The sequence below is a fragment of the Hypanus sabinus genome, chromosome 2 (assembly GCF_030144855.1).
Source record: "Hypanus sabinus isolate sHypSab1 chromosome 2, sHypSab1.hap1, whole genome shotgun sequence".
NCBI classification, from domain to species: Eukaryota; Metazoa; Chordata; class Chondrichthyes; order Myliobatiformes; family Dasyatidae; genus Hypanus; species Hypanus sabinus.
Genome location: NC_082707.1, coordinates 84,378,091 through 84,605,828, shown reverse-complemented (window position 1 = coordinate 84,605,828; position 227,738 = coordinate 84,378,091). Strand labels below are relative to the sequence as shown.

At 41.4% G+C, this 227,738-nt stretch overlaps 2 protein-coding genes across 7 annotated transcripts; both read right to left on the bottom strand.

The window, feature by feature from the left end:
• Positions 1 to 4,925: 4,925 nt before the first annotated feature.
• Positions 4,926 to 171,668, bottom strand: LOC132380406 (diacylglycerol kinase delta-like). 6 transcript variants are annotated; one of them, XM_059949167.1, is made up of 30 exons: positions 171,337 to 171,668; positions 128,096 to 128,206; positions 120,247 to 120,327; positions 78,750 to 78,854; positions 73,404 to 73,536; positions 71,416 to 71,522; positions 57,790 to 57,915; positions 55,322 to 55,424; positions 53,011 to 53,173; positions 49,396 to 49,504; positions 47,390 to 47,529; positions 46,306 to 46,390; positions 44,902 to 44,996; positions 43,729 to 43,828; positions 42,798 to 43,062; positions 41,626 to 41,778; positions 40,081 to 40,209; positions 38,094 to 38,193; positions 36,413 to 36,523; positions 35,769 to 35,865; positions 30,253 to 30,360; positions 29,951 to 30,064; positions 28,633 to 28,767; positions 27,389 to 27,543; positions 25,293 to 25,404; positions 23,772 to 23,864; positions 19,364 to 19,483; positions 18,917 to 19,034; positions 17,074 to 17,231; positions 4,926 to 8,838 (listed from the first exon to the last, which is right to left on the bottom strand). In XM_059949167.1, exons 1-30 carry the CDS (start codon positions 171,508 to 171,510, stop codon positions 8,749 to 8,751), a joined length of 3,690 nt encoding a protein of 1,229 aa, XP_059805150.1. In that variant the 5' UTR covers positions 171,511 to 171,668; the 3' UTR covers positions 4,926 to 8,748. The 6 variants fall into 6 exon arrangements, with proteins under 6 accessions (XP_059805150.1, XP_059805158.1, XP_059805166.1 ...); XM_059949175.1 differs by having other exon boundaries at positions 17,074 to 17,204; positions 171,337 to 171,666; XM_059949183.1 differs by lacking the exon at positions 171,337 to 171,668 and adding an exon at positions 145,294 to 147,139.
• A 12,822-nt stretch (positions 171,669 to 184,490) lies between these two features.
• Positions 184,491 to 206,948, bottom strand: srprb (SRP receptor subunit beta). The gene is made up of 7 exons (XM_059949157.1): positions 206,753 to 206,948; positions 201,650 to 201,744; positions 197,189 to 197,266; positions 194,365 to 194,447; positions 193,255 to 193,391; positions 187,586 to 187,640; positions 184,491 to 184,978 (listed from the first exon to the last, which is right to left on the bottom strand). The coding sequence occupies exons 1-7, from the start codon at positions 206,868 to 206,870 to the stop codon at positions 184,762 to 184,764; spliced, it is 783 nt and encodes a 260-aa protein (XP_059805140.1). The 5' UTR covers positions 206,871 to 206,948; the 3' UTR covers positions 184,491 to 184,761.
• Positions 206,949 to 227,738: the final 20,790 nt, after the last annotated feature.

Here is a 227,738-nt window from a genome sequence, read left to right as displayed (position 1 = left end):
ATAGTAATTGATACAAAGGCTGGACTACAATATGGAGCAGTACCTTCAAATATAATTTGTCCACAAAAATCCAGATGGAATACTTTTCATCAGACAGCCATTAGGTAGCTTCTTGCATTTAAAACACCAAGCACAATCAAACACCAGAAAGCCTCAGTTAATGAGTAACTTCAAATATTTACTCAAAACCATCTGAATCCATGGGTAAATAAATGATGGCTGACAAATCAAGCAAAAGTGAGAGAGAAATACTGTAGAATTTGAAAGATACATCAATGAAAGTGTTTTCTCATCGTGAGTACTTCAACGGACACTATAGCTAACCATGAATTTGCTGTTGCCTGCTCAGTCTGTTCTCTCTTTATTAAGATACAGCACACAATCGGCCCTTCTGGCCCTTTGAGCCATGCTGCCCAGCAATCCCCCAATTTTAATCCTTGCCTAATCACATTACAATTTACAACGACCAGTTAATATACCGACTGGTACGTCTTTGGACCATGGAGGAAACCGGAGCACCCAGAGAAAAGCAATGCTGTCACAGGGTGAACAGACAAGCTCCTTACAGGCAGCAACAGGAATTGAACCTGGGTCGCCTGTACTGTAAAGCTTTGTGATAACCACTGTGCTACTGTGCCTCCTTAAAAGTCTCCACATCCACCCTCAACATCCCGCCCCTTTTCCTGTGCCGAGTACAGAATGGAATTATCCTCAAGTCTGCGTCTTGCTGAATCCATTTTGTCACTCAGACTTGCTTGCTGGGCCCATTTTTCACTTGGAGAAGTTCGCCTGGACACAGGGGTCAGACAAGATAAGGCTCTGCAGCCAGGAGGTGTCTCCCTGGGTGGAGTTAATTCTGAGAGACAGACAAGCATCAATACAGTTATCTTTTAAAGCTCCATCCCCCAGAATGTCCTGAGGGTCTTTCATAGCTCAAGTTGTGAAATACTTCTGAGCTGTTTTTAAAATGAGAGGCATTGATCATGTGGGTAGCCAGAAGCTTTTCCCCAGGGCTGAAATGGCTAACACGAGGGGCCACAGTATCAAGGTGCTTGGAATTAGGTACAAGGTAGACATCAGAGGTAATTTTTTCCCACACAAAGAGCAGAAAGTGCATGGAATGCACTGCCAGCAACAGTGGTAGAGGTGGATACAATAGGGTCTTTTAAGAGACTCTCAACATGGAGCTTAGAAAAATAGAGGGCTATTCTGGGCAGTCTCTAGAGTAGATTGCATGGTCAGCACAACATTGTGGGCCGAAGGATCTGTAATGTGCTGTAGATTTTTATGCTCTATGTTTCGGAATATCTTTATTTAAGCAGATTTAAGTAATTCTAAAAATGCAAACAAGTTAAAAACTGAAATAACGTCATTTACCTATACTTCTTTCTATAGTGCTGGAAACCACATTCAGGCAAATAGAGTTGCCATTTGTTCAGCAGTCAGCACCAGTGTAAAGCTGACCTCCAGCAGGTATCCGACACACATCTCATCTCAGACTAACACTTTTCCTGAGGGCATGCAGAGGTCTGGAATAATCTGATCCGAGAACTGTGCTCAATCCACTCAATTTGGTATAATGTTCAAAGAACAGAAACTAAGGTTGCAAATATCAAGTCATTATTCAAAATGAGGAAAGGCACACTGGATATAGTAATCTATTTAGTAAGTCATTGGACTAGTAATCAGAGGTCTAGGCTATTGACTAGGAGCAAGAAGTTAAGATTTACCCTCTAATAAAAGATATTAAAGCAAGACACACAAAATACTGGAGGATCTCAGCAGGCCAGGCAGCATCTATGGAAAAAAGTACAGTCAATATCTTGGGTTGAAACACTTCGGCAGGACTGATATTAAAGCAAGGAAACTTATATTCAACTACTTCAACAAATCTGGAATAAAAATAATAACAGTGATTAAACTGCAGGATTATAACAAAAAGGCTTGTTGTTCTTCATAGAAGGGTATCTGGCCTTTTCCTTAAGTGACCATTGACCATATGTTGATATCCATTTGTCCTTGAAAATGCCTATGTATTTGATTCAAATGAGTGATGGGCAGCATTAGTCTAACCAACAATGCTCACATCCTTAGCCACATGTCAGTCAAATCTTAGGCTTCATGAAGCAGAATGGACACTTTGAAAAGGAATCAGTGTGAATATGGATCTGGGATTGCCCAGTCATGGCTGAGTGTTCCAACTGAACTTTTTGAGTTGCTTTCTTTGTATACTGTATATATAAAAAGAAAACATCCAATTGAGGAAATGATTTATTGTCTCCATTTGTTGGGAAATTCTACTTTGGTATAGACTGGTTTGAATTTGCATGACTGCTTAAAAAGCACGACTGTCAAATAAATATTGAGTGTTTAGGCTACATCCGGATAATTTTGAAAACACCGATTTCACGTAAAAACGATAGGTGTCCACACTATGTATTTTTAAAAATATCTCTAACCACATTGAAATGGAGATTTCGGCGAATCTCCTCCTCCTGTGCATGTGCAGGACATATCTACCGAAAACAAGCAACATGCTTGGTGTTGAATTTCGCCGTAAAAGTGTGTGCTCGTGTAGTTACAGACTAGAAAAACTTAAAACGACGGACAGCTGTTGGCTTTCACGCAGGAGAACTTAAAAGTAAAAAAGAACAAATACTGGAGCGTACGGAGGCAACTGACTGGGAGTTCACGGACTGTATAACCCAGTTGACGACGAACATTGAAAAACTGATGAACTCTGTTGCATTAATAAAGCACCTTGTTAAATGTATAAAACATGTCTGCATCAGTGTTACCTTGTATTTCCATACAATGTTACAATAGGCTGTTACACATCTATTGTCAGAGAAGTACTTGCATAAATAGGTAAACCACCTTCATATGAGCAAGGACAGAAAACAGGGTAAAGTGAGTATACTTATTTATTAAGTAAGTTATGGGTCAAAGTATTTGGTGAGTACATTTCTGACTCTTCTGGCGTCGGTTTCATTGCTGTCTGTTCTGAAATTGTTGGGTTGCATTCAAGAAAACAATGAAATAGCGCGCTGCCGTCTGACAGCATTTTCAAAAGTCTCCGGTTACCCCATCTACACTGATCCGGCCAATCCGGCATTTTCAAAAATACACACTTTGGAGAGCGTTTCTGAAAAGCTCTGGTTTCGGGGGACGAAAACACCGTTTTAGTGTGGACGAAGGGTAAAAATGAAGAGAAAAAGCTTCGGTTACGGATTTATCCGGTGTAGTTTGGATGTAGCCTTAGAGATAATATCATTAGTATGGATAGCGGCTCCTGAAAGACAAATTTAAAAGGATGAAGAATCAGAATTATTATCACTGGCAAATGATGTAAAAATTGTTGTTTTGTAATAGTAGTACCATAGACATAAAATGATAAATCATACAAATAGTGAAAAATAAGGAATATTGAACTAATGTTTATGGCCTAAGCCTCCATTAACATAATTCAAATAGTTTATTTAGTTATCACATTGTTATTTGTGGGAACTTGCTATGTTTCAATCTGTCCGATGGATGTCCTACAAGAAAAATGAGTGTGCAAACTTTCCTTCCTTTCAGGCCCAAGCAAGATGTGACACCATACGATTCAGATTCTTGTAAGATATTTTGAGCAGAAATGAGTGAAATTTCATCCCTCTCTGAAGATGTGTGTAAACTGGCTGGATGCCATAAACCACTCTTCAATTTGTCTGACTTGTTTATTATCTACGTACAACTTTCCTCCTGGCAAACTGCCTTGTGCTGAAGAGCAAGGTGGCAAGAGAGAGATAATGATAACAGACACATGGATGGCTGAAATCTGAGTGTCAGTGAAATTTTAAAGACCTTAAGGTCTAAAATGCATTTTGAAAATCCATAGTCCTTAAAAGGCCTTCTGTTACTGGGCTAGTTAACACCTCCCTCTTGTTGAATTGTTATGAGTATGCTCAGTTGTCTGTAATGTGAAGGACTTTGTTACCTTTATCACTTGATGATTATATAATTATCAATTGCTACAAAACATTCTAATATCTTCATCCAATGGATATACACAGAGCCTGAATGGTCCATCCAGCTCTTGATAAAGGCAATCTTAATTAATATTTTAACAGAAAGCATTTTCCTTTCAGAGGAAAGAAACCAAATCATTAGCTAGAAATCAAGCTCATCAGTATTCTACTTTATTGTTTGTCAAGTGCCTGGAGTGGTTTCTGACTTTCAGTTTGAGATCAGTCATACATAGTTTTAGTTGATATTACTTACAATATCATTGTTTCTGCTTTGAAACATACTCTGTGGGAAGAGAGGCACTATTTTTATTAACTTTATAAGGTTGCTTACTGATCTTTTTGTCTACGTTTCCTCAAGAATAAATGGATTCTTCACATTTCAACATGAGAAAGGCATCTATCAGTAAACAGTTCATTATCCAGAGGGGTCCTGGACCATATGGGTACGTACACAGTAATACATGAGCGAGAAAAGGGGCAAGTAAATTAGTTTAGGACATGTGAGTAGAGTGGGAGTAACTAGAGCACTTTGTGAGTGAGTGTAGGTAAGAGCATGTGAATATGGGAACATTTAGATGCGTGAGTATACATGAATGTGAAGAATGGGTGTGGGAGTAAGTGAATGGAGGGAATGGGTGAATGAGTGAAGAGATGAGTGTGTGAACAAGTGACTGGAATAGTATTATTGGCTAGGAATCTCTGTCAGATACCAGGATGAACCAAAATCTTCTTGCATGGTTACTCTGTGCAACAAGTGGAAAATGGGATTCCTGGTTAGTTTTACAAAGTAAATCCTGCAAAATTCAACGCTACTAACAAAAAGAGAAGTATTAGGTAGATATTTACTTGTTTGGGTTCATATTTCACCATTTACCATACAAAAAACATCCAAAAAAATTCCAAGGAACAGGAAAATGAGAATAAAAACATTTTACTAGAAGATTGGATTCAATCCCACTGTATTTACAGGAAATATGTACATCGATTGACAATTAATATGTACAAAAATACAGTCACAGCCATATTTATATATAAATTAAGAATAAATACAATATGCAGATCTCATGACAAGGCAGAAAAGAACCAAAAAAAAAACCCAATCTACTTTCTGCTCTCTCCAAAGGGAGAGCGAGGTTAGTAACAAGGAACTGTTACTTGTTAAAGTGTGGTGCAGTGAGACCTGCTCTCATTCAAGCAGTCAGATAATTCTAATTATCATAATTATTAGAGTAACTTAGAAATATCAACACCATGGAGCAGCTATCTTCAAAGAGTGCCACAGTTACCCTTCAAACAGGGAATTGCTATCTCCCTTTAAACAGATCTAGTATACCTTAAAACATAATGTTACAACCATCCTTTAATCAAGAATTTTGAATAAAGCTATGATTTACTTTCAGATAAGGCGCCAAATCTCTCTTGAAGGGCAAGCATTCATCAAACACTGATTCCCTTTAAGGAGACTTGTGGACTGTTTTCAACAGAACCCTCCTGTCTTCCTTAAAATAGAGATACGTTCACCATAAATGTCAGAAGTTCGTTGTTGACTGAAAAATTAAAGCAACCTACTGTCTTTTAAGGACATAGGAAGCAATCTCACAGGGTTCACTGCACCAAAAACGTAAGGTCTCAAAACAAGATTGTTGATTCTTCTCTTGCTCAATTAAAGTACCATGTTTCTTCATTTTCCCATTTAACTCTTATAGCAGATCTCTCAATCTCTTCAATAATGATATATATCTTCACATCTCTCTGATCTCAAATCATTTTTCTGTGTCTGAGATTTATTTGATATGTATTACAAGTTTCTGTCCAAAAATATTGCAATGGTACCCCCCAAAACATCCTTCACTCAATGTAAATAAGGGAGACAGATGAGACAACGCTACTTTATGAGGTTTCCTTTTGTCTCGAGGGAGGTCAAGGTTCAAGATCGTTAAGGAGACTTGTTTGGCCTGCAGTTCTTTTCCCACGGTAATGAAGATGACATATGGATTCCAAAAAAATTCAAAGCGATCCTGGTCCTTAGCCTTATCAGCATAATCTGCAACCTTAGATAAAGATACCTAATGGTGGCTATTGGGAGAGGAAATTTAAGACGTGTGCATCTCCACCTCATTTTCACTGCTATTCTGTTATTTTAAATAGTATCAAGGAGAAAAATGCAGCCAATACCTCCATTTAATAGTAAATAAACCTCCACTATTGGACCCTTTTTTACCCTGTTAATGTATCATCAGTGTACCAACATTGTAATTCCACTAAGTCTTCTCCATAGCACTGCCTCCACTTCTTCAATGAAGTGTGTAGTATTCAAGAATTCAGCTTGTGTTTACAATGTGCCTATAAAGTGGGAAAAAAATGAAGCCAGGACCTTCAAAGAAGTATCTGGAAATGAATGGATTATCAATTAATTGAAGAAAGATACTAAGGGGCTAAATAATTGCCAAGATTAGATGCTAAGTAAATCCTTGTTAAAAAGAAATATAGTGAATGAGTAAGGAAATCCACAAGTTGGCAAAGGTGAGAGAAAGCAAATGGTGAACGAATGGAAAATAGTGAGTTCACAAGATATAGAAAAATGGAGGGATTGGGCTTTATTAGAATCTAAATATAGAAATAAGGACATTATCAAATAATAACTTGTGTGAATTGAATTGGGCATAAGATCTCATTGGTCCTGAAATCAGGCATCTAGCAGCTTCATTTTTCTAAGCTGAGGGATGAACAGAACAGCAGAAAGATTAAGCAGTGTCTCTTGAAGGAGATACATAATGATCCAAAGCTTCGGTCAACCTGTTTTGCTCTAAACCACAATAACCTTCTAATTGGCAGAAAGATGTAACCCAACAGGATGTGTATTGTGAAATGTGTTATAGCACGGACACATCCCACAAAATTACTGTCCACCATCAACCATCCATTTAGTCATAATTCCATTTTTGTTAATCTTTTGACAATCTCATCCCTTCTCCTCCCCCCCCCCCCCGATTCTATAACTCACCTATAATGAAGGTGCAATTTACAACAGTTAATTAACCTAACAACTGTATGTCTTTGGGACCCAGGAGGATACTGGAGCAACCAGATGAAACTCATGTGGTCGCAGGGAGAATGCGTAAACCCCACAGAGTTGACATCCAAGGACAGCACTGAACCTGGTACTTCGTTGCTACATGGCAGTGCCTTTGTTAAGTGTGCTGCTGTGCCACAGACACAGAACGGGGAGTTCATAACAAATGTGTTTTGGACGCTACTTTCTTCTCCCACCGCCCCATATTCCAGTCTTAATTCACTCTCACACATTCCAGGACTCACCACCATACTTCACATGATTTAAGATTTACTCTACTTCACATTCCATATTCTCCAGGTGTCAGCTGTGGCTCAGTTGGCTGCACTCTAACAGTACTAAAAGAGTGCTGCATTATTAAAGATGGGATATTTTAAAAGAGATGTCAGAATCAAGTGCTCCCTATCAGCTGGGCATTACAGTCCATGACTTTATTTGAAGTGCAGAAGAGTTCTCCTTCTTGTGCGAGTCGACATTGATCCTCAACTGACACAACTAATAAATGTCTGTGGCTGTTATCAATTGCTATTCATGGGATATTGCTATTAGCATTTTCAACAGTACAAAAGGGACATGCTTCAAAATTATGGGCTATTATATGTTTCTTGACATCCTGAGATCACCAGAAGTGTTGTAAAAATAAAATTCTTTTTAAGGACACATTCTCATACATTCGTAATGCTTCTGAAATTAGTCTCACATACTGCAAACACTTCTAAAATTATTCTCACACATTCCAGTCAACCCAGGACTGATTCTTTTACTTCCCAGACGTACAAGAATTGACTCTCATTCATCTTTAACACTCCAGGACAATATCATCCAGGCTTACTCCAAAGGGTTAGGGTGGGTTTGAATACCCTTTTTGGCAGTGTTGCACTGAAAGCTCCACTTTTGGAGTCTGAGCATTGACATGAGCTCCTGCCTCCCTATACTCTTAAGTTACTGTTTAGGCAACAGAAACCAATGCAGTAATGGCAGGAGCTTTGAAGGCAAACAGTACAGGAAGACACTGTAATAGCATTCCCATCTTCTTCAAGTTCTGTTCTGTAAAAGGACTCTGTACAGATTCTGGGTTGAGAGAAAGATGTAGGAGTCCACAAACATCCAAAAAACTCTCAAAGATCACAACATTAAATGTTAATTTCTGTCGATGAGAGTAACAGTTTCATTAGGCCATATATGTTCTTCTTTTATAAGAAAGAAATGTTTTGTCCCTTTCATAAATGAAATTTAGAAATTAGGTCACTGTTGTGTAGAATATTCCTTTGTCGAAAAAACAAGATCCCTCTTCGTTGGGACCATGATTAAATTTAGACCAATTACACTCCATTTACTCTGAGCTAACTTTCAGCGTAACAATCCAAACAAACTGGTTGCCCTGGGTGCCATGTTTGAGGTAACTTCCATTCTGATTTGACAGATTTTTCCTTGAATCCAGCATTAGTTTGATTGGTTAAGGCTTGTTCCCATTTTCTTTTGGCCATAAGATTTGAGTACAAGGCCACTTATAACATTGCTATTTGTTAGATGCTCCACCACCACACTTTCTGATAAGCTGAAGGTGAGGCAAACACATACAGCTAAAGGCTAGGTGTTCTCATCCTCTGTTCAGTGGGCTGGAGGCTTAGGTAGCTCTGTTGACACATGAGCTGAACATGTACATCACACTTCGCTGACAGGTGTATTCCGGCTCAACTCCTTGATCCCATGTAGAATCCGCTTCATGTGGCCCACTCTTGTTATCCCCAAGTCCTGCCAAACACAGATCAGAAGACAGGTTTTTACTGGGAGTAAATTAACTTCATAAATATTACAGTATTAATGAGAGAGTAGATCAGGAAGTAAAAATATCATGTAAAGGAAATAGGTTTAAATGGATGAAACGTTACTCCAAAGTGACTGAATGGCAAGCAATGCCTTCCTCTCTGGTGAGACCATGTACATCCCACTGGTACAAGTCTTCACCAACCAAACATTACACCAAAACCACTTAATAAAGTATCAGTCTTCTTTGCTTGTTATGTGGGGAAGATGAAGATACTGCAATTGTCTACCTTTGTTCATGGCTGCCTGCGGGAAGACGAATTTCAGGGTTGTATTCTGGATATATACTTTGATGATTAATGTACTTTTAAGTACTCCTAGACAAATATGAAGCTAAGATCTAGTTACACCCCTAAGTTCTTCTGTAACAGAGCTTTTTGAATAACTCAATGTGTATCTCAAATGACTGATTAGCTTTCTTCCCTTGAAATAAAGCATCCCTTTGTTACGAATGGGAAAGAGGAGCTTAAATAGAACAGTGGTTACCAGATTAACTTGGATCAGCTTGTGGAACTATGATGTGGTATCCATCAGTAAGACTTAGTTGCAGGAGGGACAGGACTGGCAGCTCAATGTTTTGGGGTTCTGATGGTTTAGACATGACTGAGGGGTGGTATTAAAGGAGAGAAGCATCCTTCTTCATCAGGAAAAATCTCATGAAAGTGCTCAGATAGGACATACTAGAGGATTTGTCTACTGAGGCAATATGGGTGGAATAAGAATAAAGGAAGACCAGATCAATGGGACTGTATTATAAATGTTCAAATAGTCAGCGGGATTTAGAGAAGCAAATTTGTAGAAGAATGCAGACAGTTGTAAATATGACGTTGTGATAATAGGTGATTTTAACTTTCCACATATTGACAGGGACACCCATACTGTGGATAGTTTGTCAAATGTCCTCAGGAATGTTCCCTTGATCAATATGTAGAGGTTCAAATAGAGAGAGCATAACATTGGACCTCCTCTCAGGGAACAAGGCAGGGCAGGTGACAGAAGTGCACACAAAACACTTTGGACCCAGTGATTGCAATTCCATCAGTTTCAAGATAATTAAAGAGAAAGATAGGACTGGTCTTTGGATTGAGATCGTAAATTGGAGTAAGGACAATTTTGGTGGTATCAGAAGGAAATGGCAGATGTGGACTGGTACATGTTGTTTCCCAGTACAAAGATGCTTGGTAAGTGAGAGGCATCCAAAAGTGAAATATTGAGAGTACAGAATCTATATATTCATGTTAGAATAAAAGACAAGGCCAACAGGTCTAGGGAACTTTTGTTATCAAGGGATATTGAGACCCTGTTAAAGAAAATAGAAGAAGGGCATATCATGTGCAGGCAGTTAGGATCAAACAAAGTGCTTGAGGAGTACAAGAAATGCAGGAGAACCCTTGAGGAAAATCAGGAGTCTGTACTTGGGAATATTGACCCACAATTCATTGAAAGTGGCATTACAGGTAGATAGGATTGTAAGGAAAGCTTTTGGTACATTGGTCATCATAAATCGAAGTATTGAGTACAGGAGATGCGATGTTATGTTGAAGTTGTATAAGAAGTTGGTGAGGCCTAATTTGGAGTATTGTGTGCAGTTTTGGTCTCCTACCTACCAGAAAGATGTAAACAAAGTTGAAAGAGTACAGAGAAAATTTACAAGGATGTTGATGGGTCTGAAGCACCTGAATTATAAAGAAAGATTGGATAGGTTAGGACTTTATTCTTTGGAACATAGAAGATTGAGAGATTTGATAGAGGTATACAAAATTATGAGGGGTATAAATAGGGTAAATGCAAGCACGCTTTTTTCACTGAGGTTGAGGGGACTACAAACAGAGTTAAGAGCGAAAGGTGAAGTTTAAGGAGAACATGAGGACAAACTCCTTCATTCAGAGGGTAGTGAGAGTGTGGAATGAGCTTTCAGCACAAGTGGTGCATGCAAGCTAAATTTCAACCTTTAAGAGAATTTTGGAAAGGTACATGGATAGCAGGGGTATGGAGGGCTATGGTCCTGCTGCAGGTCACTGGGAGTAGGCAGATTAAATGGTTTGGCAAGGACTAGATGGGTCGTAGGGTCTGTTTCTGTGCTGTACATTTCTATGACTTTATGACGCTAAAAGATGAAATGAGGCTGCTCTGGCAGACAAGATGAAGGAGAATCCAAAGGGTTTCTATAGGTATATTAAAACAAAAGAATAGCAAGGGACAAAATCAGTCCTCTTGAAGATCGTCGAGATCTTAAATTAATCTTTTCATCTATATTTATTCCAAAGACTGACAGAGAGAGTATAGAACTGAGGCAAAAGTGTGGTGAGGTCATGGACCATGTCCAGATACAGAAGAGGAGGTGCTGGTTGCACTGAGATAAATCCCAGGGCCTGACAATGTGGCTTATGGGAGGCTATTGCAAAAATTGTGAGGCCCAGGCAGAGATATTTAAAATGCCCTTAGCCATGTGTGAGGTGTCAGAGGTCTGGAGGATAGATAATGTTCTTTTCTGTTGTTCAAGAACGGCTCTAATAATAAGCTGGGAACTATAGGCCAGTGAGTCTGACGTCAATCATAGGTAAAACAATGGAAGATATTCTAGAATATACAAGTATTTGCATCAACAGGGCTTGATTAGGGATAGTCAACATGGCTTTGTGTGTTTTAGTTCATGTTTAATCAATCTTATATAGCCTTTAAGAAAGTTACTAAAAAGGCTGGTGAAAAAAAGATGGTGGACATTGTCTACATAGATTTTAACAAGGTCATTGACAAAGTCCTGCATGGGAGACTGGTCGAGAAAGTTAATTTGCTTGGCATTCAGGTTGAAGTAGTCAATTGGATCCGATATTGGCTTAGCAGGGGAAACCAGAGAGTGGTTGGAGATGGTTTGTTTGACTGGTGGCCTGTTGTTAGTGGCTTGCCACAAGGATTGGTGCAGGGTCTGATATTGCTTATCATCTATATTCATAACTTAGATGATAATGTGGTAAACTGAATCAGTAGATAAGTGGACGACACCAAGGAAGGCTATCAAAGTTTGCAGCATGATCTGGACTAGCTGGGGAAAGGTGCTGAAAGATGGCACACAGAATTTAATGCAGACTGAGGCAAGAGAGGTGGTGTGAGATAATTGTACTTTGGGAGAATAAACCATGCTAAGTCAGTGAATGATAAATACTGAGGTGAGGCATTACAGGTAGATAGGGTAAAAAAGAGAACTTTTAGCACACTGGCTTTCATAAATTAGGGCAATTAATATAGAAGTTGAGATGTTATGTTGAAGTTGTACACGATGTGGGTGAGGCCAAATTTAGAGCACCAAGTATAATCTTGGTCACCCACTTACAGGAAAATATCAGTAAGCCTGAAAGAGTGTAGAGAAAATTTACAATGATGTTGCCGGGACTTGAGGACTGATTACAGGAAAAAGTTGAACAGTTTAGGACTTTATTCCCTGGAATGCAGGAGAATGAGGGGAGACCTTTTGGAGGGATACAAGAAGGGAATTTCTTCATTCAGAGAGTGAGCTGAGTCTAGAATAGCTGCCAGTGATATGGGTTCAATTGTAATATTTAAGATACGTTTGGACAAGTACATGGATAATAGAGATTTGTAGGGATATGGTTTGGATGGAGGTAGATGGGACTAGCTAGTGGATCAGGTTAGCATGGACTGAACGGTACGAAGGGCCTGCTTTTGTGCTATAGTACTCGGTGACTCAATGCCTCAACTGTAGAATTGCAGGGATCAGTGCAGGTCACTGTCCAAATATTCATTTTCTGGCGTCATGGAAAAGATTTACATATAAGGTACATATTCAGAATGTGATCATGTAGTTGTAGCTATGTATAAAACAAGCATTGTATTAGTAGTGCCTTTCCAGCGGAGTAGCATGCCGATGAAAAGAATTACGCCATTCATGCAGAGCCCTTGTTGCACAGTTACACACTGGATAAATACAGTCTGATTTCTACTGGGGTAGAGCAGTGCCGCCTCCCTCTGACAAAACGTGGCACATTTTGCACATACCCCTGATAGTTAAATCTTTACTGAAAAGACAACTTATTATACATCACTTTTCTCAGCTAGCTCAGACAATTAGATGAACATGAAAGTCTAGCCTATTCCTATTTCTGTTCTGAATGTAATATTCCTAGCAAACTTTTCTGAAAAGAATTAGAATTAGCAGCGGCTGGGTAGAGTGGTATTCCAAATGAAATGGCATAATTCAGTTCTATTTATTGATTGCAAGCTTAAGTAGGTTTTCTGAATGGAAAGTTAATATGGGAATTCAATATTTATTGCTTATTCAGATCTTTAAAGGGCAGATAGTGCAGTTTGCAATTTTTGAAAAATATAATTGCAGTTGGCTGACAACATGAAGAACCTGGAGGAAATATCTGGCTTTCTGATACATATCTGAGGACAAAACTAAGGCCATTTAATAACTTTAACTTCCTTTGATAGCAACTTTTTGATCCTTGATGGTTCATGTGATGATCACAAAGCTTAGCTAAGTCTTTCCAAGTTGCTGATGCTGTGGCAATGAAGGAACAACAATACATTAAGTCATCAAAGTATGTCTGGGAATGGTGGTATTCTTTGTCCAAAATGCCCTTGCTCTTCAGAGTAGCAGAGGTTGTGGGTTTGGGAATTAAATTAATGAAGCCTTGATGGGTTGCTACAATACATTTTGTAGCATTAAGCAGTGCAGCCATAATGTGTCAATGGTGGAAGCAATGAATGTTCAGGGCAGCTGGTAACTGGATGTTGTGCTCTGCACGTTCAATGTTTTTGGAACTGCTGTCAACCACGTAACTGTAATCTATTTAGTCAGCCAGCTCTGACCTACATTGCTCAACACAGTTTCCAGTAGTTCATGATTGGAGATTTGTTGATGGTAGTGTCATCAAAAATTACCTGTGAAGTGGTTAGATTGCCTTTTGCTGGAAATACTCATTGCCTAGTACTTGGATGGTGCAAATGTTGCCTGGACTGGGGAGCATGCCTTATGAAAACAGTTTGAGTGAACTTGGCCTTTTCTCCTTGGAGCGACGGAGGATGAGAGATGACCTGATAGAGGTGTATAAGATGATGAGAGGCATTGATAGTCAGAGGCTTTTTCCCAGGGATGAAATGGCTGCCACAAGAGGGCACAGGTTTAAAGTGCTTGGGAGTAGGTACAGAGGAGATGTCATGGTTTGGTATCAATATCCTCCCATCACTTTGCTGAAGCCTGAAAGCAGACTGATGGGATTGTAACTGGCCAAACAGGATTTGTCTTAGTCTTTGTAGGCTGGATATATGTGGGAAAATTTCCATATTATCAGATGGCTGTCTACAGCTGCAGAGAAACAAACGCTTGAACTGTTTTTAGACCATAGCTAAAGCAATACAACCAGACACTCTCAAGACCCTAGTTTTTGCTGTATTTAGTATGTGCAACCCCATTATTTTTGGTATCTTGCAGGGTGAATTAAAGTGCCAAGAATAATGTGTGAGATTATGGGAAATAGAAGATGCCAAGATATATGATTTATTTGATACTTCTGGCTGAAGGTGATTAAAAGTGCATCAACTCTGTTTTGTCTTTTCAACTTGTAATGGACTCAACTAATATTGATGATGAGGTTTCCCCTGTGGTTATTTAATTCCTCACCAATATGTAAACTGGGTCTGACAGGGCCACTAGGCTTTAATTGATCAATTAGATACGGGATAACTTAGCTATGCTTACAGCAGGTTGGTTTCTGTACTTCAATCATATATACACTCAGTGGCCACTTTATTAACAAGACCTGCACAGCTGCTTGTTAATGTAAATTCTTAATTAGCCAATCATGTGGCAGCAACTCAATGCATCAAAGCATGCAGACACGGTCAAGAGCCTCAACTGTTGTTCAGACCAAACATCAGAATGGGGAAATAATATGTTCCAAGTGACTTTAAGTGTGGAATGATTATTGGGGTGGTTTGAATATCTCAGCAACTGCTGACCTCCTGGGATGTTCTTGCACTACATTCTCTATAATTTACAGAGATTGGTGCGATAAACAAAAAAACATCATGTGAGCATCAGTTCTGTGGGTGAAAATTCCTCGCTACTGAGAAAGGTTAGATGAGAATGGCTAGACTGATATAAGCTGAGAGGAAGGCAACAGTAGTTCAAATAACCACACACAGTGGTGTGCACAGAGCACATCTGAACACACACATTGAAGCTTGAAGCGGATGAGCTACAGCAGAAGACCACGGCCGGGTTCCATTCCTGCAATGACTTTAGTTCCATATTGTTGGTTCTCCAGAGGCTCAGCACTATTCAGTGTTGTATTCCTCACTTAACTGCAATTGATACACTGACCAGCAGGCAACAATTTTACAGAGTGTCAAACAGCAAAGTTCAAGAATGGTATCAAATGTAATTCTGGACTTGCTGAAGACCCATAGTATTTCACTGATGGGTTGTTTTTAACTCCTGTACTTGTCCTGAATTTATCCCATTTAACATAGTGTAGCACCCCATGGAATGATGTATCTGCTGAATATGAAAATACTATTACAAATTGTGATTATTCATAATAATAATGTCATGGATGAACACACCTATAATGACTGGTAGAATAGGTTAGGAAGAAGGCCTGCTACAATTCCTGTTCTTAGTGTGGCAGATAGGTAAATTGAGAAATACTAACACGTTGTACAAAAATACTGCACAAATCTTTTTGATAGAGAATTGCAACTGTGCACAAGTAAAACATGACAAACACTATACTAATACGTACACATACGGTATAAAAGTTAGGTTGCTTCTGATCGGTACAGTTCTACATACGGTAAACTAGGCTGCGAATAGTGTATCGTGTGCAGTTCTGCACTACAGGAAGGATATAAATAAGTGAGAGAAAATTCACAGGGACGCTGCCTGAAAGGGAGGGCTACAGTTATAGAGAGAGCTGGATAAGCTTTTTTCTCTCCAGTGCGAAGAAGGCTAGAGGTTGACTTTGCAGAGGTTTATAAAATGATTAGTGGCATAGATGGGGTAGTCACTTTTCCATGTAGGGGAGTCTAAAACTGGCGGGCACAGGTTTGAGGTGAGAGGGAATAGGTTTAAAGGAGATCAGAGAGGTAAGTTTTTCCCAAAGAGGGTCACAGGTACTTTGAATGAGCTGTACCAGGATGTGGTAGAAGTGGATACAATTACAGAGTTAATGACACTGGACAGGTACATGGACAGTGAGGGTTTGGAGGGAAATAGGCCAAAGGTAGGCAAGTGGGATCAGCATGGATAGGCATCCTTCTCAACATGCACGTGTTGGGCTGAAGGGCTGGTTTCCACACTGTATCACTATATGAATCTGAGTGATCCTGTATCAAATTAAGCATTTTTGTTACAAAACATTGAGTGCAAATCTACCCAGATATGAGATTAGACAATGATTAGAGTTTAATATTGAGAAATATTAACCAACCAAAGGGGAAAAGAAGTGTTCGAAATACCCAAGAAGCTTGGCAGCCACTGACATCACATCAAATTGATAATACATTCCCCACCACAATAATAAAAAAATCTATTTTTTTTATTGTGCAAAAGGCTGAGGAATAAAGTGCAGTCCAAGTATTTACCTTGGCTCTTAGATAAAGATAATGAGATCTCATCTAGATAATCAATCTGGTATTATCCAGAGTCAATCAAGTCAAGTTGTTGTCATCTAATGAACTTGCCTTCAAGGAGCCCAGTGCAGATAGTTGGTTTGACTCCCACACTTAAGACTGGAATTCAATTTAGATTAGGCTTCCTTTCAAATAAAAGGGAACTCCCTTCTTACCAATAAAATTGTTGCTGCCTCTAGTACCATTTTAGAAATTCCCTCTAACTATTGTGTCCTCCTTCCTTTCACCATTTTTTTGTTTAGTCTTAGCTTGTTTTTTTTTGTCTAAAGCTGTTTAAGCATATAGAAAACTATAGTGCATGAATTGTTCTGGCACTTCCTAATTGTAATTTTCTTATCCCTTTTCCTAACTATCATTTACAAATTCCTTTAGAAGTTATAGATTCAATGCACCTTTCAAGTGATGTGATCTCAGCCCACACAGAAAGTTAATGCAGGAAGACAGTAAGGATAAGCCCAGGCTATATTAGTTTGTCATTCATGCAGAAGTGAGAATGTCACGCAGTACCTTCAGATCTCGCCTCTCCAGATGCAAGAGCTCTGAGCCACGGATGTCATGTCCGATGAAGATGTCCCTGTATTCGAACAGGCTAAGATGCTCTAACCAGGCCGCCACCTCCTCAGTACCCCACTGATGCACTGTGGGAAAGCGAAGAGCAGCGCGACCTTCAGTACCCACAATCCCAAAGGCAAAGAGAAATGCATAACCATCACCCATTAGCAATAAAGAGGCCCACAGAAATTTCAGAGAGTGGAGAATTAATCTCTTAAGAAGAATTTCAAGAGGATACTTTGAATCAGTAAACATGCAATCCAATCTGGTAACTGACACAGTTGCTGAAATGAAATATATGCTTTTAAGTGGGAAGCTCCAGGCTACAGTATCAAATTGATAAAAATAACAGCCTTGCCTCCAGCCTGACTATAATCCTGCTGGACAAAGAAAATAATGTTGACATAAGAATCATATGACATTTCACCAAGATACTGACAGCAGTAACACCCGGATAAATGAGAGACTGCGGTTGCTGGAAATGTGGATCAACACACACTAAACTCTGGAGCAAGTCAGCAGATCAGGCAGTATTTATGAAGGTCAATGAACAGTTGACTTTTTGGGCCTAGACCCTTCCTGTTGAAGGCCTGAAATGCTGACCACTTATTTCCCTCTAGAGATACTAACTGAACTGCTGAATTCCTCCAGCATTTTGTATGTGTTTAAGCAAAACATCCAATCTATAACCTATGATCTGTCCTGAGTTAGCAACAGAGTTGAAGAACTTCATTTGTCAGGTATGCCACTGATTCACTTGATCTACGGAAGAAACCATTTACTGTTCTTATTTCATTGGACCTAGGGGTTTCTGAATGAATTTTGGGTGAAGAAAGAAATGAGTCTGTCTTTGTTGGTCTTTCCCACAGGTGTAGTGATCAGGGAGACTGGAGGTTTCACAGATCTCCTGCATCTTGCATGAGGAGCACACCACTGACCTTGGATCTATTCTCACTACTCTAGCTAGGCATTAATGGACAAAGAAAGTGAAACTTGACAGCAACCTCAACTTAGCATCTGCCTCTTCTCACTGAACTTCTTACGTCAACGCCTCAGTTTCCCATTCTAACTCTGTCCACTCACACATAGCCACTCCCACAGTGGATGCTCTACTTAAATCCAACTTCTTTTTATTGGCCTTTGCCAAGCGCCTGTTAACCCAAATGACCTCCATGTCCACCGAAAGTCTGACAGGCCCCAGTCAGTTTTAAAATCTGAAGCTCAAACTGCACAAGTGACTGTCTTCACAATTTCAATCTTCACAGAATTCCTGTCTCTAAGAATTCTGTAGCTAAGAACAGAACTCAGGATTTTCTCAATCCTGGCTGAATATATTAAAGTCATTGAGATAATTAACATATTGTTTTTAAATTCCCCTTGCATCATCTAAACACACATAGGTACCACTTGTTATGAACACAAATCCTGATAAACAGCATGGCTTCTACTTCACTATCTCAACTGATGATTATAAATTAATTTACAAGCATATCACTGGGAATTCTACCTAGTGCCCCTTATCAGAACATCTATGATGCTGTTTTAAGGCATCAAATTGTGAGAAGACAAAGGTAGAAGTGTACTAATTTCCTTGAATTCCCCTTGCCTTAGTTAGACAGCTAACATTAAAATGGACCATTGGAAAATGACAACCAATTATCAAAGGTGGTACAAAACAGTAAACCATGGGTAACATTCTGAACTTGAATCTCTCACATGACTAGAAAACACATATGCAAAGGGGATGATAATGACAAAACACATGGAAGTAAATGAGATTCGGAATTCACATACACACCTGGCAAACCCAAATTCCCTCTGGTTTCCTTATTTTTGTTATTTTTCTCTTTTTTTAACTTTGACACAAGACGGAACTTGGCACTACGAGTCCGTTTGGAATATTCCAGCAATTGCCCCTGTGAAGAACACATGAAGAGAAAAGCAGCAATAACTTTCAGTTTATTAGACACAGAGGAAAGTATTCCACACATTCATATGCTGTTGACATCAGGGTCAAGTTGGGAAGCAGATTTGTGTCTAAACAAGTCTTGGCCTTTGTTATAGACTAAAGAGTCTTGGCCTAACTAACACCAGCAAATGCTTTCTTACACTTGTTCACCCAACCCCATTTTAGCACTTTCAGGAGGAAAAGAAAATGGAAAAGCAACAAACAGTTAGGTTGCCTACTGAACACATTCTATAAATCAACAATTCAGTAACATTCTTTGTTTGCTTCTGAGCCTACCTCATCATCGCTTGGTTCGATCAGTTGACACAGCCAAGGAATTTCTGCCAGCTTGCGAAGCTGAAGGTCCACATTAGCCAGAGCCCCAGTGAGCTCGTCCTTCTGAGGGGGATCTAACTGCTGTAACCAGAAAAGAATAGAGCAACATGTTCAGTATTAATCAGTAAACAAAAAACAAATGCTAGCCTTTAACATGGAGTTGTATTCTTTTCTTCACATTTTCTCTTTTCCCTTTTGTATTGTACCATGGCAAGAAATAATTAATCAAATAATTTTACCTTATGGGTTTCAGTGTCTTCACCAAGGAGTGCTGCAGGCTAACTACCTTTGTAAGCCTAGTTGGCTGTCATGAATGTGAAATAGCTACCAAACCATTTATTTACAAACTCAGTACTCCAATCTGTAACACGCTATAAAACCCTGGTTTATCTTAGAAACACATAAAAGAACTTACAATGTCTTCATAACAGCACACAAAAATGTTAGCTCATTTATTCCATGTCATTAGTTGCAAGTAAAATTGAACAGAACAGTACCAAAGGAACAGGCCCCACAATGCCTGTGATGATCAAATTGAAGTTCAAACTTCAAAGTATATTATACATTGTCTAATCTCATCTGTCTGCATATGGTCTACAGTGCCTATAAAAAGTATTCACCTCTTGCTTGGAAGTTTTCATGTTTTATTGTTTTACAACGTTGAATCACAATGGATTTAATTTGCCCTTTTTGACACTGATCAACAGAAAAAGCTCTTCCGTGTCGAAGAGAAAACAAATTTCTACAAATTGGTCTAAATTTATTACAATTATTAGGCACAAAATAATTGATTGCATAATTACTCACATCCTTCAAGTTAGTATTCAGTAGATATACCCCTGGCAGCAATTACAGCCTTGAGTCTGTATGGATAGGTCTCTATCAGTTTTGAACATCACAGCACTGCAATTTTTCCCCATTTTTCTTTACAAAACTGCTCAAGCTCTGTCAGATTGCATGGGGATCATGAGTGAACAGCCCTTTTCAAGTCCAGCCAAAAAGTCTCAATTGAACTGAGTTATGTACTCTGACTTGACCACTCCAGGACATTAACTTTGTTGCTTTTAAGCTGTGTAGTTTTGGTTTTATGCTTGGAGTCATTGTCTGCTGGAAAACAAATCTTCTCCTGAGTCACAGTTCTCTGATTAACTATACTCCAAGGAATATTCAGTGCCTTGGAAATTTTCTTGTATCTATCTCCTGACTTGTGCTTTTTAATAACCTTTTTGTGGAGTTGTTTGGAGTGTTTTTTTTTTGTCTTCATGGTGTAGTTTTTGCCAGGATACTGATTCAACAGCAGTTGGACCTTCCAGAGACAGGTGTATTTTTACCACAATCATTTGAAACACCTTGACTGCACACAGGTCTCCAAAAACAGATCTCCATTTAGCTAATTACATACCTTCTAAAACCAAATGGCTGCACCAGTGATAATTTGAGGTGTCATATTAAAGGGGGCGAATACTTATGCAATCAATTATTTTGTGTTCTATATTTGTAATTAATTTAGATCACTTTGTAGAAATATGTTTTCACTTTGACACGAGTCTTTTTCTGTTGATCAGTCTCAAAAAATGCCAAATTATATCCACTGTGATTTAATGTTGTAAAACAACAAAACAGAAAATCTTCCAGGGGTGGGGAGGAGAAATAGTTCTTATAGGCACTGTATATTGCTCCATCTCCTGCCTGCTGAATTTCTCCTAAACATTACTATCATGTTGGCTTCCACCAGTGCATTCCAACCACCTTCCGCCATCTGTTTAAAAGAGAACTCTCCTCTTAAATCTCCTTTCAACTTTAGCTCTCTCACCTTAAATCCATTTTCTCCCTGAGAAAAAGGCTACCTTTCCATCTATACCTCTCATGATTTTATATCCATCTATCATGCTACTTCTTCAGCCTCTAATTTTCCAAATAAAACATTACATGTTTGTCCAGAACACACACAAAATGCTGGAGGAATTCAGTAGGTCATACAGCATCTATGGAAACAGATAAACAATCGATGTTTTGCCCTTCATGAGGACTGGAATGCAAAGGGGAGGGAGGCCAAATAAGGTGAAGGAGAGGATGGAGATAGGTGCGTGGAGGAGGGGGGCTGAAGTAAGAAGCTGGGAAGTGATAGGTGGAAAAGGTAAAGGGCTGGGGAAGAAGGAATCTGATTTAAAGGAGTGCAGACCATGGGGAAAAAAGAAAGTAGGAGGGGCACCATGGCGAGGTGATAGGTGGTTGAGGAGAAGAGGTAAGTGGAGGCTAGAGTGAGGAATTGAAGAAGAGAGAAGGGGTAGGGAGAAAATTGTCAGTAGCTGGAGAAGGTGAGTGACTGCAGCGTGGCTGTAGAGGAGGCCATGGACTGACATATCAGAATGGAAATGGAGACAGGAATTAAAATGGTTCGCCTCAAGGAGATGTATATAACATCATGAGGTGGAATGGAGGCGCACAACAAAATGGTATACCAATCTACGTTGGGTCTCCCCAATATTGAGGAGGCCGCATTGGGAGCACTGGACACAGTAGATGACCCCAATAAATTCGCAGGTGAAGTGTTGCATCACCTAGAAGTCTGTTTGGGACTTGAATGGTGGTGAGGGAGGAGGTGAACGGGCAGGTGGAGCACTTCTTCCGCTTGCAGGGATATGTGCCAGGAAGAAGATTAGTGGGGAGTGATGAATGGACAAGGGAATTGTGGAGGGAGCAATCCCCGCAGAAAGTGGAGAGTGGGGGGTGGGAGGGAGGCAAAGGCGTATTTGGTGGTAGGGTCCTGTTCAAGATGGCAGAAGTTGCAGAGAAACCATGTTTGTCCACCTGGTGAAGCTCTTCTATAGCCTCCACATCCTTCCATAATGTGGTTTCCAGACCTAAATACAATACTCCAAATGTAACTCAAGATTTACGTGGCTGCAACATAATTGAACAGAAGTGAGTAGTTTGAGTCATTCAATCATTGCTAATAATAAAAGCTACACACAAGCTGCAGCGACATAAGACACATTAGTAGCATTAAACACTGTTGATGGACCAGGCTTATATTTTTAGTCGATCCCCTAAGAAAAGGTGGCATTTATTAGCTCTTTAGAACAGAAGGTAAAAGTTTAAATTTCCACTGTGTACATGCTCTTATTCAAGGCTGCAGTTGCAATAGTGTAGTACTTTGAGAAAGAGGAAAATTAGGCAACATTCTTGCTTTTAATTAATGCCAAATCATCACTTCTAGACCATGGCTTTATTCAATGGAATACCTACAGTCTTGGTCATGACCTCCTAAAGTTGAATTCCTTGCTCACTCGCAGTACTTGGCATCAAATGAAGGTAAGTGGACATTTGGAAATAGTATTGGAGGTTGGTAACAATTTTAGAACTGTGACCCAGCAAGGATCACCTGCAGGAATATACCAATATATAAAAGTACATAAAGTATGGAAGGATATGTGCTAGTTAGACTACAGAACATTATTAAATTAGATTAAGAATAATTTTTCCCATTTACCAACAATGATATTATGAGTCATAATGTGATTTTGTACTAAATACTGTTTCACTCAGAATTAGATTTTTTTTGACAATCATGAGTATACTTATTTACTTATTTAATATATTTAGAGATATAGCATGGGACAGGTCCTTCTGGTCCAACGAGCTGCATCATCGAGCAACCCTCATATTTAACCCTAGCCTAATCACAGGACAATTTACAATGATCAATTGTACCAACTGGTACTTCTTTGGACTGTGGGAGGAAATTGGAGCCTCTGGAGGAAAGTCACGTGGTCATGGGGAGAATGTACAAACTCCTTACAGACAGCAATGGGAATTGAACCTGGATAGCTGGTGCTGTAAAATGTTATACTAACTGCTATGCTACCCTGCCACCCCACTTGTCACTTTAATGCTAGAATAATGATTTCTGCACAAATACAACTGATTTAAAACTCGTTGTCCTGTATGTGACAAAATATGTTTTGCTGAAATCATTTATAGACAGTTGCTCATTCCCATGTATCTGTTACTTTACATGCAGAATAAACCTTCCACACCTTGATTAGACTCCAGCCTGCCTGCACTCATTCAATTATATATTATTATTTTTATAGAACAAAACGCTTCGAATACTTTCCAGCTAGTAATTTACTCCAGCATTTCTAATAGTCTTTTATATGTACATTGTCCAAATAGCTCAATTAGACCCCAGTGCTTAAATAACCAGTTATGCTATTAGATATACAAATTGTTTGAGGCTTCCAATTATACCAGCCTGCCACTTTTTTTAATACCTGAAATATTTCATTTAAATTGTGACTCACTTAATTATCCTACATATAAGCACTGGGACTCATTTGTTCCCACTATTTGTGTCTTTGCTTACCAGGGACATCTTGCCTGCTAGTAGAAGCTCGGTCTCATTATGCAGGGCTTTCCCATTGTTGACCATTTCCATCACCAGACTGCAACTCAAGCCCTTTAAGAAATGAAATGAAATGAAAACATAAGACAACTTTAAATCCACACTATGTCTTCAAGTCTACTCAGTAGCAATGACATTCCTCTTACACATGACCGTTACCTTATCTGCAGCTCATACTTAACAGCTCACAGAATCTTTACAGTCATGAAGAGCTTGCACTTATAAGGCATGCTTTATGTAATGAACAGTTGGAGGATCTTTGTAGGGAAGAGCAAGCAAGGTCAGTCAAGGTAACCAAAACAATGGTCAGGTAGACTCTGAAGAGGCTTTTCAAATTGGGAATGTTACTAGAAAGAGTAGTTTTGATAGAGATCAGGGTTAAAAGAGACAGTGATGTTTTCCATTTGTTGAAAGACAGATGTATATTGAGGTGTAGTTATGGGAAATAGGAAGGTGCAGAAATTAAATTAATAAGCTTTGATATACGACTGGAGATAGTTGTAGAGGCCAAATGGAACTAGGTTTGTTTTCGGAATTTCTAAACATGGGTGAATTTTCCACACTAAATCTGCTGGGGATGCTGGTACTAGCATGAGGTTACTCTTCCATATACTGACTGGTTGTGTTCCAAAGCCTGAGTGGCTGGTTATAACTAGCTAGTCTAAAATGATGAGGTAATTGGCTTAAACCATGCTACTTTTCAAAGTGAAAACTAATTATTGGACAAAACCTGAGTAAATCCTCAAATGAATACTAATAGCACTTTCAAAACTAAGTGACTGACAAATAGGCAGGCTGCAGAGCCAAATCCCAGTAGGCTTCCTGGAACTGGCTTCTACTGAAAAGTGACAGCTTCTGCAGACACAAGGCCAACTGACAACAGGCTCACTTTCCGCACAGCTAGTTTCTCCCCCACAAAGATCATAGCAGTGAATAAGCTTTCTCAACTTGCCGAAAACAGTTGTTCCCATTTAACTCTTCCTAGTTCCACTTCCTTATAATTGTATCCAGCCTGAATGCAGAACTCGAGAATTGGACATACTATGCTTAATTATTCCTTATATCGTGTTGAAAAACATCATTTTGGGTTGTGTAGGTTTTGTCATCACTATGAAAGAGCTGAACATGCACTATTACAGTGTGAAGCATACAAGGTTGAAATAGACCAAATGCAGTTTTCACTACCATCTTTGTGGATTGATAGTTTTCATTTCAAAACCTAACTATTAAGTTAATGTTAAGACTTTAGTTCATAGTATCGTCTTCTACTTCTTACAACCCACGGGGCTTTTTGGGGTAACTCAGCTTTCATTTGACACATCTTTTTTTTCCCCAATTCTCTATACCTCGCTCCAGTCCAGTTGGTAATGCACCTTTAAGCTGGACTGCCAACCACCATATAAAATCAGAAGATAGTCCACCCAGTCTCAGTAGTTGTAGATTTGCATTCCCTAGCCCACAGTCATGAGTATCATTTCTTACCTCGGTTGTTTTTGACTTTGCATAAACTTTATCCATTGATTTGGCACTGGCATTTACCGCATGTGCAAGCTCTTGTTCCATTGTATGATGAAGCTGTGCGGTTTCCCGAATCCTGGACAGAGAGACAAAGGAGGAGGAAGGACATTATAAGGGACAAAAAGAAAAGATGGGGAAAATCAGAACAATAGTGAAATGGAAGATGGAGGCCTAATGCAAAAAGTTTTTGGAAAACAAAGCCACTGTAATGTTGAGTAGGCCAACGCTGCTGCTTGATAAAGACAATATAGGAGAGTTAATTCTGCTTAGAACAATTTTGCTGTAAATCAACCATTATGAAAGTTGACCAGAAAAATGCTCTATAGTATAATATCATGAATCAAGCTTGTCACTGCCTTATCTTTGGGGGTCCAGTGACATTATTCCTTTCCCCATGTGACATACAACCTACACTCATTACTGTGCTCTCTATAATAAGCATTTTTAATGATGAAATAAAGACAACCTATACTTAATAAAGCTTTACAGTGTGACCTGTTTTACTGAACGGAAAGTGTAGGGCACTGACCCCAGCATATACACTCAGTGGCCACTTTGTTAATCACCTCCTGTACCTAATAAAATGGCCAATGAGTGTATATTTATGGACTTCCTCTGCTGTAGCCCATCCACTTCAAGGTTTGATGGGTTGTGCATTCAGATTTGCTCTTGTGTAGAGCACTGTTGTAATGTGGTTATTTGAGTTACTGTTGCTTTCCTGTCAGCTGGAGCCAGTCTGGCCATTCTCCTTTGATCTCTCTCATTAGCAAGGCATTCTCTCCCACAGAACTGCTGCTCACTGAATGTTTAGTTTTGTTTTTCACACCATCACTATAAATTCTAGAGACTGTTCTGCATGAAAATCCTGTGTGATCAGCCGTTTCTGAGATACACAAACCATCCTGTCTGGCACCAACAATCATTCCATAAAGTCACTTTGATCTCATTTCTTCCCCATTCTGAAGTACAACTGAACCCCTTGCAACACACACAAAATGCTTGGAGGAACTCTGCAGGCCAGGCAGCATCTATGGAAAAAGTACAGTTGATGTTTTGGGTTGAAACCTTGACTGTACCTTTTGCCATAGATGCTGCCTGGCCTGCTGAGTTCCTCCTGCACTTTGTGTATGCTGCTCAGATTTCCAGCATTTGCAGACTTTCTCTAGTAACTGAACCACTCGATCATGTCTGCATGCTTTTATGCATTGAGTTGCTGCCACATGATTGGCTAATTAGATATTTGCATTTATGTGCAGGTGTATACCTAATAAAGTGGCCCCTGAGTGAACAACAAGCTGGCATCTTTAAGTCATGTAACAGGTAACTTATTTATTTACCTGGAGATACAGTGCGAAATAGGCCTTTCCAACCCAGCAACCTGCACTCCCAGTAACCCACCTAATTAACCCTATCCTAATCACAGGACAATTTACTATGACCAATTAACTGATGAACCAGTATGTGTTTAGAGTGTAGAAGGAAACTGAGACACCCAGAGGAAACACATACATTCATGGGCAGGAATTAAAACTCTTTACAGACAGCATTGGGATTGAACTCTGAACTCTGGTGCCGAGCTGTAATAGCATTGTACTAAATGCTGCACTACGGTGGCACTCCAAATGCCTTCTATCCACTTCGATCTAATTCATGGCTTGCTGCACATGCAGAAGTCGTGCAAATTCCATATAGAATCCCACTGCAAATTGCAGATGGATATTAATATAGTTATACATTGATTATATTAATACTGTTCCTCTCTACAAGGCACATTTCAATTTGTTGCTTACTGTTCTAATGTTTCTCTTGTACCACACACTGTCTCAACTTTATCTGGGTGATGAATTGTTGTAAAGGTTGAAGAAAAGTTCAACCTCCCTTCAATATTCATAGCTGAAGAGTGTATTTCTCTTGCCACTCATGTTCTAGGACTACAGTTTTACCCCAGTCTTCTCGAACCATTGCAGAGGTCATTCTCAGGATGTCTGCAGTATGACCTATCCTGCGGTCTATGCTTAAAGATGATGTGTAGTTCAGACAAATTCCTTTGAACCACTTACCGATGGATGAGTGTTCCAGCCGCTCGGCCGAACTGGTTGATCTCAGCAGCTTCCTCTTCTGAAACTATCTCAGGCTGCAAGGCATGCTGGGATGACAGACGAGGTAGTTCACATTTTTGTTTATCTTCCCAAGATTTGAGGGTGTTCTCAAAAGCCTGTGGGATGGGCAGATGCAAATTAACTCAAGGTCACCTATCCCAACTCAGGTTTCTACTGCATTTGGAATCAATGCCAATCTACCTCCTTTAATTTAAACCTAACGGTTATAGGGAATAAAGAGGTGGCATCACATGTGATTAAGATATAGTACGTTTGGTTCCAGTGTAGTATTTCTTGAGAAAGGCAAATGCTCAGAAAATCTTCCGTCTCTGTTAAACGTTGGGAAATTTGCTATACTCTCTTGACAAGCCCTATGTTTATCAAAACGACTAATGTAACAGGAGAACCTTTAAACAAGGGAATCTGTACAAAAGCACCTATGCAGTGACTAATCTGTATTTATTTGTACACTATGGAAGAGGCTTTAATTGCATAAATATGCAATGTACAATATATCATGTTCAATGATCTCATAATTAACAGATCAGATCAAAGCTGTAGTCATGAATGGTAGTGGATAATTAAATAACTAATCACAGGAGGAGACTCCCAAGAACAACTGCAATATCAATAATGACTCAGCCCACCAGGTGAGTGCTAAAGACAAGGCCTTGCAAGGGATCTCAGATCCCAAAAAATATACATAAACAAATACAACAGTCTCACATGGAAAGAAAACATTTTGATGTACTGATATGTTATTCTTCCCAATACAGTTTAGCATTAGAGTGGCTTGAAGTTTATGAGCATAATTTCTGGTACAGTTCAGGACTTTTTTTGGATTTTAGCTGTGTTTGGTAATATTGTTATTAAAGAAAGTTCAGTCAGAAATGCAACAGATTTTATACTGTTGTGAATTTGAAGTCAGTAATAACAAAAGAATCCCATTCAAAGACATTTTAATATTAAAATATATACTGTCTACCTATTACTTAGTGTAGTGACGCTAATACATCAGATCAAGTAATGAAAATTGTAAGTGGGCTTTTGTAAACTACATGCTTAAAGATAAATGAAATGTTATTTCTGCTTGATTGACACCTGCTGCCAAAGTGGGATTTTATAGTGTAAAACAGAACTATTTTACCTCAGGTATTTCTGGAAATTAATTTGGCTTTCATTCCCAGGCTCCAGACAATACCTACCCGATCTCTAGTCAACATCTGTGCACGGTTTTTGTGAATGATTTTTATGTAGCCAGGGGGTTGAATCCAAGCTTCCCCATCCACTTGTACTGGGACTCCTTCATCGCCAAGAATTGTAATCTTTACTGAACGACACTAGAAATGGGAAGAAAGTGCATCCTAGTTAAGGAGGCCGATAAAAATCTAAAAAAGGTTCTCTTAATGTTTACCCTTAGTGCTTCCAATCGAAATAAGTCAAATACTTGCAAACATTCTATTCTATAGCTGTTACTCAATAAACAAAGACCCTATGTCTACAGTATTAATATTTATGCACCATACGAGATCAAGAAAGAAGCTCACAGCCTCTGAAAGAGTTCACTAATCTTGCTTTTGCTGAGCTGAGTACCGAGATCCTAGCTCCATTATAGTTCGCTGTGTTTATTTTTTGGTTTATTTGTTCTCAGGTTGTGAGTAACACTGGCAAGACTGGTTTTGCTATTATACTACTGATCCAAGTGATGGTGGCAGGCTTCCTCCCTCTGTCTTGTTTTAGTATCATCAGTTTAGAGTGAATATGTTTAACTATGGTGCATGGGCCTGAACCATGCATGCCCAAACAAATGATCATGGCAGCTCCCTTTCCCTAGAGAATGATGAGGCAACTGAATTATTACAAGTCCAAAATATTATTTTATTTTCTCTTCCCAATCCACAACTCCCATTTATTGGATTTGATTCCGCATTGGGTATCACTAGCATTTTTCATTTTTTTTTAGCTTTACCTCTTGTTTCATCTACAACTGTAAGATGAGAATGAACATTTGGTTCTTAGTTAGTGTCAGGCTGACTACTGGTAGTGTGTTCCTCTGTTTTCTGAATGGTTGCATTTTCTGATGCATTTGGGTTACCAAGAAAGTGTACTATTGAATTTACTGTTGAGAAATTAGTCACAAAGGTTAGGATATTAGTGGACAGTGGAAGAATAAAAGAGAAGGGAAATGCCAGATTTTTTATAATTTAACAAATGAGGTGACACCCCAAAGAGAGTTTTATGAGCTAGAAAAGAGGCCAAAGCAAGGCTTAACAGTAATCTTTGGACTAGTTCCCATACTTTGTACTCGGTGGCAAAGAAACAGTAATAAATGGGAACTTAATCTACTGTTGGCCCAGAAGGCAACTTCTGAGTGTCCTCTGAAATTGAGGGAAGTACAGTCTATTGAACAAATGTCCTTGGCATAGCAGTTAACATTGTTTTGAGGGAGGGTGTTAATTAATCTACTTGAGGGAAAAAAAGAATCAAAGAAGAGAGTAAACAAGCATGGGTGAGCTCTCTTACTTGAGCAATTCGATGATGTTGCAGATTGATGACTCGTGAAACTGCCATTTGCATACTGCCAAACACAGCCACCACCTCCAAAATCTTGTCATCAAAAGAAGGAGCTGTGAAAATCTGCAGAGTGATCAACAAGGGTTATGTCAACAATTGTATTAATGCACGAGAGAGAGCAATGATCAGCATCATTCTATGGATACGAGTACCATGGCTCTATGATTTAAGTTTACTTACACGTAATGAATGCTACACCTGCAACCCTATTTACTTACATTTACCAAAACCAGTTTTAAAGTTGTACTTACATCATCTTCCTTGGTTCCACCCCAAAAGTTGGTACCACCAGCGTAGCTGGGGATATTTAGTACTGCAATACCCTGCAAGCTAGGTAGGGGAATGCGCTGTCCATCACACTGTAATAGAAAAGGGGGAGAAAAAGATCAAATTAAATGAAGTAAAGCAAAGTTATAATCAAAGCATATATATGTTACCATATACATACCTTGATATTCATATACTTCAGGCATTTCCAGGAAACATAAAGAATACAATAGAATTTACTAAAAGACTGACAAACAGCCAATATGGAAAAAAAGAAACTGTGCAAATAAATGATATAATACTGAGAACATGAATTGCAAAAGATCTTTGAAAGTGAGTTTGTAGGTTGTAGAATCAGTTCAGAGTTGTGGTGAGTGAAATTATCCACGTTGGCTCAGAAGCTTGTTGGTTGTTGGGTAATAACTGATCCTAAACCTGGTGGTGTGGAACCTAAGGCTTCTGTATCTCCTACCTGATGGTAGATGGGAGAAGAGAACATGGCGATAATGAATGCTGCTATCTTTGTAAATATACTCAATAGTGTGAGGTCTTTGTCTGAGATGGACTCTGTTGTATCCACCACTTTCTTCAGTCTCTTCCATTCCTAGGGATTAGTAATTCTGTATCTGGCCCATGGTGCAACCAGTTAGGATACTTTCCATGTGCATCTATAGGAATTGTCAAACTTATCAATACTGAATAAACATTGACATTATCAATAGCACTAATAGCAGAATTGAAGTAAAAAACAAAGATATGAGTTTTTTTTCTCCTTTGTGACTGTATGTTTTCTTGAACTTGTAACCATGTGTGCTATTTGTGCTCTGTGCAGTGTGCTGTTGGTAACATGTTTTGTACCTTGGTCCTGAACGGACTCCGTTTCGTTTGGCTATATTAATGTATGCATCAATGATAATTAAAACTAAACTTGTACTTGACCTTGATAATTCTTCATTGATAATGGTAAGAAGTGACAGAACCGAAAGATCAAAGGATGAATGGGCCGTGATTTGAGGAGGACTATATTTTCAATACGCCAGAAGTTTTCTTTTCATGTTTCAGGATTGGATACCACAGTGGATTAGCTACAAGCTTTCACATGAGACATTAAAGTAAAGTGAGCAGCACTACAGTGGGTTATTCAGTTCCTCAAGCACTTTCCCTCATTTCATTGTTGTTTGATGTCATTCTAATGAATTTGCATTCTCTGCACTTAAACAGCAGAAGATTTACTTTCTATCTGAATCACTCGGTACCAAACACTGAAAAGAATGTGCTTAAGGCACAATGAATTTTAATCCCACAATGGCCAAATAATTTGGAGCAGGTGAATTAATTTTCAAAATACAGAAACTGTTGTGCAGACAAAGGCAATTTAACCTACATCCCTTACAACATTTGGCCGTGCATTGCAGACCTGGATCTCTTGTTTCATGAATACAGAGATGTATCAATGTCTCTCATATCTGAAATCATTTTAGTTGATTTCTTCTGCACTCTTTCTCAAACCTCTGCAACTTTCAGACAGTGTGGTACCCAAAATTGTACAACATACTCCAGTTGCAGCCAAACAAATGTCCTATAAAGGTTTATCATAATTTCCCTACCATTATGTTCTGCAGCTGTATTCATTAAAGCTAAAGCTGTGAATGTTTTTTGTCAACTTCCCTTGAGAGTTATAAAGAATTGTGCAGACACATATTCCCAGATCTCTCTGGTTATGGATTTGCTTTAAAATTATACCTCTAATTTACAATGTCTCTTCTTTCAAGCAAAGTATAATATCACAGTTTTATCTGTCACCTGTCTGTCCATTTCACCAACATGACTGTATCTTCTTGAAATTTACTAGTATTATCCTCCTGAGCACTCACTACACCTTCCAGTTTAGTGTCATTTGCAATTTGGAAATTGTATCCTGTACACTCAAGGACAAGTCACAAATATTCAGAAACATTCTGAAGCCAGTGGTAACACTTGGGGAACTCAGCTACTCAGCTGTATATTTCCACCCAGTCTGAAAAACAATCTTTCACTACTACTGTTTCTTCTTATTACTTTGCAGCTATTCTAGCCTCTCTTATTCTGTGGACTTCAGTACTGATGACATGCATCACTTTATCAATCACTTTTTGGAAGTCCACATACACCAAAAGCACTTCCTTCATCAACTATACCTGTTACTTCATCAAAACAACTCATTCAAGATAATAATTTACAATTTACCTTAAGCAAATTTATGCTGGCTTTCCTTAACTAAAAGACAACTACTTCGACCCGAGATTAATTTTTCTGAAACTCACACGACTGAGCAAGGTTAGGTGCAATATTTACAATTTTCCAGTCCACAACCAGGGCCTTTGAATCTAAGATGCTTAGAGGATTAAGGCTAGGACATGTACATTCCATATGGACCAGTTGGATTATCCATTTTAGCTGCAGACAGCCTTTCTATCATCTCTTCATGTTCGATTTTTAGTTATACAGAATTTTAATCACATCTTCTTTTGCTGAGTCCTCAGCAGCACGTTCCTCATTGATGAAGATAAATATGACATACTTACCTAATAAGCGCTATCATGCACTACACTTATTTTAGGCATTTCCATTTCTGTTGTTTAATAAAACTTTGCTCTCCTCTTACAACCATCTTACTGCTCACATAACGACTCAATTAAAATTTGGATTTCTATTTATGTTTTGTTAGTTGCTTGTCATTCTCCCTCCTTGCCTCTCTTATTTCCTTCTCTAATTCTCCTCTAAACTTCCTGCAAACAGCCTAGTTCTCACTTATCTGGCACCAGAGTGATGCTTTTTTTAACACCCTACTTGGCCATACAGAAAGCTCTGATTTTGGTAAGATGTTGAAGTTCATTATTAAGGATGAGGTTTAGGGTTACTTGGAGGCACATGATAAAATAGGCTGGTCAGCATGGTTTCCTTAAGGGGAAATCTTGCCTGAACAAATCTGTTGGAATTCTTTGAGGAAACTGCAGATAGAATAGACAAAGAAAAATCAGTGGATGCTGCTTACTTGGATTTTCAGGCCTTTGATAAGGTGCTGCAGATGAGCTGCTAAACAAGAAGAGCCCATTGTATTACAGGAAATTGGCTGACCTACAGAAAGCAAAGAGCAGCAACGTAAGGGAATTTCTCTGGTTTGCTGCACTACTGAGCAGAGGTGTTCTACAGGGGCCCAGGTTGGAGCACTTCTTTTCACATTATAGATCAATCATTTGGATAATGGAATTGATGGCTTTGTGGCATAATTTGCAGACAATACTAAGACAGGTGGAGAGAAGCAGGGAGTCTGCAGAAGGACTTAAGACAGATTAAGAAAATGGGCTAAGAAGAGGCAGATGGAATATAGTGTAGGGAAGTGTATGGTCATCCACTTTGGTAGAAGGAATAAATTAGGATAAAATTCAGACATAAGAAGCCAAAATGGACTTGGGAGTCTTTATGCAGGATACTCTAAAGGTTAACTTGCAAGTTGAATCAGTGGCAAGGAAGGCAAATGCAATGTTAGCATTCATTTTGAGAGGACTACAAGGGAAAGGAAGGGTGTAATGCTGAGGCATTGGTCAGTCTGCACTTGGAGTACTGTGAGTAGTAAGTCAATGTACTGTCATTGGAGAGGCTCCAGAGGAGGTTCACAAGAATGATCCCAGGAATGAAAGGGTTAAATGCATGAGGAGCATTTGAAGGCTCTTTTACTCACCGCAGTTTAGGAGAATGATGAGAATCTCATTGACAATCTATCAAATATTGAATGGCCTATAGAATGAACATGGTGGAGTAGTCTTCAACCAGACGGACAGCCTCAGAATAGAAAGATGTCGCTTTAGAACAGAGTTGAGGAGGAATTTTAGCCAGACAGTTGTGAATCTGTGGAATTCATTGTCACAGATGGCCATGGAGGCAAAGACATTGGATATATTTAAAGCGGAGGTTAATAGGCTCCTGATTAGTAAGGGCATCAATAAGGGGAGAAGGCAGCAGGAAAATGGGGTTGAGAGGTCTAGAATACAAGAGCATGGAAGTGATGCTGAGGCTTTATAAGGCAATGGTGAGGACTCACCTTGAGTACTGTGAACAGTTTTGGGCCCTCGTCTTAGAAAGGACGTGCTGGCATTGGAGCGGGTCCAGAGGTGGTTCACAAGGATAATTCCAGGAATGAAAGGGTTATCCTACGAGGAATGTTTAATGGCTCTGTACTCGTTGGAATTCAGAAGCATGAGGGAGGATCTCATTGAAACCTTTCAAATGTTTAAAGGCTTAGAGTAGATGTGGAAAGGATGTTTCCCATGGTGGGACAGTCTAGGATAGAGAGGCACCCTTTCAAAACAGAGAGGTAAGAGATGCAGAGAAATTTCTTTAGTCAAAGAATGGTGAATTCGAGGAATCTGTTGCCACATGCGACTGTGGCGGCCAGGTCGTTGGGTATTTAAGGCAGAGATTGATAGGTTTTTGATTGGACATGGCATCAATGGTTACGGGGAGAAAACCAGGAACTAGGGTTGAGGAGGAGAAAGAAAAAAGGAATCAACATGATTGAATGGTGGTGCAGACTCGATGAGCCAGATGGCCTAATTCTGCTCCTATGTCTTATGGTCTACTATACTTATCTCATGTACTATAAACCTTTGTCCTTACTTTGGTTCTGTCTAAAAATGTCCTATTTCTGGTTTGGTGCTATTTATCTTTTTCATTCTTTTCCCTCTTTTTCAATGCTTCCCATTGCCTCATCAAATAATTCCTTGCTTTGTTTAAAGCAAATACTTAATTAAACTCATTGATATGTACATATCTAATTCAATAAGACACTTCTGCACCTTTTTACAATCACTCAGAGACTGTCCTCCTAGATTCTTTGACTCAACATTCCCCATGGTTTAAACTCTCCATGACTCCCTTTTTGGTGCTTTTATAAGCTTGCTTAGGCACTCTCACTTTTTTTTATTCATTGGTGATCTGCTTTTCATGCTTATTTTAAATTATCTGCAGCTTGCTTTCCATGCTCCTTCCAAGCTCACTGGGCTCCATCTTCCTTGCATCTTTTACTCAACATGGAAATGACCTCATCTTTCACACATAGGGGCATTGCTTTTGAAGAAGAAAAGTTGGCCACAAGAATTTCCTGCTTTTTATCAAATATCACCAAGGAATATTCTGCATCTATCTGGATAGGGCCTTATTAACAATACCTGAAAAGTGTATTGCATTGTTTGCCTCTGAATTGAGTCTTGAACTCACGGACCTCTGGGCACTATCAATGCTGCCAATGGTCAACAATGTCCGCATGGATGAGATGGGATTGGATGGAATGAGATTCACCATTTGACCTCTATACTTTACTCAAGCTGGTCTCGTGGAAGTTTGAATCCCCAGCTTTTACACCCTGTTTTGTGATGTAGGGATGGTTCATGCAAAGAAGATTATTTAAAATTATGTCCAAAGACTGATGGTCTAGAAAATGTGGAGTAAATAAGATACCAACCTCGAGAAGTACTTTCTGCTCCAAATTTTTATACGTTCTGTGTAGTAGCTCCTTGGTTCCAAGAACCCCATACCACATCATATTTTTTGTTCGACTCCTGAGAAAAAACTATAAAAAGTTAAATACAATTCATAAGACACCAATAGCTAAAAACAAATAATACTTGCCAGTTCATACTGATGTCCTAGTCATTACTGAACTGGTAGAAACTAAACCCAAGGAATCCTGTCAGCCAATACTGAATATGGTGTGGAAGGAAAATTCATGCAGTCTGTGACAGAGTCAGAATACAGTGGACAAATAGGAATGAGAAGATAAAGAAAGAGGAGAATAGTTATTTACAATCATTCTGGGGTAAGGTATAAAACAAGGAGAGAAGGAGAATATTTGGGCATAAACTGTGTCGGCAGGAATAAAAATTATTGGATTATGTATGATCAGCAATTTAGAGCTTTACATTTCTGCTCAAAGTGAGATGCAGTTGGGGGCTTCTTGACATTTTGCTCATAATTTGATGTTAACAATTATCTCCTTCAATATTATGGAACATGAAACCTGGAGAGGGAAAGATGTGCAGCTTGTGAATAAGTAGCAGTTTGGGTATTCTTTCAGTTCAACACTCAACCTGCTGCCAGCTTCCTCACCTGCATTTTTCTGGATGTTCATCCCGTTTGTTGTTGAAATCCAGCGATATTTTTGCATCCAATCCAATTCCAAAATAATTATTCATGACACATTTTTCTGTGTACCCATTTCTGAAGAACAAAACAAATTTATTTAGTTTACATATCAATGAGACCACATGAAGAAAACTCTCCTCTATTTTAGATTGTTCTATCTTATGAAGGTACATTCACCAGATAGACAGCAATAGTATTTACCTGCAGTCTTAACAAGAGCAAACTTCTAACCAAAATACTACAGTAGAAAGTTGGCATCATGCCAAGATTGATTGAGAAAGTACAACATCCTTACCCCCTCAAAAAAAAAATCACTCCCATCTGGAAAGAGCACTCTTTAACTCTATAAGGGAACCAAGCTGCTGAAAGAAGGCAGAATAATGAACAGTTGATCTGTGCTCCTCAAAAAGAACCAAAAGGAGGGTTTGGCTCCCAATGAGCAAACTATGGCAGTGTTTAAGGTTTCTATGAGAAGTCATCATCACTGTCTGTAGATGGAGTAAATAATATTGCAGTCTCATTCAATTAAATTTGTATGCTTGATGCCCAATGACTGACTGCATATTCAGACAAAATTAGTGTAAAGGGGGTTTCTTCTTTTTTTCTTTGTTACTGTGTAATCAAAAGGGCTTCTTTGTTTTGTTAACTAGCAGGAATGCTTCGTTGTTGCGAGAGAGTGCTGGAAGCTTGTTTGGGTTAAAATTTACTGATAACGAGAATTGTATTCCTTTGTAAACCAAATGGGGACTAATGTTCTTTCTTCTGAGTCTGTAAGCTTTTGTTGACGGTCTTTTGGGGAGATTGGCGCGAGGGGGTTGCGAGAGAGAACACAATGCTGTAAGCTGGGCGAGGAATGGACCCCAAGCGGGGGTCCGAGGCCAGGAGGTACTCCGAGGAGGGGGGATGAAGCTAGATGTGCTTGGTTGACCACTCGGAGGGTCCTGAGCTGCGAGTCGAGGAGTTCGGAGGGGATCAAATGGTGGCCACAAGACTTCAGTAATTGAGCTCCAACGGTTGTGCACTAAGTGGTTTGGACTTTGATAAGTTTGGCGCCTTTTCTTTATTTTTTCTCTTCATATATACTGTATCATTATTAATCACTTAGTTATAGTAACCTTTATAAATTGTACTCATTTAATCGCTTATGGTGTACTGTCTGTTTCTGGGCGAGGCGGGGACATCACACAGCATCCACACCAGCTGATTATCCAGTTTGGCGGTGCCGAAGGCTGCTCCCCCTAGACGAGAATGAGCTGAGCGAGCCTGAGGTGACCCAGGGGGTTACATTAGCAATATGAGATAATGGATCAGTGAGAAGGGATTTTAATTCTTTGTATAACCCATGCTGCAATTGCTCTGGAAACGTTCGATGAGATTTCTCATAAGAAGCTTTAAATAATTTCTATCTGTGCTATATCTGATCTGGAATTTAGTGGAACTCGCAGAGGTTGCAAAAAAAAAATCATTAAAATTCCCCTGCAATTGTAATTCATCTTGAATAGAACAAAATTCTTTAAAACCAGAACCTGAATTAAACCTAGTAATAAAATAAAACAGACCACACATCTGGAAATGGAATGCCAAAAAACAAGGGAAAGTACTTGGAGAATAAAGTAACAACTATAAAGTGTCCCACGGTACATACAGAATATCAGGCTCCGAGATCACAGGGTCAGCATGGACAAGTAACATTTTGCTGATGACAGATCCTCCAGCCAAAGAAGCAGCCAATCCGGCTCGTAAACCTGAAGAGCAGTGCACAAGACAGAGAGTCAGTGGCAAAATCAACTTGCAACATGAAGTGGAAGCACCCACACCCCCACCTGAATAAAAGTTCAGATCCCGGAAATCAGTGTTCAGGCCCTCAGCTTCCTCTCCCCACACTTTGTGTAATATAATATCCCAGATGATGATGTCAGGCATTGAACTGAGAAAGGAAAGTCAAAATACTAAAATAATTTGCAGATTATTGTGTGCGAGCAACAGTAGGACCAGAACAATCCATTTAATATTCTCAACAATTTCAATGTACAACTCTCATAAAGTTAAAATACCAGGTCAAATTCAGTGTAAAAACTGGGATAGACCCTCAAAATGGTAACCAGTTTCTGGCTATCCTTCCATAATTTCTTGGAGTTGTCTGTAATTAATGAAGTGCTTTGAGAAACTGGTGATGAAACGTATCAACTCCTGTCTGAGAAGTGACTTGGATCCACACCAATTTGCCTACTGGAACAACAGGTCATCATCAGATGTCATTTCATTGGTTCTTCACTCAACTCTGCAACATCTGGACAGCAAAGATGCATACATCAGGATGTTCTTTACTGACTTCAACACGTCATTCAATTACCCCCCCCAAAACTAATCAATAAGCTTCAGAGCTTAGCTTCAATACCTGTTCAGATTGTGCAACTGAAATCCTCAATTTCCTCACTTGCAGATCCCAGTAAGTTTGTATTGGCAACATCTCCTGCACAATCTTTATCAGCACAAGCGCACCACGGGGCTGTACGCTTAGCTCCTTTGCTCTGCTTGCTTTATACTTGTGACTGTTGAGGCTAAGCACAGCTCTAAATCCATATTTAAGTTTGCTGATGGCACCACTGTCATTGGCTGAATCAAAAGTGGTGACACATCAGCATACAGAAGAGAGACTGTACATCTGACTGAATGGTGCCACAACAACTTCTCACAAGATCAGGAAGATGATTATCGACCTTAGGAGGATGAAAGCAGAGTCCTCATCAGGGGATCAGAGGTGGAGAGGGACAGCAACTTTAAATTCCTCTGTGTTATCATTTCAGGAAATCTGTCCTGCACCCAGCACAGTGCCATTACTAACAAAACAAAGCAACATCTCTATTGTTTGCAAAGATTCGGCATGACATCTAAAACTTTGACAAACTTCTATAGATGTGTGGTGCAGAGTATACTAGTTGGTTGCATCATGTCCTGGTATGGAAACACCAATGCGCTTGAATGGAAGAGCCTACAAAAAGTAGTGAATATGGGTCAGTCCATCATGGGTACAGCCATCCCCACCATTGAACACATCTACATGGGGTGCTGTCACAGGAAGGCAGCATCCATCATCAAGGACCCCCACCATCCAGGCCATGCTCTCTTCTCACTGCTGGCATCAGGAAGATTGTACAGGAGCTTCAGGACCCACACGACCAGGTTCAGGAACAGTTATTACCCCTCAGCCATCAGGCCCCAGAATGAGAGGGGATAACTTCATTCAACTTTGCTCACCCCATCACTGAACTGTTCCCGTAACCTATGGACTAATTTTCAAGGGCTCTTCATCTCATGTTTTCGATATTTATTGCTTAATTATTTATTATTATTATTTCTTTTTAAACTTTTTGTATTTTGCATGTGTTGGGGGTCATCTTTCATTGATTCTACAGTGTTTCTTGTATTAACTATGAATTCCTGCAAGAAAATGAATGTCAGGTTTGTATTTGGTAACATACATGTACTTTGATAATAAATTTACTTTGAACTTTGAGGTGGCAATTTAGAAATTACGTATGGATATATCAGTACTGTTGCAGTGTTCTCACTGTGTCACCCTCAAGAGGTCCCTGTGTCATGGGTAATTTATGTTTCATAAAATTACTTACTTGGGTAAAGAATCTTGGAGTTGAGCATTGGTAAATTGTCTCTATTTCCTGTTGGAGTAGGAAGCGAGGAGGAACTCCCAATGGACAGGCTTCCTTTACTGATTCTCCTCTCACAGGGAGACTTTGGCACTGCAATAAGAATAGCACCATGGTGTTCAGCTACATTTTATTGACACCTATTTGCCATTAATCCACTCATTTACACTTAAGAGATATCTAAAGATTTCTGAAACTAAAAGCAATGTGCTTTAGAGATTTAAAATCCAGAAGGTGCTGTTCATGAATATAAACATAGTATGACCCCAAACTAACAAATGTGAAAAATGAACTCCATGAAATGAGAAATAAACTATGAAAGCAACCTCTTTCTATTTACGTGTATGTTTCTTTACTTTGACAGCTTGTAGACAAGTCATCTCGAAACATGATATGGAACAGGCAAGAGAATAGCAACAGGTTTGAGAAATGAGAAATAATTGCTGAGTTTGCTGCTTGGAGTTTCTGAATCACCTGTATAAAAACCACGATCCATTTTACCTATCTAACTTTACTGGTACCTCTGCTGCACTGTTCAACATTCATTATTCAAAAAGGCAGATGCATCAAATAAAAATCTTTTTCATTTTTGACATCAGACCTTGGACATTATAAATTGTGGAACTCAGCCTTTTCCGTTCTTACAAATCTCAGTTGGTATTCCTATCTTCAGACTTTGTTTGGTATTGCTCCTGGCCCCAGACAAAGAATGATACTAGAGCAACAAAAAAAAAATCTGCTGGAGGAACTCAGCAGATTGAGCAATATCTGCAGGAGGAAAGGAATTGTCAATATTTTGTGTCAAAATCCAGCCTTGGTGCAGGGTTTTAACCCAAAATATAGACAATGTCATTCTTCCAGCAGGCATTGCTTGATCTACTGAGATCCTCTAGCAGATTTTTTGTTCTTCCAGGTTCCAGCATCCGCACTCTGTTTAGTCTCCAATGGATGATGCTTTTCTTGTCCCATGACTAATTCATGCCCCTTTCCTCCTTAGAGCACAATCTATGCTAGTGTGATCCCAGATGTTGCTATGAAACAATTTTGGAGCCAAGGTTTTGATTATTGTAATTCTCCATTGACACAGTAGAGGGCAGCCCTGCTTAAAATTTGATCACTGATATGAACTATCTCCAAGTAGCACCCTTAACCTATATCTTGTTACATACTATCAGTCTGCTATTTCTGTCACCACTTTCAATGCCATCCTCACTTAATTCTAATTCACTTACCCTTTATAAAAACACTCCTTTCCTCTATCTCCCAATCCGCTTCATAATAGTCTTTCAATCTCTTGTTCATCTTCTTAGCCTTCATTGCTTTATACTTACGCTTAACCCTTCTCTTCTGCGACCTTTCTTTATTTTCCTTGGACCAACTCAATGATACCCCTGAAAATCCTGAATTCTTTATACATTGCAAAGAGTACAAACCCACCCCAGGTTCAAATGTGTTGAGCACCCCTTACACCAACCCATCATAAAAAAATACTTTTCAGAAGTTTAATACCTTTCCGGTTGACTTTTCCTTTAATGTTGATGCTATATGTGGAGTGCAGGGAGACCTTATCTTCATTCTGGGTGTCTCTTCCATCTTCTTCAGAGCAACCACCAAAAGTATAACCTTCCTGGTCATGTGTCTGTGCATTCTGCTCATCAACAGCTGGACAATGCAGGAAGATTACAGACCTCATATATTACAATCAGTTCTATATCAGGACAAAAGCCAGCAATGATATTTTCACAAGTGACTCTCTTCTTTCAAATGTGTTTCTAGACCAAAGTAAAGATACTTTACAAATGATGCTATATTCAAAACATTTGCTGTAACGTCAAATTTCTGTAGAAAATTTAAACCAAAATTTTCCACCAACCCACAGAAGTTCCAGTGTATGGTGCTTAAGTAATTCAATGATGAGCATGGTAGTTGCTTTCCTACCACATTAAGATACAATTATGAGATCCAGGTTTCAGCTGCATGTCAACAGGTATTGCTTATTCTGGTGTTGAAAACATGCTATATCTTCTTCTCTGGTGACCAGGCTCAGGGGATTGGCCATAGCTCTAATTATATCTGTACCTGCGCTAGAGAGAAGGTGCTCTTGGATCAGTAATACATTGATTGACTGGTAAATGTAGGGATGGGATACTTATAATGTAACATGTGATGGGATGAATCAGAGACTGGTTGTACATTGGAGCAGGAAATGGATTGGGGACTGGCTGAATACTTGAGTGAAGTATGAAGAACACCAGACTGAAGAATTTTGCAGTTGGTTTAATGAGGATTATGTCCCAAGACTTAATTTAAATCACTGGGACCCTTCACTCTCTTCAAGATTGATGCTATAGAATTAAAACCATGTTATTCTGAAAGTATCTTTCAGATATCCTCAGGACACCATGGTTCAGGAAGTGCACTACGTCAAAATATCACACTTCGGAGACCACAATGTTAAAGCTCAGTAGGAAGTACCACGGCAAATTTCCAGTCAGCAATGTTTCAGCCATCAATGGGAGAGTGAAACATATCCCAATTTGGTGCTACTGGGCTTTGATTCAATGACTGGGAGCCTGAGGTTTGTGTACAAAGTGGCTTGGAATCTGTGTAGGAACTGGTCAGGTTGTCTAATGCCTGCATTCACTGCACAATTACAGAGAAGTTTTCTGTTGATTTCTCACCTTTCTCTGCATGCTCTATGATCTGACGTATCGCCTTCTTCAAACTATTTGCCCGCAACATTAGCTGCTCCCTGGGACGAAATATCTGTGGTCTGGGTGAACAGGCTGATCTTTCTTCTGCAAGGTCACACATGATATTGGCTGCCTCACCGTCTTCCTGCTCTTCTGCAATTGTTGGCGGTGGGTTTGGCAAAGAGGATGATGCTTGAGATTCATCACTGAGTGTTTTGAGCAGTGAGTCCAATTTTTCTTTTAAGACAGAGCACTGCAGTTAAGAAAAAACATTATTCAGTGTGTCCTTTTATGGTGACTATAAACATTGCTGGAGCAACACCAGTAGGTCTGGTGCAGGGTCCCGATCTGAAACGTTGATCATTTATTTGTCCCTACAGATATTGTTTGACCCACTGAGTTTCTCTTGCTGTTTGTTTTTTCTTTGCCCCAGATTTACGCAACTACAGTCTCTTCTGTCTTCCTAACTCCTTAGAGTACATGTAAATGATTTGAAGATCTTATGAAGAGGCAAAAATTAAATACAATAAAGCTCTTAATTCAGCACCGACAGGTGATACTGAATTAACAGATTTTCAAACTATTAATTAATATCATTTTAATTCACATTTTTTTTAGATGCTGTACAGATGTTACACAAATTTTCCAATGAGCTGAGTGCAGGAAACAGACTCTAGAGAGTTTCAAAGAACTGCTGGAAACAGAACAAGGAGTCTAAAAGCAGGTGGAGAAAGGGGTCCTGGTCAGCTTAAAGGAAGCACAGGCATTGGGTCCTCAAGGGAAATGTGCAAAGCTGTTGGGATTTCCAAACAACTGAACAGCAGATTATCAGAATTTTGCTATATGAAGAAATCCTGATCAGTGAAGATAGAAACCGAAGGGAAAAAACTCTGGTTACAGCACTGCTATTTCTCCATACCTTTCTTGCCATAGTCTCAGATTCTTCCCAGTTTTCTGTAGTCCTCTCATAAGCCTTTCCAACCCGGGCCACAAAATCTTTCACTGTTTCACAAAGCACTCTGTAAGGAGAAAGTGGTTGAACAATGGATTTGATATTATTCTGTTAGATAGCTGGTACATTATGCATGTGCTAAATTATAATATCACTTCACTTGCCATTTCTTTCTTTCAGTCCCTTGGTTGTAATTTGTTAATAATTTAAACTATCAACTAATCGTAGTAAATTCCTGTGATTAATGTAATGCAAGTTAATGTTTATTTTCAAGAAAGTACATATTAATTACACACCTCTGAAAGATCCTATCCATGTTCTATGATAAACGATTCTGGGACAGCAACTGTCTTTGAGCCCAATGAGCCATGGCAACAGTGATGTCCATTCAAATAGGCTCATGCAGAACATTATCAGATAAACACTGAACACAACTCCTTATGAACTCAAGTCTCCCTGAAGCTGTGTGCTTTGTAGTCCAAAGTCTCCTTGGCCCTTCATGTGTATTGACAGGCCCACCGATGACGACTTCAAATCATCAATTGTTCTACTACTATTTAGCAGTATAACAAAACTTCAGTGAATTATTAATTATTCTCTTTAAACCTGCGATTAAATGAGCTTAAAAGTTTTAATTTTTTGCCATTCCTAGTAATTTCTCAACCACTGCTAAGACATAGGGGTAATAGTGAGGCTGATCTGTGGAATCAGAAGTCCTGACAACTAAAAACAGTGAGGAGTTACAACACTTAATTAAGTATTTTAAAACATAAAATCGATTATGCATCTGCATCATATTCTTTTGTTTTTATCACATTTCATCTGACTTTGATTCAAGAAAGTTAAGCCATTCTTTAAGCCAAAATAGATATGCACAACAATTTTGCATCTATTGATCACATAGTATTTCACCAATGTATGTCAGCAGACATTTCAATGCTCAGAACTGTGGCTGCTGTTCTGGTTGGATGAAAAGGTCACAAATTTAATACTTGGCTCACTTATAGAATGGAATGTGAAGAGGACTTGCAGATGGAAGAAATAATGATAAGAGTGGAGGAGAGGATAGTTGAATTCACTCAGACTTTTAAAAGTAATGTTCTGGGACTGTCCAGGTTCAACTTGTGACATGGTACTCACTTTGCTGACGAAATTACCACTGAATGTTGATCTGATGTCAGGATTTTAGACAAATGTGCAGCAACTGAATCCTCATAAGATGAAATCTGCTGTACCTGAAGAAAATTGAATAGACAATGAGAACTAAATCAGCTGCTCTTATACAACCAAGCCTATTTCATTCTGAACAAAATTGGGAACAAAATTATCTTGTTTATCTCATCTGGAAACAAACAAGGCAAACTCAGGATTACACCATACAGCTGAAGTCAGAAGTTTACATACAACTTGGCCAAATACATTTAAACTCAGTTTTTCAGAATTCTTGACATTTAATCCTAGAAAACATTCCCTGTCTTAGGTTAGTTAGGAGTAAATGTATTTGGCTAAGTTGTATGTAAACTTCTGACTTCAACTGTAAACATTTTCCCATTGGATATTAATCTGTTTTACTTCCAGCTATTCCACTGAATCATCAAATCATCAAACCCATGAAATCATTTATTATCTTTGTCAATATTTTACCATTTGTTAAAATTTTTCATTGCAAAGAAACTGTGATCAGAGATCCACACAGAGATGGCATGGAACACTGGTGAAAAAGATAAAAAGGAACCTATTAAAAGATGCAAACCAGCAGTGCCCCATGGTACAGTTGCATCTGTGAATATGTATTTCCCTTTTTTAAAGATAAAGATCGGCTTTACTTGTCACACGTACACGTCATGTGCGTCAAACCAAGTCAGTGAGGATTGTACTACAAGTGTCGTCATGTCTCTGGCACCAACATTGCATGCCCACCACTTACTAACTGCAACCACATACCTTTGGAACGTGGTAGGAAACCGGAGAATACTGAGGGAATCCACGCAGTCACAGGGAGAACGTGCAACTCCTTACAGGCAGCAGTGAGAATTGAATCCTGATTGCTGGCTGGCGCTAACCATTCGGCTACTGCGTTGCCCTGTGAGCACTATTAGTCAATCTATAGTGCTTAATATTGTTGGATGTACAATGTACAAACTTCGTGACCACTTGGTTAGATTCAGGAGGTATTTAATAAAGTTAGTCACTTAGATCACATTTTTTTCCCATTCCGATGTTTGGTCTGAACAAATGAACCTCTTGACCATGTCTGCATGCTTTTTTGCTTGAGTTGCTGCCTCATGATTGGTTGATTAGATATTTGCATTAATGAGCAGGTGGAAAGGTGTACCTAATAAAGTGGCCCCTGAGTTATTACTGAAGGATTAATACAGCATCACCAAGCTCCTGACAAATGTGGGAGCATGACTAGTACATGATCGGAGAACTGTTTTGAACAATAATATCCATGACACAAAATTTTAGAAGGGAAGCATAATGAGCAACATGAGACAAAGGATATTTTTTTTTGCTTTTCTATTATACTATGTAACTTCTTACCTCTAAATCATCACTGAAATCCTCTACCCCTATTGAAGAGGAAGAATGTCGAGGAACCTTAGTTTCATAAACCATAATACCCCATCTGCAAATATGAATGTAATGGTTAGCCATTCTTTATGAGCTTTCTTTTTTTCCATTTTCTCAGAAGTAATCCATTATATTTAATTACAATTCTTCCCTCCACAATGAACCCTTTCCCTTTCACCTTATGATGTACTCCTACTACTTTCCCTGATGAATGCAGCATTCCCTTTCAAACACAATATGTACCACTACTCTTTATACCATGTACCATTAACCCTCCACACCATATACAGTGAACCCTCCACACCATATACAGTGAACCCTCCACACCGTATACAATGAACTCTCTACACTGTATACAATGAACCCTCCATACCATGCATAATATTTCCCTTTCTATGCATGAATATTTTAGCTCCTATCATGACATACCATTATTCCATTCCCATCCAAACATTCCTAACTAGTGTGAATTTGTGCAGACTCAGTAACTAGCTTCTAACATATAAAGGATTTCTCATTATTTGCCCATTGCCACTGCCAGCCCACCTGGGATTATAAATGTCCAGGATTTTGCAATGCTTCTCATCAACTCAGCTATACATATACACACTGTGTTATGATGTTTCATCAATTAGTCTGTAAACCCGAGCTCATCTTTCTCAATCACGAACCATTTATTGTTCCATCACAAATGTCTGTTGCTTCATGCTAGATTTGTTACAGTCACTCTTGTTAACACTGGGCTAGCAGTTCAACAAACATGAACAAATGCCTTCAACGTACAGAGTGTCCAGCAGGCTACTTGACTATGGCAGTGCTGCCCTCATCCACAAATGTACACCTAGCAACTGAGATCAGTGGATTGTAATCCAAAACAGGAACCCTAACTACTCCCTCTCTCCTGAGATTAAAAGCGACAAAGTCATTAAGCCTCCAAGTATGCAAGTGAGAGATGTGTAAATCAATGATATTAGCAGTACTAAAGGACACAGCTACATCCCACTGACATAATGGAACAAAAGAAACCCGATGAATTCTTAAAGGATTTTCTCACCTATCCAGCATTTTTGTACTTGCTCGTTCCAGTTTTTCCAGGATTTGAGGCAGCTGTGTATCATCATCACAGGCTGATCCCCATCCCAGCACTCGTGCCAAGTCATTCCCTGTGCCCAAAGGCAGTACTCCCATCTGGCACTGAAAAAATGTTAAAGTTATTTAAAAGAAGGTTTAAAGTCAATTTCTAGAGGCACCCTATCCTAAAATGCAATTTATCTTGAACTCGAACTACACAACCCTTAAACTGCATGGAGAGGGTTTCTATTCACTGGAATATATAAGTAAATTCTTCACATAGAACCAGCTGTTAGAAGAGATAATGGAGTCAGACACAACTACTGTATTTCTAAGGCATTTGGACAGAGTGGGGGAATACGAGCCTAATACATACTAATGATATTAGTGTTGACAGATACCACAGTTGGTTTGTATGAGGTTTCTCTGCTGTACATTTCTATGATTCCAAGACCATGTTCAGTGGCTGATGTTACATCCTGTTTCTATTTTGAAGTTTACAGAGAAGTGATTATATCCACTTGGGCACTAGATGGATAATATGCATACTATGATTTAAAGGAGGCAAATGAGGGCAGCCCTGTGGTTTCTTTCCAAGTGTTTGACAGCAGGGAGACTCATCTGTCATTACCCAGTTGCACTTGAAGATGATCATGATTACACCGAATGGTATATCCTTTTTTCTGATGTTAATGATGGGACTATGGATTTGTGACTGCAGCTTTGTAGAGTTGAGTTTCAGGATTTCAGAGGGGATACTGTCTGCTCCCGCAGATTTGTTACTTCTGAATTGGGGTTTATTTCCTTTTTTTTGTCATGAGTAGAGCAAGACCAGTCTGAATAGCTTGCTACAGGATGCTGTGACAGGCACTCGTGTCAAGGACAGAACTGTGGTTGAGGAAATCATCAGAGTTCTCTCCAGAAATCACTGACTACCTCTCTCGTTGCTAATGAGTTCATTCTCATTCCTAGCTCAGTGTGATGGGACATGGACACTTTTGCAACACTGATGAATTCATGCATGCCATGATGGTTAGTGATTGCTGAGCATCCTGGACTCTTTCTACCACCATGTGTTCTTTTGTTGGGCTTCTGTCTTTGTGTGTCTGCAGAGCTGTTACTTTTCTATGAGTAAACACTTAGATTTGCAAATTATTAGCTCCTCAATCTATACTATCCTCACTAGTCACCAGAATACTGCACAGCCTTCTGTACTAGCCCACTATGAAGCCCTTGTTTGCATCACCCTCAGCCTCCTGCACTAGTCTTGGGCTCATATTTTAATTTATTGAGATACCGTGCAGAATAGGGCCTTCTGTGCCATGCAGCAATCCCCCAATTTAATCCTACTGTAATCATGTAACAATTTACAATGACCAATGAACCTACCAACTGGCACGTCTTTGGACTGTGGGAGGATGTGTGTGTGTATATATATAGCTTCTAAGACTTTTGCATAGGACTGAATATTGGCTAAAATAGGAAGGTGGTTGGGAAACAGAAATAAGAGTGCTTAGCTTTGTATTAGCTCAGTAGTATTAAGTGTTATTTGGTAACTGGAAAGCCATAATATACAGCACTGTGTAAAAGCCTTAGGCACCCTATATATGTGTGCCTAAGACTTCTGCACAGTATTGTATATCCCTGTCAAGCACTTGTCCACACTAGCACTCAAACATAGCCTCTTACCATGTTATTGTCTAACTCTTATCCTCATCGTCCTCAGACACAGCATCCGATAAACCACTCTTAAAGTCGTTGCTCATCATGCTCAAGCAATTTCCAATTCCACAAGGTTATTTTTTATATAATGCAAAAGTTAATTTAATTCATTCAATGTAGGGTTGATTGGCTGAATTACACTTCGTTGTTATTTATGCACACAGCTGGAAACATGAACAGCAACCAATATATGTTGCTGCGCCACAAACTCTAATCAATGCAGACAAATTACTTTTCTTTCATAAGCTGTACCTAATGAAGCAGTACCTGTTTGTGGAGATTCAGGCTATCGATTTCAGACAGCACCCACCCAACGCTTCCATCTCCGCCACACACAAGGATGCGAAATGTGTCAAACTTCTGGAATAATCGCAATCTGAAAATGAAAACAGCATTTAAAATGACAGTATCAGACGGTCTATCCCATCTGAAACCAAATACTGCAAATGACAAGAAACCTATTTCATGTTCCTAATATTTCTGCTTGCACCTTGGTCTCTGCCTTCAATTTTGCATTCCAATTTTCCCTCAACTTGCTTTTCATTCATCTCTGACCATTTTTCTCAGCAAAGTTAAACATACATTTCAAGAAAGTTAACTCTCTTAATTACGTAGTCGTTAGCACTGCTGTCTCACAAGTCCAAAGAGGTTCAATAATCCAGGCCTCTATCCGTGTAGCGATTGCACGTTCTTCTTGTGATCTGCGTTATCTGGTTTCCTCCCATGTTACCGAATATGTGCTGGTTGGAAAGCCACTGTAAGTTGCACCTAGAGTAGGTCGATGGCAGTAAATAAGGTGCTGAGAGGAGTTAATGGGAATGTGAGAGGAAAAAAAATCATAGGGAACTAATGAGGGCATGTGCAAAACTAAAGATTAGTGCAGATGATTGGCCCACATGCTAAGGGCTAATGGACCTGTTTCTGTGCCATATGACAAGACTTAATTCAAGCATCATTGCATATTTTCCTTCACACATGACTCAAAAATCGGTGGTGTTGTTGATAGTGAGGTGGATAGCATTAAGCTACAGAATGACATTGATCAATGAGTGAAGCATTGGCAGGCAGGATTTAATCCTGATGTGTGTGAGGTAATTGACTTTGGGAGGACTATTAAAGCTAGGACTTGCACAATGAATGGTATGGCTCTAAGATATACTGAAGAACAGAGAGACCTTGGATGTACAAGACTGAGAATCCTGAAGATGGCAGCACAAGTAAAAACGATGATGAAGATGGAATTTGGGACACTTCAAAGGCTATGAATGTAAGAACAGGGATATTATTATAAAATTTTATAAAACATTGGTTATGCCACAGCTAGAATGCCACATACACTCTGATCATCACACACTAGCAAAGCCATTGTGTTGGAGAGACTGGAGATGAAATTCACCAAGATATTTCCTGGGGCTAAGCATTTATAAGGAAAGACTGAATAGAATGGGTTTGCTTTCTTCGGTGCAGAGGACACTGGTGAGAGACCTGATAAAGATATACAATGTTATGATGAGTGTAGATAGTATGGGTATAGGAAACACTTCCTCATAAAAGAGGTTAGGAGAGGATCTAAGGAATAATTTTTTTCACCCTGAGGTAGGTATTCTCAGAACATTCAAGGAACTAGATGAGCACTTGAATCTCCAACGCATGGAAGGACTAAATGTAAATAAAGATGTGCACTTGATGGATAGAAGACATAATAGACCGAACAGGTTATTTCTGTTCTCAATTACTCTATGAGAATAGTATAACACAGAAATCACCTGTTTGGTTTGAGAAATCTTCAAAAAGCAACACAGTATAAACTCAACACGTACAAACAAGCTGGATGAACTCAGCAGGTCAGGCAGCATCTGTTGAAATGAGCAGTCAACGGATGCTGCCCGACCTGCTGAGTTCATCCAGCTTGTTTGTTTGTGTTAATTTGACCACAGCATCTGCAGTGTACTTTGTGTTTACAGTATAAACTCATTTTCCTGCTGATTATTTTACTTATAAGCCTTTTTAAATCTTGGATTTTAAATACATTCATCTAAACTGCGACTCAGTTTTACAATTTAATAAGTCATTTACACGTCACTTTCGTCAACTTCCCCTTTCATCAACTTAAACCCAGTAACAGCATCTCTCTCCTTTTAGGTTATTGACGTTTGGAATCATGATGTAGAAATGTTAAAGATGCTGTCCATTATCTTGATGGAACAGCAACATATTAACTGAGAAATCAATCACAACCCTATAACAAAAAATGCTGTGCTTCAACACAAAAGTTCACTTATTCAATATTTTAAAATAAGTAAACACGTCACCAATCATAACATTTCACATAACTGTAATCCGAACTACGAATAATACCCACATACAATATAATTGCATTGTAACTCCCATAAATGCATCTCAATTGTAATTTAAACTCATGTAGCTCTCTTTTGTTATAAACTGCACAGTTAGCTCCACAGTTCTGACAATTTAAGGTTTTGCTGGATTCAATGAAAAAAAACTGGTTCTTTACCATGGCTATGCTTTGAATAAGGACCAGGGCAGTGAGGAAGGTATCACATAGTAGGCATCATTCAGTCACGACCTGACTTGCAATCATGAAAGTTTTCAGCAGTGCTCAGTGAATGGTCATAGGATATCGGAAATCTGATTGATCTTTCCCTTTCTAAGCCAAAAGCTATCAGGCATCATCGCCCACTATCCATCCTCCTTATCACCCTCCGCCACTCCATCCCATTTGGCAGCAATTCTGTTTTTGTTCTAATAAAATGCACCTAACAATATACTCAAATAAAAAAAAAGTATGCTGGAAGTGCTCAGTAGGTCAGGTGGTTTTAGTGAGGACAGTAAGAGTCGACATGCTGGATCAAGGATTTTTCATCAGAACTGGAAAAATGCAAAATCAAGAATGTGCACACTAGCATTATCCAGGTAATAATCACCATAAAAATCAGCAACTGGAACAAAATGATAGAGACAAACTGAGATGATAAATTGAACACAGAAAGGTCCAGCCAAATCTGTGGGGAAGAAAAAGTTCCTCTTACATTAAGGGTGCCACGATAGTGTAATGGTTAGGGCAATGCTATTCCAGTTTGGGGTGTTGAAGGTCGGAGTTCAATTCTGGTGCTGCTTGTAAAGCAGTCTGTTAGTACTCCCCGTGAACGCAAAGGTTTCCTCCCACTTTCCAAGTACATGCCAGTTGGTAGGATTATTGCTTATTGTAAATTTCCTGTGATAAGGCCAGGGCTAAATAGGTGGGCTGCTGGGTGGTGTAACTTGTTGAGCCAACTTGTTGGGCTAGAGGGGCCTGTTCCGCAGTGTATCTCCAAGTAAATATATAAAGTCTGAGTGCAATAGTTAGAAGATCAAGTGCTATTTCTTGTGTTTACAAATAACATTGTTTCTTCAGCTTCCCACCAGGTGTGTTAAAATCTACAGTTTTTTATTGAGTTTAACAGCTTCAGATTGTTTTTTTATCCCTCTTTATACCCCAGAGATCTTACTGTATCCCTTTGTGCCAATTTGTTACCCTTCAATTTGTCTCTGCATTTAATTTGATCCCTCTGCCGGTCTTTAAAATACCTGTCAGCTTGGCAACTTTTGCCTGCACTCTGTCATAGACATTCACTTTGTCCTCTCCACCTTCTCCCTGTTACAACTAGGAACTTGCTCATTTTCTCACTTTTCTAGCTCTTACGAAGGGAAGAATCCTTGACCCAGACATTGCTTCTCTCTCCAGAAGCAACTTGAGAACATTTTATTTTAGTTCCGATTTCCAGCATTTGCTGCTTTGATTTTGCTCCAACCTACACAGGTAGTTTAGTAAATCTGAACTACAAAGATGTGTGCACTAAGGAAACTTGAAGCACCTCCTACCCAAGATGTGGGCCTCCATTCATCAAGTCAAACACCTGAGCCGGGTTCAGTAACTGCTTGAATCTCCTCAAGAACTTCACCCCTTGATTATCTCCACTCTTCGAATTCACAAAGACCAGAAGTGGACTCGTACAGGATGGTGGGCATGTTGCTTTCCAAAATCCTGGAGAATGGCAATGTGAACAGAATGTTACTGAATTAGTTGTGCTCTCAGCTATTCACTGAAAGTGGTGCTTTTAGCATTCGCATGACCATCACCCTTCGACCCTGTCCACTCTGGCACGCCATCCCATCCCACCATTCTACTTCCCAATAACTCTTACACTGTTTGATTTGCAAGTCTGGACTACTGCTGGTATTAACTTACTTCTTGCCAATAATAAGAGGTGCAGCACTGAAGGTATGAATTCTACATTCTAACAGATCGCTGTGCCTCTGTTCAGAAGACAGCAAGTGGCTGGGCACTGCAGGACTGGATAAGTTATGGGTGGCTGTAGTATCCTTCGCCATTTTTATGGTCCTACAATTTGCTAGTACTCCCATTTCATCCAGAGACTCTCCCAAGTCTTATGATAGACACTTATTTTTTTTTGATGTGTCTTTAAACAACTGCAAACTCTCTCTGTAACACTCCCTGTCATTAACAAACTCCCTTGTACTATCGCAAAACTATTGCAAACACTTTCACAAACACACTCAAACCCAGACCCGCTTAGTCACAATCTCAACCATTCACACCTGATCACAAATTTTTCTAAACCCTCTCCTGGTGATTCACTCTCACAATGCACCAATCAGCTACTAACTGTCTTTCATGTACTCCAACAACAGCTTCCACAGCTTCACAAGATCATTCTGACTTGCATTAGGTATGTTATCCATTTCTATCCTCACATCTAACTTCTTAACAATGTATAGTTTCAGGCAAAATTTGTGGCCAAATGTCTCCTATTTTCACGAAATGCTGCAGGAACTCAGCAGGTTAGGCAGCATCTATGGAAAAGAATAAACAGTCAACATTTCAGGCTGAGACCCTTCATAGGACTTGACCCAAAACATCAAATATCCCTTTGCCTGTACAGATGCTGCCTGACCTGCTGAATTCCTCCAGCATTTCATGAAAATAGGAGACATTTGGAACAAGTTCAGGACTTGATGAAGGGTCTTGGTCTGGAATGTTGACTGTCTATTAATTTCTATAGATACTGCCTGACCTGCTGAGCTTCTCCAGCATTTCATGTGTATTGCTCTGGATTTCCAGCACCTGCAGAATCTCTTATGTCTCCTATTTTCATCCTGCTTATTCACTTCAGTTAGGAAGCACAATGGAAAAACAAGGGAAACTGCTGGAGGAACTCAGCAGGTCTAGCAACATCTGTGCAGGCAAAGGGATATTTGATGCTTTGAATCGAGACCCTGCATCAGGGGAGATAGCAGATATGAAAAGGTGAGGAGGGATAAATGATGGGCAAATGAGCAAGCTGAGAAAGGAGGAGAAGTAGAATCAAGAAACTTGCTGGTGGGTGAGAAGTAGAGACAGATGAAGAAGGGGCAGATGGACCCAGGTGGGTGGAAGGGAGTGATAGAGACAGAGGCTGGAAGGTGACAAGTGATAACAAGAGGCTAGAGCTACTGAATTTAAGAAGCAAGGAAGATGGTAAGTAGAACCAGATAAAGGGAGAATAATGGGCAGATAGAATTTGTCAGGGGAGGGGAAAGAAACTGGATGACAGGAGAATTTTACAACTAGTTAACCTACACTGCCTGGACTCCTTCCCCTTTCCTTTTGGTTCCAACCCACCATCCTCCACATCACTCAGTTTCAACCCCTCCCCTCTCACCACCTTGTTCCTTTGTCTATTACCCACACACCTTCTAATTCTTCAATGCCCGCCACAACTCTCTAACAGGTTCCATCCGCTAATGATCCCCCCCCCCCCCCAATCTGGTTGCAGTTATCACCTTCCTAACTTAATCTATTCAGCATTCATAGCCTCTAACTTCCACTTACTGCCTCTACCGTGCTCTCCCCTATCTGGCTTTATCTACTCACTTTCTCCCTTCTCACCTGGGTTCCATACATCATTTGCCAGCCTCATCTCATCCTTTCCTCTCACTTCTTTATACCGGCTGTCTCCCATATACACTCTCAGTCTCGATGCAGTGCCTTGACCTGAAATGTTGGCTATTACTTCACCTGCACAAATACTATTTGCCCTCCTGAGTTCCTCCAGCAGTTTGTTTGTGCTCCAGATTCCACATATATAAAATCTGCTTATAACAGCAACTGGAAAGAAGGTCTTTAACTCACCATCAGAGTCTATACTGTTGAGTGCAGTAGGAGGAATAACGGAAACTTTACATTGCCCCAGAGGACATTTTATGGAAAGCATGTCTTTACAAGCTGTGTGCACCTGGAGATAACGAATATTATACGGAAGTTAGCAATCAATCTTCTATACAGTATGGAAAATGAATATGTATGAACAGAGTAACTTGGAAGTTAGGAAAAAGACAGAGCAAGATGGGTTCAAAGTAATATAAAACAGAAAGCTTGTGTCAGAGTAACAGGGAACATTCCTAATGGGTGCATATAATTACCATTTGCGAAATTTCAATTGATGCAGGATGATGCCTTTCTCTTTATGCTCAGGTAGACAAATATGAATTAAGTCAACAATCTGAATGTTTTCATAATTTAAAATACATCTTATTAATTTGAAATAAAAGATGTTTCAATATGTACATCACTTATTTATTCCTATGTATAAAGCTCAATGAATATAATTCGACAATTTTTTTCTCAGGTATTTTACAAATATTTCAGTTTCATAGTTGCATGCAAGAAGCATGGCTTCTTTACTCTATGTTTGTCCCGGGGACTGATCCAGGAAAAAAAAAAGCTGCAGCCAGATTAAAAATGATCATGATACTGATCATGCAGCCCATGAAGACCAAATTATCTACCAACCAAGACTTAAATATCTGGAACAGAGAGATGGTTGACAGTGAGACAGAAGCAGAGATGGCAATTGGAGTAAAGACAGCCAGTGACGAGCTACCATGAGAATTGGGAAAGGGAATGAAAGTGCATGGAGACAACTAGTGGGATGAAGAGGAATGAACAAGCGAGATGGCACTAGAGAATAGCGACGCTTCGTGCCTGAAGGGAATCATCAAATATTCCCATTTAGACTACTACAGTTGAAATCTACAGCTCGTCCGAAGGTACTTCAGTTGGCAACATTGCTTTCAGATGTTTATTGATCGTCAAAATCGGCAGACTCCAGATTGCAGATTATCCAGGTAGTGAGTAGTTTCCCTTTAAGGCAAACTTGAGTTACAGCACCTTGAGGAACCCTCTTCCTACCATCCTTCTGCCTAATGTACAGTCTCTGGAAAATAAACTTGAAGCCTTCAGAGCAAGATTTCAGTACCTAAGGACATCAGGCACTGCTGTGTACTTTGCTTCACAGACACATGGCTTAACCTCAGTAATCCTGACACAGCACTTGAGTCCGAGGACTCCACCTTCCACCATATGGACTGGACAGTGGCAACAGGTAAAGGCAAGAAGGCGCCATTTACTTCATGATTAACTCATTGCGGTACACAGACGTGGTACTTCTGTCTCAGTCCTGCTCCCCTGACCTGGAATATCTGGTGGTGAAGAGTAGTTCATTCTATCTGCTGAGGGATTTTTTCAATCTAGATTCCACTCCTGGCCAATGTCAGGTTGGCACTGGAAGAGCTGAGCACCGTGATCAGCAGTCACAAGATAGTGCCTCCTGATGCCTTCCAAATCATTGGCAGGTCAGCCTGAAGAAGTCTCTGACCAACTACCTTCAATATGACACTTGTGGAACCAAAGCAGCCTACACTTACTGTGCCCGTACTTCGGCAAGTCTGTATTTCTACAGGCAACTCTGGCTGTATTTGCACTCCTGGCATACTGACAGAGACTTAGGACCACATCATCAGTGGAGAAGACCATGAAGATATGGTAAAGGGAGGTGGAGGAGCACCTACAAGACTGCATTGAATTGGTAGACTGAAGCATAGTCAGGAATTCATCTTCTGATCTGAATGAATATGCCATTTGTCACCAATTTCAGCAAGGCCTATGTGGATGAGTGTGTGCCTTTGAGTACATACTGGACAGCCCAAACCAGAAGCTGTGGATGAACCAGGAGATTTGTAGCTTGCTGAATGTTAGATCTATGGTGTTCAAGACTAGTGATCCAGGACTCTACAAGAAGTCCAGGTATATGACCTATGGAAGGCCAAGAGTGAATCTGAGTGGTTAGAGATAGGATCAGATGTACATCAGCTGTGGTAGGGTTTGCAGTCTACAAGGCAAAACTTAACATCTTAAGTGGCTGTGATGCTTCACTCCGCCTATCCCCAGCCTCACTGCCCGTGGCAAAGAGCTGAACACTTTGAAAGGGATAATAAAACAATAAACAATACCTGTGTGAATCTCTATAGCAATTGGCAACCCTGTGAGATCTGTCTCAAAGGCTGACGTCACAACATCTTTCAAGAGACTGAACCCTCGAAGGCATCAGACCCTGACAAAGCACTGAAATCCTATTCCAATTGGCTGGACTGGTCAAGGACATCTCTCTTTAATCTCATTAATTTATTACATTTAAAAATTTAAAACTTCTACTTCATTCACTTAACTGAAAACTTAACAATCAACAGAAAATATCATTTATTACAAAAGTATTAAGACCTTGCTGTGATTTACAACGTAGTAAAAACGCTTCTACTCACCATTGCCTTACACCACAGGCAGCGCCAATCCTGCAAGCGCAAAACACTGCCACATGTCTTGTCACAGACAGTACATTTTGCACTGACAGGCAAGTTACCTTCCAACCACTGGTGTGGCATCGAGACCTAGAAAAGACAATCATGATGCAAAATAAACATCAATGCAGACTACAATAGCAGCACCAACGTAGTCAGACTGAAATACAGCCAGGATAGATCCCATCAAACATGACTGCAATTAATCCTGGTTACGTGTTCAATAGAAATCTCAGCTAAAGCTATCAGCACATATCTACAGTACATATTAAAAACAGGGCTGAAACCAGTACAGACCCAGCTAAATGGTCAGCTAGAATATTTAGTTTCCCACTCCACTTCTGACATTCAATGTGATCCTGGCAGATCTGTGAACTAATCTACTATGCTTTGTATAGAGACACAGATTCACAGAGCATGGAAGTAGCCCTTAGTGTCATCCCATTTCCCGAAACATACATAACCTTTGCTCTCTATCTAGCTTAATGACAGGGCAACCAAAACTGAAAACAAATTTTCAAATGGAGAAATAAGAGACTGCAGGTGCTGAAATTTTGAAGCAACACACATACAAAATGCGAGAGGAACTCACAGGTTAGGCAGCATAAAAGGAGGGAAATGAGCAGTCAATGTTTCTGGCCAAGACCATTCATCAGAATTGCAAAGGAAGTGTGGAGAAGCCAGAAGAAATGGGTAAGGGAGGGGGAGAAGCATTAGCTGGCAGGTGCTAGGTGAATCCAGTTGAGTGGGGGACGGTAGGTAGTGCCCAGGAAGGAAATGATGAGAGAAGCTGGGAGGTGACAGGAGCAAGACATAAACTAAAGGAGGAGGACTCTAACAGGCCATGGAATAACTGGAAGGAGGTGAGGAAAGAGAGGGAGGAAGGTGGACAGGGGAGGAGAAAGAGAAGGGGTAAAAGAGTCACAGGGATAAGGAGAAACAAAGGGATTCCAAATGCAGGCTGACTGGTGTACAACTGCAACATAACATCCCAATTTCTATACTCACTGCTCTGACTGAAGGCCAGCATATCAAAAGCCTTCCTCACCATCCTGTCTACCTGTGACATCTCTTTCAGGAAACCGTGTGCTTGTACTCCCAGGTCTCTGTTCTACAGCATTTCCCAGAGCTCCACTGTTTATTATAATGTCCTATCCTGACCTGTCTCCTTGAAGTACACCTCACACTTATCTACTCAAAACTCCATTTGCCATTTCTCAGCCCGTTTACCCAGCTGATCAAGTTCCTTCTGTAAATCCTGATAGCCCCCTTCACTATCAGTAACACCATCTATTTTATTGTCATCTGTATACTTACTAATTATCATTGTACATTCTCATCCAAATCATTCACATAGATGCCAAATGGTAACAGGCATAGTACAGTCCCTGGGTAACACCACTGGGCCGAGGTCCTTATGTCCTATTCCATGCTAAAAACAGAGGAGAAATACTCTCCAAAGATGTCCAGTTTGGTCTTTGAGGGGCCCTATTCTCTCTTTAGCTACTCTTTTTACTTTAATATATTTATAAAATCTCTTCGGATTTATTTTTAGTTATCAAAACCCAGAATGAAAATTAACAAATGACCAACCCTCAGACATCATGTGCAGAAGATAGCTAATTTTCATTATCCATTAGTAAAACAGCACAGAAACAATCCCTTCAGCTCAACTTGTCCATACCAACCAAGATGCCCACCTAAGCTAGTCCAACTTGCTTGTGTTCGGCTGAGAAAAAGATATAAGCGTTCACCCTATCTTATCTACATGCCCTCATAATTATTTACAGCTTTATAAGATCATCCATTGGTCTCTTATGTTCTAATGAATAAAGTGCTAGTCTGCCCAATCCTTCCCTGTAACTCAGGCCATTGAGTCTCATGAATCTTTGTACTCTTTCCAGTTTAAACATACCTCTCCAAGAACAGAGTAATCAAAACAGTGCACAATAATCTAAGTGTAACCTTTCCGCTGCCGTGTACAATTGTGATATAACGCCCCAACTCTTTTACTGAGTGCTCTGATAGATGAAGGCCAGCATGCAAAATGCCTTCTTCACCACTCTGTCTCCCTGTGATGCAATTTTTAACAAACTATGTGCATTATACCTACATCCCTCGTCCCAGAACATTCTCCAAGACACTACCATTCACTATACAAGTACTACTCTGGTTTGATTTCAAAAAAAGCAACACCTCACACTTATCTGAATAAAACACTATTTGCCACTCCTCAGCCATTTAAATAGCCAATCAAAAGCCCTCTGTAATTTCTGATAATCTTCTTCACTGTCTACAATACCATCTATTTTAGTTTTATCTGCAATCTTACGAATCATGCCTCGTACACTCTCATCCAAATGATTTATATAGATAATAAACAACACAGGTCCAAGCACTGACACCAATATTCACTGGCTTCCTGTCCAGGAAATAACCATCCACCATCATACTCTGCTTCTCACCACTGAACGAATTATAAATCCAATTGGCTATCTATCCTATGATCCCCTGTGACCTAACCTTCCAGGCCATATATTGTCAAAAACCTCACTAATATCCATATACACAACATCCACTGCCCTGCTCTAATCTATCCTCTTGATCACCTCTTCTACTAAAACTTTAAAAGATTTATCAGACACAATTTTTGGCATACAAAGCTATATTGACAATCCCTAATCAGATCTTGTCTATCTAAATGCTGGTGGATTCCAGCCCTCAGAATCTCTTCCAGCAACTTCCCTACCATCGATGTCAGACTCATAGGTCAGTAGTTCATTGTGCTACCCTTCCTAAATAATGCTGCAACATTAGCCATCTCCAATCTTTCTGAACTTCATCTTCAGCTAAAGATTGAATAAATATTTCTGCAAGAATTCCTAAATTTCTTCCCTAGCTTCCCACAAAGTCTGAGGATGCAGTTGGTCAGGTCCTAGGAACTTACCCACCTCAAAATGTTTTAATGCCGCCAATACCACTTCCTCCATAATTCATACACACATTTAGAAGTGTTTTCTAACTTTACTCCTGGATACCTCATTTAATTTTTAAATTGGTCTAAAATAATTTCTCTCTACTTATCCTGTCAGTTAGTTTCCTTTAATTGCTTGAAACTGCATTCAAATCACCATTTTAGCTTAATAACTGGCAATGCAAGTTATCATTCTGGTAAATTTATGCTGCATTCTCTCTGAAACTAATATATTCCTCCTAAGATATGTGGGTTACCAGAATTTGCTGACAGACTCTACCTGTGGGTGAACCAAAGCTTTTTTGTAGCTGTAGCAGTACTTCTATGCCCTTGTAATCCAGTCCTTTAGATATAAGGACAGCACACAATTAACCTTTTTATTTCTTAACTCCTCAAGATATTTTAAATGATTTGTGCACATAGTCCTCAAAATCTATTTAAACCTTCACTACTTTCCAGCTTATTACAATATAGAAAGCACCCTGCTTTTAGATTCAAAGTGGATAACCTCACATTTTTCTCACTTAAAATCCATTTGCTACTTTCTTACCTATTCATTCGATTTAATAAATCTTATTAAATATTTCTAGATTAATACTTGCATTTACACTACCTGCTGCATGGCTTACCTCTGGAAATTCACACACATGCTTTTCTAATCTATCATCTATATCATTTATAAATATGGTGAATAAATGTATGTTTCGTTGAAATCCTCAAAACATGTCACTGCTTATATCTTGCTGATCTGTGTATCTGCTAATCTAGGTACCTGCCAATTATCCCTTATTTATGTACTTAGTCAACAAGTCAGTTTTCTAGATAGGGTAATAATTTGCCTTCATTTCCACGAGCATTAATTAAAGTTAACAGTCTCTCCAGAAGGCATTTGATGAAGACATTCATAAGTTCAAAAAAGTAACATCCACAGTAATTCCCTGTCAAATCACATCTGGAAAAATTCAGTCCAGTCACCTTATCCTCTACAAATTCACATGGGCTTTCTGCAATGAACTGAAAATGCTTGTGAATATTGGTAGCTCAGGTTGAGGGGCTTGATGTTGTGGTGTTCACCGAGCTTGGCAATTAGCTTGCAGACATTTCATCACCAGCCCAGTGACATCCTCAGCACACTGTTGTTGCTGTATCACTTTGGGAGTGTTTATAATATGCTCACATTCACTTGTCTCAGTCCTGATTAGCTACCTCTTACAGTTGACCTTTGAATTCTGTTGACTCATGTTTCTTTGGCTCTGTGGGGTTCACAGATGGTGTCTATTTCAATATATTTGTTTATGGAGTTATCAGAAAAGAACCACACTTCTAAAAATTCACGTGCCAGCTTAATTTTTGGCTGCACCAGTACCTCCACTGTAACCCAGTTAAAATGGTGTCCTTCTCGACCTTCATGTACCAAGATCAGTGACAGTGGATCATGTGTCTGCACTGCCAGTTTGTGTTCCTATAAACAAGTTTAAAGTATACGCCCTGTCTGGCTGAGGTAGTTCTTGTTGCAGTCTCCACAGGTAATCTTGTACACCAGATTGATTTTGTTGGTTGTCTTTAGTGGTATCTTGGCTCTTGAGACAAGCTTCCATAAAGTCAACATTAGTTTGTGAGCAATTGTGATGCTAAGAGGTTCGAGAATTCAAGCTGTCATTTCTGAGATATTCTTGACACAGGGCAAGGTCGTGAATTGAGTAAGATCTGTGCATCTGGTGTTCTTCTCGGTACATGAAGACAAAAGAACACCAGTTTAACAGGGACATCGTGGAGAATCTGATGCTGGCAAACACGAAGCAGGTGTGAGAATTTTAAGAAGGGGATTTATTCTGATAACTCCTTAAACAAACATATTGAACCCCCTAAGAGCCAATAGTCAACTGCAGGGGTAGCCAATCAGGACCGAGGCATGTGAACAGGGGCCTATACAAGTGCTAACACTCTCAGAGAGAAACACCAACAACTGTGCACTGAGGATGTTACCTTGACTGGATCTGCAAGCTAACTGCCAAGTTGGTGAACACCATAACATTAAATGAACTGAAAATCTTTATTGTGTTATATCACTCTATTATATAACAGATAATGCAGCTAACTAGTCTTTAATTTCCTGATTTCCCTCTTTTGCCTCTCTTTAATAACTGGATAACACAATAATTTCACTATAAATGAAACATTTTGAAAAGATAGTGCCATTATGTGGCAAATGCTTGCGTGCGACTCCAATGGGAATGATCAAATATTCCCGGTTAGGACTACTACAGCGGAAATCCAGTCATAGCCATGGGTACTTCAGTAAGTAGCATTGTTTTAAAAATCTATCGATATCAAAATTGACGAACATCGGACGGTAGACTTGGGTTGAGAGTGCAGTTCCCCTTTAAGAAAATAGAAGTGGAGATGCTGGGCAGGTTTACAGCTACAATTAAAACGCAGAGGAGGTGGGATATGCTTTAAGATTAACTCACCGTGGTGCACAGAAGTGGTGGTTGTGTCTCAGTCCTGCTCACCCACCTGAAATATCTAGTCAAATGTCCACTTTTATCTGCCGAGGAAGTTTTCCGCCATCATCCTAGTAGCGGCGTACATTCCACCTCAGGCCAATGTCAGGCAAGCACTGGAGTTGCTGAGCAGCGTAACTAGCAGACATGAAACTGCACACCCGATGCCTTTCATATCATTGCAGCAGATTTTAACCAGGCCTGCTTGAAGTCTCTGAATAACTACCATCAACATATCACCAGTAGAACAAGAGGAGCCAATGCACCTGACCACTGTTACACCACCATCAGGAATGCTCACTCTGCTATCCCACACCCACACTTTGGAAAATCTGATCACATGGCTGTACTTCTACTCCCGGTGTACAGGCAGAGACTAAAGACCGCAGCACCAGTGGTGAGGACCAAAAGAATTTATTCAAGAGAGGTGGAGGTGCGCTTACAGGACTGCTCTGAGTTGGTGGACTGGACAATATTCAGGGATTCATCTTCAAGTCTGAATGAATCTGAAACACAGTTGTCACCGACTTCATCAAGACCTGTGCGATGAGTGTGTGCTTTCGAGAACATACCAGACATACCCAAACCAAAAGCCAAGAGATTAACCGACACATTCATTGTCTATTGAGATCTGTGGCAATCAAGATAGGTAATTCAAAACAACACAAGAAGTTTAGGCACAAAGTACAGAAGGCTACTTTAAGGGCAAAAAAATGACACCGATTGAGATTAGAGGCAAAAATCAGATGCATTTTAGCTCTAGCAGGGTTTGCAGGCCATTACTTCCTACAAAGCAAAACCTAGTATCATGAATCACTGTGACACTTCGCACCCAGATGAACTCAACGCATTCTATGCACGGTTTGAAACTACACCTGTGTGAATCCCTGCAGTATCTGGTGACCCTGTCATCACTGTTTTGGAGGCTGATGACAGGCCATCTTTTAACTGGGTGAACCCTTGCAAGGTTTTTGGACCTGATGGCATGCCTGGTAGGGCTCTGTAAACCTGTGCCAACCAACTGGCAGTAGTGTTCAAGGACATCTTCAATATCTCTCTGCTGCAGTCAGAGGTTCCTACCTGCTCAAAAGAGCACAATCATACCAGTGGCCAAGAAAAGTGGGTGAGTTTCCTCAATAACTATCACCCAGTGGTACTCACATTTACTGTGATAACGTCCTTTGAGAGGTTGGTCATGGCTAGAATCAACTCCTACTTAAGCAAGGACCTGGACCAACTGCAATTTGCCTATCTATAGCAGATGCAACCTCAATGGCCTTGAATGACATCAGGCTGCTGTACATTGATTACAGCTCAGCATTCAACAATTCATACCCTCACACCTAATCAACAAGCTCCAAAACATGGGCCTCTGTACCCTCCTCTGCAACTGGATCCTTGACTTCCTCTCCAGGAGACCATAGTCTGTGTAATTGGAAATAACATCTCCTCCCCACCGACAATCAATACTCGCGCACTTCAAGGATGTGTGCTTAACTCACTGCTGTACTCTCTCTACACCTGTGGTGAGTGGCTAAGCACAGCTCAAAGAGCATCTATAAATTTACCAACCATACGACTAGTGTCGGTAGAATTTCAGATGAAGACGAGGAGGCCTACAGAAGTCAGATAGATTAGCTGGTTGAATGGTGTCACTGTAACAACCTTGAACTTTGTCAGTAAGACCAAATAATTAATTGTGGACTTCAGGAAGGGTAAATTGAGGGAACACACATCAGTCCTCATCAAGGGATCAGAAGTGGAAAGGGTGAGAAGTTTCAAATTTTCAGTGTCCTGCCTAAATGACTACCGTCCCGTTGCACTTACATCCATCATCATGAAGTGTCTCAAGAGGCTCGTCATGAGGCATATCAAGACCCTGCTGCCCCCCTCACTGGACCCTCTGCAATTTGCGTACCGTCCCAAATGCTCAACAGACGACGCCATTGCCATCACCCTCCACCTGGCCCTAACCCACCTGGACAAAAAAGACACGTACTTTCCAATGCTGTTCATAGACTTCAGTTCAGCATTCAACACAATCATCCCTCAGAACCTGTTTGGAAAGCTGAGCCTACTGGGCCTGAACACCTCTCTCTGCAACTGGATCCTAGACTTCCTGACTGGGAGACCTCAGTCAGTCCGGATCAGGAGCAGCATCTCCAACACCATCACACTGAGCACAGGGGCTCCCCAGGGCTGCGTGCTCAATCCACTGCTGTTCACTCTGCTGACCCACGACTGTGCTGCAACACACAGCTCGAAGCATATCATCAAGTTCGCCGATGACACCACCGTGGTGGGTCTCATCAGCAAGAACGATGAGTCAGCTTACAGAGAGGAGGTGCAGCGGTTAACGGACTGGTGCAGAGCCAACAACCTGTCTCTTAATGTGAACAAAACAAAAGAGATGGTCGTTGACTTCAGGAGGGCACGGAGCGACCACTCCCCGCTGAACATTGACGGCTCCTCGGTACAGATCGTAAACAGCACCAAATTTCTTGGTGTTCACCTGACGGAGAATCTCACCTGGTCCCTCAACACCAGCTCCATAGCAAAGAAAGCCTAGCAGCGTCTCTACTTTCTGTGAAGGCTGAGGAAAGTCCATCTGCCACGCCCCCATTCTCATCACATTCTACAGGGGTTGTATTGAGAGCATCCTGAGCAGCTGCATCACTGCCTGGTTCGGAAATTGCACCATCTTGGATCGCAAGACTCTGCCGCTGATAGTGAGGTCAGCTGAGAAGATCATTAGGGTCTCTCTTCCCCCACCACGGACATTTACACTACACGCTGCATCCGCAAAGGAAACAGTATTATGAAGGAGCCCATGCACCCCTCATACAATCTGTTCTCCCTCCTGCTGTCTGGGAAAAGGCTCTGAAGCATTCGGGCTCTCACGATCAGACTATGTAACAGTTTCTTCCCCAAGCTATCAGACTCCTCAACACCTGAAGCCTGGACTGACACCTTGCCCTATTGTCCTGTTTATTATTTATTGTAATGCCTGCACTGTTTTTGTGCACTTTATGCAGTCCAGTGTAGGTCTGTAGTCTAGGTAGCTTTCTGTGTGTGTTTTTTTTAACATAGTTCAGTCTAGTTTTTGTACTGTATCATCTAATGGTCCTGAAAAACATTGTCTCATTTTTACTGTGTACTGTACCAGCAGTTATGGTCAAAATGACAATAAAAGTGACTTGACATGACTTGACTTGAAGTTCCTGGATGTCAACATCTCTGAGGATCTACCCTGGATCCAAAATACAGATGCAATATAAAGAAGGCATGACACTGGTTATACTTCATTAGGAGTTTGAGAAGAATTAGTATGTCACCAAAGAAACTCACAAATTTCTACCAGTGGAGAGCCTTCTAACTGGTTGCATCACCATCTGGTATGGAAGTACTACTGTACAGGATTAGAAAGAAGCTGCAGAAAGTTGTAAAAACATTCAGTTCCATCATGGGCACTAGTCTCCCCAGCATCGAGGACATCTTAAAAAGGCGATACCTCAAAAAGGCAGCATCCATCATTAAGGACCTCCATCACTCCTCTCATTACTACCATCAAGGAGGAAGTACAGGAGTCTGAAGACTCATACTCAATGTTTCAGAAACAGCTTCTTCCCCTCTGTCATCAGAATTCTGAATGGACAATGTATCCATGAATACTACTTCAATGTTATATTTTCCCTGTCTTTTTTGCACTACTTATTTAATTTTCTTTTATTATATATACTTCTTATTGGAACTTATCATTTTTATTATCATGTATTGCAATGTACTGCAGCTGTAAAATGATACATTTCATGACATATGCCAGAGATTTAAACTCATTTCTGAATCTGAACAGTTCAATAATTGAAAGCAAGTCACTTATAGTCAGAGCATTTATGATGTTCTTAACTACACAGAAAATCTCAGTACAAAAACATACTGAGTGACGCATTCTGACTTCACACAATTCTTTATCATGTTTACATTGTTTACAGTAATTTGGTGAGTCTTTGGTCCTGTTTCTTTTTTCTTAGGATATCCTAGATGCTATTTTCAGCTGTATTCTAAACAGAAAAGAACAATAATTCAGCCTACCATTTTCCTCTTCTCATTCATTGTATTGATATTATGCTTTATAAAGGGATCCAAAGAACACCCCCTTTTCCTACAATGGGAACTGTTAATAAAATGGCACAGATCATAAAGTAGGAAATCAGCAGACAGTCCAGCTGAAAAAATTAGCTTTGATACTAGCAAAGACCAGCATGAACAGCTTGTTTGGCTAATGCAGTGCAAGGTTTAAAAAGAGCTCTGGGCCTTTTTTCAGTGAGCTGCAAGTATCATGAGCAGTCACTTGTTTAGCTGAGGTAGTTTCGACTAAGTTATTTTTCTCTTTCTTTGTCTATTACTATATGTGAGAATGGGTCCAGGGTTAGCAGTATGGTCTTCGTATGAGAAGTGGGAAGTCTGGGAGACATCCAGTCTCCCGGTTAAATACATCTGCACAAAGTGCATCAAGCTGCAGTTTCCAAGAGTTCATTTTAAGGAAATGGAGCTGCAACTTGATGACTTTTGTTTCAGATGGAAGAATGAGGAGGTGAGGCATGTAGTCACCCATGGGTTAGGCAGGTACTAGGCGTCTGTCAGGAGTGGGAAAGAGAATAGGCAGCTAGTGCAGAGTATCCCTGTGGCCATTCCCCTCAATAATAAGTATACTGCTTTAGATACTGTTGGGGGGTGGGTGTGTGGGGAGGGGGGGGTTAGATGACCTACCAGGAGGAAGCCACAGCAACTGGGTCTCTGGCACTGAATCTGGCCTTGTGGCTCAAAAGGGAAGGGAAGACACGAGCAGTATGCCAGAAATTCAAGAGTATCAGGGGGCAGAAATGAGTCTAGTCACTGAGAAGGTGCTTGGGAAGCTGAAAGGTCTGAAGGTTGGTAACTCACCTGGACCAGATGACTTACACCCCAGGATCCTGAAAAAGATAGCTGAAAGGATTGTGGAGGCATTAGTAATGATCTTTCAAGAATGATTTGATTCTGGCCTCACTTCAGTGGTTGGGAAAATGTTAGAGTCCATTATTAAGGATGAGGTTTCAGGGTATTTCGAGCCACGTGATAAAATAGACCAAAGTTGGCATGCTTTCCTCAAGGAGATATCTTACCTGACAAATCTGAGGAAAAAAACAGGCAAAATAGGGAGAGTCAATGGATGTTGTTCAGAAGGCCTTTGACAAGGTGTCACATATGAGGCTGCTTAACAAGATAACAGCATTACAGGAAATATATTTGCATGGATACAAGATTGGCTGACTGGTAGGAGGCAAACAGTGGGAGTAAAGGGAGCCTTTTCTGATAGGCTGCTGGTGATTAGTGATATGCCTCAGAGGTCAGTGTTGGGACCACTTCTTTATACATTATATGTCATCGATTTGGATAACAAAATTGAAGGTTTTGTGGCAAAGTCTGCAGACGAAATGAAGATAGGTGGAGAGATAGGTAGTGTTGAGGAAGCAATGAACCTGCAGAAGGATGTGGACAAATTAGGAGAATGGACAAAGAAGTAGAAGAAGGAATATAATGCAGGGAAGTGTAAGGTCATGCACTTTGGTAGAGGGAATAAAGGTGTACACTATTTTCAAAATAAATTCAAATATCGGTGATACAAAGGGATTTGGGTTTCATTGAGCAGGACTCCCTAAAGGTTAACTTGCAAGTTGAGTCGGTGGTAAGGAAGGCAAATGCAATGTTAGCATTCATCTCAAGAGGACTAGAATATAAAAGCAAAGATGAAAGGCTGTGGTTTTATAAGGCATTGGAATTAGAATGCACTTGGAGTACTGTGAGCAGTTTTGGGCTCCTTATCTCAGAGAAGATGGGCTAGCGTTGGACAGAGTCCAGTGGAGGTTCACAAGAATGATTTTGGCAATGAAAGGGTTTATATATGCGCAGCGTTTGATAGTTCTCAGCCTATACTTGCTGGAAGATCAGAAGAATGAGGATGAGATCTCATTGAAACCTAGCTAATGTTGAAAGGCCAAAAGAGTGGATATGGAGAACATGTTTCCTATAGTGGGAGAGTCTAGGACCAGAGGGCACAACCTCAGAATAGAGGGATGTCCATTTAGAACACAGGTGAGGAGGAATTTCTTTAGCCAGAGAGTGGTGAATCTATGGAATTCATTGCCACTGATGGGTGTGGAGGCCAGGTCACTGAGTATATTTAAGGTGTAGGTTAATAGGTTCTTGATTAGTCAGGGCATTAAGGTTACATGGAGAATACAAGCAAATGTAGTCGGGGAGTGGGGGGGGGGGGTAATAAATCAGCCATGATGGAATGGTGAACAGATTCAATGGGCTGAATGGCCTAACTCTGTTCCTATGTCCTATGATCTAATAAGAAATGAGAAATGAGCACTGATCCAGGCTAAAGGACTGATGTACATTTTGGTTCTTGGGTAAGTGGACCAGCACACAATGTATTAATGAAGCAGCAAAACCACCAATTAATTTTCCAGCTTATATCTCAGTTTTTAAAAGCACATGGCAGCAATGCAAGAAGACCCCTGCATTGTAGGATTAGACCATGCTTCAACAGGATTTAGATTCCCGTGTAAGAGACTAGCTAAGAGCCCTACCCAACATTCTAGCACAGACCTCAACTAAATATCACATGATTGTTGCAACAAAGGGAATAACAGATTCTAGCATCCTATGACAAGTACAAATTTCTACATAAACTATTTTTGGATTTTGTGCAAGGGACTAGCATAGATCTCAGCTAAAGTATGCCATGAAGTCCAGCTAATTTAATGTAAACGAGATTAGGGCAACCCTCAACATAAAGGCTTCATAATTCATAAAGATTTTGTGATTATTCAGCAAGCACAGCAATGAGAAAGACAGAACCTGGTGATAAGGTTTACAGGGTGTTTGAACAGTGTTGAGGAAGTAAGTAAAACAGATCCCAGCATGGATGACAAGTACATGCCTGAGGGGAGGTTTCTCTCTCTCAACTTTTCATTCAGCTGCAGAAATGAAAATTAACAGAGCACAGTTAAAAAAAATTGCAATGTACAATGTACATTGGTAAGCAAGTAAACTCAAATGGAAGCAAAGGATGAAATGTGCAACCGTCTCACAATTGCAACATTGGCAAATATTCCTCTGGCACTGTTTCTTGGAAATGCAAGAAGGGAACACAGACATAACTTAATCCTTGTAGAAGCATCAAAATAAATTAGTGTTCACCCTACAGTTTGAAGCCTTGTGAGAGGTTTTATCTTTTGGATTGAATGTTAAACTGAGGAGCTGCTTGTTCAGTTGGAAGTAAAAAAAATCCAAGAGCTCTATTTGAAGCATTACATGGGAATTTTCATGATGTCCTAATACTCAATCTGATTTGCTAAAAACATCTGGCCCTTTATACCGTTGCTGTTTCTGAGGCTTGTCTTATGTTATAATAGTGACTTTACTACCAAAGATTTTGTTGGTCTTCAAGGGCTTTAAAATATTCTGAGGCTGTGAGAGATAGTGTGTATTTGGCCACAAAGATCTCACTAATCTAAAATAAAATGTTTGGCTTTACCTAGTCTTACCAATCGAGGGAGCTCCAATATTTAAAATTCAGATTGAGGATTTCCGAAGAGAGCTCCAGCTCTGCAGCATTCTTTCTTGTAATCATCATCAATCAAGCATGATTTCCCATTGGTAACCCCCTGAAAACGATTACTTCATTCAATTTCGCAACCATTCACTGCTCAGTTCTATGTTCCCAGGTAACTGCTTGCTGCACATTGTTGTGTTCTTTCCTCCAGTGACTCCAGTTACCACATTCTCCTGGTAAAAACCAGCTTTGCAAGGGCATATTCCTCCAGAAAAACCCTTGGTGCTCCTTGGTGACCACATACTTGTTCAATGTAAACTATTTCATGGAACATTTTAAATTCATCTCTCATCAGTCTAGACTCTAACCCCAAAAGGATCTGAACTCACAATATCAACATCTTAATCATGTTGTATCATTCAAAAGCAGTGGATGATTTCCAGACTCTGTTTAGCACTTGCTCAGATTTTCATTTATCAGCATTTGCTTGACTCCCATTTACAACATACCCCATCTTCATCTTCAATTATATCTTTGGCAATTGAGGCCAGCGTTGTCCACTTGCAGTTGTTGGTGGCTCGCACAGCACAGCGTTTGTGAGCTTTGAATTTACATACTGTGAACCAGAAAGGAAAGGACACATGAGAGAGAAAGAGAGGGAGAGAAAGAGAAAAAGAGACTCATCAACAGTTATTCTGTGTTTGTGTGGTGTGTGTAGGTGCAAGTGTATGTGTGTATACTTGTTTGGTCACCGCAAGTACAAGACCAATGTTTTTGTGCAGAGGCGGGAGAGGAGGGATGGAAAGACGTACAATGCAATAAATGCAAAATCTCAAATCCTAAAGCCAAGCAAGTACTAATCTGTTTCCATTAGGATTTCAAAGATGGACCATCTTACCGCCGTAAATAAGCTTGTGCTAATCATTGTTGCTTAAGATATGACAGTCCCTGCTGTATAAATCACTCCCATTTAAGCAGGTGGATGTTATACCTCTGAATAAGGACATTAGGAATTCATATAATATTTCCAAAGATTAAAGAACAAGAAATGCGCAATCTGCAAGTCAGGCAGCATCTGTGCATAAGGGAACAGAGTATAACCCTCCATATTAAAATCCCTTCATTGGAATTGGGAAAGTAAATAAACAAATTTTAAGTTGCAGAGAGAGTGGGAAATGGGTGGATAGGACAAAGGGAATATCTCTATTAAAGAAAGGATAGGATTGCCAGGATGATTCTAACTACTGAGCCAATGAGTTGAAAGAGGGCAGTTAGAGAGTGAGAGTGAGAGAGAGAGAGAGAGAGAGAGAAAACAAACAAGGTGCCAAATCTTTCACTAGAAACTTCAACTCTGTTACTTTTTCCACAGATGTTGTCTGACCTGCTGAGCGTTTCCAGCATTTTCAGTTTTTAATTTAGATTTCCAGCATCTGAACACCTTTGATTTTCAGTAACTCAAGACAAGCCTAGTTTACAAGTCCTCTGAGTCACTGAGATCTAGGTTGCCATGTTATGGAAATATCTAACTTACAGAGCAAAAGTATCATTTATCACTGGTTCATATTTACTTAGACCTTTTGCAGATTTGCACTAATAGGACCTCAGCACATGGGGCTAAGAGTTCACCTCCTGGACTCTTCATAGAGTGAAATTATATGGTACTAATGAAGTAGCCTCATTATCAGGAACATTTTCTGAGAGTCACACTTCTGCAAATACTCTAAGGCTTTAATTCTACAGTTTTTTGTAAATTTAAGTATTATGTATTGATAATTATATGACTTGGTTAAATGGTTACATTATTGGCACAGGTTAAAACAGGAAATAAGAACAAACACTGAAATGATACAAACATTGGCAATTAATAAAGTAAATAAAAAATTAATAAAAAGTGAAGAGACAAAAAAATAACAAGAAACAGCAGGGCATTCTTTATAACTTTACAAGATGTTAATTTCAGAAAAATTAAACATTTCTTATGATGGAGATGCACAGTAATCCTACTCAGAGAGGGTAAATTCCTATGCCTTTTGTAAATCAATAAAGCACTTCTCTTAATGAGGGAATATCTATCAAGAAGTTTTCTCGATTTAAAAGCATATTTCTTTCATTCAGGAAGAATATAGTCAGAATGTTCCAGATCAACACTCAGTTTTGCAAGTACCCTATACTTAGTTTTGTGCACTAAAACCAAAGGTCACTCTACTAACGAAATTATACTTACTTGGCCTTGTCTTATTGAGGTAATTACTAACTTTGATTGTCCTCACATGAGCTAGTAGCACAAGGAGAGTGCAGGAAATGGCATAAGTGTGGCAGTGTTAACAGGATAAACTAGAGTAAGGAGAGGATTAAAATTAGAAAGGCCAACGTTAACAGTCAAGTCAGAAGAAGTGTAACCATTAAACCTCCTGTCAATAAATATCTTTGATTAGCTCTAAGGGATGGTTAGTGAGAATGAATGAACTGAGAAACTATTGCTATATCATCTTCTTACCTTCACAGGACAGTCCATGAGATGTTACGCCAGACAGGGCTTCTCGACAGACATTGCAATATGTGGGTCGTGCATGTGAGCAAGCGTACCAGTTGTGCATTCCTGAGAAATGGTCCATGCTGTATTGGGTTGACTGCTCAGAGAAAAGAATATTCAAAACATTTAGCAGGTATTACCATGCAATTTCTTGTTAGTCACCCTATTTGATCCAATTAAGGCAAGCTGAAATTGGTGAGACCAGCTAGCAAACAGTGGAAAGATGCTTAGCTTTATGCCATCTTACATATCTTTCTGTTGTTATGTCAGCATTTCTCCACCCCCAAGCACTGTTTAGTTAGTCCTAAATCATCTGGTGATAGCCAAAATTCATTGGCAATGCACAAGGGAAAATGTAGACATTCTCAATTCCTAATTTGTTCTTATTCTCAAGCTATGAATCTAAATGCAGTTCTGAAATACACTGTTTAAATCAACCACAATGCAATTTCCTAATTTCCATATTCTCAACTGCATAACTTAATGCTGGTCACTCCCTCAATCACAATGTCTAAACTGGTGATTTTGCTAAATCTTTAGCTGATTGTAGCTTGTGGGCGGTTTGACATTGTGGGACAGGTAGAGATAGGGGTGGCAATGAATCACAAAATATGGTCAAATGTTACCATCACCACACGAAAATTTGCTGTAAACAGGCTTAAAAAAAAAGGCAATCAGTTATCTGGTATCTAATCGTTTCACTTGATTACGCAAAGAGTAGTCAGAAACTCGGAGAATGGTCTCTTGCGAGCGTACTGTGCTTACACTATAGCTGAGGGCAGTAAAACAGGAAAGAGGCAATCATGAGCAGCATCATGACGCAATGGAACATTAACCATCAAAATGAACAGTTCCCAAATCAGACACAATCATGCCCTCAGTTAGAGAAAGGGATAAACCCTTACTTCACTGTGTTCTGAATTCTGAGATGGTACATCACCTTGCAGGGTAACATAAATCTAACAGAATAACACGATCAAAACAATTGTGTAAAGAGTCACAACTCAGGACCTACATGAAACTCAAATAAACAAAACAATAAGGCTAGAAATCCTTCACAAAGTTTTTAATTAATTGTCAGTAGAGGACAGGGGAGTACCAGATGAGAAAACAAAAAGCAGGAAAGTAGCTAATCAAACAAATTATCTCGATGCCAATGCCAGAAGTGCTACAATTGAAAATAAAGGCATATTCTGCAAAGGGAAAATGAAGTGATAAACATTACAACAATCAATCTGCACTTTGGGCATTGGTCAGAGCCAAAAAGAACAGAATATGTGAGTTTAGACAAGCAAACAAAAATGAAACATGGGGAGGGGGAAGTGATGCAACTACTATCAAAATACATTTTTAGGGTGAGTGGAAGAACTCTAACTGGATGAAATCACAATGGCAGAATTAAGGGACAAAAAGAACATTAAAACACTGGAAAGAAACGTAAGCCTACAAGCTTACAAAGAAGTATTGCAGTAGAATTAATATCCAAAAGTTAAGAAAGTTTCAAAGCTGAAAAACTGTGGCAATATTTGAAGACCTTAAAAGTTGCACAATAGGAAGGAACACTAAGAGGATATTAAGAGAAATCATTTTATCCAGAAACTGGTTAGCATATGGAGCTTGCTATTATGAAGAATAGCTACATGTAATAGCAAAGGTGCACTTAAGTGAAGCTGGATGAATATGCAAGGGAGAAAAGGTTAGACAGTGTTTGCTGAAGAAGGGTGGGAGAATACTAATGTGGAGCACTGGAATGGAGCCGGTAAGTTGAATGGCCTATTCTGTACTGTAAGTACTCTGTAGCAGTGGGCAAATAGAAGAGAGCTGTTTTATTAAATAAATTAAATTTGACAGCAAAGGAATTACACAAAGACACCACTTGGTTGACAATGCTTAAAGAACAAGGATGTTCATATTAAATAATTAGAAAAACAGCACAGCATAAGACTAAAGTAAAATTTCTAAATTTTCATTTTGTCTGGGTGAACCGTAAAGTAACAAAAAACAGGAAAGATTGGAGATGTGAGACAGGGAAAATAGGGATAGAAAGACTGTAAAACTGCAGACAGGCAAAATAATAGATGAAAAATTAGCAAGTCCCTAGGACCCAAAAGATATCATACAAGTATATTTGGAAAAAAAAAGAAAAGCAGAATTTAATTAGATTTGAGCTGTCCCAAAAACTGCTCTGAAAGCAATCTGAAAATTAAAAGCTAGGCAAGATTACATGTCTATTTAAAAAAGGAAACAAGTCAATGAACCATTGGTCAATGAAGTGGCTTTCAAGACTGGAAAAAATCAAGACTTCATTGGGAAGAGAGCAATGGGAATGAAGGAATCTAATTGAGAGAATCAGCACAGTTCTGTTAATCAAACCTGGGGTTTTCATTTGGATAATGATTTTACCAATGTAAATAACAACCTCTGGAACTTCAGAATTTGTCAAATCTCTCTCTCAATCTCAAAAAGCATTTTCCCACTTTTGGTTAACCATCCAACTCTTATCCTCCATTTCTGTTCTTCTCCGCTTTATTCTTTAACATGAAATGTGCTTCATAAACTCATGAAAACTTTGTATGAGGACTTATTAGTTCATACCGGGATTTCAGCTTGCTCATACTCCTTTTCAGTACTAGATCTACATAGATCTACACAGATCTACTTGTGCAATAAACTTTAGGCAGCAAAACTACTTGCGCTACAAATACGTTATACATCTTGAAATAAAGCACTCCTCACAAACAGTCCTTAAATGGAAGGGTTAGCCACTCTGTGTTTACAGTGAGAGATGTGGGAGTTATTTACCTTGGCCATTGAAGATCCAGCTACCGTAAATGAGAATGAGCAAACCACCTGAAAGTTACATGGCTATTTATTACACTGGTGATAGTCATTTCAATCGGTTCCATATTTTAATGCAGTGCCAAGACCTGATGGCTCCAGAGCTAAGATATCATATTTAGTATTTTTTTCCAAAATCTTCCCCTTTATGTGAGCATACTGTTGACTATCATAAAAGTGCAGCCACCCTCAAGGTGGAGGAACAGCACCTTATGTTCCAACTGGGCACCCTGCAGCCTGATAGCATGGGGATCAATTTCCCCTTCTGGTAAACAAGTCCAACCACTCTTCCTCTATTCCCTACTCTGACCTTTTACTTCTTCTCATCGGCCTAGTACTTTCCCCTGAGTCCCCTCTTCCTTCCCTTTCTCCTGTGGTCCATTCTCCTCTCCTATCAGATTCTTTCTTCACCAGCCCTTGACCTTCACCTACCACTTTCAAGCTAGAGCTTTCCCCTACCCCACCTATTTATTCTGGCATCTTCTCCCTTCCTGAAGAAGGGTCTCAGCCTACAATACAATATCCATTTACATAGACACTTCCTGACCTGCTGTGCTCTAGTATTTTGAGCGTGTTGCTTTGGATTTCCAGCATCTGCAGACTTTCTCGTGTTTACCCAAACAAAATGTTCACAATCATCCTACTAGGAAGACCATCTATTTTCTGATTTCACTGATACGCAATCCAAGCTTGCACAACATGGCACTCGTAGTACTTTCCGCATAAACAGCTACAGGCAGTTAAGTGATGGTAATAAACGCTGTCTTTTCAATGCCACCTAATCTCAAGAATACAGTCATAGAAAAGTACAACACAGAAACAGGCCATTCAGTCCATCTAGTCCACACCAAAACCACTTAAACTGCCTGCTTCCATCTACCTGCACCTGGACCAGAGCCCTCCATACCGTTACCATCCATGTACCTATCCAAACTTCGCTCAGGTCCTCTAGACCTGGCAACATCCTTGCAAATTTTCTCATTACCCTTTCAATCTTATCTATATCTTTACTGTAGGTAGGTGACCAAAATTGTCCACAATACTCCAAAAGTCTTATACAACTTTAACATAACATCCCATCTCCTGTACTCAATACTTTGATTTATGAAGGCCAACATGCCAAAATCTTTTCTTTACTACCGTATCTACCTGTGATATCACTTTCAACAAATTATGGACCTGTATTCCCAAACCCCTTTGTTCTACAATACTCCTCAATGCCCTGCCATTTGCTGTGTAGTTTACCCTGTTTAGTCCTTCCAAATTGCAACACCTCACACATATCTGCAGTAATTTCCACCTGTCATTCTTCAAGTTGATCCAGATCTCTCTGCAAGCCCTGATAGCGTTCCACGCTGTCCACCACACCAATCTTGGTGTCATTTGCAGATTTGCTGATCCCGTTAACCACATTATCATCCAGATCGTCCATGTAGGTGACAAACAACAAAGGACCCAGCATCGATTCATGCCGCACTCCACTATTCACAGGCCTACAGTTGAAGAGGCAACCATCAATGACTACTCTCTGGCTTCTCCCACAAAGCCAATTTCTAATCCAATTTAGTACCTGAACTTGTATGCCGAGTTTCTGACCTTTCTTGACCAATCTTCCATGCAAGAACTTGCAAAAGTCTATGTAGACAACATCCACTGCCTTGCCTTCATCCACTTTCCTGGTAACTTCCTCAAAAAACTCAATAAGATTGGTTAGACCTGACCTATCATGTATGAAGCCATGCTGACTGTCTTTAATCACTGCATAAGTATTAAGTGCATGGTGTTGCTAAACTGGAATCATTAATCTAGGAAAAGGAAAATATAAATTACCCATCATATGGTGATGAAAGGGCCTACAGGAGCAAGATATATTAGTTGAGCGGTGTCGCAGCACCAACCTTGCACTCAACGTCAGCAAGATCGAAGAGCTGACTGTGGACTTCAGAAAGGGTAAGACGAGGGAACACAAACCAATCCTCGTAGAGGGATCAGAAATGGAGGGAGTGAGCAATTTCAAGTTCCTGGGCGTCAGTATCTCCAAGGACCTAAGCTAGATGCAACTTATTGATGCAGTTGTAGAGAAGGCATTATTTTAACTTAATCTGTTTAATAGACATATATATTCTTAATGCAACTCTGCCTTTTTTCTCTATATTTACTTATCATGTATTTCATTATACTGCTGCCATAAAGTTAACAAATTTCACGACATATGCCAGTGATATTAAACCTGATTCTGACTAGAATGCCAAAATCAAAAGAATAAAGGCTGCAATAATGCGTGGATAGATAGCCCTTTTCTTTATATAACAATCTATCTTCCTGAAATGTTCCAAAGGCTTTCACAGAAATTATAATACTGCCTGAACTCTTCTTTCAAGTTTCAAACTGTTGATGATTTTCTCTCCTCTTCTGCAAGTACCCAGTACCAATTCACAGACACAAATTCCAGAAAGTATAGAGCAATCTCACCTCAAAGTGATCCCTGTTTTGGATCGTTTTCATTGCAGCGATCCAATCTTCCATTTCCTTGCGGTTTTCAGCACACAAAATCAACTTTCGGAAAGGAGTAATTATCTGCAAACAAAAAGTATCATATACCTAGTTATAAATTTACTTGCGGCTATTATTTGATATTAGCAGAAAGAGGCTTAAATTGACAAAAATATAGTACTGTACAAAGGTCTTACTGTGTGTGTGTGTGGGAGGGGAGAGAGAGGGAGGGGGAGAGGGAGAGGGGAGAGGGGGAGAGGGAAAGGGACGGAGAGGGAGGGGGAGGGGGAGAGGGAGGGGAGAGAGTGAGGGAGAGAGAGGGAGAGAGAGGGGGAGAGAGAGGTGGGAGAGAGACAGAGGGAGAGAGAGGAAGAGTGAGGGGGGAGAAAGAGAAGAGAGAGATAAAGAGAAAGAGAGAGAGAGAAAGAGAGAGCATGCATGCGCTAGGGTGCATGAGACTTTTTCCACAGTACTGTAGTAATTTTATATATTGCTCTGTTCTGCTGCTGCAAAAGAAAAAACAAATTTCATGACATTGGTGAAGAATAATAAACCTGATTCTGATATGGAACTCTGTTGTGGACTGGAAGTGGGAAAGGGGTAGGGAGAAGCGAATCATGGTTGGGAAAAGGGGAAGGGGCAGGAAACACCAGGGAGACACTGGCTGGGTATGGCCCCACCCCCATCCATGGCATTCTTTCTGTCACCCGGCCCACACCATTCCTATGGCATTCCCAACATCCTCTGCTCCTGCCAGATTTGCAAGCTTGATCTCTGCTCCACATTGACAATGCAGTGCCAAGCAAAGTCTTCGGCACCCTAGGTATAATGCTTAAGAATTTTGTACAGTACTGTACTCCGTATTCTAATTTGTACTGTAACCATTCACTCACATTTGCTGTATTGGCATGAGCAATTGGTCTTTAAATGTCATCAAATTAACTACAGTATATATAAACATTTTCTGCTACAGCACTTCCAGCTAGAGAGAGGAAGATTGAGCAGAATAGCCATTTGTTTGAATAGTCAGTGACTGAAATGGTTGAATGACATGAGAAAATCAGATTGGTCAAGACAGAAAAGCCCATTGGCATTGCTGATATCATAGCTCTGACAAATGGAGCATTTGAATTTAGTGAAGTCAGGTTACTCCCAACCAACAGCTAATATGTTCTGGATTGGAAAGAGCAACATTATCACAAAAGGCCTTTGCCATAATCCAAACATCTAAAAATAGAGTAAGTTAAAAATAAGTTACCTACAACATCTGTTTGGGATTTCAGCATTTAACAAAAATAATGACTCCTTTCAAATAAACCACTGAAAATATTTGAAGAATTAGCTGGACTTCCAGCATCCACTACATCATGACTTGAAATCCATTAAACATCTCTGACAAAAATTTTCCCAAAATGAACTATGTGGTAATGTCTGATGGTTTTCCACTCACTGGCAGTGTCTACCTTTCCATCACACTGGCCGTCTTTGTTCTACAATTGCTCTGTTATGAGATAGGACTACATTTGCCTGGTAGCATTTTTATTTATTCTTTTATTGACAGAGGATAATCAGAGGCACAATTGTTCATTTACATGCTGTATCTTGTTACTTCACTGGAAAATATTACACCAGTTTCTGTCTGAATGTTTATGAAACCCAGCCTTATCTCACCAACTTCAAATCTTAGTCAAGTTGTGTGACATTTGGGACCTGACATGCAGAGATCTTCAATTAAATATTCAACTGAGCTGAACTGAATTCAATATGGCAGGATTCTCTCGATGTCTTTGCGATTTGGTGTTTTGTATTCTGAGTTCTTTGTTCATTTTTTTGCTGTTTGTGTGATCTGCTTTTTTTGCACATGGGGGTTTGATGTTTTCTTTAAATGGGTTCGTTACATGGTTTTCTTTGTTTCATAGCTATCTGTGGGAGGTTCAATCTCAGAGTTGTATATTGCATACAGACTTCTGTTAGATTAGCTTTAGATCTCCACTGCCAAAAATGTTCCTCTACTACTAATACCAGTCCTTTTCCTAGTTTAGCTTTTGGACCCCTGCATATTTAATATTACCAATTTCTACCTTGGTAACTGTCTCCATTCTTGTTTCAGCTCATCCCTCCTTTGTCCTTATCTCTGTCTTTGTCATACAATAGAATGATAGGTTGACTTCAGTATTTCTATGTATAAACTTGTTGTGTTTCAAAACTTTGCTCTGAAATTGACAAGGCATCTGTTATGAACTAGCTACTGCAGTACCAATACTCATTATAGTTGACAGAAAAATATTCCATAAGAATGCATGTCCACTTACTGTATAACCAGGAATTTCATTGGAAATAGTATTTTGCATAACTGGAAATCGTGATGTGCACAGTTTTTCAGGAACATAACATAGGGTTCACCAGTATCATGAAAAAACCCATGCAGGCACAAGGAAAATGTTCAAATTCCACACATGCAGCATCAGAAATCAGAACTGAACCTACGTTTCTGGGGCTATGCTTCCAGACCAAACAAATTTCCCATGTTAAAATATGTCCATGTTCTCACCTATCTCTGTTCCTGTAATCTCCAACTTTACAATCTGCTGAGTCATGTACACTCCAATAATTTTGGAATTATGTGCTTAAAGGGCAGCTATGCTTTCTGCTCCCAAGGTCTACAGCTTCAGAGTTCACTTATAGTTTGTTCCACCTTGTTGAATCTCCTTCCTTCCCTGAAGTTTCTAACAATCTACTTTGATCAGGTCTTTGATCATTTGGCTATAACAGCCATTTATCTGGCTTGGCAACAACTTTTTTTTAATCATGTCATGAAAAAAGAATTTAGCCCTCTACAACTATTTCTGCATTTTAATGTGTCATGTTATAAACTTATAATATATCGAAATAGGATTTTTTGAAATAATCTACAAAACATTGTGTATCATGTCAAATCAAAAGAAAAATTCCAAAACCTGTCAATAATTAACTAAGTATTAAAAACCAAAGTAAAGCTGAAAAACCAAACCAAAGTGAAGCTGAAAAAGTATTCATCACCATTGTAATTACTACACTTACTTTCTTCAGATGCAATATACAGTATTAACTTACCAACTCACCCATGTTGATGTAGAAAATTGAAAGATCATTTGTTTTCAATGAATTCATATAAATAAATAACTCCTTCCTCTGCAAGATTGAACAGTATTGTAGATTTTCAACAGACCAAACCAAAATGAAGATAAAAGGGATATGATAACAGAGAAGCACACATCTGGGGAAGGGTACAAAACCATCTCAAAGGCACTGAACATATCTTGGAGCTCAGTGCAGTCCATCATGATAAAGTGGAAAAAATATGAAACCACAGCCACACTTCTCAGCTCAGGCCACTCTTAGGTTGCCAGAGAAGAACGGCAGTTATATGAGAGGCTACTATGATGCCAACAGTCACTCTGAGTGAACTGCAGAAGTCAGTGGCTGCAACTGGAGATGAAGTTCATGACTCCACAATCTCTAAGGACTTGCACAAAAAAAGGGCAAGGAAGAAACCTTAGCTAAAAAAAGACATATATTCTTGCTCATCAAGACTTTGCAAAGTGTCACTTAAAAGATACTGTAAAGATGAGGAAGAAAGCCTTGTAGTTGTATGAGACTGAAGTGGAACGCTTTGGCCTCAACACTAAGCAGTATGAGCAGCATAAATCTAATACTACAATCAGCCAGGTAACACCAGCCCTACTGTAAAGTCTGGTGGAGGCAGCATCATGCTATGGGGATGCCTTTCAGCAGCAGGGACTGGAAATCTGGTCAGGATTGAGGGAAAAGTAAATGCTGCTAAATACAGAGCTCCTGGATAAAAACCTGCTAGCCTCTGCCAGAAAGCTTAAACTGGGAGGAAGTTTGTCTTTTCAGCAAAATAACAACCCAAAGTACACTGCTAGAGTGACCATACAGTGGCTTCAAATGAAGAAATTCTATGTCTTTGAATGGCCCAGTCAGAGTCTGACCTTAACCTCATTGAATATATCTGGCAAGATCTCAAAATTGCTCCCCAACTAGCCTGGCACAACTACAGCAGTTTTGCAAAGAGGAATGGGCAAATCTTGCCTCATCACGCTGTTCAAAGCCAATAGAGACATATCAAAAAAGACTACTGGTTGTAATATCTGCAAGAGGTGGTTCAACTAAATACTGATCAAAAGGAGAATTAATACTTTTGAAGTGCTTACATTTCAGTTTTTGAATTTTTGGTTTTTCATGCTTTGTAATTTTCCGTTTTTTGTGCTCTACTGTGAAAAAAGGAGCACATGGTACATAAATAATAAAAGTTCTTATTTAAATTGATCAAAATCTCTGGTTGTCATACTCATTTATGTGAACAAAGGGTTGGAAGCTAAATATTTTTTCAAGGCATTGTATTTAGTAGTGTTCCCATGAAGCAACCTGTAAAGCTTTTCCCCCATGTTAAAGGTGCTAATGGAAATCGTTCCCAATTGATAAGTTTTCCTTGACTCTGACAGGATTTATTAACCTCTCCTTCATACTCCTGCAGTTTGCTTTTTCATTCAGTCCAAGTCACAGTCATCAAGTAATGCTGTGTCTATGCTGCATTTGACTCATCAAGTCTAAGCTGATCATCAAGCCACCATTCACACTAATCCCTTTACTCACCCTGTGTTCCAATCAACTTTCAACCTGCACTTACCCTCAAACCATTTTCTCTATTCACATGGACTGTGTTGCCAGCAAGTTACAGTAAATAAAAGCCTATTTTATATAGCACCTTTTATGACTTCCAGATGTTACAAAGCACTTTACATCTATTAAAGTACTTCCTGAATTGTTGTCACTGTTGTAATGTGAGAAATATGGCAGTCAATTTGCACACATTTCCACAAATAGCAATGTAATAACGTAAACTTAACATTTTCAGCATTGCTAATGCCAGAATGTTTCCCAAAAAAATAAAATTGAGCTTTCATTTGGTTTTCTGGCACTATTGAATGGAAACACTGAAGGACAGACAACCACTTTGTATTAGTTGAAAGCAGCAGAAATATTATCTGTGATACCAACAGACTAGCTTGGAGGAGAAGCAATCATGATTCTTTCAATGCCCATCTGCTAATGGTTTCATTGTCTGAATTCTCACCTTTCCATCATGACTGCCTTGCCTCTCTACACCCAGATCCCTCCCCTACCCAGAGCCTTGAACCCAACTGGAACATGTCTTTACGCTGACCACCACGTAGTGAAGTTGAGTATGAGTAGGTGAACATAAGGCTGAAGGGATACTGCAGGAGGATAAGCTTTAAGCTTCTTGGCCACTGGGCTGTTTCTGGAGGAGGTAAGACCTGCATAAACTGGACAAGTTGAATCTCAACATTGCAACCATCGAATGAATGTATGAGGCCTCCACCGGTCAGGGTTAACCATGGGTGTTGTGTCCCAGCTGTCTAAACAAGCCAGGGCAGTACAATATGGAGAGCATGCTGTTGCCCATATAGCAAGCTCCCCCTGTCCATGCATCTGATGATCCCAAAGGAACAAATACAGTTTGGCACCAGCTAATCATAGTTCAATTTACAATGACCAATTAACCTACTAATCGGTACGTCTTTGGACTGTGGGAAGAAACTGGAACACTCGCAGAAAAACCACACATTCCATGGGAAGAAAGTATGTTGGAATTGAACTCCGAACTGAAACGCCCCAACCTGTAATAGCATCGCTCTAACCACTATGCTACCATGCAATATAAATTACATTGTTAATGGAATGGGAAAGACACAAAACTGGATGTAGAAGTTAAGGATTTAAGAAACAAGATGGAGGAATGGTTCTGGAAAACAGAAGAAACAAAGGCTGGGACAAAGGTTGCAAACACCAAGTTTGATGCTCCTTCATTGTGCATGCATTGATGTAAGGATTCTTGGAAATAAATTCAATGGACTTAGAGCGTAGATAGAAATCTGGGAGTAAAAAGTCATGGACACTAACGGAATATGACTTAAAATATTAAAATAAAACAGAACTGCAATTGCTGGAAATTTAAAATAAAATCAGAAAATACTGGAAATACTTAAGCAGGTCAGGCTAGATTTGTGGGAAGAGAACAAACCTTATGATTCAGATTGAAGACTCTTAGAACTGGGAAGGAGAGCTAAGAAGCTTGTTAAGCAGCAAGGAGGTTGGGGGGAGGAATAATGTATTTAAAAGGATAAAACCAGGGTGGTCATGGGGATAAACTGTTGAGCAAGAAAGGTTCATCTCGTGCCATACCATTGAGGGCTCGAATAACCTGGATTTTGCATTGGGAGGCAGCTGCCACCTTTCAGCAATCAAGCTCTGACGAGACTTTCATTATATGGCTGAGTGATGGGTCACCTCTGGCTGTGCGAGAGACTGAGTATTTCTATAACCTTTGGCTGAGTTTGAACCTCAAATACGGGTAAACGGATGTTATGACTGTTTGCCCCAATTACCAGAAATGTTTTAGGCAAATGAAGATAGAGCTTGATCATATTGTTTTAATCTTTAAAAAAGATGTTTCTAATTTTCTTCTTCCGAGATAATTGACATAGTATTTCTAGATGGCATTTTAAACATTATTTTTGGAATGGGTAGTGGGTGAAGCTTAACTCCCAAAGAGGACACAATTGAGAAATGTCACCAAGGGGTTCCATGTCAATTATTTCTAGAGGCTGAGGGAAGAGTTGATAGAGGTTTATATAATTATGAGAGGAATACACAGAGTAGTCATACAGTACCCTTTTCCCGGGGTTGAAATGTCTAGTACCAGAGAGCATTCATTTAAGATGAAAAGGAATAATTTGAAAGGAGATGAGAGAGGTAAGTTTTTTTTTACACACAGATTAGTGGGTGCCTGGAATGTGCTACCTTGGGTAGTGGTAGAGGCACATACATAAGAGACGCTTAGATAAGTACATGAATTTGAAGGAAATGGAGGGATATGGACTTGGATATGGATATGGAAAGGATTAGTATAGTTGGCCTTGTGATCACTAATTTTTTGGTGTGGCACAACATTGTTGGCTGAAGGGCCAGTTCCTGTGCTGTACTGTTCTATGTAAATTATTTCTGGAAGGACAGGCTATGTGACATGCCACACAGTATATTGATCAGATTCATCGCTCTCTGGCTAAAATAAAAATTCCTCCATACCTCCGTCCTAAAAGGTCACCCCCTCAATTTTAAGGTGGTGCCCTCTAGTTCTGGATATCTCCACCATAAGAAACATCCTCTCCACATCCACCCTCTCTAGTCCTTTCAACCTAGTTTACCTTACTTTATTGTCACCAAACAATTGATACTAGAGCATACAATCATCACAGCAATATTTGATCCGGCGCTTCGCGCTCCTTGAAGTACAAATTGAAGTAAATATAATAAAAATTTAAATTATAAATCATAATTAGAAAATAGAAAAGGGGAAGTAAGGTAGTGCAAGTCAGGTCTGGATATTTGGAAGGTACCGCCCAGATCTGGTTTGGTTGGTTTCAATGAAATCCCCATGAATTCTTCTAAATTTCAGTGAGGACAGGCCCAAAGCTGTCGAACGCTCCTCATATGTTAAGCCCTTCATTCCCGGAATCATCCTCATGAACATCCCCTGGACATTCTCCAATGACAACACATCCTTTCTGAGATATGGGGCCCAAAACTGTTGACAATACTCCAAGTGCAGCCTGACTAGTGTCTTACAAAGCCTCAGCATTATCTCTTCAATTTATCATTATGTAAGATCATCCTGAACTTTTATATATGTGCCATTTTCTCCATCTAATATGTACTATATTTTTCTAGCTGCTCCCCCACTCCGTTAACCAACCATGCTTACAGTATGTATAATTATGTCAAATCTAAACCTGAAGCATTAATATGGTTAACAGCCTTTTATGTGGCACATTATCAAATGTATTACGAAAAATTGAAATGTTGTAGCGGTGTGCTACATGCAGCGCTAAAATTACGACACGGAGTCGGTAACTGCAGTCGAAGGAAAAACTTTATTCGAAATCTTCAGCCTCACTTTTAAGCCTCCCTCAACCTGCCCCCCATGGCGCAGAGGCTCCAAAGCTCTGTGCTCGCAAACCCCCGTAGGCTATCTAATTGTGAGTCGGTTCGGATGTGCCAGAAAATGGGTCACCACATAACCCCCCCACCCCAGAACCGGCGATACACCCCCCCAATGTCCACAGTCTGGGCCAGAACCTGCTTGGGAGGTCGGCCTCTGCGCCGAGGTGCCGGAAACTCGGCCGGTTTGAGGCGGTCCACCGTGAAAACCTCCTCTTTCCCCCCAACGTCCAGCACGAACGTGGACCCGTTGTTCCGGAGCACCATAAACGGCCCCTCGTATGGCCGCTGCAGCGGTGGCCGATGCCCGCCCCTTCGTACAAACACAAACTTACAGTTCTGTAGGTCTTTTGAGTATGCAGGTCGGGTGCCGCCCGTGCTGTGAAGTGGGTATGGGGGCCAGGTTACCGAACTTCTCGCATAGTCTGCCCAGGACTGCTGCGGGATCTTCCTCTTGCCCCCTTGGGGCTGGTAGGAACTCCCCGGGGACGACCAGGGGCGCGCCGTATACCAACTTGGCCGACGAGGCGTGCAGGTCGTCCTTGGGCGCTGTGCGGATGCCGAGTAGGACCCAGGGAAGCTCGTCCACCCAGTTGGCTCCTCGCAGGCGGGCCATGAGGGCCGACTTCAGGTGACGGTGGAAACGCTCCACTAGCCCGTTCGACTGTGGGTGGTAGGCAGTGGTGTGGTGCAGCTGAGTCCCCAAAAGGCTGGCCATAGCTGACCACAGGCTGGAGGTGAACTGGGCGCCTCTGTCGGAGGTAATGTGGGCTGGTACACCAAAGCGAGATATCCAGGTGGCGATCAGGGCTTGGGCGCAAGATTCGGAGGTGGTGTCGGTGAGCGGGACCGCCTCTGGCCATCTTGTGAACCGGTCCACGATAGTCAGGAGGTGCCGCGCTCCGCGCGACACTGGCAGGAGGCCCACGATATCCACATGAATGTGGTCGAAACGCCGGTGGGCGGGATGGAACTGCTGCGGTGGGGCTTTGGTGTGCCACTGCACCTTGGCCGTCTGGCAGTGCATGCACGTTTTGGCCCATTCACTGACCTGTTTGTGGAGTCCGTGCCAAACGAACCTGCTGGAAACCATCCGGACAATTGTCCGGATGGAGGGATGCGCCAAGTTATGAATGGAGTCGAAAACGCGGCGCCGCCAGGCTGTCGGGATGACGGGGCGGGGCTGGCCAGTGGCGACGTCACAGAGTATGGTCCTCTCACCCGGGCCCATGGGGAGGTCCTGGAGCTGCAAACCGGAGACTGCGGTTCTGTAACTCGGAATCTCCTCATCCGCCTGCTGCGCCTCTGCCAGTGCCTCAAAGTCTACCCCTTGGGAAAGGGCATGAACGGTAGGGCGAGAGAGGGCATCCGCCACGACATTGTCCTTACCCGAGACGTGCCGGACATCCGTCGTGTATTCAGAGATGTAGGACAGGTGGCGTTGCTGGCGGGACGACCAGGGGTCGGACGCTTTCGTAAACGCAAAGGTAAGCAGTTTGTGGTCCGTGAACACGGTGAAGAGCCGACCTTCTAGGAAGTACCTGAAATGCCGGATTGCCAGGTAGAGCGCCAACAGTTCCCGGTCGAAAGCACTGTATTTGAGCTCGGGTGGTCGCAGGTGTTTGCTGAAAAATGCCAGGGGTTGCCAGCGACCTGCGATGAGTTGCTCCAGCACCCCACCGACTGCCGTGTTTGATGCGTCCACTGTGAGGGCGGTAGGGGCGTCCATTCTGGGATGTACTAGCATTGCGGCGTCCGCCAAAGCTTCCTTCGTTTGAACGAAAGCGGCGGCGGACTCCTCGTCCCAGGTAATGTCCTTGCTCGGACCCGACATCAGGGCGAACAGGGGGCGCATGATCCGGGCAGCTGAAGGGAGGAAGCGGCAGTAGAAATTGACCATACCTACGAATTCCTGAAGGCCTTTGATCGTGGTGGGTCGGGGAAAGAGGCGGACCGCATCTACCTTAGCGGGCAGAGGGGTTGCCCCTTCTTTAGTAATCCTGTGGCCCAGGAAGTCAATGGTATCGAGTCCGAACTGGCATTTGGCGGGGTTGATTGTTAGACCGTACTCACTCAGTCGGGCGCAGAGTTGACGGAGGTGGGACAGATGCTCCTGACGACTGCTGCTGGCTATGAGGATGTCATCCAAATAGATGAACGCGAAGTCCAGGTCCCGTCCCACCGCGTCCATTAACCGCTGGAACGTCTGTGCGGCATTCTTCAGGCCGAACGGCATGCGGAGGAACTCGAAAAGGCCAAACGGGGTGATGAGAGCCGTTTTGGGGACGTCGTCAGGATGCATCGGGATTTGATGGTACCCTCGGACGAGGTCTACCTTGGAGAAGATCCGTGCGCCGTGCAGGTTTGCTGCAAAGTCCTGAATGTGCGGCACAGGGTAGCGGTCCGGTGTGGTAGCCTCGTTCAGCTTGCGGTAGTCGCCGCACGGTCTCCAGCCCCCCCGTCGCTTTGGGCACCATGTGCAGGGGGGAGGCCCATGGGCTGTTGGACTGCCGGATGATCCCCAATTCCTCCATCCTCTGGAACTCCTCCTTCGCCAGTCGGAGCTTGTCTGGGGGAAGCCGCCGAGCGCGGGCGTGGAGGGGTGGTCCCTGGGTCAGGATGTGGTGCTGTACGCCGTGCCTGGGCATGGCCGCAGTGAACTGCGGTGCCAGAACCGATGGGAAATCCGCCAGGACCCTGGTGAAGTCGTTGTCGGACAGCGTGATGGAGCCGAGGTGAGGGGCTGGCAACTGGGCTGCACCCAGGGAGAACGTCTGAAAGGTCTCGGCGTGTACCAGTCTCTTCCTGGGCAGGTCGACCAGTAGGCTGTGAGCCCGCAAAAAATCCGCACCCAGAAACGGTTGGGCTACGGCGGCCAGTGTGAAGTCCCACGTGAACTGGCTGGAGCTGAACTGTAGCTGCACCTGACGGGTGCCATAGGTCCTTACTGTGCTGCCATTCACGGCCCTCAGGGGGGGACCCGGTGCCCTGCTGCGGGTGTCGTAACTCGTTGGAGGTAAAACGCTGATCTCAGCCCCAGTATCGACCAAAAACCGGCGTCCCGACCTTCTATCCCACACACACAGGACGCTATCCCGATGGCCAGCCGCCGTAGCCATCAGCGGTGGCTGGCCCTGGCGTTTCCCGGGAACTTGCAGGGCGGGTAACAACGGCGGGCTTCTGCGCCCCACCGCTGGTGGTAGAAGCACCAGTGTTCATTGGGCCGGGGGTTGGCGGGCTCTGCGGCCGGGCCTGGACTGGTTTGCTGCCGGGAGCGTGCCTGGGAGATCTGTGCGATGGACGCCCCGCTCACCTTTTTGGCGTTCCACAGCAAGTCCGCCCGGGCTGCCACCTTCCGGGGGTCACTGAAATCCGCGTCGGACAGCAGCAGGCGTATGTCCTCGGGCAGCTGCTCCAGGAATGCCTGCTCAAACATGAGGGAGGGTGTGTGTCCGTCGGCGAGAGACAACATCTCATTCATAAAAGCCGATGGAGGTCTGTCGCCCAAGCCATCCAGGTGCAGTAAATGGGCAGCCCGCTCACGCCGTGAGAGTCCGAAAGTCCTGAGGAGCAGGGCTTTGAATTCCGTGTACTTGCCGTCTGCCGGGGGCGACTGTACGAACTCCGCGACCTGGGCCGCTGTGTCCTGGTCGAGGGAGCTCACCACGTAGTAGTAGCGGGTGTCTTCTGAGGTGATCTGGCGAACGTGGAATTGGGCTTCGGCTTGCTGTAACCATAGGTCCGGGCGCTGTGTCTAGAAACCCGGCAGTTTCAACGAAACCGCATGAACAGAGGCGGCGTCGGTCATTTCTGGTCCAAAAATCGTTTGGACCGTCGGGGTCACCAATTGTAGCGGTGTGCTACACGCAGCGCTAAAATTACGACACGGAGTCAGTAACTGCAGTCGAAGGAAAAACTTTATTCGAAATCTTCAGCCTCACTTTTAAGCCTCCCTCAACCTGCCCCCCATGGCGCAGAGGCTCCAAAGCTCTGTGCTCGCAAACCCCCGTAGGCTATCTAATTGTGAGTCGGTTCGGATGTGCCAGGAAATGGGTCGCCACAATGTACTATATTCATTTGTTCAATTTTAACTATCCTCCCAGAACTTTAATAGATTTGTCAAAAGTTATTTTTTGTGTGAGTCTACCTAAACACATTGAGCAGTACAATCCAGTTTGGGTCATTGTTTTCCAAAATTTCACTATTCAGTTTACAGGCATTGATTGTGATTTTAATTCAATACCCCTCTAGAAACTCAAAAGTAATTCAAATATTTATTAGGCAAACTGCACTTTCAGACTCGATGCTGAGCTCACCTCAAGGGAAAACAAGCTTGGTAATAGTTTTGCTTCTGTAATCTGCATTTTCTCCAAACACATCTTTAATTTCTTTGTTTCATATTGCCCCCTTTTGTCTTGCATCACCATTCAATGTAAATATACTTTTGCATTCCATCGTATCATGGACCTTCCCAATGTCTTTTGCCTTTCATTCAATTTTTCTGCTTCTGTGTACTCTTAGAACTTTGTAAACCTCTAACATCCAACAGCTTTGGCAAAAGGCCATAAGCCTGCAAGGTTAACTCTGTTTAATTCTTCACAGTTACTCTCTGACTACCTGAGAATTTTCAGAAATTTTGTTTTTACTTCTTGAGGGAATTGGCATTTTGCTGTTCTACCCATTCCCAATTACTTGATTGGTGAAGAGTAACTGGTTCTGATAGAGACTTTATACGAAGCGTTAACTGGTTTTTCTTTTCACAGATGTTACTTGACTTGACTTCTTCCAGCATTGGTGTTTTTATAACATAAAATTACAAAAACTTCTCAAACCCTGTGGTGAAAGCTGGCAGAATCTGCAGAGTGGTTCATTGAGTTTACATTACTACCTTTCATAATGCTACTTCTCTCTTTGCAAGCTTAGTGGTTTTACATTCACCGCTCATGCCCTGAAATATGGTCACATTTGTTATGCTCAACCAAGTGGAAAGGATTGGTCTTCACATCGGAAGTGAGTTTGATCACTGACCTAAAGATTATATCAATGCTAAAGATATATTTAGCCCAGCAGCAGTGAGTGTACGTGTGATTAAGAGCCTTGTATCTGTATCTTCTTTTGCTCATATCCTATAATAAACCACAACAAAATCGCACCATATATGAATATACTCACATTTTCCATTCACATGTTTTTCAGAACAGTTAAGCTAACTCAACATAATCTGATTATTGATATAAACATCACTCCACATGACAGTCAGAGAAGGAATTCCTCATCTTTGTCTTAAACAGGTCAACTCTTTAATCTAAAGCTATACCCCTGGATCTGTATGCCTTAATCAGGGGAACATTTGCTCAGCATCGATCCATCAAGTCCCCTTGAATCTATATTTCAATAAAATCACCCCTCATGTTTTAAAAAAACAACTCTAGGTCCACCTGCACAACCTTTCCTCATAAACACCCTCTACAACCCAGGAATAATCCTTGTGAAACTTCTCTGAACTACCTCCAATACACGTATATTCTTCTCCAGGCATGGAGACCAAAACTATACACAGGTGTGCTATTTTCAATGCCTTGTTTAGTTGTATTTTTCCTATGTTTATGCACCATTCATTAGGGCATAAAGGCCAACACTCCTAAATATTTGATGTAGCTGATGTTTTAAAGTTTTGCATGGTCTCCTGTAGAAAGTGAGCCATCTCCTGACGTTACAAAATCCTTATGTTATCAATCAAAAGCTCAAAGAAAAATACTCTCCACTTGCCTGGATGAGTACAGCTCCAAAAATTCTCATATCCTGAATTGACAACAACCAGATCAAAGCTGTCTACTCAATTGGTATCTCATTTACACCCGAAACCTTCATTGTCGACACAATCAGTGCACAATGGTGTCAGTGCGTACAAAGTGCATTGCAGCTATTTGTCTTGATTTTTCACCAAGGATCATCATCTTGTTGTGCTGGAAAGGCTTGTGAGTTCCTGAAATCCCGAAAGCGATGCCATCTGAAGTTTAGCCATCTAGTGCTTTGCTCCTGGTAGGATCACCCATGGTGGTAAGGTCAAGGGAGAGGTTTCAGATGAAGAGCAATCCAACCAAGACCTCAACAATGGGGCAGCGAAAGATGACACATCACAAAGGCAGTGAAGGGTCTCCACTCGTCTTGCATTCCATAGCTTTGGACCCTGACCCCAATCAGTCAAGGACTCTGCGGTGGCTGCCCATGCATTAGCCTCCCCATGTTAAACAAAGTCATGCATAGGTGTTCTCCATTAACAAGATCCTCCCAGAATCCCAGATTGTCCTCTTGAGGACCTACCAACAGACAGCCCCTTTGGAGAACATTATACTCTACTCGAATGATCGCACTACTACTATTATTTGCCTTGATTATACTAGCAGTAACTCCAAATCAGCAGCCTCCACCAACAAGATGCAGAAGAGCATCAGGCATGTTAGAACACCTCACTTAAAGGGTCCCCTCACACGCCAGCCTGACTATGAAATATCTTTCCAGTCCTTCATTATTACTGGGTCTAATTCTGGGAGCTACCTATCTACAAACACATGGAAGTACTTTCAATAGACAATAGGTGCAGAAGTAGACCATTTGGCCCTTCGAGCCTGCACCGCCATTTTGAGATCATGGCTGATCATCTACTATCAATACCCGGTTCCTGCCTTGTCCCCATATCCCTTGATTCCCCTACCCATAAGATACCTATCTGGCTCCTTCTTGAAAGCATCCAGAGAATTGGCTTCCACTACCTTCAGAGGCAGTGCATTCCAGACTCCCACAACTCTCTGGGAGAAGAGGTTTTTCCTTAACTCTATCCTAAATGACCTACCCCTTATTCTCAAACCATGCCCTCTGGTACTGGACTCTCCCAGCATCTGGAACATATTTCCTGCCTCTATCTTGTCCAATCACTTAATAATCTTATATGTTTCAATCAGATCCCCTCTCAATCTCCATAATTCCAGCATGTACAAGCCCAGTCTCTCTAACCTCTCTGCGTAAGACAGTCCAGACATCCCAGGAATTAACCTCGTGAATCTACGCTGCACTTCCTCTACAGCCAGGATGTCCTTCCTTAACCCTGGAGACCAAAACTGTACACAATACTCCAGGTGTGGTCCCTCCAGGGCTCTGTACAAATGCATGAGGATTTCCTTGCTCTTGTACTCAATTCCCTTTGTAATAAAGGCCAACATTCCATTAGCCTTCTTCACTGCCTGCTGCACTTGCTCATTCACCTTCAGTGACTGATGAACAAGGACTCCTAGATCTCTTTGTATTTCTCCCTTACCTAACTCTACACCATTCAGATAATAATCTGCCTTCCTGTTCTTACTCCCAAAGTGAATAACCTCACACTTATTCACATTAAACGTCATCTGCCAAGTATCTGCCCACTCACCCAGCCTATCCAAGTCACCCTGAATTCTCCTAACATCCTCATCACATGTCACACTGCCACCCAGCTTAGTATCATCAGCAAATTTGCTGATGTTATTCTCAATGCCTTCATCTAAATCGTTGACGTAAATTGTATCCTTTCGCCAGAAGGATAATAGTGGATCAGAAGATTAGCTCACCATTAGCTTCTCATGGGCAATATAGGCTGGGTAATAAAAATTGGCCTTATCAGTGACATCTATATCCCAAAAAGAGAATAAAGAAGATCTGGAAAGGCATTCCTCTCTTCAGCACAATGTTTGGTCTCCCTCCCCTTAAAGAATATATTATTTTCCATACTTGCTACCATACTGGATAATCTCATATTTCCCTACATTACATTTTACAGGCACATCCAAACATGAATTCCAACCAGAGATCACCCCAAATCCAAAATGAAGCACAATTCAGAGATCAGAACACTTTGTGTGCTTTAAAAGCTTGGCTGCTTCATCCTAATATAGCCCAAGTATTCACAAGGTGATCATTAAGCTTATAAACCAGGGCTGAAAAAACAGCGTCAAAAATATGATCTTGAACTGAAAACAAACAGCTAGAGGAGCACAGTGGGTCAGGCAGCACCCATGGAGGCAAAGGAACAGTTGATTTGTGGGTTGAAACCTTGCATCAAGATTGATAAATTTACACGTTTAACATGGCTGACAGTGTGCATTAATAAAGACTGCAAAGATATCGGAGAGCAATAATGTAATACTGCATTTACACTTGCGACCTTTATTAGTAGAAATCAGTGGAACTGATGGGAAAGCATGATGTGCCCAGATATGAAATAACTGACTGCAAAAACCTTTCCATATCACCAGTTACCTCATGTAAGATTCTGCAAAGTAGAAACTGTCAGTTTCCTTTTGAATTAAAAGCAAAAATCAAATTAATCAAAAAACCCAATCCTAATAATTCAGCACACAGGTCTCAACCTAGGTTCTGAAGCGGAAACTGATAAGCACCAAGCTTTCTCCCTTTACTTCTGATTCTAGGCTTATTAGTGGTGGGTTATTCATAAAGCAATATTCTGTTCCAATAAATGAGCAAATAATTCAATCCTTTGAGTGTCCTTTCCCTACACAATTAATCTATAACACATTACCTGCCATATTTTCATCTTAAAATCACAGAATATTAGAGTGCAGGATGCCATGCAGCTCATCATAGGTTTGCCATCTCTTTCAGAATCCTTTCACTACCTTCTCTTTTCCCATAATTTTGTAATTTTAGCCTCTAAAATTTTATCCAATTCTCTTCTGTAAGATACAATTGAATTTTTTTTCTTTCACCCTTTCATCGAGTGCATTCAAAATCATAACAACTTACTTTGTAATCTTTGATATCCTTATTTCAAAAGAATCTATCAGCTTCAGTCTTGTAAGTCTAAATTGCCCCATCAATATCTAAGGCATAGTTCAGTTCTAGAAATTTATTTTAATATGTCTGGGGAAATTGCTTGCTGATTACCTTCAAAATAAATCCATCTCAGTTTTAAGATTTTGTTTTATTCTTGCCCTTATCGGAGGAAATAGGTTGATCTATGCTATCAAACTGTTTTAATATTTAAATATCTCATCATATCACCCTTTTATCTTCTAAATTCAAGGGAATACAAGGTTATGCAACATGTCCTTGTGATTTAATTCTCTAATCCCTGTATTCATGGGCTAACACACTAACCTCAACAAAATGATAATTGGCTGCAAATTACTCCTGCAAAAATACTTATCTGATATTATGTGATAACCAGTCAATGCTGGAAAAATACAGAGCTTGAATTATGCCAGTGAAACCAAATATAATGTTAAAAAAAAGGATCTTGTGCTTTCCTAGTGTATAAACTCTTCTTGGCTTCCAGCCAGGTACAAGTATCAATTTTAACCGACTTTCGATGATAAGTTCTGCCACCTTCATCAGACATGATGCCTGGACATGTCTAGTCCAGTGGTGTTTATACCCCCGTTGTCCATTCCTCCTGATTGGTTAGTCCTCATCCAGTCAGTTTTCAGTAAATGCAGAGCAGTGTATATCGGCTAGATTGGATGCAAGATGGAAACTCGCAACAAGGAGCATAGGAGGTGTATTTATTTGGGTTACCCAGAGAAATCAGCGGTAGTAGAACATTGCATTTGCAATGGCCATACGATTGACTTCAACAGTATAAAACTACTGTGCCACGCCAAAGGCTTTTGGGACTGCCTGGTGAAAGAAGCCACAGAAATAAAACTAGAGAAAAAGAATTTTAACAAAGGCAAAGGTCTCACTCTAAGTAAGAACTGGAATTCAATTGTAAACAAGGTGGGAGAGTGGAACCCTGACTGGATTAGGCCTAACTAATCAGTAGGGACGGACGATAGGGTTATAAATGCCACCGGAACAGATACCTAGGCATCATTCCTGATGAAGATGGCATGGTCTGTCATTGAAATGTTGGTTAAAATCTATACCTGTGCTTGGCTGGAAGCCCAGGAAGAGCTTATTTGCCAATTATGATGTTACCTAATATCAGACTAGCCAGAAAGACCATATGGGTCCTAAGTACAACATGCTCTAAACTTCCACTCTAATCTTCTATTACTGCCTTCTTCCTACAAAGTGAGATCAGGTAACATAAGTGTCAATGACCAATCACACCCAGTTTTGCTCAATGTATTTTATGTACATTTTGGTAGGGAGAACTATGGTACATTCATGAGCCACCATATCGTCACAGACCTTGTAATTTCAGTCTCTGAAGCCACCTCTGGGCATCCTTCAAGTGGGTGAATTCATGAAAGGTATCTGGTCCAGATGGTGCTTGTGGCTGAAAATGAAAGATCTGTGCAAATCTACTGGCTGGAGTACTTATGCAAACATTCAACCCTTTGCTTCTGCATTCTGAGGTTCTCATCTGTATCTGTTCTACAAGGAGAGTGTGGTGACTTGTCTCAATGACTACCATGCAGTGGCACTTCCATCACCTTAATGCAGGGCTTTGAGAGGTTAATAATGCCATGGATCAAATCCTGCCTCACAGATGATCTAGATCCACCTCAGTTTGCCTACCAACAGGACTTTGTATGTCAGGCTGCTATTTATTGATTACAGCTCAGTGTTCCAACACAATTATCCCATTCAAGCTCATCATAAAGCTTCAAGACCTGAGTGCCTGCACCTCCCTCGGCAACTGAATACTTAACTTCTTCAGCAACCAGTGAGGATTGGTAATAACATCTCCTTCTCGCTGTCTGTCAACACAGGTTCACCTCAAGGCTGTGTGCTTAGGAACCTGCTCTCACTTTCAAATTAACTGGTGACTTCATTGTTGTTAGATAAATCGCAGGGGGTGGTGAGTCAGCTTACTGAAGTGAGAAGCCTGAACATTTCAGGAACAGTTTCTGCCCCTCTGCCATCAGATTTCCGAATGGACAATGAATCTATGAACACTTCCTCAGTATTTTTCGCCCCTCGTTTTGCACTACATAGTTAATTTATTTTTTTATATACACTTCATATTGCAGTTTATAGTTTTTATTGTTATGTGCTGCTAAAAAATACAAATTTCACAACATATCAGTGACATTAAACCTGATTCTGATACTGTAGATCATGTAGTTGATTGGTCCCGCAAAAACCTCTTAATCAAGATCAGCAAAACTAAAGAGCTAATTGACTTCAGGAACAGGAAGGAGGGCAAACAATGTGCCGGTCTACATTGGGAGATCAGTGGTGGAGGCATTCCGCAGCTTTATATTCCCAGCCATTAACATATCGGATGCCTTGTCCTGTGCCTAGCACATAAATGCAATCATAAGGAAAGCATCCCAACGTCTTTACTTTCTTAGGAGGTTAAGAAAGTTCAGCTGATCATCAAACACTCTAACAAGCCTCTACAGATGCATTGCTGAAAGTATTCTGACTGGCTGCATCATGGTCTGGTATGGTCAGGAACGTAAGAAGCTGCACTGAGTCAAGATTCTGGCCAATGCATCGTGGACACATCCTCTCCCCCCCACATAGGCTGCATCAATAGGATGGGCTGCTTCAAGAAAGCAACATCTGTCATCAAATATCCCTGCTATCTTGGCCATGCCATCTTTTCTCAGCAGGAAGTACAGAAGCCTGAAATTCCACACCACCAAGTGCAAGAACAGCTTCTTCCCGACAACCATTTGGTTTTTGAACCACCCAGCAAGAACCTTAATCACCATAATTTAGCAATACCAAGAACACTTTGACCATTTTGCAATAGAAGACATTTCTTTTGTTCTAATTGTTTCATCTTGTAAAAATTGTGTATAATTATATTTTCTTTCTGAATTCTACTTACAGTATATGCGCTGTGTTCCTCTGTTAGAACTAGACTGCACCTATGCAGACACGTACCTGTGCAAAGGACAATACACTTCACTTTCCTTTATTATGCTTCAATAAAGGTCATTAAAACCATGAGAACAATATTATATTTTCCCTTAGCTAATAAACCTTGGAGAACTCAACATTTATTCTTGCTTTGCTTCCATTTTCACCTCCTACTGGCAGCTGTATCTTCAGTTCACTGTCCTGTCCCCCGTTAGGACATTCCTTAAAACAAACATTTGTTCCCATCTTCTGTGCACAGATGTTATTTTAAGGTCAATAATACTTCCATGGGGCTCCTATATAAACCCAAGATTTTTGCTGAAGAAATCAGCAGTCCTTTTTTTCTGAACAATTATTTCAGAAACTGTAACTGAAGTTTCCTTTTAAAACTGCTTTATTTTTAAACCTTCACTTCCTTATCTAAATATCCTTCTATATTTTTATTGTCTTAATGTTTCTCTCCAATTCTTAACTAGTGTTCCCTTGCCCAGCTCTGTTCAGCCATTTATAAAATATTTAGAGATATATTTTCACCTCTTTTTCTTGAATGTATAAAAAATAACCACTATCTTTAGGTTCTGAAGAATGGGCTACACTCAAACTAACAATTAATTTGTCTTTTCTATCACATATAGTGACTGTTGTTTGCCCAGTTATAACACTGTGCATGTTTCAGATTCTGTGCAGGTGCACCTTTCATTATTTTTCCATTAGTTTGCTCCACAGCTTACAAAAGCCCTTCATATTTTTTTAATATGTAAAAACATGGTCAAAGAAGAACTTATGCCTCTTACATCTTAGGTATATGGAGGAATTTAAGGTAGGGGGTTATATGGGAGGCAGGGTTTAAAGATTGGCACAACATCGTGGGCCGAAGGGCCTGTACTGTTCTGTACTATTCTATGTTCTAGATCTTCCATCTTCTTAATCTAAAGCCTCATTTTTATAATGGACCTTTGACGATATATCTGATTGTTTCTACAAAACTGGACATCAAGGATGAAAGTGTAAACAATCCAATTTTCACAGAGTAAAATCAAACCCTTACTGTTGGTCCTTCCCTATTGTACAATATATCAATGCATCATATTTTACATTGAATTTTTACTAGGCATTTAATTTTTTAAAGACTAAATCCTCAGGAACTTATATCACAGAACAGGATTACATTTTAGTATGCTCTTGTAACAAACAAAGATGAATACCTGAAATACTGAAGAGTCAGTAGCTTCCTTGATCAATCTCATCCCAAAAATACCAGCCCACTCTATAAATAACCAAAAGAATGCATTTCTTTTTCTGGGTTACTCCCACATTGCAGGAAGTATATTATGTTTAGGAACATAATAACAAATAGAGGCGAATTGTGAAATAAAATTCATGAATGGTTGAAGAAAGCAATGACAAAAATAAGACTACAAACTGAGATAAAGAAATAAGGATACAAGGAGAATGCATGAAATTTCATTTTTTCTTGATGTGCTAAATTTCAACTAATATCATCCAAATTCACAGCAGAATACTGTGAAATTAGCAAAGGAACACATCAGTAATATCATGATTAACAAACTAAACACACACAGCAAAGAACTCTACATAAGAGCCTGGTTCAAATTCCTGATTAGTGCTTCTTAACCTGGAAAAGCTTGGTAGAATGACCTACAATGGATTTATGGGAATTTACACATTATTCGAGAATGCCACACAATCCAGTGTAGTGCAAGCAAGAGGTTAGCTGAGAACTGCTTTCATAATTTTAACTTCCAGACTAGATGTCTTCCAGTGGAGCTTGTGATCTCTACTAAACTTTTCTGGTTTGTGTTATTGAATTATCTTAAAATAGACTAGTCTGTAATTCAGTGTGGTGTGCACTGCTACATTTTAAAACTCAAATTTGACATTTTGATGATGTATGAAAATATTAGTGCACTGCTACATTTTAAAACTCAAATTTGACATTTTGATGATGTATGAAAATATTACAGCCTCAGCTAGCCAGCTGAACAGTCAAGTTCATAAAAAATTCAAATTGTCTCAATTCTTTAACTTGTTTCTGCCTTCATTTTATTATTTGGTGTGAACATGTTTTGATGAGCCAGGCACATATTGAAAGCCATGATGTGTATGCCAAGTGCACATGTACAATTACATAATCAAATCATTAACAGATTAAATTATCACCTAGCTTGACTTTAAACCAATTCAACTCCAGACAAAGAACAGTAAGATTAACACAGAAACCTAATTTTTAGATAAGAAAGTCAAAATAGTTTGGGAATTTAGTAGGGTTCAATAGAATAGCTCAAAATCAGGGTGGCACAATAACGTAGGGATCAGCACGATCAGGGTTCAATTCATAGTGCTGTTTGTAAGGAAATGGTCATTCTCCCCATTACCACATGGGTTTCTTCCAGGTGCTCTGGTTTTCGCCCACATTCCAAAAATGTTCAAGTTAGGGTTAGTAAGTTGTGTTCATGCTATGTTAGAGCTGGAAGCGTGGGGAGACCTGCAGTTTGCTCTCAGCACATCCTTGGTCTGTGCTGGCCTTTGATACAAATGATATATTTCATTATATGTTTTGCTGTTTGATATTTTATGCGATAAGTAAAGCTAATCTATCTTCTTTAATATCAATGGTGGCACCTTCACATTTGTCCTAAGCAATTAAGTTGTTATATCTCTATCCAGGCAAATAATTTATAAATTAAAGTCAATACAATTTGTATTTCAGATATCAAATATATGTAAATGCTTCCTGTGTAAATCCCAAGTATGTGTCCTATTTCTTCTATTTGCTGTTCATGATTTTATGAAAGCCTGGTCAGTGTTTCTTTTGCTTTCCTTTATATGCATTAAATGATCTTTCAAGAATTACTAGATTCTAGAATGGTTCCAGAGGACTGGAATATTGCAAATACTATTTCAAGAAGGGAGAGAGGCAGAAGAAAGAAAATTGTAGGCCAATTTGCCCGACTTCAATGGTTGGGAAGAAGTTGGAGTCCACTATTAAGGATGAGGTTTCAGGATTCATAGAGGCTCATGATAAAGTAGGCCAATGTCAGCATGGTTCCCTTAAGGATATGTCTTGCCTGACAAATCTGTTGGAATTCTTTGAGGAAATAACAGGCAGGATAGACAAAGGAGAGTCAGTTGTTGTAGGTTACTTGGATTTTCAAAGGCCTTTGACAAGGTGCTGCAAATGAGGCTGCTTAAAAAGAACCCATGGTATTACAGGAAAGATTTCAGCATGGATAGAAGCTTGGCTGACTGGCTGGAGGCAAGGAGTGGGGATAAAGGGAGCCTATTCTGGTTGGCTGCTGGTGACTAGTGGTGTTCCGCAGTGGTCAGTATTTGGACCGCTTCTTCTCACATTATATGTCAATGATTTGGATGACCGATTGATGGCTTTGTGGCCAAGTTTGCAGATGACACAAAGATAGATGGAGGGGCAGGTAGTGTTGAAGCAGGGAATTTGCAGAAGGACTTGGATAGATTAAGAGAATGAACAAAGTGGCAGATGGAATAAAGTGTAGGAAAATGTATGGCCATACACTTTGGTAGAAGGAATAAAGGTGTGGACTATTTTCTAAATGGGGAGAAGATTCAAAAATCAGAGGTGCAAAGGGACTTGGAAGACATTGTGCAGGATTCTCTAAAGTTTAACTTGCAAGTTGAGTCAGTGATAAGGAAGGCAAATGAAATGTTAACATTCATTTCGAGAGAACTAGAATATAAGAGCAAGGATGTAATGGTGAGGCTTTATAAAGCATTGGTCAGACTGCACTTGGCATCTTGTGAGCAGGTTTGGGCCCTTTAGCTAAGAAAAAATGTGCTGGCATTGGAGAGGGTCCAGAGGAAGTCCACGTGAATGATTCCAGGAATCAAAAGGTTACCATATGTGGAGCGTTTGATATTTCTGGGCTTCTACTCACTGGAGTTTAGATGACTGGGGGGCGGGGGAGGATCTAATTGAAACCTATTGAATATTGAAAGGCCTGGATAGAAAGGATATTTCCTTTAGTGGGTGAGTCTCAGATTGGAGGACACAGCATCAGAATAGATACCCATTTAGAACAGAGATAAGAAAAAAATTTCTAAGCTAGGTGGTGGTACATCTGTGGAATTCTTTGCCTCAGACAGCTGTAGAGGACAAGTTATTGTATTTAAAATGGAGATTGATAGGTTCTTGATTAGTCAGGGTGTCAAAAGTTATGGGGAGAAGGCAGGATTACATGGTTGAGAAGGGTAATAAATTAACCTTGATGGAATGGCAGAGCAGACTCAATGGGCCTAATGGCCTAACTCTGCTCCTATGTCTTATGGTCTGCAGGCTATGGTCCTCTTCATTGGACTGCTTCTATCACAGCGGAGACAATCACAAAATGGACCAAGGGCATAGAAGATTTGTGCGTTACTGGACACATACACAATTTGGACTATTTATTAGGTGTGTCCTCTGCCATCTCTAGTTGCTGGTTGCCTAGGTTCACTTGTACAAATGAGCCATTCAGTATCCCACTACTATGGCTACTTGCATTCACCCTACTGCCTTTCTATGCCAAAAAGACCTTTGTAGATGGCTTAGAGTCTCAGAAGTACTTAAACAGAAGACAAGAAGGGTAAAGACAGGGAACAAACCAGCAATGTAAAAGCTAACAACCACTTGTCTGACACATATTGCCCTACTTTGAGCAAAACTGTCTTTAACACTGCTGGAGGAATGTTAATGCAGTAGAGCTCTTGAAGAGAAGCAATTAAAGGTAAACTGCAGTACTTCTGTTTGGATTTGCCTGAATTAGACAGAAGATTTTGACTCCACGCAAATTAGGGTTCAATGGCATTTTAACGGCCAAATGAGCAGGAGGTATATTCAGTGAAAACTTCCTTGCCCTCTAAATAAGTAAACACGAGGAAGTCTTCAGATACTGGAAATCCACAGCAACGCACACAAAACGCTGGAGGCTCAGCAGGTTATGCTGCTTGACCTGTTGAGTTCCTCCAGTAGTTTGAGTGTGTTTCTTTAAATAAGCACTAACCAGCCATTCAGGACAAAGGCAACAGTCAAAAACCCTTGCCAAAACCACACCTGCAACTTATCAGTCAAAGGGCAATCTTTTGTCCTGCTAACAAACAACTTGATAGTTGAATATAATTGAGAATTGGCAATTAAGTTGACTGGAGCTTCTAGCAGTCCTGACTTTTCTTTTGCCACACCCAGTATGTGACATTTTATATTAAAACAAAATGCCATAGTTGAGACTGCTTAGAAAAATACATAAAAATAGACTGCAAATTATTTTATGCTAGCATCTTGACCTGCGGTTACTAATTTTTTTAATAGTCACAACACCAAAAGCAAACTGCAGGAGAAATTCAGAGAATACATACACGACGCTGGAAGAACTCAGCAGGTCAGGCAACATCCGTGAGAAAAGAGTAGCCAACGTTTCAGGCTGAGACCCTTCATCAGGAATTTCAGTGCATACTTGGTGACAAAGAGATAGCCAATGTTTTGTGTTTAAGCCCCAAATAAGGACTTCTGCAGGGTTGCTGCCTGACCCAGTAAGTTGTTCCTGTAGTTTGCATTTTGCTCTAGATTACAACTTCTTGTGTCACCTTCAAAAGCAATACTAGCTTCTAATTAATTAGTGAATTTCCAAAAATTATTCAAAAGGAGAACCTGGATTAATATAACTGAACATTAAAATAATTCTTCGATTCCAGAAATATGCATCAGATGAAAGTAGATCAGGCTCCCTTTGAGCTCCTACTCTTGATTCAGCAGGCAGGTGACTGCTGATCAGCAAAGTAGAATATACGAAATAACAATTGTCAACAATAAATGGCATCTTTGTTTAAAAATGGTAAATATTGAAAGGCAGCTCCTCGGTCAATATTGAAGTAAATGTGTGTGCTACTGGCTTAATGGTACACAACTATTCAAATACTGCAGTCTCCCATGTCATTAATTCACACCTTGCACCTAATGCAACTTAACTATCAACAAGGAACACAGATTCAACATACAGTAATTCCTAGCTCAGAACTATAAACAGCTCACCAGCTTAAGCTCTTTTTTTCCACTTTTCTCTTCAATGCTTCTAATATATTCAAAAAATTAATTTTAATAGCCGATTCTCAAAAAGTGAAATTCTACATCCTGTGCTTCGCCTGACAACTGGTTTCTCACGAGATGTTACTCTATTCAGACACTCAGGCACACATCTCAAAAAGATGTGCAAAATTCAAATTACAATAAATATAAAAATAATTAATTACTGTTTGTTGTAGGTTCCTCTTAGCACTATTAAAGATAATTAAAATCCTACCAATATTTAGTTTATAGAACTGAAGGATCAGATGGATAATCAGGGAATATTTTTGTAAATTATTATATGGGAAGGAACACCTCTGCTAACGATGCATTTATTACATAAGCCTAGCCACTCTTGAGAGGGTCGTGTTGAGTGGTGAGTCCTACAGTAGTAAAATACGGAGCATTCTGGTATTTTAATACCAATATAAACGACAATATACTTTCAAGTCAGGATGGTGTCTGACTTAGTATGTCTCCATATATATTCTGTGTTTTTTGTTGCCATTTTCACGACCTTTTTGCGGGTGGGGAGGGGGGGTTTATGTTTGACATTTTTCATTGAATGGGTAGTTTCATGGTCCTTTGTTTTGTTACTGTTTATGGAGAAGATAAATTTCAGGATTGTATGCTGCATGCATACTGTGATAATAAATGTACTTTGAACTTTTGAACACCATGCCTCTCTCCTGGGCTTGTAGCCATTACAAGTATTTCACTGATTCAATTAAACTTCTCATCTGAAGATGGCACCTCCAGCTGTGAAACATTGGAGTGCTAACCTAAAACCTGAGCTCACATCTCTGCAGTGAGGGACATACAAAATCAGAAACAGGCTCTTTGGCCCAACTGGTCTTGCCAACCAAGATTCCCATCTGAGCTAGTCTTATTTGCCTGCATTCGGTCCATATCCTTCTAAATCTCTCCATCCATGTACATGTCCAAGTATCTTCAAACAGTTGCATTGTACCTGCCTCAACAACTTGCTCGGACAGTTTATTCGATCTACTGACCACTGCTGGGTGAAAAAGCTGCCCATCAGATTCCTATTAAATCTCTCCCTTCTCTCCTTAAATCAATGCCCTCTAGTTCTTAATTCCACCTGTGAAAGACTGGGCACATTCAACAATTCTATGCCAAATTAACCAATTTTATATACCTTGATAAGACCACCTTCGTTTTCTTATGTTCCAATAAATGCTGCCAAACTTCCCTTGGTAACTCAGTCCCTTGAGTCCTGGCAACATGCTTACAAATTTTCTTCAAACTCGTTTCAGTTAATGGAATATTTCTCTGAGAGCAGTGTGACCAAAACTGAACTCAATATTCCAAATGTGGCCTCACCAACAGCTTATACAGCTACAATATAATCTACCAACTTCCATAGTCAGTGCTCTCACTGATGAACACCAGTGTGCCAAAAGCCTTCTTTACATGCAACGTCACTTCCAAGGAACCAAGTACTTGTACTAAGTACTTCTGTTCCACACCACTCTCTGGGACCCTACAGTTCATTCTGAAAGATCTACCTCCATCTGTCTTCCCAAAATACACCTTGCACTTACCCAAATTAAATTCCATTTGCTATTCCTCAGTCCACTTACCCAGCTGATCAAAATCCCACTGTAAATCCTGAAACCACTGTTACAGTCAATGACACCATCTATCTTAGTGTCATCTGCAAACTTACATTCTCAGCCAAGTCATTGGCATAGATGACAAATAGCAATGAACCTAGCACCAAGCTCCAGGAAATACCCAGTGGTCATGGACCTCCATTTTGTAAAACAGCTTTCCACCATTACCTTCTGCTTCCTACCACCAAGTTAATTCTGTCTCCAATTGGCTAGCTCTTCCTGAATTCCATGTAATCTAACTTTCCATAGCAGCCATTTTGCAGAACCTTACCAAAGGCCTTACTGAAGTCCATGTAGACCATGGCTAATGCACGACTCTCACTGTTCTTCAAAATAAAACAATCAGATTTGCAAGGCATAATCCCCCTTGTGCAAACCCATAATAACAGTCTTTCAAAATGCTCCCAACTGTATAGTTCTAGTAGCTTATCTCACCAATCTTCTGTCACTCTTGAAGATACATACATCTCAGCCAGGGCTCCTGCAGTTTCTTTTCTAGCTTCCTATAGTGTTCTTGCAGTGAGCTCACAATGCCCTTAACACAGAGCCAGGGTCCCATACATCGAACAACAACCAAAGCCATTAGCAAACACAGAAGGAAGATGAACGTATGGAATTTGCCCCTCTGGAAAGTTAGTGGGTGTAAGTATCAATGTGATATGTAAAATGTAAAACTGCCAGCGTTCTGCTTGTCAAGATAATCATGACCAATGTGAATAAATGGGTTTAAACACAGATTTGGCATGGAAAAGCTATGAGGGGCTAATTAAAAAATCCTACACTCTCCCAGCTATTTCAGTTTTTGGGCCAGCATGATGCTTCACGACTTGGACTGCGGGTCCCATTGTGTGTATATTTTTTTATATGTATATACACATATACACACACACACACACATTGAGTAAGATAATGCAGTCTACACTTTGCTATTCAAAGAGGAGGGCAGCTAATATAAATCTAGTTTTTAACAAGGTTAATGTTAGGAATAGGTGTAAGTCAGTTAGGCTATCATATTATTTCCCCAAATTAATCCCACTGACCTTGGCCTCTTCTACACGGGTCTGATGGTAGGTTTTTAGCCTGAAATTATCATACTGATTCTCTAATGATGGAAAACTTCTAGAATCTTCCATTTTTATTGCTCAATTATAAAAGTATTAAAATCTTGTTTCCATTGCAATGTGTTTAAATATAATATTATACTGTACTTCACAGGACCATGACAAATCTGTACCATCAGAAATTCATTTTACGTGGTAAACACTGACAGGCCTGCTCTAATAAATTACATTAGCTCGATATGCTATTGTGGCACTTACCCATATGAGTACATTGCATCAGTGTTTTGGCCTGTAATCACTAAGATATTGGTACTAAAATTCCCACATGATACACCTTAAGTCTTGCATATATTCCCTGAGGTTCCTAAGGTTGTTATAGCTGGGGTGATAGTGGGGATAAGCTCCCACTACCCATAAAGTGCTCCAAATGGCATGCGTCTCTAACAGCCTCTGACAACCAAGTCCATCTTTTGGCCTTCACACGTGGCTTAGCTACTAGGCCCGGCGGAACTGTTTCTACTGACAAGGGGCAAAGGAGGACCACTGGCACCTCAAAACCAGTTGCTTCGGGCAGGTGGGGCTCATCAGCCTTGGGTGGCAGCCCGCCTAGGAGAAAGAAAACTCTGATTTTAAACCTCTGCTGCCTTGTGGTTATACCCACCCATGGAAAAGACTTCGGGAGTAAACCCCAAGGAAGAAATCCGAGCTGGGGTCCCTAAGGCAGTTTGATGTTGTTTACAACTCCTCTCTGGCAACCTCTGCAACAACACTGGTGCCAAACTGTATCAGCGCTTGCCCTTCCCTTGGACTACATCAATGACGTGGGGGTGGGGGGAGCCCACTGCATGGGGCAACAGCCGGTTCTTCAAATCCTCCTACCCATGCCTGTGCCCTGGAGAGGACACAGTCCACCAGAGGTGCAAACCCATGATCCCCTGGGATCGACCGCTGCCTACTACTATGTTCCCTGAATTGTGTTTCTCACAATTTCCCCACTTAAGATTCGGTAACGTTTCCTTTCTCTCACTATATGTTTTGTCGAAATCCCTTCTAACATTTATAGTTGAATGTCATTGGGAGTGAGGGAGTGAAAATCAAAAGTTTGTCTAGAACGTGTTACTGACTAATGCAGGATGTTGTCTTAAAATTCACAAAAAATAAAAATTTGAACATTAGTAAAACAAAATATCTGAACTTTAATGGACCCGTCAGCATGGAAAACACAATCGATGCATTTACTCCACACAGTTTTCATTAATTTTAAGCAAGATCTTTTTGAAAATTATACCTGAGGTTTCAGCAGAAAGACAACTTCAAGGAATAGTTTATATATTTCACAACAAAACCTAACACTAATTCCACTTCTAAACATTCACCTTCAGAAAAAAACAGAAAAATCTCTTTAGCACAAGTGACATAAAAGATTGTATTGTGAAAGATGGACTAAGCACTCAACCTCCAAAGGGTTAGCAGATCGCGTGGTAAAAAGTGAAAAGTGTCACTTACTGCTGACGTTTCGCAGGATGTACCATCGTGGACAGGCTTCAAACTCTGAAAAACCTCAGCACTCAGGCCTTCTCTCTCTTATGCTGTCCTCCTTCCACAACTCCTACACTACTATGAAGAAATCCTCTCACAAACATGAAACGTGTACTCTGTAACACCTCTGATTTAGCAGCAAACCTACAACAGCAGTTAAACAAGAACAGCGAGGTGGCAAAAGTTCCTGCATCACTTAAGGAACTCTCATGCCTTCAACACCCTCTGATTGTGTGACTAATACACACATCCTGCTGTGAGAGAGCCAAGCCTCTGGTGAAAGGTTATTGCGCTGGAGCTGCAAGCGGTGGTACCAGGAAGATCTGAGGTACTTCAAATTCCTGACTGTCTTTAAACCACACCCTTCACAGAAATGAGGAAGGTCTGTTACAGACAAACAGACTAAAATAGTACAAAGCCTACAGGGAATGCCCTGCAGCGGAACTGACCCATTCAGAACTCCCAAGGACAAATTGCACTGCTGCTTCAACTTTTTAACACTATCATCGCTGGAAATGGTGGGAAATTTTATCTGTAAATTTTGCGTGAAACTATAAATCCATGTGATTTATTTTAACACTTTACAATTAAAGGTTAAAATAAATGTGATTTATTTTGACCTCCATCATTGAGGATCCATTCAACAAATAGGTCCTGTTATGTAGCCTGCAAGGGAATAGCTATCCTTCATTTGTTAATATCTGAGACCCTCAGAGTTTGATGAATCTCAACATTGAACTAAAGTCTATGCTGGGTTTTAGCTCAATTCTCCCCACTCTGCAGCTAGCAAAGACAACATAAGCTAGCACAGTGAGGTGTCTATAAGGGAACACTGCCGACTGGCACATTTCAGGGTGCAAGAGTACATGCTGACAGATGCAATGAAGCACCAATGCAAAGATTTTGTGGGGAAGGAACATGGTGTTAGCTCCTTCTGCTACCGCACATCGGAGGCTGTTGGGTGGCAGTGCCCCTCAATGAAATGGTCGAACATCCAGGTGTTCACATGACTGCCAATAATACTATAATTTTTAAAAAAGTTTACATTACAGAGTACATTGACTATGAATGTAAAAAGAACTTTGCACTGTGTACACTGGGGGGCAGGGTGGGGAGGGAGTGGAGATGGGGGGGAGAGGGGATAGGGGACGAGTGGGTGTGTGTGGTGAATAGGTAATATGAAATTCAAAAAATGAAACAGGCTGATCTATAGGATTCGCTGGGATGGGCTAATTTAGTTTATACATTTATAGTTCAAACTTAAGAATTGTGCAATCAATTTGCTCCATGTGGGGGGCTTGGATTAAGATCAGCATGAACTGCAAATTTAATAGTTAACCAAGAAATCCTGTCATCACATTACTATATTTGACAATTTGCAGAGTCAGTTAATGAAGATGAACAAAGAGTATACATTACAAACTGAAGGATTTTTTGAACACTAATTGCTTACTTGCAAAAAACAAAGATCTAAATTAAGCTGTCTTATTTCTATATCACACTGGGAAGATATCAAATCTGGTCTAGTTCAAATCAATTCAAAAAGCACTAAGTAAATTTAACATCAAGTTTATAGCAGTTAAATGCAATGTACAGTACTAGCCCTGTACTACAGCAATACAGTATTTAACCCCTTATTCAAATGTTTATCTTGTTTTCTGGTAAAGAATGCATGGGAAGACTTAACTATTGAGGGAGAGAATGAGTTCAGCAGAAAAAGATTGAGAAAGAGGCAGTACAGAGGAAAGCAAAGGTTAAGGAAGAATAAACATATGTGGGGGGATTAAGGGGAGGGAAATCTTGAAGAGGACTAGAGTGTTGAGGTGGTGTACAGAGTTGCACCCACAGGGTGTGTCTATGTGTAGCTGGAATCTTTTAAGTATGGGTGTGTGCGTGTGTGTGTGTAATTAGAATCTACTAAGGGTGTGTGTGATTGTGTATGTCCATATATGTTGACACATGTTCTGTGGGTGTGGTGGAGACAAATGGGCCAATGCCTTACTCACTTTGTCAAGCACATCCACCTCACGTCAAAAGAAACATAAGTCCCACTCCACAAAATGCTGGAAGAGGAACAGTCATCTACAACACCAAGAGGACTATCTGACAGAAAATCACCACTGACCTCATAATAGCACTCACAATTTTCAACTAATGGCTCTTCATCAATGACTTCCCAAAGAAATAATATCTACAGCATATTACTGAAATCCAGCAATAGGAGTTTTACAAGTATAGGAGATTTTTAATGCTGCCTGTTAAAATAAGAATAGCAAGATAAAAAAAAACTCCAAGAGATGCTATGACATTATGGCTAGCTAATCCTAAATTTAAACCCCTACCATCTAATTCCCAAATTTATTAACTTCATAAAGTATTTAAAATGCATTTCTGTTTTTGGCTGTCAAAATGATCAGCTATTTTAAAATCCTGAAACATCAGTACTAACAAGAAAACCAAATGCATGATCCCTTAACTAATCAGAATAGTCCAAATATTCAATAAGTATAAGGTAGAGTTAGTGAATTCGAAGTCCCGTCAGCTACAGGAAGGAAAAGAGGAAAAAACAGCTTGGATTAAGAAAGAATAAAAAAAGAAACACTATGAATTAGTTCTGAAATGTACAAGCACCAACTACTGTGAGTTTTCTTCACATTTACATTAAGCTGCAAGAACTTCATGCCACTCTTTGGATTTGTCAGACTGCAAGCTGATAGTTTATAAAGTTAATAGCAAGCAAAGCAGTGTCAATCTTTGAATTTCTGCTGTTTGGGATTGTGGCATTTGTATATAAATAAAAGGCAAATTTGCCTTGAAGTTATTTTGCCAGTAATTTTTGTGACATTGCTTGTATTAGAAACCATGTTATATCTATACATTGTTTAAATAATACCTCAACCAAAAAGTAATTGCTATCCATTTCTTCCTTCTAAGCCAAGCAGTCTTCATCTGAAGGTTCATGTCCCAATCCACAGTCTGCTCAACACTAACAGGATGAAATGCGGAAATGAGTTCATGTCCAGTAGGTTGGCCACGTAGCAGCAGGAAATCCCAGTCCAGGGACATTGTAAGTTAACCCACAGAGAATGCAGCAGAACTGCAAAAAATACTCTCAAGTGTGACCTAACCAAATCTTCCTAATACTGCTTCTTGACTCTACGCCCCTAGTGACGAAAGTAAGCATGACATACGCTTTCCTTACCACTCTATCTGCACGAGTTGTCGCTTACCTCAAGCTATAGACTTGAACCCTCAGATCCCTTTATATATCAACACTGTTAAAGGTACTGCCACTAACTATATGCTTTCACCTTCCATTTATCCTCCCAAAGTCAGATAGAAGGCATTTTGCATATATCCCATCAAATGCACGTATATGCAGGAGGTCAGTTGTGAAGCTGGTGTGTTCTGTGTGAAGTTTGAACATTGTCCCTGTGATAGCATAAATTTCTTCCCACATCACAAAAATATGCAGGCTTGGTAGATTAATTGGCCATTATAAATAACCCTCAGACTGAGGAGGGAGGAGTTGATGGAAATGAGGTAAGTATAAAATGAGTTGGGGTAGGATTGGTGATGTTTAATGACTGACGCAGGCTGAGTGGGTCTAGGGACCTGCTCCCATGCTGTAACTCCGTTCTATGATTCTAAAATCCTATTGGCCACTGCTGCATGTCTCCCACTAGCGTGGGGATGAGTTGCAATTTTCATACATCTTCTGTTGCCAAATGAAAAACTGAAGAACTCACAGGACAGCATTTGAATGTACAGGTAGTGGCAAGAAAGCTATAAGGATGTGAGGCAAGCGTGCCTATTGCAGTGCCTCCCACTGGCAGAATAGATGAGGGGTGTCTCACTCCTTCAAGACACAGCTTGGACACTGTCTGCTGATAAGGCCATTATATCACAGGAAAGATGAGATGGAATTAGAAAGGTTGCAGAGGAGGCTTTCCCAATGTCAAGCTGAGGGATATCTCAATTTTAGAAAGGAACCTGACTATTAGTGAGTTTTAAATCAGTCAGATTATCAAAAAGCTCCTCCAGGATGAGATCATGGGAAGGAAAAGCCTTTTTTTGATAGAAGACGTTTTGTAAATCTGTGTGAGGAAATGGGTTAAAAAAAGGAATCACTGATCAAGTCTGAGAGGAAATAGGAACTAGGATATCAGAAGGTAAAGGAAAAATTAACTGGAGATATCACTGGGTGTGCAGAAGGTGGATAAGAGAGTAGGAAACAGAGGAATGTAAGAAATGGAATAAGTAATAGGGCAGAGAAATGAAGTTGAGGGAAATGAGCATAGATTGAGACACAATATGTTGTGTGGAAAATGAAGAGAGAATCACAAGATGAGAAGTCTGGAAATGAAGCAAAATGGTACAGTATATATAAAGGAATGCTGGATATGTTAAAATGTGTAAGGTACTGGCTAGAAAGAACAGAAATCAAAGTAAAGCACTTCTGGTCAGTCTAGCAATTTTTGTAGCTTGGCTTTTTTTCCTTAAATCAGCATTGGTCTTGTTTTTTTTCATCCTGGTGACTGGAACATGGCTAAATAAATCCCATCTGTCAAGACAATTCAGCTGCACAGTTACAGAAATGTATATTCTCTGTGGCAGTAGAAGGCATCATCACCATGACAAGAACAGCAGCACAAATAATAGACAAGAATTCAATCACTTACCATTCCCCTAATTAATTCTCCATTTCACAATACCATTTTTTGGCTGTGTTCCCAGATAAAGTAAGAAGGCAAAGCAATTCAAGTGTAAATAGGGAGTGAAATGTTTTATTAAAATGCACAGCACAAAAGCTGAACACCTCTGTTCACATAATACCAAATGAGCTCTTATCATCATCCCATATAATACTCTTTATACCCGATTCCTAGAATGGGCAACAGTAGTAATGTCCAAAACATTGGTTAGAGAGCAAAGGAATACATACATAGATGTAGTCTTTAAGCATCTGAACAAACTATCTAGATTTCACAATTATTACCTTTCTAGATGCCATGAAAAGTGGTACAAGTCACTTTCATGAACTGCACGACATTCATACCTCTATGATGAACAGGAATTAGGGGAGGGTTGTTTTCAAACATGGTGAAAATTTCACTCACAAATGATCTGCCTGTCACTTAAAGAAAAACAGACAAGCCAGGAAACTTCGTTGAGAGAAAAAAATGCATCATATTTCATAAAGCTAGTTGCAAGGACATATAAAGCACAGAAAAGGGGCAAGCTTTAGTCTTGGAAATTAAGTCAAATGCAAAGAAAAATTTCTCTTTAAATGGACTAACATAGTCATTTCAGCATTAATTATTGATATGAAGATTCTACTGTTAATAATATCTTCCTTATTTTTTTCCCAAATGTCATCAACAAAGAATTTTGCAATAAAAGGAATGTATGGATATATTAATACATTACAACAGTGACTATATTTGAAAAGTATTGCAGATGCTCTGAAATGGATATAAAATGCACTGAGTAAGTTCAAATTTCTATGTTTAACTGCAGGACAAAAACATTTCCTTTATTTTGGAACAGAGACGCTAATTCAGAGCATTATTCTCAAAGGCACCTGAAAAGATGCTTTTCAAGTAGCTGTTGTCCAAAGAGGTCAGAAACACCACATCCACAGAAACATCCACAAGATAGCTTTCCTGGCATTAATGAGTGTTTCTTCAAGCCAAAACTTATTCTAATTGGTCATCAGAGAGTTACTTGCGTAGGAGGGTAAGTTGGCAGAACTTGTTCTGAAGTTCAAAGGAAAACCAAAATCAAATTTTTAAGCCAACTGTGCAGTTATCAATTGGGTTACAATCTGGTCCCTGCGTCAAAGCTTGAAAACTTGGACCATGATGCCAGTATTCAGGTCTGCACTGTCACTGATCCAGGCAAAGGCTGGAACATATCTGAGTTATTTGGATTAACGTTTAATCCTAAATGTTTAGTAAAACAAAATTTGTTTTCAGTATTTTGACCGAATACCAAATACCTCAAATGCATTTCTTGTTCAACTTATTTTCCAACACATGGATTGTATGACATAAATTACAGACTATTGTAATCAAGAACTCCTGTTTGTAGATAATCTCTTATACAGATTGTATGCAGCAGTACAAACCCAGATCTTCTAGTATAAATGAGAGTAACAAATAATTCCACTACATTTGTCCTGGAACCCCAAGTAACTTTCCATGAGAACATTAAAATAAAATCTGCAGACGTTGGACATTTAAATTTAAAACACACATCAAGTAAAGCAGCATTAGTGGAGAGAGAAACCAAATTAATTTCATATTAATGACTCTTCATTTAAATCATGCTTACTATGTTTCCATTGTCCATTGAAAATAGAATTGGGGGTAAAATTCACGATGAAATCTAGATCTGGGAAAAAGGAATTTTAAGAAATAACTTGTTCCTTTTGTTGCTATACTGTGAGATTTAAAATCCAGGACACATTTGAACCACAGGGGCAGAGAATAACGACGGGAAGAGGAAATCAGTGTTCATTACATTGTGCCATCAAAGCTCATCAGTTATTTCTTATAAACATGTGGAAGATCTTAATTATTTATCTTCTGCTGAACATTTGTACCTTTGCCTGAAATAGCTTTACAGGCAGTCCCTGGGTTAAGTACAAGTTCCGTTCCTGAGTCCGTCTTTAAGTCGGATTTGTACAGGTCAGAGCAAGTACGTCTGGTATTATTTATCGTCAGTTAGTCAAACATTTGTCTTAGTATATAGTATATATTTTACCTTTCTATGCATATAAAACACTTAAGAAACGTATGTATTTCAATAATTAAACCACTGCGTTGCTTAGTAATAATTGTAGCTTTCATCGGGGCAGGGCCTTTCACATGCTCCATTATTCTCACTTTATCTGTTATCCTTTAAAATTGTTCCGATCGTTGACCGACTGTAACCTAACACTTTTCCAATGACCGATGGCGTTTCATCTTTTCACAAACGCTTTATTATTTCCACTTTATTTTCAATCGCGATCGCTTCCCACCAATGGCACAGAAACACTGTGGGCGGTGGCTCCCGAGGTCCACTGGGTCCTAAGGACTACAGCACTGAATTCCCCGGGTACTAAACTCCACCGTACTGAGACAGGTTAAATAGGACAAGTGGGGGCTGTGCTGGGTTTGGGTATTTGATCATCCACAATAGCCTGCGTGGGAATTTAAACTGGAGGCGGCAGTTTTTTTTTTAACTAGGTCGAGTTGCGAGCTCAACATCAACCCAGCATGGATGTTACGAGAATCACTGGATTGACATCAACACAGCACAGGAATGGTCTATCACTGGTCGAACTCGAGAACCTCCATTCTCCAGCCCAGCACTGATGTCACTGCGCCACCAGCCAACCGGAATGGAGGGGGGGGGGGGGCAGGCGGGGTCAGGATGAATCTTACTAAGAAAAATTTAAGTCAAATACAAAGTTAAACACTCAACACAGGGTCAACGGCAATGACTTAAAATGGCGGACGGCATCACGATCCGACTTAAAATGGTGAATGGCGTTCTCCTTCTTCGGTCCATAAGTACAAGTTGTCCGTAAGTCGAACGTTTGTAATTCGGGGACTACCTGTACTTTCTGTTGCTGTCTAAACAGCTGATGATGTTGAAACCCGCGCTGAGCTGAGTTGTAAGGCAGAACTCTGTTGTAGATGATGATGGAATTTTATATAAAAATTGAAACATGTTATTCAATATGAAAGCAGATTTCAAGGGGATACAGTGCATCAGAGTGAATGGGCAAGGACAGGACGCAAGGAGTATAATGTGGAAAAAATGAAGTCACCTACTTTAGTTAAAAATAGCATTGTGAAGTATTTTTGAAATGGCAAGACACCGAACGTGCACAGAATCTGGGTGTGCACGTAAACAAATCATGGAACATTAATATATGTGCACAGCATTTCATTAGCCAGCCAGTGGTGTAGTGGCATCTGCACCAGACTTCGAGGCAAATTGTCCTGAGTTCGAATCTGGCTGGCTTTAACCACATCTCACAAGCAGATACAGGCAGAATGATGCACAGCTCTCTGTCAGAAAAACCACAATAAATTGGCGCAAACAGAATGTCAGTCACCAAATGCCTCGGTGGTTTCAGCAGGTTTTACAAACATAGAAAAACCTACAGCACAATACAGGCCCTTCGGCCCACAAAACTATGCTGAACATCTCCTTACCTGAGAAATTACCTAGGGTTACCCATAGCCCTCTATTTTTCTGAGCTCCATATACCTGTCCAGCAGTTTCTTAAAAGAAACTATATCGTATACGCCTCCACCACCACTGTCGTCAGCCCATTCCACGCACACACCACTCTCTGAGTAAAAAACTTACCCCTGATATCTCCTCTGTAGCTACTTCCAAGCACCTTAAAACTAACTGTGCCCTTTTGTGCTAGCCATTTGAACCCTGGGAAAAAACCTCTGTCTATCCACACAATCAATGCCTCTCATCATCTTATACACCTATATTAGGTCAACTCTCATCCTCCATTGCTCCAAGACAAAAAGGCCAAGTTCACTTAACTTATTCTCATAAAGCATGCTCCCCAATCCAGGCAACATCCTTGTAAATCTCCTCTGCACCCTTTCTATGGCTTCCACATCCTTCCTGTAGTGAGGCAAACAGAACTGAGCACAGTACTCCAAGTGGGGTCTGACCAGGGTCCTATACAGCTGCAACATTACCTCTTGGCTCTTAAACTCAATCCCACAATTGATGAAGGCCAATGCACTGTATGCTTTCTTAACCACAGCGTCAACCTGCACAGCAGCTTTGAGTGTCCTATGGACTCAGATCCCAAGATCCCTCTGATTCTCCACACTGCCAGGAGTGTCAACATTAATACTATATTCTGCCATCATATTTGACCTATCAAAATGAACCACCTCAAACTTACCTGGATTGAACTCAATCTGCCACTTCTCAGTCCAGTTTTGCATCCCATCAATGTCCCACTGTAACCTCGGACAGCCCTCCATACTATCCAGAACACCTCCAACCTTTGCGTCAGCAGCAAATTTACTAACCCATCCCTTCACTTCTTCATCCAGGTCATTTATAAAAATCACAAAAGGTTGGGAGCCCAAAACAGATCCCTGAGGCACACCACTGGTCACCAGCCTCCATGCAGAATATAACCATCTACAACCATCATTTGCCTTCTGTGGGCAAGCCAGTTCTGAATCCACAAAGCAATTACCCCTAGGATCCCATGCCTCCTTACTTTCTCAATAAGCCTTGTATGAGGTACCTTGTTAAATGCCTTGCTGGAATCCATATACACTACCTTGAAAATAAAATGGTCACAAACTTGTAAAGAAATTGTTCAAAAAATGAAATGACACCATGTTCATCAGTAAAGAGATGAGTGAAAAGAAACGACATTTGACAGAAATGATGACATGCAGAGATGATTATCTTGGAGGTGTCTGTAAGGCATTTATGTCCTCTATGAATGACATGCCTCTTCTTGAGTGAATGTAATAGTTGGACTTGTCAAAAATTGTAGGTATCCCATTTTGCTTACCAAACTATTCTCAATTCCTGCAACAGTGTGAATGACTAAACCTTATATGCTTCATATATCATCACAAAAAATCTGCAAGGTCAGGTCCTCAGGAAATGTTTCTGAATGAGACTAACCTTGAATTGGATTTTGAGAGAAGTACCGACCTTGATTTTAGTTTGCTTGATAAAACTCAATCAACAAACAGTGCTTGCAATTCTCTTAAAGTCAAAGTTGCCATTCTCTTTGCTCTTGGAAAATTTGCATCAGAATCTTGGCAGGCAGTCTCTCCTGAACAAATTACTAACTGCTGAAAAGTGAGGAACCTTCCATTTTTGGTAAGTGCCAATTGTGCATTTGTCTATAGAGGCAGAACCACCCCCCTCAATGCTGGCACTCACAGAGGGCCCTCACTCCCTTATAGACATTTTGTTGACAAACTTCTACCATGAAGACTTTGAACAAGGACACCGAGCCCTAGCTCCACTGATCTCAGGTCCCTGTGATGGATCTCCTGCTCCCTTGGGAGAACGCAGCCATGTATCCTTCCATCACTGCATAACATGTACTCATCCTTTGCTACCACTCACTGGTTGCATTGTATGATCACTCCGTAAAGATTACTTCCGAAGTTTAGACTTGTGAGAAAGGCTGTTACAAACTCAGGAATTTCTACCACTATTGTTCAACGTTCCTTAAAGAGGGTTATCTTTAAGGGAGCCTGCAAGCATGGTTCTGGGATTTGGAAATTTTGTTTTTTTTTAAAATACTATTAAGAAGATTGCTCTTACTGTTTTAATGCCAAAAAGCACTAACTTCTCAGTTTTAGTATCCCTATATATCAAATTAAAAGCCCAAATTCTTCTGAGACCTTTCTCTATAATCATTCCACTTATACAGTTTAGCCCAGTAAATGCAATTCCTGTCACCCCCTCTTGCCTATTAATCAATATCCAACAATCACCTCTTTACTGTTGCAGATAGTCTCTATAAACCTTTTGCCCAACATTCTAGCTCATTTCATGTAACATCAGTAAACTTTTAACCTTGCAATTTTTTCATATCGTAATTCATAACACCTGATCTCCCCAAACCCTCAGAGTCTTAAGATGAAACAATATGCAACAGATTGTCATAATTATGAACTTGTGCTCAATTCTCCCTTGTACAATAGAATTTATAGACTAGGACAATTAAATAAAAGCAAGAAATAGAGTTAGTATCACAGTAAAAATAATTCTTTAAGATAGTTCAGGGCTAATTAAGAGCAGTTCTTGCCAATATTTATGCCTTAACTAACTTTGGTTAAACAGATTATCAGCTTCTTCATATTTTCACTATTTGTAGGATCTTTCCTGCACAAATTATATCTACAGCACTTCTCCTGAAATTATGACAATGGATGCACTTTAGAAATTCTTATTTAGCTCTGAGACATCAGAGGATTATGGGATGTAGCATGGAAGATCACTAATTAGTGTAAAATCAAGCAGAATCATTATAGTTATAACAAATTAAAACTATCAAAATTATCCAGTGTTCCATTTTTGTTAATTAAAAATACAAAATAAATGTAAATTATTGTAACAACTGGTTTAATAAGTAATTGCCCTATATGCGTGTATAATTAACAAAATCTACTCAGTTACAACAATACATGGAGCCCAATTCTTGATTTCATTTCTTCATTCATTTCTGAGCTACTCACTGTAAAACTGTTGTTAACATTTTTCGTGCTGGATTCTGCAACACTGGCATCCGTTAAATCGACCTCATCAAATATGATGGACTAGAAGAAGAAAAAAAATACAAGAAGATTATTGGAAGCAGTGTGCCCTATGTTACATCAAAGCTTGCTGAGTTGTAAAACTGGACCAATACCACACAGCAATGTGATTAATGGGGTCGCTTGACCCCACAGTCCCCTTAGAGCAGTGGGAGGATCCAATCTAAAAGATACTTTGCAGAAATCAATCATGGAATCATGGAAATGTTATGATACAGGAGATCTGTTGTGCCCACATCTGTTGTCAAAGAACAACCTGGCCAGATTCCACCTCCCAGCATTAATCCTTGGTCAAAGCTCTTCACATCCAAGCACTGTTTAAAGGTATCGAGGGCTTCTGCCTCCCACCGACTTTTCAGGCGGTGAATTTCAGAACCATGCCAGGTGTAAAAACTCATTCATCAGTTTCCCTCTAATCTCTTATCTAGTACTTCAAACCTGTGCCACCTGTTTTTTTTAATTTAGAGATACAGCACAGCAATAGGCCCCTCCTGCCCAATAACATTCATGTGACTGATTATCCTACTGTATAAGCCCGCACATCTTTGGAATGTGTGAGGAAACTGGTGCACCATGAGGAAACTCACGCACTCATGGGGAGAACGTACAAATTCCTTAGAGACAGCAGTGAAAATGAAGGCACTATGATAATATTATGGCTTGTTTTTGGCTCTTCAGTTAAAGAAACTGGATCTTCTTAATTATGCTGTGTAGCATAATCCTCAATTAAGCATTCCCTTGGCTAAAGAATATTTCCTCGTTGATATCTAATATTTCCACATAGCTACAATTTTCCAGTCTTGGTGCATTGCCATTGATCTCCTCTGCACCCTCTCCTGTGCAATTACAGCTTTCCTGTAATGTGGTGACAAGAATTGCTTGCAGATCTCCAGCCTTTACCTAATATCTCTAAAAAAAAGCATATAGTTGAACCACTCCCCAGCCCAGTTGTAGAAGAATAATAATTAAGGGTATTATCAGCTTTAAAAATAAGTTAATCACCAGGTCCAGATAAAAAATATCTTTAAAAAAGAAAGAAATCTGCAGGGGCGCAAGATTGAGGATGACTTTCTTCCATTCTAATTCTGTGTGCACTTAAGTAACTGGTGAGGCCAACACAGAGACCACCGGCTCATCATTAGATGGAGCACAAGGTGCAGGACAGGGCATCTGAAGCAGAACTGTATACGATTCTCTGATATTATCCCTGCTCTTATATTTTATGCTTTGGCTAATAATAGAAATAATCCCGTATCCTTTTTAGCCACTTTTGACCTGTCCAGCAGTCTGCAATACTCTGTGGACATACTGTATACTGCAAGACTCTCTATTTCTCTAAACCATTATCTATCCGATTTACTGATTTCCTTTGCTTTGCTGCACCTTCCCAAATGCAGTGCCTCCTATGAAATTTCATCTGCCCAAATCCCAAATCTGCCTCCTACCAGCAATCTAAAGCTTTCTGCTCACTATCAACCACTTGGCCTTTTTTTCATGTATCTCCAGCTGGCTTCGTTAACATGCTTCCTACATTTAGGTCTAAATCATTATTACACATTACAAAAAGCAAACAGCTGATATAGAGGCATTCAGTCAAAAAAAAAATCCACTGACCATTATCCTCCTCTTTGTGCCACTGAGCTAATTTGGAACAGCGGAGTTTATTTGGATGAGACTTTGTCAAGCAGACTTGCAAAAATCAATGCAGACCACATCAAATGCACTGATAGCATCAACCTATGTGTTGATTCAAAAATTTCATTTCTTTAACAAATCTTCTCAGTTCTTTCCAAATGAAGTTTTATAATATCTCTTCAAATGGATTCCAATATTTGTCTACTGATCATGTTCACCTTCCCCTTTAAACGGTTTGTCTCTTCCTCCCTTTAAAAAAAATACCAGCAGTATTACTGGCATTTCCAATCATTAGCACTACTCCTGAAGCTAGGGTGGAGTGAAAATTTCTATTCAAAGCCTCTGTACTTTTCTCACAGCCTGGGATATATTTAATCTGCCCCAAATTACATACCTACCTTCAAACAGATAAACACCTTAATACTTCCTCTTTTACAACAGGGCCTGGGGGGGGGGGGGGGGGCAGAAACAGATTACCTGATACTTAGTTAGCTTTAGAGGGATGAGAGGGAAAACTGATTCATCGTCACATTACTGAGAGATCAGTGAGGTACTCTAATCCATAAATATTTTACAGCGAGATTACTGAAGGAATAGAAGCCCATTCTGTTCTATGTTATAAAGATCAGTGAGTGATATGGGAAGGGACTGTGCCTCCAATGAGTACTTTAATTTGGGGGAAGGAGGAGGGAAGAGCTAATATGTTAGCTACATCACCTTGTTGATGGACTTCCTGGGAGAAAGGAGAATCTTGTTCCAATGGATATAACGATAAATAATAAAACATATAATAAACAGAGGAAGACCCTAGCATCAAATATTACCCTGAAAACTGTTAGATTGGGAATGAGAACAGTAGAATCTGAGTTAAAGTACTCTCCGTCCCAACCACTTCCTGCTTGAGTAAACTACATTTTTTGTTTGTCTTTAGATAGCTGCCAAATGATTGAGGCCTTTGGCCCTGCGAGCTGGAAAGCTAAATTTATACCGTGTGAATTTGTAGATGGCACTAAACACACAGAAAAGAATTTTCCAGTATATGTCATTCTTAAACATTTCTCATGACTGCAGAGTATAACAGTAACGTAGACAACTGTTCCAGTCCAAGAATGACCAATTCAGAATCAGTGGCTCAGAACAAATCTGTTTCTTAGTAATAATAACGTAATTGAATGCACCACAAATTGTTTTCTATTGGATTTTCTAAAAGCACTGCACAGTGCACCATATTAGGATTGGGAGTGACAAAAGCACCATGCCAAAGGAGTGAATTTATTTCGAGCAGTAATCCCTGCTTTGTTTGCAGCTCCTATCATTCAGCTGAGAACTCTATTTGTAACAGGCTTTTACAAAATTAGATTACTTTGCACATTGGCTGTGGAAATTGAAGATTGAGCAGCAGCTGAATACAAACCAAAGCATGTGAAGTAGAGGATAATTAACACAAGGTAAATGAATGAGGAAGAGAAAGAAGACTTTTTGGAATAGCTGGCACTGCTGATGAAAGGAGATCAAATCTTTATCTTCTACCTTGTAATTTTTGGCTTTCATGAAACTCCTGGAAATTAAACCTCACTACAATTTAGTCTCAGCATTCTACAGTCCAGATTACTATCTGGTGATAACTCCTGGAAAGTGCCATGCGTAGGTATGGAGTGAGAACACGATGCCTGGTATGGGGGGGGGGCTAGGTGGCTACTGCACAAGATTGAAGTAAGTTGCAGAAAGCTGTAAAATTAATCAGCTTCATCATGAGTGCCTGCCTCCGTAGTATCCAAGGTGCAGTGCTTCAGGAAGGCGGCAACCTTCATTAAGGAGTCCCACCACTAAGGACATGCCCTCTTCTCGATGTTACTGTCAGGAAGAGGGTACAGAAGTCTGAAGCACACACTCAATGATTCAGGAACAGCTTCTTCACTTCTACCATCCAATTTCTAAATGGATATTCCACCCATGAACATCACCTCACCACTTTTTTTCATTATTTCTGCCTTTTGCACTATTTATTTTAACTTAACTATTTAATATACTTTGCTGCAATCTAGTGTTTTCTATATTTATTATATATTACATTGTACTGTTGCCACAAAGTTTACAAATTTTACATCATATGCTGGTGATATTAAACCTGATTCTGATTACTTGCGTCTCACCACTATTGAACTGCCTATCCATTGTCACAACCTGAATACAAGTAAAAATAACAATTTAGTAAAGCAACTAGGTAGCAGCGTCCAGCTGATTCCACCAAGAATCCAAAAACAAAATATCTATTAAAAGTTAAAATAAAAATAAAAAGTTTGGGAAACACTGATCAACCTTCAGTGATCTTAAATATTTACTGTTTCTCTTTTCACAAATGTCACTGACATGGTTAAGCATATCCATCATTTTCTGTTTTTATTCCAGAAATACCAGGACAATGATTATAACTCTGTAAGTTTTCAGATGGCTATGGATAAGGATAAGACTGGACCTAGGAGAAAGTGCTACATTGGATAAGGCTAATTACAAGAGTATGAGCTACGAGCTGGGGAGAACAGGCCTGGAGCTGCTGTTACTGTGCAAGTCTACATCGAACATGTGGGCGAAGTTTAAAGGTTAGCTGGTCAGAAAGTTTAAATTTTTGCCATGAAGGAGAACGATAAGGACAGCAAAGTTCAGGAACTTGGATGACAAGGGTCATTGCAAATATATTCAAAAAGGAAAAAGCATACTGTATTTAAGGCTTTAAGAAGCTGCAATTGTACATGCCCCTCAAGAAATATTAGAAGTAGGAAAGAACCAGAAAGTCTAAAAGGGGCCATGAAGCGTCCTTGACAAATATAATTAGACAATCCCAAGACACATTAAAAATAAGAAAGTAACTAGGGAGAGTGCTGAACCACTGACAGACAGAAGAGGGAAGTTATGCCTGGAAGCAGAGGAAGTTGGCAAGATGCAAAACAAGTGATTTATATTAGCATTCTTCAAGGAGAATGACGAAGGATCGTGAGATCAGACAAGTATGCTGCTATTCTACAGCATGTCAATATCAAGGAGGAGAGCCTGTTGGGTGCTTTAAAGAATATTAAGGTGGATAAATCCCCAGGACCTAGTGGGATCTATCTAGGTTATTCAGAGAGGCAAGAGATAGATCATTGGGGCCCTGACAGAGATCTCTGCACCCTCTTCAGCCACGTGTGAAGAGTAGGAGCCTAAAAAAAAACAGCCAATATTGTTCCTTTGTTTAAAAATGGCAATAGAGACAACCAGAAAATTACAGGCCAATAAGTCTTACAACAGTGGTAGGTAAATTGCTACCGAATATAGGAATATGATCTACTTATATCTGCAAAAGCAGAAACTTATCGGAGATAGTCAGCACAACCCTGTGTAGGGAAGATTATGTCTTTCAAATTTATTTGAGTGTTTTGAGTAGGCAACTAAGAAGGTCAATGAGGGCAGGGCTGTGGACATTGCCTACATGGACTTTAGTGAAATTTTTGAAGATTAGGGCCCATTCAGACTGGATTTAAAATTGGCTTGACCATAGAAACAGACGGAAGTGGTGGATGAGTACTTTTCTGTCTGGAGGTCTGCAACCAGTGGGTTTCCACAATGATGAGTGTGGGACATCTGTTTATGATGTATATGTAAATGATTTGCACAAAAATCTAGATGGGCTAATTAGTAAATCTGCAGAAGACAGAAAATTTGGTAGTTTTGTGGATAGTGAAGCAGACTACCAAAGGATTCAGAAGGATATGGAACAGTTGGAAATAAGGGCAAAGAAGGACAGATAGATAATAATCTGAAGCGTGAAGTGTTACACTTTCAGAGGTCATATGAAAGAGGAACGTATATAGTCCATGGCAAGAACCTTATGGACATTTGTATACAGATGCATCTTGGGGGTACATAGCTTTCTTAAAGTGGTAACACAAGTAGATAGGGCAATAAAGAAGGAATATGGCATTCTTGCCTTCATTGGTAGAGACAATGAGTACAAAAGTCAGGAAGTCATACTGCAGCTGGCTAAAACTTTGGTTAGGTCACATTTGGAGAGTCGCATGCAGTTCTGGTTGCTGCATTATAGAAAGAATATAGAGGCTTTGGAAAAGTGCAGAAGAGGCCCACCAAGATGTTACATGGATTAGAAAGTATCAGCTACATAGAGAGATTCAACAAAATCAGACTGTTTTCTCTGGAATTTCACAGACAGAGAAGTGGCCTGAAAGAAGTATATAAAATTATGAGAGGCATAGATAGGATAGAAAGTGAAGAACCTTTTTTCCCAGTCAAATACTTGAGGACAGAGCTTTAAGGTGAGGGGAAAGTATTATGGGAGATTTACAAGGCTTTTTTTTTGGAGAGAATGGCAGGTGCCTGAACTTGCTACAGGGGAAAAGATGGAAATAGATATGATAGCAATGTTTACAGTTCTTTCGTCTTAGTCAAAGACTTCATTCCAAGAGGAGTGTGAAAAAAAGAACAAAACCATTGCGGAATGTATTCAAAAGCAGTACAAACTAATGAACAGAAGGAATCACAGAGAGATCTAATGTGCAAAGGTCAAGATATACCGCAGAAGGGCCTTGTACCGAAACGTTGTTTGTACTCTTTTCCATAGATGCTCCCTGGCCTGCTGAATTCCTCCAGCATTTTGTGTATGTTGCTTCGATTTCCAGCATCTGCAGGTTTTCTCTTGTTTGTGATCAGCCTCAAAAATAATCATCCTATGACAGCAGGATAGTAAATACTAGGCCTCAACCTTTGTACATGCTCACTTTTATGACAGGGTTGAAGTGCTGCATGCAAATTGAATCCTGATATAAACTTAACAATCGGCTACCAGTTGCACAGAGAAAATGGGTATAACAGGGCTCTATGGTTCAATAAAGCAAAATACTTTTAGTTCACTCCTTGTGAAACAGGAGAAGGAATGATTTTCCCAAGACCCTCAAGGAAGCCTTCAATTTTCCTCTGCTGATAACAACCTGCCAACATTGCCAAACCTTTACACACTTCTAACAAAAGATAACTATTTGCTAATTGGATCCTAAAGGCAGTTCACAATAAACTTCTACCCTTAGTTTCCCTGCCTGGTACTTTTCAACCTGGCTAGCTAAAAAGCATTACATTTAAGAAAAAAAGATTATAATGTACCCCGTTTTTAAGTTCAGCAAATACCCCATGCTTTTGATTTTACATTTCCTTCTAATTAACTAACTCCCTCACTGTCACACACACAAAATGCTGGTGGAACGCAACAGGCCAGGCAACATCTATAGGGAGAAATACAGTTGACGTTTCAGGCCGAGACCCTTCGTCTTTTCCCTCACTGACAACCCGTAAGTAATCTGGATTATTAAAACAACAGGTTAACATGAATATTCACTTCACTTGTCAAATTAACAATCAATTTTAAATTCCAAATAAATGATAGCTTTGGATTCTTTTCCTCATCTATCTAAACTTGACCAAAACCAAAATTTCCCTGTGTAGATCAAGTTCTTTTGATTCACCCAACTGTCCATTGATCTATGTTACCTCTTGGTACATCAACAACATAATTTTTTTTAAACAAAATACACAATTCAAAAATAAAATTATTTACAATGAACCATTCGATAACTTTCAATCTGTTACAGATGTTTCCTCTACATTCTATACATTTCCCCACCCTCAGCCACTCACATGACACTCTGCTGGTTCATATTTGTTGAGGGGTAAACTCCCTGCCACCCTACCCCTCCCACTCCTGTGGGAGAAGAACTCAAAACTGTAGTCCTTCCTCATAAATACTAAATTCCCACCTGCATGTGTATAACATTAACTCTCCTTCCACCCCTCCTTTTGACCATAGGCTCATGCCAGTCCCTTCCCTCCTCTTTGTCACTGTTGATGATGTTTTCAAATACCAAGGTTATTCACTAGTATTTCAAATTGCTTTATTTCCTCAAGGACAGCATTTAAAAACCTCATCTGATATACTTTTGTCAGTTCCCAGAATTTACTTTTTGGAATAAAGCTCACAGATAATGCAAAACAAAAAAACTTCTGACAAAACAACGACATCACATAGTCAGTTACACTGAGATAATGTCATTCCTGCTACTATTCAACCACAATGAAAATTCTGCATTTGTCTTACCTTTGAATTCTTTGCATAGTACAGTATCCGCCCTCGGAGCTTGAAGTATCTTCTTTTCCAGCGCTGAAATGAACTTGTCTGTTTCATTAGAAGACCTTCTTTTATAATAGCCTGTGGAGATTGAAACCTCGGCATTTGTAACTGAAATTAGAGTTAATTCACATCTAGATACAATATCACACCCTTTGAAACCAGGCGCACAGGACATGCAAATGAAATACAGATAACCTTACCTACCAACCACTTCCAATCACCAACACAATACAGAAAGCAATAACATGCAAGCTAGAGTCTCCACAGAGTAAACCATAATATCAAATCTACTTCTTTGGCTCAGCTTTAGGTCTTTTTTTCTGTCCATGTTCCACGTTTCATTTACAAATTACATCATTTTCACTCTCCTGTGAACCACCTCTATCATTTTTACATCACCCATTAACAATTAAATTACCAATTTCAGAATTTTCCTGCTTATCAACCGACAACAACAAATGAATCATACAGTCCAATTGGTCAATGCCTCTTTTCAAAAACTTCCCACCAGCAAATCTTTATATCTTTATTTATAAATTCTTCTACTTTTTCCATGCAAATTCAAGCTTCTCTTCCAGCTGATGATAACATGTTATATTCCAGTTTAAGATGGCATCAGTGATGCCCAATGACTATAACAGCAAACAAAACAACAAAAACAGCTATATAATTTATTAATAACAATCACCACTAACAATAGAGAGGTGAGTCAAAGTTGAGGCGAGCAGACGAGGAAGCTCGAGTAAAATGAGTACAAGGCACGTGGAGGCAGAGGCAGGGCCGAGGCATCCCCAAGAGTGAAGAAAGACCCAATGTTTCATCAATTTAATGGGCCAAATCATGGCAGTGGGGTCCAGGCCCCACAGCAGTCTGAGAGCAAGGAATGGCCCAGTGTTTGGATGATTTAAGTGCTGGGCTAGATTGAAATGGTCAGGGTGTTGGGACCAGAGGTGAGGGATGGGCCAGTTCTACTCATTGCTCTGCGATGTTTACCCCGCCCTAGCTGTGGCCTGCTCCGTCTGCAGTGACATCTGGCTCTGTGTTTTTCCTAAAGCTTCAGGTCTGAATGCTGTTTGCTTACTTTTGTTTGTTTCTTTCCCTCTCTGGATGTTTGAAGGTCTTTTTTTAAATGTGTTTCTTTTGGATTCTTTGTTTTGTAGCTGCCTCGAAGGAGAAGAATCTCAAGGTTGCGTAATGTATACATACTTCGATAACAAACATACTTTAAACTATTCTAACAAATATTTCAATGGAATTCCTTTAGATTTATAAGAGATTTTCCTAAAGTTATATCTTTTAATTTTTGATATTCCATAATTATAAATAATTTATCCAGGTATATCCTATTAAATCCTTTGATTAACTTTAGCCTCTGATTAACCCTCTGATTTTCAATTCTCAGCTGGACAAAAATGAGTATCTGAAATCATATGGCTTTATCATGGAAAAGTATCTGAAAGTAAGGACAGGAAGAAGGTAAACTGTTGTGTATTTGGTGATACTGATGAAGTGGGTTGTACACATGGTCCACTTTGTAGTGCAAGTTCGATTCATCTCTTTGTTTATGGCTACTTGAGCAGCAGGTCAGCACTGTAAGCTGATGCTGATCTACTCAATGGCTTTAGATGAGGCCAGCTGGACAGATGCTAAGCCAATGCTACTAAGCATTTATGTTTAGAATATACGATATGAACCTTTTTGTTATAGCTGCCTGGGTTTCTTTGTCATTTTCCACTTGTGTAACAAGTGTTCACATATTTCCTCGCCAATGCTGAAATAATTCAAGGTGAACCTGTTTTCCAAATAAGACTAAACTCTGGAACTTCCATCTTCAAGTCCCAAACCAGAGGACAGACTATGACTTTGAGTTTCAACCAGAATTTTTACTATAGACTAGAATACTGATTAAGTTCCAGTAAGGGCCATGATATTTTGCAAACTTGAAAATGCTCTAATTTTATCCAATGTTTACCTAACTTTCCTTCTACGAGCTAGTATTAAATTGGTTTCAATCACTGTAACGGACAATATCATCCAAATGCCTTTCAAAGTGAACCGCTCATTGAATTTAAAAAAAAGATTTTTTCAACTTGCTGCCAGTTTCTTACTAATCACAAAAGTGTGTTCCCAGTTATCAGCCCATTAGCCACCATGAGACACATTTATTATCTTTAAATCCTTCCTGATTTTAAACAATTTCATTAAACCTCTTTCAAGCCTTGCTATTCAGGAAAGTAGCTTCCATGTTTCCAGTCTATTTGTGTAACTATTCTCTTGCACTGAAACTTTTCTGGTAAATTTCTGTAAGTTCTCCAAAGCCTTTATGTCCTTTCTTCTGTATGGTGCCTGGATTTTAATTTAGTTTTCTCATTAAGGTTGTCAAAGTTAAGCAGAGTCAGCATAATAAGACAGGCTTTTGCATTCTACATCTCTATTTATAAACTCAATTGGCTAACTGCTTTTACTCACCTGATTTTCACATCTTCAGATGTAAGCACAAACCTGTGAAGGGTAATGTAATTGGTGGAAACGTACATAATTCATAAATACTGACATTGAGTTGCGGGTCTGACATGATGACATAATTATGTGAAGTGCTTTTAATGCATTTGTGTTTAGTGCTTTGGGTTACAATAAACGAGTTGTTACGGTTTCTCTTAAACATAAAATACCTCACACCATGTTATTCGCGAAAACCTACAAACATACATTGGAGATGCCTGCGCTCTAGGAAGATTTTGAAATTATTGACCATGGTGACTAACGTAGTTGCTTTGAAACCACCAGAGTTTTGGGAGCAAAATGCAATTGACTGGTTTGTACAAGCTGAGGCCCGCTGTGTGCATACATCTACTGATGCTTCTGGACACATCATCAGTGATGTTCCTGGAATCATCGGGTGTTTCGGGTCTTTCAACATCATACACCCTTCTCCAGGTGACCCAGCTGGGGCTGATCAGACCCCAGCTTGTGTCCAGATGGCTAGCTATAACATGACTCCATGGCTCCCCTCTCTTCAGCCACAGCCACCTTGAGGCCCTCTCTGCCGCATCGGTGGTGCTGCGGATGGCTCTCCTCTGCCTCTCTCCCTCGATGCCCAAATTGCTGTAGGCTCTGGCTAAGCAAAGGGCTGCGAATGCCCTGCAACCAACATCCACTAGGAGACATCTTGCTCTCCATCCAGCCTGCTGGCAGTTGCTGACCAGTCCTGCATACTTAGATAGCTTCCTTTCAAAGACCTCTTCCAAGTGATCTTCCCATGGGACTGTCAGCTCCAGCATCACCACCTGCTTCGTAGACTCAGACACAAGGACAATGTCTGGTCGCAGGGTGGTGGCTGCAATATGGTTGGGGAACCTCAGCTGCCTTTCAAGGTCCACCAACAGCTGCCAGTCTCTTGCAGAGGTCAGGATACCTGCCGATGTTCTTTTGGCAGGTATTGGCTGATCCCAGCTCTTACAAAGGCAATGGTCTGTTTGGAGGGTTGGGACTGCTTCACCCACTCCACTCCTGCGTTGATGGCTTCAGCGATGGTCTTCAGGACCTGATCATGCCTCCATTAGTACCGTCTCTAACCAAGTGCCCTTGTGCAGCTACTGAGGATGTGCTCCAGGGTTCCTTGCTTGGAACACAGTGGACATGCTGATGACTCTGCTTTGCCCCATGTGTGCAGGTTTGATGAGCTTGGAAGCACATCATACACTGCCTGGATGAGAAATTGGATGCGGTGTGGCTCGGCTTTCCAAAGCTCAGCCCAGGTCACTTTCCTCTCCACCGTATTCTCCCATCTTGTCCAAGCTCCCTGTTGCTTCATTCCCACTGCCTTGCAGGTTCTCCTCTCCTCCACTGCTGCTCTCACCTCCTCCTGAACTAGATTGCGCCTTTCCATCCCCCTGATGGTGTCCATTTGGGGAGTTGGAAAGGATCCTAGCCCAGCTCTGCCTCCTGTGACCACTCCCACCAGCCTCCTGTGATGCAGCCTTTCCTCTGCTTCCTGATCAGCTTCCTCTGCCCTCCACTTCCTGCCAGTCCTCACTTGGATCTCTGCTCTAGCCACCTTCGGATCACTTGAGTCCCTGTACTGTATCACTTCTCTGGCTCTTGTAACTTTGAATTCCTCCTCCAGGGATTTGAAGGGCAGTTGCAGTTTATTGTGGTGTCCATAGAGTGCGATGCTGCTCAGGCAACAATCAGGTGCCAGTGTGCTCAGAGGACATTCCCAAAATGGCTGTGATAACCCTGTTTTGCCTCTGAGTTTCTGCACATGTCATTTGAGCTGAAAATTGCAGCACAGACTTTTCAACGGCTGATGGGCTCTGTATTAAGACATAGTTTTTCTTTTTTGTTTACCTGGATGACATATTTGTCTCCAGTGCATCCAAATCCAAACACGTGTCTCATCTCTGCACAACTTTCAAGTGCTTAAACCAATACGGGTTGATTATTAACCCTGCTAAATACCAGTTTGGGTTGTCAACTACTGACTTTCACAACATTGCATCTCCACAAAGGTGTGATACCCCTCCCATCAAAAGTTGCCACTTGTAAGGATTCCCCACATGTCTGGATGACTAAAAAACTACAGGAGTTTTTAGGTATAGTTAATTTCTATCACCTCTTCATTTTGCAAGCTGCTTTCTTTTTCAATATTTTTATTAATTTCTACATAGGAATACAGATTTCAAGAAAATGCATATTATAAAACAAAAGATATAATATTAACAAATACATTATATTTGAATCACACTGACGAACTCCGTACCCTTTATTCATGTAGATTAGATTAATTCATATGTTGAGATATGAATAATCTTTTATACATATAGAAAAAAAATCTATACCCACTACCAAAGCCGAAGCTGTTTGGTAAAGAGAAAAATAGGGGAAAAAAAATCTTATCAGGTAGTGAAATATGCTATTAACCAGTATTTGTACTTTAACGGGAAATCAAAGGTTTTCAAACTAATTCAAAAACGGTCCCCACAAATTTGAAAATCTTGGTTAGATTCAGAAATTGAACAATGAATCTTTTCTAAATTTAAGCATGCCATAACATCCTGTAACCACTGAGCGTGATTAGGCGGAGCAGCATCCTTCCTTTAAGCAAGAGCGCCCTCCTAGCCATAAGAGAGATAAAAGCCAGAATGTGTAAATCAGATGTCTTCAAAATGATATCTTTCCCTCCAACAATACCAAATAAGGTGGTCAAAGGGTTAGGCTTAAAATTCACTTTAAAAAGTACAGAAAAAGTTTGGAATATATCCTTCCAATATTTTTCAAGACTTCGGCATGTCCAAAACATATGAATGAATGAAGCTTCTCCATTATTACACCCATTATAGTAGGGCGATATATCCATATAAAAACGAGATAGCTTATCCTTGGTCATATAAGCCCTATGGACCACTTTAAATTGTAGGAGGGAATGACGGGCACAGAATGAAGAAGTATTAACTAGTTTAAAATTTCATTTCAAGTTTCTTCAGAAATTGAAGTCTGAAAATCTTGTTCCCTAAGATTGATTTTTTCTAAAGAATCATTTCTCATTCCCATCAACATATCATAAATAATAGATATTGAACCATTATAAAAAGGTTTCAAATTAAGAATTTCATCTAATGTTCTTATCAGACTTTTAGGAAATGTATATAATTGAGATCGCAAAAAGTCTCTAATTTGTAAATATCAAAAAACTATATTGAAAAACTATATTTAGTTGACAGTTGTTTGAACGAAGAAAGACTTCCTCCAACAAACAGATCCTAGAAACATTTAATACTCAGTTTATCCCATTGTTTAAAAACTACATCAGACATGAAGGGCTTAAAAAAATAATTAAGAAAAATAGGGAAAATCACAAGCTGCTGAACTCATGCTCCCCCTGTATGGAGTACTTAAAGGCAACACCCCAAATCATGTGCTTGACTGGCTAGTGGACATGACCAGGGCATTTGATGATACCAAACAAACTCTTTCCAATGCAACATCCACTCCCCAACACACATATAGCCATTACTACTGATGCTTCATACTATGCTGTGGGTGCTGTGCATGAGTAGTTCATCAGAGGCATGTGGCAGCCACTTGCCTTCTTCAGCCAGCAGATCTCTCCCCAAAAGGAAGTACAGCATGTGAGCTTCTCAGTCTCTATCTGGCTATCTACTATTCTCATTTTCCACTATTATCGCCAGTTCACAGCGTTCGTTGACCACAAACCCCTTATGCATGTGATGGTCAAAGTAGCAGACTCTCAGTCTGCAAGGCAGCAACAGCACCTGGTCTACATATCAGAACTCACACCTGGTATACAGTATACCAAGGGGAAAGATAATGCTGTGGCTGATTGCCTCTCACTGTTAGCCATTGAGGCCATACACATAGGGATTGGCCATGCTACCATTGCAGCAAGTTACTGACCCAGAGTTCCAGGCTTACCAAACAACACTCACAGGCATGCGGTTGACTGACATTAATTTCGTGGACCCTGGGGTTTCTCTCCTGTGCGATGTCTCAACCAGTTGCCCTTAACCCCATAGTACCTGCAAACTGGAGACAGACGGTTTTTAGCTCAATACATGGCCTCTCGCATCCGGGCTGGAAGACCTCACAGAAACTGGTTGCACTAAAGTTGTGTGGTATGGCCTTAAAGGACATGCGCGATTGGAGTGCAACCTTTATGGAGTGGCAGCGGGCACACACTAACAATCATGTTCAGGCGCCACTGGCACCTTTTGAGGTCTTTGAGCAATGATACGACCATGTCAATATAGACCTTGTTAGTCCAGTTTCATGCACCTGCCAACAGGTGTCCCAATGGCATCGACAATGGCTGCCGATGTGACTCCGGCATTCATCAGCACTTTGGCTGCTCGGTGTGGCACCTCATCTGATATTTTCTTTGACCGTGGTCCCCAATTCATTTCAGATCTCTGGGCGGTGATGGCCCAGAACCTCGGCATTAGGCTACATCACATCACGGTGTATCACCTGTAATCCAATGGCCTATGCAAGCACTTTCACTGCTCCTTAAAGGCTGCTCTGAGGGCTTCCCTGCCAATTCAGTGTTGACACGATCGTCTGCCGAGGGTGCTGCTGGGGCTCAGAACAACTCAAAAAGAGGATCTGCAGTCGTCAGTGGCTGAGTTGGTATACAGGCAGCTGTTATGAGCGCCAGGTGATTTTTATTCCTGACGCCATGACCACCTGGTCAGCCTCTCAACAGCATTCTGCCCTCCTCAGTAAATTCAATTCCTTTGCACCTTTTCCTACCTCCCATCATGGCATACAGAACCCTTGGGTTTCTTTTGACCTACACTCCAACTCATTTGTTTTCATCCGTCATGATGCACACCAATGTCAACTTGGGCCCTCTTACGATGCCCTGTTCTGCATTTTGGAACAGAGAGAGAAAAGTTTTATCATAGATAAGAGGAGTAAACCTGAATGTGTTTCAGTAGATCGCCTTAAAATGGCCCATCAGGATTTGACTGATTTCGCTACCATGTCCGTCGTCACAACATGACCATGAGCATGCCAATACACTTCTGCACCAGTCAGAGGTACCTACTATTTCTCCACCCATGGAACACAGGACCTGAGTTGGGCGGCTCAGCTTAGCTCTGGAGAGGCTCACAATGTTGGTTTTAGTGAATTCAGGAGTGGTCTGTGTAGGGAAACGTAATTGGAGGAAACGTACTCTGGCAGAACGGGCCTACCCTGAGTCCCAATGTGGTTTTTGCAGAAGGAGGTCAACTGTCGACATGATTTTCTCACTCCGTCAACTCCAGGAGATGTGCAGGGAACAACAGAAACCCCTCTATGTCACTTTCATCGACTTGACCAAGGCATTCGACCTTGTCAGCAGGGATGGGCTCTTTCAGATTTTCCTCAAGATCGGCTGTCCCCCAAAACTCCAAAGTATCATCAAGTCATTCTGTGACAATATGAGGGCTTCCGTTCAGTTCAATGGCAGCTCATCAAAATCCTTCGCTATTCATAGTGGAGTCACACAAGGATGCGTGTTGGCCCCAACATTATTCGGCATCTTCTCTCTGCTACTGAAGCATGTGTTTGGGACATCGGCAGAAGGCATCTACATGCACACCAGGTCTGCTGAGTGGCTGTTCAACCCTGCGTGCCCGAGAGCAAGAACAAAGGTGCGAAAGATCTTAATATGTGATACGCTCTTTGCCGAGCAACTACAAACTCTCATGGACTGCTTTTCTAAGGCATGTAAAGACTTCTGGCTTACCATCAACCTAAAGAAAACAAATGTCCTTGCCCAAAATGTAGTGGAGACACCAGTCATTACCATTAGTGACACTTTCTCCCTCGATGCTGAAATCAATAAGTGTACTGGGAAAGCAGCATTGATCCTTGTTTGACTCTCCTCGCAGGGCTGGGAGAATCCGAAACTCACTACAAAGACCAAGACTGCTATGTACAATGCATGTGTTATCAGCACCCTCCTGTATGGTAGCGAGACTTGGACCATCTACTCCAAGCCAGAGCAGAAACTCAATAATTTTCACCTGTATGGCCTTTGCCGCATCTTCAGCAACACCTGGAGAGACAAAGTCCCAAACTCTGTCCTCTCCAGCGTTGGACCTCCCACAATGTTCACACTTTTAAGACAATGCAGACTGCGCTGGCTGGGCCACATCCATCATATGAAGGATGGTAGGCTGCCAAAGGACATCCTCTACAGAGAACTAGCAACAGGCAAGAGAGAACGTTGGTAGACCCCAGCTTCGCTTCAAGGACCTCTTCAAGCACGACATGAAAGCCTTAAAAATCAACACAGGGTGCTGGGAGGACACGACAGATGACCGCAACAAATGGCGAGGCACTCTTCAGCAACACCTAGAGCAAGGCAAAAGAGTGATCCTGAGCCAGTTTGAGGAGCGGAGAGCTAAATGGAGAGCACAGTGGGCAGCGGACAACAATTCCACGACACCCTACACATGCAGCAACTGTGGCAGAGCCTATCATTCCAGGATCAGCCTCAACAGCCACAGTCAATGCTGCTCAACAAACCAGTGACAACCAGAGATGCAGTACCCGTGGTCAACCACGACTGACAGAGGCCACACTTAATTCATAACCACCGACATTGAGTGGGGATTCACTTTAAGAGGCTGGTCTGACGTCATGATGTAATTATGTGAAGTACTTTTACTGTGCTGTGTGTTCAGTATTTTGAATAACAGCAAATAAGTTGTTACAGTTTTTCTTAAACATAAAATGCCTCAGGTTGTTTTATTTGTGAAAACCTACACCTGCACTTCTAGACTATTTCCCCCACTCACATTATTGATAAATTTGTACTAATTAATTTTTATTAATGCTTCTTATTCATCCTGGAGAAATACAGTGGCATTGAATGTCATTGGCTGGTGTCTTTCATACAAAATGCTTGCCCATATCTTTTTGACATCTATTTCTTCCCTTCTCAAATTTTGTGCGAAAAATAACAATGGCCCTAGCATTCAGTCATAAAGAAACACGCTACATTAAAGATATTCTAGCCGAGATGACAACTGAGCAGACCACAACGAACGTAAGTTAGGTTAAAGTGATATGTCCCTGTCATTTCCTCTCTTTTGAGGCAGTCTCAGTGATACTGAGAGTGCAACAATAACCTTGGTAAGCCATTTTTCCAATTTTCAGCATCCCTCGATTTTATGCGTCACTTCTATAGTCTCTACCAATAAGCCAGGTCCAGCATTCTTACAGCCTTGACATTCACAAAACGCTGAAGCTACTCAGCAAGCAACATTTATGGAGAGCAACAAACAGTCTACGTTTTGGGTCAAGGGTCTTGGCCCGAAATACTGACTGTTTATCCCTCTCCACAGATGCTACCTGACTTACTAAATTACTCCAGCATTCTGTGTGTGTTGCTCAAGTTTTCCAGCATCCACAGAATCTCAGTGTTTACCCTTGACATTCTATCATGATTATAACTACCTGTACATAGGGAAATCTAAATGGAAATTACATAATGCCCTGTAGAAATTCAGCCTCGCACCTTGTTTATTTCCACCCAACTGTCCTTTTTCCTCCTTATTGGTAGCTATATTTTATGGAGATAGCCTCAGAGGCATCACTACTGCTACCAAGAAACCTTATTTACTGCAGCAGTTTGAAGATTAAGAGTATGGGGTTGAAAAATGCTGCAATAGAATTTGCACAATTTTTGTGTAGAGAAAATGGTAAAGTGCTCTCCCAAACACTGAATTAAGTATCAATAGAGGATCTGTGGAAACCTCAGAATGGTGCATGAAAGAGCTACAATGGTACTACCATATGGGTGCCCTGGAATTCACAGTACTATACACTGCAGTTAAACTTCCAAGATTTTCTGGTAAATTACAAAATATACTAATAGTTTTATAAAATGGGTAAAACAATGTGTCTCTTGAAGACAAAATTCTCCTGCAAACACTTAAATATCAAACTACTGCCATTATTGAAAAGTCCCTCTTGGAAACGTAGTGCAATGACGCAGACAGCAAGATTCTCATAATGCAACATTACTGGATAAGTGCCACAGCTATTCCGTCAAAAATGTTTCAAAAAATAAAATAATGCAGCTTCTGAATATGTGAAATGTTAGCAGAAAATGTTGCAAATACTCAGTGGATCAGATGACTAGAGAAAGAAAAGGACTTTACATACCGTAGGAAGTACTGAGCCCACAGAGGGAATCTGGTGTACATGAACACAGATTTCTAAAGGCAACAGCACAGGTTAAAGACATGGCCAAGGGCAAAGTGGATACTTTCCTTCATTAGCCAGAGCTTGGAAAAAAGAGAAGGGAGGTATGGTGCAAACTACAGTGGCGCTAGAAAGTTTGTGAACCCTAGAGAATTTTCTCTATTTCTACATAAACATGACCTAAAATGTGATCAGATCTTCTCATGTCCTAAAACTAGATAAAGTGAAACCAATTAACTAAATAATACAAAAACATTATACTCATTCATTTATTTATTGAGAAAAATGATCCAATACTACATGTATTTGTTGGAAAAAGTAACTGCTGTAACCCCCTTGTACAGCAATAACTTCAACCAAACATTTCTGGTAACTATTGATCAGTCCTGCATATTGGCTTAGAGGAATTTTAGGTCATTCTTTCTTACAAAACTGGTTGAACTCTGATATGTTGGTGGGCTTCCTTGCTTCAGGTCCTTCCACAACATTTCTATAGGATTAAGGTGAGGACACACACAAAATGCTGGTGGAAGACAGCAGGCCAGGCAACATCTATAGGAAGAAGCACTGTTGATGTTTCGGGCCGAGACCCTTCGTCAGGACTAACTAAAAGGAGAGATACTAAGAGATTTGAAAGTAGTGGGGGGGAGGGGAAAATACAAAATGTTAGAAGACCAGATGGGGTGGGATGAAGCTAAGAGCTGGAAAGGTAATTGGCGAAAGTGATACAGAGCTGGAGAAGGGAAAGGATCATGGGATGGGAGGCCTCGGGAGAAAGAAGGGGGGAGTGGGGGAGCACCAGAGGGAGATGGAGAACAAGCAGGGTGATGGGCAGAGAGAGAGAAAAAAAAACAAACAACTAAACATGTCAGGGATGGGATAAGAAGGGGAGAAGGGGCATTAACGGAAGTTAGAGAAGTCAAAGTTCATGCCATCAGGTTGGAGGCTACCTAGCTGGTATATAAGGTATTGTTCCTCCAACCTGAGTGTGGATTCATCTTGACAGTAGAGGAGGCCATGGATAGACATATCAGAATGGGAATGGGCCGTAGAATTAAAACGTGTGGCCACTGGGAGATCCTGCTTTCTCTGGCGGACTGAGCGTAGGTGTTCAGTGAAACAATCTCCCAGTCTGCGTCGGATCTCACCAATATATAAAAGGTCACACCGGGAGCACCGGACGCAGCATACCACACCAGTTGACTCACAGGTGAAGTGTCGCCTCACCTGGAAGGACTGTCTGGGGCCCTGAATGGTGGTGAGGAAGGAAGTGTCAGGGCAGGTGTAGCACTTGTTCCGCTTACAAGGATAAGTGCCAGGAGGGAGATCGGTGGGAAGGGATGGGGGGAACGAGTGGCCAAGGGAGTCACGTAGGGAGCGATCTCTGCGGAAAGCAGAAGGGGGGGGGGAAGAAAGATGTGCTTGGTAGTGGGATCCTGTTGGAGGTGGTAGAGGTTACGGAGAATTATATGTTGGACCTGGAGGCTGGTGGGGTGGCAGGTGAGGACAAGGGAAACCCTGTCCCGAGTGGGGTGGCGGGAGGATGGGCTGAGGGCAGATGTGCAGGAAATGGGTCAGGACTTTGACTTGGCCACTCCAAAACATGAATTTCCTTCTTTTTAAACCATTCTGTTGTTGAGTTCCTCTTGTCTTTTGGATTATTGTTTTGTTGCATTATCCAACTTCTATTAAGCTTCAGGTGACAGACTACTACCCTGACATTCTCCTGTAAAATGTCCTGATATAATTTTGAATTCATTGTTCCCTCAATGACTGCAAACTGTCCAGCCCCAAACCATGACGCCCCTTCCACCATGCTTCACAGTTGGGGTGAGGTTTTGGTGTTGGTGTGCAGTGCACTTTTTCCTCCAAACATAGGACTGTGCATTTCTGCCAAAAAGTTCAATTTTTGTCTCATCTGTCTCAGAAGTGTTGTAGAACATCCAGGTGGTCTTTTGCAAACTTGAGACGTGCAGCAATGTTTTGTTTTTGGAGAGCAGTGGTTTCCTCTGTGTTGTCCTTCCACGAACACCATTCTTGTTCAGTGTTTTTCTTGTAGTGGACACATGAACAGACACTTTAGCAAGTTCTAGAGATTTCTGCAGGTCTTTTGCTGTTACTTTTGGTGCGACCTTTGCAGGATGCCCACTCCTAGGGAGAGTAGTAACAGTACTGAGTTTCCTCCATTTGTAGATAATTTCTCTTACTGTGGACTGAGGAACAGCGTCTTAGAACTGTCTTTAGAAGAGTCTTTAGAACTGCTTTTGTAGCCTTTTTCAGCTTCATGCATCTTTAAAATTCTTCTTCTAATGTCCTCTGAAAGTTGTTTGGATCAAGGCATGGTGCACATAAACAGACCTTTTTTGAGAAGAGTAGAGTCTGACAGTAACCTAACTTTGTGTGTCTTTTTTATAGGGTAGGACACCTCTGCAACTCACACCTCCAATCTCATCCTATTGATTGGAACACCTGACTCCAAATAACTTTTGTAGAAGGCATTATTCCAGACATTAACATACATTTTCCAACGAATACACATAACCTTGGATCATTTTTCTCAATAAATAAATGATCAAGTATAATTTTTTGTGTTATTTATTTGTGTTATCTTTATCTAGTTTTGTGACTTACGTGAAGATCTGATCACATTTTAGGTTATATTCTGGCAGAAATAGAGAAAATTCTACAGGGTTTACAAACTTTCTAGCACCACTGTATATAAAAACTATATACGATAGGATTGCTGTATGTTTCTGCTCAATGGATCCTAAGAAGGATGTGACCACATTGAAGGTGGTGCTGAGATTTACCAGGACATCATCTCAAAGGAGTGCTTGCATTTATGAGAAGATACTGAATAGGCTGGGATTGGTTTTTTTTGAATTGCAAAAGCTGAGGTGAGATCTGACTACAGTACAGGTGGCCCCCGCTTTTCGAATGTTCGATTTACGACAACTCGCTGTTACGAAAGACTTACATTAGTACCTGTTTTCGCTAACCAGAGAGGATTTTTGCTTTTACGATAAAAAGGCACCCGCTTTAAGTATGTGTTTACCCCAAGAAAGACTACAATGACCATGAAGCCTTGTGCGGGCAGTTGTTTGCGCATGCGTGTATGCGCGTACGTTCGCGCGTACGTATGTGTGTAAGTGCCAATTTTTTTTCTCCAAGTCAATTTTGGTTCGCTACCTGCCCAAGTTTGATAAGTGAAACTACGCCGTACCAACAATATTTCTACTTTATATAGGGTGTAAAGTTATTATATCATTTCTGCTTTTACTATATGTTAGTGTTATTTTAGGTTTTATGTGTTATTTACCTTGATTTGGCAGGTTTTTTTTTGGGTCTGAGAACGCTCAAAAAATTTTCCCATATATATTAATGGTAATTGCTTCTTCGCTTTACGACTTTTCGGACTACAAACAGTTTCATAGGAACGCTCTACCTTCGGATTGTGGGGGAAACCTGTATACAACATTCTGACAGATTAGATAGGGTAGACAGTCAAAAATCTACAATCAGAAGGCATAGGTTGAATGGAAGAGCAGGAGATACAAAGATTTTGTTCCATCCAAAAGACTTTTGGCATCTTGAACACTGTAGAATTGTGTGCTGGAAGTGAGTAGTGTCACACTTAAGAACTGCTACAAAATGGGATTAATGTGGATGGGCAACTGATCATCAACATTTACATGATAGGCCAATGAACCTGTTTCTATGCTGTGTAACTCTGACTTTATGAGATATTGTCTAATCTTGCATTTAGCATAATACTCATTCATAATTTTACTTATTCATTCCAGACTTTATATTCCTAATGGAATCATCCACAAATGACTATGTAAAGCATATAACAGAAGTAGGAAAATAATATTACAGACTTATCTCTAACAGACACTTCCTGATAGTCCTGATAGGCTGAATTTCTTTAAACAGAGAACTGACAATAAACCTCCATGTCTGCCTCAAGTATGTCCCTGTCAACTAAGAAGTAGCAGAGCAAAACTGCTGCCCTGGACAACAACTTTTTCATAATTCCCCTCCCTAAGAACAGACTGAAGCCAAACTTAGCTGACATGGACAACTACAGCTATAAAGCAGCAACTTGTAACTGTGGAAGTCCGCTAACTTCACCACATACTATAAGGAATTGGCTGGATAGACTCACCCCAGAGATTTTGCAGTGATATATTTCATGCTTACTCCCACAGAACTGGGAATTCTTTAACTAGCTTTAACTGCTTCTGTCATACATTGTGTGAGAATGATATTAAACTGAATTATTTCTGATAGAAGTTTACAAAATTACAAGAAACATCAATAAAGTAGACAGCCAGTATCTTTTTCCCAGGGTACAAATGTCAAATGCTAGAGGACGTGCACTTTAGGTGAGACAGGAGTGTCTCAAGAACAAGCACGAGGTAAATTTATTTTTACACAGTATGTAAAATGTGCCTCTGTCAGGCTGCCAAGAGGTAGTGGTGGAAGCAGACACAATAGTGGCATTTAAGACACACGAATATGAAGGTAATGGAAGGATATGGAACATGTGCAGGCAGATGAAATTGAGGTCAATTCGGCATCCTTCAGCGCAGACATTGCAGGAATCAATGTTTTCGCAGTAGAACACTCTTCTAGATCAAAGGGCCTGGGCTCTTCTTCAGTACATCAAAACAAGGTTTCTGGGTTAAAGTAATGCACAATATCTGCATTCAAAATCTGTCCAGAGCAGGTATTGTGGGTCGAAGGGCCCTGTGCCTGTGCTCTATTGCTTTACTTTCTATGTAAAACATGCAAAAGTCTTAGGCACCCTAGATTTTTTTATATAGAGCCCTGATCTTAATATCATCAAAGCTGTCTGGGATTACCTAGAGAAGGAAACAAGCGAGACAGCCAAAGTCTGCAAAACTATGACAAGTTGTCCAAGATGCTTGGAGCAACTTAACAGCTGATTTTCTTATAAGACTACAGGACAGAGTACCTAAGAGAATTGATGCAGTTTTAAAGACAAAGAGTGGTCACACCGAAGTGATTTGATTTCGTTTTTCTACTGTTTACTGCTCTTTAATTTTTTTTTGATATTTAGAAACTTTTCATTTCATTATCTTTGAAAGCATTTTTGTTTTGCATAATTTTTTTTACTGGTGCCTAAGACTTTTGCACAGAGAGACAGAAGTGTGGTTTATTGGAAATCAAGCAGGAATTTTGTTACTGCTGAACGCTTTAATATATCTCTAAAATACCATCCTGTTTAAAAGATTGAAAATACTTTGGCAATAATTTGAGAACATTGTCCTGTACTGTCACTGGTTCCACCCTTGCACAACACATATGGATTAATAAAGGGCACACAAACCTAACGTGCCATACGGTACAGTCACAGGAAAACAAGGTAAACACCAACGTGCCTGTGTCTAAATCCAAAGGAATCCAGGGCAAGAAGAAAATAAACCAGTTTAAGAAATTCAAATTCTTTCAATTCTCCCTTGCAATTTAATTCATTGTGAGAGGCAAATTCATCCTGGAGCTAGGTTGATATTTAATTTTGTCATGATGCTAAATACAGACAAACAGATGAATAGGACTGCACCTTCTCTTATGCACAAAAAAAGCATGTTACACTTAATCATCCATTCTTTTCATACCTCATGTGCTGAGACTGTATGTATTACTTGGTAGACAAGTAAAAGACTGTTGAACTTCAAAAGTCAATCTTTTTATCACAGACAAACCCCTCGATTGCTTTCTCAGTGTTATTTGTTAATCATTCTCTGGTACCAAGCAAGTTTATATCAAAACAACATTTTAGCAGAAATATCACTGAATTGCCTGAAGCGATGAAGCGAAGTTGGAATTCCTAACAAACTATTTCATCTACGTTGTCAAGTACACATGAAACACACAGCAACTGGTTCTTATATAAAGTGTCATAAACCCAAGGCAATTCCAACAACTTGTGGTCTCTTATTTACACAACAATGACTGGAAGAGTCAGAAACCCAAAGGTTTAACAGCAAGTAATGCTTTTGGCTAATTCTGGTGGAATTCTGAACTGTCAAAGCAAGAACCAAATTTCAGCTTTTCAAAAGGATTTTGAAGAAGATGGTACCAGCAAACAACGTGACCAAGGGGGACCCTCCAGACAGTTCACAAAATTACCTCTTTCACTTCTTTTACTTTCTCTTATTATTTCACATGTGGCTCTGCTATTGTTTAAGCCTGTGATCTGCACTGTTGTGGTGTGTTTTCGGGCTGACTGAGCGATCTGGCACTTCGCTATCTCTGAGTGAGTTCAGAGAGCTATCAAGTGTGGGGCCTGGAAGCTAAGAAGCCTGGCGACAAAGCACAATCCCATGATCGACTCCAGTTCTTACAGATTAGAGCATCAAAAACTGAAACCAAAGAGGATGAGAGCAGAAGATGGACGGCTGTTCAGCACCAACTACCTGCAGCTGACCGGTCCCCCTCTCCTCACTTGCTGTTGCCGGAGGAAAGTGTCTGCGTGTGACCAGTCTCTCTTTGTCTCCCCCTCTCCTGCTGCTCTCGAAGGAAGGTGTCTGCATATGGATGGACTCTCTCTCCTTCTCGCTCGAAGATGCCAGAGTCTTGGGCAAGGTTTTATCGAAGCCGTTTGTGGATTGGACTCTGTAGTTCACATTATGATGTGTTTCTAGTCACTTCTGGTTTTGTTGCTATTTTTGTGCGATTTTGATCCGGGTAGACTAGTTCTGTGACCTGCAGAATAGCGAAGACACAGCACTAGGTTAGGATGAGCTGGGCTGGACTGAATATGCCTGCACATTTTTGATAGCTTTGTGGTTTGGTGTCTTATATTTTTTTCCACTCGTCTTTTTGTCGTTTGTGCAATTTGTTCTTTTTTAAAATATTGGCGGTTTGATGTTACTCTTTGTTTTCTTTGTTTTGGTTTTCTTTGTTTTGTGGCTATCTATGAGCAAATGAATCTCAAGAGTTGTATACTGCATACATACTTTGACAATAAATGTACTTTGAACCTTTAAGTCCAGGGAATGGGTCTCTTCTCATTTCGAACATCCAATCTTTGTCTTAGATGTTTAATGCAGAGTTTAATGAAGATGAATAATCTTAGAGAATTTATTGCCAATTAAGGTTAAAGTAATATGGGCTTCTGATGCCTAATGCAAACAACACACACGAAATGGTGGAGGAGCTCAGCAGGTCAGACAGCATCCACGGAAAAAAGTAAATAGTCGACATTTCAGGCTGAGACCCTTCTTCATTTCTTGAAGAATAGTCTCGCCCCCAAACATTAAATGTTTACTCTTTTCCATGGATGCTACCTGACCTGCTGAGTTCCTCCAGTATTTTGTGAGTGTTGGTTTGGAATTCCAGCATCTACCAGTGATGACCTTCCAGATATTCTCTAACAATCTGTTTCTGCCTTTGCTTGAAAGTAAATTATCAAAGTACATATATGTCACCACATACAACCCCGAGATTTGTTCTCCTGCAGGCATACACAGTAAATCCAAGAAACACAATAGAATCAGTGAATCTAAAAAAAAATCCAGACCTAACCAATTCCCCTCTACCACCACTCTCCTCCGTCTAGCGGAATTAGTTCTTACTCTCAATAATTTCTCCTTTGGCTCCTCCCACTTCCTCCAAACCAAGGGTGTAGCCATGGGCACCTGTATGGGTCCAGTTATGCCTGCCTTTCTGTTGGCATTGGGGAACAGTCCATGTTCCAAGTCTATACGGGTATCCATCCCCCTCTTTTCTGTCGCTACATCGATGACTGCATTGGCGCTACCTCCTGCCTGCATGCTGAGCTTGTTGACTTCATTAACTTTGTCTCCAACTTTCACCCTGCCCTCAAATTTACTGGTCCATTTCCGACACCTCCCTCCCCTTTCTTGATCTTTCTGTCTCCATTTCTGGAGACGGCTTATCTACTGATATCTACTATAAGCCTACAGACTCTCACAGCTACCTGGACTATTCCTCTTCCCACCCTGTCTCTTGCAAAAATGCTATCCCCTTCTCACAATTCCTCCGTCTCCGCCGCATCTGCTCTCAGGATGAGGCTTTTCATTCCAGGATGAAGGAGATGTCTTCCTCTTTTAAACAAAGGGGCTTCCCTTCTTCCACCATCAACTCTGCTCTCAAACGTATCTCTCCCATTTCCCGCACATCTTCCCTCACCCCATCCGCCTGCCACCCCACTCGGGATAGGGTTCCCCTTGTCCTCACTTACCACCCCACCAGCCTCCAGGTCCAACGTTTAATTCTCCGTAATTTCTGCCACCTCCAACGGGATCCCACTACCAAGCACATCTTTCCCTCCCCCCTCTTTCTGCTTTCCGCAGAGATCACTCCCTGCCCGACTCCCTTGTCCACTCGTCCCCCACATCCCTTCCCACCAATCTCCCTCCTGGCACTTATCCTTGTAAGCGGAACAAGTGCTACACCTGCCCTTACACTTCCTCCCTCACCGCCATTCAGGGCCCCAGACAGTCCTTCCAGGTGAGGCGACACTTCATCTGTGAGTCGGCTGGTGTGGTATACTGCATCTGATGCTCCCAGTGTGGCCTTTTATATATTGGCGAGATCTGACACAGACTGGGAGACAGTTTCGCTGAACACCTACGCTCAGTCCGCCAGAGAAAGCAGGATCTCCCAGTGGCCACACATTTTAATTCCATGTCCCATTCCCATTCTGATATGTCTATCCATGGCCTCCTCTACTGTCAAAATGAATCCAAACTCAGGTTGGAGGAACAACACCTTATATACTGGCTGGGTAGCCTCCAACCTGATGGCATGAACAGTGACTTCTCTAACTTCCATTAATACCCCTCCTCCCCATCTTACCACATCCCTTACATATTTAGTTGTTTGCCTGTTCTCCATCTCCCTCTGGTGCTTCCCCCTCCTTTCTTTCTCCCGAGGCCTCCCGTCCCATGATCCTCTCCCTTCTCCAGCTCTGTATCACTTTCGCCAATCACCTTTCCAGCTCTTAGCTTCATCCCACCCCCTCCGGTCTTCTCCTATCATTTTGCATTTCCCTCTCCCCCCACTACTTTCAAATCTCTTACTATCTTTCCTTTCGGTTAGTCCTGACGAAGGGTCTCGGCCCGAAACATCGACAGTGCTTCTTCTTATAGATGCTGCCTGGCCTGCTGTGTTCCACCAGCATTTTGTGTGTGTTGTTGTTAGAATCAGTGAAACATCGCAGCCAACTGGACGACAAACAATCAAATTGCAAAAGACAACAAAATGTGCAAATACAAATAAAAGAGTAATAATGAATAAGCAATAAATATTGAGAACATGAAATGGAGAGTCCTTGAAAGTAAGTCCCTAAGTTGTGAGAACAGTTCAGTAATAGGATGAGTGAAGTTATCCCCTCTGGCTCAACAGCCTGATGGTTGAGGGGTAATAACTGTTCCTGAACCTGGTGGTGCTATGGTATCTCATTCCTGGTGGCAGCAGAGAGAAGAGATCATAGCCTAGATGGTGGGAATCCTTGATTATGGATACAGCTTTCTTGCTACAGCGCTCCAAGTAGATGTGCTCCTTGATAGGGAAGGCATTACCTTTGACGGATTAGACCGTATTCACTACTTTTTGTAAGATTTTCCTTTCAAGGGCATTGATGTTTCCATACCAGGCTGTGATACAACCAGTCAATATATTCTCCACAGACATCTGTACAAGTTTGTCAAAGTTTTAGATGCCATGCCGAATCTTCACAAACTTCTTAAGAAGTAGAGGTGCTCCATGCTTTCTTCTTTAAGGCACCTACAGACTGGGCCCAGGACATACCTTCTGAAACACTAACATCGAGGAGCTTAAAGTTGCTGGTCCTTTCTATTTCTGATCCCCCCAGTGAAAACTGGCCCATGGACCTTCAGTTTCCTCCTCCTGAAGTCAATATTCAGTGCCTCGGTCTCGCTGACATTGAGTGAGATGCATCACTCAGCCAGATCTCCAAGCTGCTTTGTAACTAACAGCATTGTTCAATTGTCAAATTATTGATTCCATTGAAAATAGAAAATAAAATCAAGCATGAAGCATTAAATGAGACCTCATTTTTCTCCAAATTGTTCTCTTGCTGGGGCTCCTTTCTCTTTAATAATTCCCTGAAATCTTATGAGTTATGCAATAATACCATCATATTTTTCTATAAGTATATTGTAAAAAAAATTATTATACTAATGCAAAATTATATCCTTTTAACAAATCTATACTATTTCTAACAGGGTCATGCTTCTTTAAGTTATCAGTAGTTCTAACCAACACACACAAAATGATGGGCAAACTCAACAGGTCAGGCAGCATCTAAGGAAATGAATAACCAGTCAATGTTTTAGGCTGAGATTCTTTTTCAGGACTGGAAAGTAAGGGGGTGGACACCAGAATAAAGTGGGAAAGGGGAAGGGGGATAACTTAAAGCTGATAGTTGAAGTCAGGTGGGTAGGAAAGATAAAGGGCTGGAGAGGAAAGTGGAACACAGGAGAAAGGGAAAGAGGAGAAAGGGAAAGAGGAGAGGACTCAGGGGAAGGTGATAGGCAGGTCAGAAGATGTAAGAGGCAATAGAGGAAGAGGAGGGGGGAGGGATTTTTATTAAGCAGAAGGAGAAATCGGTATTCATGCCACCAGATTGCAGGCTACCTAGATAGAATATAAGGTGTTGCTCTTTTGCCCTGATGGTGGCCTCATCTGGCACAAGAGCAGGCCAAGGAAGAGGGATGGGAATTGGAATTAAAATGTTTGGCAACTGGGAAGTTCAGCTTTTGGCGGACGGAACAGTGTTTGACTTAACCTGTAATTCTAACCTGTACTTTGACTATTGAATGTTGACATAAAACTTGATAAGATTATCTGGGCTGTTCCCCTTTCTCGAACACACCTTCCTTCTTATCAACTGGCATAATTTCCACTTGTGAATTTTTTGGGAAAATTATGACTTGCGATATTTCCATTTCAACCACTCAGGACCTGGGGGATATATAATAACTTACAGCAAAAAAAAAGCAAAAGCTGGAGGAACCAAATGATTTGACTAAGTGGGTGGAGGAGAGAGGGTGGGAAGAAATTGTTCATGTTTTGGGTTGAGACCCTGCATCAGTACAACAGCTTGCTTTATTTTGCTCCAGAGTCTAGCATCCATAGCCCAGACCCTTCTGTCTCCATGTTACTACTCCACTGCAAAGTCTCTTCAAAACATGCTAACTTTGAAAGAGTTTTCCCTCTTCTATTTGGTGGGTGTTCCATCATACCTTCTCTCACTAGTCCCACTCTCACAGTTTCTACTGATCTCCTGTTCTTGAACCACATTCTTACCAAGATAGTGAAGGTGGAGCTTAGGAGGGTCAATGGCGACTCCTTTTCCTACATCTTCAGAAACAGCTCTATTTCTATCTTTAATATCTCTATTTTTCCCTTTCAGGTTTCAGGTGTAACCTGGAGTTACACGCTGACTATGGTTCTTTGCGGGAATGGGACCCACTCTCGGGGTTTCACAACTGGCCATTGTTCAGCAGGCCGAGAGCTCGGCCTAAGAGCTCCGCTCATCTTCCAAGGACTTATTTTTTGTGGCTCTGTAGACAGGGGGATTGGTGGTCGGTGTCCAAGCAGAACACTGGTGTGTCAAGGGAGATGAAGATCTAAGGCTGTGTACCCAGGGACCTGAGATCTCTGGGCACAGAGCTCGGAAAAAGTGACACTTTTTAACTTTTAACATCGTAAACCAGCAAGTTGTTTGTTATGTCTCCCCTCTCGCTGTGAAATGGGGACACCTTTTTCTCCTTTATTAGGGAGAGAGAGAGCTGTGGTATGTCGAATGCCAGCTGAACAATGTAGTCTTTTGAGTACTGTAAGTCTGTGTCTTTACTGTTGCCTTGCTCATGATTGAGTGCTCGGTAGCGGGTGCTGATGCTTTTTTACTGCCAGTGGGGGGAGGGGGATTGTTGCTTGCTGCCACTTATGTGCGGGAGGGGGGACTTTGGAGTTTCTAACATCTAACTGTCGTTCATTCTTTGGGGTTACCCCTCTGTTTTCATGGATGTTTGTGAAGAAAAAGCATTTCAGGATGTATATTGTATACATTTCTCTGATATTAAATGTACCTTTGAAACCTCTGAACACCTGTTACTACAACCAGTTAACATTCCTCATTCTGATTCAGGTCCCCGAATTAAAACGTCAACAATTCTCTCCCCCCCCCCCCCAACAACTGACGCTTGATATGCTGCGTTCCTTCAACAGTTTATTTTTTGCTCCATATTTCAGCATCTGCAGTCTCATATCACTTACTTGATCTTCATATATACTTCATCCTCACACATTATATTAGAATTCCTTTAAGCCTATTTTTACTTGCTTAGTGAAATGGAGGCTGAAGAATATCCATGTGACCTTATGGCAGCTTGTCTCCCTCAACTTACGTTTGAATGTTCTTTCTATCTGATATGAGTTAATAAAACTTTTAACTAATGTGACTAAATTCCTTCAAGGGTCATATAAATTGGAGTGAGATGAGAACGATTGAGGCAAGTTGGCATGACCAATTTGTTTTATCAGATAAATGTCATAGTGCCTTTATTTCTCTTGCCCTTTACTCATCATAACAATCAATTTTTAATGATACCCAATTACCTCCATAATTGACAAAACATCAAATTTTATCTGATGATGCATGTAACAATTTTACAATACTAAAAGCATAAAAATGTCTGTTGTTCTCAAACTTATTTGATGAAACACAAAGAACAGCCGTAAGGGATACTTCACTGAATATCAAACTGAGCAACAGAGATTCCCTCTGCAAAATTATTGAATACTTCTCATGACCATAATCAATAAAATGAAAAGGTTAAAACATCAGTGACAGATTATTCAGTTGCTGTGAACCATAAAAAGATTAGAGAGAATGGTTTAACTGATCTAAAAGAAAAATCTTTTAAGGTGCAGAAAACTTGAAAAGGGTTAGACAAAGACTGCAACAGAAAAGGAACATACGGGGTTTCTATCTTTGAAAGGCAAACACAAACCCACAGAGAGCCATGGCAGCAGAATCATTCACTCCTGTGCACTATGCAGCTGTACTACGTTAGAACACTCTAGGTTTCCAATGTGCACCTAACCAATAATATTTAGAACCAATCTGCTAGTATGAAAATCCAAAAATATCAAGGAAATTATATTTAAAAAAATCAAATTTATGCTCATTTTATATTACACTTGCATACTCATCAGTTTTGAGAACTGAATTATGCTAAACCATCTGGTCCAAATGGTAGAATTTTACTTACAACAGAGCCTGCCTTGGGAATATATGAACAGCATGTGAATAGGGTTTGTGTAAGGTGTGCAGATACTCCACTCTTCCTTTTGACAGAAGCAGTAAAAGCACATTTAGGTGGTACGTTAAAAACACACTCATCAGTACCAATCAACCTGGTCTTTAACATGTTACATGAAAGATCACCTTGGCCCAATACGTGCAAAACATTTCTTCTGAATTAATATTTAGCTCACCTTATCAAACTGTTTTACCCGTACCGTGTTACAGAGTAACAAACTCTGCACCTGCTAGCACCAAACACTATTGTTATGAAGTTCTTATCTTATCACATGAAAACATACAATAAGGACTTCTGACATAGAGTCTTGCCAGTTCCCAAAGAGCAACTCTATTAGCCTTATCAACCCTCCCCTTACGTTGCTGCATCCTGCTACTCGGTCCCTCTCATCAATTCTCTTTTGGTTTTATTTCCATTATCCTAACCTGATGGACAATTTATAGTAGCCAGTTACCCAAAGCCAAGCTGGAGATATGAAAGATCAAAAGATACAGTTTGAAGGTCCAGGAACAGCAATATCTCCTTTACAAAAATAGTAGAACCAAGGGGCTACCTGACCTATCCTACCTCCATTTCATATTATGTACCATTGGAATCCCAGCCTGTTGTAGGTATAACTTCAGACCTGGCTCACCAATGTTTCATCACAGTGCGGCAAAATGATCAGCAAATCATACTCTTAATACATTTTGCAAACTAATCAATGGTAGTACTGCCTCAGATGTTATAAATACCCTGCAAACATTGGTAACGCTTCCAATGGTATACAGTGGATGAATTCTGACCACACCTTACCCCATTATTATATGGCAATAAATGTCTATACACCATTTGCAGTTGCTCACCTGGAAACACACCGCCCCCTGGTGTTACACAGTGACAGATCTAAACTCAAATTCCCCTCTTTTTTATGCTTAGGCATTTCCTGAGGATTAAGAAAAACTGTAGCTTCTACTCCAGTTTTGTGGAATCTGAGGTGGCTCGTAAAGTCAATGTGGTAATGGTAGACTGTGCCATAGGTGAAGGAGGAGGTGCATGAAATTTGCTACATTCCTACTACTTTTTAGGCTGGGCTCCAATGTGCTCTTGCCATTTTAATGTGAAATTCTCAACCTTATCCAAAAAGCTTCTTCTTCATACAGAGTGGAACTAGAATCTAATGATCATAAGGTGAACCTCCAAATTTGACACTACAGCACTTTAGGTCAGGGGTCCAGCCAGGACTCTGAAGGCCTAAAGCATCTACCTCACCATCTGCATCACTGTGTAACTCCAGATTTAGGTCTTTTCCTCAGGCGGCTTGGCACACCGTAGGCAATGGTGAAGGTCATTACTGTTGTTTGCTGAGAAGTGGTTTCTATGGTATGGAAACAATGTACGTTTTCCAGTGAATCATTGTGGACTTTAATGGAGGGCAGTGTTCAACAGCAGGGGGATGTTGGTAGTGGAGTTTTGTGGATAGTAAGTGTAAGACCCATTACCTCTTGCATGTTTCAGAGAATCGTTCAACAATAACAGAGTGCACACAGCCTTCAAACATGCTGAGACACAAGCATCAATTGCATGTTTCAGCTCAATGATCGAAGCTGAGGTGATAATGACTCGTAAGTGGAGGGAATACAAGCTGAAAAACAATGATGTCTCGAGGAAATTGAAAAGATGGCTCTCCAGGCAGTGTCAGTGCCACACAGTCAATCCTCTGAGCCATCCCCAAATAATAGAAAGCTGCAGACTATCGAGTGTGTTTGGACTGGCCTAATGAGAACCAGTGAAGTAACTGTCAGATTCTCTACAGAACTTGGAACGGTTTGGAAAGAAAAATGTCTTGGTGATTCAAAAGCCAACTAACTGCAAATATAAAACATTCTTGGATTGGAAGCTCTGCCAGGCTACCACAGAAAAGAAACTTCTCTGTTGAATGAAGGGATCAGAAATATTAATGGTTTCTTTTCCTATAATGCTGCCTGAGCTGGTAAGTGTTTCCAGTGTTATTTCAGCTTCATTGGCATCTGAAGGCTGAGGTCCAACAATCAGCATATGGGAAGAGCACAGGAGATGATCTAACAACCCACTATTAACCATGATGTTCACAGATTCTACAACCCCCTCAAAAGTATCTATGCTCAACTCAGCCAAAGACATTGGTGAACTTACCAGGGAGTGGCGACACACAGTACCAGAAGGAACAATTTAAAGCCCTACTTAACCAAGACTTTATCACTAACTTGAGCAACTTTGACTTTATTCCCCAGTAAGCTATCCAGGCCATTTGCCACCATCTATGATTGAAAAGAGTCAAAAGGCTATAAGCTAACTAAGAAACAACAAGCCCTTGGGAACTGGAAGTATCCTGCTGGAGAATTCAGAAACTTGACAAATTGGAACTTCAGTCACAAATTCACAACCTTTTCTTTTATATCTGGGCATGCTCAGGGGCTTCAAGAAGCTACAAGATTTGGATATTAGTTCATAAGTACCTAGATGAATACAAGTTCATTTGGCACGATCTTCCAAGAGATTGATAGCAACAGTGAGTGTGATCAAAGACCTTCAGATTGTTATGTATTCTCATCCACAGCTGAATTAAAATGGTATATATATATATATATATATATATATATATATATGTATGTATGTCTCATTACACAGGAGACCCTTTAAACCATCAAGACCAGATCTTTGAAAATTAGTCCACTTCCTCGTTTCTTCGTGGAATGCAATGGAGATTGCAGCAGAGGAAGCAATGGTCCCTTTTTAACATCGATGGAAACAATCTGAAATAACATTTAATAGTTTTCAAACCAGTGCAACATGCTTATCATTATTAAAGTTCATTCTGAACAATATAGAAAATGTGTTCAAATAATCTATGAGTGATAGTAGAGGAAGATACATTAGGGACATTTATGAAATGGTGGGTTATGTAAGAAGGAAGGGTTAGATTGATATTACAATATTTCATAAGGTCGCCACAACATCTGAGGACCGAGGATCCTGTACTGTGCTGTAACGCTCCATGCTCTGTACCACAAATTCTTGAGAGAGAAGCACAGCAGAAATAATGTTACACACAATGCTACAATCATTGTCGATTTAGAAAATCATAGTCAAAACAACACAGATACAGGTGTGTCGACCCACAAAATCTGTGATGGCTATCAAGCACACATCCACACTATTCCGTAATTAATCCCCATGTTCCCCTCAGGTTCCACCATTCACCGACACGCTGGGGAAAATGTGGAAAATTTACACTGACCAGTTAACCTGCAGGTCTCTGAAACTTGGGAGGAAAATGGAGCATTCTTGAAGTAGTACAGAACTTTGGTTAGACCGCAGTTAGAATATTATGTATACTTCTGGTTGCCACACATCAGGAAGGATGTGGTAGCAACAGAGAAAATGTATGCTGTTGTTTAGAATAGAGAGCAATATTTACGAGGGACTGGACAGGTTAGGTTTATTCTCACTAGAATACATGAAGCTATAATTTTATATAGGTTTATAAAATTATAAGGGATTATAAAATTGAGAGGGGAAATGATAATATCTTTCCCATAACATGGAATCTAGAACTAGGGGAAAAAAGTTTAAGGTGCGAAGGTGAAAACCTAAAGGAGACATCACAGTTAAGTTTTTACAAAGAGGGTGGTGATATCTTGAAAGAAGGTTGTGAAGGCAGATACAATTAATGCTTAAAAGGCATTTGGACAGGTAACTATATAGGAAAGGCATAGTAGGATACGGGTCTAATGCAGGCAAATGAGAGAATAGATAGGGATCATGGTAAACAACTGTTTAGTGGAACCCAAGGGCCTGTGACAGTGCTGTAGATTTCTGTGATTCATCTGGAGGAAACACACTCAGTCACAAGGAGAATGTGCAAACTCCATACTGACAGTGACAGAGATCAGGACTGATCCCAGGCTGCTGAAGCAGCATTGCTCACTATGTCCCTGTGCCATGGTCCTACAATGGGCAGCATACGAGCAAGAGCTCACCAAATCACACAACATCCCAACTTCAAAACACAGGCCTTCCCCGGGCTGCAAGTACCCAACTTAAGGACACCGAATGACCACCCATTATATTATTAATTCAAAATTTGACATACATACATTCACATGTTCATTCCTGTGAACAGCAAGATTAGTTTTCTCTTTCTCTGCATTTTAGCAATTGTTCTTTCCTATAAGTTTTATATGCAGTTGATGCCATTCATTACAATACTGTGGAGATACAGTCATGATATCGAGTGATTTTTGTGTACCTTCCAACTTACAGACAAAATCAACTTAGACATGTCTGGAGATCAGAATGCATTCCTATCCTGGAGATGGCCTGAATATCGTCACAGTTGTTTTTGCTTCCAAACCAGGGACACCTTAGCTGACTTGTGGGACTATCTTCACCACAAACAAGTGCCTCACCACCCCAATCTCAAGAGCAATTTAGAAAGTAAGATTCAATGTTGACTTGACCTTGACGGATTCCATTTGTTTGCTCATCTTTTTGACTGGCACCTTCCATTTTCACTGGTCTAGTACTAACTCATCTCAAATCCAGTGTTTTCTTTACAGTAGTCTTAACCTCAAGTTAAAAAATACAATGTATGCCTTACTAGTTTAAATTCACACCTAATTTTCTGCTCAGTGTACAGGGCTTTAAAAACATTTCAGAATGCAAACAATTCACAATGTTCCTTATTTTGCTTTCTCTCTAAAAGATTTTCATTTCCTGATCCCACATGTATTTAGAATATCAAACCATTCTTCCCTTTCTCTGAAGTTGAGCAAGCATCTTTGATGACAGAAAATTGCAGGATCACAGTGCTCCCATGTTAAAGCACAGCAGGGCATCCCAAGCCTGAGTAAGTAGCTCCTAATATATTGAGGAAGTGCCTCTTCTATTTCAAGCTATTTTTTCCCCTGGAGATAGACAGGAAGAAACAGCATAATTTACTCAGAAGTCATTTCCATCTGTTTGCTATTAAGTTTGGTTACTTTTAAAGTTACATATTAAACCACTTTTTTCCCCCAGTAGTTTGTTAACTGTGAGTTGATGCACCGTTTAAGTGAGATAGTGTAAAGTGAAGCACTCTTGGACAACCCGGAATGAAAAGCAATTCTATCAGATGCCTGTCACTGAGCAGGAACTACTGGGCAAACTGTCGCTTAGGAATCATGTTAATTCTATCTTAGAGATCAAGCTGAAAAATTCAACATGCATTTGAACTGTGTTCTAGAAACGCTTTCACTTCTATTTTAGTTACAGACCGGGAAGACGTAATAAGCAGAATTTGAATTACACTGTGCATAGGTTGCAAGATGCTGGATATATAACTGCCTGCAATGTTGGCTGAAGTGGCTACTCACCACACCTGTTCTTTGAAGACCACACTGCCAAATCGCACAACAATCTAGAAATGCTTACACTTCATGCAGTTTTCACTTGCGTAAATTCTGCCCTATTCTCTGCATAACATTTTAGATGGCATGCTCAGTTCCACTGAAAATATTGGTTTTAGGATGTACAGCAATCTGACCAACTATCATCAAAAAGGCTCACTTCACTCTCAGTACTCTGCACTATCCATTTTCTATAGTCATGCCATATTCTTCAATAAAACCATTCTGTAGTCTCATAATATCCTTTACACACTATTACATCTTCCAAGTTTTTGTGCTATATTTAGCTGCTGTGCAGACTGACAATAGATAAATTCTTTCACAGTTTCAGCCAAGTACAGAGTGCTCAGAAAGTCACAATGTTCTGTAAAGCAACTCCATATATTCAATAACAGGGTTACATACAAAACAACCGATACTGACTGCAACAAAATGCTTGTTCTCTGTGGCGTACAGCTCAGCTATACAGCCAGCACTTCCATTTAACATGCTAGGAAATCTACAGATAACACATCACATGTAAATTACAGACAGAATCACAATTTAAGTGTAGAGACTTTATAAAAAATTCTTCATGCATGAAAATGAATTATTAAATACAAATATAGATAGCTCACGTGTGTGAAAGAGATAGCACGTCAAGCACTCAAATTAATGCAAACATATATTCCACGACACTAAATAGCTAAGGGATTTCATATGAAAGCACATAGAAAGCAGTGATAGAAATGCCATGTTAAATGTGAATAGACATGTTCTATCTTGTAAATAGCAGACCAGGAATAAATACTGACAAAGTACAACACGTGCATGAGTAAAATGTTACAACTCACAAGGCACACAGGACACTTTAAAGTATTACTGTTACAGATCACACTTAGATTAATTCATCACGTTTTTTTTTATTAGTTTTTTAATGCATTTTCTACATCGCTACAGATAGAAAAAAAACCCCAAATCAAAATGAAAAACATTAATACAGTGCAAAAATAAACATACAATAATAATATAATACAAAAAAAGATAATTGAGAAAGCACCCAAATTGAAGACATGTAAAATTAGTATCCTCCCCAAGCCCCGCAACAAAAAAAACTCCAGACCAACCACAACACAATATAGAGAATACAAATCAGGACATTCAAACCCCCAAAACTGTAAATACACTTAAAAACAGAAGATAATAATGCCTACTACCAAAAAAAAAGAACTGAAAGCAAGGGACCATCACATGTAATTATCCACAGTAATCCTTGGAGTTAATACATTAATGGAACATATGTTAATGGAGCTTGGAATGCTATTTGCAAACATATGGCTGACACCACACTGGACAAAAATTTCCACTTTTAGCATATCCTGTGCAAATAGAGAGAAGTACGTCACTTGTGAATTTATGGATGCCACATCCTTGAGTCAACATACGAAGCCAAGTCATATATAAACATAGTCACAGCCTGTCTGGGTAACATACCAGGAGAAATCATCAAATGTTAATAAAGAAATGGTATGTATTTCACAAATATAAGTGGAATATCCTGTATCTGCAGCAATGGCATATATCTGTCAATAAATAAAGCATCAAGTATGCAGATAGCATATTACACAAAAATATTAAGAAGTTACATCAAGATGGCTCAGCAACTGTAAATACGTAGGTGGCCACTGCTGTATATACAAAGTGACACATGTCACAGCACAGAGCATGACAGATGTAAATAGACAGACAGAAGACCCAGTATCAATGTACAGGAGGTTATCTCGGATCACTGAACAGATGACAAAACAGCTCGTGTTTACATAGCAGGACACACAACACATAAATGGCATGGCATGTGCAAACATACAACTAATTTGTTACGGTCAAGTGACACATCAAGTCGCTCAGTGTTAATATTCAAGTGGCATGGAACATAAACATACAGATGGTATCGGTAGAGAATATCGACTGCACATGATGCATGTCAAAATAGAGGCTAGCTATCAAATGTGCTTAAATAGCACCTATCACTTGTCCATAAAGAGACTCTGCTGCACTTCATGAACTTAGAACAAATCAACAATCCTCATACTCATACAGACATTACCTCAGTTAATTTAAAGAAAGAAAATGAATGAGAGGCTATTCAATACTCAAGTTGACACAGTAAATTGTCCTGTGACTAGGCTAGGGTTAAGTCGGGGGTTGTTGGGTGGCATGGCTCTAAGGGCTGGGAGCGCCTACTCTGCACTGTATCTCAAAAAATAAATAAGGCGAATGAGGATGAGGTGACGGGTGAACTGACATAATGAAGGACAGACACAAGATGGACTGCAGATGTTGGAAATCTTCAACAACACACACACAAAATGCTGGAGGAACTCAGCAGGTCAGACAGCATCCATGGGCTGAGACCTTACGTTGGGACTGGAAAGAGGGCAGATAGCCAGTACGAAAAGGTGGAGGGGGTGTGTGAAGCGAAGGCTGGTGGGCGATAGGTGGAATGTGCTGAGAGGAGGATGATCTGCAGATCAGGGAGGAGGAGACTAGGAAGGCAAAAGGTGGAAGTGACAAAGGGGTGAGGAAGACAGACTCCGATAGGAGAGTACAGTAGATCCTTTTATAAATGAATAGCAGAACTGGATGGAGGGTGAGCAGATTGAGAGGGCAGGGAAGAGAAAAAAGGGGCGATGGGGCCAGTGAGACATGCTGCCCCTCGTTACACTCCTGCATAGAGAAAAGCAGCAGAGCTTTGCAGAAGCTCACGTCTCTGGTGGGTGAGACATCTGATGAGCCAGGGAAGGATACCAGAGTAAAATCTGGAGGTGATAAAGACATGGGTGATAGTTTCAGCAGCACAGAGGTGAAGCAAGACGAGGGGACGGTAACATCAGGATGGAGGACCAGACAGTCACTGTGATGACAGATGTACGATCCGAAATTCGGCCCAGGACATAGAAGTATAGAAAACCTACAGCCCACAAAGATGTGCTGAACATGTTCCTACCTTAGAAATTACGAGGCTTACCCATAGCCCTCTTTTTTACTAAGCTCCGTGTACCTATCTAAAAGCCTCTTAAAAGACCCTTTCGTATCAGTTTCCACCACCATTGCCAGCAGCCCATTCCACGCACTCACCACTCTCTGCATAAAAAACTTACCCCTGACATCTTCTCTGCACCTACTCCCTAGCACCTTAAACCTGCGTCTTCCTGTGGCAATCATTTCAGCCCTGGGAAAAAGCCTCCAACTATCCACACGAGCAATGCCTCTCATCATCTTGTACACCTCTATCAGGTCACCTCTCATCCTCCTTCGCTCCAAGGAGAAAAGGCCGAGTTCACTCAACCCGTATTCAAAAGGCATGCTCCCCAATCCAGGCACCATCCTTGTAAATCTCCTCTGCACCCTTTCTATAGTTTCCACATCCTTCCTGTAGTGAGGCAACTAGAACTGAGCACAGTACTGCAAGTGGGGTCTGACCAGGGTCCTATATAGCTGCAACATTACCTCTCGGCTCCTAAATTCAATTCCACGATTAATGAAGATCAATATACCATATGCCTTCTTAACCACAGAGTCAAACTGTGCAGCTGCTTTGAGCGTCCTATGGACTTGGACCCCAAGATTCCTCTGATCCTCTGCACTGCCAAGAGTCTTACCATTATTATATTCTGCCATCATATTTGACCTATCAAAATGAACCACTTCCCACTTTTCTGAGTTGAACTACATCTGCCACTTCTCAGCCCAGTTTTGCATCCTATCAATGTCCCACTGTAGCCTCTGACAGCCCTCCACACTATCCACAACACCTCCAACCTTTGTGTCATCAGCAAATTTACTAACCCATTCCTCCACTTCCTCATCCAGGTCATTTAAAAAAATCACAAAGAGTAAGGGTCCCAGAACAGATCCCTGAGGCACTCCACTGGTGACTGACCTCCACACAGAATGTGACCTGTCTACAACCGCTCTTTGCCTTCTGTGGGCAAGCCAGTTGTGAATCCGCAAAGCAATGTTTTCTTGGATCCCATGCCTCCTCACTTTCTCAGTAACCCTTGCATTGGGGTACCTTATCAAATGCCTTGCTGAAATCCATATACACTACATCTACTGCTCTTCCTTCATCAATGTGTTTAGTCACATCCTCAAAAAATTCAATCAGGCTCGTAAGGCACAACCTGCCCTTGACAAAGACATGCTGACTACTCCTAGTCATATTATATCTCTCCAAATGTTCATAAATCCTGCCTCTCAGGATCTTCACCATCAACTTACCAACCACAGAGGTAAGACTCATTGGTCTATAATTTCCTGGTCTATCTCTACTCCCTTTCTTGAATAAAGGAACAACATCTGCAACCCTCCAATCCTCCGGAACCTCGCCTGTCCCCATTAATGAGGCAAAGATCATCGCCAGAGGCTCAGCAATCTCCTCCCTCGCCTCCTACAGTAACTGTGGTACATTTTGTCCGGTCCCAGTGACATATCTAACTTGATGCTTTCCAAAAGCTCCAGCACATACTCTTTCTTAATATCTACATGCTCAAGCTTTTCAGTCTGTTGCAAGTCATCACTACAATCACTAAGATCCTTTTTCATAGTGAATACTGAAGTATTCATTAAGTACCTCTGCTATTTCCTCCGGTTCCATACACACTTTCCCACTGTCACACTTGATAGGTCCTATTCTTTCATGACTTACTCTCTTGCTCTTCACATACTTGTAGAATGCCTTGGGGTTCTCCTTAATTCTGCCCACCAAGGCCTTTTCATGGCCCCTTCTGGTTCTCCTGATTTCCTTTTTAAGCTCCTTCCTGTTAGCCTTATAATCTTCTAGATCTCTAACATTTCCTAGCTCTCTGAGCCTTTTTTAAGCTTTTCTTTTCTTTTTGACTAGATTTATTACAGCCTTTGTATCCTACCATAATTTCCGTCTCATTGGAACATACCTATACAGAACTCTACACAAATATCCCCTAAATATTTGTCACATTTCCTCCGTACTTTTCCCTGAGAACATCTGTTTCCAATTTAAGCCTCCAATTTCCTGCCTGATAGCCTCATAATTCCCCTTACTCCTATTAAGTTTTCTAACTTGTCTGTTCCTATCCCTCTCCAATGCTATTGTGAAAGAGATAGAATAATAATCACTATCTCCAAAATGCTCTCCCACTGAGAGAACTGACACCTGACCAGGTTCACTTCCCAATACCAAATCAAGTACAGCCTCTCCTCTTGGAGGCAAATCTACATACTGTGTCAAGAAACCTTCCTGAACACACCTAACAAACTCCACCGCATCTAAACCCCTCACTCTAGGGAGATGCCAATCGATATTTAGGAAATGAAAATCTCCCATCATGACAACTCTGTTATTATTACACCTTTCTAGGATCCGTTTCTCTAGCTGCTCCTCGATATCCCCGTTACTATTGGGCAGCCTATAAAAAACATCCAGTAAACTTACTGACCCCTTCCTGTTCCTAACCTCCACCTACAGAGACTCCGTAGACAATCCCTCCATGACATCCACCTTTTCTGTAGACATTACACTATCTCTGATCAACAGTGCTACGCCCCCAACTCTTTTGCCTCCCTCCCTGTCCTTTCTGAAACATCTAAAACCAAGTGCTTGAAGTAACCATTCCCGTCCCTGAGCCATCCAAGTCTCTGTAATGGCCACCACATCATATCTCCAAGTACTGATCCACACTCCGAGCTCATCCACTTTGTTCATGCACTCCTTGCATTACAATAGATACATCTCAAGCTTTCAGTCTGAGTGTGTCCCTTCTCTATCACTTGCCTATTCTCCCTCTCGCACTGTCTACAAGCTTTCTCTATTTGTGAGCCAACTTCCTCTTCCCCAGTCTCTTCAGTTCGGTTCCCACCCCCCAACAATTCCAGTTTAAACTCTCCCCAGTAGCCTTAGCAAACCTCCCTACCAGGATATTGGTCCCCCAGGATTCAAGTGCAACCCATCCTTTTTGTACAGGTCACATTTGCCCCAAAAGAGGTCCCAATGATCCAGAAATCTGAATCCCTGCCCCCTGCTCCACTCCCTCAGCCATGCATTTATCCTCCACCTCATTCTATTCCTATTCTCACTGTCGCGTGGCACAGGCAGTAATCCCAAGATTACTACCTTTGCAGTCCTGCTTCTCAACTTCCTTCCGAACTCCCTGTAGTCCGTTTTCAGGACCTCTTCCCTTTTCCTACCTATGTCATTGGTACCAATATGTACCACGACCTCTGGCTGTTCTCCCTCTCACCACAAGATATCTTGGACGCGATCAGAAACATCCCAGACCCTGGCACCTGGGAGGCACACTACCATCCAAGTTTCTTTCCTGAGTCCACAGAATCGCCTGTCTGATCCCCTAACTATAGAGTCTCCTATCACTACTGCCTTCTTCTTCCTTTCCCTACCCTTCTGAGCCACACGGCCAGACTCTGTGCCAGAGGTAAGGCTACTGCCGCTTCCCCTAGGTAGGCCACCTCCCCCCAACAGTACTCAAACAGGAGTACTTATTGTGAAGGGGTAGAGCCACAGGGGTACTCTCTAGTACCTGACTCTTCCCCTTCCCCCTCCTGACTGTGACCCACTTCTCTGTCTCCCGTGGCCCTGGTGTGACCTCCTACCTGTAACTCCTTTCTATCACCTCTTCACTCTCCCTGACCAGACAAAGGTCATCGAGCTGCATCTCCAATTCCCTAACTCGGTCCCTCAGGAGCTGCAACTCGACACACTTGGTGCAGATATGGCCATCCGTATGGCTGGGAAGACTCCAGGACCCCCCACATCTGACACTGAGCACAGAAAACTGGCCTCACACGCATACTTCCTACCTTGCCTCACCCGTTACCGCCGAAGCCTGTTGAGCCAAAGCCCCGTCACTCTGCTGCCTCTCACTCCGCTGCCCGCTGGATACGGCTGCCTTCTTTTTAAACCTTTTGCGCTCTACTGGCTGACATCATGCGCCTGCGCAGTCTCGCCTCTCTTTAACCCCAGTAGTAAAAAAACTCCCTTTGCTCCGAAAAATCAGCAGTTCACTCACAGCCTTCTTGCTCCAAATCAGTAGCCAGGTACAGGGATGGAACTGACAGCTCAGCTTTAGTGGGAATGAAGTCAATGGTCTCTTTTTGTGAACACACTGAAGATTAAACTGAACGTGCAACTCCAGCAAACAATATTTAAACGCAAATACAATGTCATCGCTGTGAAGAGTAAACATGTATATTCCTCTAATTCTAACTTCTGACTCTGAGATCATATACTACCATTGCCAGGGGTGCAAGAAGAAATCACAGAGCTCTCAGGCCAGGTTCCACCCCATCATCACACGATCCTTCCCACCCACTGACCCTCTGTCTCACAGAAACCACTACTGCGACTGTACCAGCTGTCTCCCTTCTTCCTAGCGACGCTCTAAATGACCTTTTGTGTTAGCTTCTCTGTTCCCAATTTCAAAAGCTCTTCAAAGCACACAGACATGCCAATCCCACCCCAAGGTCTTCTGTCCCCTCTCCCCTCACCATCGCACGCACAAAGGGGATGATATGAGGGCAAGTTGATGTAGTTCTGATCTCAAATCGGAACTTTACGATATGCGACGAGTAACATTTTTAAACCATTAAACCAACATCAGGAAAAAAAATGTTGCAAAATGAATGTTTAGTTGTTTGTCTGCATGAACTGGTGGGTAAATTTCATCTGGACAACATCAGTCAGCATGCTTAGTGAGAACAGACGGCCAGAGCTATTTATAGCTGGTTTGGACCCCTCAAGAGACTAAATATTTTCAGAGAAATACCAGGAAGTTGGGCTCATTTAGGTTAAACCACACAGCTCTATATTTTACACATGTCATCGGTTGGAGCAAGGAGCCTTAGCCTCTCAGTACACTGAAGAATATTTTAGGCTGTTTTCTGTAAATTATATTACCTCCAACTTTCATACTTAACATTAATATGGGGCAAAAAAAGATCTTCTGAGCCCCGTCTCAGTAAAACCATGTAAACAGACTAAACTCAACAGATAGACTGAAAATCGTTAAACTAACTGAACTCAAAACAAAGCCACTGTCAGAGACATGCTAAAGAAATAAAAACACTAATCTAAATCTCTTGGAATGTTCAAAGAAAAATATATTAAATGTCTCTGAAGACAATTGGGGATAAAACTCTCTTGCCATATGCCCTGACAGTGATTGCTAACACATTGTTGTTGGCTCATGTCATTATAACCTAGCATTTTTGATTGCTGCGTATTTGATATGGAGGCTGAGCTTCGTAGTTGCATCTTTTTTTCTCATGCCTCTCAATAGTAACTGAACGATATCGCGTACTGATGTGTGCTTGCTGATACACAACAACAGAAATACACTTCCACCATCTGCCGATCCCAACAGCAGCATAAATGCATCCCGCAGCAAGAGTCCTTTCTTCATGCTCTTGAATGTTCAGCTATAAACATCTTGTTTCACTTTAAGCCCTGCGCACCATTGCCGCACAGCGTCACAGCAAGTAGAGCTGCTGTTTCACAGGTCCAGCAGAGCCGATTCCACTCTGGCCCCCTGCATTGTCTGTGTCAAGTTTGCAAGCGGTTTCCCCTCGTGCTCCAGTTTCCTCCCACATCACAAGACATGCGAGATGGTTGGTAGGCTCACAGGAGACGATGCAAACTGTCCATGGTGTAGATGTGCCACAGAATGGATGGGAATATGGGGATAATTTATTACAGGGAAAATTAGTGGAGGGATAGCATTGTTCTGTGAACCAGCAAACTCAATGGACTGAATAGCATCCTCCATCATATGATTACCAGAAATGCTTAAGAAAAACTTATTAACTTACTTTAAATTTTGCTGTCTTACGGGTAGATTGTTTTTAAAGATATCTAAAGTCTGTGCAGTATTTGGTGTAGAATTAGGGTGTATCTCCACACATCTATTTTACAATTCACACTTGCATTAACATTTCCAAAAATGTTTCCAGCACGGAAACAGTGCCTAAAGCTTCAGGAAACATTTCACTGGATCCAAGATGCTTAGGAACTGCCCCAGATCAATGAAGACCCTGTTCAAATGGGTTGTATTAAAAAATGGAGTCTTTTATCAGGGTATCCCAGGATGACTTACAAGTATGGGAGTGGGAGAGAAATGGTCAGTTGTAGAAGCCGGGAGCAGAATTACAGCAAGCGATTTAGCAACACACGCACAAAATGCTGGAGGAACTCAGCAGACCAGGCAGCATCTATGGAAAAAAATACAGTCAACATTTCAGGCCGAGACCCTTTGGCAGGATTGGAGAAAAAAAGACAAGGAGTAGATTCAAAAGGTAGGGGAGGGGAGGGAGAAACACAAGGTGATAGGTGATAGGTAATACGGGGAGGGGGAGGGAGGAAGTAAAGAGCTGGGAGGTTGACTGGTGAAAGAGATGTGAGGCTGGACAAGGGGGAGCCCGACTGGAGAGAACAGAACGTCATGGAAGAAAGAAAAGGGGGGAGGCGATGGGTAGGCAAGGAGACAAGGTGAGGGGGAAATGGGGATGGGGAATGGTGAAGTAGAGGTCGGGGGGCAGTACCGGAAGTTCAAGAAATCGATGTTCATGCTATCTGGTTGGAGACTAATCAGACGGAATATAAGGTGTTGCTCCTCCAACCTGAGTGTGGCCTCATTGCGACAATAAAGGACTTAGTATAACACTTTAATGTTTTCTCTTAATCCCTCATGACAATAAACTCCTTCATTTAATACTGTTCTTATTAAGTGTCATTAATCATACAATCTTTTCTTAACAAGACCACATCTCAACAGGTGACTGCTGATTTAAAGATGTTTTCCATTAAGTTACATTTCTCACATCAAATTTATGACACATGCCTTTCGTGTTTTATATTCTGTGTTTCCGATCGCTTTTATTTTTTGCCGTTTGCACATGGAGGTTGGATTTTTTCGCTGAACGGCTTGGTTCTACTTTATTTTGTGACTGTCTACGGCAAAGGCGAATTTAAGGGTCACATACTGCATACGTACTTTGAACTACTGTGTCCTGGGTGGTGATCGAAGGGTAAGCCAGCCTCATCCCACCTTCTCTCTCTTGGTTCGCGGCTCTTCAAGTGCACATCCAAGCACTGTTTAAATATGGTGAGGTTTCTGCCTCTGCCAAGCTGTCATACAGCGAGTTCCACTTTTATCCAGAGAACCCTACAGTATCGGTACAGGCTCTTTGATAGCTATCCAATTTAGCTCTCTGCCCTATTTGATGATTTGGAGCATTTTGACTCCACTTGCATATTATTCTCTCTTTTATGTTGTTTTCTACTTTCTAAATCTGTGGCCTCAATCAAGGCTTCAAAGGTTAGATTTCTCATGCCCTTGCTCTTCATGGACCCTCATTTGATTTTGTCTGTGCACTACTCTGATTCTGCTCCTTTATCCTGGCAGTAAAGGATTTATACATTCAGTCATAATGTTATGGCAAATTGTTTTTGTGAAGAGCTATTAAAGCAAGCAGTTAGATATGTGAGACATCTGCCCCAAATATTTATGAACACTCTTTTCCAGCTGGGAACCTGTCAAAGAATATCCAAGGGGCAAGGATAGGCGGGTAAAGTGTTGAGGTGCAAAATGATTGTGTGTAAAAAGACTTGAGGACCACAAAGTGTGGATCACATGAGCTGAGATGGTAAGCTAAGGCTGAGGACAATTTGTTGAAGTGGTTAGGTTTGCAGCCCTAGCTAAGTCAGCACTGGGCCACTGCAAACAGTGTGTGTGGCCATTATAGATCAAGAGTACAAAGGATAGCAGATGCAGACTGGATAACCTCGAAAGCTGGGTGATGAAAAGCTGAACACTCAAAAATGCTTCACACCCAGGAGACTGAACTGTACACCACCGATTTTCAGAAGGGCTGAAATGCTGAATGAGGTGCAGCTGCCACAACCAGGGCCCCTCTTGGGCACAGACAGGTTTAGGATTTGGAGATGGTTTAGATACAGATTATTTTATGTTGAATTTTAACACATTAACGTTCCAGGTTTGGCTCCAATTTGTGGAAGTGAGCTTTGACTCTTTGGTGTCTAAATAACAGTCACCCTGGAATCACAAAAGGGCACCTCCAGTCAACATGCTTTATCTAACCAAACTTACCACATTACTCCTACACATATAGCTAAATATGTTGAGCTCTACGAATGACAAATTTTTTTTATGTCAAACTTCACATTTTATTCAAAAAGTAAACTGAACACATATTGTACCAACTTGTAACAGTGATGTTAACACTTTCAGAGCTAATTCAGCTATTCAGCTGACTTGCATAAAACTTTTAACAATGTTCCGTTGCAGAGCTGACCCTGATCTACGCTGCTTTTCTTAGCAAATGTTAATATAAAGTTGTGAAACATAAGATAGTAAAACACCAATTGCTCAAGCCTATTCTCCCACTGACATGCAACAGTTTTACGGATACCCAATGCACAATCTCTCTTCCTCAGCTATCCTAATCTTCACCATCAAGTAGATCACACACTTCATTCCCTTTTCCCGGACAAAAACATCTGAAAATTCAATTTAAATGGGCAGTCTGCATTGTCACCTAGCCCATTTTCCTGTCATGATGCATGCCATAAATTCAACATGGACAGATAATCAAAGACCTTATTGATTATCATTGTTACAGCAACAATCTCAACTCAACAATGGATAGCACCACAGCTCTATCCAATAAACAGTTAATATCACATAACCCCTACAATGCTTTCCCATAGTTTGTACATAGGGTAATGTGTGGAATTTAGGACTGTTAAAGGAAAAATGTTGAAATTATTCTCTGGATGAAAGGTTCTAGTCAGGCATTCAATCTGGGCAAGGATTGTTCCAGGGGATTAGATCTAGACACTATTTCTGCCCAGGAACTGATTCCAGGGATTTATTATTCCTTAAGATGACTAGCGGGGTGCCTCAGGGATCTGTTTTGGGCCCAATGTTGTTTGTAATATACATAAATGATCTGGATGATGGGGTGGTAAATTGGATTAGTAAGTATGCCGATGATACTAAGGTAGGAGGTGTTGTGGATAATGAGGTGGATTTTCAAAGCTTGCAGGGAGATTTATGCCGGTTAGAAGAATGGGCTGAACGTTGGCAGATGGAGTTTAATGCTGAGAAGTGTGAGGTTCTACATTTTGGCAGGAATAATCCAAATAGAACATACAGAGTAAATGGTAGGGCATTGAGGAATGCAGAGGAACAGCGAGATCTAGGAATAACTGTGCATAGTTCCCTGAAAGTGGAGTCTCATGTAGATAGGGTGGTGAAGAGGGCTTTTGGAACGCTGGCCTTTATAAATCAAAGCATTGAGTACAGAAGTTGGGATGCAATGCTAAAGTTGTACAAGGCATTGGTAAGGCCAAATTTGGAATATTGTGTGCAGTTCTGGTCACCGAATTATAGGAAAGATATCAATAAATTAGAGAGAGTGCAGAGACGATTTACTAGGATGTTACCTGGGTTTCAGCAATTAAGTTACAGAGAAAGGTTGAACAAGTTAGGTCTCTATTCATTGGAGCGTAGAAGGTTGAGGGGGGATTTGATCGAGGTATTTAAAATTTTGAGAGGGATAGATAGAGTTGACGTGAACAGGCTGTTTCCATTGAGAGTAGGGGAGATTCAAACTAGAGGACATGATTTGAGAGTTAGGGGGCAGAAGTTTAAGGGAAACACGAGGGGGTATTTCTTTACTCAGAGAGTGATAGCTGTGTGGAATGAGCTTCCTGTAGAAGTAGAAGAGGCCAGTTCAGTTGTATCATTTAAGGTAAAATTGGATAGGTATATGGACAGGAAAGGAGTGGAGGGTTATGGGCTGAGTGCGGGTAAGTGGGACTAGGTGAGATTAAGGGTTCGGCATGGACTAGGAGGGCCAAGATGGCCTGTTTCCGTGCTGTGATTGTTATATGGTTATATGGTTATAAGATCTGACCCAGAGACAGATAGAACTCAAATGGACAGATTTTATCCAGAGAATGAACCCAGAGAATGACCATTCTTAGAAATTGGACAGGGACTGACTGAATCTCTAGGAATGACAATTCCATAACTACTCCTGAAACTGGATTAATCAATCCCTGGAATTGGATTCAAGGAGCAGTTGTTCTTTGGGCTAAACCCATGGTCTGATAATGCCCTCAGTTTTCAACTAACACACTGGTTTTTCCCAAAGATTGGACAGAGCAGCCAGATGTAGATAAAGGGGCTAGTTTTTCTCTGGAGTTGAACGCAGGGGTCAGTTATTCCCTGGAATTGGAAGCAGGACCATCCTCCCCCTTGATATTGGACCTCGGACTAGTTATAATTCCCAGGGATTGCACCCGGGGCATTGGTTATTCCCTCAGGATTTTTCAGGGGTTCAACTATTCCCCTAAATTAAACCCTGGTGCCTGTTATTCTCTCAGATTAGGCCAGGAGACTAGTTATTCCCTAGGACATGTTCTGGGGATATTTATTCCCTTCATTTGTACCCTGAACCCTGAACTGTGTGCAGGGGCTGGCTATCCTTTGGGATCAGACCCTGGAGCCAGAGGGATCTGGCGGGTTTCTACTGCTCTTCCCGTCGGCGGTGACTCCAGCTTTGCTGCCGGTGGCGCCCCACTCGAGGCTGAGGCTGACCGTGTGGCCTGCCCGGCAACGGCTGAAGCTGCAGGGGTCCCGGCCGCGCCTGCCCGCTCCCCCGACCCCGGCCTCACCTTGCTGCGGATCTGGCCCGAGGTGGACACCTTCCGGATCAGCTTCTGCGCGGATTCGTGCTCGGCCTCGCTGTCCGATGACTCGTCCCCCACCGTGCTTCCGCTGGCAAGCCGCTCCCGAGCCCCCAATTCACACACAGACCCGGCGGCCTGCGCTTCCCGAACCGCCATCATCACCGCAGCAACCGGGCCTCGCCTTAACACAGTCGCCAGGGGGAGCCCGGGGCTGCACACCACTACCGCGGCCCGCCGGCAGGGGGCGAGCGGGCCCGCAGTGTTCCGACCTGCCACCAGGGGGAGCACGGGCCACAACGCCTGGGAGAGACCCGAGCCTGCAGTTCCGAGACCCGCCGCCAGGGAGACGCCCAGGAAGCGCTGTAATGTGAGCGGCCGCCAGGGGGAGTACGAAGTACAGGTCTCATGTCCAGAGCACGGCGGTCAATCACCCACTGACAGCCGCTGCTGGGATTGTGCGGAGACCAAATTCCAGGATTCATTGAATGAACTGCTGCCAGGAAAGTATTGGAACCACTGAGGCTCCCATAGGATTGAGCAATGAGAGTCAGAGTGAGCCCAAGGTACCAACGAATAGGGCATGTCAGGGTGAAGAGGAACAATATTTGTGGGTGATGGTGTTTGGATGACACTTTTTTTAAAAAATTGGAGTTGGTAGTTCACTTTGTTTTTAAATTATTAAACAGCAGTCTCCCCAGTTGAGCAGAGGGTCAGCAACTTTACATTCCTAAATGTTATAATTTCATAGGACTTGTCCTGGGTCCAGCATGCAAGTGCAATTACAAAGAAAGAACAGCAGTGCCTCTGCTTCCTTAGAAGTTGCTAAGATTGGGCATGGCGTATAAAACTTTGCATTTCTCTATGGATGTGCAGTGGAGAGTGTATTGACTGGCTGAACAGAGCCTGGCATGGAAACTCCAATGCCCTTGAATGGAAAATCCTATTAAAAAGTAGTGGATATGGTGCCGTCTATCACAGATAAAGCCTTCCCCACCATTGAGCACACCTACACAGAGCACCGTCACAGGACAGCAGTATCTATCATCAGTATCCCACCACCCAGGCCATGATTTCTCACTGCTGTCATCAGTATCCCACCACCCAGGCCATGATTTCTCACTGCTGTCATCAGCATCAGGAACAGTTATTACACCTCAACAATCAGGTTCTTGAACCGGGGGAATACAGACAGACAGACATACTTTATTGATCCTGAGGGAAATTGGGTTTTGTTACAGTTGCACCAACCCAAGGATAGTGGAGAAATACAGCAATATAAAACCATAAATAATTAAGTAAATAATAAGTAAATTAAGCCAAGTCCAGGACCAACCTATTGGCTCAGGGTGTCTGACCCTCCGAGGGAGGAGTTGTAAAGTTTGATGGCCACAGGCAGGAATGACTTCCTATGACGCTCAGTGTTACATCTCGGTGGAATGAGTCTCTGGCTGAATGTACTCCTGTGCCTAACTAGTACATTATGGAGTGGATGGGAGACATTGTCCAAGATGCCATGCAACTTGGACAACATCCTCTTTTCAGACGCCACCGTCAGAGACTCCAGTTCCACCCCCACAACATCACTGGCCTTACGAATGAGTTTGTTGATTCTGTTGGCGTCTGCTACCCTCAGCCTGCTGCCCCAGCACACAACAGCAAACATGATAGCACTGGCCACCACAGCCTCATAGAACATCCTCAGCATCGTCCGGCAGATGTTAAAGGACCTCAGTCTCCTCAGGAAGTAGAGACGGCTCTGACCCTTGCAGACTGCCTCAGTGTTCTTTGACCAGTCCAGTTTATTGTCAATTCGTATCCCCAGGTATTTGTAATCCCCCACCATGTCCACACTGATCCCTTGAATGGAAACAGGGGTCACTGGTGCCTTGGCCCTCTTCAGGTTCACCACCAGCTCCTTAGTCTTTTTCACATTAAGCTTCAGATGATTCTGCTCACACCATGTGACAATGTTTTCCACCGTAGCCCTGTACTCAGCCTCATCTCCCTTGCTGATGCATCCAACTATGGCAGAGTCATCAGAAAACTTCTGAAGATGGCAAGACTCTGTACAGCAGTTGAAGTCTGAGGTGTAGATGGTGAAGAGAAAGGGAGACAGGACAGTCCCCTGTGGAGCCTCAGTGCTGCTGACCACTCTGTCTGACACACAGTGTTGCAAGCGCACGTACTGTGGTCTGCCAGTCAGGTAATCAATAATCCATGACACCAGGGAAGCATCCACCTGCATCACTGTCAGCTTCTCACCCAGCAGAGCAGGGCGGATGGTGTTGAACACACTGGAGAAGTCAAAAAACATGACCCTCACAGTGCTCACCCCATCACTGAGCTGTTCCTATAACCTATGGACTCAATTTCAAGGACCCTTCATGTCATATTCTTGATATTCATTGTTTGTTTGTTTGCTTGCTTACTTACTTACTCTTTCCTATTTTCAGTTTGTTGTCTTCTGTACACTGGCTGCTTGTCCAGTGTACAGAACATAAAAACTGGGAACTATTGGAGTATAAAAATATTATTTTTATGTATCATTTGCTGTGTAACCAAAACTATGTAGTCAGCTTGCTATGCATGTACCCAAGATGAAATCCTAGGAATGTAGAAGACAATGGTATGTTAATGAGAGGTAGCTAAAGAGCTAAAGAGATGTAGATCAAGAACATTGCTCAGTTCTGGTGAGTTTATTATTTGCTATACAGGTACCCAATTTGGTAGGAGACTGAAGTCTTAAAAATGTAGAAGACAATGGTATGTTAATGAGAGGTAGCTAAAGAGTTGTAGATTAGAACATGATTAAGCCAATTGGTAGGAACAATAGTATGGGTAGTACGTATAATAAGCAACTATAGATTGATTACATATGCTAATACAACTGGACAAATACTATAAAAAATGGTGTGTCCAGAGTTCAGTGGGCAATCAGCGACTAGCTCAATGACTGTCTCAGCTTTGATCTGCAAATTAAAGTTTAGCCCTTCTTGAAGAATCTTCTGCGTCTCCTGGTCATTTGTGGGGCACAAAAAACCACAACATAATTGGCGACCGTGACAGGACCGGATAGAGACCTGCGGAAAGGAAACGGCAGATTGGGGACGCTTCCCAGTCCTCCAGGGACCCCCACAAGGCTAACAGAATTAAGGCTGCACCCAAACAAAAAGTAAGCGCTTTTGCGACAATTTGGACTAAGAATTCTGTTGGCTTTGGGGAGGTCTTGGAGTCTCTGAAGTGTGGAACCACTGCCGAAGGGTCTCCCCAGTCCAAAGAATCTGGCAGAATTGGGGGTTAACAGAGGAGGCTCAGAGGATTGATCACGAACACTGCAGTGAAGGTAAGTACAAATAAGTTAATAAGAAGTTAAGAAAAAGTCCACGTGGTGTTGGTAAATCCCTGTGGGTACCGCTTCGTACGAAACGAAGGGCTGAATGGGCAGGAAAAGTAGAGTAGAAAATCCTCATGGATACCGCCTTATGAGATAAGGGTCTGAACGGGCGAGGTGTTTAGAGTAGAAAATCCTCGTGGATACCGCCTTAAGAGATAAGGGTCTGAACGGGCGAGGTGTTTAGAGTAGAAAATCCTCGTGGATACCGCCTTAAGAGATAAGGATCTGAACGGGCGAGGTGTTTAGAGAAAGTTCTGTGGGTACCGCTCTGAAAAGTGGTCTGCACGGGTAGAACAGAATAGGAAACAAAGACAGTCCAAAATATAGTTTAAAGCTCTGGTATATAGACAATAGACTAGGCATAGAATTAGAGTAAGTTTAATTAAGAAAAAGTCCACGTGGTGTTATAGGAAGAAAAAGTCCACATGGTGTTAGACTAGGAAGAAAAAGTCCACATGGTGTGTAGAATTAGAGTGAATTTAGTGTAGAAAAAGTTAACGTGGTGTTAGACTAGGCTTCGAATTAGAGTAAGTAATACTATCCAGTAAACAAACTGTGAATCTCTGAAATACCTTAAAAAGAGAGAATAACATGACAGGTAGAGGGACGGCAGTAGAGATTCTGAGCAAAAAATTCCCGTTAATTAATAATGAGATCACAAAAACTTCAGAAAAATGGGAAAAAAGAACCAATAACCTGGTCACAAAGTGGCCAAGAGAAGGAACGTTTGATGTAAGTTTGTGCAAAGAAATGGAGGGACAAATTAAAAATTACAAACCAAAAGATAAATCTAAGAAAAGAGAGCAAAAAAGAGAACGAGAAATGGAAGTGCTAAAACTCTTCAGAATGGAGGGAGAAAGGCTGAGGAGGACAGGTAGCATATTGATTACAAGTGAGGAAGACACTAAGGTGCTGGAGAAACAGCCTGTTAGAGAGAGAAGAGGGTACAGTGAGAAGCTGGCTTCAGCTCCGTACCCAGATGCGAAAGAAACAGAAAAGCCCCCTCCCTATAATGAAGGAACCCCTAAGCAGTGCCCCCTGCTGACGGGAACAGTAAACATGCAGGGAGAAGCCCAAGTTTGGGATAATGAGGAGGAAAAAAAAACAATACGAGAAGGAAAAAGCGGCGATATGGAAGGAGATACAGGCAGAAAGGATGAAGATAGAACAGGTACAGAGAGAAATGCAAGAACAGATTGAACGGATGAAATACTTGAGAGAGGAAAAGGAATATGAGGAGTATCGGTTATACTATAGAAATAAACAGACTAGAAAAGAAGGTGACTCATTGGAGGAGCAAGAGTTAAGTGGAGAGAGAGAGGATGTGAGAATTTGTGGGGAAGAGGTAGGAGGCAGAAGCCTAGAAGAACAGAAGGAGGCAGGAAGGGAGTGACTTGTGGAAGTAGAGAGAGATCTAGATAAGTGACTGAGAGTAGGTTGCCAGAAGAGATGCGAAAAATACTCCAGGGGCCAACCAAGTATTGAATTACGACAGAAAGGAAGGACTCCACAGGGAGACCGAGGGAAGAAGAGAACCCCGGAGACATTTGTGTGGGAGGCAGTAAAGACATACCCTGAGACAGATGGGGAGTCAGGTGAGGAGGAGAGCCAGGGCAGTTGGGAAGAAGGAGGAAGAATGATGCCGTTGTTAGTGTAAGGATCAGGACAAATGCAGTATATCCCTTGGGGATCCCAGGACCTAGAAGGGCTGAAAAACACTCTGCCCAATCTACATGAAGGGGCAGGGAAATGGATTAGAGCCTTTGAAGAAGAAACAGCGGGACGATTATTGGCTATGGGAGATTTGAAGGCACTGTTGATAAGGTTGATGGGAACCTCCAAATTTAACGAACTAATGGAAATGGCTGGCATAGTAAACTCAAGTGACCCAAGAACTGATGGAGACGGGTTTGACAGAGTGAGGCAGAGGGTATGGCAGGCCCTCAGAAAGCTTTATCCACCCAAAGTGGACCCCAAAGCCTTAAAAGAGGATCCACTGGGAGACACTGAAAACCCAGCAGCCTACGTAGAAAACCAGTTGAAAAGGTGGAGACTGGAGACTGAGCAAGAGGTGGAAAATAGCTTATTTTATTACCACACTGTTCCGACATTGCATTTTGGATGCAATGCCTTCGCAAGTAAAATCCAAACTGGAGGAAGTGGTTGGGCTGACGTCAAAGACCCCACAAGAATTTAGAGACCACGTAGTCCATGCGGTTGAGAAATACCGAAAAGACAAACGAAGGTTGGCTGAGCAGCAGGAAGAGGTGCAAAGAAAGTTGATACAAAAGCAGCTTGAGGAACTCAAAAAGAAGGAAAAAGAGAAAAGCAAAAAAATGCTGCCAGCAACCACCGGTCCGAGTACAGCCATTGAACTGGACAAAGCACTGCTATATGGGGGAACCGATCATACTGTAAGACAAGGGCTGGAAAACCCCATGCCAATAAACGTCTTTGGGGGAGCATTCCCGCAAATGCCCTATCAAGAACAGACTAAATTCAAACAGCCCAGACAGGACTGGAAGTTCCAAGGAGGGGGACAGAGAAGCTATGGGCAAAGGGGACCAGTGAGGAAACAGGGGGAAAGAGAAGTAGAGAGGTTGTGCTGGGAATGTAATCAGCCAGGTCACATGAAAAGAGATTGTCCATTTACACTATGGCCTGACACACACCAGCAGGAACTGATAAGAAGGGAACTAAAGTTTAACCAAGGACCAGCCCCCACAGGCCCAAGCGGACTGGTGAACCCCTATGCGAGGTATTAGGGGTGCCCCGAGAACTCAAGTGGGAAGGGACATTACCCAATGATAACAAGGGAGGCAGATGAGGAACCCATTGTTCAGGTTATGTTAGAAGGGCAACTGACACCAATGATGATAGATACTGGAGCCACGTACACTTGTGTACAGCCACAGTATGCCCTTCACCTTCCCATGTCAGGAAAGCTTATTAAGACGGTAGGGTTCTCGGGGAAAACACAGTTGACACAGTGCACGGCTCCAGTGCGGTTGAGAATGGGAAATAAAGAAATTGTTTTGCCGGTGCTAGTATTTAAAGGAACTCCAATTAATTTGTTAGGCAGAGATGCCTTATTGAAATTGGAATTAAAATTAGAATGCACCAGAAATGGGCTGAGTGTGGAAAGAGCAGGGGCTCAATTGATAGTGCGAGAAGACAAGAAGGCTAATGTCTTTTGGATAGGAGACATCGCAGATCAGATTCAGGAAACCTGGGAGAAATGGAAAAAGGGCGTGCAGGCTATATTACCCAGGGCTGTACGCCCAAATCTGAGCTACATTGTACAGTGATTTTTGACGAGGCTCAGAGCAGGGAGTTAGAGGAGAAATGGCACCTAGAGGCGTGTACCCAACAGCGCCTGGAAGGGGAGGCTGTGATAATTGGAAAGCAAGGGGTAGCTTTACAAGTTAAATGGAACACCTTTTTAGAAAACTGGTACAGGATACCGGAGGCTGCGCCCCACGTAACGTTATTGGTAAACATGGGATATCAGTCTAAAGACTTAGGACCCTTAGTTAAGAGTGCTGAAACCGTAACAGTGTGGAGGAAAATCACGCCAGAGGTGTGGATATCAGGAGACAACAACTGCATTAAAATAATGGTAAGTGTAGATATGGTAGGGACAGTGAGAGAGGTCGAAATAACTCCCCAACCACACCTGCCCTTGCTGGGAAAGGAAAGAGGTCAGCAGAAAGATAAAAGGTTAGATGAGTTGCCGTCTATTCTGTGGTCACAGCATGACATGGACGTTGGGAAAATAAAAACAGCTAGTCCGGTGGAAATAAGGCTGAAAAGGGGAGCAATTCCACCCAGCAGACCACAATACCTTCTAAGACCAGAAGCAGAAAAGGGAATAGCATCGACAGTGCAGGGGTTGCTTGAAATAGGAATGCTTAAAAGAACAAACAGTTCATGCAATACCCGGTTGCTGCCTGTTTTAAAAGCAGATAAATCTAAGTGGAGATTGGTGCATGATTTGCGAGCGGTAAATGATGTGGTAGAGGACTGGCCAGCGGTAGTCCCCAACCCACACACACTTTTGACTAATGTTCCACCAGAAGCAAGTTACTTTTCAGTGATTGATTTGTGTTCGGCTTTCTTCAGCATTCCTCTAGCCAGTATTTGTTGTTCGGCTTTCTTCAGCATTCCTCTAGCCAGTATTTGTCTAGCCAGTGTCAGTATTTGTTTGCATTTACTTACAGAGGTGCTCAGTATACCTATACCAGAATGCCGCAAGGATTTAAACATTCACCACACGTTTTTAATCAGGTATTGAAGGCAGACCTAGAGGGTATGCCATTGGAAAGTACATTGTTATGTCTATACCACCCTCAGTCGCAGGGCATGGTAGAAAGAATTAATGGAACCATGAAAGCCAAACTAAACAAAATTTGTGCAGACACTAAACTTAATTGGGTCGATGCTTTACCGTTAGCATTGATGAGTTACTGCATGCAAACTAATCGAATGACATGCCTGACACCACATGAGATGCTCACTGGGAGGCCCATGCCAGTGCCCCCGTGGAGAGGGCCGTATAAGGGACCTAGCTTGGAACAATTGGGAATAGAATTGAAACACTACATGCAGCAGCTAACTATGATACATAGGTCTATTTATGCACAGGAAAAACAGAAAGAGCCGGAGACCGTACAAGGTGAAGGACCGACTAAACCAGGAGACCAAGTTTACGTGCGAGCTTTTCGGAGAAAGTGGAACGAGCCAAGAAGGGAAGGACCCTTTACGGTAACCAAGGCATCACCCACCGCAGTTCAGGTAGAAGGCCGCTCCACCTGGTACCATCTGAACCATTGCACGAGGGCAGTCCTGCAAGGGCAATCAGGTGAAGTGTTCCAGGTAAGTGATGCGGAAGAGCAGTTAGCAGGAGACAGACAGGGGGAACAGGAAGCTGACACTGCACCTCAGGAGTTTGATCGATTAGTAAGGGAGATTTTTGATTCTGCGGACGGGCCTGAAGACCCTCAGGATGTGGTGGAGGACAGTAGGGCTTCTTCAGATAATGGGGATGAGCTGGGAACGACCAGCCGTGCCCCTGGGGACAAAGCACCCACATACTCCAGTGCAGACTTGGGAACCATTAGTGGGGCAGATTTGGAATGGGACTGGTAACCTACAGAAAAGAAGTAAGAGGAGCACGACACTTACCTCCTCGCCATGGTTACAGACACGGACTAATCAGTGGTATCAATGGGCAGCTTACATGGCAGGAATGATGAAGAGACAGAATTGTTACCTGTGCTCAAGGGAAAGCCCCACTCAGCATGTAGTTCCCATGCCTTATAACTCCTCCACTTGCATGCAGTGGCGAAGAGAGCACAGGGAACAATGCGAACGACAAGTGTCCAGGTCTGGTTAGGGCTTGTTTCATGAGGATTTGCGTTAAAGCAGATCCCTGCTATCAAAACTGTCTGAACAATGCACCAATGTGCCCCTATTGGTGTATGCTATATCAGGCTTCCTCGCAGCTTGATCAAAGCAAGCTTGCCTCTGAATGCAATTACAGCAGACCATGGGCTATAAATAAAAGAAGCCAGACTCCTACACTTCAACAGCTTATAATGCAGGACCATCTGGATTATGAATGTTTCATGCGGGTGGGCACTCACCTGGTTGGCCACTTCCGAGGCAACTGCACTCAGACGTGGGGTGTAACCCCAGGTATAAGACACTTGACGGGTTCCCCTCCTCCTGAGGGTGCAATGGACTCTCAGACTATCCTATTAGCAGACACTTGGTGGCTGTGTGGACAGGAAGGTGGTCTGAGATCTACACTCCCCCTCAGGTGGGAAGGAACATGTACACGTGTCATGCTACTTCAGGAAGTTATAGTGTCCCCTGAAGTACAGTACAATGCTAACTTCCCTGAGCAGCGGACTCTGCTACAGCAGAAGAGAAAATATGACCCGGACCCGACAATCCGGATTGACAGTATAGGACAGTCGAGAGGTATACCTAACAAATTCAAGGCACGAAATGAGATTGCTGCAGGCTGGGAAGCTATCCTACCTGTGATGGGGGTAAGCAAAAATGTTGAATAGATAAACTATATATACTATAATCAGCAGAGATTCATCAACTATACCGATGATGCACTGGAGGCCTTAGGGCTAGATGCGACTAGCAGGATGGCGTGGCAAAACAGACAGGTACTGGATTGGCTTTTGGCAGAAAAAAGGGGGGTGTGTGTAATGTTTGGAGAACAATGCTGCACTTTCATACCGAACAATACTAGCCCAGAAGGATCATTTACTAAAGCAATGAATAAATTAAAGAATCTGCGGACGGAGGTCAAACAGAATGCAGGATTTGAACATCAGTTTTTTGATTGGTTAGAAAGTAGACTCGGAGGGTGGGGAGCATGGCTGACTAAAATAGCAATAACTGTCGGTATTGTATTGTTGAGCTGTGCGTTTGTGCTGTGCTGTTTTCTTCCTTGTCTCAAATCTCTTGTAGTGCATGCTGCAACCAAACAATTTCCGATGCTCGTGGCAATTACTGAAGCAAGCCTAGTGGAGAAAGAAACACCGAAAATGTATCGTTACAGCCTACAACACCTGCAGGATGAACAAGAGAAAAACGACAGTGTGGGAGTAGATTGTAAGGGCTTATGAGTCTTTTTTCCTGTCTCAGGTACAAAGGGACAGGTTTTTGGCTCAGCGGCCCAGGGTAGCAGGGAGAGAATACTTTGAGGTCTTGGCGCAGAAAATTATAGTTTACCCGAGATTTGGGAATAAATACTTGAGTTTATTGAGGCTTTTGTGTGCGGACTCTTAGTCTTCTTTCTCTGTGTGAGACCCTCTGTCTCAAAGGGGGAATATATTGGAGTATTGCAGTATAAAAATATGGAGTATAAACCTTGTATCATTTGCTGTGTAACCAAAACTATGTAGTCAGCTTGCTATGCATGTACCCAAGATGAAATCCTAGGAATGTAGAAGACATTATGTTAATGAGAGGTAGCTAAAGAAATGTAGATCAAGAACATTGCTCAGTTTTGGTGAGTTTATTATTTACTATACAGGTACCCAATTTGGTAGGAGACTGAAGTTTTAAAAATGTAGAAGACAATGGTATGTGAATGAGAGGTAGCTAAAGAGATGTAGATTAGAACATGATTAAGCCAATTGATAGGAACAATAGTACGGGTAGTACGTGTTATATGCAACTATAGATCGATTACATATGCTAATACAACTGGACAAATACTATAAAAAATGCTGTGTCCAGAGATCGGTGGGCAATCAACGACTAGCTCAATGACTGTCTCAGCTTTGATTTGCAAATTAAAGTTTAACCCTTCTTGAAGAATCTTCTGCATCTCTTGGTCATTTGCGAGGCACAAAAACCACAACAGAACATGCGAACATAAAAACTGACTGTAAAAGCTTTTATAGATACGTGAAAAGAAAAAGATTAGTCAAGACAAATGCAGGTTCTTTACAGTCAGAAACAGGTGAATTGATCATAGGGAACAAAGACATGGCAGACCAATTGAATAACTACTTTGGTTCTGTCTTCACTAAGGAGGACATAAATAATCTTCCAGAAATAGTAGGGGACCGAGGGTCTAGTGAGGTGGAGGAACTGAGGGAAATACATGTTAGTAGGGAAGTGGTGTTAGGTAAATTGAAGGGATTAAAGGCAGATAAATCCCCAGGGCCAGATGGTCTGCATCCCAGAGTGCTTAAGGAAGTAGCCCAAGAAATAGTGGATGCATTCGTGATAATTTTTCAAAACTCCTTAGATTCTGGATTGGAGGGTGGCTAATGTAACCCCACTTTTTAAAAAAGGAGGGAGAGAAAAACTGGGGAATTATAGACTGGTTAGTCTGACATCAGTGGTGGGGAAAATGCTAGTCTGTTATCAAAGATGTGATAACAGCACATTTGGAAAAAGGTGAAATCAAAGTCAGCATGAATTTGTGAAAGGAAAATCATGTCTGACGAATCTTATAGAATTTTTTGAAGATGTAACTAGTAGAGTGGATAGGGGAGAGCCAGTGGATGTGGTATATTTAGATTTTCAAACGGCTTTTGACAAAGTCCCACACTGGAGATTAGTGTGCAAACTTAAAGCACACAGTATTGGTGGTATGGTATTGATGTGGATAGAGAATTGGTTGGCAGACAGGAAGCAAAGAGTGGGAGTAAACAGGACCTTTTCAGAATGGCAGGCAGTGACTAGTGGGGTACTGCAAGGCTCAGTGCTGGGACCCCAGTTGTTTACAATATATATTAATGATTTAGACAAGGGAATTAAATGCAGCATCTCCAAGTTTGCGGATGACACGAAGCTGGGCGGCGGTGTTAGCTGTGAGGAGGATGCTAAATGGATGCAGGGTGACTTGGAGAGGTTAGGTGAGTGGGCAAATTCATGGCAGATGCAATTTAATGTGGATAAATGGGAGGTTATCCACTTTGGTTGCAAGAACAGGAAAACAGATTATTATCTGAACGGTGGCCGATTAGGAAAAGGGGAGATGCAACGAGACCTGGGTCTCATTGTATACCAGTCATTGAAGGTGGGCATGCAGGTACAGCAGGCAGTGAAAAAGGCAAATGGTATGTTGGCATTCATAGCAAAAGGATTTGAGTACAGGAGCAGGGAGGTTCTGCTGCAGTTGTACAAGGCCTGGGTGAGACCGCACCTAGAATATTGTGTGCAGTTTTGGTCCCCAAATCGGAGGAAAGACATTCTTGCCATAGAGGGAGTACAAAGAAGATTCACCAGATTGATTCCTGGGATGGCAGGACTTTCATATGAAGGGACTGGATTGACTAGGCTTATACTCACTGGAATTTAGAAGATTTGAGGGGGGATCTTATTGAAACGTATAAAATTCTAAAGGGATTGGCCAGACGAGATGCAGGAAGATTGTTTCCGATTTTGGGGAAGTCCAGAACGAGGGGTCACAGTTTAAGGATAATGAGTAAGTCTTTTAGGACCGAGATGAGGAAAAGCTTCTTCACACAGAGAATGGTGAACCTGTGGAATTCTCTGCCACAGGAAACAGTTGAGGCCGGTTCATTGGCTATATTTAAGAGGAAGTTAGATATCTTCCTTGTGGCTAAAGGGATCAGGGGGTATGGAGAGAAAGCAGGTACAGGGTTCTGAGTTGGATGATCAGCCATGATCATACTGAATGGTGGTGCAGGCTTGAAGGGCCAAATGGCCTACTCCTGCACCTATTTTCTATGTTTCTATCCTGTTGGGTGTCATCTTTCATTGATTCAATTACGTTTCCTGGATTTTCTAAGTATGCCCACAAGAAAATGAATCTCAGGGTTGTATATAGTCACATATACGTACTTTGGTAATAAACTTATGTTGAATTGTCTCAGCCCAAAACGCCGACTGATTATTTTTCTACATCAGGGGTTCCCACAGCCCTTTTTATGCCATTTAATCAGGGGTCTGGAGGGAACCCCTGATCGCTGGAAAGATGCTGCCTGCTCTGCCGAGATCCTTCCAGCATTGTGTGCATGTTGCTCGCCACAATTTCTGTCCTAGACGTGAATTTAAGCTTTACCAAATAATCAGGCCACCCTCTTAACAAATGAGCCTGTGAATAATCATTTGAATTAACAAACTAAAATGCACTCCAAGACCTTAACTACGAACATCTCAACAATTTTCCTAACAGCATGAGGGAAATTAATAATGCAGTAAAGTAAAATTATCTCCACAGAAATGATTACAGTAAATATCACGTTGTATCTATTATTTTATTTGATTATGAATAAACAAGATGTGTTGCCAATTCACCAAGCAACAGAAAAGCACTGATTACATCAATAATCCGCATCGTTGGAAATATCAGTCACATTAACTCAAGGCAAGCAGATACAGCAAGCACCAAATAGCCAATATCCACATTTCTTCAAACCTTCAGCATCGAGAGCTTGACCCTTCAATTCTTGGACAGTCTCAGTAAAAGGCGAACTTTCATCCTCATGCACGTGCCTTTTTACAACACCTCACGCTACTTTAACAAGCCAAGCTTCTACAGTGCTTATGTTCGCTTCGCCGACACTTCCTTTGTTGCCTCTTGCACTGCACTCTGCAAACTCGACCTTCATAGGCCCCTGAGAGAAGTCATAATCTTTTCCCTTCTTTCCCAAGGGTACAGAGCCAACAACGCCAGATTCATCCAAGGACTTTGGTACACCAGAGCGAATTGTCCTCAGTGTGTTTCTGTGGGGAAGAACAAAAAAAAACAGATTTTACATATGTCATGATAGGTGGTGGCCAAGAACAAGGTAAACGAATCATTTCAGTTCATTTAACCTGTCATCACAGGACAGCCAGAAAAAACAGGAGTGGTGCAAATACCAAGCATTCGGGTTTCTAAAACTCAAATGTGGTTATCCCAAATATTTTTTGTATTTGGCTCAGAAAGTAATGAACTTATTCACTACAGAGTAAAGTTCACACACTTGGGGAAGGAGGACCACATTATAGGGTTCTTCTCCCGTGGGAGTTGAGGGGTTGGGGGGGGGGCAGGGTTTATATCCCTCAACAAGGGTATGTAAATATGAAATAACAGAGTTCAACCTGGGTGGCTAAAAGTGTGAAAATGTAAAGACCGTAAGGGAAACATTTGTAAAGGATTGAGAGTCATTGAATGGTTTATTGTACGTAGTTTTATTTTTGAATGAAGTATATTTTGTTTAAGATGTAAAGCTGAAGACAATGCATGTTTGTGTCTATTTCATAACACTCTGGAGAAATGCATCTTAATTAGAAAGAGTGAGTTGAGATTACATTAACAGAATTAAAGGTAAAACAGGTCTGCATCCAAGTGATTGTAGATAGTAAACACAGTAGGTGGAGAATTTCAAAATTCAAGTTTCAGAAGAATGCCAGTGGATGGGAAAAAACTCCACAGATGAATTGGAGAAGGGGAGAAGGGAAAAAGAAAAACAACACAGAAAACTATCAGACAGGTCATTTACAGCCCATAATAAGGAATAAATAATCAATTTAGAAAAGCTTAGTCCAATACAGCATGGAGTACAATCTTCTGCCCTCAGAGCCACACCGCCCAGCATGCCCCCAATTTAATCCAAGCCTGATCACAAGACAATTACAATGACCAATTAATCTACTAACCAGTACATCCTTGGACTGTGGGAAGAAACTGGAACACCCGAAAGAAAACCCACATAGTTAAAGGGAGAACATACAAACTCCTTATAGGGAGTGATGGGAATTGAACTAGGGTCACCTGTACTGTAACACGTTGCACTAACCACTACACTACCATGCCTCCCATTAAAACAAGCCTATATGGTTTCATGAAAGAAAAATCATGTTTGGAAACAAATTGCTGGGGCTTTGAGGATCTAATAAGCAGAGTCCACAGACAGGACTGGTCTTTACAGCATGTGTTTTTGCATTTTCTGAAGGAACTTCCTAAGATGAAACAAAAAGCTGGTGAGCAGGAGCCTGGCTTTACAGTGCTCGCATGGATTGGCAACGGGTTACCACAGGGAAAACTAAGTAGGAACAAATGGGCCATTTTCAGGCCAGAAGAATGTACGCTATGTTTATTTTCCGATATGAATAAAATGACAAAGGATAAGGCATCCAAGTTTGCTGATGACACATAAATAAGAGAGAGCAATAGGATATCAGCAGGTTGAGTGAGGGAATAAAAACTTGCTTGATAGAATTTACTGGAGGATAGTGTGAGATTATATATTTTAATAAGGAGAACCAAAGGGCAGACTATTGTCCAAATGGCAAGATATTGCAAATGAGTAAATACTGAGGGATCTAGATGTTTTTGTGTACAGAACACTAAAAGTTGGTGTAGAGGTGTAGCAATAGGTAGGTAGGAAGGAAAACAAAATAGTTTAATTGAAAAGTGGTTGGAATTTAGAAACAGCGGAGTTTTAACACACTTGCACATGTTGGTAAAGCTGCAATGGTGGTGCTGACCCATACTTACGAAAGGATACACTAATACTGCAGAAGCTCCAAGCCAATTCTTGGCTTGAGAAGGTTGTCCTATCAAAGGATTTTTAAAGAATTAGATGTGTATTCTTTGAAGTTTGTAAAAATGAGAGGTGACCTTATTGAAACATTTCATCTCCTCAGAGGGCTTTACAAGGTAGATATTTTTTGCATGAATGGGAATGTCCTGAATGAGGAAACAGGCTCATAAAACTGAGCTGCTCAGCAATTGCTTCAGAGAGGGTGGTGATTCTTTGCAATTCTCTGCCTGGAACAGTACTGATGGCCTTCTCTTGTACATGTAGATTTCTATCGGACACATTTCTACAAAGGAAAATGCAAATTATTCACAGCTGAGATCCAGGAAAGCACTTAATATGAACTTGGAAGTGGCGGATGAAGTTCATGGACAGTGATAAACTTTGGAAAATCGAACAAGAAGGCAGAGTACAAGGTTAATGGCAGGATTCTTAGCAGGGCAGAGTTCCTCTGCAATACCCAGGAATCTCTTAGGCACACGGATGAAAGAAAAATGAAGGATTATGGGCTATGTAGAAGGAAAGGGTTATTTTGATTATTTAGTTTAACAGATCGGCAAAACATCATAGTCCATAGTGTGTTGTACCATTCATTGAATACATTTGCAATAGTGTATATGTAAAATATAAAAGAAATTACATTTCATGTAATATGCACCTTCTCTAAACTAATCCAGAGCTAGTGGTACAAACAGAAATAGCTACCTATTCTATGAGAAAACACGGTCCCTAGCACCCCTTCTGAAAGACACAAGATCCTTCAAGACTTCGTATTCCAACATCACACCTGCAATACAATACTTACAGCTCCTTTTCCAGTTGTTGCCGAATTAATTTTGCAGATTTGGCCATGGTTACATCTGTAATTCAACAGACAGACAAAACTGAATTTTTTTAACCTTCTGAGCATGCAAACAAAGGACAATATTGCTTCTTTCTACAGGCTACCTGCATTTTGACAGATGCAGATGGAATATGTTACATTGACAACAATTATTCAAAATGGTCCTGTGTTGATGTCACTTGCTGGCTTGGGACAATCACTTAAAACGGGTGTCAAACTCAAATACACAGTGGGCCAAAATTAAAAAATCGGTACAAGTCGAGGGCCGGACTGGTTCAGCATTTACTGCAAAACTTATTGAAATGAATTTATTACACATATTAACCTGGAACTAACAAAGCTTAGGTTATTGCCTACAAAAACAACATTGAACATTAAATAAATAAATAATCATTTATTTCTTATGGCTTTATCTGCAGCTTTTCCAGAGTAATTTCTAATGAAAACATTTTTCCACAGGCCAACACTCTGTGATTTATACTAGTCTAAGCCAGATACTTGGCATCTCATCTTGGATGCAAGTTCATCAATGTTTGGAGTCAGGCTCTGAGCTGAGGAAATCCTCAGAATTGAGTGAAGGTGTTCATCAGAAAGACGACTCCTGTGTGATGTTTTGTTTATCTTCATCAAAGAGGACAGTTGTTCACACAGATATGTGCTGCCAAACATAGAGAGCATTTGAGCAGCTTGGGTACGCAGCTGGGGCATCGTGTCGGGAATGAAACGTAGAAACTGTGCAGCGCCCACCGAGTCATACTTTGCCTTGAGTGTGTCACTACATTGGAGTTCAATCAGCTCCATTTGTATGTTGGTTGGTGCGCTTTCCACGTCAGCTGCAAATGGATTACTGAGCAGTTCAAACCTGCTTTTTTGGGCTTCAAAGTCGGCAAATCGCCGTGTGAAGTCGGCACCAAGTATGCTAAGTTTTTCAGCAAACTTTGCACGTGGGAACACTGCGGTAGAAACCTGCTCTTTCATAGTCTGGCAACACGGAAAATGGCTCAAGTTTTATTGCTGCACCTGCGTCTCCCACAGGCGCAGCTTGGTTTTAAAAGCCCTCACTGCAGCGTACATGTCTGTGATCACACGACCCCGCCCCTGAAGCTGCAGGTTGAGCGCATTGAGATGGCTCGTGATGTCACATAGAAACGCCATTTCACAAAGCAACTTTTTATCCCGGAGCTCTGTTGTGTCTTTCCCTTTGCTTTCCATGAACTGACAGATCTCCTCACGCAACTCGAAACATCTTTTCAGCACTTTTCCTTGGCTTAACCATTGCACCTCTGTGTGATAGGGCAAATCATATTCTGAACCCAACTCCTCCAGAAACGACTTGAACTCGCAGTTATTTAAACCTTTGGCTCTTATGAAGTTAACTGCTCGTGTTATGGTGCTCATTATATGTTCCATTTTCAAGGCTTTGCCACACAACGATTCCTGGTGTATGATGCAGTGATAAGCTGTCAGCTCACCTGCGCCATTTTCCTCCCGCATCTTCTCCCGGATCCTGCCCACCAATCCACTCTTTTGACCGCACATCGCGGGCTTCTGTTTCTTGTCCAGATGCTTGTATTTGTCGTGGTGTTTCGTTTCATAGTGTCGTCTTACGTTATATTCTTTAATTACAGCCACACCGTCTCCGCACACAAGACAAACAGGTTTGCCCTTTATATCTGCGAACATATATTCTGCCTCCCACCTGCCTTGAAAACCCCTGTTTTCAAAGTCCACCTTTCGTTCAGCCATTTTTGGGGTGAGGGATAGCTTAAAGTTGACCACACGTGACTAGCGCCATAAGGATGCTGATGAGAGAGTAAGGCACGCGCGAGCAATGCAGTCGAAGGAAAAAACTTTATTCGAAAACTTCAGCCTCACTTTTAAGCCTCTGTCAACCGGCCCCCCATGGCGTAGAGGCTCCAAAGCTCTGTGCTCGCAAACCCCCGTAGGCTATCTAATTGTGAGTCGGTTCGGATATGCTAGGAAATGGGGCGCCATATAACCCCCCCCCCCCCAGAACCGGCGATACACCCCCCAATGTCCACAGTCTGGGCCAGAACCTGCTTGGGAGGTCCGCCTCTGCGCCTCTGCGCCGGAAACTCATCCGGTTGCGCCAGGTCCACATGGGCCGGCTTGAGGCGGTCCACCGTGAAAACCTCCTCCTTCCCCCCAATGTCCAGCACGAACGTGGACCCGTTGTTCCGGAGCACCATAAACGGCCCCTCATATGGCCGCTGCAGCGGTGGCCGATGCCTGCCCCTTCGTACAAACACAAACTTACAGTTCTGTAGGTCTTTGGGTACGCAGGTCGGGTGCCGCCCGTGCTGTGAAGTGGGTATGGGGGCCAGGTTACCGAGCTTCTCGCGAAGTCTGCCCAGGACTGCTGCGGGTTCTTCCTCTTGCCCCCTTGGGGCTGGTAGGAACTCCCCGGGGACGACCAGGGGCGCGCCGTATACCAACTCGGCCGACGAGGCGTGCAGGTCGTCCTTGGGCGCTGTGCGGATGCCGAGTAGGACCCAGGGAAGCTCGTCCGCCCAGTTGGCTCCTCGCAGGCGGGCCATGAGGGCCGACTTCAGGTGATGGTGGAAACGCTCCACTAGCCCGTTCGACTGTGGGTGGTAGGCAGTTGTGTGGTGCAGCTGAGTCCCCAAAAGGCTGGCCATAGCTGACCACAGGCTGGAGGTGAACTGGGCGCCTCTGTCGGAGGCAATGTGGGCTGGTACACCAAAGCGAGATATCCAGGTGGCGATCAGGGCTCGGGCGCAAGATTCGGAGGTGGTGTCGGTGAGCGGGACCGCCTCTGGCCACCTTGTGAACCGGTCCACGATAGTCAGGAGGTAACGCGCTCCACGCGACACTGGCAGGGGGCCCACGATATCCACATGAATGTGGTCGAAACGCCGGTGGGCGGGATGGAACTGCTGCGGTGGAGCTTTGGTGTGCCGCTGCAACTTGGCCGTCTGGCAGTGCATGCACGTTCTGGCCCATTCACTGACCTGTTTGCAGAGTCCGTGCCAAACGAACCTGCTGGAAACCATCCGGACAGTTGTCCAGATGGAGGGATGCGCCAAGTTATGAATGGAGTCGAGAGTCCGAAAGTCCTGAGGAGCAGGGCTTTGAATTCCGTGTACTTGCCGTCTGCCGGGGGCGACTGTACGAACTCCGCGACCTGGGCCGCTGTGTCCTGGTCGAGGGAGCTCACCACGTAGTAGTAGCGGGTGTCTTCTGAGGTGATCTGGCGAACGTGGAATTGGGCTTCGGCTTGCTGGAACCATAGGTTCGGTCGCTGTGTCCAGAAACCCGGCAGTTTCAACGAAACCGCATGAACAGAGGCGGCGTCGGTCATTTCTGGTCCAAAAATCGTTTGGACCGTCAGGGTCACCAATTGTAGCGGTGTGCTACATGCAGCGCTAAAATTACGACACGGAGTCGGTAACTGCAGTCGAAGGAAAAAACTTTATTCGAAAACTTCAGCCTCACTTTTAAGCCTCTGTCAACCGGCCCCCCATGGCGTAGAGGCTCCAAAGCTCTGTGCTCGCAAACCCCCGTAGGCTATCTAATTGTGAGTCGGTTCGGATACGCTAGGAAATGGGGTGCCATAGTACCTGAATAAACTCAGCATTAGCCATATCATACGCCAGAGGCGCTTCGATTACTGGGGCCAGCTTTAATAGTAATTAGATATTATCTTGCGGGCCAAAGATAATTCTACCGCGGGCCGGATTTGGCCTGCAGGCCTTGAGTTTGACATATATGACTTAAAACAATGAAGCAGTATTTTAATAGAATGGACTCAAATTGCTTGTAATTAATGAGACGACATTCCAGAATCTTTACACTGATCCTGCAAGATTAAATGGGGGGGGGGAGGGGGAACAAGCAATTCCCTTTATTTTAAAGATATTGATACTTCACAAGTATCCTTTTTGAAAGCAATCTTAGTCTTTCTGGAGATCCATGAGGAGCAGGGACCCATCACAAATGCATAAAGCAAAGTAGACCTCTGAGGAGAGAAACCACCAACTCCAGAAGGTGCTGCCAAGGACTCAGCGCAAGTTAGGGAGACACACAAGATACCTCCAACAATGGCTTTACAGTCCTCAGCATCTAACTTGAGAAACTGGACTACAAGGAGATAACATAGCTTGACCCACGTTGATGACATTTGTCTGTGAAGAGCTTTCAATCCATAACATGTTCCAAATGGAAGATATAAAATACATTTCTGATTTCCCTTGTACCTAGCAGACAGAAAACCTCAATAAGTAGGTAATTAGTAAATTGGTTTATTATCACATGGGTAATGTTTTGTACGCTATTTATAAAGATGATTTTACAGAGGAATGCAGGAAAAAAGTACTACAGTTTCAGAGAGTGCAGTGCAGGTAGACAATAAGGTGCAAGGCCATAATGACACAAGTCCACCTTCTGGCTCTACAGCGGTGTTTTTCCACAAAAATACCAGATAAATTTCTGAACAACAATTACTGCAATCTGCAGCCTGTAATTTCCCTTTAAGAAATTTACTTGTGAACCATCTAAATGAACTGGCAATTTTACAATCAAGAATGCAAGTACTGCCATTAATGGGGTTGGGTACTTCGTCGAGGCAGAGCGGAAATGGAACCCGGGCTCAGCTCCTTTACTCCGTGCTGATTAAAGTGCCGAGGCAAATTAAAGCATTGAGGCCCAAGAGTGGAAAATGAATTGGTGATCAGCACCATCTGCCCGTGTTTGTCCCGTCACCCTCTCCTCTCACTATTACTATCGGGCAGGAGACTTGGGTCCCACACCACCAGATCAGGAGCAGTTTCTGCCCCGCAGTTATGGGGCTTCTTGGACCGGTTTCACCCCCTCAGCACTGAACTGACTCCCTAGCTGTGGACTCACTCCGCAGCTCATGGTCCTTGCATTATTTGTTCAATTTTTACTATTTACGTGATTTGTCCTCTTCTGCACATTGGATGGTTGCTGGTTTTTCATGGATTTTATCGTTTCTTTGTTTTTTGTGGCTGCCTGCAAGAAGATACATCTCAAGGATGTATATCGTGCACATACTTTGACAATAAATTTGAACTCTGAACTTTTCACAAACAAGAAAAAGATCTGCAAATGCTGGAAATCCAAGCAACACACAAAATGTTGGAGGAACTCAGCAGTCCAGGCAGTATCTATGAAAAAAGTCGATATTTTGGCCTGAAACATCAACTATGCTTTTTTCCATAGATGCTCTTTGGCCTGCTGAGTTCCTCCAGCATTTTGTATGTGTTACTCAGAACTTTTGGAGCCTATTACAATGGCATAAAAACTATCCTTGGGGCTTTGGTACACACTTTCAGGCTTTTGTATCTACTGTCCAACAGAATGGGGGAGAAGACATAATGTCCTGGGTGAGTGGATGCTTTACAAAGTCACAGCAAAGTGTAGACAGAGTCCACTGAGGTCAGGCTAGTTCCATGAAGTGCTGAGCTGCTTTTCAGTCCCGCTGCAAAACGCAGAACCAAGACCACCCCAGTCCCCCCGCTACAAGACCTGTACAAAAGCAAACTTTAGTATGTAAGCACCAACAGCTGTAGGTGAAGCAAGCACTTTAGGGCACAGTCAGTACTTGAACAGCATTAGCATCACCTCACCTTGCTTGTTGCAAGCTATCAGAAGTGGCGGTGCATTCTTCACAATCACTGCATCCGTCAGCAACATGTAGAGGAATTCAGCAACATCCTTCAGTTCTTTTTGAAATGACACACTGTCCACTACAAAGACAATAGCTCTGTGTGAAAAGAACACCGAATTATGTCCAAACTCTATTCCAGCCCTCCTCCAGACACTAGCTCAGGCTGAACCACATCACCTTTGACCTTGTATGATCTCATTCTTAGAGGGAAATCCCAAGTGGTCTATACATCATTAAGACTATACTCAGAGTTTCAATGCAAAAAGAAAAGCCATGAAAGGGATTGCCAGCATGAGGGCTTGAAAGGTACTTCCTTGGGTTGGAAAGTTTAGAAAGGGAATGTAGTTTGTGGCCAATTATGGCTGATTCTATACCCATATCTCAAAATTCTTTACCTACTTCCAAATCAATCACGTCCATTCCTGCCTAATCTGTCTGTTGCTCAATGCTGACTGGCATCACCGTCATTTCTACACTGACCACTGCATGCTCAGCTGGGCCGGCTCCTGTCCTTCTCCCCCTTTGGAGCTAGTTTTTAAATTCTATGTTATACTGTTAGGGTCGATCAGCACTGACCTATACGATCTTTGCTTAAATGCCTTGCTCCCTTCCATCATTAACATCTCTGTATTCTTCCAATCTCAGTCCCATCATTAATAGCCATACCTGCAGCTATGTTAACCGAATGCTATGGAATGCCCCGCACCCCGCAAACATTGTGTCATCGTGATCTTTAAACAGCTCTGACCTCGAGTCTTTACTTCACATTACCCCTGCCTTTATTAAAGGATCACTTTTAGAAGATACTGTATGTATGCAGGTCCTTGCATTTTGTGGATGCTACAGAAATCTCCGGATCCAGTATTATGCTCTTTTATCCTAAAGTTGGATCCTCAAGGAACAGAAGGTACAACACAAGTTGAATGCCAATGGTAACACACGTTAGCACACAATTCTTTAAGGTCAGTCGTCTTATGGATCGTCTACAGAATAAAGTTAACAAATCATACCATGACAAACTCTGCATCTAAATCCACATTAAAAGGTATTGGTGACATACAATATTTACCTGGCGTCATTCTTGTGTTTTTCCAAATACTGATGACGCAGACTTTCATGACCAGGCAGATCGTGCAGGGTAAGTGCAGGGGCCTGTTAAAAGAGACAGAAGCTCAGCTGTTTCCTCCACCCCTTTGGGGACTAGTTCTTTTCCCACTGCTCAACTAACCCAGCATCAAAATCCATAATGGGTCAAAAGCAGCTGGGAAATGCTACAGCAATAACTGTCAAACTATGTTTATGGAGATAGGAGCATGACATGAAATATGTTTCTGAGATTTCAGAACTGGGATAAGCTCAAAATAAACAAGAGTTAAGGGGCATAGATAGGATGGGAAAGATTAAATGTCAACACATGCTGCCTTCTTTTGAAACTATAAAAGAGAAGATCGGGCAATAAGGGATTGTAATGAAACAAGAATGATCTGGAAGAGCTACGAATGGGAGAAGCAAAATGATCTTTAACACCAAAAGGAAAGTATGGAGGATGTTGGTAAGAAGATATATAAAGAGCAAGAAATATTTATCATCTGAAATTGTTGAGCTCAATGCTGATGTGCCCGGCAAATGAAGTATCATTCCGAAGTTTACACTGAGCTTCATTGGAGCAGTGTACAATGCAGAGGACTGATAGTGGAATGGAGAATTAAAGTGGCAGAAGTCACATTTGTGACAAAGAGGAATCCTGCAAATAGCACCCCAATGTGGAATTGGCCTCTTCAATGTAGAGAAAAACAAAGGAGAAAGTACAAATCAGAGCTTCAGAAACAATAGTTCATTTTCCTGCTGGCAGTGGAAGGCCGTGGCAGCAGGTAGAAGACATGCATCTCTGATGGTTGAGCAGGATGGGGCCACAGAAGGGATGTGGGGATCAGTGAAGTAGTAAAGGTGAACAGTTTTTAAGGAAGCGTGTTTTTGGCATAAACAGAGATCCTGGAAATCACGTAGATAGAAGTGGAAAACCTTTAAATTTATGTTTGTCTGGTACCAATACAAGTCTCTGTCCTGAGAATAAAATAAATAAATGGCAGTAACACTAAAGCAGTCCTTCCTTTACAGATACACCTCCTGGAGCCAATAAGGCAAAAGATAAAAAGGAAACCAGTGGTGTGTAAAATGGCCATTATTTTGACTACCTATTAAGTGACCAACCAATTACTAGCTTCAAAGCATCCCAAGAGATAAAACAGTGCACCAGAAAAATATAAATCTTTCTTTGATAACAGTCAAAATAAATAGAAGTAATGAATTCAATCCCCTTTGGCCTCAAAATCAAAATGTGCACTTAAAATTTTGGAGTAATTAGAGCCAAGCAATTGGCATCTCACAGAAAAATATTAATGCACCTTATTTTTGACTGCAGAATGTTTACATTATGCTTAAAGTGGGTTTGGTAGGTTAAGATCATGCACTACTTGATACCAAAATGCAGAAGAATCTGTCATTATTGTTTTTGTTTTATAGAAATGAGAAATATTTAATAATCACTCTTATCTGTCTCTTATTGGGCACTTCATGGCCAGAGTATTTTAAAGGAAGGAATCCACCTTATTTTCAATACTTCTCTTAGCTGCTTTGTGGAACCAAGCACAGCTTCAGAACCAGTCACATCAGCAAATAGTAAACACAAGAGATTCTGCCAATGCTCAAAATCTTGAACAACATATTCCAAATACTGGAGGAACTCTGCAGGTCAGGCAGCCTCTATGGAGGTGAATAAACAGTCAATGTTTCACACCAAAATGCTTCGTCAGGAGTGGAAAGGAAGGAGGAGCCAAAATGAGTGAGTGAGGGGAAGGGGTACGAGCAGGCAGAAGATATGTGAAGCCAGGTGAGGAGAAGGTGGGTGTATGGGCGAGGGAGATGAAGTAAGAAGCTGAGGTGTGATAGGTGGTAGAGGCAGAGTTGGAGATAGGAATCTGATAGGGATGGACTGACATGTGAAAATGGGAAGCTGAACTGAAATGTGTGGCCACTGGGAAGTCACACCTTTGGTGCCAGTTGGGTGAAGGTGCGCAACAATGTAGTCCCCCAGTCAACAGTACTGTGTAAAAATCTTAGGCACATTTACATATACATGTGGATAAGGTGCCCAAGACTTTTGCAGGAAACTAAAGTAATTTTATGTACTGCATTGTACTGCTGTTGCAAAAACAAATTTCATGACATATTTGAGTGATGATAACCCTGATTCTGATATGGGTCTCTGTGGTGGACCAAGAGTGGGAAGGGGGAAGGAAGAAGGGAATAATGGCTGGGAAAAGAGCAAGTGAGAGGGGAGGAAGCAGGAAACACCAGACAGACATTCTGTAATGATCAATAAACCAACTACTTGGAATCAAATAACCTAGCCTGGCGTCTCAGGGCTGGGTGTGTCTGTGCCCATGCCATTCTCCACCTCAAGCACTCTTTCTCTGCCAACTATCTCACAGCCCTCCCAAAGTACTCCACCCTTTCCATTCCCAACATCTTTTGCTCCCGTTAAATTTGCTCTCGGCTCCATATTGCCAAATACGGTGCTGTGCAAAAGTCCTAAGCACCCTAGCTATATATATCTTAGACTTTTGCACAACACCGTACATCAGATCTCTCCAATATAGAGGAACCACACCGGGAGCACTACACACAGTAGATGACCCCAACAGACTTAGAGGTGAAGTATCACCTCACCTGGATGGACAGTTTAGGGCCCTGAATGGTGGTGAGGGAAGAACTGTATGGCACAGAGATCAATGGGGAGGGACGAGTGGACACATAGAGGGTGATTCCTATGGAAAGCATATAGAGCATTTAAATAAATAGAAGTATATAGGCATGATAAGTTACATACCTACCTTGTCACCTTTAGGTCTGTACAATGCAGAGTTACTGGTTATGGATGTATGCGTCACCATAAACTTCCTTGACAGTAGCTGAAGAAAGATACAAGCATCAGAGAGGTGAATGGCCTTTTTCTTTTATATACCTTGCATTTTTATATCAGGGGAAGTGAATAATTGGCAAATAAATTCCAAACAACATTTTTATGAATGATTATATTAAACCATTATACTAGTGAGGCGATATAATCTGCAGAATGTTATAAATCACTTCAATTATGAGCCAACCTACCAGTGGACATCTACACAAATATAATCCCGAAGTGCAACTATTATAGAAGCCCTGACTCCGGAGCACTAAACCTGCTTCCTGTTGTAAACATTAAAAACTGCACATTGCAGTGATCTGAAATAAAACTGAAATTGTCTGAAACATTCAGCCTTCTGGCAGCAACTATAAAAAGTGAAACAGAGTTAATGGCTCATACCGAAGATCTCGCATCAAAATGGGAAAGAGAAAACATGCGAAGTTGCCAAAAGTGTGGAGGAAGGAGATTCTATTTGACGCTTTTAGTTTTCAGGTGATGATCCAACGAGAAGTCACAGTGCTGGGTAAAATAAAAATTGCTTTGTCACTGAGCTAGGCATCTCACCAACAGACACAGTTTATTAGTCAGGCTTAGCTCCTAATGTTTGCAGTGATAATCACCATTTCTGCCTCATGCTATCTCTAGATGGCTAATATGACACTCAAGGCTGGCTACGTAGAAACATAAATTTATATTACAGGGCTTATAAGAGTAGATGCAAGACTGATGCTTCTGCCAGAGTATCATAACAAAGGGCAAATCATTACAGACTTTGAGCAAAGAAATTTCTTCAGAGTTGAGAATCTTTGTGGATTTTCTACTCTGAACACTGTAGTAGCTTACTCACCGAGTATATTCAAAATAGAAACTGACAGTTTTTATGTTACAGGATCTCAGAATAGTCTAAAAAAAATAGCCATCATCTTATTAAATGACTGAGTAGGCACAGAATTGCTTGCTTCTATTTATTACTTCGAGATACAGCACAGTGACAGGTCATTCCGGCCCAACGGCCAATGCTGCCCAATTATACCCATGTGATCAATTAGCCTTCTAACCCATACATCTTTGAAATGTGAGAGGAAACCGCAGCGACTGGAGGAAACCCACATGGTCACAAGGAGAATGTAAGAGAGGAATTAAATAGCATTACACTAACCACTACACTACCATGCCTCACTAGAACTTTATTCCCAAGTATTCAAACACAAAATCAGAGAGCACTGTATAAATTACATTGGCAAGATAGTGAGATCAGGAAAGGAAAGTGGTCCCTATTGCACTGAATATATCCAGCAAGGAGATGTTCTGGAGCAGAACAAACAACTGGCAGAACTTAGCTTGCTCAAGATTCAAGTTTATTTCTCACATGCACATTAAAACGTACAGTGAAATGCACTGTTTGCGTTAACAATGAATGCGCCCGAGGGTGCGCTAGGTGAGCCCTCAAGTGTCACCACACATTCTGATGTCAACATAGCATTCCTGGAGGTCAAGCAGTATTCGCGGGAGGGAGGAATTGTTGATGTTTCAGATCGAGACTGGCCAGGAACATCAACAGTTCCTTTCCCTCTCACAGATGCTGCCTGACCCACCGAGTTCTTCCAGCAGTTTATTTTATTTGGTTTTGCTCCAGGTTCCAGCACCTGCACTCCTGTGTCACCACTTTCTGATTCTACTTCAGAATTCTAGGATTCTGCTTTCAGTTCAATTTTTTTTTAAGTAAAGAATGGAATAAAACAAACAACAAAAACTTTTCTTGAAATACCCATGACTTTTCTGTAGTTGCTCCATGTACAGAAAATCAATCTTCAATCAGAGCAACCATAGTGTGTTGGGTAACTCGGTCTGGATGGTAATCTTTGCACTCATGCTCAAAAACAACAGATAAACTTAGAGGAAAAGACCCACCTGCCCACCACTTTTACCTGCTCTGAAACTTATGGTATGAACATTAATTTTTTTTCTAATTTCAGGTAACCCTTACTTCCTGTGCTTCCCTCCCTCACCATCTCCTCTCTCTCTCTCTGCCCCTCCCCTTCCAATCCAACTCCAGTTCTCTCATTTTTGTTCCCATTCTCACACCCTTCTTCCAGCCTCCTTCCCCACCAGAAAAACCTACTCTCACCGCCCCCCCTCAGCTCCATCCACATACCACCCACACACTTCAGCCACTGAATCCCATCCCCTATCAATTCCTTCCGCACCTCTTCCACCTTTCAATGATCATCATTACCTCTTTCCCTCCAAGAGGACCGCAACCTTATCGTTGGGTTTGGATGCTGACTGGAGTCAGGGTTTTCTGCTTTGGCTGTTGGTAGGGTCACCCATGCTAAGAGTGCCCCACCCCACCGTCCTCCAGGTTCAGCGCAGGGCTAATAATCCTGACTGGTAAAACAAAATTGTTACAGAAGTAACAATGAAGAATTCATCTCTATCTGAGTGCGAAAATATTCCGAAATCTGTACCTCGGACTTGGTGACTGACAGCAGTGAAATGCAAGATGAAGCTACTGACACGATGGAAGAATCCCCGAACACTGCCAGAGACAGAGGACCTTCACTGGTGCCCTAAACACCAGTGGTGTAACAGCAATTAACTTAATTCTTTCCTTACTCGGAAGGCAACACTTATAGCCTTTAACACCCTCCAGCCTCCGACTAGACCTTCGCCAGCCCAACTCTCCCTGCCTCTTCCACCTATCACCCAACACCATTCCCACCACCCCAACCTACACATTGCCACTTCTGCTCATCGTTTTTCATCCCTCCAGTCCACCTATCACTTCCTGGCTCCATCTCACTCTTCTTCCTGGCGGCTACTTTCTGTTTCCACTATTAGTCTTGAGGCAAGGTGTTGACCTGAAACATCAACGATTCCTTTCCCTCCAGAGATGCTGCTTGACCCACTGAATTCCTCGCTAAAACTCCATCTTGCAGCACCATCACTCTCCTTACTCAATTTGTAATTTTCATCCGTCCACACAAGTACCAAAGTCCAAACACAACCTCACCCATTATTAATGTGCATCTTCTGGGGCAGGTGCACAGTGGGTGGGGATTGGATGGTGATCAGGAGATAGGGGAGGGAGGGACCCATCAATAAATGATTCCTTCGCTATTCCTGGGCTATCTTGAGAATCTGAGCTCATTGATAAGCGTGTAACTGAGGGGTAATAGCTGGAGACTCCAACCTTCCATGCTCACCACGTTCATCAATTACATTACATCCATGCCACACAAAAAAAATTAATTCTTGAACATCTCACTTCAGGCCATGGATGGAGTTGAATGGTCCCACCCCTGGCTCCAAGTCTGATTCAGACAGTGGTGCTTTCAAATTGCAACCAGGGTTGCACCAAAGTCTAGACTAACACTGCCTCAGAACATTGAAGGGAATGGTTTACAGTCAGCAGCTTGATGCAGGCTCCCCTCCATTCTTGTAGGTAGCTAGATACAAGATATTGGCCAACCAGCACGTTTATGAGGTAATGTGAAGTCTTCCCAAAGTCCTGGCCAACATTATCATTCAGTCAAGAGCATCAAGAAAAATTATAGTCAAACCCCGATCATCTGTTATCCATCATTCCAAATTTCTGATTGCTTGGCATCCGGTTGGTGGGGCCCCTGTACCTCTGCTCCCTCTAACACACCGGGGTCCTGGTTCCAACGTCACTTTCCCCACATAGCAATCCCAGTTCCTGAGCTCCCTTTAACCCACCTCACATCAGTTTCCACACTCTCCTGAAACTTCCACAATTCTGTTTCTGGCACTTCTTTGAATCTAAATGGGTCACTGGAAAAGTTACTAGCATCTTAAGAAAGGGGAAATAAAAGTGTTTTGGTCAATGGAAAATCTGCTAGTCCAACATGGCCAAAGCCCCTAAGGTTATTCCTTTGCAAACCCATTCCTTGGACAATGCAGAATGGGTCCAGCTCAGAGACTCATGCCTTATTCTATCTTCTGTGTTGTGTTGCTCTTTCACTCACCCTCACTCTTAATACCTCTGCCCACTGGCATACACTTCAAGTGGCAACACAAACCTTTCCACATGACTTAACAGCCTCAAATGTATACAGACTACATCAAAGCTGTATTCAACATAGATTCATACTGAGCAAATACTATCCATATAATCAAGAATATTGCACTTTGTGTTAAGACATGATCGTTTTTACAAAACAGAATTATTGATAAATGGACTGTAGAAAGAAAGAACACTAACCTCAGAGACATTATACCATTCATTTGCTTTAAGAGAAATTTACATTTGCAATTAGATAAGTTATAATATTCTCAAGTAAGAAAGTTATTTTGTTCACTGAAAATAAACCAGGAGGTGAAGAAAGTCATTCATCAGTATCAACTTTCTTGCAGATTGACTTACCCTGCAGCACAGCACGGTTTTCCCCGAATCACACAAACCCGTTAGAAGAATTGCTCTGCGACTGCTCTTCCTGTTCCGTAACAGCACGAAGAAAACTGTAAACCAAAACACAGTTCCATATTTTTCACGTGAAACTATCTAGAAAGATTTTGCCATCAATCCAGCTACTGATGCCAAGGCCAGTGCAGCTCTGCTATTCCTAAACTGATGACAGTTGAAGTTCCAATACATTCCATTTGCTTTCATCTCGCTAAAATGGAAAGCAAAGGTGAAGCACAATTTTCTGTTCCTGCACATCAGGCGCAAGGTCCAGAAAATGTCAAATAGCATACAATACTGACCAAGAGCTAGTCAGTAAAGGCTCATTACTAAAAGCAGACACAGCAAACTGTTATTTTTATATGAAATATTGACAAGGATACCATTGAAACTCACGGCTCCTCTACAAATAGTGGATTCCAGTTAATTGGGACATTTTGGGACCCATACATCTTCACCCAGTTAAGTGGCTGCCCCAACTAGCCAAAGTTTAATGGAAATAGTTAAAGACATTAAAAAAGCCAAGTTACATTTAACTGAGTAACAAATTATGTACTTAAATGGAATGCAAAAAAACAGAGCACCAGCAAAACTACCAACAGTACTATACAAACTGTGCATTAGTTCCTAATAGTTATCGAGGAAGGAATTCAACAAACGTAAGCTGTCGTGTTCTTTTGATTGATGGCAACTGAACAAAAGCAGTGCAGATAATCGATGCATAATGTTCTCTGAACTGGACAGTGATGCATATTTGTAACCAAGGGAACGGACTGGAGTGCCACAGTAAGAAAGGTGCATTTCGTCGGCATTGTACATGACACGTGCACATTTTTGAAGCAAGTCAGCAGATTTTGTGGATTTCCCTATCTCTGCACTTACAGCATCAGCACTATCTTTCTTGCTGTGTGCTTCCTTGAATTTAGTATTTCCATCAAGACAGACAACTGTGTGCTGCTTTCAAATCTTTGCGACCCAGCTTCTCAGCTAGCCCCACTGACTTTTTTTTAACATTGGTCCAATGACACGCACACTTTGTCCGGTTACAATGGGAAACCACTGATTGATGGCCTCTTCAATATTTGGATCCTTAGCTTTACACTTTCAATTTTGAGATGTTCCCTGTTGTCTCTGCGTAATGCCCATTCTTCTCATCATTTATCACGCTGCTATAAAAAGCATGCAATTGTACATTTCAGCCCTCCAGTTATCTCTGCCAGCTGATAAGTGGTGTTAGGCAATGGTTTTTAATTTGGTATGATAGTGTAATTTTTTTCCAGCTAGCGCCAAATCTTTTTGTGGCATCTTGGCAAAGGTATCAAATTTGTACTAAAGTGAAAATAAAAATAAAATATTTTTAAAAATCACTGCTTTTTGAATCAGCGTCCATCGGCGCAAATGGATAACGTAACATAAGCACGCATTACTAATGACATTTTAAAATTTTGCTCTAAGTGTGAAGAGTCTGATAGCTACACAAGTGCACAGGACTGACGCAAGTTACAAACTGTTCAGCAAATCACATGTCCCAAATAAACAAAAGGAATTCCAGCCATTTTCTCGATTAGCTTTTGTTCTTCAAGTGTTGTCTCAACTCATCACGGTGTTACACGAGAATAAACTCCACGGTGCTGCAGAGAACAAGCACCAGCTACAAAAGGGGAGACTGATGAACCGACAGGCCCAACCACCATTTACTCTTGCCCACGCTGCACCAGAACGTGGATCCTAGATTGGTCTCTACAGCCACTCAAGGACCCAGCAATAAACAACCTCCTTGGACAACTTCATACTCGATGCTAGTGATCACATGACTACTACATTGTTGCCAAATGTACAAGCACTTGAACATCACTTTGGTTGATGTCTCCTTGGCTTTTATGTAAAGGAGGTTTCTTTTTTTCTTTGTTACTGTGGGGAAAGGGTTTCCTTTTGTTAACTAGCAGGAATGCTAATTTACTGATAACGAGAATGGTATTCCTTTGTAAACCAAATGGGGATTAATGTTCTTTCTTCTGAGTCTGTAAGCTTTTGTTGACGGGCTTTTGGGCAGATCGGCGCGAGGGGGTCGAGAGAGAGGACGCAATGCTCTAAGCTGGGCGAGGATCGGACCCCAAAGGGGGGGTCCGAGGCCGGGAGATTCTCCGGGGGGGGGGGGGGGGGGAATGAAGCTAGATGTGCTTGGTTGACCACTCGGAGGGTCCTGAGCTGTTTGGAGAGTCGAGGAGTTCGGAGGGGATCGAATGGTGGCCAGAAGACTTCAGTAATTGAGCTCCAACGGTTGTGCACGAAGTGGTTTGGACTTTGATAAGTTTGGCGCCTTTTCTTTAATTTTCTCTTCATATATACTGTATCGTTATTAATCACTTAGTTATAGTAACCTTTATAAATTGTACTCATTTAATCGCATATGGTGTACTGTCTGTTTTTGGGCGAGGCGGGGACATCACACAGCATCCACACCAGCTGATTACCCAGTTTGGCGGGGCCGAAGGCTGCTCCCCCTAGACGAGAACGAGCTGAGCGAGCCTGAGGCGACCCAGGGAGTTACATTTAGATGAGGCCATTCTTTGCCTTCTCAGCAAGAGGTCTTATAGAACTTACTGAAACGAGGAAGTGCTTATGGTATGGGTGTTGCCTTTATGGCAGTTATTTAGTTTATAATATTTTCGCTTAGTAATTCATTTGTTAGTATTTTCTAGTTAGAATTAGAAGTGTTTAAAGTATATTCATTGCCTGTAAAATATATCGGCATGTGATGACGTCACATCCGGTTTCGCCGCGTCTTGTGGGAAAATACCGGTTTGAGATCAACACGAGGGCGGGGGCTCACCACGAGGCAGACCCGAGCAGAAGTTGTTTTGCAAGCATTAGAAATCACAGTGAGAGCAACGCTGTAAGTTAATAGATAATCGATATGTTGAATTAAAACATTAACGTCGATCCTGTTAAAAGTAACGACGGTCGATAAGGTTTATGTTTTCGTTAGTTAAAGAGTTGCGGGTAGTTTGCATTGAAGTGTATTTAAAGTAGTCAATGGCGTAGGTAAATTCTGCCTGTATACTGCACTTTAATGTAATGTACTTATAGTTACTTTTAGAAGTATTTACAATGGAAATGTGATATCAAGAAGGGAACAAATACTGTATCAATCTTGTATTGTTTTATCAACAGTTTTCACCATATGTTAATGTGAAGAGTGAACAGTAAATGGTTAATCTTACTGCGACCTTGTTTCATTGACTGTGGTTTATCTCGGCGTTTAATTACACCCGAGCGAGAACGCTACAGTATGGCCAATGCTTACCTCTAATGAAAAATTTCAATGAACAGAAATAAAACACTTAATAATTTACTTTACCATTATTTACTGAATTTTGCTTTCTGTATCGCAAAACTGATCTTTAGGATATTCTAAAGCCATATGAAACTTTTTCCTTTTGCAAGAGTTTCTTTCCAAGGGATTTCACTTGAACTAACAGGATCAGTTTTGCAATTTAAAAGATGTTGCTCCAATAACGAACGTAGCCATCAGATCACATATAGGCTCGGTGCAGGTTTGGCCTCTCAGCGCCAAAGTGGTGCAAAAAAACACACTTCAAACCAAGCAGACAATTTTCCTCAGTCTTTCTCACCGTGCTACTCCTGCTCCCTGCTACAGTGGAGCTAAGCTACAGGACATCTGGGAAACTGGTCAGCCTCCATCACCTTCAGTCCAGAATCAAGGACTCTGCAGCAGATAGGTGAAGGTTGTGTACGTGCATACTCAATGGCCAAGCCCAAATCGTTGCCAACTTGTTCACCGAAACAATGACACTTTGTGAAATATGGGCAGAACACAGAAACTCCACCAACCTGATGCCAGTCCATAAAACCACAGAAGATGTAAATCACTAGAGCCACAGCAAAGAAACACATAGATAATTAGCTGCTTGATACACAAGCAAAACTTTAACCTGGTGTAGTAAAATACTTAAAGATCAAGAAATGAATCAGACAAAGCAGCACATACGAAGCACTTCAGACAGCATGTGGCCAGAGAAATCACCTTTGAACACAGATTCAGGATTTCTTACTATCAGTCTTCAGTACACGAGTGGAAAGGGGAATGAAATAATTATTACTCCAGATTTGTTGCAGCATAAGACACAGTAAGCATAAAAAAAATGTAAAGGCAATCTCATAAAAAGTACGTAACTGTCGAGTGTGGATATATACAGATATGATGTGAAGCTCAGTACAGAGGTATCTCAGAACAAGGTTACTGACAGGAAATGATAAGGTGACAAAGTGACTGTTGGTAAGAAGAACTCAGGGTACGTGGAAACACAACAGGACCAGTGACTGTGTCAGTATAGGTATGAGGTGTGGAGTGTAGGCATGAAGTACTGGGGTGGGGTGGAAATGATTAGATAGAAATGTTGGGAAAGCTAAGCTAGTCAAGCAGCAAGTGTGGAAACAGAAACTACTTAACATTTTGAGTTAAATGGCCCTCCTTCAGAATTGGCGGAGTTTTACAATTGTTGACTTTGGGATATTCTGCAAATAAATACTACCTACTAAAGGGAGCTCAAAGCCCTGGAATGCCAGCACCAATAACTCGTCTGTAAAACCCTCCAAATTCAGCATTCCCTGCACAGGGACTCCAACAGCTGGAACGCTTATTGCTCTAAGTTCCGTCAAGGCAAGTGCCTAACTCCTAAGCACTGAAGGCTCTTCAATGGCGTTCTGAAACACAGCAAGAGGTAGCATTGAAACTCTGGAGTCTCTTCAGGGAATTCGGAAATTAAAGCGTCAGGATTGCGGAAGAATGGCAAAAAGAGCAGGTTATCTCCCTTACTGTTTGCTCTCCCGTTACTCTGTCATTGCTGCCTATTCCACAGCCCACAAACTTGTCGAAACGTATCATCAGCTCTGATGGGCTGCTTGAGAAAGAAAACGTAGGACTCAGCCCGGGATCTCACCACAAAACCCGGCCTTCAGGGACACGTTGGCAGAACGGAGAGCGCATTTCAGCCGGCTCACCCGCCGAGCGAGACACAAGCACAGCTTTCCGATCCTTACCCATGGTGAGCAGTACCACTACTATAGCAACGAAGATCCCGAGCACGTTGGGGTCTTGATAGCCCTCCAATTCCCGCCAGAGCGACTCCATGTAGACCCGCATCGTCGCGGCCGCCATTCTGACGCTCCAACTGAACCCTGGGATCTGCACCGACAGGCCTACGGCATGCCGGGAAATGTAGTTGCTAGCAACGCCCTGACTCCCCACAGACCGCCGAGAGGAGACCCAAAATCATTGAGCGCCCACAGAACGCCGGGAAGTGTACCAATATCATCGGGTGCGCACGGAGCACTGGGAGGTGTACCAAAATCATTGAGCGCCCACAGAACGCCGGGAAGTGTACCAATATCATCGGGTGCGCACGGAGCACTGGGAGGTGTACCAAAATCATTGAGCGCCCACAGAACGCCGGGAAGTGTACCAATATCATCGGGTGCGCACGGAGCACTGGGAGGTGTACCAAAATCATTGAGCGCCCACAGAACGCCGGGAAGTGTACCAATATCATCGGGTGCGCACGGAGCACTGGGAGGTGTACCAAAATCATTGAGCGCCCACAGAACGCCGGGAAGTGTACCAATATCATCGGGTGCGCACGGAGCACTGGGAGGTGTACCAAAATCATTGAGCGCCCACAGAACGCCGGGAAGTGTACCAATATCATCGGGTGCGCACGGAGCACTGGGAGGTGTACCAAAATCATTGAGCGCCCACAGAACGCCGGGAAGTGTACCAATATCATCGGGTGCGCACGGAGCACTGGGAGGTGTACTAAAGCGCGTGTCCTGCAGATGCTGATCAAATATTTTATTTTTTTTATTTATTCATTTAGCGATACAGCATGGAGTAGGAACCTGGTAATTAAAGCCACGCCACCCCACAATTAACCTTAACCTAATCACAGGACAACTTATTTAACCCACCCAGTGCGTTTTGGGCTGTGGGAGGAAAGCGGAGCTTGGGGGGGGGAGCCATGAATTCCACGAGAAGATACAGACACTCCTAGTGAATCAGTGCCAGAACTGAACTCCGGAACTGTAGAACTCAGCTAACCACTACCCTGATGTCCTTTTAATGGTGCACTTTTTTGATGTGACAAAGATTTGGCAGGCAATTCTATATACCCCCAACAGAACATGCCCTGTCCCCTTCCAAGGAGTGCCCTGAGCTATAACCACAACCCTCCTCCTCTTCTTGCACTCCCCATTCTGGTAGAGACCTGCTCTGGATCCTTTCGTTTTGAATTGCCAACAAGACATCAACTGGTTCGACTTAAGCACTCCTCTCTCCTCCTCGAATCTTACCCTCTCTGAACGCACTGCCCTCCACTCCGTCTGCACCAATCCCAACCCTACCATCAAACCCGCAGATAAAGGGGGTGCTGTTGTAGTCTGGCATACTGACCTCTACCTTGCTGAGACCGGCATGCGGCCCACTCTCAGACACCTCCTCATACCTACCCCACGAAGAGGACCTTACTCCAGACTATCAGAAAATTGCCTCCCATACCATCACTGATGTCATCAACCCTGAAGAACTACCACCAAACTTATAGTTCCCTAACCCTGCACTGCTCGTTTCTACCTCCTACCTAAGATCTGGAAACCTGACTGTCCAGGTAGGCCTATTGTCCCTGCTTGCTCCTGCCCCACTGATCTCATGTCCTCATACCTCGATTCCATTCTATCACCCTTAGTTCAATTTACTGTGGACTGTCGCTTAATTTAGACACAAATCAGCAGCAAGAGATTTCATATCTCTGTTGCACCTAGGTGAGGCGGGACTATGACACGGTCACATGCTGTCGCGGTCTGTGCAGATTAAAATACAGAGACAGAGAGAGAGGGAGAGAGAGAGCGAACAGCTGCTCTCGTAGTCTTCGCAAGACCTGGAACTACAAACTGCCGGGGCAAGTTTGCTCCAGAATGTGTGACTGTCACTGACTTTAGGGATATCTTGTGGGACCACTTGTGTGCTGACCCTTGCCTGGGTATGTTGTGTAGTAACCACTGAAAGATGATATTCCTGTGACAGGTCATTTTCGGTGATAATTCGTATGTGGATTTGGAATGACATGCCGTACAAGATCTACGGCGACTGTTACCTTGTTTTACTAGCGTGGAACCTATGGAATACTTCACACTTACCTTCTCTTTCCATTACAACGTGGATTACAAATATCCCTCTCCCACCACTGCTTACGCAGATGCTGAACTTTCCTACTTAACCATCTTAATACTCTAAGCCTTGTTCCCCCAAGCTCAATATAGTTTGGGAGCTATACTGTATCTATACACATATATTGTATATACATAACACTGTCAACTTTTGTTATCTTGGTTGAGTCACTGTATTGTAAGTAGATACTAATAAAGATAATGGTTTTACCATTAAAATCTGAGTCAGTATGAAATCTCTTGTGGCAGATTTGTGTCTAAAACGTTACAGTTCGTAACACAGTTCCCCGGCTGTGACTGCCTCATTTTCACTGTGGATGCCTAGTCCCTAATACACTTTTATTCCCCATCAAGAAGACCTTAAAACTCAGCTTCTTTCCCAATAAAAGGACCAAACAGTCCCCCTCCACCACCAACCTCCTCTGTCTGGCAGAATTGGTCCTCACCCTAAACAATTTTTCCATTGGCTACTCCCACTTTCTCTGGATTTGAGGGGTAGCCATAGGCGCCCACATGGGCCCAGCTCTGTCTGCCTGTTCACTGGCTACGTAGAGCAATCCATGTTCCAAGACTTCCCCGGTAATGCACCACAACTCTTCCTCCGCTGCATTGCTGACTACATTGGTGCTGCCTCCTGCGCCCATGCTGAGCTCCTCAATTCCATCAACTTTGCCTCCAGCCTCCACCCTGCCATGACATCCACTCGGCCCATTTCTGACCACCTTTTTCCTTCTCGATCTCTGGAGACAAGCAACCGACATCTTTTATAAACCTACCAATTCCTTGACAATACCTCTTCCCACCCCGTCTCCTGTAAAAACGCTGTTCCCATTTCTCAGTTCCTTCTGCCACATCTGTTTCCAGTCTGCAGCTTGCTATTCCAGGATAGAGATGTCCTCCTCCTTCAAAGAACAGGTTTCCCTTCCTCCACCACTGATGCTGCCCTCACCCACACCACCTCCATTTCCCTAACATCTGTGTTCACCCCACCTTCCTGCCGCCTTAACAGTGACAGAGTTCCTCTTGTCCTAACCTACCACCCCAAGAACCTCTGCATGCAACGCATCATTCTCCATAACCTCCACCATCTCCAAAGGGATCGCACCATCAACCACATCTTTACCTCCTGTACCCTCGACTTTCCAGGGGCACCAGTCCCTCCACAATTCCCTTGTTCACTCATCCCTCCCAGCACTTATCCCTGCAAGCAGCAAAAGTGCCTATTGGCCTCCATTCAGGTCCCAAACATCCCTTCCAGGTGGGGGAAGACTTCACCTGCGAATCTGCTGGGGTTGTCTATGTCTGGTGCTCCCGATGCAGCCTCCTCCACATTGGCGAGACCCGTTGTAAGTTGGGGGATCACTTTGTCGAGCACCTCCGCGCCATCCGCCGCAAGCGGGTCTTCTTGGTGGCCAGAAGTTTTATTTCTGATTCACATTCCAATATGTCAGTCCATGGCCTCCTCTTGTGCCATGATGGGGCCACCCTCAGGGTGGAGGAGCAACACCTTATATTCCATCTGGACAGCCTCCAACCTGACAGGATGAATATCGATTTCCCTTTCTGGTAAAAGAAAAAAATAACTCCCCCTTCCCTCTTTCTCTATACCCCACTCTGGCCTCTTACCTCTTCTCGCCCACCTATCACCTCTCCCTGGGTCCCCTCCTCCTTCCCTTTCTCCTGTGGTCTACTCTCATCTCCTCTCCAGCCCTTTATCTTTCCCACCCACCTGGCTTCACCTATCATTGTTCCACTATCCTCCATTCCCTCCCCCCACCCTGATATTCTGGCAATCTCCCCCCAGTCCTGAAGAAGGGATTCAGCCCAGAATGTCAACTTTCCATAGATGCTGCCTGGCCTGCTGAGTTCCTCCAGCATTTTGTGTGTATCGCTTTGGATTTCCAGCATCTGAGGAATTGCTCATGTTTAACCTGAGTTTTAGCCATTTTAACAAAATCTGTCCATGTGATATGTCCTGAACTACAACTAGTTAGTTTCTTGGAAAATACATTTTTGATAAAGTTAAGAAATGTTTTGAGCTGACTGATATCTGCAGAAAACAAGAAACAAAAGATTGTTTCAAGCAATAGTGGGCTTAATTTCAATCAGAGGAACCATTGACCAGTTTTGTGGGTGAGGCTTGATTCAGACCATTTGATTGTTCATCTGCTATATGCTTATTGGAAAACATGATCCTCAATGGCTTGGACAGAATTTTAAATGAATCTCTGATATTTTGCACTGATTCTGCTCATAATCGTGGTTCACAAGCAGACTAAATTAGTCAGCGATGGTACGATGTCCTAAAGGATTCAGCAAACGTGACTCTCAGGAGAACAGGAAGAGGGTGAATGTTGGCCAATGACAGAAGAGAGGGCGCCAGGGTAGGCATCAAAGCAAAGTAAAGCTTCAGGCTATGAAACTGCCTCTTCCAAGCATTTTATTGGCAATGTACAGTCGCTGGAAAACAAGATGGGAGGCCTAAGGGGAATCTGAGAGCTAGAGACACCTGCTTTTTCTTTAACTTTAGAAATACAGCGTGGTTACAGGCTCCTCTGGGCCAAAAAACCACATTACCCAATTTCACCTGTGTGACCAATTTACCTGTTCGCTCCTAAGTCTTTGGACTGTGGGAGGAAACCCACACAGTCGCAGGGAGAATGTACAAACTCCTTACAGGCAGCGGTGGGAATTGAACCAGGGTCACTATTGCTGGAATAGGGGTTGTACTAACCGCTGAACAACTGTGTCACCCCTCCCCCTGTGACGAAATGAGGGATTGCTGTGATTTCTGTTTTGCTGTGCATGGTTCACCCCCAACACTTCGGTCACAGAGCTCCAGCCCGATGGGTTCTCACACTGGATGGGCTGAACTGCTGAGCATTCTGGGTAGGCTGTGCTCCATGATAGACTTACCATGGTGTTCAGACATAGCGGTCTTGTCACACTCTTGTTCCCCTGACCTGGGACTTCTGATGATCGAGTGCTGACCATTCTATTTACCATGGTTTCAGCCATGATCCTGTTCACAGTATACAGTTGCTAAGCAAGCATTCAATGTATTGACCGCCATACAAGAAACAGCCTAACCTCATGCCTTGCCAGGGCTTCAACTAGACTTGCTTGAAGACATCACTGCACGTTTATCTTCAGCACATCATCTGCAGTACCACTGGACCCAACACGTTCGACCACTGCTACACGACCATCGAGAATGCCTACTGTCTAAGCCCTCACCCTAATTCCAGAAAACCTGGTCACCTGACTATCCTCCTCTAGCTGCAGACAGGCTGTGGGTGAAGATCAAGGACCACAGAGAGATGGTCATGGGAGGCTACTGGATTGCTCTGAGTTGGTAGACTGGACCCTGTTCAATGACTCCGAAGGTCTGAATGAATATGCCATAGTTGTCACAAACTTTATAAAGACATTCACGAACAAGCGTGTACCCACAAAATCATTCAGAGTCTTTCTCAACTAGAAGTCTTGGATGAACCAAGGTAGATTGGGAAAATCAGGTTGGTGCTGGATCCCAAGAGAAGAAATTTGTAGAATGGATACAAAATGGCTTTTTAGAGCAGCTTGTGGACAAGCCCACTAGGGAAAAGGTAATTCTTGATGGGCTGTTGTATAATGAATCAGATTTGATTAGTAAGCTACCTTTAGGAGGCAGTGAGCATAATATGATAGAATTCACCCTGGAGTTTGTAAGACAGAAACTAAAATTAATGCATCTGTGTTACAGTGGACTAAAGGAAACTGCAGAATACATACGAGAGAGGAGCTAGCCAAGGCTGATTGGAAGGGGACACCGGTAAAGATGGCAGTAGAGCAGCAATGGCTGGAATTTCTGGGAATAATGCTGATGCACCATCAATAACTCTCGGAGACGGGATGCGAACAATAGGCTTTTATTAGCTACAAGAGACCACGATTAGCAGCAAGAGACCACCACACAACATCCTGGGGACTGAGGGAGGAGCAGTGCCTCCAATCGCCTTTATACTGGGGTCTGTGGGAGGAGCCACAGGAGCAGTCAGCAGAGGGGCATGTCCAGACAGGTATATGTAGTTCACCATAAATGCAAAAGACACAGGATCAGTTCATCACAAAGATGAGGAAGAATTTTAAAGGGAGGATGGGGCAACCATGGTTGGCATGGGAAGTTAAAGCCAGCATAGAAGCAAAAGAGAGGGCATACAGTAGAGCAAAAATTAATGGGAAGTTAGCGATTGGGATGTTAAAAAACAGCCATAAGGAGAGAGAGGATAAAACATGAGGATAAGCTAGCCAGTAATATAGAAGAAAGTAACAAAGGTTTTCCAGTCACATAGTAATATAAAAGAGAGGCAAGAGTAGACATCAGACCACTGGAAAATGATGCTGAAGAACAAGTAATGGGGAACAAATAAGTGATGGCTGAACTGATTCAGGATTGTGCACCAGCCTTCGCTGTGGAAGACCACAGCAGCATGGCAGAAATTTGAGGCCAGAAGAGAGTGTAGTGACTATTACTAAGGAAGCTGAAGGGAGAGAAGTCACCCGGACCAGATGGACTGCACCCTAAGGTTCTGAAAGAGGTGGCTGAGGAGATTGTGGAGGCATTAGCAGTGATCTTTCAAGCATCACTAGGCTCTGCAATGGTTCCGGAGGGCTGGAAAATAACAAACGTCACTCCACTCGATAAGAAGGGAGCGAGGCAAAAGACAGGAAGTTACAGGTCAGTTAGCCTGACTTCATCGGTTGGCAAGATGTTACTCCATTATTAAGGTGATGTTTCCAGGTACTTGGAGGCACAGGACAAAATAGGCTGAAGTTTTCATGTTTTCCTTAAGGGAAAATCCTTCCTGACAGATCTGTTGGAACTCTTTGAGGAAATAACAGACAGGATAGACAAAGGAGAACGTTGAATTGTATTGTTGGGTTCCAGTGACATCATCGTCGAGAATGGCAGCTTAAGTCACTAGCTCCTCCGGAAAAATGCGTATTAAGTCTTGTTAACTCATCAAATAAAGTATTTTTCTAAAGTATTTGAACTGAAAAGAGGGGCAAGAATGGGGAATAAGAATGGAAATAAAAAAAGCGACACTGCGGAGCCTGCGGCCGAGAGGAGAGCAGCGAGCGGCTCTCCTACCCGACCGCGTGCTAGTGAGGCGGACGCTGGGCCTCGTTCAGGCGAAGCGGCAAACATGATTGAAATTTTGAAAGAGTTAAGGGAGTTCCAGAAAGATATAAAACAGCAGCTACATGATATTAAGTCAGAGCTCGCCAACGTCAATCAAAAAATAGCGGTGGCAGAGACTCGAATTGAGAAGGTGGAAGATGGTGTTCAAAACATGGAACGGATACTGAGTAAGACAATAAAAATATTAAATCAACAAGAAGGTAAACTGCTTGACCTGGAGAGAAGATCACGGCAGAAAAATATCAGAATATACAACGTTCCCGAAGGAGCGGAGGGCTTGTATATGACGGAGTCTGTCAGAAAGTTGCTGCGGGACGCACTGGACCTTCCCTCGACTATGGAGCTGGAAATTGAGAGAGCGCATCATGCGCTCGTTCCAAAGCCTACCCGAGATAGAGTAGATAAGTCACACTCAATTATAATTAAATTCCTTCGGTACAGCACCAAGGCGGAGATTCTATGAAGGGCCTGGGGTAAGAAGAGGGTGTTTTTAGATGATAAATTAATATATTTCGACCAAGATTGCCCCTCCCCACAGTCCTGCAGAAACGTAAAGAACACTCCGAAGTAAAGCAAATACTGAAACAAGAAAGGATTAGATTTCAAACTCCGTACCCTGCTAAACTTCGAGTTTAAGATGGGATCCAACTGTATCAGACAGTGGAAGAGGCGACTACAGACATGAAGGCCACAGGGTTGCCCGTCAGCGTGATCAAACCGAGGGAAAGCCTAGCAGAGGAATTATCCTGCTCTGCTTGGGAAATAGTGTGAGAATCAAGAAAGCAGGAGATGAGAGGAGGCCAAGAGAAGTATATCAGGAAGAGACCGGGAGTTTTCCAAAGGCAGCCCTCAACCCCTCCAGAAGGGCCATAAGGTTTGGCTAACTTTAAAATGTACTCAAGTCCTTTTGCTATGAATGCCAACATACCATTTGCCTTTTTCACCGCCTGCTGTACCTGCATGCCCACCTTCAATGACTGGTGTACAATGACACCTAGGTCTCGAAGCAAAAATAGACGGTGATATACCTATCTTGAGAAATACTTATTATAATGTGGATTTTATATTACTTAGTTATTCTTCTTTATTCGTTCACTTACTCCTTTTTCCCCACCAAAATGAGAATATATGTATGTGTGTGTGTATGTGTGCATATATGTGTGTGTATATCTGTGTCTATATATATAAAGAGAGAGAGAGAGGGAGGAGTACACAGGGAAATCTTTTCTGTGTAATGGAATTGTTCACTGACTTTTATGAATACTGCAATGGGGACCCTCAACTCACAAGTAGGAGGGATTATCCCCCATAGCTAGACATTTCCTCTAGCTCAATGCAGGGTAATCTACCAGAGACCTCAGCCTTGGAATCACACATTTGTTGCTATTTTTGTTATTATTTGCATTTCTTGGTTCTTATTTGTTCAGGGAAAAGATTGATTAAGTTTTATTCTGCTAATTTCAGTGATACATTGACAGACAATTACAGATGGCTAAGGACAAAATAAAATACATTTCTTTTAATGTCAATCTGCTATTAAATCCAATCAAACGTAACAGAATTTTATCCAAAATGGAAAAAGAACAAGCCCATGTAGTATATTTACAGGAAACTCATTTAAGTGATAATGAGCATAGAAAACTAAAGAGATTGGGCTTCGCTAACTTGTTTTTCTCCTTTTATAAATCAAGACATAGGAGAGGAGTTGCTATTCTTATTTCAAGTAAGCTAAATTTTGAAAAAGTATTCAAAATGGGAGATGAAGAGGGCAGATATATTCTGGTAAGGGGGAATATAGCCGGAAATTCAGTTGCTCTATTGAATATATATGCAACCCTGGGAAGTGATACTGGTTTCTTTCAGAAAATTACTGATATTATGGTAGTGGAAACAGAAGGTCTCCTGATATATGGGGGAGAGGTAAATTTACAATTACAATCAGACTCTTCCAATAGAAAAACCTATGAAACAAAATCCTTACATAAGAAAGTTAATACACTTTTTGAGGATGTTGGTGTAATTGATATATGTAGGGACCTCTTCCTGAACAGAAGGAATTACACTCATTACTCTGCTCCCCATTCTGTATATACAAGAATAGACTATTTCATAACATTTGGAAAAGACAAAGACAAAATAAACACCTGTGGAATTGGGACAATAGATGTAAGTGACCATGCACCTATATGTTTATCAGTTGATTTTGACCTACAACCAAAGAATACTATTTGGAAACTAAATTCAAGTCTACTCAATGATCTGTACTTTAAGGAACAAATTAAATTGGTCTCTACTTAGAATTTAATGATAATGGAGAGGTTTCACCTCCCATTTTATGGGATACTCTGAAGGCTGCCTTAAGAGGGAAAATTATAGTGATATCTTCATATAAGAAAAAAATAAGGAATAAAACATTAGAGGAATTACAAAATAGGCTGAAGGAACTAGAGAAAAAACACAAATTGAATTTGGCACACATTAGGGGAAATTTTAAAAATTAGGAATGAAATTATTAGTTTGGCTATGCAAGAAATCAGGAAAAATTTAATGTTTCTGAAACAGAGACATTATGAAAGTGGATCAAAGTCTATGAAAATACTGGCATGGAAACTGAGAAAAAAGATAGCAGAAAATACAATTGATAGAATTAGGGACACAAGTACAAAAATGATAAAAAATAAGCTGAGTGAAATTCAAGCAACGCACACAAAATGCTGGTGGAACTCAGCAGGCCAGGCAGCATCTATACGGAGAAGCGCTGTCGACATTTCAGGCCGAGACCCTTTGTTGGACCCTTTGTGAGTCCACCAGCATTTTGTGTGTGTTGCTTGAATTCCAGCATCTGCAGATTTCCTCGTGTAAGTGAAATTCAAGAAGCTTTTGAAGTGTTTTACAAAACTCTATATTCCAAAGTAATTCCAAAGGAAGCATAACCCAAATTGACACCTTCTTCAATTCTCTAGAGTTACCCACTTTAAGTGAAGAACAAAATAAAAGGATGACTGCTGACATAACTGAAGTTGAATTAAAAGCTGCAATTAGTAGGCTTAAATTAAGCAAGTCACCAGGATCAGATGGGTATACGGCAGAGTGGTACAAAGAATTTAAAAATGTGTTAATTCCTGTTTTATTCTCCACACTGAACTGGGCTCTAAAAAAGGCAGAAATGCCACCCAGTTGGAAGGAAGCGATAATCTCAGCTATACCGAAAGAAGGCAAGGATAAAATGGAATGCGGGTCTTTTAGACCAATATCTGTTCTTAATGTAAATTATAGGTTATTTACCTCCATCATGGCCAAACAATTAGAGGAGTTTCCACCCATACTGATACGTAACGATCAGACAGGTTTTATATGACAATGCCAAACACAAGACAATATACAAAGGTCACTTCACATTATGGATCATATACAAAAAAATAAAATCAAAGCAATAGTGACGAGCGTGGACGCTGAAAAGGCATTTGATTCGGTTAATTGGAATTTTCTTTACAGAGTTTTACATAGATTTGGTTTCCATGACACAATTATTAAAACTATACAGACACTATATGACAACACTACTGCTAGGATTAAAATGAATGGATATTTATCAAATAGTCTTACCCTAGAAAGGGGCACAAGACAGGGTTGTGCATCGTCACCACTACTCTTCACATTATATCTGGAACCATTAGCTCAATACATCAGACAAAATGAAGATATCAGGGGAATTACTATTAAAGGGACAGAACATAAATTGGCTTGTTACGCGGATGACATTTTGATCTATCTAGGGCAACCAACGTACTCTTTACCTAAATTACTTTCATATTACTATAGCCCACCAAGAGAAATTGAAAGTAGATATCCCTGGGCATGGCACACAGAGTATTTCAAATATTTGGGCATCATTATGCCAAAAGATTTGGCAAAATTATCAGAATGTAATTATCAGCCTTTAATAAAAAAAATTAAGGAAGATATGGCAAGATGGAACTGATTCCTTTTTTTCAGTCTTAGTTCAAGGATTGAGTATTAAAATGAATATACTGCCCAGACTGTTATATCTCTTTCAGACCCTACCAATAGAGATTAATCAAAATCAATTCAATGAATGAAACAAGATCATATCAAAGTATATTTGGCAGGGTAAAAGGCCTAGAGTTCATCTCAAAACTTTGCAATTAGCAAAGGAAAATAGGGGATGGGGCCTAGCTTCTCTTTGAGATTATTATTTTGCAGCACAGTTAAGAGCTGTGATATGTTGGTGCAACCCATCATATGACGCTCAATGGAAAAACATTGAGGAGCAGGTACTTCCCATCCCCATACAAGCAATTTTGGCTGATAACAACTTGCAAAAGTACATAAATACTATTGATAACCCATGGATGAAATTGACTCTTAAAATATGGAAAACTACTATAAAAGAATATAATCTAGAGGGAGATATTGCAATTCTTAAATGGTGTGCATTTGACTCGGATTTTACACCAAATAAATTGGATGCTAGATTTAAGGACTGGACAGCTAAAGGAATAACAGTTCTTTGAAACATAATGAAAGAAGGAACCCTGTTCAGTTTTGAAATGCTTAAACAGAAACACTTACTAGAAAAACAAGATTTTTATCGGTATTTACAGATGCGACAATATGTTAATAAGACGGTTAAAAATGTAACCAAGGCAAGTACATGTCTGATAGAGCTATTTAGAAAAGCATATAATTCAGATAATGGTAGTAGAATCATTTCAAGCATAAGGGGTTGTCAAATCTTAAAACACATTCGACTTCATACATTAAAACAAAATGGGAGAAGGACGGAGGGATAATTATATCTGAGGAAGAATGGACAACAATATGGAGATATCAATGGAAGTGTACCAGTTCACAGAAATGGAGGGAGTTTGGATGGAAAAACTTGATAAGATATTTTATTACACCCTCTCAGAAATCCCATTATGATAGTAACCTCCCTGTTTGCTGGAGAAATTGTGGAAATCAAAATGCAAATCATTATCATATTTTTTGGGACTGCTCTGTTATCAAAAACTATTGGAGGGGGATACACAATGCCTTACAAGACATTTTTAAATGTGAAATATCCTTGGAGAGTAAGACCATATATTTTGGATATATACCTCAAAAATGGTTGAAAAGAGATAAATATCTAATGAATATACTGCTGGTGGCTGGTAAAAAGACTCTTACTAGGAAATGGTTACCACAGCCCAACTTTAAATACATGGATGGAAATTACAATGGACAATTACAAAATGGAGAAGATAACAGCATCTGTTAATCACAAGCTGGAACAATTTGATTTATACTAGGAAAAATGGTTTAACTAAATAATGCCTCATAGGCCTGATTTTATTCTCACAGATCAATGAAACTGTTTTTAAAAAAAGATCACTCCCTACTTGTACATAGTTCTTTCCTTTTGCTTGTTTTTTCTTTCCACTCTTTTCTATAAGTGTGTACCTCAGATAAATACTTTGTGGAGATTTTGTGATATATATGATTATATGATATATATGTACAATGTCTGAAATACATCTTATGGAAATGTTTGTTTGATGATGGACTTCAATAAAAAAATAAATTACAAGAAAAAGAGAAGTGTATTGTTATGCATTCGGTAGGAATAAAGGTAAAGACTACTTTTTAAATGGGAAGCAAGTTCAAAACTCAGAGGTGCAAAGGGACTTGGGAGTCCTAGTACATTATTCCCATTAGGTTAATTTGCAGGTTTTATTGATGGTAAAGAAGGCAAGTGCAGTGTTAGCATTAATTTCAAGACGACTAAAATATAAAAACAAGGAATTAATGTTGAGGCTTTATAAGGCATTGGTCAGACCACATTTGGAATATTATGAGAAGGTTTGTGATCCATATTTAAGGGAATGATACCAGGAATAAAAGGGTTAATACACATTTGATGACTCTGGGTCTGTATTGACTGGAGTTTAGAGGAATGGGGGGTGTGGTGGGAGGCTGATACTCACTGAATAGTGAAAGACCGAGATAAACTGAATGTAGAGAGGATGATTTCAATATTAGGAGAGTCTAGGACCAGAGGACGCAGCTTCAGAACAGAAGGATTTCTGCTTGGAACAGAGGTGAGGAGGAATTTCTTAAGCTGGATGATGGTGAATGTGTGGAACTCATTGCCACAGGCAGTTGTGGAGGCAAAGTCATTGGGTATATTTAAAGCAAAGGTTAAAAGGTTCTTGATGAGTAAAGGAACAATAGAATGGGATGGAAAGGGGAAGTAATTCAGCCATGATTAAATAATAGAGCAGACTCAACCGGCAAAATGGCCTAATTCCACTCCTGTCTCGTACAGTCCTAATGCTGATGTAAGTGTAACGCCCTGGGAAAGATCTCATTGCTGAGGTAAGGGTTGTTTTGTTGCAACAGTGTTTGGGTTATGACTGGAGATAACGGGGGGGTCTGGAATGTTCCGCTGTTCAATGAAGGGAGTGTTTTTTTCTTGCTGTGTGCCTGAGAGCAAGTTGTTCGAGGTCTTTCGTTCGGCGGAAGATGGAGAGAGAAGATGCCGGAACGGAAGGTTGTAGACTGCAGGACGGAGCGGACTTGGAATGGGGCCGTGAGTTCAACGACGCCTGGGGGAAATCGATGGAGAACGAACTGACAGGAAACTGAGCTCCAATATGCACGTTAGACTGTTTCATTAAAATGGGCCCTTCTTCATTTTGTTTTCTTTGCTAACCCTCTAGTCAAATTAAGAACGATAAAGCTCTATCATCTAACTGCATACGATGTAGTGTCTGGTATTTCATGGTACTGATTTGTAACAGGGTAACACATCACAGAGCATCCACACACATGAGATTTCACAAGTTTGGCAGGGCTAGAGACTGTCTTTCCCTAGACTAATGCTGCTGGCCAAACCTGAGGGTTACACTAGACATGCTCAGAACCTTGGAGATCAGCAAGAAGAGCAGCTGGAGTCAACATATTGGCCATCTGCTCCACTGTGACATAAATGCACAGAAATGCATTGATTTGATCACTTGCATCTCCACTATATTGTTGCAGCCCCCCGATGGAGTTCAGTAGCCAGTTATCATGACATTCACATCTCCATACCTAAATATCGGTAAGCAGTGAAGATCATGCAACTCAACTTTGATCACAGTGATGACATCAGTCTTGAAGGCATGTAACCTACTGGTTCAGCTGTAAAGTTACTGGACTAAGAAAACTAACAACGTGCTCTCCTCTACGTTGGTGAAACCAGACATGTGGCAGGTAAATGTTTGATGGAGAGCCTGTGCTCTCTTGACAAAGGCTTCTCATTGCACATCATTATAACTCTCTCTGCTGGTCACACACCAATCTGTTTGGTATGGAAAGGCCAAATGCAAGTTCAAAGAATAGCATTTCAAATTCTACTTGATGCTATGAACATCGAATTTTCCAATTTCAAGTAGCTCACATCTCTGGCGTTCTCCTACCACAGACCCTCACCTGTCCACCTAGTTTTCCCTTTCCTTTGTTCATTTCTCCTATCCCCTTCTCCTATTGGTTTCATCTGCCATTCGTCCCTTGAACATCTGGTTTCACCTACCACCTGTCCCTCCCTTCCACCACTGCCTTACATTGGCAATCTTTCCTCTTCCCTCTCAGCCCTGCGCCAGGATCTCAATCCGAGGCATCAACTTACACCTTTTTGCCTCTATACTTGCTGCCTTACCTGCTCAGTGTCCTGTTGTTTATTCGAGATTCCAGTGTCTGTAGCCTCTTTTATCTCTAAGTAACCTGGAGCCCCAAACTACCAGTCCAGAGCTGTGAGTTCAATTCCCACTAGTTTTGCCATTATGAAGTTTAAATTCAGTTAATAGAATTGAAGAGAAAGATGAAAGTCGTGAACGTGGAATGATAAGTTTGCTGCTCTTTCTACAACATGTTGCCTAACGCTCAGCGCTTCCAATATGTTGGAACACAAGCAAAACTTTCTGGATTTCCTTCCCAGCATGAAGTAGTTTGAGAAGTTCAACAACTCCCCACAGTACTTTTGGCTAGCAATTACCATTAATTCTTCGTTCACCATGCATTCATACTGAAGATATCTGACTACCTAACAGCACTATCAGAATTCTTTCACCAGAAGGACCACAGCAGATCTAGACAGTGTCTCTCCATCACTTTCCTAATAATGACTAGGCCTGAGCAGTAACAACTGCTATAGAGCAAAGACCCCAATTGGAAAATACGAATTAAAAAAAAAGTATTATAGTGTGCTTGATTTAAAATTCCAGGTATGTATCTGTTTTCTGTAGTTTGATAAATCAAAGTTCAAGGTACATTTTTATTATCTAAGTATGTATAATATATACCACCTGGAAATCCATCTTCTTACAGGCAGCCACAAACACAAAGAACCAAATAGGACCTGTTTAAAAGACGGACACACACCACTGTGTGAATAAAAGAACAAATCGTGCAAATAATAAAAATAAACACTCAGAACTGAAGTTCACAAAGTGAGTTCATCATTGCAGCCTCAGCTCAGCTCAGCATGGAGACAAGTAAAACTCATGAGCTGAACACCAGCTCCGACACCCCAGGCCTTTTCAACCTGGCCCAGGCTCCATACTGCGATTTGGGCCATACCCTAACTTTTCAATCTGGCCTGGCACTTAAGTTGGCCAAACATTGGCTCATTGGTTAGTAATATTGATCACTAACAGCAATAATGGCAAAATCTGATCGATGGGCAGAGCTATGGTTTCCCGAGTTTCCTGGAACAAGAATTCTGAACAGCTACTCTATCATCGGCAATAAGCAACTTTAAGCTTGGATCATGACTAGATGTAACTTTCCCACTTGGGGTAAATGTTATCTCACTTCAATGCAGTTCATTACTTGTTTTCCCAGTGATCTGTGCTTTGTATTTGCTATCTTCCCATTCTTGTGAACGGCTGATGGCAATCTCAGGTGTGCTGACGCAAACAGGCACAGGCAGATGCATGGGAGATGGGAACAGTGCTGAGCTCCATGGAGCTTTGCAATACAGGAAATATTACAGGCAAGATACTCTAATGTATGGGAGCACCTGTACTAAAGTGCTGGTGCCTTTGAGCAGAAAGCCCTAGAAAATGTAGTGGATTCGGCCCAGTCCATCATGGGTAAAGCCCTTCCAACCATTGATCACATCTGCATGAAACACCGTCGTAGAAAAAAGTAGCATTCTTCATCAGAGATCCCCACCACGTAGGTCATACTGTCTTCTTGCTGCTGCCATCAGGTAGAAGGTACAAGAACTTCAGGTTCAAGAATAGTTACTAACCCTCAACCATCAGATTCTTGGATAGAAGGGAATAACTACACCCATCTTCACTTGCCCCATCATTGAAATGTTCCCACAACCAATGATCTCACTTTAACGACTCTACTTCATGTTCTCATTATTTATTGCTATTTATTTATATTTGCATTTGCACATTTTCTTGTCTGCACGCTGGTTGATCTTTCATTGATCCTGTTACAGTTACTATTCTATAGATTTGCTGAGTATGCCAACAGGAAAATGAATCTCAGGGTTGTATATGGTGAGATCTATGTACTTTGGTACTAAATTGACTGTGGACTTTGAATTTTTAAGTAGGACCAGTTTCAGATGCGCTTGTGGTTCAAAGGGAGACCCAGCCAATTTTGCTGACTAACCAGCAGGGGTCAGCAGAGACCAGAATTTCCAACAGCAAACTATTTTGTATGCAGTGGGAAACCTGCAACACTCCACACAGACAAGACAAAACTGAATTGCATGTTGAAATTTTTAAAAAATTAGTACACTGGGAGGATGCTACCAGAGAAGGATATTGAGATTGGGATGTAGAGGAATTTAGGAAGGGAATTCCACTGCTTGGAGTGTTAAAAAGATAAACAAAATTGTTGTTCTTGGGGGAAAGTGTCAGAATCATACAAATAATCAAATAAAGAAAGAGATTATCACTTATACTTCTGCACCCAATAAAGTGGACTTCTGCTGCTGTAGCCCATCCACTCCAAAGTTCGATGTGCTGTGCATTCATAGAAACATAGAAAACCTACAGCACAACACAGGCCCTTTGGCCCACAAAGCTGTGCTGAACATGTCCTTACCTTAGAAATCACCTAGGGTTACCTATAGCCCTCTATTTTTCTAAGCTCCATTTACTTATCCAGGAGTCTCTTAAAAGACCCTATCGTATCCGCCTCCACCACCATCGCCAGCAGCCCATTCCACGCACTCACCACTCTCTGCGTTAAATAAAACTTACCCCTGCCATCTCCTCTGTACCTACTTCCTAGCACCTTAAAACTGTGCCCTCTCATGCTAGTTATTTCAGCCCTGGGGAAAAAAAGCCTCTGACTATTCACATGATCAATGTCTCTCATCATTTTATGCACCTCTATCAGGTCACCTCTCATTCTCTGTTGCTCCAAGGAGAAAAAGCTGAGTTCACTCAACATATTCTCATAAGGCATGCACCCCAATCCAGGCAACATCCTTGGAAATCTCCTCTGCACCCTTTCTATGGCTTCCACATCCTTCCTGTAGTGAGGCAAACAGAACTGAGCACTGTACTCCAAGTGGGGTCCGACCGGGGTCCTATATAGCTGTAACATTACTTCTTGGCTCTTAAACACAATCAACCTGCTCAGCTGCTTTGAGCGTCCTATGGACTCGGACCCCAAGATCCCTCTGATCCTCCACACTGCCAAGAGTCTTACCATTAATACTATATTCTGTCATCATATTTGACCTATCAAAATGAACTGCCTCACACTCATCTGGGTTGAACTCCATTTGCCACTTCTCAGCCCAGTTTTGCATCTTATCAATGTCCTGCTGTAACCTCTGACAGTCCTCCATACTATCCACAACACCTCCAACCTTTGTGTCATCAGCAAACTTATTAACCCATCCCTCCACTTCCTCATCCAGGTCATTTATATAAATCACAAAGAGTAGGGGTCCCAGAACAAATTCCTAAGGCACTCCACTGGTCACCGACCTCCATATAGAATATGACCCATCTACAACCACTCCTTTGCCTTCTGTGGGCAAGCCAGTTCTGGATCCACAAAGCAATGTCCCCTTGGATCTCATGCCTCCTTATCTTCTCAATAAGCCTTCCATGGGGTACCTTATCAAATGCCTTGCTAAAATCCATATACACTACATCTACTGCTCTTCCTTCATCAATGTGTTTAGTCACATCCTCAAAAAATTCAATCAGGCTCTTAAGGCATGGCCTGCCTTTCACAAAGCCATACTGACTATTCCCCTCCAAATGTTCATAAATCCTGCCTCTCCAGATCTTCTCCATCAACTTACCAACCACTGAAGTAAGACTCACTGGTCTATAATTTCCTGGGCTATCCCTACTCCCTTTCTTGAGTAATTCGCAAAATCCGCAATCCTCCAATCCTCTGGAACCTCTCCTGTCCCCATTGATGATGCAAAGATCATCACCAGATGCTCAGCAATCTCCTCTCTTTCCTCCCACAGTAGCCTGAGGTGCATATCATCCGGTCCCAGTGACTTATCCAACTTGATGCTTTCCAAAAGCTCCAGCACATCCTTTTCCTTAATATCTACATGCTAAACATTTTCAGTCCACTGTAAGTCATCCCTACAATCACCAAGATTCTTTTCCATAGTGAATACTGAAGCAAAGTATTCATTAAATACCTCTGCTATTCCATATACACTTTTGCGGTTCTATACACACTTTTCCATTGTCACACTTGATTGGTCCAATTCTCTCATGTCTTATCCTCTTGCTCTTCACATACTTGTAGAATGCGTTGGAGTTTTCCTTAATCCTGTCTGCCAAGGCCTTCTCATGGCCCCTTCTGGCTCTCCTTATTTCATTCTTAAGCTCCTTCCTGCTAGTCTTATAATCCTCTAGATCACTATCAATACCTAGCTTTTTGAACTGTTCGTAAGCTCTTTTCTTCTTGACTAGACTTACAACAGCCTTTGCACACCATGGTTCCTGTACCCCACCATCCTTTTTGTCTCATTGGAACGTACCTATGCAGAACTCCATGCAAATATCCCCTGAACATTTGCCACATTTCTTTTGTACATTTCCCTGAGAACATCTGTTTCCAATTTATGCTTCCAAGTTCCTGCCAGATAGCCTCATATTTCCCTTTACTCCAATTCAGAGATGCACTTCTGCACACCTCTGTTGTAAAACATGGTTATATGATTTGCTGTTGCATTCCTGTCAGTTTGAACCAGTCTGACCATTCCCCTCTGACCTCTGTACTTAATAAGGCAATTCCTCCCACAGAAGCACTCACTGGATTTGATTTTTGTTTCTTGGCATAATTTTCTGTAAACTCTATACACCTGTGCATGAAAATCTCAGGAGATCTGCTGTTTCTGAGATACTCGTAGCACCCCATCTGGCACCAACAATCATTCCATGGTGAAAGCCACATTTCTTCCCCTTTCTGATGTTTGGCCTGAACAACAATTGAACCTCTTGACCATGTCCACATGATTTTATGTATTGAGTTGCTGCCACGTGATTGGCTGATTAGATCTTTGCATTAACATGCTGGCATACAGGTGTGGATAATAAAGTGGCCATGAAGTGTATCTTAATTATATTGTGTTTGGACCATACAAGCAAAGTAATTCAGATTACGGTAATGAAATGAAATAAATCACTGGAACAATTCAACGGGTCAGACAGCATCAATGGAGAGTAAATAGTTCAGGCTGATGAGCTTTGATCATGTCTGATGGAAATAACGAGAGAATAGAATCACTGAATACAACAATGCCGCTGTTCAGCCATGTCTCTTGTATCCAAACCAAAAATACCCACAGGGTCCAAAACATCAAAAAGGCAGCATCCATCATTGAGGAACCGCGTCACCCAGGATACGCCCTCTTCTCATTGCTACCATCAGGAAGGAGGTTCAGAATCCTGAAGGCACACACTCAACTATTCAGGAACAGCTTCTTTCCCTTTGCCTTCAGATTTCCGAATGGACATTGAACCCATGAACACTACTTCACTACATTTTAATTTTTTTTACACTACTTATTTAATTTATCTATTTAATATATATACATATTTACTGCAATTCAGTTTTTTTCTCAATTATTATTATTGTATTCTACTATGGTTGCAAAGAGCAAATTTCACATTGTATATTAAACCTGGTTCTGATTCACGAATAACAATAAGATAATCAAAACAAGTAGGCTGTAGAAGTCACTGAATTCTTACCAGAAACGGGGGTAGGGGAGTGAAAGATACAGTCATTAAAGTAAAGAAAATCAGCAACTTCAAAATGTTGCAAGATCCCTCAACTGAATCTGCTTAGATAAAAGGTTGGCAGGAGAGTGTGATGCGTTGTCTGTGTAGAAGGCCAATTTATTATCATGTACAGTTAGTAACGTCAGAGTCTTCTGAAAGATTAAAATTTGTTGAAAATCAAACGAGCCTACATTGGTCCCGACTGCCAATACAAATCTGGTGTAACCATAGCAACTGTATCCATTATTTTTTGTAATATCTTCTGTGCCAATGCTATCCCAGGCAAAATCAGAGCCTGCAAGCAACAGCGTTCCCTAAAATTAGCAGCAAGGACCAACAG

Excerpts from the sequence above, each read along its gene's own strand:
- srprb (XM_059949157.1), bottom strand. The coding sequence starts at position 206,870 with ATGGCGGCCGCGACGATGCGGGTCTACATGGAGTCGCTCTGGCGGGAA. Across the intron at positions 197,267-201,649 it reads AAACCGTGCTGTGCTGCAGG|CTACTGTCAAGGAAGTTTAT; the intron begins GTAAGTCAATCT and ends ATCTTTCTTCAG. Across the intron at positions 194,448-197,188 it reads ACAGACCTAAAGGTGACAAG|GCCCCTGCACTTACCCTGCA; the intron begins GTAGGTATGTAA and ends CTCTTTTAACAG.
- LOC132380406 (XM_059949167.1), bottom strand. The coding sequence starts at position 171,510 with ATGATGGCGGTTCGGGAAGCGCAGGCCGCCGGGTCTGTGTGTGAATTG. Across the intron at positions 120,328-128,095 it reads ACTATGCAAAGAATTCAAAG|TCCATCATATTTGATGAGGT; the intron begins GTAAGACAAATG and ends TTCTTCTTCTAG. Across the intron at positions 78,855-120,246 it reads ATGTTAACAACAGTTTTACA|ATAATTACTCCTTTCCGAAA; the intron begins GTGAGTAGCTCA and ends TTTTGTTTGCAG.